The 217,210-nt window shown below is 41.5% G+C and overlaps 3 protein-coding genes across 3 annotated transcripts; all 3 read right to left on the minus strand.

Moving 5' to 3' along the window:
- Positions 1–4,266: 4,266 nt before the first annotated feature.
- LOC117524258 (coiled-coil domain-containing protein 138-like) lies at positions 4,267–131,120 on the minus strand. Its single transcript, XM_034186028.1, is given in 18 exon segments — positions 4,267–4,393; positions 6,090–6,228; positions 12,027–12,034; positions 24,311–24,479; positions 25,867–26,080; positions 33,484–33,600; positions 33,708–33,860; positions 47,011–47,130; positions 47,441–47,518; positions 51,473–51,592; positions 53,578–53,709; positions 62,274–62,328; positions 69,741–69,750; positions 75,099–75,196; positions 83,077–83,181; positions 83,275–83,389; positions 128,781–128,893; positions 130,984–131,120. Coding segments are annotated over 18 exon segments (2,010 nt in total).
- Positions 131,121–176,231: 45,111 nt separating this feature from the next.
- vgll3 (vestigial-like family member 3) lies at positions 176,232–180,186 on the minus strand. The gene is made up of 4 exons (XM_034187035.1): positions 179,869–180,186; positions 177,553–177,898; positions 176,911–177,465; positions 176,232–176,799 (listed from the first exon to the last, which is right to left on the minus strand). The coding sequence occupies exons 1-4, from the start codon at positions 179,962–179,964 to the stop codon at positions 176,759–176,761; spliced, it is 1,038 nt and encodes a 345-aa protein (XP_034042926.1). The 5' UTR covers positions 179,965–180,186; the 3' UTR covers positions 176,232–176,758.
- A 2,591-nt stretch (positions 180,187–182,777) lies between these two features.
- On the minus strand, positions 182,778–183,186 carry LOC117525148 (late histone H2A.2.2-like). Its single transcript, XM_034186996.1, has one exon. The coding sequence runs from the start codon at positions 183,184–183,186 to the stop codon at positions 182,779–182,781; it is 408 nt and encodes a 135-aa protein (XP_034042887.1). The 3' UTR covers position 182,778.
- Positions 183,187–217,210: the final 34,024 nt, after the last annotated feature.

Consider the following 217,210-nt stretch of genomic DNA (forward strand, 5'->3'; position numbering starts at 1 on the left):
GAAAAACCCCAAACATAAAACAAGATGAGTATATAGCATAAACTTGTGTGGGTGATGCTGAGCAGACTGCATAGCCAAAGTTAAGCATCTGAGTAGTTAACCCTGGACCAGACACTGTCGTGCGGCTGCAGCACAGAAGAAACTTAGCTGAAGTCATGAAGTAAATAAATCAGCTGTTGACAGTTCCTGAGAATGCAAAGGTGATGTGGCCCTGTTAAAACAGTACTCCGCCAAACATCTGTCTGCTGAATGCAAAGCTTCATATCAGGCCTTTGGAGCATATGTTAGTGCTGCACGCCTCGCAGCCACCACACTACGAGCCGCCTTGGGTGCTGGATGGCAACCACCAAGGCAGACAAGTGGTTTGTCACCACCTCTCATATGACCCATCTACCTACCATAGCCAGGTGTAACGTGGGCAGCTCATGGCCTTTTCCAAAACAGAGAACCTGCTTCCCGATTTAGTCCAAAAGAGGTATGCCACATGCTCAAATGTCAATGCTGAGGTTCCCTCCCAATGCAAGTGGTATGAACACAGTCATTCCAGCAGTAACCAAGCATCCTCCAGAGAGACCAAGTACCAGACATCCAGTCTTCGCCTTAGGTAACTGGTTATCACCAAAGTCTCACAACCATACAGTAAGACAGGATGCACCAGGACCCAAAAGATCTGGACCCTTGTTCTGCTGCAAAGACAGGTGTATTACCGTTCGCTTCTCTGATGACTCTAAGTGTTTCCAAGGGGGTCTCTCGATGTCAAAGATCAAAGATCCAGAAACATGAATGTCTCTGTTGAGATAAGTGAATCTTTGTATAAGTTCAACATTTTCTATGGCCGAGTCGAGATAGTCATTAGACCAATCATAAACCCAGACACTCTGATTCCTCACTCAGCTTCTCAAGTTCTGCAATCAGTGCATCTGTTGATTCCACAAAGATCACTGCATCAACAGTGAAGTCAAGGTCAGTAAATCTTTTATGTTGTGTGAAGAAAAAAAAAGAGGAAGAGAAAATGTTTTAATTTCATTCTTGCATGCATTCTGGTGATTTCTGGGTAATAACATTATCTATCAGTAAATGGACTGCACAAGCTCAAGCCTTGTCTCGAGTTTCACCACAGCTGAGGAATCAACCATATATACCCAAGCCTGCAGACATCAACATAAGTTCAAATCTTTTCAGAATAGAATCTAGTGTGCATGAATTAATCAAACAAATTGTGGGAAGATATATTGTGCCCACACAATAGCATTTTGAGTTGTATGATTTGTTTTCTTCCTCTTTATGGCCACTCTGGGGCTCCATGGTTGTGCTGTGAACATCTTCATGTGCACACCTTGGAAGTTGGGTCACACACACCTCTTTTGATTGCATCGGTTCTGGGTTTCAACAAGGGAAACATGAATCTCCACACAATTTCTGTAGAGAGCTGTGGTGGACTTCGGCAAGCTTGTGATGAATGCTACTATTTTCATAGATATTATATTGTGAAAATACAAACAAACATGAAACAACTGTGATATAATTTAAGTCAACATCACCCATCCCTAATGCACATTTCATCATATATAATTCAGTAATTACTGCCATCTGTATTGACCATGAGTGGACTCTGTCCAGAGTTAAAATGTGTTGTTGACATTCAATGTTTGGTAATTAGTTTACAATAAAATGTGTTCCAGACTTACCTTCAACATTAGGTTATGTCAGCTCATCCTGTTAAAGTTAGCTTGATCCTTGGCATCAGCCTTTCACAATAAAGCTCTTTATTGTTTAGAGTGCAGTTTCCTTCTGATGTGATGTCAAAATGATTTTACAACAAAGCATGTTGGGCAAATAGATATCAGCAGTAGGTGGCGGAGCTGTCAGCTGCACTGTAAAGTCTACAGAATGGAAACATTGTTATGTCCTTCTCAAAATGTGCACAAAAACATCTTTTAAAGTAGCACACAACTGAGAAACTTGTCAAGTTTTGGTCTGTTCTGTTCAGTAGTTAATGGTGGACCTAATCTGTAAGAAGTGAACAGAAAAACAGATTAATAAAACAAATAAATCAATGGATATACAGAAGCATGAACAAAACCACCAAACCATGGTGTGGAATAACCATGCAATAGTAATTAGTAAAGTGAATGAATATTTGCAATTATTAAAAAATAAGAGCAAAAACTTGCATAAAGCCATTAAAAACAAATTCAGGTTACTGGCCTCCCGTAGGCCACAATTGTGATAATAATTGTACAATAAATATGTGATTCATCATTATATCCATATTTTCCATAAACCCAAGTATCTGTGACCACAGCTTTGAGAACAGCTTTAAGGTCCTTGAAAAAGTAGATTTGTGACTCTCATGTTCAGATCAGCAAGCTCAAATATCAGATTTAACTGCTCCAGTTTTTCTAATCTTTTCCATCAACCAGCACCACTAGGGTGCCCCATACTGAGACCATTACTTCTATCCACACAACCATGCACTGGAACAAACAAATAAGACAACTTTATACAAACATATGGATTTCAGCAACTCATATAGGGTCTAGTCTTAATGTCATTCTGTTCATTTTGTTTACTGTCATTAAAAAGCTTCATAGAGTCTGTTTGTCTCTGAGCACATGAGACACCCATTAAGTCCATTGGCAAGCAAGACTTTCATTCAATAATGGTTTTCATCACAGATACAGACAAGATTTCACATCAGAACTTAAAAAAAGCAAGACTCTTGAGAAGATGCAAACAACAACGAAAACGTACTTACAGTGCATCAGAAAGTATTCACAGTGCTTCTCTTTTTACATTTTGTTATGTTACAGCCTTATTCCAAAATGGATGAAATTCATTTTTTTCCTCAAAATTTGACACACAATATACCCCATAATGACAATGTAAAAAGTTTTTTTTTTTATTAAAGATTTTTGCAAATTTATAAAAAAAAAAAAACAAAAAAACAAAAAACCCTAAGAAATCACATGTACGTAAGTATTCACAGCCTTTGCCATGAAGCTCAAATTGAGCTCAGATGCATCCTGTTTCCACTGATCATCCTTGAGATGTTTCTACAGCTTAACTGGAGTCCACCTGGGGTAAATTCAGTTGATTGGACATGATCTGGAAAGACACACACCTGTCCTACATATAAGGTCCCACAATTGACCAAACAAAGCATGAAGTCAAAGGAATTGTCTGTAGACCTCCGAGACAGCACAGTGGCCTCAATTATACATAAATGGAAGAAGTTCAGATCCATCAGGACTCTACCTAGGGCTGGCCACCTGTCCTAAAATGAGCAACTGGGGAGTCAAGGAGGTGACCAAGAACCAGATGGTCACAGAGAGAGATGGTCTGGTGGAGAGAGGAGAACCTTCCAGAAGGACAACCATCTCTGCAGCAATCCACCAATCAGGCCTGCATGGTAAAGTGCCCAGATGGAAGCCACTCCTTCCTAAAAGACACATGGCAGCCCATCTGGAGTTTGGCAAAAGGCACCTGAAGGACTCTCAGGCCAGGAGAAACAAAATTCTGTGGTCTGATGAGACAAAGATTGAACTCTTTGGTGTGAATGCCAGGCATCATGTTTAGAGGAAACCAGGTACCATCCCTACAGTAAAGCATGGTGGTGGCAGCATCATGCTGTGGGGATGGTTTTCAGCAGCAGTAACTGAGAGACTAGTCAGGATTGAGGGAAAGATGAATACATCAATGTACAGAGGCATCCTGGATGAAAACCTGCTCCAGAGCACACTTGACCTCAGACTGTGGCGACGGTTCATCTTTCAGTAGGACAATGACCCTAACACACAGCCAAGATATCAAAGGAGTGGCTTCAGGACAACTCGGTGCGCCAATGCTCCCCATCCAACCTGATGGAGCTTGAGAGGTGCTGCAAAGAGGAACATGCAAAACTGCCCAAAGACAGATGTGCCACGCTTGTGGCATCATATTCAAGAAGACTTGAAGCTGTAATTGCTACCAAAGGTGCATCAACAAAGTATTGAGCAAAGGGTGTGAATACTTACGTACATGGGATTTCTTTGATTTTTTTTTTTTTAATAAATTGGCAAAAAAAAAAAAACTTTTTTCATTTTGACATTATGGGGTGTTGTGAGTAGAACTTTGAGGAGAAAAATGAATTTACTCCATTTTGGAATAATGCTGTAACATAACAAAATGTAGAAAAAGTGAAGCGCTGTGAATATTTTCTGGATGCACCGTATATCAGACAAAACTAAAAAGTTACATAGTAAATTTGTTATGTTACTGTCAGTGTTATTTAAGATTGCTTAAAATGGACCTGAGGTTGAGACAGAGAAAAGTGTTTGTGTGGTCCGTTTTGTGATAAATTTCCTGTAGTTGGAGGTGGAGGGAAGAAAGCTCAAAGAGACGCCGATTTTTCCTGTACAAACATTAAATAAATGTGCAATCAGGTCAACAATATTTGGATAATACAAAGTTCGTTGTTTTATTGTCTATTACAGCATGCAAATACCAAATATGAGGAGAAGGTCAGACATTTATTGAAGCCACTGGACTACTGAAAATAGCAGTGTTAGTGAAAACAAATAATTCAAACCTGTGGGTTGCTATTAGACATACTACTGTAAACTGCTTTTTCATAGTTTGCGTTGAAGTCATTTTTTTGGCAGCAGTGGCGATAGTAATAGTGTTTTTCTTCCTTTTTTTTGGAATGTCTTATAAATCCCACCTACATTATTATCCTAAAGCTTCTGAAATCATTTGCTTTTCCATTATTTAACATCTCAATGCAAAATGTCACTTTTTTGGCATTGTGGCACAATGCACTAATCAAATCAATCAAATCAAATCAACTTTATTTATAAAGCACTTAAAAAAAACAGCTGCAGCTGAAACAAAGTGCTGTACACAAGGGGACATATTTGTAACAAACCACAAAGTACAAAAAAAAACAAAAAACAAAACAAAAAAAAAAAACCTAAAACAAGTAAAATCAGTTAAAACAACCAAAACAGATCAAGATCTCATTCCGGGTTAAAAGCCAGTGCATAAAAGTGGGTTTTAAGATTAGTTTTAAAAACAAAAAAGTGAAGAGGCCTGCCTGATGTGGAGCAGTAACTCCATCCACATCTTTGGAGCCACAACAGAAAACGCTCGGTCCCCTCTGAGCATACGCTTGCACCTCGGCACCTCCAGGAGGAGCTGATCAGCTGACCGGAGGTGGCAAGCAGGGGCGTAACAATGAAGCAGCTCAGAGAGGTAAGGCGGGGCAAGGCCATTTAAAGATTTAAAAACAAATAAGAGAATCTTAAAATGAATTCTAAAATGCACAGGCAGCCAGTGGATGGAGGCCAGGATAGGTGTAATGTGCTCCCTCTTACGTGCACCAGTTAGCAGACGGGCAGCAGCATTCTGAACTAGCTGGAGACATGCAAGGGAGGGCTGGCTAATTCCATAATAAAGAGCATTACAGTAATCCAGCCGGGAGGTAATAAAAGCATGGATTGCTGTTTCAAAGTGCTGATGTGCAAGAAAAGGCTTAACCTTAGCAAGCTGCCTTAAGTGAAAGAAACTTGATCTGACTACTGCACTGATTTGGTGGTCCAGTTTAAAATCGTTGTCCATCTTAAAACCCAAGTTTGTGACAGTAGATTTCGAAAAGGCTGACAAAGGCCCCAGATCGACAGGTGAGGAAGAACAGGAGCTGCTAGGGCCAAAAACAATCACCTGCATTTTCTTTTCATTAAAATTAAGAAAATTCAATGCCATCCAGGCTTTAACATCCTCAAGACAGGACAAAAGGGGCTGAAGAGAAGAGGCATCATTTTTCTTTAGGGGGACATATAGCTGGCTGTCATGAGCATAGCAGTGGAAGCTGATGCCATGCTTTCTGAGAATGGACCCCAGGGGAAGCAAATACAGGGAGAAGAGTAGGGGTCCAAGAATTGAACCCTGTGGGACCCCATATAAAAGTGGAGCGGAGGAGGACTCACAAACTCCGAGGCTAACGCACATAGTCCTACCAGTTAAGTAGGACCTGAACCAGTAAGTTCAAGTAACAACTAATCAAGCATTCAATCAATCAATCACTCATCCATCCACCCAAGTATGTGTACCTGATACTGGAAAGCTTCTGTAGCAGCACTGAGAGCTTCTCCATCGATGGTAGGTCTAGACGTGGATTTTTAAGCAGCTGGGAGAATGTTCTGAAAAATTCCTCAAAGCTACATGCCTCCAAGAAAGGAGTTAGGTGGCCTAAAAGCATTCCGAAGGAAGAAGAAAGAAAGTAGGACATTTTCAAATGATTTTATTTTTATTATTAATTGTTAAAATGTCTCAAATGAAAATGGTCATTCATCCAGGCAGACTTGCATGGCAAAATGTATTTAAAAATGGTTATTAATCATTTTGTCAAACTTGTCATGATTTGTATAAAAATATGAAATAAAATGAGCACACAGTGAGTTGAGTCAAACATTATTCACTGTCGCTACTATTAACTGCTTGCACTCTGGAACATCCTGAAAATTTGCAGCATAGAACATCATAGCTGGCTTGGACCTAAAGGTACTAAGTGCAGTTTGGCACAGGGCAGATTTCCCGACTTTTTTCTAGTGAATACCGGTGTTCATCAGCAATGTGTTCTTGCCTCCACAATGTTAAACGCTTGCATGGACTATGTGTTGGGTAGGGTTGTGGAAACCACTGATTTAGGTGCCTTTGTTGGTGAGAAAAGATTTACTGACCTTGACTTTGTGAACGTTAATGTGAGCTTTGCAGAATCTAAGGCCCCGCCCCACACAGCAAGAATGTGCTGGAAGCATGCCCGATATGGCAAATATTGCCATAGTCCGACATGGTTGGTAGGAAAAGAGGTGTGGTCAGCAGTATCGGAGCACAGACAGACTGCCTCGTCCAAACCCGTCAGATTGTATCCAGACCATATGTAGATGGCACAGACTGTTGTCAGATGGCCATAAAAGGCGCTGCAGACTGCCCCATCTCCAAATGTCTGGATGGCAGACTGGAGCACTGTTTTGCTCCTTGCACATGCGTGGGGTAGTAATCATCAGTCAGCCGTGTGTGTGTGTATTTGTGTCTGTTTGCCCACTTCAGGAGCACAACGCAACTCTGGACACCAAGATGGTTGGATTGTCACATGGAATTATTTTTTTTTCTTTTGGGTGAGAGGATTTTAATTGCAGGCTGCTGTCCTGGCTTCATGTCCACATTTGCGCTGTGAAACACTCCTGGACCGCTGTTGGAGGTGAGATGCATGTTTATTAAGGGTGAAACGGCCTGGCACAAGTTCCATGTTATATCTTCTCCAGAGTCAGAAGGTGAACATTTATTACAGCGTGACATTATTATTCATGGGTGGCACAGGTCATACCGGCAGGCTTTGCGGTGCCAGATCTATCTTGAGGTTCCCTCGTATGCACTCAAATCATTGTGGATCCCGTTTTTCTGCCATCAGAATATGTGAACTGCAGTTAGATGGTCCTCAGATAACAAATGGACCGCCATTGGATAGGTGTCCCATCTCAATGGCACCCGGAGAGTTTTGAATATGTGCAAAACACTTGGGACCGCCAGCCAATTTTGACCAACTGTGTCAACTTCCACAGATGGCTGTCAGAACCGTTTGGAACTGCAATCCCACACCTTTTGGATGTGCGCCAATTCATAAATCCGACGCCACTCTGCGCGATTCCGGCTATGTGTGACGGGGTATAAGGATACCTTGATTGGAGCATTTGAGAAGCTTACTGATGAGTCAGAGTGTACGGGTTCATGATTGTCCTGAATTAAGACTATATTCCAGGGTTACAATGACTTCCTGATCTCGGCTCTCTAAAGTGTATATGGTGCGTTTGAGATCAAAAACCACCTTGAAAGAACTCATGAAATCATGAGGTCTCTGGACAGGTGTTTGATGATAATGAAACCTTTGCAGAAAAATGAAAGTGCAAGTCTTTAGGATCCTGATGCTTCCTGTCTTACTTTATGCTTATGAAACTTGAATACTAACCAGTGACCTTGTTGTGAAAGTGTAGGTACACGGACCCACAACAGGGGGCGCAAATGAACAGACAATGGAGGAAGTCAAATCACAAAGCTTTACTGTTGTGAACACGCACAACAAACACAACAGATTACAATTCTAGCAGTAAGCCGAATTCCAATGGTGTCGTGTGGGCAGGCTCGACGATAGGAGACGTCTGTCCGAGTTGAACCGGAACCATCCGATTTCCTCTGCCACCGAACCCCGGGAATACTGGAGCCGCCAAGTCCCAAACTCCCAGGTGGCCACTGCCTCCGCTCGTCGGATCTGGTACTGCTGGCAAGGAACAGAAACAGTCAGGTGTGGGTGCGGACGCACCCAGCAACACACAGGGTGGAAACACCACCTCCACCTCTACTCAAAAACAGCACTGTAGGATTGGAATGTGAGTACTTATCCAACCACGTCCAATACGGTCTTCAGCTGACCTAAGCATAAGCAACAAAGTATTACTTCTCTGAATAACACAACTAGCTGAGTTCGTTACCTCCTTAGTAGAGCGATATCTCGGCAATGAGGTGGAGATGCCGTCCTGCTGATATACCTCCCTGGTGATTGATATCAGCTGTCTCAGGTGATGGGTGACAGCTGTCACCCTGGCTACTCCTGTGAGGCGGCAGCGCCCTCCGATGTCTGGAGCCCGCACTCCAGGCAGGGCGCCCTCTGGTGGTGGTGGGCCAGCAGTACCTCCTCTTCAGCGGCCCACACAACAGGACCCCCCCCTTAACGGGCGCCTCCTGGCGCTCGACCAGGCTTGTCCGGGTGGCGGCGGTAGAAGTCGGCCAGGAGGGCCGGGTCCAGGATGAAGCTCTTCTTCACCCAGGAGCGTTCTTCGGGACCGTACCCTTCCCAGTCCACCAGATATTGAAAACCCCGGCCCATCCGTCGGACGTCCAGTAGCCGGCGCACAGTCCAAGCCGGCTCGCCGTCGATGATCCGGGCAGGAGGTGGTGCCGGACCCGGAGCGCAGAGGGCTGAGGTGTGATGTGGTTTGATTCTCGAGACATGGAACACTGGATGAATCGGGATTGATGACCTTGAGGATCTTAAACGGTCCTATGTACCGGTCCTGTAGTTTCAGGGAGGCCACTTGCAGTGGAATGTCCTTGGTGGACAACCACACTTCCTGCCCAGGACGATACGTAGGAGCGGGGGTTCGCCGCCGGTCTGCATGGGTCCTCGCCCTCATCCGGGCCCTCAACAAAGCAGAACGGGCGGCACGCCACACCCGACGGCACTTCCGCAGGTGGGCCTGGACCGAGGGCACACCGACCTCTCCCTCAACCACCGGAAACAATGGGGGCTGATACCCCAAACACACCTCAAAAGGGGAGAGGCCGGTGGCTGATGACACTTGACTGTTGTGGGCGTACTCGATCCAGGCCAGATGAGTACTCCAGGCCGCCGGGTGCGCGGCTGTCACACAAGGTAGCGTCTGCTCCATCTCTTGATTGGCCCGTTCTGCTTGCCCATTGGTTTGGGGGTGATACCCGGACGAGAGACTGACCGTGGCCCCCAGTTCCCGGCAAAAGCTCCTCCAGACATGCGAGGAGAACTGGGGACCGCGATCGGAGACGATGTCTGATGGTATCCCATGCAGCCGGACGACGTGGTGGACCAGGAGGTCCGCTGTCTCCTGGGCCGTTGGGAGCTTCGGGAGGGCCACGAAGTGGGCCGCCTTGGAGAATCGGTCCACTATCGTGAGGATGACGGTGTTTCCCTGGGACGGCGGGAGGCCCGTGACAAAATCCAGGCCGATGTGAGACCAGGGGCGATGAGGTACGGGCAGCGGCTGTAGCAAACCTGAGGACTTGCGGTGGTCGGCTTTGCCCCTGGCGCAGGTGGTACAGGCCTGGATATAATCCCGGACGTCGGTCTCCAGGGACGCCCACCAGAAACGCTGCCGGACGACTGCCACGGTTCTTCGCACCCCAGGATGACAGGAGAGCTTAGAACCGTGACAGAAGTCCAGGACCGCAGCCCTTGCCTCTGGTGGGACGTAGAGTCTGTTCTTCGGCCCGGTTCCGGGGTCCGGGTCTCGTGCCAGGGCCTCCCGGACGGTCTTCTCCACGTCCCAGGTGAGGGTGGCCACGATAGTGGACTCCGGGATGATGGGATCCGGGGGATCCGACGACTCTGTTCTGACTTCGTCTTCATGTACCCGGGACAAAGCATCCGATCTTTGATTTTTGGTCCCGGGACGGTAGGTGATCCGGAAGTCAAAACGGCCGAAGAACAGTGACCAGCGGGCTTGCCTGGGATTCAGCCGCTTGGCGGTCCTGATATACTCCAGGTTCCGGTGGTCAGTGAAGACCGTAAATGGCACGGACGTTCCCTCCAACAGATGTCTCCACTCCTCAAGAGCCTCTTTTACCGCAAGGAGTTCTCGATTGCCGACGTCATAGTTCCGTTCGGCCGGGGTCAACCTGCGGGAAAAATAGGCACACGGGTGAAGAACCTTATCGGTTTTCCCGCTCTGGGACAGCACGGCTCCTATCCCTGAGTCCGAGGCATCCGCTTCAACCACTAACTGGCGACTAGGATCGGGCTGCACCAGAATGGGTGCAGACGAGAAGCGCCATTTCAACTCCTTGAACGCGGCATCGCAACGATCCGACCAGGTGAAGGGAACTTTTGGCGAGGTTAGGGCTGTCAGGGGGCTAACTACCTGACTGTAGCCCTTAATGAACCTCCTGTAGAAATTTGCAAAGCCGAGGAACTGTTGCAGCTTCCTACGGCTAGTGGGTTGGGGCCAGTCTCTCACCGCCGCAACCTTGGCCGGATCAGGAGCGACGGAGTTGGAGGAGATGATGAACCCCAGGAAGGACAAAGAGGTGCGGTGGAACTCACACTTCTCACCCTTCACAAACAGTCGGTTCTCCAACAACCGCTGCAGGACCTGACGTACATGCTTCACATGGGTCTCAGGGTCCGGAGAAAAGATGAGTATATCGTCCAGGTATACGAAGACGAACCGGTGCAGGAAATCCCGCAAGACATCATTAACCAACGTTTGGAAAGTCGCGGGAGCGTTTGTGAGACCGAAAGGCATGACCAGGTACTCAAAGTGACCCAAGGGGGTGTTAAATGCCGTCTTCCACTCGTCTCCCTTCCGGATCCCAACCAGGTGATACGCATTCCTAAGATCAAGCTTGGTGAATACCTTAGCTCCATGCAGGGGCGTGAACACCGAATCCAATAGGGGCAACGGGTATCGGTTGCGAACCGTGATTTCGTTCAGTCCCCTATAATCAATGCATGGACGAAGTCCGCCGTCTTTTTTACCCACAAAAAAGAAACCTGCACCCATCAGGGAGGTGGAATTCCGGATCAACCCGGCGGCTAACGAGTCCCGGATGTAGGTCTCCATTGATTCACGCTCAGGCCGTGAGAGGTTGTACAGCCTGCTGGACGGGAACTCACTGCCCGGAACCAAATCAATGGCACAATCATAAGGACGGTGGGGGGGAAGGGTGAGCACCAGATCCTTGCTGAACACGTCGACAAGGTCATGGTACTCCACCGGCACCATCCCTAGATTGGGCGGGACTCTGACCTCCTCCTTAGCCTGGGAGCCGGGAGGAACCGAGGAACCTAAACACACCCGATGGCAGGTCTCGCTCCACTGAACCACTACCCCGGACGGCCAATCGATCCGGGGATTGTGTTTCAACATCCAGGGAAACCCCAAAATCACTCGGGAGGTAGCAGGAGTCACAAAAAACTCGATCTCCTCCCGGTGATTTCCGGACACCACCAGAGTTACAGGTGGTGTCTTATGCGTGATTGGAGGGAGTAGGGAGCCATCTAGTGCTCGCACCTGCACAGGCGAGGTAAGCGCCACCAGAGGGAGCCCTATCTCCCTGGCCCATCTGCTGTCCAACAGATTCCCTTCAGAGCCCGTGTCCACCAGTGCTGGGGCTTTCAGGGTTGATTCCTCATAAAGGATCGTAACTGGGAGTCGTGTGGCAATGTGGGTGTGTCCCACGTGAATGTCTCGGCCCACCCTTAGCCCAGTCTCTAGGGGCGGGCGTTGGTGTTTAACCGCTCGGGGCAGTCTCTCACTTGGTGCTCTGTTGAGCCACAATTAAAACATACTCCGCAGGCCTGCCTCCTCTGTGTATCTGGTGCCCTAAATGTTGCCCTGCCCGTGTCCATAGCTTCGTCAGCAGGGGGAGCTGTAGCCACACGGAGCGCCGGAGCCGTGGAGCGTGGGGAAGGCGGGGCGCGGTCGGAACCGGAAGGGAGAGGGACGGCGCGTACCCGGCCACGCCCTTCGTCTCGTTCCCGACGACGTTCCTCTAACCGATTGTCTAATCGTATGACAAGATCGATAAGCCCATCTAAATCCCGCGGTTCGTCCTTAGCCACCAGGTGCTCCTTAAGAACCAATGACAGTCCATTTACAAAGGCGGCGCGGAGGGCAGTGCTATTCCAGCCGGACCTCGCAGCCGCGATGCGGAAGTTGACTGCATAAGCAGCTGCGCTCCGACGCCCCTGTCTCATCAACAGTAGCACTGTTGAAGCGGTTTCTCCTCTATTAGGGTGATCGAACACGGTTCTGAACTCCCTCACAAACCCATCATGTCTGAAGGAGCCGTGAGTTCTGCTCCCAGAGCGCTGTAGCCCAAGCGCGTGCCTCACCGCGAAGCAGGTTTATTACATAAGCTACCTTGCTAGCATCGGTCGCGTACATAACAGGACGCTATGCGAAGACGAGCGAACACTGCATAAGGAAATCCGCGCACGTCTCCACACAGCCTCCGTACGGCTCTGGGGGGCTTATGTATGCTTCCGGGGAAGGTGGGAGGGGTCGTTGAATGACCAGTTGAACGTCAATGTTACGCACAGGGTCTACGGGAGGGAGAGCCGCAGCGGCGCCCGGAGGGCGCGCTTCCACCTGCGCGGCGAGAGCCTCCACCCTGCGGTTCAGGAGGACGTTCTGCTCGGTCATCAAATCTAACCGAGTCGTGAAAGTGGTGAGGATCCGCTGCAACTCACCGATTACCCCTCCTGCGGACGCCTGCGCGTCCTGTTCTTCCATTGGCCGTTCAACAGCCGGTTGACGCCCCTCGGGATCCATGACGATGGCCGAGATATCCTGTTGTGAAAGTGTAGGTACACGGACCCACAACATGGGGCGCAAATGAACGGACAATGGAGGAAGTCAAATCACAAAGCTTTACTGTTGTGAACACGCACAACAAACACAACAGATTACAATTATAGCAGTAAGCCGAATTCCAATGGTGTCGTGTGGGCAGGCTCGACGATAGGAGACGTCTGTCCGAGTCGAACCGGAACCATCCGATTTCCTCTGCCACCGAACCCCGGGAATACTGGAGCCGCCAAGTCCCAAACTCCCAGGTGGCCACTGCCTCCGCTCGTCGGATCCGGTACTGCTGGCAAGGAACAGAAACAGTCAGGTGTGGGTGCGGCCGCACCCAGCAACACACAGGGTGGAAACACCACCTCCACCTCTACTCAAAAACAGCACTGTAGGATTGGAATGTGAGTACTTATCCAACCACGTCCAATACGGTCTTCAGCTGACCTAAGCACAAGCAACAAAGTATTACTTCTCTGAATAACACAACTGGCTGAGTTCGTTACCTCCTTAGTAGAGCGATATCTCGGCAATGAGGTGGAGATGCCGTCCTGCTGATATACCTCCCTGGTGATTGATATCAGCTGTCTCAGGTGATGGGTGACAGCTGTCACCCTGGCTACTCCTGTGAGGCGGCAGCGCCCTCCGATGTCTGGAGCCCGCACTCCAGGCAGGGCGCCCTCTGGTGGTGGTGGGCCAGCAGTACCTCCTCTTCAGCGGCCCACACAACAGACCTACTAGGTTTCTTCAAAGGATCCTTAAGTACTCCTGCAATGACTTTACGTCAAATGCACAGTTGTTCAGAGAGACTCAGATGAGGCATACCAACTACATTGCAAGGGAACATAAGATAACATATTTTGGCCATGGGATGTATTTGTCTGGGCATGAGCTAGCAAATAGATGCACCAGTATTGAGGACCCCAGGAAGTGGAAAAGGTCAAGAAGATGTCCACAATTCACCTGGTTGTGTCGCTGCCATCCAGGACCCAAGGGGATTCTTTAGTGTGGACTACACTGCAAAGCATTGCACAAGTGCACGCTCCCTGACCTGACTGGTAACTCTCACATTCCTTACATCAAACCATAAACTCTTGTACAGAGATTAAACAGAAAGGACAGCATGAATAGACACAGATGGTTGCTGCACATTTTTTTAATTAATGAAGGCAAACGCGGACCTCATGAACTCCTAAAATGAGAACATTTGTTTCTACTGAAGTCACATTTATGCTCTTTAAAAGGACCTGTTTTAATCTTACATTTACCAAAGGTCAAGGTAAATACAGTTTCCTGGCTCACACAGTGGTTCTGCTGGCATGAAATTAGAAGAAAGGGTAAAGAACAGGATTGTGTTCAGATGAGAAAGGTAGAAGGTAACAAGATGAAAAGGTGAAGATGGCCAGGATAGTTGTTGGTAAATTCTCCAGACGTGGCTGAGGGTCATTTCAAACCTTGCAGTGCATAAATGGATTACATCCTGCTTCAGTTAGACAATAATTTATAATCGCTCCTGAAGAGGTTGTGGTTTCACCTCACCATCCATACGAAGCTCGACAGAAATATACTTCTGACAGAAACATGGTTCGTCTACATGGTTCTCTTTGTTTCATTCTCTTTCTTCCCACGTCACATGCTAATCGTGCAATGGACCACGTTTGGACTGGAGCTTTAGAGCAAGTGATCCGTAACGCACCATTGGATGAGTAAAACGTTCATTCATCCATGTCACTTATTAGTCCATTCTCTGCTGGTACTCTTCAAATTAGGTACACATCACCCAAATGCTCATGAAGAGTGAATTATCACTTCCTTTGATATTGTGACATTGGGTGCTTTTCATTATGTCCGTCCATAACTTTAAAATGAATGCATATACAGTAATTTGCTAAAAAAATAAAAATAAATAAAAATAAATGGCACTACCAGTGCCTACTGATCTGATGGCTACAGGCATACAAACATTCTATATTTTCATAGAGTCCAAGGTCACAGAAGGAGAAAACCTTTGCACACAGTTCGCAGTCTGGAGGAACCTTGTGTAGATCCTAATAGCAATCAAGTCAACACCACTGTTTTGAACTGATGTTGGTTGTCAACTTTCATGCACTTTGGTTGTGTTGATGTGATATCACTGCTGGATAGAATGCCAGTCATTACTGAGTGTTCAGTTTATCCATATCATATTGTTTTAGGGTATTCCATAGGGCTGCACAATAGCTTTCATTGAACAGGGGATGCTGAGGTGATCATTTTAATACGTTTGAGATCCACAATGACAGGTTTTTGACATCAATGTTTTTGTGAGACTTTTTTTTTTAGGAGCAATCTTAACAATTTTGTGTATTTTCATGTTTAAACCAAACATTTATAGAATCATGTTTGATATGCTTTATCTAGTGTTTGTTTAGCAATTTTATATGTGACCTCGCAGTGAAGTTCCCTAGTTCTGTGTGTATGCTTGAAACATTTACTCCATTTGTAAACATCCTTATTCACTCACAAATTGGGGCGCTGAGACCAGGGACAGTGTAATACTGCACTCAAAACCAACATGGAATAAAGCCCTCATGGTGTGCAACATTCTTCTCATTCAGTTGGTCTAACTTGGTACCAACACTTACTGACAAAGTGACACTTACTGATTTATATTGGTATTAAACCCCACCACCCCACCCCCCCCCCAAAAGGCAAACATGTATTTCTGAATCCATATAACAGAAAAAATAGCTATACATAAAACAATTTAATTTTCAATTTCAATTTATTTTAATTTATATAGCGCCAAATCACAACAGAGTTGACTCTAGGCGCTTTACTCAAGTAAGGTCTAACCTTACCAACCCCCAGAGCAACAGTGGTAACGAAAAACTCCCTGTGAGGAAGAAACCTCAAGCAGACCAGATTCAAAGGGGTGACCCTCTGCTTGGGCCATGCTACAGACATAAATTACAGAACAATTCACAAAATGAATATACAGGAAATGCTGTTGGTGCACAGGACAGGAGGGTCTCCAGCACAAATACCACTCCCATCTCTGGATGGAGCTGCACCTTAAATCAAAAGAAAAAAACAGAATCAGGCATCAGAAAGACAAGAAATACAGTATAATTTGCCAGCATTGAACAACAAGAAAAACAGGAAATACTAAGGTGATCGCCGGCTACTAGCCCTAAGCTTCACTAAAAGACCCAGAATTTAGGTAAAGTTGAGGCCGCGGCATGCTCTGTTTACTAATAAAATAAATTAAAAGAGTAAAAAGTGTAAAACAAAACTATACCAGTATGCTAGCCATACAAAAGGGAAAATATGTGCGTCTTAAGTCTGGACTTGAAATCTGACTTTTATTGACGCAGGGAGATCATTCCACAGAACAGGGGCACGACAGGAGAAAGTTCTATGACCCGCAGACTTCTTATTCACACTAGGGACACAAAGTAGTCCTGCACACTGAGAATGCAAAGCCCGGGCCGGTACGTAAGGTTTAATTAGGTCAGCTAGGTAGGGAGGTGCCAGTCCATGAACAATTTTATAGACTAGTAGCAGAACCTTAAAATCTGATCTCACTGGGATAGGAAGCCAGTGAAGGGATGTCAAAATATGAGTATAATGGTCAGTGGAACCTCTACTGGTGGTTGGCTCTCACTGCAGTATTGTATCACTTCCTGTTCCGGAGCACAGTGGTGTTTTGCTGTATCTGTTAGCTGTTTAATCTGCGCAGTTAGATTGATCTAGTTAACTAGATAACGATTTGTTTCACAGTGTAATCTTCACGTGCCTTAACTAAAGCACTCCCTCTGCTGAATCACCTCTAAATTATTTACACATTATTCACTTTGCGTGTTTTAGGAATCCGCTAGCTTAGCGCAGCTACTAGCTCTTAGCCGGTTTAGCATGGCGGCTTCTCCTGTCTCTCCCGAATTTTTCTGCTCTGGGTGTGAAATGTTTAGTTATTCCTCGGCCTCCTTTAGCAGTAATGGTACTTGTAATAAGTGTAGCTTATTCGTAGCTTTGGAGGCCAGGCTGGGCGAATTGGAGACTCGGCTCCGCACCTTGGAAAATCCTACAGCTAGCCAGGCCCCTGTAGTCGGTGCGGACCAAGGTAGTTTAGCCACCGTTAGTTCCCTCCGGGCAGATCCCGAGCAGCCGGGAAAGCAGGCCGACTGGGTGACTGTGAGGAGGAAGCGTAGTCCTAAACAGAAGCCCCGTGTACACCGCCAATCCGTTCACATCGCTAACCGTTTTTCCCCACTCAGCGACACACCCGCTGAGGATCAAACTCTGGTTATTGGCCACTCTTTTTTGAGAAATGTGAAGTTAGCGACACCAGCAACCATAGTCAATTGTATTCCGGGGGCCAGAGCAGGCGACATTGAAGGAAATTTGAAACTGCTGGCTAAGGCTAAGCGTAAATTTGGTAAGATTGTAATTCACGTCGGCAGTAATGACACCCGGTTACGTCAATCGGAGGTCACTAAAATTAATATTGAATTGGTGTGTAACTTTGCAAAAACAATGTCGGACTCTGTAGTTTTCTCTGGGCCCCTCCCCAATCGGACTGGGAGTGACATGTTTATTCGCATGTTCTCCTTGAATTGCTGGCTGTCTGAGTGGTGTCCAAAAAATGAGGTGGGCTTCATAGATAATTGGCAAAGCTTCTGGGGAAAAACTGGTCTTGTTAGGAGAGACGGCATCCATCCCACTTTGGATGGAGCAGCTCTCATTTCTAGAAATCTGGCCAATTTTCTTAAATCCTCCAAACCGTGACTATCCAGGGTTGGGACCAGGAAGCAGAGTTGTAGTCTTACACACCTCTCTGCAGCTTCTCTCCCCCTGCCATCCCCTCATTACCCCATCCCCGTAGAGACGGTGCCTGCTCCCAGACCACCAACAACCAGTAAAAATCTATTTAAGCATAAAAATTCAAAAAGAAAAAATAATATAGCACCTTCAACTGCACCACAGACTAAAACAGTTATATGTGGTCTATTAAACATTAGATCTCTCTCTTCTAAGTCCCTGTTAGTAAATGATATAATAATGGATCAACATATTGATTTATTCTGCCTTACAGAAACCTGGTTACAGCAGGATGAATATGTTAGTTTAAATGACTCAACACCCCCGAGTCACACTGCCAGAATGCTCATAGCACGGGCCGAGGCGGAGGATTAGCAGCAATCTTCCACTCCAGCTTATTAATTAATCAAAAACCCAGACAGAGCTTTAATTCATTTGAAAGCTTGTCTCTTAGTCTTGTCTATCCAAATTGGAAGTCCCAAAAACCAGTTTTATTTGTTGTTATCTATCGTCCTCCTGGTCGTTACTGTGAGTTTCTCTGTGAATTTTCTGACCTTTTGTCTGACTTAGTGCTTAGCTCAGATAAGATAATTATAGTGGGCGATTTTAACATCCACACAGATGCTGAGAATGACAGCCTCAACACTGCATTTAATCTATTGTTAGACTCGACTGGCTTTGCTCAAAATGTAAATGAGTCCACCCACCACTTTAATCATACCTTAGATCTTGTTCTGACTTATGGTATGGAAATTGAAGACTTAACAGTATTCCCTGAAAACCCCCTTCTGTCTGATCATTTCTTAATAACATTTACATTTACTCTGATTGACTACCCAGTAGTGGGGAATAAGTTTCATTACAGTAGACGTCTTTCAGAAAGCGCTGTAACTAGGTTTAAGGATATGATTCCTTCTTTATGTTCTCCAATGCTATATACCAACACAGGGCAGAGTAGCTACCTAAACTCTGTGAGTGAGATAGATTATCTCGTCAATAGTTTTATATCCTCATTGAGGACAACTTTGGATGCTGTAGCTCCTCTGAAAAAGAGAGCCTTAAATCAGAAGTGCCTGACTCCGTGGTATAACTCACAAACTCGCAGCTTAAAGCAGATAACCCGTAAGTTGGAGAGGAAATGGCGTCTCACTAATTTAGAAGATCTTCACTTAGCCTTGAAAAAGAGTCTGTTGCGCTATAAAAAAGCCCTCCGTAAAGCTAGGACATCTTACTACTCATCACTAATTGAAGAAAATAAGAACAACCCCAGGTTTCTTTTCAGCACTGTAGCCAGGCTGACAAAGAGTCAGAGCTCTACTGAGCCGAGTATTCCTTTAACTAGTAATGACTTCATGACTTTCTTTGCTAATAAAATTTTAACTATTAGAGAAAAAAATACTCATAACCATCCCAAAGACATATCGTTCTCTTTGGCTGCTTTCAGTGATGCCGGTATTTGGTTAGACTCTTTCTCTCCGATTGTTCTGTCTGAGTTATTTTCATTAGTTACTTCCTCCAAACCATCAACATGTCTATTAGACCCCATTTCTACCAGGCTGCTCAAGGAAGCCCTACCATTAATTAATGCTTCGATCTTAAATATGATCAATCTGTCTTTATTAGTTGGCTATGTACCACAGGCTTTTAAGGTGGCAGTAATTAAACCATTACTTAAAAGGCCATCACTTGACCCAGCTATCTTAGCTAATCACAGGCCAATCTCCAACTTTCCTTTTCTCTCAAAAATTCTTGAAAGGGTAGTTGTAAAACAGCTAACTTCATCATAGTACAGAAACAGCATTAGTGAAGGTTACAAATTATCTTCTTATGGCCTCAGACAGTGGACTCATCTCTGTGCTTGTTCTGTTAGCCCTCAGTGCTGCTTTTGATACTGTTGACCATAAAATTTTATTACAGAGATTAGAGCATGCCATAGGTATTAAAGGCACTGCGCTGCGGTGGTTTGAATCATATTTATCTAATAGATTACAATTTGTTCATGTAAATGGGGAATCTTCTTCACAGACTAAGGTTAATTATGGAGTTCCACAAGGTTCTGTGCTAGGACCAATTTTATTCACTTTATACATGCTTCCCTTAGGCAGTATTATTAGACGGCATTGCCTAAATTTTCATTGTTACGCAGATGATACCCAGCTTCATCTATCCATGAAGCCAGAGGACACACACCAATTAGCTAAACTGCAGGATTGTCTTACAGACATAAAGACATGGATGACCTCTAATTACCTGCTTTTAAACTCAGATAAAACTGAAGTTATTGTACTTGGCCCCACAAATCTTAGAAACATGGTGTCTAACCAGATCCTTACTCTGGATGGCATTATGTTGTGTGGGCCGCTGAAGAGGAGGTACTGCTGGCCCACCACCACCAGTCGGCGCCCTGCTTGGAGTGCGGGCTTCAAGCATGAGAGGGCGCCGAGACAGAGAGTGACAGCTGTCACTCATTGACACCAGCTGTCAGCAATCACCTGCAGCTCTACAAAAGCCGGATCATTACTCCACCTCCTCGCCGAGAAATCACCTACCGTTGAAGGTAAACCTCTCTGCAGTTTTGGTGCCGATCGCACAGTGAGTTTTTGATTGCCTTGCAGGCGTTCCTGGACCTTTCCTCAGCTGGAGGCTGGGATTGCAGATCCTACAGGAGACGACGTACTTCTCTCCTCACGTATAAGTAGTATCAGGACCTGCACGTAGTTGTTTGGAGGTGGAGGTTTTCCCTCCTTGAAGACCTGTAGAAAAAGGATTACTGGGTGTGTGGATACACACTCATCATAACTGTTTTTGTCATCTTCTGCCAGCAGTACCAGGGTCTGCAACAGAAGACGGTGACCACCTGGGGACTCAGGACTTGGCGGCTCCGGTGTTCTTCAGGCCGTTGGTGGTGGAAACTGTGTGGGTCCCGGCTCTCCGATCGCCAGAGGTCTCCTATCTTCGAGCCTGCCCGCACGTCACCTTGTGTACAATTGGCATTATCTGTGTCTGTATTCAGTTGTGCGTTTCACAACATTAAATTGTTACTCTTTGTCTTATCCATTGTCCGTTCATTTGCACCCACTGTTGCGGGTCCGTGTTACGACCCTCTCCCAACAGCATTACCCTGACCTCTAGTAATACTGTGAGAAATCTTGGAGTCATTTTTGATCAGGATATGTCATTCAATGCGCATATTAAACAAATATGTAGGACTGCTTTTTTTGCATTTGCGCAATATCTCTAAAATTAGAAAGGTCTTGTCTCAGAGTGATGCTGAAAAACTAATTCATGCATTTATTTCCTCTAGGGTGGACTATTGTAATTCATTATTATCAGCTTGTCCTAAAAGTTCCCTGAAAAGCCTTCAGTTAATTCAAAATGCTGCAGCTAGAGTACTGACAGGGACTAGAAGGAGAGAGCATATCTCACCCATATTGGCCTCTCTTCATTGGCTTCCTGTTAATTCTAGAATAGAATTTAAAATTCTTCTTCTTACTTATAAGGTTTTGAATAATCAGGTCCCATCTTATATTAGGGACCTCATCGTACCATATCACCCCAATAGAGCGCTTCGCTCTCAGACGCCTGTGTGAAGCTAATTTATTTGCAAGAATCCCCCGCAAAGTCCCTCTGTTAAATAAAAGACATGTGCAGAAGAGGTTACAATTTGCCAAAGAACACATCAACTGGCCTAAAGAGAAATGGAGGAATATTTTGTGGACTGATGAGAGTAAAATTGTTCCTTTTGGGTCCAAGGGCCGCAGACAGTTTGTGAGACAACCCCCAAACTCTGAATTCAAGCCACAGTTCACAATGAAGACAGTGAAGCATGGTGGTGCAAGCATCATGATATGGGCATGTTTCTCCTACTATGGTGTTGGGCCTATATATCGTATACCAGGTATCATGGATCAGTTTGGATATGTCAAAATACTTGAAGCGGTCATGTTGCCTTATGCTGAAGAGGAAATGCCCTTGAAATGGGTGTTTCAACAAGACAATGACCCCAAGCACACTAGTAAACGAGCAAAATCTTGGTTCCAAACCAACAAAATTAATGCCTCGCAGATGTGAAGAAATAATGAAAAACTGTGGTTATACAACTAAATACTAGTGTATTGATTCATAGGATTGCTAAAAAAGCAGTTTGAACATAATAGTTTTGAGTTTGTAGCGTCAACAGCAAATGCTACTATTATTGTGAACACCCCCTTTTCTACTTTTTTTTTTTTTTTTTTACTAATAACCCAATTTCATAGCCTTAAGAGTGTGCATATCATGAATGCTTGGTCTTGTTGGATTTGTGAGAATCTACTGAATCTACTGGTACCTTGTTTCCCATGTAACAATAAGAAATATACTCAAAAACTGGATTAATCCTTTTAGTCACATAGCACTATTATTATTCTGAACACTACTGTATCACGATAGATACATTTATGTGTGTCTTGTATCAGTATTTTCCTTTGTACAGTTTCAACATTTCTTTGCCTTTACTCTATCCCAAATTCACATCACAATCTACATGTTTGTGTGATAAGATTACTAACCCCAAGAGCCTTAATCATTTTCATAGTTATGGCTTCCCAAACCCTAACTGACCTGATTTTAAAGCTACTATCACTAGATCAGCTCTGACAAATTATCGTAATTTACATGAAATATCAATCGTACTCTATGATGATCATGAGTTAACCACTGGTGAAGACTTGTGAACGACCACCGAATGAGATTATCACAGCTGTGCACTCAGGCGGGAATTTAACAAAACACCACAGCTTTTATCTTTCTCACTTGTACTTGAGCTTTCCAGGTCATGATGTCCCAGTGGCCCTTTATTAAAAGTCCCTGTTGTAGTTAAGAATCTGTAAAATGAGCTGTGCCTACTTTTATTTGCACCTTGAAAATTTAACAAGACTCTTCCCTTCAATCAATGACAATTTGGAAGAGAATGTGTGGAAGACTAAAGTTCACTGAATTTAAAAATTACTAGTTCCAACTACTTTGATAATAAGGCCAAACATGCATTTTCTGATAACAAAATTGCTTTTCTACAAATAGCTTCGCCAAAATGACTACAATACAAAAGTTCTGGAACCCTTGGGATTTTACACATTTAAAAATTTTTAATTAAAAAAAAAGTTTCTCTATTAGCATGCAGCACTGTGGCACAAGTGGTTGATTGCCTTGTCTCCCAACGACAACCTCCCTGGTTTGATGCCACCCTTATACCGTTTTCCTTGAACTGGCGTTGCGCCAGGAACGGAATCCGGCATAAAACTTGTGCAAAAATCAACATGCAAATCCACTGGCTGCCTGCTGTGGTGACCACAAGCAAAATGGGAGAAGACAATCAGAACCACAGCTCTGTGATCAAACTCACAGAAAGATAACCCTCGCCCACATGCTGTGCCATACGAGTGTGAATGTGTTATATAACTGTTGTAGTAAATTTTCTGTGATGAAATACCCAAAGTGTATATATGCAACTGACATATGATGTGTCCAATTAGCTCCCTCTGAAGACACTGGCCAAGAATTGTTTTCCTTCAGGCACATCTTCATATGGTGTGCTACCACCTTGTGATGATTAATTCAAATGTGCACTTTAAAGAGGAACTAAGTAACCTTTTCCCTTAATTTTACAGTTTGGAAGTAATTGTAATGGTTAAATGACTTGTTTTTGGAGAGAACATGGGCTCTCTCTCTCTCTCTCCCACCTAGGGTGTCATAGCAGAAAACCAGGCATGCAACTTCAGAGACAGTGAACCAGTGTCCTGGGTCTTGCGAGAAACACAAACTGCTTTATGGCACTACAACAACAACAACACATACACACCCGCAATCAAGGCACTGGGGAGCTAGTGGTTATAAGAACAAGGCAACTAAGGCTTTATTTCTTACATGTTCATAATCATGACAGAGCTGGGGGCGGGGGGGCTGTTGAGGTAAGAGAAACACAGCGAGGTGTCACACACGTGAACCTTGGTTGAGCTTTCTAGGAATAGCAGAGCTGAAAGATAAAGAAGTGTGAAAACAGATGCAGACCTGTGTTGCTGCTGCTGAGGGAAACTTTGAAGCAGAGTTTACTGTGGTCTGACAACGATTTTTTGTGACAGTTTTAAGACATATGTACTCCCAAGCTGTAAGGAGAGCTCTGTAAACAAACCAGATAAAACAGCAAAAAACTGACTAAACTTATTTAGTTCTGCTATAAGAAGAGGTGCACTTAGAGGACTCATAGGCAGATGGCTGCACAGACAGGGTGAATGCAATATACTCACCGGGGTACAATAATATAATGCAAGGTTCCTCTGTAATCATAGCATGCATGCATGTGTGTGTGTGTGTGTGTCAAAATAAACCACTCACAGGACTGTTGCATCAGAATGTCGATGGGTGTGTCAAGCCCTCCACAGTTGGCCCGAAACACTGCCAGCAGAGCACACACCCCTCCGTAGTGGATGAAGAGGCCTCTGTGGTCCAAAGACATCAGCTCTGTGTGGAGGCAGTCCAGAGCCTGAGCCAACACATCAGCTACAGAAAAGACACGCAAGAAAATGATGCAGAGAAATGAACACAGGCTGTCACAAAGCTGATCAAAACCCAGTTACCCACACAATACAGTATACCAATTTTTAACCCCACACTAAACATTGCCCTCCTCTTTAGCAATAACACCCACTGCCTTTCTGTCATTTACTTTGAGCAGCCCTACTCCAAAACTCATTTAGCCTGTCAACTTCAAACATCCAATACTTGTTCACATCTAACAATTTGAAGCATTTTCTTGGTAAATGCCTTGCAAATCAGAACATTTGCTGAATACATCCCATCTTAAACAGGATGAAAGATTTATCTGTAGTGTTGGACCAAGCTTAATCAATTCTGTCTTAGAATGGAACCTTTTAGGTATTGAATCCTAGCAGATATAAGGCAGACAAAGTTTATTGCCATTATGCTCAGTTTGGTTTTATGTTGAGCCAATAACCAATCATGATAGGAGCACACTATCTATGTATGTATTAAAGACTGGTGTGCTACATTACCTGAAGTTAAATATACCAAAGACAGACAGAAGGACAGAGTGATTCCTACAGATCAGTGGTGGGCACAGCTAGCCAAAAAGTTAACTTCGATAACCGCTAATGCGCTAACTAAAAAAAACTAACTTTTATGATGCAAAACCGACAAACCACAAAAAAAAATTAGCAGACGCTACAGCTAACTGCTAACTTTCAGTATTGTCTCCGGTACACTCTCAGCTATTGACAAGCTGGTTTTGAGTTTAAGCACTGCCAATGCTTCTGATTAGAATCAAAGATAAAGAAAAACCCAACACAACCAACAAGTCAGCACTTCTGTCTTTGTGGGCCCTGCCCGCTGCTATAAGGAAGAGTGATTTACGTTCAACATACAGTGGTCCAGACTTGAGGTAGAAGTCATTAAAGCAAAGGAGGTTTGTAATTTTTACAAAGTGCAAATATAGCACACATTTGTTAATTTGAAAATAACACACCAATTCTGAAGGTTTGAACATTAAGACACAGATCCCTAAAGGCATTACGGGAAAATGAGCCTCCGCTCATCACTGATTGGTTGGTTTATTATATGCAAAAACCAAGTTACACAGGTTACTGTAACGTGTGTGTTGGTTTTTACAAATAAATGTATATTTGTAAAATATGTAATTTTTTTTTCATTTGTAAAAAAAGGCATTTGCAAAACAGTGTGATTCAGTGCAAAGACCGTGTGATATTTTCTGGACAAGTGCCTTCACTTAAAAAACAAACAAAAAAGAAAACAGATAAAAACATAAATAAATGAGTGAATAATAATATATGTTTATGTACTTATTTCTTTAAATGACTGCAATTTTCCCCTATAATGAGAGTAAGAATGAATGCAGATGTGGTATTGATACCTTGTGGGACTGCACGAAGAACGATGAGAGTGGAGAGGATTCGTGTGTGAGAACAGGGGCTGAGGTAAAGTGGCTGGTTCCTGAAAGGTCCACCAGTACCCCCGCTGAAGGACTTTGGCACGTCTGGATCTTCAGACTGTGGTTCCACTAACCCAGCCAAGGGCTTTGATATTTCTTCTCCTATACGCTGCAGAGTGGCAGACAGTGCTACATGCTGCAGAAAGTAACACACAAATACATACAAAATTATAAATACACCTGTTCTCAATTACTGTCAAATTTGAGAAGGCTTTCTCAGTTTTTAATTATTCTTGGTGCCAATAATATTTCATCGGAAACTACAGTTTCTCTGCGAGATCTATACATTTCTAATATACATTTCTAAAGTTACAGAGAGGTTGCGGTTTGCCTAATTTAACATCCCCATCTCCGTGTCCCTCATCTCCTCTCCAAGGATTCCACAAAATTTGATTCATTTCATTTCCTTAATTTTATTCTTTATAGTTTGATGCTGCTATTTTTTTTTTAAATAAAAAAGCAAATCCATATTGGAACAATAAAGGCACATGTGAATCTAGTTGGGCTGATTTTACAACATGGCCCTGCAAGCTCACAGGAGATGCAATATATCAGAGTGAGGATACGAGCTACCAGCTGGAGTCTTAAAGCACTGTCACATAGGAATCCACTGAAACAAGCTCACATGAGCACTATTCAACCAGGTCACAGAATCGTCTGTGGATTTGCTTGTTGCCAATTCCCTCATTCACAGTAGCATCAAACAGCCTCCACAACACAGTCACATCACAAGAAGATACCAGAAGACAATATCATCATGTTTCATGTCATTGTGATCCATATTTCAGTGTTATTGCCTCATTAACCTGTAAGAGCTATTGTGAGTAAAGTTCAAGATGGACTTGTAAGAAAGAAGTGCTGAAGCTGACTATCGGCATGCTGGGGAGTCATATTTCTTGCATTCTTTTTATGATAATTTCTTGCTTGATTACTGCTGTAAACAACTGGCAATACACATTCAGCTACATGATAATCCTATTGGGAAGTAGAGTACAAGCAAAACGATTATCCCAGATGGATTGTGCACTGTTTTTTTTCTAAATTGCTGGGAGCTGAAGGACATTATGTCTTGTGAGCAGCTGCACTTTCTGCGCTGCAGATGGCACTGCTGCCACTGGCCACTGTGCATGCACATAGTAGTAAAAGAAAACCAACACAAATGTTAGACTGAAACGTCTGATGGCACACTAAATTGCAGATTTACCATCTGTGACATGTTTGACACATGGAATCCTGCTATGGTGAAAATATGAATGTAGTTATTTTGTTACTTAACTCAGCCAAAACAAGAAAAAGTCATTTAACTGCTGATTAAATCGACTGCTAATGTATTCTTCCTGCTTGATAACACGACGCTGCCAACTGGTAGGATACGTACACTCTCAAACTGACACACAGCTAAATAAAGGCTGTGAGAAAAACTTAACAGTAGGTATCTACTCTTTTTTATACCCTTCAAATGTAACACTGCAGTACAAGACAGCAATCCCAGCTGTTATTCCAACCAATGGAAATAATAAGTTAGAGAAGCAGCAGGACACACATTCATATCAAAGCACCAAAAACCAAGGACAGCTGGTTCTGATGGCTACGCTCGCTCCAACACACAGACGGGTCAGGGACTTCACTTCATCACATTTGTCATTTGAACATAAGATTGAACTCGACAGGACCGCTGCACATTTCAGCCCGTCTTGCTGTTATGGGAGGTACTGCGATAAAGTCCATATGCCCTGCTTGTGTTTCTCTTTGATATGTGGCCGCGAGATGAAGAAAAAGCGAATGCTGTGTTTTGTTTCCTCAACATGATGCTGTGATCTTTTCCCAGCAGCTATTCGCTTGTAGAACAGCACAGAGGTTGCAGAGGGTGCAGACAACAAGCAGTTATATTCACTGAGGTTTAGTGTCAAGTACATTCTCTCTCTCTTTGTTAACTTCTGCTGACAATCTACCAAAAATGGCTGTTCACCACCAACATTAGCATCTCTGACCACCGTCTTGGTCACATTTGACAGCATGTCAATCAATCAATCAATCAATCAATCAATTTTTTTTATATAGCGCCAAATCACAACAAACAGTTGCCCCAAGGCGCTTTATATTGTAAGGCAAGGCCATACAATAATTATGTAAAACCCCAACGGTCAAAACGACCCCCTGTGGCTAAGTGAAGATCTTCTAAATTAGTGAGACGCCATTTCCTCTCCAACTTACGGGTTATCTGCTTTAAGCTACGAGTTTGTGAGTTATACCACGGAGTCAGACACTTCTGATTTAAAGCTCTCTTTTTCAGAGGAGCTACAGCATCCAAAGTTGTCTTCAATGAGGATGTAAAACTATTGACGAGATACTCTATCTCCCTTACAGAGTTTAGGTAGCTACTCTGCACTGTGTTGGTATATGGCATTAGAGAACATAAAGAAGGAATCATATCCTTAAACCTAGTTACAGCGCTTTCTGAAAGACTTCTAGTGTAATGAAACTTATTCCCCACTGCTGGGTAGTCCATCAGAGTAAATGTAAATGTTATTAAGAAATGATCAGACAGAAGGGAGTTATCAGGGAATACTGTTAAGTCTTCTATTTCCATACCATAAGTCAGAACAAGATCTAAGATATGATTAAAGTGGTGGGTGGACTCATTTACTTTTTGAGCAAAGCCAATAGAGTCTAATAATAGATTAAATGCAGTGTTGAGGCTGTCATTCTCAGCATCTGTGTGGATGTTAAAATCGCCCACTATAATTATCTTATCTGAGCTAAGCACTAAGTCAGACAAAAGGTCTGAAAATTCACAGAGAAACTCACAGTAACGACCAGGTGGACGATAGATAATAACAAATAAAACTGTTTTTTGGGACTTCCAATTTGGATGGACAAGACTAAGAGACAAGCTTTCAAATGAATTAAAGCTCTGTCTGGGTTTTGGATTAATTAATAAGCTGGAATGGAAGATTGCTGCTAATCCTCCACCCCGGCCCGTGCTACGAGCATTCTGACAGTTAGTGTGACTCGAGGGTGTTGACTCATTTAAACTAACATATTCATCCTGCTGTAACCAGGTTTCTGTTAGGCAGAATAAATCAATATGTTGATCAATTATTATATCATTTACCAACAGGGACTTAGAAGAGAGAGACCTAATGTTTAATAGACCACATTTAACTGTTTTAGTCTGTGGTGCAGTTGAAGGTGCTATATTATTTTTTCTTTTTGAATTTTTATGCTTAAATAGATTTTTGCTGGTTATTGGTAGTCTGGGAGCAGGCACCGTCTCTACGGGGATGGGGTAATGAGGGGATGGCAGGGGGAGAGAAGCTGCAGAGAGGTGTGTAAGACTACAACTCTGCTTCCTGGTCCCAACCCTGGATAGTCACGGTTTGGAGGATTTAAGAAAATTGGCCAGATTTCTAGAAATGAGAGCTGCTCCATCCAAAGTGGGATGGCTGCCGTCTCTCCTAACAAGACCAGGTTTTCCCCAGAAGCTTTGCCAATTATCTATGAAGCCCACCTCATTTTTTGGACACCACTCAGACAGCCAGCAATTCAAGGAGAACATGCGGCTAAACATGTCACTCCCGGTCTGATTGGGGAGGGGCCCAGAGAAAACTACAGAGTCCGACATTGTTTTTGCAAAGTTACACACCGATTCAATGTTAATTTTAGTGACCTCCGATTGGCGTAACCGGGTGTCATTACTGCCGACGTGAATTACAATCTTACCAAATTTACGCTTAGCCTTAGCCAGCAGTTTCAAATTTCCTTCAATGTCGCCTGCTCTGGCCCCCGGAAGACAATTGACTATGGTTGCTGGTGTCGCTAACTTCACATTTCTCAAAACAGAGTCGCCAATAACCAGAGTTTGATCCTCGGCGGGTGTATCGTCGAGTGGGGAAAAACGGTTAAAGATGTGAACGGGTTGGCGGTGTACACGGGGCTTCTGTTTAGGGCTACGCTTCCTCCTCACAGTCACCCAGTCGGCCTGCTTTCCCGGCTGCTCGGGATCTGCCAGGGGGGAACTAACGGCGGCTAAGCTACCTTGGTCCGCACCGACTACAGGGGCCTTGCTAGCTGTAGAATTTTCCACGGTGCGGAGCCGAGTCTCCAATTCGCCCAGCCTGGCCTCCAAAGCTACGAATAAGCTACACTTATTACAAGTACCATTACTGCTAAAGGAGGCCGAGGAATAACTAAACATTTCACACCCAGAGCAGAAAAGTGCGGGAGAGACAGGAGAAGCCGCCATGCTAAATCGGCTAAGAGCTAGTAGCTACGCTAAGCTAGCGGATTCCTAAAAACACGCAAAGCGAATAATGTGTAAATAATTTAGAGGTGATTCAGCAGAAGGAGTGCTTTAGTTAAGGCACGTAAAGATTACACTGGGAAACAAATCGTAATCTAGATAACTAGATAACTGTGACGCACACAATCATGGCGATGAGTCATTATTGTACAACAACAGCTAGTCACATTTTTGTAAAGTTAGTCAACAAAACTGGTTGATTACAGTTTCTGTGCAGAATGTAAATCCCCTCTGACTGCAGGGCAACGCCTAGTTTATACGTCAAAAAACCCAATGTCATTAAAAATACAGAACTTTTACTTATATAATATAGAATACAATATAATTACTTGTTATAATCTGATAAACTAGGTTTATAGATTTTTGTTATTGTTTTGGGGGATTGTGCACTGTGTTTGTCTGGTTGCGTTTGGAAATTTTTTGTTGTTTATTGATTTATACTGTCTGTGCTGGTGTTTACTGTTGTAAGTATGCATATGTATACATATACACATACACACACACATATACATATATACATATACACACACACATATACATATATACATATACACATTTTATATATATATATATATATATATATATATATATATATATATATATATATATATATATATATATATATATATATATATATATATATATATATATGTATGTGTGTGTTTACATTTTGCTTTTGTGTTTACTTTTGTGGTAAAAGGGGTGGGCGTTTAAAAGCTTTTGCTTCTGCCCACACCCTTTCAGTCACACAGGTTCACTGTAAAATTGTATTTATGAGTTTTTTTGTTATTGTTGAGTCTGTGTGCTGAATAAATTCATCGATTCGTTTTTACGTCCATCTTTACAAAAATTCCAGATGAAAATAAACAATGAACATCTTAAGTTACATTACATTAGATTTAAAAAGGTTTACTCTCAAAAGACATTTCCTATAATATAAAAATGTTCCCATTTTATATTTGAGGTACAGTTTGTTTATCTGAAATTCACAGGTTGTGTGGATTAGTGAGGATGTCATTCTGATTCTGTTCTATATCACTAATAAGCTTGAATTTTGGACTACAGGTATTTGTTGAACAAAAGGGGAAATCTGAGCTCACACACAGAGATGGGCAATTTATTATTATGTGACATTTTATAGGGCAGCACAGTGGATTAGTGGTTAGCACTACTGCCTCACAGCAAAAAGGTCCCAGGTTCAAATCTGACATTCAGACATTAAATACTTAATGACAAGATTATATATTTTGATTTTGTCGCTGACTGACTGTTTTTTCGTTCCATCCTTATCCATTACAAATTGGCAATGTGAAACTGTATAAACGATGAGTATCACTCCACAACGAGGTCCTGCAAGCTGATCGTGCAACCTCTTGCATCATGTTTGACTTAAAGGTAAAAGATAATATTTCACATTCCAACAGCCAGTAACACAAAGCCCCACTTACACAAGTAAACCTACTGGCAACACGTCAGGCATTGATGTCTAACCACACTGGTGTCGAGCAGGCCGGCTGAACCAAGTCCAACTCTGACTGACGAATGCTGCCCCACTGACCAAGTGTGTACCTGTGAGCACGCCTCCCACACTTGGCTCCAGAACAGACTGAGAGAATCTAAGGTCTGTATTTTTCCAGTTTTGTTTTTTGATACCAATATACTTCATGCTTTAGATTGCTGCAGGGATTACATAAAGCAAAACAAACAAACAAAAAAAACTTCTGACTGAATTTCTTTTCACAGCCAAATTATAAGCTGTTCACCATCTATCTTTTTATAGAAAGAGTGTGATCAGCGTTTAAGGTAAAACAAGGTGGAGACAGAAAACAGCAAATTATTCTCCTGATGAACTAGTTTATACTTCACTCACTAACCATTGCTACTCTTTTGTAAAGCAGCATCATATTATAGAAAGACTTTAACCTCCACATTATTTAAATACTTTTGGATAAACACATTTTAAGGGGACAGTTTTTCTACAGCTTTTACTTAATACCAATTAAAATCTCTGGCCTGTATCCAGGATTTAAATAGGGCTGTTTTTTGGTGAAAGTGGACCTTTGTCAGCAGGGTGTCTGGGGACCACTCAAGGCCCCCAGAAACTTTTGGGTTTTTGATGTCCAGGGTGCATTCTGGAAAGTGTTTTGATGACTATTTTCTCACTTTGATCCCCCCAATAGTTGTACTTTTTAATGTGTTGTATTTGTATTTTCTTTTGCACATTTTCACCTTTTCTTTGCCTTTAACCAAAACTGATACCACAACCTACGTTTGTTTGATAAGATTACTAACCACAAGAGGTGTAATCATTGCCATATTTTTGGCTTCCCTCATCCTCACTAACATTATTTTAAAGCTAGAACCCCAAACAGACCCAGTAATGCCCAAGTTTAGACATTAAAGAAAGATATTGCTTCACATTCCACTTTAGGTATGTGAAAACTTTAATTTACTAAACTTATTTTTATATGGCTCACCAATTTAGGCCTAGAGCAGGGGTGGGCAATCATGTGCCACGAAGGGCTGAGACACTGCAGGTTTTCCTTGCTACCAATCACCTCAGCAGGTGATATCATTAATGATCAGGTGTTCAAGTTCAGGTAATGATATCACCTGCACTGTCTCGGCCCTCGTTGCCACCGCTGGCCTAGAGTAATACTGATGTCAACATTTTAGTTGTTAAAATTATTTATTATTATTACTACTACTACTACAAGTAGTGTGAAAAATGTCTTCAAAAGTGACCCTTTAAGAAAAGGTCATTGTGGAGGGCACATTGCCCCCACGACACCCTCTTTCCCTCTGGATTCGCCCCTGGTTTGCAGTCTCTGAGCAGGAACAGTCAAGAATTTGTGTATTTATGTGGAAAGCGCAGCCTGATTGAGAGGTAATAGGTTTTATGAGTGTATTTTACATTATGCTATCCTCAGGAAGAGATTTTAGGCATATTTGAGAGGGACACAAAAATGCAAAATAAAACAAAACAAAAAAAAACAAAAACAAAAAAGGACATTCTAAATTCTCTACATTGATTTTTGAACGGCGAGCATGTGTCCCAGGGATATGGTAAATTTTATATATCTTGCGTCCAGCCTTGATTTTGCATCAGGGCGGCTCAGTGCAAACCCTGCCTTTTGGTAGCCCAACTGGCAAAAATCCATCGTAGCGACGGAGAACTTTAATCGCTGTTACTGTGACAGTCTGCTTTACACAAAAAACCATCAGTCTCTCTTTACCTGTACATTGTTGTCCAGGTGTCTCAAAACCCAGTAGATGAGGCGAAGAAGATTAAGGAGAAGACCAGGTTCTGACAAAGGAGTGCAGTGAAGCTGATCTGCCAATAATGGCAACACCTGAGGAATCATGATGATGACATTTTATGACCCTAATCTAAAAAAAAGTGTGATTAAATACAGTTAGTGATTCAAAGACAAAAGTGAAGTTTGAATGAATGAGCCACCTTGAGACATCGCTCATTTAGCAGGACTTCAGGAGGCAGATGTTGGCCTACATCAGTTCCTATTTTTCCCATGACTGATGAGAACATGTGTCCATCAAGTATCCAATCCAATAGGAGTCCCAGCAACTTTGGAGAGGTGGGAGTTGAGCTGCACTAGGAAGGAAGGTGAAATATAAAGGATGTAATCAGCAGTCAAAAACAGCTGTCAAACAACTGGGTTAGGTACTGGCTAACGTGTACAGTTATGGTTCTATTCATGTATAAAAAGCGATGCAAAAAAGGAGACCTAAAAACACATGTAAATATTAATATGTCCAATTCGTGTTTACAAAGTTTAAACCACTTGCATGTCTATATACAATGGACTTCACAATTTCTAAGGCACAGTTCACTTTTCTGAAAATGGCCAAATAAATCAAATGGCCCCCCTCAACATGACCCAGGTTTCCCTCTGATTTGTGCATGAGTGGGATATAGCAGGGGACCATGGTATGAAAGTGGTTTTGGGTTGCCTGAAGGACACTGAACAAATCTGGCTTGGGTGTCACTCTTCAAAGGGGGGGAACTTTTTGTACGGGTCAACATGGCGTCAACCAAGGGTAAAATTTGTAATCCTGCTAAAAAGTACGCCATATTACTCATCTTGTAATAAAGAATAAGAAAACACATTGTTTTCCCTACATTCAAACTTCATTTAAGTCACAGTGATTTGAAATGTGGAAAGATCAGCGTACTTTTGGTAAAAGGTTGCATAGTTCACCCAATTTGAATGATTTTGGTGTGTAATATGTTTAATGACATGACTAATCCAGTTTTGTTTTGGGGGCTATTTTAATATTTTAAGGTTATGACTGCCAGTGTGGTCACTGCAGGTAGCCACATTCATGTTGTCCCATCAGAAACATATGATTAAACACGAAAATTGTTCAAATGGGATAATCTTGAAGATTTGACCCTTGACAAAAAGTGTGCTGACTTTTCCATGTTTCCAATCAGTGACTTAACAGAAGACTGGACACTGGGCAAATTTTATAGGTTTGTATTCTATACAACAAGATGCATAATTTGGTCTTCTTTGCAAGAACTGGGAATTTGACCCCGTGATGACACCTACCAATAAATCCCTCCCCTTCTGAATAACAGAACCACAATAGTCACGCTCAGAAGTGAAAAAGCCATCAGATGCAGCTGCAAGTTTAGCAGTGATCAATCAATCAATCAATTTATTTATATAGCGCCAAATCACAACAAACAGTTGCCCCAAGGTGCTTATATTGTAAGGCAAGGCCATACAATAATTACGTAAAAACCCCAATGGTCAAAACAACCCCCTGTGAGCAAGCACTTGGCGACAGTGGGAAGGAAAAACTCCCTTTTAACAGGAAGAAACCTCCAGCAGAACCAGGCTCAGGGAGGGGCAGTCTTCTGCTGGGACTGGTTGGGGCTGAGGGAGAGAACCAGGAAAAAGACATGCTGTGGAGGGGAGCAGAAATCAATCACTAATGATTAAATGCAGAGTGGTGCATACAGAGCAAAAAGAGAAAGAAACACTCAGTGCATCATGGGAACCCCCCAGCAGTCTAAGTCTATAGCAGCATAACTAAGGGATGGTTCAGGGTCACCTGATCCAGCCCTAACTATAAGCTTTAGCAAAAAGGAAAGTTTTAAGCCTAATCTTAAAAGTAGAGAGGGTGTCTGTCTCCCTGATCCAAATTGGGAACTGGTTCCACAGGAGAGGAGCCTGAAAGCTGAAGGCTCTGCCTCCCATTCTACTCTTACAAAACCTAGGAACTACAAGTAAGCCTGCAGTCTGAGAGCGAAGCACTCTATTGGGGTGATATGGTACTATGAGGTCCCTAAGATAAGATGGGACCTGATTATTCAAAACCTTATAAGTAAGAAGAAGAATTTTAAATTCTATTCTAGAATTAACAGGAAGCCAATGAAGAGAGGCCAATATGGGTGAGATATGCTCTCTCCTTCTAGTCCCCGTTAGTACTCTAGCTGCAGCATTTTGAATTAACTGAAGGCTTTTCAGGGAACTTTTAGGACAACCTGATAATAATGAATTACAATAGTCCAGCCTAGAGGAAATAAATGCATTAATTAGTTTTTCAGCATCACTCTGAGACAAGACCTTTCTAATTTTAGAGATATTGCGTAAATGCAAAAAAGCAGTCCTACATATTTGTTTAATATGCGCTTTGAATGACATATCCTGATCAAAAATAACTCCAAGATTTCTCACAGTATTACTAGAGGTCAGGGTAATGCCATCCAGAGTAAGGATCTGGTTAGACACCATGTTTCTAAGATTTGTGGGGCCAAGTACAATAACTTCAGTTTTATCCGAGTTTAAAAGCAGGAAATTAGAGGTCATCCATGTCTTTATGTCTGTAAGACAATCCTGCAGTTTAGCTAATTGGTGTGTGTCCTCTGGTTTCATGGATAGATAAAGCTGGGTATCATCTGCGTAACAATGAAAATTTAAGCAATGCCATCTAATAATACTGCCTAAGGGAAGCATGTATAAAGTGAATAAAATTGGTCCTAGCACAGAACCTTGTGGAACTCCATAATTAACCTTAGTCTGTGAAGAAGATTCCCCATTTACATGAACAAATTGTAATCTATTAGACAAATATGATTCAAACCACTGCAGCGCAGTGCCTTTAATACCTATGGCATGCTCTAATCTCTGTAATAAAATTTTATGGTCAACAGTATCAAAAGCAGCACTGAGGTCTAACAGAACAAGCACAGAGATGAGTCCACTGTCTGAGGCCATAAGAAGATCATTTGTAACCTTCACTAATGCTGTTTCTGTACTATGATGAATTCTAAAACCTGACTGAAACTCTTCAAATAGACCATTCCTCTGCAGATGATCAGTTAGCTGTTTTACAACTACCCTTTCAAGAATTTTTGAGAGAAAAGGAAGGTTGGAGATTGGCCTATAATTAGCTAAGATAGCTGGGTCAAGTGATGGCTTTTTAAGTAATGGTTTAATTACTGCCACCTTAAAAGCCTGTGGTACATAGCCAACTAATAAAGACAGATTGATCATATTTAAGATCGAAGCATTAAATAATGGTAGGGCTTCCTTGAGCAGCCTGGTAGGAATGGGGTCTAATAGACATGTTGATGGTTTGGATGAAGTAACTAATGAAAATAACTCAGACAGAACAATCTGAGAGAAAGAGTCTAACCAAATACCGGCATCACTGAAAGCAGCCAAAGATAACGATACGTCTTTGGGATGGTTATGAGTAATTTTTTCTCTAATAGTTAAAATTTTATTAGCAAAGAAAGTCATGAAGTCATTACTAGTTAAAGTTAAAGGAATACTCGACTCAATAGAGCTCTGACTCTTTGTCAGCCTGGCTACAGTGCTGAAAAGAAACCTGGGGTTGTTCTTATTTTCTTCAATTAGTGATGAGTAGTAAGATGTCCTAGCTTTATGGAGGGCTTTTTTATAGAGCAACAGACTCTTTTTCCAGGCTAAGTGAAGATCTTCTAAATTAGTGAGACGCCATTTCCTCTCTGTGTGGAGAAAAAGATTATGTTGTTTTGCCCCTGTCTTAAAGTAACCCTAATGATGTACTTGTTATTATTACACTGATTGCACAACTTTGTTTTTTGTAGCCACTAACGACTGGGAGTGAAGCATGCTGGGATCATTCTGAACTGGGAGTGAAGCATGCTGGGGTCATTCTGAACTGGGAGTGAAGAACTGCTTTTATTATGTCTTTGTAATAGAGAAAATAACTTTCAGATGCCTGTTGATTAAAGAAATTATGTGCGCCAGGGAGGTTGAGTTGGCCACTCACCCTCCCTTCGCGGACACACTAGAAAAGAGGGAGTAGAACCATGCTTCAACAGAGTCTGCTGCGGGTTAACGTACGAACGCCCAGCCGGTTGACAGGCGCACTCTGCTGAAGGTGTTGGCTCTCCACCTTAAAGGCGTCACGGTAAGAGAGAAAAATGCGCTGCAACCACTTGTGTTTGATGTAACTGCTTTTGTGGGGAATAAATATATGCCTTTTTGTTCTAGCAAAATGCAGTCTGTGTGATCATTTCTGTGTGCCGATCTGACCGAACCTTGTGTTTCAAAACATTTTTGGCGTTGTCGGCAGGATACGGTTACGCTCAGACTATACACAGAATGTCTTGCTTTAGATTGGGAAAGAGAGATGCGGAGGTGGCATCTCAGCAGGAGTCTTGCTTTAGATTGGGAAAGAAGGATGCCGAGGAGGCATCTCAACAGGAAGAAGTGGTCCCTGGGTGGGATGGGATCACTTCTAAGGAAATAGGCCAGCTTCTACGGCGACGTGGGGGACGCCCTGGATCGTGGACTGGAGCAATTCCCACCGCGACTCCGCCAGTTTTATGTGAAATGTTGAAACGGGTGGAGGTTAAAGATAAAGCTCCATTGGGAGGAATTAGTGAAATGATGTGGATTTGTGCAGAAGCCTGGAAAGAGCGGGTTTTAACTTTAGATACAGTCCGCTCATCAGAATGTGCTAAATCACAAAAGGTGACAAGATTAGAACAACAAGTGAAGCAATTGGAAATTCAAGCCGAAGAAATAGACGGTGTACCAACTTCCGTCTTGGCTGAGAAATGTAAACAAAAGGGGCTGAAAATAAATTGCGTGTCAGGGATGCGCCCTGATATGTTTGAATTGGCCTCATTGTTGAAAGAAATTGTGCAGGGAGAAAAGAAAGGAGTGAAACCTAGTGCCCCTCCCCTACAGGAGGAGGAGGAGGAGGACTCTGATGATGATCTGGTGCAAATAGCTGCAGTCCGGAAAGGAAAGAAAGACAAAAAGAAGGGGAAAAATAAAGAAAGGCGTTCTTGGAGCTTTGACCCTTGCGAGGAAGATTAGGATGATGGTCAAACTCTTGTGGCCCGCCGAGAATTAAAACAATGGTTCACAAGTGATATTAGACCCCTTGTGTGATTGGAAATATTTTGGGAAAAAAAATCAGTTCAAGTCACCTCGGCTTTAGTGGACACAGGAGCGGAGGCCTCATTGATTCATGGAAATCCAGAGAAAATGAAGGGACCTATAGTTCCCTTAACTGGATTAGGCGGACAATTGGTGTATGGAAAAAATATATCGATACCGCTTAAAATTGGAAATATGCCAATTAAAGTGTACACTGTAATAGTGACTCCAATTAATGAATGGATAATTGGCATGGATATTTTAGCTGGAATGACTTTGCATTTAGAACAGGGTAAATTTCAATTTGGGATAGCAAACGTAAGAATGATTCTGGTGGGAAAAGTAAAAATGAAACCTTTTCCCATTCCAGAGGCTACATGTGTGATTAATCAGAAACAATATTGTATTCCTGGAGGACAAGCAGAAATTACTGCAACCATAAAAGACTACTTGGAGGCAGGAGTTTTGAAACCAGTGACAACAAAATGGAATAATCCATTGTGGCCAGTCCGTAAATCGGATGGTACATGGAGAATGACTGTAGACTTTAGAGGTCTAAATAAACATACACCGGCTTTGACTTCAGCTGTACCTGATGCTGTGAGTATAATTGAACGAGTGCAACATCATAGTGGTACGTGGTATGCTGTTATAGATTTGGCCAATGCATTCTTTACCATACCAATCCCAGAGGATAGGATGGAACAGTTTGCATTTACGTGGGAAGGACGGCAATATACATTCACAAGATTGCCACAAGGATATTTACACAGTCCCACTATTTGTCATAGAGTGGTGGCGGAGCATTTGGAACAGTTCCAGGTTCCAATGAGAATGATGATCTCACATTACATTGATGACATTATGCTTCAAGGAGATACAGAAGCAGAAGTAGTGGAATATCTACCGAAATTAGTGACTCATATGAAATCATTTGGCTGGGAAATTAATCCAGCAAAGATTCAGGGACCAGCTCAAACAGTGAAATTCTTAGGAATAGTTTGGAATAAAGGAGAGAGGGAAATCACACAAAAAGCTAAAGAGAAAATAGCTAACTTTCCAGTACCTCACAGTAAGACAGATGCACAACGATATATTGGTTTATTTGGATTTTGGAGACATCATATTCCACATTTAGGACAGATTTTGCAGCCTCTGTACCGGTGTACTAGGAAAAAGGAGGATTTTGTGTGGGGAGAGGAACAACAATGTTCATTTGACATAGCAAAAGAAGCCATACAACAAGCTGTGTCTTTAGGGAAAATGCAATCAGGACCAGTAGAACTTCAAGTGTCTGCTCTAAATGATTATGCTAATTGGAGCTTATGGCAAAAACAAAACAGGATACGAAAACCTTTAGGATTCTGGTCGAGAAAACTCCCGGACGCAGGTATGCGTTATACACCTTTTGAAAAACAGCTTTTAGCATGCTATTGGGCGTTGATTGAAACTGAATCACAAACGGTGGGACATGAAGTAATGATGAGGACACAGATACCTATTCTCTCATGGGTGATGAGTAATCCCACCACTCACCGAATAGGGACAGCTCAGGAGGCTAGTGTAATAAAATGGAAATGGTATGTGTCAGAGCGTGTAAAACCAGGTGAAAAAGGGGTGTCATTGCTGCATGAACAAGTAGCTGATGCTCCTGAGGAAGATGAGGAACCTTTTGAAGTTCAACCATTGGAGGAATCTCCTGTTAAAGCAGGAAAAAGGTGGGATGATTTGTCAGATGATGAGAAAAGTCGAGCATGGTTCACTGATGGTTCCTGTCAATATCAAGCAGGAAAAAGGCGATGGAAAGCAGGATCTTTTAATCCATAATTAGGTCAGTCTCTGGAAGAATTAGGAGAAGGAAAAAGCAGTCAGTGGGCGGAGTTGAAGGCCGTGCATATGGTGGTCATGCAGGGAGGACCACAGGGCCTCCATATTTATACAGATTCATGGTCAGTGACCCAAGGACTACTTACCTGGATGCCTACATGGCATGCCACTAATTGGAAAATACATTCTAAAGAAGTTTGGGGAAGAGAATTGTGGGAAGACATTTGGGAAAAGGCTAAAACAATTCCTATTACTGTGATGCATGTAGATGCACACACTAATGGGCAAGACTCAGAAGCTTTATATAATAAAGCTGCAGATCAATTAGTAAGAGTAATGATTGAATTAAGACAATCCAGCCCAGGATTGGCTAGATGGGCTCATGTCAAAGCAGGACATTGGGGGGTTCAAGGTACCCTAAAATGGGCCAGAGATCGAGGTATTGATCTAAAATTGGATGATGTGAAAACAGCAATCACTGAGTGTGAACAATGTCAACACCACCGGAAGGGTGTACCTCAACATTTGCATGGGCAGTTAAATCGTGGAAAAAGTCCTGGTCAAATTTGGCAGTTAGATTTTATTGGACCACTGCCCATGTCTAAGGGATGTAGACATGCATGTACTGCTGTAGATACATTTTCTGGGGTCTTGGTAGTGCATCCATGTAAATTTGCAAATCAAATGGCCACACTTAAGTGTTTGAATATAATACAGCAGTATTATGGTTTGCCAGTACAGATTCAAACTGATAATGGCACTCATTTTACGGGAAATAAAGCAAAGGAGTGGGCCAAAGAAAATCATGTTGAATGGATTCCCTATTACCCGCAAGCGGCGGGACTAGTAGAACGAATGAATGGGCTCCTTAAAGAGACCCTATTGAAGCTGTCAAAAGATCGCACTATGCGACAATGGAAACAGGACTTGACTACTGCAGTGGATCAGTTAAACAATCGACCTATAGGGTCCGGATCCACACCATTGATAAGGATGATTTCAGGAGAAATGATAGAGCATACTACTGACAGCATCAAAATGTGGAAAATTGATCCACAAGCGGAATTAAGGACATTGACAACCGTTACATTGGTACCTGACCAAATTCAAGTGGTAAAAACAGGGCTAGGTTTACAGTGTCCAAAAGGGACATATGGGCATGTCCTGCCACGTAGTGGTCTATCACTCAAAGGGCTAACTATTCAAGCCGGAGTGATAGATGCAGATTACCAAGGCGAGATTGGAGTGGTTTGTAGATTGTTTGGAGAACAACCCCTGATATTAAACAAAGGGGACAATAATTAGGGGTTGGTACAAGAAATACCAAAACCTGTAGTATTAACCACACGAGGAACACAAGGCTTTGGTTCCTCAGATCAAGCAGGTGCCAAAGTTTGGGTGAAACAACCTAACGGACCGCCTAGGGCGGCAGAAATTATAGCTCAAGGGAATGATGCAACTGTTAGTATACTCTATCAGGGTGAAGAAAAATGGGTAAATGTGCCTATATCAAAGTGTTATGTAAGAGAGGACTAATCATTGTTATTCTATGAATAGTCTTTCTTCTGTTGATCAGACTCAATGTCCTGGTGGGAGTTGCTGATCGGGCGATCGAGGACCACAAGAGGCGGGCGTCGCTATGGCAACCAGTGGAAGCCCCGGGATTGGAGGTGTCGGCTGCTGGGTCATACTCCTCCTTGTAGGTGGTGCCATGGTCTCCAGCTGCTGGGGATGACGGAAGGAAACGAACTTGAAGAGATACCATTGTTCCAAACAGGATGGAAGAACTCCGCCAACAACAGAACGCAAGATGATTACACCTGCACCAGTAATTGCAAACTATGGCGATGTGTGAACTGTTTTGCCAGACACCATATACCAGTATTTACTATGGGATGTAATGTCACTCTTAATGCTAGAGTGAACATGTGTGTGTTTAATATGACAAGTAAATCGTGTAGTAATGTCAATGGAACCACCTGGACTATTAAACCGTGGAGTAAAGTAATGCTCAGTAATAGTACTGAAATTAAAGGGAGGAGATCATTCCTGTACATGCTGTGGGTACTACCAACAGAGGCTAAGGCAACACAAACCCAGGTTGCACCTTTGATTGATACTTGTACTTATTTGGCACAGGCCACAATAAAAACGAAGGTATATTGGCAAGTTACCTTTCCAAAAATTCCAATTTGCAGAAGACGTCGAAGGGCGTGGTATGACACTCTATTAGGAGGAACAGGAACTGTCCTGGGGGTGTCGAATACAGTAGATAATGAGGTAACCAGAACAATGTTATCAAACACTGGGAAATACTCGTCCCAAGTAGTTCATCAGGTTGGAGAGTGGATGCCCACAGCATTGGTAGGACAAGTACAAAATACTAATTTGTGGCAAAAGAATTTCAAATGGCAATTGGCATTATGGAATGAAACATTTAATGTCTTCCAAAATTTATCTCATATGGGAAATTGGACAGCATGTGCTATACAAACTCTTCATGCTGAAGCTCAAAGAGAAAGATTTCAGCGTATAGTTACCACAGGGAACTATCATGATTGGAAATGGATTTGGAATATAACTGATACCTTATGGTTAAAGTTACATCCAGAATTTACACAGTGTAATGAAACAGTATGTACTGGACACTGGACCCAGTACAATGTGACACAACCAAAGGTTGTTTGTAAATATCAAGTATTACCGGTAATTACGACTAATGGCTATTGGTTCTTGCATATGGATGGAGAGTGGTTAGAACCAAAAACTAATACGACTTTTGATACCAAAATGTGTGACAAAACAGATAAAGGTATGGCCTGTGTGCTGCAAACGGGATATGCCAATCCATGTCTAACCGACTCAGAGGTTGTACTTTGTGACTGGACTAGGGAAACACCAAGAGAAATGTTGTGGCAAATTGGCCCACATGCTCTGTGTGTTGCAACAATGAGAAACAATTCATAAGTACCTTCGGTTCCGTTTACTGGCTGCCTGAACAATGTGCACTTATGGCATTGGGGAAACCGGACGTATCGTTTGACTAATTATTCTGTATCGAGTCGGCTGACTTCGGTACAATGGGACGTATTGCATTCCCCATGGAGTCTTTCCCTGGAGCGTTTCAAATGCGCATTGGAACAATCTACGGAAATTCAGCAATTAATAGAGTCACATACGTCCAACATCTCCAGTCTCATGGTGTCTACATTGATAGCTAGTGACCGGGTAAAACATGTGGCAAAATTAGTACAGCAAGCATCAGCACATCATTGGTGGGATATCTTTTCAGGGATGTCTGTCACTGCCAGGAGTACCTTAGTGCCACCTTTGATAATATTAATTATAGCAATATGTGTGATGACATGTATCTATGTTATATGTTTAAGGCGAGAGGTGGAATGGGTAATATTTCAACGAATGAGATGAAATTAACTTTGTTAATTCATGATCCTTTTGGAGTGAACGAATACAATGTCACATTAGACCCCACAACATCGGGTTTTGTATATGAGTATATTGTTTGGAACAGGTATAATCAAGACTATATTACTCAAAATTTTGTTTGTGAATCACTAGAAGAAATGTGGGAAATGTTATGGCAGGTCCAGCATTACCTGAATCTGCTAGTGGTTACATAAATTGACTGGTGCAAAACACCAAGAGTGGAATGTGTGGAGAAAAAGATTATGTTGTTTTGCCCCTGTCTTAAAGTAACCCTAATGATGTACTTGTTATTATTACACTGATTGCACAACTTTGTTTTTTGTAGCCACTAACGACTGGGAGTGAAGCATGCTGGGATCATTCTGAACTGGGAGTGAAGCATGCTGGGGTCATTCTGAACTGGGAGTGAAGAACTGCTTTTATTATGTCTTTGTAATAGAGAAAATAACTTTTAGATGCCTGTTGATTAAAGAAATTATGTGCGCCAGGGAGGTTGAGTTGGCCACTCACCCTCCCTTCGCGGACACACTAGAAAAGAGGGAGTAGAACCATGCTTCAACAGAGTCTGCTGCGGGTTAACGTACGAACGCCCAGCCGGTTGACAGGCGCACTCTGCTGAAGGTGTTGGCTCTCCACCTTAAAGGCGTCACGGTAAGAGAGAAAAATGCGCTGCAACCACTTGTGTTTGATGTAACTGCTTTTGTGGGGAATAAATATACGCCTTTTTGTTCTAGCAAAATGCAGTCTGTGTGATCATTTCTGTGTGCCGATCTGACCGAACCTTGTGTTTCAAAACACTCTCCAACTTACGGGTTATCTGCTTTAAGCTGCGAGTTTGTGAGTTATACCACGGAGTCAGGCACTTCTGATTTAAAGCTCTCTTTTTCAGAGGAGCTACAGCATCCAAAGTCGTCTTCAATGAGGATGTAAAACTATTGACGAGATACTCTATCTCACTTACAGAGTTTAGGTAGCTACTCTGCACTGTGTTGGTATATGGCATTAGAGAACATAAAGAAGGAATCATATCCTTAAACCTAGTTACAGCACTTTCTGAAAGACTTCTAGTGTAATGAAACTTATTCCCCACTGCTGGGTAGTCCATCAGAGTAAATGTAAATGTTATTAAGAAATGATCAGACAGAAGGGAGTTTTCAGGGAATACTGTTAAGTCTTCAATTTCCATACCATAAGTCAGAACAAGATCTAAGATATGATTAAAGTGGTGGGTGGACTCATTTACATTTTGAGCAAAGCCAATTGAGTCTAATAATAGATTAAATGCAGTGTTGAGGCTGTCATTCTCAGCATCTGTGTGGATGTTAAAATCGCCCACTATAATTATCTTATCTGAGCTAAGCACTAAGTCAGACAAAAGGTCAGAAAATTCACAGAGAAACTCACAGTAACGACCAGGAGGACGATAGATAACAACAAATAAAACTGGTTTTTGGGACTTCCAATTTGGATGGACAAGACTAAGAGTCAAGCTTTCAAATGAATTAATGCTCTGTCTGGGTTTTTGATTAATTAATAAGCTGGAATGGAAGATTGCTGCTAATCCTCCGCCTCGGCCCGTGCTACGAGCGTTCTGGCAGTTAGTGTGACTCGGGGGTGTTGACTCATTTAAACTAACATATTCATCCTGCTGTAACCAGGTTTCTGTAAGGCAGAATAAATCAATATGTTGATCAATTATTATATCATTTACTAAGAGGGACTTAGAAGAGAGAGACCTAATGTTTAATAGACCACATTTAACTGTTTTAGTCTGTGGTGGAGTTGAAGGTGCTATATTATTTTTTCTTTTTGAATTTTTATGCTTAAATAGATTTTTGCTGGTTATTGGTGGTGTGGGAGCAGGCACCGTCTCTACGGGGATGGGGTAATGAGGGGATGGCAGGGGGAGAGAAGCTGCAGAGAGGTGTGTAAGACTACAACTCTGCTTCCTGGTCCAAACCCTGGATAGTCACGGTTTGGAGGATTTAAGAAAATTGGCCAGATTTCTAGAAATGAGAGCTGCTCCATCCAAAGTGGGATGGATGCCGTCTCTCCTAACAAGACCAGGTTTTCCCCAGAAGCTTTGCCAATTATCTATGAAACCCACCTCATTTTTTTTTTTTTGATATAGGCACAAACACAGACCAAGGACATACAGAGCAACAATCTTGATTTCATCTCAGTCAAACATGCTGATTTGATCAAGTCAAACATGAGTTAAACCCCCATGCAGAAGATACTCATCAAATCCACACTGTGAAAGTATCACTTAGCTGCTCACTGCTCCAGATTTGCAAACTAGACAACAGAGAAACACTGAGTCCACAGGTGTCAGTAAAATTATGACACAGTATATAAATGAAAAGGTCTAAAAAAAAAAACATAAATATCAAGCATGGTTTGAAGACATGCAGGTTAGGTGCATTAGAAACTATAATTGTCCAGGTCTCCCTTGCAAAAGAGGTCTCGATCTCAATGGGGCTAACCTGGTTAAATAAAGGTTAAATAAATAAATGAATAAAAATAGGTTCATCAACAACAGATGAAGAAAAGAACCAAATCCTCTATCAGCTCTGAGGCCCACTGGGGCCCATGTTTATACCGGATTCCACAGCATGAAGCAGACTACTTCCCCAGCAAATACTGGGACCCATTTACAGCTGGATGGACTGGGACAATGCAGACGTGAAGTGTCTTGTCCAAGGACACAGACAGGTAGCGTGAGTTGGAAAAGAATCCAGGTATAAACATTGGGGGCCCATCTCCTTACCCCACTGAGCTATCTGCTGCTATGCCACTATGCTCTGCTATCTGTATACATATATATCAAAAACAGATGATAACAAAATCAAAACATCCCTATCGTTTTAGATGGTAGGGTGACTGTGGTTTGTGGAGGATTAACACTGTGTTTTTTTCCAAACTGGGAATGTGTGCATTTTTTTGTAACACATAAATGAATAACTGATTCAACGCAGGCGCAATCACAGTATATTTACTAATTATCAGCCATGAGTAGTCATTCGGAAAAGTAAAGGGCAAACGCACGCACGAATGCAAACAAGGTTGTGGAAGTACCTTGGTGCTAGTTTTTCTGGAGGTAACAGTGTTCTCCTTCTTGGGTTGTTTAATGCACTCTGTACTTTTCATGCACACTTTCTGGCTGCCTTTCAATGCCACACTGAGCTCATATTTTCTCTGAAAAGAATCAAAAACTGAATTTACAGCATTACATCCGCCTTAACACAAATAAGAATTACCATTGCATAACATCATGTGTGATTTTATACCATACCACTAAAACACACAGTAATAAATTGTAGCCATAGTGTCAAAAAAAGAGAATTTTTACAAATGTTTGGTACAAATATAATTTCCTAACAGAAAAGCTCTGTTACAAAAAATATTAAATGGTTACCATCAGTTGTGAACTGACAGTAAAATAATACTGTACTTGACACTCATTATGAAACAATAACCATCTATACGCTGGTTAATATGTTGTCACCTGTAGATTGTCAAGTCGAGCCTGCACCCTCTTGGCCTGGATTTACAACTTCTTATTGTGCTTACAAATATCATTCAACTGTGGATTGAAACAGACAGAAAATCTCTTTAAATACAAATTTTGTTCTTAGAGTCAGAAGGGTTTCCATCCTCCTAAGATATCAAAAAAAAAAAAAAACAGCTCGACTGACAAGACAATCTCACATTCCATAATTAAACTTTCAAACATGATAACCTTGTGCCATATGCCCTCTTGTGTTCAAGTGCACAAAGTGATAAGTGACCTTGTACTGTGATGCAGTGGAGTTCTGACAGGAAAGACAGAATTAAGACTTTTTTCATAGAATAACTGAGCATTATGTCAAACTACTTGAAATTGTCTCTGCTCGGCGCGTTCCCATAAAAACAAGGTTTCTTTGTTCAGCTCTGAAGCTTTAGGTCATGTGACAAGAGGCCTTTAGTCAACTAGAAACATAGACATTGCCATTTATTTTGATATTTTTAATTGCAACGTCAGACGAAAACATGAATAAAATCCTACTTTCCATGACTTGGTATTTTTAAGATACTCTCAAAAGACTGATTTAAGACATTTTAATATCAGTGAATTTTTAAGGATCTGTAGGAACCCTGAAACTGCTCGAGATAAAAATGTTGTGGTACACTGACTAGTTGTTGGTGCAATGACAAGAACCAAGTCTTAATTGCTATAGACTCAATTGTGAATGCAGCGTGACTTAAAAAACAAACAACTGAAGTCTTCAGAGAAGAAAAGTAAGAATAATTGAACGAAAAGAAGAATGGTTCGGTGTACTGCCATTTCATTTCAAAATCTCCACATTGGGATATGGCAACTTTTACACATTGTGTTAAAGCATAAGTGAAATTATCATAATCAGACCTGGTGAAAGCATTTTTTTAATTGATTGGAATCAGACATATTAACAGATTTAGACTTTTGTTTGCATCAAATACGACCCATGTCTGTATCTTCCCAATCAGAGAGTGCTTTCCACATAAATAAAGGCATTTTCTCATCATGTCTATTTTCCTAGTTGCTTTCGTAGACGTGGAACAGACGTGTAGTGAGAGTAGCAAAGGGTTGAACCATTAAAAAAACAACAACATGAAGGAGCAGCTTGGAATGAAGGTGATTAAACTGTGCCATTAAGCTGTTATACACTGGATTGGCTTTAATTTACTTGCAAGTGTGCTCTGTGCAAGTGCAATATGTAAGAAAATACAAGAATCGGATTGGGGCTCAGTATCAGCAGATACTCAATGTTAATACCCTCGTCACACATAGCCAGAATCACGCAGAATGACGTAATTATTAATCGACGCACATCTGAAAAGTGTCAGATTCCAGTTCCAAAACGTTCTGACAGCCATCTGCGGAAGTCCACACAGTTGGTCAAAATCGGCCGGCGGCCCCGAGTGTGCTGCGCATGTTCAAAACCCTCCGGGCGCCGACGAGATCGGACACCTATCCAACGGCAGTCTAAGCACCATCTGACTGCAATTTACATATTCTGAAGGCAGCATAAACAGGATCTGAAACTTTTTGAGCACGTATGAGGGAACCTCAAGAAGGATTGGGCATGGCAAAGCCTGCGGTATGCCACTTATAATAGCCCGTCCTCCATTATTTTGTTGCCCCATGGGCAACATAAATAATGTGAAATATTGTGCCCATCAGATCTGCGACACCACGGCGGCTGGCGGGCACGTGCGCATACTGTCACACCTCACGTCAGAGGCTCAGAGCTGAACAGATCTCACTGCTGTAATAACCAAATTATTGCTTGATCACATTTAATTCTGTCGGACATATGACATGGAACTGTTTTGCCATGACAACATATGAAACATGAACCTCACCTCCAAAAGCATTTTGCAGCGCAGTGCGGCAGAAGCCAGGACCACACAGTCTGTGGTGGAATGCTGGACACAATGACGCCAAACATAAATCCCATGTGATAATCCAACCAGAAATCACCACGTAGAGTCATGCACATGCAGCGAAGTTTAGCTGGCGGTAAAACTGGCGTGATTCCGGTCCATACATTGGTTGTTCTTTGATGTCCAGTACAGGTCCTGTGCAAAAGGAGTAACACAGCGTTCCAGTCCCGTGTTTGCCATCCAGACATTTGGAGATGGGGCAGTCTGCAGCACCTTTCATGGCCACCTGACAGCAGTCTGTGTCATCTACATAGGTGACAGGTGTGGACGAGGCAGTCTGTCTGCGTTCTGACACTGCTGACCACACCTCTTTTCCTCCCGACTGCGCTGAATTATGGGAATATTTGCTGTGTCAGGGATGCGTCCGGCACATTCTTGCTATGTGTGATGGGGGCATAAATGACTTGAATTGGTAATGTAGTACAACAAAAAAAAAAACTTTATCGGAACATTGCTAATTGAGAATACTGTAAGACTGTCAGACACCAAAGACAGGTCAGACAAAAAAAAAAAAAAAAAAAAAAAAGAAACAAACCATATACAACCCCTGGCAAAAATTATGGAATCACCGGCCTCGGAGGATGTTCATTCAGTTGTTTAATTTTGTAGAAAAAAAGCAGATCACAGACATGACACAAAACTAAAGTCATTTCAAATGGCAGCTTTCTGGCTTTAAGAAACACTATAAGAAATCAAGAAAAAAAGATTGTGGCAGTCAATAACGGTTACTTTTTTAGAACAAGCAGAGGAAAAAAATATGGAATCACTCAATTCTGAGGAAAAAAATTATGGAATCACCCTGTAAATTTTCATCCCCAAAACTAACACCTGCATCATATCAGATCTGCTCGTTAGTCTGCATCTAAAAAGGAGTGAACACACCTTGGAGAGCTGTTGCACCAAGTGGACTGACATGAATCATGGCTCCAACACGAGAGATGTCAATTGAAACAAAGGAGAGGATTATCAAACTCTTAAAAGAGAGTAAATCATCACACAATGTTGCAAAAGATGTTGGTTGTTCACAGTCAGCTGTGTCTAAACTCTGGACCAAATACAAACAACATGGGAAGGTTGTTAAAGGCAAACATACTGGTAGACCAAGGAAGACATCAAAGCGTCAAGACAGAAAACTTGAAGCAATATGTCTCAAAAATCGAAAAATGTACAACAAAACAAATGAGGAACGAATGGGAGGAAACTGGAGTCAACGTCTGTGACCGAACTGTAAGAAACCGCCTAAAGGAAATGGGATTTACATACAGAAAAGCTAAACGAAAGGCATCATTAACACCTAAACAGAAAAAAAACAAGGTTACAATGGGCTAAGGAAAAGCAATCGTGGACTGTGGATGACTGGATGAAAGTCATATTCAGTGATGAATCTCGAATCTGCATTGGGCAAGGTGATGATGCTGGAACTTTTGTTTGGTGCCTTTCCAATGAGATTTATAAAGATGACTGCCTGAAGAGAACATGTAAATTTCCACAGTCATTGATGATATGGGGCTGCATGTCAGGTAAAGGCACTGGGGAGATGGCTGTCATTACATCATCAATAAATGCACAAGTTTATGTTGATATTTTGGACAATTGAAAGGATGTTTGGGGATGATGAAATCATTTTTCAAGATGATAATGCATCTTGCCATAGAGCAAAAACTGCAAAAACATTCCTTGCAAAAAGACACATAGGGTCAATGTCATGGCATAGGGTCAATGTCAATGAGCAGATCTGATTTGATGCAGGTGTTAATTTGGGGGATGAAAATTTACAGGGTGATTCCATAATTTTTTCCTCAGAATTGAGTGATTCCATATTTTTGTCCTCTGCTTGGTCTAAAAAAGTAACCGTTACTGACTGCCACAATCTTTTTTTCTTGATTTCTTATAGTGTTTCTTAAAGCCAGAAAGTTGCCATTTGAAATGACTAGTTTTGTGTCATGTCTGTGATCTGCTTTTTTTCTACAAAATTAAACGACTGAATGAACATCCTCTGAGGCCGGTGATTCCATAATTTTTGCCAGGGGTTGTACATCACCGACCCAATTAATAATCTTAATAAACAAACCTGTTTCTTCATGCTCTCATTCAGCTCCGTGATGGTGTTAAAGCTGGACTTAAGCCTCCGGTTCTCCTTGTTCATCTCTTGAAGAAGATCTTGCAGGTGGTTAATTTCTAGCTGGTGTTTCTGTTGACACATCGTCACACCAACACAAACAGTGTAAAACTACCAACAATCACAAAGCTATAACATTTTTTCAGCACTGATCTGAAGTGTTTGATCAAATAGTAAGACATACATGATGTGTGAAGAGTTCCAGTTGACAAAGGAAGTGGAAACTCTCGAGTTAGATTGTGATGAGGATAAAAATTACAGGGCAGTAACACGGTCATGCATAAAAACAGACTGTAACATCTGAACCTACTCTCATTCCTGTAAACATACCATAATGTCCCAATCTGAGATATTGTGAGATATCTGAGACACCCTTATTGTTTAGATGTTTTTCTGGGAAGAAAAACCTTTGTTTTATGTTTGGCCCAATACAATACATCAAGTACCTCGACAGCTAATGGCTAAAGAGAGAAGTACTGAGGGAGAGCGAAGTGGGTGAGGAGAGGGATGGCGCAGGGGCCGTTGCATGGTACAGAGCGTTGGAAAATTTAAGGTGAAAACCTGAGGGGGGGGATTACTGTTTTATCTTGCATTTTTCCTGAATGGTGGGAGAATAAGTTTAAATGGTAAAGAACACAAATTTCCAAGGTTTCTTTGTTAATGACAGTGTAGTACTTTAATTGGTGTCCGCAGATCCTGTTTTCAAAGTAACTTTACTCCAAAACATTTTCTTGTCAAACATTAAACTTGAGGTCTTTGACCATGGCATGCTGATGCTGAATGGCAGTCATGGCACCTATGCCTTTGCTCTGTACCAGCTTGTGCGCGTGGCTAACCACTGAAAATCATTGTTTTTACATGTTTGGTGTGAAAGGCCCTGAAAAGAGCGCACGCCAAAAGTATGAGGTTGCAGCACACCTGTTCACCAGTTTAGAAAAACCCATGTCGTAGTGGAGGGTGAACACTGGATCATGCCGTCACTGGTCACAATATTGTTTTTGCTTATTTGGCGACAGAGATTCATGCTCCCTTGCCTTCTCTTGTGACCTGTACTATGTATGATCCCCCATTTAACAAAAATACGGCTTTTCAAACTTATTAGCTAGCAAGAGCAACCAGTAGACAGTGTACAGGGAACCAACCACTTATTCCTCTTTATTTTTTCTTTCATCTTGTGGCTGTGCAGTGAAATGCCAAAGACAGAGTAAGTATGTCCCTTTAAGGCTACTGTGACAACAAGGTGCTCCAACATGGCAGCCTCCTTGGGGAAGCACACCCCTCTGTAGAAATGAAGGGTTTATTTTAAACTTATGAAAACACATAGAGATGGTATTTCAGGTAATTGTACAGTAATGAACAGATGGTTATGAGCGCTGGATTCCATTTCGCCAAATAAACATCCGTAAATTCTACATACTGTGGCTTTCAACACATTAGTTTAGTTAGATGTCAACAAAACAATTAGGCCACCATTCAATACCTGACCCCATGCACCCCCTCACCCATGTCAGAGCAAAACCATTTTTTTCTGAAGCCTGACATGTCCTTTATCCAAATTTGACTGGTACCAGTGTATAAACTGGGATGCACTATGCAATTTTAACATATTTCCATTGATACCGTCAACCACGTCGAAGAATCCGCAGCAGGTCGTAAATTTGTAGTTTGCATCATATCTCTGCTTCTAACTGACGTAGAATCATAATCTTGGTGTCTAAACTTATGTTTTTCAGGCCAAGGAATTCATTGATGGTCCTTCTGACAATCTATTACTAACCACTTTTGGGAAATTGGAGATGAAATTGATCAAAAGCTCATTTTTACATGGTTCCAGTTTTTGTACAATACCCATTTGCACCCTTTGCTCAGCCAAATTTTTTGTTTTATATTAGAAACTGCACTTTAAACAGTTTGTGTGTCATTACGCTCTGCTTCGTGGTAGGAAGCAATGTAGTTTAGACTGGAAATATGCTAATGAAGACACATGAAACAGATTTTTTTTTTAAATTGTTGAACAGAATTGCTGACTGGTTTCACTGTTTATGTGTCTGTCTGACCTCCTTGGCAGCCTGTATGTGTGTTTGGAGCAACTCCTTGAGCCCAGGGAGCCTCCCCAGGGCCTTCTCCTGCTGTTTGAGCCTCCTCTCTCGCTGCTGCAGCTCCTTCTCCCACTGTTGCTGGCTCTGACGCTCGTTCTGCATACACACACACGCACACACACCTTTAAGTTGTATTTTTAACATTTCAATTTAATTTACTTATACAGCACTGAATCATGTCACCTAAAGCACTATGAAGGAAGTCTAAACGTATCTAGCCCATCCACCCTAGAACCTATCCACTTCATTGTCCAGCACCTTGGCAACAATGGTAAGGAAAACTGTTAGTTTTTGTTAATTTACAGGAAAAAACCTGAAGCAGACAGGATTCAGTGAGGTGGCCATTTCCTATGGCTATTCTGTAAAGACAGAACATAACATACGGCAGGATGTGCAGTAACATACTGTCAGGGCCTGACGGTTTATGTATTCTGTTGCTGGGGTTTTGGTTTGTTTTGTAATTCTTTTCTGTGTTTTCTGGGATTGTGGGTTTTTGTTGCTGGGGTCTGTGGTTCTCTCTCTCTCTCTCTCTCTCTCTGGCCATTCCCCTCTTCTGGTTCTTGCTATGCACACCTGTGTGTAATTTGTTGATTGCCACCTGGAGCTTTATTAGCTCACAGCTTGTGTCGGTTGTTTGCCAGTTTGTTGCGCCCTGTGCCTTCATACCAGCTCTCGTTTCTGTATTTTCTAGATCTGCCTGCTTCAGTGTATACTCGACCTCCTGCCTGTTTATTCCGACCTCGTTTTTGCCTGATGATCTTAGTACTGCTGCTGTGTTTTTTGGACTGCCTTCCCGTGTACCGACCATTGCTTTTTCCGCATATGAGGTCTGTTAGAAAAGTATCGGACCTTTTTATTTTTTGCAATAACCTTATGGATTTGAATCACGGTGATTGCATCAGCCAAGCTTGAACCTTCGTGCGCATGCGTGAGTTTTTTGATGCCTGTCGGTTGCGTCAATCGCCTGTGAGCAGGCTTTGAGTGAGCACTGGTCCTCCCCCCTCGTCGGATTTTCATTGTGAGGAAAGGTCTTAATGGCTGGAGCAGCGCTGCATCAAATTTTTCCAGAAACTGTGAGAGACAGCCAGGTGGACACCATTCGGAAAATTCAGATGGCTTTCGGTGAAGATCTTATGGGCATCACACAGATTAAGGAGTGGTACAGCCGGTTTAAAGACGGCACAGAATGGCGGAGGGCGCGCCGTGCTCCGAGCGGCCATCGACAGGCTGAAACAACCAGATCATTTCCAAACAATGCTGTTGTTAAAGATTTTGTATATATGTTATCACTGTTAAACATTTGTACATTTGTCTTCTTTCTCATGAGAACGGTGTTGTGCTGTTTTGCACTTCACCCTGAGAATGTACGTGTTATTCAACCTTGTTTTAGCTTGTCTTCTTTCTCATGAGAACGGTGTTGTGCTGTTTTGCACTTCACCCTGAGAATGTACGTGTTATTCAACCTTGTTTTAGCTTTGTCTTCTTTCTCATGAGAACGGTGTTGTGCTGTTTTGCACCTGTCTTAACGCAATCCTGAGAATTCAATTTTGTTTTAGCACTCTGGGGTCAATCTGAGCTGGGAATGAAGGGCTGGATGTACTTATTATTATAATATAACTTTGTTTTCGCAGCCTCTAACGACTGGGAGTAAGAGAACGTTTTGACTGTTGTGATGTGGTGCTTAGTGTGAAGGAGTGTGAAGGACAGGACACTTCAGGCAGATGCAGAACAGCTGATAACTGCAACAGACGAACGAGATGTGCTGACCTGTGTAAAAGAAAGTGTTCTTCCTTACAGCTGCACTTATTGACGTATGCGTTTATGTTACGGGAAGAAACTTGTCTTGCATCATCACCCCCACCCTTAGGACAAGTTTTTTGTTTATGTGATGAGGGCGTCTCTTAATAAAAAGAGCGGAAAAGCAGGCCAGACTTTAGTGTAACCTTGGTGTACAGCCTGACTGCACTCCGCGCGTAAAATTTGACTTTCTGTCTCACTGGTGTTTCTTGACTCTGTTTGTCTTGTTAAAGGTTTTAAAAATGTTTGGAGGAGAAAATACCCAACATTGACTGGGGGCTCGTCCGGGATTTCAACAACACCGGAGGTGTCCGGCGGAGGTCGTCAAGTCCAGACGTAAATCCTTGGCCAAGGTCCGATCGATCGATTGATCGTGTCTGCAATTGTCGACCACCGTTGGCATCGTCTGGTTGACGAGATTTTCCCGAAGAAGACAGACAGGAAGTCGAGTCAGTGAGTAAAATTTCTTTGTAAACAGTACTGAGTGAGTGGTGATCAGATCGCATAAAACAGTTAAATTCTGCAAGCGATGATACAGAATCGTCTGTTAATGCAAAGCAGTTAAACTCTGTAAGGAGGGTGCGGACTCCTCTGTTTATATACGCGTACCGGTAGGGGATAAAAGTGATCACATAAACAGTTAAACTCCGTAAGCGATGATACAGAATCGTCTGTTAATGAAACACAGTTAAACTCTGTAAGGAGGGCGGACTCCTCTTACGGTTTGCGAGGGACGCACGTAGTTAAATTCCGGAAGGAGGATACGGACTCCTCTGTTTTAATACGTAAGGAAATCCCGGGTAGAAATACGTGCACTGTAAAAAAGCAGTTAAATTTGGCAGGGACGGCGGAGTCCCCTAATGCAGGGACATTAGTTAAATTTCACGGGAGGGCGAAGCTCCCCTGGCATAAGAATACGCGTACGATTATTAAAAGTGTTTCTATGTGTACATAGTGTATTGTGTAAGTGTAAATAACTGTGTGAAAGTGTAATACTTTGGACAACGTTAGTGACAACCGTGCGTGTGGAAGCAGAGGCAAGTGATTCCGCTTCCTACGGGGAGGTGAAAGGAATCAACCACACGACGGCAAATTAATTGTCACGTCCCAAGAAAGTGTGAAAACTTCAGATTTAGAACACCCTAGGTGTGCCCCCGTCTGAAGTCCAAATTATAACAAGGGATAAAAAATATAATAAAAATGGGGTGTAAGACGTCTAAAAATAAGGAAAATTTATCAACTGACGACTGGAAATTTATGGAAGCAAAAAATCCAAAAGCAACAAAGAAATTGGAGACCTGGATAAATAAACATGACTTTGACGGACGACTGAACCTGATCAGCATACAAAAGCTGAAGAAGGAGTTAGAATGGGAACATAAAGGTGATGAGAAAAAGATGCAGAAAGTAGGGGCAGATTTAGTGGCATTTTGGGAGGAAGAAGCAGAGAACAGACAGAAAGGAGCAGAGAAGCGACGATTAGAGAAAGCAAGGAAAAAGAAAGCTGTAGGTAAGGCAGAAGAAGATGTGATAATTCAGCACAGAGAGCCAGAACAGCCTCAACAATCACCGCCGGCTGGATCGTCGGTGACAAAGAGACCTTTATCTCCTCTACCAGAGGATGACGATGTACCGCCACCACAGTATGATTTGGCAGTAAAACCTAAGGTAAAAAGAGAAAAACCAGAAAAACCACAAACACGCAGTCAAGCGAAAGTGCCTACAGCCCCTCCCATGGTGGAACATAGTGATCAGGGAGGTGCCTATCCTATGATAGAAGTACCAAATCCTCGTGCAGGAACAGCAGGACAGCTATCAACCATGCTCGTTTATCGGACATGGAATGCTGATGATATTAAAGCAGCAGTCGACATGATACCATCGCCACATGTCGATATCGAGGGCTTTATGCAGGATATAGAAAACATTAGAACATCTTACCACCTTAATGGACCTGAAGTCCAACAGGTGTGGATGAAAGCATGTGGCCCTAAATGGAGTCAGGTACGCGGAGACTGGAATCCTGCAGATCAACAAGGCGTACCACTGACACATGATGATCTAGTCTTAGAAGCAAGAGTGGAAGCTATGATTACACGTGCAAAAGGAGTGTTAGGACCAAAGATAAATTATACTGAAATTACCAGGACAACTCAGAAAGAAGGAGAGCCATGGACAGAGTTTAGATGCAGATTTGAGAATGTATTTAGGGTCCATAGTGGCATATTGCCAGGAACACCTGTGTATGAACAACAATTGAAAAACGCTCTGATCCAACATTCCAATAAGGATATAAAAGCTTGGATACAGAAACATGGATTGGATTGCCTACAGGCACATTGGAAGAAACACATACACACTGCTGTCATGCAGAAGAAGTCTTAAAGCAGAAAAAGACAAGAAACAGCGACAAAGGAGTGTATGTAGCACATGGAGATGATGAAATATATTACCAGCAGGGTAACTTAAGACAGCAGAAGCAGTGCAAACGCCCCAAAAAGCCATGGCAAAATAGACAAGGTGGACAGCCACAACATCAAGGACCCTGGCAACCACAACAGCAGCACAGACAGGGAGGGCCCACCACGTGGGTCCCCTGATTTGTTGGAACTGTGGAAGAGAGGGACATATGTATAGAAATTGTCCGAATCCACCTACTGAGGGAGCAGCAGGGAGAATTCCACAACGGAATAATCCTCCGCAGCCACAGTATCCACAATGACTAGAATCCATAATCCATGATTCCACATCAGATAGGCAGTCTGATTGTGATATGGATCTGTGTGCCTTGCTGGGAAATCCGGTACCAAAACCAGAAGTGACTTTGTTGGTAAATGGACGACCAGTGACATTCCATTGTGATACAGGAGCATGTAGAACCACATGTAATGACAACATACCTGTCCATCAATTAAGCAACGAAATCTTTAGGGTTCGCTCTGCAAATGGACAAACATCAGACGTCCCTATCACCAAACCCATAACGTTGACAGATCATTTGGCCTGACGTGTACTATGTCAGTGTTGAGCATGCCACAATGTCCAGTTAACCTCCTCAGGACGAGACGGATTGACTGCATTGGGCTTGTCCATAATTGTGGAACAAGGGAAATTAGTTGTTGACGCCACAGGAGGCGTTAACATGGTAAGAGAAGAAGCGCTGACCCCACATTCCACTATTACTATACATTTGACATTTCAGAAGAAGATGCTGCAGGATGGGGTAAAGATGTCGTCTTGCCAAGCGACAGCCCTACTAAAAATCCCTGAACAACAGATGTCACCACCTGACCTGCATGTCACCAATTGTGGCATAAGATCCTCCAGGTCCGGATGGTGACTATGAAACTAATTGAAAAATGTTTCACCTGTGAAACTGACAATGACCGATTTGATTCATGATGGCAACTCAACAGCTGTCATAACAGTAACAGGCGCCACTGAAGATGTATCAAAATTGAGATTCACAGGCATGCCATTACATATGTCACTTTGTAAGCCATATTTGACAGAATGGCAAGAATTGGGACTGACAGTCATAACCGCTTTGTCAGCCTCTGATTGGAGCAGAGTTGGACCACGAACGGAGTTCAGTCCATCAACCAAGTTGTATAAAGTGCCAGTTAATGGTCTCATTGGTGCTGACAGCTGGAACACACATTGATGTGTCCACTTCACAATCCTGAGTTTTCAGTTGAGTCCTGAAGAGGATGCTCTTCTCTCTTCTAGTACCGTCAGGATTGTGGACAACAGGTCCTTCAAGACGTAGGACTGATTAAAAATGCAACAACCTGTAGTTATAAGGCCCAAAAACAGAATACAGACCATGTGTAAGACAGTATCCATTGAAACCTGATGCAATTGACGGAATCAGGCCAGTAATAGAGGATTTATTAACAGCAGGCGTAATAGTGCCATGTCCAGATTCACCATGTAACACACCCATATTTCCTGTAAAAAAGGCTCCGCCCTCAGTGGGGTGGAGAATGATTCAAGATCTGCAGGCAGTAAATGCTGCTGTGATTAAAAGAGCACCATGCGTCCCAGATCCACACCTTGTAAATTCGCTGAGACAAATTCTAATAGTTTTCTCAGTAATTGACATAAGTAATGCATTTTTCTCTGTGCCAGTACATCCAGATAGTCAATTCTGGTTTGCTTTTACCTTTAAAGGACAGCGATATACATTCACCAGATTACTGCAGGGTTACGCAGAGAGCCCAACTATTTATTCTCAAGTCATGTCAGCATGTTTAGCCAATTTCGTTCCACCGGCAGATAGCCAACTATTAGTGTATGTGATGACATTTTGATTGCCTCTGACACACGAGAAAACTGCATAACTGACACAGTAGCATTATTATGTTTCTTATTTGACAATGGCCACAGAGTGAGTAGAAACAAAGTTCAGTTGTGTAGGGATAAAGTAAAATATTTAGGACATGAGTTATCAGCCACAGGGCGCACGATCCTGTCTGACAGGAAGTAAGCAATTTTGCACGCTCCAAAACCACAAACCAAAAAGCAGATGATGTCATTTCTTGGATTGACAAATTACTGCAGGGCATGGATTCCTTGCTATGCAGAGTTGACTAGTCCACTTTCTGATTTGATGTACAAAGATGATATTTCAATGTCAACCGTGTTGGAATGGAACAAAGATGCTGAGGAAGCCTTTGTAAAAGTAAAACAAACATTAGTGTCATCCACAGTTTTGGCACTACCAGATTATAGTAAACCATTCATTCAAACAGTTGATTGTAAGAATTGTTGGGTATTTTCTCCTCCAAACATTCTTAAAACCTTGATAAGACAAACAGAGTCAAGAACCACCAGTGAGACAGAAAGTCAAATTTTACGCGCGGAGTGCAGTCAGGCTATACACCAAAGCTACACTAAAGTCTGGCCTGCGCTTCGCTCTTTTTATTAGTGAATCCCTCATCACATAAACAAAAACTTGTCCTAACGGTGGGGGAATGACGCAAGACAAGTTTCTTCCCGTAACATAAACACACACGTCAATAAGTGCAGCTGTAAGCAAAAACAGTTTCTTTCTTTTACTCTTATCGTCGAAGGTCAGCACATCTCGTTCATCTGTTGCAGTTATCAGCTGTTCTGCATCTGCCTGGAGTGTCCTGGTCTTCACACTAAGCATCACGTCATCACAGTCAAAACAACCTTCAGTTCTTTTACTCCCAGTTCAGCCTGACCCCAGCATGCTAAAACAAGGTTGAATAACACGTACATTCTCGGGGTTAAGTGCAAACAGCACAACACCGTTCTCATCAGAAAGAAGACAAAAGGTACAAATGTTTAACAGTGATAACATATATATATATATATATAAAATCCTTAACATTTCCCACCTGTTTATCACCTGTTAAACATATAGTAGGCATCACCCAGCTTAGTTAGTTAGTTTATTAACTTAGTTTATTCTGTCCACGTTTTTATTAACTGAACACCACCAACAGATGGAAGATTCGAATCCAGCTGCTATTTGATCAACCAGTTTATACTCGTCAGGCACTCCTCTGGGGACTCCTATTGCGTCAATATATGTTGGATTTCCTACTCCTTTCCAATCTCTTTTTACTCTATGTCTGGCTATGCCTTTCTGCCAATCCTCAGGAATAAGAGAGGCTGCATATGTCGTAACGTCTTCAGGGGTCATGGGTAACAATAATAATATTAATGCACAATAACCTGACACATTTCGTGGCAGTCTGTCAAAGATTCTGTTATCACCACACCACCACCATACATCACTTCGGCTGACTGGTATAAATGAACCGTTTTTTCTGTATTATTCGACTACACCACTTGTCTTATTACTTTTTCAGCTAAAGCTTCATAGGCTAAGAGTGTGTTAACTCATCACGTCAACAGTTCAAGCTTGAACTGGAGTTGTGAGCTTTTCAATATCATCATAATTCTCAGTACAGTCATTATAGTTTTCTCCACTAAGGTCTGACTGTTTCAATGCTTCATATTTTGGCATAGTTTGTTGGAAGGCCAGATTACACTGTACAAATGTATTTGACACCATTTTGCCAACCATTGTTTTGATATAAGGGATCACACAACACATGCAAAGTCCAATCAGAATTAGGACTATAATAACTGGTGTCACCATTTTCAATAGTAACTGCCAACATGGTCCTGAAGTCAACCAGGACCAGGGATTCCACCGGTTCACGGCTAGGGTGTCTTTATGCATTGCATCACGAAGTTTATTTCAGCTCTCCAATGCGTCCTGCATATCCACTGATGAATGGAGTCTGGGATGAAAGTACAGCATGTTGTGTCAGCAGAGCACAAACTCCTCCCTGTGAACCAGTAAGCAAGTCTAAAACCAGGCGATTTTGCATCACCATGGTACGTAAAGCATCTATTTCAGTGTTTTGAGCTGCTACTATTTTTTCAGTTACATCATAACAGACCCAATCGATAATTCAGAGTTTCAATCATAATGAATTTTTTCCCACTCCTATCCAGGGGAACAATGAATGTGCTATTTTATCTCCTACAGACCACAATTTTTGGTCCTTTGGTACATCCGAGCCCCACATGTGATCATGTGGTAACACATCTGGGTATATCGATCTCCCTCGTCTGGTGCTGGCCATTCTTCTCTGTGGAGGTCCTTGGCACTACCACATATGTATGGTCAGTCACCTGGGTAGGTGCAAACACACACCACCCCAATTTGGTGGAAGGACTCATGTACAGTCTGGAACCACAAAGCCAATAGATGTCATCATACACCGGAGTACCATTTACAGGTGGTAGCAAAAACTTACTAACATAAGCACATGATTCATCCGTTCCCCATGGACAGGAGCCTGTATAATTACATCCCCGTCCAATGTGATGAAGATAAGTACCATCCACATATATGTTTTGGCTAGGCTTAAATTAGTTGATAAAACATACGTTTGGGTACACAGACGTTTCTTAATGTTTACCTACAGTTTTTATTCCCTGTCCTGTAAAAGCAATTTGGGAATGGCCGTTGTGATGACAATTTAACGTGATGATATTTTTGCGTTTTCCTTCAGTCTAGTCAATGGAGCAGCACTTGGGCACGCTTGTACGTCCTCTGTTGAAATCCCTATCATATAAGTGGTTGCACTGAGGCAAGTGGTGTTAGAACTGCCCCCGAAATACAGTTTTGATTATGCTCCGTATGATAAGACATTCTGTCACCCTAGCAGGGTACGGTTTAGCCGTCAGAGCTGGGTGTGTGAGGATATAGGTATTTGCGAACAAACATAACAATTAGTAACGTAATTCCATAGCCAATAAATGAACATATCTGTACCACATATTAGTATGGTATATATGAGGGTGTCCATCTGTCTCGTTCACATTATGAATAAACCTCTTCTGACGTTGCTTGCGTTGTTCTCTGGCTCGGTCCACAGTGAGCTGCAATTCTTGGGTCAACCACCAGGCCAGGAATCCGAGGAGCACGAAACACACTAAGATCACAACGCAACCGGCTGCCCTACCAACAGTCCGGCAGCGGCGGCGCTGAGCACGCCGCTCCGGGGTCTGCTGTAGTTCAGTCATGATTGCTAGGATACAGTGTTGTTAACCACCTCACCTAATAGTGCAAGGATCTCCCGGCTTCACTGGCATTGAGACAATCTATTGCTAATAAATAGACTCCCTTTGTAGCAGACTTCCCTTACACTGTGGAGGCAGCCAACCACACGCTGTATCTTACAGTGACTTAGATGTATCCACGTTGATTTCTCCGCTATCTTTACTGCAGTTGGTGTTGTTAACAGCACTTGGTATAGACCTTCCCAACGAGGACTGGACCAGTTCTTCCTCTTAATCACTCTGATGAACACCCAGTCTCCTGGCTAGACTACTGGAAGGCCGTCCTGTGGGAAGATCAAAATTATTCGGCAGTAAATGTGTTTAAGTTATCTCTTTCTGTGTTAGTGTCTTTTTCATAAAATTTGCTAATGTTTGTTCCTCATCTGCTGTTTTAGTATCCATGTCAAAAATTGGTAGACGATATGGTCGTCCATAAAGTATCTCAAATGGTGTTAACCCTGATGGTGTTGGTGTTATTCTCATATACAATTTTACTAGGTCCAAACATTCAATCCAGGTTCGTTTTGTCTCTTCTATACATTTCCTTAATCTTATTTTTATTGTGCCCTTTGTCCTTTCCACTAATCCTGCACTGTGTGGGTGGTAAGCACAATGATTTTTTGAGATTGACCTGTAGCGCTTCTCCTACGTATTGCACTATTGTATTAACAAAATGCGCTCCATTATCTGAATAAACTGTTTCTGGTATTCCAAATCGTGGAATGATGTCTTTGCACAATGCCTTAGCCACTGTAAGTGCATCTGCATGTTTTGTAGGGAACAATTCTACCCATTTTGAGAAGGCATCAATTATGACTAAACAAAATTCCTTCCCTTCATGTTTACTCAGCTGTATATAATCCATATGAATCACTTGAAAGGGATATTGTGGTGTTGGAAATTTGCCTCTTTGGGGTCTCAAATTGCCTTGTGAGTTGTGTTTTGCACATGTCATGCATGCTCTACAATGCTGTTTTGCATATGCATCGAACCCATAAAGACAAAAAATAGATTGCAATTGCGATATCATACCCCTGATGAGACATGCGTCACGCCATGGCTCATAATAGCTGCCCATTTAAACATATTTTTTGGCAATATGGGTTTCTTTTGTGGTCATATCCGGAGGGGTGTCATATAGGAGAAAAATAGAAAGAGCTGTTGCCGCCTTTGCGGTTTTGTCAGCAACGTCATTTCCTTTTGAAACACTGTCAGAAGCCTTTGGTGTGAGCCGCACATTTGCATATAGCAATTTGGTTAGGCAATTTCACAGCGTACTGAAAGCGTACTGGCTGTCTGTATAAATTGATACAGCCGTACCTTTAAACAGATAGCAAGCTGCAGTTAAAGCAAACTAATTCAGCTGCTTGTGCTGAAAATGAGGATGGCAATGAAGCAGAATCCAATACTTCTGAATTTGTGACAACAGCATATCCAGATTGTGTTTGTCCATAAGCGTTTTTAGTGGAAGAACCATCCACATACACAATTGTACTGTTTGGGATGGGTGTGTCCTGGAGGTCTGGGCGTGCTTTCGTACAGACCGTAGCTACATCAAGACAATTGTGCGGCTCACCATCCTCAGGTAAAGGTATCATGTGGATGGATTCAATGTTGTACAGCGCTCTACCGTAAGGTGTGGTTGTGATAATAGCAAGGACATGCACGAAAGATGTCTTGCTGGGGACAAAAGGCTCATGTTTGTCTGCAACAGAAGTGCAGAAACTGCATGTGGAACTTTCAGTGTCAACTGATGGAATAGAACAACATTACTGCTACTTTGAACAGCCATAGAGGCTGCAACAACAGCCTGTACACATGGTGGTAGAGCACTTGCCACTGCATCCAATTTAGATGAGTAGTAGGCAACTGGCCTTAATTTTGAGCCATACACTTGAACCAAAACACTAGTCATGAACTTATTCTTACAATCAACTGTTTGAATGAATGGTTTACTATAATCTGGTAGTGCCAAACTGTGGATGACACTAATGTTTTGTTTTACTTTTACAAAGGCTTCCTCAGCACCTTTGTTCCATTCCAACACGGTTGACATTGAAATATCATCCTTGTACATCAAATCAGAAAGTGGACTAGTCAATTCTGCATAGCAAGGAATCCATGCCCTGCAGTAATTAGTCAGTCCAAGAAATGACATCATCTGCTTTTTGGTTTGTGGTTTTGGAGCGTGCAAAATTGCTTCCTTCCTGTCAGACAGGATCGTGCGCCCTGTGCTGATAATTCATGTCCTAAATATTTTACTTATATCCCTACACAACTGAACTTTTGTTTTTACTCACTTTGTGGCCATTATCAAATAAGAAACATAATAATGCTACTGTGTCAGTTATGCAGTTTTCTCGTGTGTCAGAGGCAATCAAATGTCATCAACATACACTAATAGTTGGCTATCTGCCGGTGGAACAAAATTGGCTAAACATGCTGACATGACTTGAGAATAAATAGTTGGGCTCTCTGCGTAACCCTGCGGTAATCTGGTGAATGTATATCGTTGTCCTTTAAAGGTAAAAGCAAACCAGAATTGACTATCTGGGTGTACTGGTACGGAAAAAAAAAAAATGCATTACTGATATCTATTACAGAAAAACAACTAGAATTTAATCTCAATGAGCTTAACAGTGTGTGTGGATCTGGTACACATGGAGCTCTTTTTACTACAGCAGCATTTACTGCCTGCAGATCTTGAATCATTCTCCATCCCACTGAGGGCGGAGCCTTTTTTTACAGGAAATATGGGTGTGTTACATGGTGAATCTGGACATGGCACTATTACTCCTGCTGTTAATAAATCCTCTATTACTGGCCTGATTCCTTCAATTGCATCAGGTTTCAATGGATACTGTCTTACACATGGTCTGTATTCTGTTTTTGGTCTTATAACTACAGGTTGTGCATTTTTTTTATCAGTCCTACGTCTGAAGGACCTGTTGTCCACAATCCTGATGGTACAGAAGAGAGAAGATCATCCTCTTCAGGACTCAACTGAAACACTCAGGATTGTGAAGTGGACACATCAATGTGTGTTCCAGCTGTCAGCACCAATGAGACATTAACTGGCACTTTATACAATTTAGTTGATGGACTGAACTCCGTTCGTGGTCCAACTCTGCTCCAATCAGTGGCTGACAAAGCTGTTATGACTGTCAGTCCCAATTCTTGCCATTCTGTCAAATATGGCTTACAAAGTGACACATGTAATGGCATACCTGTGAATCTCAATTTTAAAACATCTTCAGTGGCACCTGTTACTGTTATGACAGCTGTTGAGTTGCCATCATGAATCAAATCGGTCATTGTCAGCTTCACAGGTGAAATGTTTTTCAATTTGTTTTCATACACTGGTGTTCCTGGCAATATGCCACTATGGACTCTAAATACACTCTCAAATCTGCATCTAAACTCTGTCCATGGTTCTCCTTCTTTCTGAGTTGTCCTGGTAATTTCAGTATAATTTATCTTTGGTCCTAACACACCTTTTGCACGTGTAATCATAGCTTCCACTCTTGTTTTCAAGACTGGATCATCATGTGGCAATGGTACGCCATCCTGGTCTGCAGGATTCCAGTCTCTGCGTATCTGACTCCATTTTAGGGCCACATGCTTTCATCCACACCTGTTGGACTTCAGGTCCACTAAGGTGGTAAGAACTTCTAATGTTTTCTATATCCTGCATAAATCCCTCAATGTCGACATGTGGCGATGGTATCATGTCGACTGCTGCTTTGATATTATCAGCATTCCATGTTCGATATACGAGCATGGTTTGATCGCTGTCCTGCTGTTCCTGCACGAGGATTTGGTACTTCTATCATAGGATAGGCACCTCCCTGGTCACTGTGTTCCACCATGGGAGGGGCTGTAGGCACTTTCGCTTGACTGCGTGTTTGTGGTTTTGCTGGTTTTTCTGGTTTTTCACTTTTTACCTTAGGTTTTACTGCCAAATTATACTGTGGTGGCGGTACATCGTCATCCTCTGGTAGAGGAGGGTACAAATGCGTTGTTGCCGGCGGTCCAGCCGTCGGTGGTTTCTGAGGTTGTTCAGGTTCTCTGTGCTGAATTATCACATCTTCTTCTGCCTTACCTACAGCTTTCTTTTCCTTGCTTTCTCTAATCGTCGCTTCTCTGCTCCCTTCCGTCTGTTCTCTGCTTCCTCCTCCCAAAATGCCACTAAATCTGCCCCTACTTTCTGCATCTTTTTCTCATCACCTTTATGTTGCTGTTCTAACTCCTTCTTTAGCTTCTGTATACTGATCAGGTTCAGTCGTCCGTCAAAGTCATGTTTATTTATCCAGGTCTCCAATTTCTTTGTTGCTTTTGGATTTTTTGCTTCCATAAATTTCCAGTCGTCAGTTGATAAATTTCCCTTATTTATAGACGTCTTACCCCCCATTTTTATTATCCCTTGTTATAATTTGGACTTCAGACGGGGGCACACCTAGGGTGTTCTAAATCTGAAGTTTTCACACTTTCTTTGGACGTGACAATTAATTTGCCGTCGTGTGGTTGATTCCTTTCACCTCCCCGTAGGAAGCGGAATCACTTGCCTGCTGCTTCCACACGCACGGTTGTCACTAACGTTGTCCAAAGTATTACACTTTCACACAGTTATTTACACTTACACAAAACACTATTTACACATAGAAACACTTTTAATAATCGTACGCGTATTCTTATGCCAGGGGAGCTCGCCCTCCCGTGAAATTTAACTAATGTCCTGCATTAGGGGACTCCGCCGTCCCTGCCAAATTTAACTGCTTTTTTACAGTGCACGTATTTCTACCCGGGATTTCCTTTACGTATTAAAACAGAGGAGTCCGTATCCTCCTTCCGGAATTTAACTACGTGCGTCCCTCGCAACCGTAGAGGAGTCCGCCCTCCTTACAGAGTTTAACTGTGTTTCATTAACAGACGATTCTGTATCATCGCTTATGGAGTTTAACTGTTTTATGTGATCACTCTTATCCCCTACCGGTACGCGTATATAAACAGAGGAGTCCGCACCCTCCTTACAGAGTTTAACTGCTTTGCATTAACAGACGATTCTGTATCATCGCTTGCGGAATTTAACTGTTTATGTGATCTGATCACCACTCACTCAGTACTATTTACAAGGAAATTCTACTCACTGACTCGACTTCCTGTCTGTCTTCTTCGGGAAAATCTCGTCAACCAGACGATGCCAACGGTGGTCGACAATTGCAGACACGATCAATCGATCGGACCTTGGCCAAGGATTTACGTCTGGACTTGACGACCTCCGCTGGACACCTCCGGTATTGTTGAGATCCCGGACGAGCCCCCAGTCAATGTTGGGTATTTTCTCCTCCAAACATTCTTAAAACCTTGATAAGACAAACAGAGTCAAGAACCACCAGTGAGACAGAAAGTCAAATTTTACGCGCGGAGTGCAGTCAGGCTATACACCAAAGCTACACTAAAGTCTGGCCTGCGCTTCGCTCTTTTTATTAGTGAATCCCTCATCACATAAACAAAAACTTGTCCTAAGGGTGGGGGAATGACGCAAGACAAGTTTCTTCCCGTAACATAAACACACACGTCAATAAGTGCAGCTGTAAGCAAAAACAGTTTCTTTCTTTTACTCTTATCGTCGAAGGTCAGCACATCTCGTTCATCTGTTGCAGTTATCAGCTGTTCTGCATCTGCCTGGAGTGTCCTGGTCTTCACACTAAGCATCACGTCATCACAGTCAAAACAACCTTCAGTTCTTTTACTCCCAGTTCAGCCTGACCCCAGCATGCTAAAACAAGGTTGAATAACACGTACATTCTCGGGGTTAAGTGCAAACAGCACAACACCGTTCTCATCAGAAAGAAGACAAAAGGTACAAATGTTTAACAGTGATAACATATATATATATATATAAAATCCTTAACAAGAATAAGTTCATGACTAGTGTTTTGGTTCAAGTGTATGGCTCAAAATTGAGGCCAGTTGCCTACTACTCAACTAAATTGGATGCAGTAGCAAGTGCTTTACCACCATGCGTACAGGCTGTTGTTGCAGCCTCTATGGCTGTTCAAAGTAGCAGTAATGTTGTTCTATTCCATCAGCTGACATTGAAAGTTCCACATGCAGTCTCTGCACTTCTGTTGCAGACAAACATGAGCCTTTTGTCCCCAGCAAGACATCTTTCGTGCATGTCCTTGCTATTATCACAGCCACACCTTACGGTAGAGCGATGTACAACATTGAATCCCTCCACATTGATACCTTTACCTGAGGATGGTGAGCCGCACAATTGTCTTGATGTAGCAACAGTCTGTACGAAAGCACGCCCAGACCTCTGGGACACACCCATCCCAAACAGTACAATCGTGTATGTGGATGGTTCTTCCACTAAAAATGCTTATGGACAAACGCAATCTGGATATGCTGTCGTCACAAATTCAGAAGTATTAGATTCTGCTTCATTGCCATCGTCATTTTCAGCACAAGCAGCTGAATTAGTTGCTTTAACTGCAGCTTGCTATCTGTTTCAAGGTACGGCCATATCAATTTATACAGACAGCCAGTACGCTTTCAGCACAGTGCATGTGTTTGCAAAACTGTGGGAGGAGCGTGGAATGGTGACATCATCTGGAAAGCCAGTGACTCATGCCACTCTCCTAACTGCCCTACTGCAAGCTGTGAAGTTGCCTCAACAAATTGCTATATGCAAATGTGCGGCTCACACCAATGGCTCTGACAGTGTTTCAAAAGGAAATGATTTTGCTGACAGAGCAGCAAAAGAGGCAGCAGCAGCTTCTTCTATTTTTGTTGTACAGGAAACTACTCCAGATTTGCATTTAGGTCATACACTGCTTGCTGACATGCAACAGCAGGCAACTGACAGAGAAAAACAAATGTGGATAGCTAAAGGAGCTACGTATGCAAATGACTTGTACGTATGACCACAAAAGAAACCCATATTGCCAAAAAATATGTTTAAATGGGCAGCTATTATGAGCCATGGCGTGACGCATGTCTCATCAGGGGGTATGATATCGCAATTGCAATCTATTTTTTGTCTTTATGGGTTCGATGCATATGCAAAACAGCATTGTAGAGCATGCATGATATGTGCAAAACACAACTCACAAGGCAATTTGAGACCCCAAAGAGGTAAATTTCCAACACCACAATATCCCTTTCAAGTGATTCATATGGATTATATACAGCTGAGTAAACATGAAGGGAAGGAATTTTGTTTAGTCATAATTGATGCCTTCTCAAAATGGGTAGAATTGTTCCCTACAAAACATGCAGATTCACTTACAGTGGCTAAAGCATTATGCAAAGACATCATCCCACGATTTGGAATACCAGAAACAGTCTATTCAGATAATGGAGCGCATTTTGTTAATACAATAGTGCAATACGTAGGAGAAGCACTACAGGTTAATCTCAAAAATCATTGTGCTTATCATCCACAAAGCGCCGGATTAGTGGAAAGGATGAATGGAACAGTAAAAAACAGACTTAGAAAGACAATGGAGGAAACAGGCAGACCATGGACGCATTGTGTAGATTTGGTAAAAATGTATATAAACATAACTAGTACCATGGGGTTGACACCGTATGAAACATTGTTTGGCAGAAAATATTGATTGCCATATTATGGACAAATTTGGGATGTACCTGAGGAAGCCAATTTGGCGGATTACATGAGAAAAATATTAGAAGGACAACGAGGGAGAGTTCCAAACACTGATGATCCCATTTCTCCACAGGAGGACCCTAAAGTGGTACCTGAAGACTGGGTGTTGATAAGAAGCATCAAGAGAAAAACACTGGCATTCACCTAAATGGGAAGGGCCCTATCAAGTACTACTCACAACACCCACAGCTTTGAAAATTGGGGAAAGAAGTACATGGATTCATTTAACTCACTGTAAGAAAGTCATTTCTGCAGACACAGACAAACAGTAAGAACAGTAGGACAAGACTAGTAATAGTGTGTGAGCTTGGTGTTAAGATCCAGGTTAGACACGAAAGCTAGCAGAAGACATTAAGAAGCCACTGTTCTGAACATAGGTGTGCTGTAGTGTGCAGAAATGGCGAAAGAAAAAAATAAAAAGAACGAGGGTTTCTGGACCCCACGGACAGTCCTTGTTATGCTACTTTTCTTTTTTGAATTGGGATTATTATTAAAAGCCATGAGCACGGGACATGATAATAAGGATCACATCCGCAGATTGCAGAGACCAAAAAGAAGTAATGAAGACCCCAGTCCGATAATAAATGCCACAGTACATAGCTGTGATGGGAATAATGCGTACCGATTTGGTGTACAAGCCTGCATTCCTAGAAATACTTCTGTGATCATCTCTGTACCATATAGTGCTCTTACCCATGGAATGCCGGATGGTGACAGAGGGACTAATTACGGAAATAGTTTCTCATGGTATATGACCAACGATCAACAAGATAGGAGATGGGAAACGTTGGTAGCCGATGAATGGAGTAGATGGACACCAAGATGGGCACAAACCGAGTGGGCTAAGTACCAGAGTCAAATTCTCAAAATGTATCAAACAGATGATAAGCTGTCTATAGTGGTGAATACCACAGAAAAAGGAACCATATTCCCACCTGATATAGAGGGAGACTGTTGGTTGTTCCTCCTTTGGGTATACAAACAAGGAAAAGATCCGTATTTCCATTTTTTCCTCTGTGAAACAGATAGAGTACAGCAACCAATATTGACCGAATTAAGTACGTCAAAGGGGGTGTCCATACAAGCAAAGGGGGTGTCCGTACAAGGCACAAAAGACATGAAGGCAGATGACTGGTTCCTAGTAACTACAGGAATTAGTGGACAAAATAACAATTGGCTTTTAATGGCAGAACAAGCAGGACTAGCAGCAAAGAAGGACTGTGTTGTATGTATGGGACCCAGACCTATATTACAGGTAATACCGGCAGCATTACCCAAAGACTGTCTACTGACTGCTATGACACAGACATACATTGCGGCAAACAACAATTGTTCTAAGTGGGACAAGATCTATCCAGTGACCAAATTGACTAAGATTAAACCTTTATTCTCAAGCAAAGTTGGGCATGCTAACCATACATGTGTACACTTGACAGGGACAAGTAAGACTTTGGGTAGCTTAAACCACACCGCCTGGTGTAAGAATGTGGTCCATAGTACTCCCACATTCAAACCTGTCGGGAGGAGTGACGTATGGTGGTGGTGTGGGGATAACAGAATCTTTGACAGACTGCCACGAAATGTGTCAGGTTATTGTGCATTAATATCATTATTGTTACCAGTTGAAGCCATACCCATGACCCCTGAAGACGTTACGACATATGCAGCCTCTCTTATTCCTGAAGATTGGCAGAAAGGCATAGCCAGACATAGAGTAAAAAGAGATTGGAAAGGAGTGGGAAATCCAACATATATTGACGCAATAGGAGTCCCCAGGGGAGTGCCTGACGAGTATAAACTGGTTGATCAAATAGCAGCTGGATTCGAATCTTCCATCTGTTGGTGGTGTTCAATTAATAAAAACGTGGACAGAATAAACTACATCCACTACAATGTACAGAAATTAGGAAATTGGACTGAGGAAGGATTTAAGGCTGTCCATTCACAGTTAGAAGCCACGTCCCTTATGGCCTTCCAGAATCGTATTGCTCTGGATATGTTGTTGGCAGAGAAAGGAGGTGTTTGTGCTATGTTCGGAGAACAATGCTGCACATTCATTCCCAACAACACGGCTGCAGACGGCAGTCTCACTCAAGCCATTGACGGGCTGAGGACGTTGAACAGGAAGATGAAAGAGCACAGTGGAGTAAACACCGAAGGCTGGGATTGGTGGCTGGAAGGGATGGGAAAATGGAGGTCTTTGATTTCTTCACTATTAGTGTCTATAGCAGTATTTGCTGCAATTCTAACATTGTGTGGATGTTGTTGTATTCCATGTCTCCGAGGCCTTGTAAATAGAATGATAACCACAGCAATAAGTCCAGGACCAGGAGGGGGTCCAGCATCATATCCACTTCTGGGGACAGACGACGATGAGGAGGACGATGGCTCTCCTGACCTGTACCCAGACCAATGGAAGTATGATGACCCAGACACCGATGATGGTGACAATGATGACATCACCTCTGGGGTGTAAGCCTATAGCGAGAACATACCATGATGAACCTCTTAGTGAAAATCTCAAAAAGAAGTGCTAAGCTGAGTGATGCCTACTGTATGTTTAACAGGCGATAAACAGGAGGGGAATGTTAAAGATTTTGTATATATGTTATCACTGTTAAACATTTGTACATTTGTCTTCTTTCTCATGAGAACGGTGTTGTGCTGTTTTGCACTTCACCCTGAGAATGTACGTGTTATTCAACCTTGTTTTAGCTTTGTCTTCTTTCTCATGAGAACGGTGTTGTGCTGTTTTGCACTTCACCCTGAGAATGTACGTGTTATTCAACCTTGTTTTAGCTTTGTCTTCTTTCTCATGAGAACGGTGTTGTGCTGTTTTGCACCTGTCTTAACGCAATCCTGAGAATTCAATTTTGTTTTAGCACTCTGGGGTCAATCTGAGCTGGGAATGAAGGGCTGGATGTACTTATTATTATAATATAACTTTGTTTTCGCAGCCTCTAACGACTGGGAGTAAGAGAACGTTTTGACTGTTGTGATGTGGTGCTTAGTGTGAAGGAGTGTGAAGGACAGGACACTTCAGGCAGATGCAGAACAGCTGATAACTGCAACAGACGAACGAGATGTGCTGACCTGTGTAAAAGAAAGTGTTCTTCCTTACAGCTGCACTTATTGACGTATGCGTTTATGTTACGGGAAGAAACTTGTCTTGCGTCATCACCCCCACCCTTAGGACAAGTTTTTTGTTTATGTGATGAGGGCGTCTCTTAATAAAAAGAGCGGAAAAGCAGGCCAGACTTTAGTGTAGCCTTGGTGTACAGCCTAACTGCACTCCGCGCGTAAAATTTGACTTTCTGTCTCACTGGTGTTTCTTGACTCTGTTTGTCTTGTTAAAGGTTTTAAAAATGTTTGGAGGAGAAAATACCCAACAGCTGTGTTGATCTGGGACGTCATCTGACTACCAGAGAAATGGCAGAAAAGGTGGACATAGCACTTAACTGGCACATTCCACTGTTAAAGGAGATTTTGTCATGAAAACAGGAGCGGAATTCGCCACAGAGCCGCTAATGGCGCGGAATGAAAGCACCTCCGTGTGGTCTCACAGCACATGTTGTAACATGCTCAGCTCTTCGACAATTTCTCCGATACTCACTCGACTGAAAAGCCACCCAAAGCCGTCTGAATCTTCCAAATGGTGGAAGAGCTGGGCATGTCCCGTGAGACTTCCAACACGGAGGTGCTTTTTGTTCTGCACCATTAGCAGCTCCGTCCTGATGCGCGAATTCCGCCGCACATCTTTCATTACAAAATCTCCTGTAACACTGTAATGTGCCGAAAAAGTGCTATGTCCACCTCTCTTGCCATTTCTCTGGTAGTCAGACGATGTCCCAGATCAACACAGCCTTCACTTTGGAAATGATCTGGTCGTTTCAGCCTGTCGATGGCCGCTCGAAGCACGGCGTGCCGTCAGCCACTGTGGGCCGTCTTTAATCCGGTTGTAATGCTCCTTAATTTGTGTGATGCCCATAAGATCTTCACCGAAAGCCATCTGAAGTTTCCAAATGGTTTCCACCTGGCTGTCTCTCACAGTTTCTGAAAAAATTTTGATGCAGCAAAGCAGCAGTCGCTCGGCCATTTTCCTGACAATGAAAATCCGCAGAGGGGGCTGGACCACTCCTCCCACAAACCGTGCTCACAGTCGAATGACGCAACCGACAGGCGTGAAAGAACTAACGCATGCGCACGAAGGTTCAGGCTTGGCTGATGCAATCACACGTGATTCAAATCCATATGGTTTTTGCAAAAAATAAAAAGGTCCGTTACTTTTCTAACAGTCCTTGCACAACATTATGACAATCCCTCGGTTGTGAGAAAACTTGTCTTTTGATTGATTCCCTGATGGGATGGACGATGCCGAAATCACTGAACAGACCCAGTCTCTTGAAGGAGTCTGACAGTTGACGAGCTCTCTGGATCTGCCTTTCAGGCAGCGTTTCCTGGGTCCCCAGGCTACCATCAAGACAAGAAGACGTCACATCTGGACAAATAAGAACGAGGTAAAGACCAAAATCTGTTGTGTGGCTGGGGTGCCTGGCTGGCTTTTGTTTCTGTCTTCTGTTTTTCCTTCCAGGTGGCATGTGTTCAGGACTGAGTGGCTGATGTGTGGCTGAGTTATTAGGACCTCACCCTGATCACCTGAGGCTGGTCATGTGCAGCTCGTCAGGACTCACAGCTGTGGTGCATCTGTATGGATTGGGGCATGGTTGCATTTAAGTCTGGTGTACACAGTGTGTATTTGCCAGAGACTCGACCTTGTGACCAGACGGGTGAGATCGATGTTTGGAGAACCATCTCATCTTTATGGACGCAGAGACCGTACCAGGTTTGATGCCATGGTCTGTGAAAGAGGAGGGGGTGAGGTCTCACGTTTGTCAGCACACTTCCTGAGGTACTTTAGGTTTTGTGACTAACATGAGTACAGTCAGTAGATGTGGTGTCCCTCACACCTTATTATATTGAGCTGTTATGTTAGTCATTTAATCAGCTTCCACTGCAGTGGAGAATTGAACTTGGTGTTCCATGCCTGCAGGGTGGGAAGCTGATTGGTGATTAAGCCAGGAAGTGTTTGCTGATTATGTACACCTTTGAGTGGTCTCTCTGTGTGTGGAGTGGTGGACTCACATTATGGTTTCTTCTTTCACAGACTCGGTTGGTCGCGGCCACCTGGGGGGTGTCGGCAGGGTCCTTGGGTCCGAACTGTTCTGGCTCCGGACCGTTTGTGCTGCTGGGAGCGAACCGTTTTTCCACCTCGCCAGACCGCGCACTTATTTGTTATTAATTAAGCACTCACTGTTATGTCATTAAATTCTGTTATCCTTTGAACCGTGCTCTGTTTCCTTTATGCTGGGTCCTAATGTCAAACGCTGGTCGGTGCTCCGACTGCGTCCGACACATAACAGTAGTCTCTGGCCAATACATCACGGACCCAGCGGTAGCAGAGGCGGTACTGTGCCGGGAAGGCGGCAGCAGACGTCAGAAGTTATCCGGATCAGTTGCGGGTGCTCTCCGCCCGGATGGTGCGTGTCGGAGAACCGATTATTGAATAGTGATTTGCGCTCTCTTGCAGCCGTGTTCCTGTGGTGTTGCCTTATCTGTGGGTTTGTTGTGGAGTGTGAATAGCGACGGCTTCGCGTCACACTTCGTCCGGATAAGAGGTAAAACGGGAGCTGCATGAGTGTGTGTTTAATGGGTGAACGCGCACGGCGGAGTTCTGTGGCACGGGTCACTGTGCGTCCTGTTGTTACAGTTGTAGCCCCGTCTCCCCGGGTGAAGATAGCTACTGCGTCTGTTTTGTCAGCTTCGGCGTAATTTAGTTGAAGCACATTTTGGTTGTGTTACACGTAGCTGCACACAGGGAAAGCAGCGTGAGTTGTTTTCTCGGTTACCAAAGGGGTTTTTTATTTTTAGCACTTTGGCTCCCCCTGTTGGTGACTCACATTACCGTTATAGCTCTTAAGGTGGAACAGGTGTGTTCCATTTGTTTGAGCTTAACGGTATAAGTCACTTATTAGTTTTGTGTTGGTTCATTTTTTGTGGGGGGTTTTTGAGTTGGTTTTTGTGTGGGATGTTCAGCACTATTAGTGTTCTGGGGTCGTGACCGTGCAGGCTGTCTGGAGCATAGAAAGGACCCAGGTGACTTTATGTTAGTCTGTTAGTCTTTTTTTTTTTATTTCTTTTGGTTTCACCTCCCAGGGTTTGATGGGACGGTCCTCTGGGGGGTGATGGGGGGGGGGGGGGGTAATTGGGTTGTTTTTTCTTTTTTTTTTTTGTTTTTGTTGTGCCCTCTCTTCTCCTCTGGCTCCAGCCGTGTGAGCCGTACGTTGTCGGCGTTGCTGGAGTGGTGCAGTTTGGTTATGCTGGGCGTTTCCCAGGTAACCTCTGCACCCGGGAGGGGGGGGGTTCGGGGTGTTGTTTTTTTTTGTTGATTCCCTGTTCCACCTCCGGCTTCAGCGCGCCTTTGAGCCGTATGCCATCGGCGTAGCTGAGGTTTGGGGCAGTGGAATATACCCGCAGCTGGTGGCTGGTTTAAAAGTCGGAGGGGTGGCGCCGTTTTGTGCCGTCTGCCATTACCGCTGTTCTACTCCTCCCGGTTGACTTTTGGGGTATAGTCGTGGTTGGTGACACTGGACGTACTTCCAGTTTCCACTGCGCCGAGGGGGTGGGGTTGTTTTGTTTGTATGTTTTTTTTTTCTTTTGTTTTTCCCCCCAGTTTCCGCCCTCAGGGTGTGACTGTGGTGTCCTCTGGGGGGGAAAGGGCTGTGGGTCCATCTAGCCATAGATGGCCGGGGCTGGGTCTGTTAGTCATGAGGGGGGCGTCTCCTGGGGTTTGATGGAACGGTCCTCTGGGAGGCGCTGGGAGTCCCCGTGGGTGACTTTGGATCCCAGAGGGACCTCGGCTGTGGTTATTACTCCTGGAGCTGGCGGGATGTCCTCTGGGGGGTGTTGGTCCCTACATGTCGTCCGGGGGGGAGGGGTGTTAGCGTTTTTTTTTGTTTGCAAGCTTAAGTTTGGGTTGTGTTTTTCTTTTCTCCTCTTCCTCTGAAAAAGAGAGCTTTAAATCAGAAGTGTCTGACTCTGTGGTATAACTCACAAACTCGTAGCTTAAAGCAGATAACCCGTAAGTTGGAGAGGAAATGGCGTCTCACTAATTTAGAAGATCTTCACTTAGCCTGGAAAAAGAGTCTGTTGCTCTATAAAAAAGCCCTCCGTAAAGCTAGGACATCTTTCTACTCATCACTAATTGAAAAAAATAAGAACCCCAGGTTTCTTTTCAGCACTGTAGCCAGGCTGACAAAGAGTCAGAGCTCTATTGAGCTGAGTATTCCATTAACTTTAACTAGTAATGACTTCATGACTTTCTTTGCTAACAAAATTTTAACTATTAGAGAAAAAATTACTCATAACCATCCCAAAGACGTATCGTTATCTTTGGCTGCTTTCAGTGATGCCGGTATTTGGTTAGACTCTTTCTCTCCGATTGTTCTGTCTGAGTTATTTTCATTAGTTACTTCATCCAAACCATCAACATGTTTATTAGACCCCATTCCTACCAGGCTGCTCAAGGAAGCCCTACCATTATTTAATGCTTCGATCTTAAATATGATCAATCTATCTTTGTTAGTTGGCTATGTACCACAGGCTTTTAAGGTGGCAGTAATTAAACCATTACTTAAAAAGCCATCACTTGACCCAGCTATCTTAGCTAATTATAGGCCAATCTCCAACCTTCCTTTTCTCTCAAAAATTCTTGAAAGGGTAGTTGTAAAACAGCTAACTGATCATCTGCAGAGGAATGGTCTATTTGAAGAGTTTCAGTCAGGTTTTAGAATTCATCATACTACAGAAACAGCATTAGTGAAGGTTACAAATGATCTTCTTATGGCCTCGGACAGTGGACTCATCTCTGTGCTTGTTCTGTTAGACCTCAGTGTTGCTTTTGATACTGTTGACCATAAAATTTTATTACAGAGATTAGAGCATGCCATAGGTATTAAAGGCACTGCGCTGCGGTGGTTTGAATCATATTTGTCTAATAGATTACAATTTGTTCATGTAAATGGGGAATCTTCTTCACAGACTAAAGTTAATTATGGAGTTCCACAAGGTTCTGTGCTAGGACCAATTTTATTCACTTTATACATGCTTCCCTTAGGCAGTATTATTAGACGGTATTGCTTAAATTTTCATTGTTACGCAGATGATACCCAGCTTTATCTATCCATGAAGCCAGAGGACACACACCAATTAGCTAAACTGCAGGATTGTCTTACAGACATAAAGACATGGATGACCTCTAATTTCCTGCTTTAAACTGAGATAAAACTGAAGTTATTGTACTTGGCCCCACAAATCTTAGAAACATGGTGTCTAACCAGATCCTTACTCTGGATGGCATTACCCTGACCTCTAGTAATACTGTGAGAAATCTTGGAGTCATTTTTGATCAGGATATGTCATTCAAAGGGCATATTAAACAAATATGTAGGACTGCTTTTTTGCATTTACGCAATATCTCTAAAATCAGAAAGGTCTTGTCTCAGAGTGATGCTGAAAAACTAATTCATGCATTTATTTCCTCTAGGCTGGACTATTGTAATTCATTATTATCAGGTTGTCCTAAAAGTTCCCTAAAAAGCCTTCAGTTAATTCAAAATGCTGCAGCTAGAGTACTGACGGGGACTAGAAGGAGAGAGCATATCTCACCCATATTGGCCTCTCTTCATTGGCTTCCTGTTAATTCTAGAATAGAATTTAAAATTCTTCTTCTTACTTATAAGGTTTGAATATCAGGTCCCATCTTATCTTAGGGACCTCGTAGTACCATATCACCCCAATAGAGCGCTTCGCTCTCAGACTGCAGGCTTACTTGTAGTTCCTAGGGTTTGTAAGAGTAGAATGGGAGGCAGAGCCTTCAGCTTTCAGGCTCCTCTCCTGTGGAATCAGCTCCCAATTCAGATCAGAGAGACAGACACCCTCTCTACTTTTAAGATTAGGCTTAAAACTTTCCTTTTTGCTAAAGCTTATAGTTAGGGCTGGATCAGGTGACCCTGAACCATCCCTTAGTTATGCTGCTATAGACGTAGACTGCTGGGGGGTTCCCATGATGCACTGTTTCTTTCTCTTTTTGCTCTGTATGCACCACTCTGCATTTAATCATTAGTGATCGATCTCTGCTCCCCTCCACAGCATGTCTTTTCCCGGTTCTCTCCCTCAGCCCCAACCAGTCCCAGCAGAAGACTGCCCCTCCCTGAGCCTGGTTCTGCTGGAGGTTTCTTCCTGTTAAAAGGGAGTTTTTCCTTCCCACTGTAGCCAAGTGCTTGCTCACAGGGGGTCGTTTTGACCGTTGGGGTTTTACATAATTATTGTATGGCCTTGCCTTACAATATAAAGCGCCTTGGGGCAACTGTTTGTTGTGATTTGGCGCTATATAAAAAAAATTGATTGATTGATTGATTCCCGGGGTTTGATGGGACGGTCCTCTGGGGAGGGGGGGTGGTTTGGTTGTTTGTGTTTGTCTTGTTTGTTTTATGACTAAACAGACTCTAAAAATGGTCGGACAAAGGCTGACCGCACAGGTTCAAGAACTCCTGGCCACACCTGTGCAAATTGAATGACAGAAACAAAGGCAAAGATGCAGTCAGAGGTGAAGACGTCAACAGTTCTGTTAAATGAAGATTCAGTTGGAAGATGAATGCAGATACAGTTTCCAGCCATGGTCCCTGGAGGAGGGTGTTTTTCCTGGGCCAGGTTTGTGTGGTTGCCGGGAGGCTTCCCGTGAGGGTGGGGTGCTGTTGTGTGGCTGGGGTGCCTGGCTGGCTTTTGTTTCTGTCTTGTTTTTCCTTCCAGGTGGCATGCGTTCAGGACTGAGTGGCTGATGTGTGGCTGAGTTATTAGGACCTCACCCTGATCACCTGAGGCTGGTCATGTGCAGCTCGTCAGGACTCACAGCTGTGGTGCATCTGTATGGATTGGGGCATGGTTGCATTTAAGTCTGGAGTACACAGTGTGTATTTGCCAGAGACTCGACCTTGTGACCAGACGGGTGAGATCGACGTTTGGAGAACCATCTCATCTTTATGGACGCAGAGACTGTACCAGGTTTGATGCCATGGTCTGTGAAAGAGGAGGGGGTGAGGTCTCACGCTCGTCAGCACACTTCCTGAGGTACTTTAGGTTTTGTGACTAACATGAGTACAGTCAGTAGATGTGGTGTCCCTCACACCTTATTATATTGAGCTGTTATGTTAGTCGTTTAATCAGCTTCCACTGCAGTGGAGAATTGAACTGGGTGTTCCATGCCTGCAGCGTGGGAAGCTGATTGGTGATTAAGCCAGGAAGTGTTTGCTGATTATGTACACCTTTGAGTGGTCTTTCTATGTGTGGAGTGGTGGACTCACATTATGGTTTCTTCTTTCACAGACTCGGTTGGTCGTGGCCACCTGGGGGGTGTCGGCGGGGTCCTTGGGTCCGAACTGTTCTGGCTCCGGACCGTTTGTGCTGCTGGGAGCGCACCGTTTTTCCACCTCGCCAGACCGCGCACTTATTTGTTATTAATTAAGCACTCACTGTTATGTCATTAAATTCTGTTATCCTTTGAACCGTGCTCTGTTTCCTTTATGCTGGGTCCTAATGTCAAACGCTGGTCGGTGCTCCGACTGCGTCCGACACATAACAAAAATCAATCAATCAATCACCATGTTACACAACGATGGACCACAATGGAGAAGTTGTTTAACATGATAGGGCTTTTGCCATGTCATGTGAATCACTTGTAGCACATATGTTTAGTATGTGAACAGCCAGTGCAGATTCTCAAAGTGTGGTCAAAGATAAATGCTAATTATATGGAACAAGAAAGCACACTAGTGTACTGAACATCTACGGCCAGCAACTTGTACCATTTAGTTCAATTGGTTTTATCATTCATTGAATTATGTCTTTCATGTTCTGGTACTGGTACTCTCCACCACCTCACTCTCGGTTGGGAGTGAGGTGGTGGAGAGAGTCACATAATTCGGATTCTTGGGTGTGACTGTGTCAGAGGACCTGGAACACTAACACCACCTCAGCTGTGGGAAAGGCCCAACAACACCTCTTCTACTTGCAGAAACTTAAGCGTGTTCGAACCTCTCAGCAGCTCATGATAAACTTCTACCATTGTGCAATTGGTAGCATATTGACCTGTGGATTCTTAGTGTGGTATTCCAGCTGCACTAAGGCGGAGCAGCAGGCCCTAAAGAGGGTGGAGAAAACAGAAGGGAGAATCATCGGGACCAGTCTCCCACAGCTCAGAACCATTTACACCACCCACTGTCTGAGGTGGGTACACATCTTGCGCGACCAGCATCATCCTGCATATCACCTCTTCCACCTGCTGCCCTCCGGGAGGAGATACAGGTCCATCTGCGCGCCAAAGTCACCAGATTGGCCAACAGCCTCTACACGCAGACGGTGAGGTTATTAAATGAATTACCCCCCCCCCCCCCCCTCTCGGCTCCCCCCCTCCATCTTCACACGCTATATTCCACCACGACAATAACTGTGAACTAGGTCTTGCATTGCTGCAGCTCTCACACAGCATTCCACTCACTTCCATCTACTGGCATCCTGCTTTGGTTCACACAAAGGATGGCAGTTGAAGACAGCACTACTGCACTTTAATGCAAAACTTTTATACTTCTGCTGTGTTCCTCTGGGCATTAATGTAATATGCGCTATTTGCACTTTCTAGGTACACTTCTATGTCAGTAATAAGTTGCTCTAAATGATATCTCATTGTTATTTATAAATGTGTTATTATGACAGTGACAAACAAAGGATTGACTGGCTGATTGAATGATTGTATCTGGAAATAAAAGAGCAATACTTTCCCCTAGCCTGTCTTGCCGAACAATCCCAAAAGTTGTGCAAGGTCAGAAAGGTATAATCAACACTAGTAAATTTAATCACAACTACTAAGACCTTGTAGAATTCTCACAAATGTCAAGTTTCAGGAACATTTCCCCCTGGTAGCCGAAATGAGTATTAAAATATGCCTAACACCAAATGTTTGAGGTTTAATTGAAGTAACCTTGTGTGCCAAGTTTGATCTTGATATTCAAAGTCTTTATAAGATATCACATACATAGTGTTTCTAAGACCACGGGTCCCTGGTGGCAACTAGGTGTTAAGTTTCAATGTGATACATCAAGTCATTGTCCAGACATCAAATACACAGGTTTACAAGACTTTGGCCTCTGGTGGCCACAATTAGAATGGAAAAATGCTCAATGGCAAATTGTCCAAGGCCTTAGTTAAGTGAACTTGAATGCCAGGTGTCACCTTGAAACACAATGTAAGATATATCAGATATACACACATCAGTTTCTATAAACAGCACTTGCAAATCCTGAGTGGATGTGTAATCCCCACGGAGGTCCTCATCACTACTGTGTGGCCTATTATCACAGCCTAACCTAGAAAAAAACAAGCAAACATGTTTTTCATTGCATCAGAATTTCTCAAATAATTTTAAAGTGTATTCTGTAAAACATATTTCAGATTAATACTGGTCTGGAGCATTCATCACTGCTGTAAACACCTGTCGTAAGGATCTGTTGTAGCATTTTCTTTCTGTGCTCGGCAGTTTGGATCTGGAATCCAAGGAGAGAATTTCTCCAGCTTCTGTAAACAGCAAACATGAAGCATGCCATGTTGTTTATTGTGAGAATTCCCACTTACAGAAAGTCACATTTGGTCAGGTATCATAAGTTAAGTCTAACAGCCCAGTAACAAGACAACGACGATTCCTGAATGAAGGGGAAAAAAAACAAAAAACACAAAGTCACAATTTGTCGAGAAAAGGTCCCATCACCGAATAGCCTGTGAATCAAAGTGTAAAAGGGATGAAAAAGGAACAAATCAGAACCAAAGCTAATGCTGATTTCCACGCTTTAAATGAAATGCGCCTGGAACCACTGTGTCTGCATCTCCAATCCACTGTAGAGATCTGTGCACACGTTGGTAGATCCACCTGCTCTGGTTGCTCGTCAAGAACAAAAAAGCGATCATCTACTTCATCATCAGAATCCTCACTGTCTGACGACACGCTGCACGCTCCAATTAAAAAAAAAAAAAAAGCTTATGTGCCGTGGTGACTGCTGTATCACTGTATTACCTTACTAAGCTATATATATTGATTTATAACAGAAAATTGTCAAAAGGGGGAATAAATATAAGTGTAAATATGATTGAATATATCAGAGCAGTAAATTGATCAATCTGTCTGTGCAGTGGCGAAGCGTCAGCTACAGGAACAAAGCTGCGCAAAGGTTAAATGATGCCAACGAAACAAGAAATCTGGACTTTCTTGTTTTGTTAGGGCTTCATTGCCCTTTGTTAAGTGCCGTGTGACTGGACCATAAGGATTGCATTTTTTTCTTCTGTATGCTGGCATATGGGAAAAAAAACTACATGTACTATATACTGATGAGTAGGGTTCTAGGTATGGTGGGTGGCATTGGGCGGTACCACCCAGTACTACAAATTTCCTCCTGGCTCTCGGTTCAAATTAGTCCCGCGCAGATTTTCCAAAAAATGAACTGAAATGTTGGTGGAAAATGTACCAATTTGATCGTATTTCAATTGCTTTAGAGTTTTACTTTTGTTTTATTTTGCAATTTCAACCAAATAATTACAGAAAAAAGAAATATATTTCTCATTTTCTTCATATTTCAGTCACAAACAGCAGAGAGATTAGCAGTCAGCTAATCTCAAATCAGAGCGGAGACACTGTGCGATCACAGTGGAGACACTGCATCTCTCTCTGCTCTGACTTAAAGGAAAAAAAAACTCCATCAAAATGTTTCATAATCCACAGTTGCTTCTGTGTTGGTAGATGCTGATACACTCAGAAGTTTACAGTTTATTTTAAAGTATAAAGGCTCCCGGTTTTCAAAAAGCTCGGAGGAAAACTGTATTGATGGCGAGAGCAAGGGGGAGGGGGCAGAGGAGAGAAAGCAAGAGGGGAGGAGGAGTGGGGGAGGAGCCTCAGCGAATCAGGAAAGTGAAAAACTGACAATCAGTCCAGGTTTAGCTCTTGTTCAAACAAGGCAATTAGAGGTTATATCAGAGGTGCACCGATCGACTGGGCACCGATCATTATCGGCCGATCACGCCTTGATCGGTTTGATCGGTGATGCGCCGATCAAAAGGACAGATCACAACAGTGCAGGCAGTAGCGCAGGGAGCGCTTGGTCCTGTCATGACACGCTTTCCTCTGTGACGTAAACTCATTTTGACTTCTGATATGAGCTGGACGGACAAGGAGAGCAGTCGCCATCATCTAATGTAGTCCATGTCCGTCCAGCTCATATCAGAAGTCAAAATGAGTCAAATGGCTCTGAGAGATCTAAATAGACTGCTGTGTAATGAATGGAACCACACTGCCATCTAGTGGATATCCAGTGTGCGTGAGTGTGTATTTGTGAATCAGTAGGCATTTGTTTGTGGATCTGTGGATTTCGCAAAAAGAATGTCTCAAAATTACGTCACAGAGGAAAGCGATGAATGCATGTAATTGGTGATCTACAAATGCTGAAACTCAATTCACAAATACAATTTCCAGTTTTACAAATGTAATTTTTTTTTTTTTTTACAAATTAAGTTTTATATTTGCAAATACAACATTATTTGCAAAGACCAATTTACAAGTTACAAATATGAAATTTGAATTTGTGGATATCTGAACACATTTGCAAATCAATGATTATTTGTAGATCACCCTGTGTGCATTTACAAATATTAATGAGACAATTTTAACCCCATAGAATGAGGGCTGTATTTTACATTCTCAACGTATTCTCTGTAGGCTGTAACCTGAGCAACATGAAACATGGAAAAAAAAAAAGAAGCTTGCTGGTAGAACAAAGTCAGTGTAATAAAACAAAGTTAGCAGTTGATTCTAGTGTCTTTATTTGAATGCATGTTTTTGTTTTCAACATTAAGTTTTAATGCAAAAATAGTCCTATACATTAGACCTATATTCTTATTTTTGGGCATGATCCAAATATGTACTTGATCGGTATCGGCCTTGATTGGTATCGGCAGATCAAAATTTCAGTGATCGGTGATCGGCCTAAAAAATCCTGATCGGTGCACCTCTAGGTTATATTGTTTGTTTGTTTTTTTAAGTGATGCTATTCCACTCAAAAATGTTGGGTTAAAAAGCTGTCATGACAGAAAAACCCTGCCTGTTTCACAGGATTAAAAGGTACAGTGGTGTCATTTTTGAAGAAGAGAGCAAATGCTATATGCACATCAAATATTAATGTGTTTTTAAGCTTTTCAAAGTTTTTCAAAACTTAGACTTTGACAGAAACATTAAGAAAGAACTTTAGTATACAAATATTACAACATCAATGTCATTTTTTTGTCTATTATTCTTTCTTTCAATGCATCTAAACCCACTCAAAATGAGTTAAAATAGAGCTTGGCAGTAATGTTTTAGAAGTATAAAACCTTAGCTTCAGGGGACTCTGCCGCCTTGATCCCTGTTGGGGGTAAGGTTGCGACCGATCCGATATCAGGATCGGCTTCCGATACGACGTAATTCATGTATCAAAAAATAGTGATCCAACCCACAACGTTTTCTGATACGTGAGGAACCACTGTGAATTCTCTCAACTCCTGCTGTTTCCTCTTTGCTTTGTTTGCTGCCAAGTGTGAGGAGGAAGAGATTTCTGAAGCAGAGCTGTTTGAGAGAGCTCTCTTCCACAGTGTTCTAGCTGCGGGTAGTGGCAAATTTCCACCTGGATCTCGGGTTCAAATTGTCTGTTCGGTGAGCACGGATTTTCTGAAAAATGAAGTGAATTGTAGCTGAAAATGTGTGCTGAAAGGTTAGCCACTTTAGCGTCCCAAGGCTGTGAAACCTTATGAAAAGTCAACTCAGATCGCAGCTGAGAAGGACAGTCGAACAGAGATTATGTCTGCTGAAAGGGAAAAAAAAATCTCCATTAAAGTCCTGTGCGTGAGAGTCGCTGATGATATATTTAGAAATTCATGGTTTATTTTACAGTTGAAAGGCTTCATGTTTCCAAAAGCTTTGAAGTTTGTGCAGCACGAAAACAGCAAGAGAGAGAAAGAGAGAGACAGAGGGAGCGAGAGTGAGATGGAGGGACAGCGAAAGAGAGAGAAAGCGAACTAGAGAAAGAGAGCGAGCAAACAGAGAACTTAATTTAATTTTTACTCTTAACACTTGCTTGACAATGTAAACATGTTTCCCATGTCAATAAAACCCCATTGAATTTGAAAATTGAGGACAGAGACAGAGAGAGAGAGAGAGAGAGAGTGTGTGCTGTCATTTCTCTTTAAGTCTAGAAAAATAAGGCTACAAAAAATAAAAGTACTTAATTCTTTCACCAAAAAAAAATCAAATCTAGGCTTTCATCTCAGATACACCTTCTGGTAAATTGTAGCTGAACTTTCAGGTCTCCTTTTTAAGAAAATCATCATATAAAATCAACAATAATGATAATAATATTAAAGCAAATACAGCTCTGGTGTCGGATCGGAAATGTATCGGTAGATATCCAAATTCAGATATCGGAATCGGCTCGGAAGTGAAAAATTGTGGATCGGTGCATCTCTAGCCAGACCCCTGGCCATGAGTTGTGACCACGTAATTTACCCAGCACTAAAATGGTTCTAGATATGTAGAACCCTGCTGAGGAGAAAGTGAAAGTAGCACTATTACAAACAAAAACAAGGCAGTGGCTATTCGAATGTCGCAGTATTGGTATAGTAAAATTCTCTCACTGGTCAATAAGTGATCATAAGGCTACGTACTTGGACATGTATTTGCATAGTAAGTCCTTCGGCTGCTCCCTTGTTTGCACTCGGGGTCGCCACAGCCAAATCCAAGGTGGATCTGCATGTTGAATTGGCACAGGTTTTACGCCGGATGCCCCTTCCTGACGCAACTCCACATTACATGGAGAAATGTGGCAGGGGTGGAATTTGAACCCGGAACCTTCTGCACTGAAACCAAGCACATTAACCACTTGGCCACCAGGACATGTATTTGCCAGTGATACGTAAATTCTTAAACTACGTTAAACACTAACTGGTAACCATAATGCCTATCCCTAAACTTAACAAAACTGCACTATGTACAAATACAATTTGGCATTATTAATATGGCTACGTACAAATACCTGCTTCCCAAAAAGAAACAGACATGAGTGCATTGCTGAGGACTCCAAATGAAAAGTTGATCAAGAGTCCTGACCAAAACTGGACGGTCTATAAAATTACCAGGTCTGATTCCTGCATTTCCCTCTGAAAGTTGCAAGTAAAAACAAAACAAAATAAAAGGTGGATAACAAATTATTCCAGATTAGCATTCTATGAAAGAATAATTTAAATATAGTTTCTGCACACACTGCTATTAAACCTCTTTCTACTACTTTATCGCAGAACTGTATGACTGCTTTGCCTTCTTTTGTGTTCACTCGATGTTTCACACGTTTTAACATTGTTAAGAGTGGAGTTCAACTTTTAAATAGACGAAAATTCAAACCTGCTTCCTCTTCTGCAAATTGTGCTTCAATTTCTCAGCTGTATCAGTCCTGTCGGTAAACAGAAAGTGTTGGTTCATAATTTAAAGATAATTTAAAGTATTTCGACTGAAAAGTAAACACAATCCAAACTTAGCGCATGACGATCACATGACATGTAGCCTCTTCTTCTTGACAAGCCAGTTTAAAATGGATTACCGCCACCTGTTTGTACCGGAGGGCAAACAGACCGTTCCTTGTCATAACAAGTAAATATTATTGCTAATATAAGCTATCACAGTGTTGCCACAGTTACTTTGAAAAAGTAATCCAATTACTGATACTGATTACTCCTTGAAAAAGTAACTTAGTTACTTTACTGATTACTCAATTGTAAAAGTAACTAAGTTAGATTACTAGTTACTTTTTTAGTTACTTTCCCCAGCTGCCGACAACAACTCACTTTATAGTCAGCCTTTCTTGACTTCAATGAAAATAAATACTTGTTTTATAAAAAGTAAAATAAAGACCTCTTTCTTGACCTCATATTTAACTGTTGACAGCACTGTAACAGTAAAACTTGCAATTTCAAACCTACATTGTTTAGAAATGTAACTATTAAATTCTAATTCTCTAAACATTTTACTTGTCGAAATTATTATTATTTTAAGCAATATTAGTAGTTGTAGTAAAAAACGGCTTCAAAACTGGACCTTTAATCTAGGGGTGTTGTGGGGGAGGGGGGCACATCCTTGCCCCACGCCCCCATTCCATCTGGATTCACCCCTGCTTTGGCGTTTGAGCACAAGAATGGATAACATTTATTTATGTAGAAAACAGGACCAGATTTACAGGTAAGAAAGTTTTATTGCGTTTTCACATCATGTGGTCCTCAGAAAGAGAGTTTAGGTGCATTTGAGTGGAAAATAGTGTTAGTTGTTGACGCGTCGCGGAGGATCAGCTGTTTTTAACGAGACGATACGGAGCGGATCAGATCAGAATTCTAAATAAAGGAGGGGGAAAAGTATAAAAATGTCTTTGTAAAGCTCAGTGCAGGTGTGCTGATCACCGCGCTTTAAGAGGTGAGGACGAGTCGAGCAGCTGCAAAAAACCGCGGATGAAAAGCTCACAGCTCACTGAAAGTGGGCAGTTCAGTCGAACCCCGACCTCCTGCCCACAGACCAAGTTTAATGCTGTTATCGACCCACAATGAAAAAATAATAGTAACGCACAGTGACATGGAGAAGTAACTTTAATCTGATTACTGATTTGGAAAGATTAACGCGTTAGATTACTCGTTACTAAAAAAGTGGTCAGATTAGAGTAACGCGTTACTAAGTAACGTGTTACCGGCATCACTGGCTATCACTTAAGTGTTTTCTTGCAAAAACTTGTAACTTGTTTGTTCATTGGCATTTATTTCTAAACATAATTTTAATTCTACTTAGAATATAGGGATGCCCATCCTCCTGTACACAGGAACTGAAATTTTTTTTTCCGTTATTTTTTCCCTATGACCTGGCATTTTTTTAAAACCACGCATTTAAAGTGAATGTACACATTTCCTGGAGTGTATATATTTTTCAAATGGAGCTGAAGGAATCTGTTTCTAATAAAATCTTATTTAAAAAAAAAAAACAGTAATTACAGTTTTGAATCAATCATATTTAAATAAAGTTTTTAGCTTTCAAGAAGATTGTTTTCATTTTTTTTTTTTTTTTAAGAAACTAGGTGGGGGAAGGAGTGACTCCACATTCCCACATTCGTCTCCATTACAACACAGAACATTTTCCTGCATTTTTGTCAAATAACAATAATCTAAATATTTGAAGGGTTAGTTGAATGGTTTGTATTGTCTGGGCATAGCCTGGTGAGGATATGTGCTCTACTGAGTGTCGGTCTACTTTATATACCAGTACTGACATTTTGTAGGGGTATTTGTCTTCTAAATTAGAAGCACTAGGTGGCGGTGTTTAGCCTTTGTTTTACAGACAGGCTTTTCCCTGAACTGTCACTGTGCCATGCAGAGATGTTACTGTGGTGCTCATTTATTGAGTTTGATCCTGCTAGTGGATTTATATCTGCATAACATGTACAGTAACTAGGTGAAGTCCAGATTGAAAAGCTGTTCCTGCTGGTTTGGTTAGTGAGGAATTCCCCTTTGGCTGACCTAGTAGAGTAGAGCTTTGGTCTCAGATACAAGAAACCTGGTGTTTGAACCCCACTGTGTTTACAAAGATATGTCATCTGGTTACAAGAAGAAGGAACTACGTTAAAATGTTCAGCAATGTGAATTATATGTGTTTTAAGGGAGTTTGTTTCTCATCAACAGTGAGGCATTCCTTTGCTTGAAGGGAGGCTGCCATGAGGAAAAGACTGTTTGTGCTTTGAAAGACTTTGCCTTTAATCAGCGTATCTACTGGAATTAGTTGTCTGTCTGGGCACAACATCCCTCAGTACCTCCTTCCACCCGACAACGTCAGAAAAGTGTGTGTGCGTCAGCAGGAAGGTCCTACAGTGGGGCCAAAATGCCATGAACTGCCGTGGTGGTCTCATAAATACACGTTTTGCCAAAGCCCTCCACACATGCACCTTAGCATGTACCAGAACCAGAATCGGAATCACATTTATTTCCAAGTAAGTTCTCAGATACAAGGAATTTGATCTGGTGTCATCGGTGCATAAACAACAATGAAAGAAAACAAAAAGAAAAAAAATTCTGTAAGAAGTAAATGGTGCATAAACAACAATAAAAGAAAAGGAAAAATTACTTACTTACTCTGGCATTATTTTTAAGTCTAGCTGCGGACAGAAAGAAGCTGTTTTTGTGTCTTGAAGGTTTAGTCCTGATGGACCTCAGCCATCTGCCAGAGGGGAGGGTGATAAAAAGTTTGTGTCCTGGGTGAGAGGTATTGGCCACTATCTTCCTTGCTCGCCTCAGGGCACTGGAGGTGTACAGGTCCTGTAGGGATGGCAGATTGCTTTCGATCACCTTCTGTGCTGCGTGGATGATACGCTGCAGTCTGTTCCTGTCCTTAGCAGTGGCAGCAGTGTACCACACTGTGATGGAGGAGGAGATGATGGCAGTGTAGAAGTTTACCATCATCGTTTTTGGCAGGTTGAACTTCCTTAGCTGCTGCAGAAAGTACACCCTCTGATGTGCTCTCTTGGTGAGACAGCTGGCATTCAGCTCCCACTTGAGGTCCTGGGTGATGGTGATCCCCAGGTAATGAAAGGACTCTACCACGGCGACTGGGGAGTCACACAGTACCATAGTGCATTGCTAAACCTGCAAACACCTTTCTCCTGCTCCCATTTCTGTCCATAGCCCTCTCCTAAGTGATTAGTGCACTTGGTTTCAGTGTGGAACGTTCCTGGTTCAAACATCACCCCTGCCACATTTCTCCATGTAACATGAAGTTGCGTCAGGAAGGCATCCAACATAGAACCTGTGACAATTCAATATGCAATTCAGTATTCGATATACTCTAGAGCTGCTGTAGCAACTCAAGGGACTTACTATTGTAAAATTTGCCCGAACAAACTTGTGTCTGGTTTTTTGACACCAGATTGGTGTCAAAGCGTTCTCTGGTTCCTGACTCTCAATAATTGGAACAGAAAGCCTATTGCTTTGTTTGCAATTTTCATGGCCTTGAGTTTGACCATGTATTATGCTCTTTACTTCATGACACGTTTTCTCATTAATGGGATCACCAAACTGCATGAAATTTTCGTGCTCCCGTCACAAAATGATTCAAATTTTCGTGACTTTTTTTTTTTTAACTCACTATTACTAACCCTACTCCTACCCCCAACCCTAACCTTAACCATAACCTAACCCTACTCCTTCCCCCAACCCTAACCATAACCACCCCGACCCCCCACTTCACTTTTAATTTTGTACAACCATCACAGAATGTATTAGAATGAGACAGGGTTGGAAATCGGGCAGGAATAGGCATGACCTCTGTTAGAGTTGTGCCAAATTTGGTGGAACTGTAAAGCACATTTTCATTTGTACAAATTGTTCAAAATTTCATGTAGATTTTCCCTGAGAGGCCTACAAGGTGCTGTTTTACTGTTGACCAAAGATGATGATAAATCATGTTTTTAAAAAAGTATTTCATATTTTAAAATTAATTTTAGAAGACCAAAAACAACTCAAAATGCACTCTTATTAATGGATGGACCAAATGCTGCCAAATTTGCCGGCTTCAACCAGAATAATGTTTATGGTATTTAGAGCACAGCACAGTCAGTATAAAAAAAAAAGGCCAGTAAAAATGCTCGGTGGCAATAAATAATAAAACTTCTTTAAAAAACCCCAACAAATTCTGATCTGTCAGTAGCACAAAGGAAAACTTTATACAGTTGCAATCAGTGGATTAAGCTCTTTCTAATGGTATAGGCCACACCTATTTGTGCCAAGACAGGTTTTTCACAATTTGTGATGCAAAATTTTGCGGCGTAAACTCGTCTCTGGATTTTTGACGATTTTTGACTCAGAAAGGCCAGTTTGGTGCTAAAACATTCTCTAGAGCATTACTCTGAAACCTGGACCAGAAACCTTGATTTTTTTTTTATTTTTTTACTTTGTTTACAATTTTTTTGACTTTGGGTTTGACCATATGTGATGCTATTTAATTAATGATGGGTTTTCTCACTAATGGGATTACCAAATGGCATGAAATATGACAGGTTGGTAGAGTGCAGTACAACCTCGCAATATCCATAAAATGGCCAGTAAAAAAACAGTAGGTGGTGCAATAAATAATAAATACATTTGGAAAAAACAACTTCCCATAACTTGTGATACATCAGTCACACATATGATAACTTCATACTGTTGTGATCAGGGAGGTAAGCCTCTTCCAATGGGTAGACCACAACCATTTGTGCCTTCGAAACTTTTTTGCAAAAACGTGAACTTGTCTGGGATTTTTACACAGAAGGCCCATTAAAATGTTCTCGCTTCATGCTGAAACATTTGACCATTTTCCCATTTTTTGCTGTTTGAGGTCGTTTTGCTTTGAGTTTGACCGTGTGCACTGCTATTTTAATTATGATGGCTTCTCTCATAATAAGATAACAGAATGGCATGAATTTGGCGGATGTATTGATGGTTGCCGCCTTATCAACAATTTCAGTCTTACCTCAACTAGTTTTTTTTTTTTTTTTTTGTCAAATGACACACAGACATAATCTCATCTCATTGTATCTTATTTTTAGTCGAAATTGAGGTACATAAGTTTTCCAGTTTTAATCTTATAAAAATGTCTTAGAAAGTCAGCATTTTGTGTTTTTTTTTATATCATCATTTTGATTTGAAAGTCAAAGGTTGCACTTTTTATTTCATAATTTTGACATAAATGTGAGTATTTTCCTCTCAAACTTGTCATTTCAATTTGAAAGTTGAAATTTTGTTCAAAATTTGGAATTTTGTTTTTTTTAAATCTCATAATTGAAATTTTGAAGAGGGTAGGGTGCACATTATTCCTTTTTTTTTTTGCAGGTTTTTTTTTTTTTTTCTTGTAGTTGTTGGAAGGTCTGCTTTCGTTGGGTTCATTTGTTCTTTCCTGTTTTTCAGTGTAGTTACACAGACCTTCCAATAGGTGACAGTGTCTCATCAGAGAGAACCTGTAAATTTTCTGATTTGTCAACAGCTGTAACTTTCAAACGTTTGGTGGCAGTCCTCAAAATATCTTCAAACGGAGACAGACTCAAATGTTTATTTACATTTCTGTTTTAAAAACGCAAATGTTCATTTATTTGTTTTACTGTTTGTATACCAAGTGGCAAAATTATGGCAAATTGTATGCGTAGTATGAGTTAATTTCAATTCAGTTTATTTATATAGCCCTAAATCACAACAAAATCACCCTAAGGCGACAACCGAGTTTTAAAGAAAGAAATCTGAATTACATTATGGTTTCTATAAATATATAAAACAGTGAATACACGAGTTTGTGTGCGTTGACAACATAAAAATAAATCAAATCAAATCAAATAAAGCTCATTTGTACTAGCTACCATAGCAAATCCTGAAAAATGAGAATTAAAAGAATATCTGACTAGACACACTTTGAAGTGGAAGTGACTTTTTTCCAACAATTGTAGTCTCAGTGCATGTGTGACTCTTGTTCAAAGAGTAGCGTTTCATTTATATTTGTCAGACAGTGCCAATTTTCCTCTTGAATTGAAATATCTCGCACTGGGCTTTAAGATAAATGCCATGTTGCTCTTCTTGGATAATTAGCAGCATTACATTCTCCCAATTTAATCACTTTGTCCCTGCGGGGTCCCGCTAATGCTGAGAGACAAAAAAAGCTAGCAAGTGCACTAACACTGATCTTCATTAGTGAGATATTTGCTTTGTCCACTTTGTATGGAAATTACTGACCTGTTATGTTAATTGGCTATGCAACTTAGATGAAACATTCCCATTTAGATTTCTGTCATTGGCAACATTAGAATGTGTGCCTGCTATGTCTGTGTATGCTAAATTTTAGCTTGTAATTTGGATTTGAGAGTTGAAATGTATACCTTTAAAAGTTAAAAAGGAGGTTTTGATTTTACAGTTATGATTTGGAAAATCTACATTGTGTCTGTATCTCATAAATTTGGACATAAAAACCCATCCATCAACAGGGTGACCATATTTTGATTACAGAAAACCAGGGCACTTGAACCGGCAATGAGATGAACCACGATAACTTTTAAATCCCCTAAACCCCAATCTCCCATGATGCATCGCAGCACAATGTCCATTGTTTACTGGTTAGCTAAAATGGGTAATTTCTCCAAAAGTATTTGTCCTTTCAACTTTTAGTTTAGCAGTGTTCATCCTTGACCCAAAATACATAAGCATATTAAACAGCAAATGTCATCTCTCCCCGGTTTCTGTGTGATTAAGCCGTACACACGCACGCATTCAAGCACACAGAGGCCACTTGGGTATTATAATATAGCTAATTATTAATGATACATTTATTGTTATTTACATTAATTATTCAGATCCTATTGTCTTATGAACAATTTGCAGATGTTCAATCAAGCTCCTGTCACGATAATTTCGCAAGAACCAGAACCACAATGGAAATTAAGCGATTATGCTTTATTGTGTTATCCCTGTATCACTGCTACATTCACCTCTGTATGTTTATCTTAACATTGCAGAATAAACTCAATAAAACAAGCAAGCAATCAATCAGCCAGTCAATCATAAACAATATTTATTTACGTTTCAACAGTGTCTCCTGGAGGGCGGGTGCGCATACATGAGCTTTTGACAAGAGCGTAAGTTAGCTTTAAGGTAGTGGAACTTAGCGTGCACGCTGACATCCGCAAGATGTCTTGTAAATCACTCCAGAGGTCTTATCAGGTTACAAAAACAGCGTTTTCAGTTTTAGAAGTGTTTATTTATTGCTAGCGTTTATATAATATATAAGAAACATGTTATATTTACACACAAACAAACACAGTTAGCAGCTAGCAAGACCAGCCAGTGACATCATCACGTTAACGTCAGTGAAATGTCTTGTAAATCACTTCAGAGCTGTTATCAGGTTCCAAAAACAGCATTTCCAGTTTTACAAGTGTTTATTTCTTGCTAGCTTTTAAATAATATATGAGAAACATGTTATGTTTACACATAAATGAACCAGTTTTAGAGCACCAGAGAGACCAGCCCCTGATGTCACAGTGCTCCTCTACTCTGGTTGGCTTTCACCCCTGACCCTCAAAAAAAAAAAAAAAATAAATAAATAACAATAAAAAATAAAAGATTTGCATGATTCGTAGCATAAAAATATGAAACAGAATGTGACTTTTTACCTCTAGGTATAGGTCAAGGTTAGCCATCTTTGAACTTGTCCAAAGTCTGTGTCCTGAGAATGCTCCCTGTGAATTTGAAGACTGTGGCAGTAATAGGACTGGACTTATGCTGAGCACAGAAAGATGGATGGATGGATGGATGGAAGGATGGATGGACGGACGCAAAGCCTTCGGCAATTCCCGATGGCCATATTTTGGCCTCAGGTAACAAATCACAAATAGCTCAAATCACAAGTAGCTCACCAGTTTATGTTTTTTTTTTTTGGTCATTTTCTCATTTGATAAATATGTTCCTTGTAACTGATGAATGAATGAATTTCAGATGGGTATTTAACCAACTTTCTTCTTCAAAAAAGGGGGTGAGCTGATGCTCAGCCCTGGGCTCTTTGATGGGCAAATAATGTATATACCCATGAAAATTTTGGTAGGATTAATATCTCCAAACAGTGGGTCATCCACAGCTATGAAGAGCATTTATTCTTTTTATTTCATTTACCAACCCCCCAGTGTCTGTGTTTTCTGCTGGTAGCTGAAATGAACGCTGTCATGTATTTGTTAGTGAGCAGACAGGTTTAAAGGGATGTGGCCTGCAGTTATCGTCTGCGCCGTCTGTTTTCTGACAACCATAAACTGGCTGAATGTTCCCGAGGGGATACAACTAGACAATAGTAATCAAGCCCTATCATTGAATTAGGAACATATCGCTATGTTCTTTAGCAAAAAGCAATTATCTTGTGTCTCATGACGCAAAGCCATGCACAGGCAAATTCAAGCACTCACACTCAATTAAAGCGGCAGCGACAGTGCTGTGCTGTGAAAATGATTGCTTTTCAATTGGTGTGACTGTGTGAATCCACAGAGCAGCATTATGTATGCTAATCAAAGCTGTAAAGACGGATCCGGGATTCGGTGGCGACCCTGCGCAATTACACCGCCCCACAGTCAGGATAAGACACCGTGTCCCCGGCCGCACATAGAGCTGGATTTTACAGCCAATTTCATATTGAAAATGTCATTTTGAAATTTTACAGATAAATTGAGATCTTGATTATCACTTTCTAAAGCAGGACACAAGCTCTACTCATCTCTTCAACGCTAAGTTCACAAATCCATAAAGGTCAGGAGTCGCTTAGGAACGAGTGGGTTGTTTTGTTCACAAGCACCTTGTCAGGTGAGTCACTGTCCTTATCGTGCAAGCAGGAAATACAATTTCAGTTCCTTGAAGTCTGAGTGAAAGCTATCAAATGCATTTTATTGCATATGACGTCTAATATCTGTTGCAGAATTTAAAGGCAAACTTACATAAGTAAGGATTAAACAACGAGAAGCCGTGCATTATACGGTTTGAATGCACAACGCGGAGTCTAAAACACCACAACGTGAATATATACCATGGTCCCACACAGTACGCTAACACAAATATTTATTTAAGTTAACACAACTTGATAAAAATGCGTAAGTATTTTATGCCAGTCTCAAGATATTTTCATCCTTGGCAACCTTTCTCTTCTTCTTTCCCGTCTTCAATCTTGTCCAGTTCGTCTGATGTTAAATCTTTATGCCGTTGCTTTTGCTGTTCTTCTCATTTGCTCTCCTCCTCTTCCCATTCCTCAGATGTTTTATTTTGGCCAAAAATATTAAAATTCACTTGGAAATCCATGTTTTATCGTGTTTCTGTCGTTCACCTGTCAAAAACACAGCTGATCTGCGCCAACTGATTTGTGCGTTGCTATGGTGACACCAGAGCACAGTGATATTACAGTGACTTAACTTGCTGAACTACGTGTGCGTATACATGAAAATAATGCACGCCAGTTAGACATGGAATTCTCACTGGCCGTGGTATAAATGCAATAATATAACAGCTGAGTGGATCCTTGTCATTTGATTGGTGCTTTGTATGTCATGTGACATGGATTATTCATCCCATTTGTGTTGCGTTGCATTTACCGTGCAAATTTGGTTCCATTTACCATGCAATTTGGTTCCATTTTCCGTGCAAATTTGGTTCCATACGTTTTGTACCATTGCATGCTAGAACCCCACCCCACTCACATACTAGTGGGGGCAGCATTAAGTTAAACAAGGAGTTTGTTTGCTGATGGACGACTATTGAGCAAGCTAATTGACGGTGCTAATTCTTCTAAGACACACACACACACACACAAAAAACACAAATCCACTACGCTGCAAGCTGTCTAGAGGCATGAAGAGCTGTTAGGATGAAAAGCTGGACTGAGGAAGAGCACAGACTTTTTTTTTTTTGGAATAACACAAAGTCAGTGCACACCATGACAGACATCATCAAATTATTATTATAATAATAATAAATTATAATAAATTATTTTTCCAAGTTGACAGAGAACAATTTTTGGACTCCGATTTAAAGTTCGTGTTGGACTGTTGATGTCAAAGCACCAGTGGAACACCAAAATGTAAGTCCCTTTTATGTTGTTAATAAATTAATAAAATATCAAATGACAAGAATCGATTTTAGCCGTTATATAAAACAAATAATGAATGTTTTTACCTTCTTTCAATGGAGCAAATATTTAATTTGGTGAAAACTGGAATGTTCCATTTAACTCAGCTTCACCTTGTTGAGTGGAACATTCCATATTTCACCTCATGAAATATTTGTACCACTGAACTCATAAACATTCATTATTTGTATAATATAAGCACAAGAATACAACAATAATGAGTCACATACAGAAACATTTAGAATAAGGCAAAATACATGAATGTCACACACTTAATTTACAACCAACCAAGTAGTAAGTTCCTTCAGGTTGTCCTTTGTTTTTCTCCCATTCAGGGAGAGCCAAGATGGATCTGCTTGTAGTTTTGTCACGATTCCATCACTCTACTCTGGAAACAAGAGCACTCAGGGCCCATTCACACTCTGAAGTGTAGTGGCCTACACTAGCCGACATAGTAGATTCACTGAAATCTCTATGACACACCAGTGAAGGTGCACTCCAGGGATCCAAATTTCCATTTGGTGACTGTCCACTGACACTCACAGGACACAGTTTAACTTCCGCCTTCAGAGGGTGGCCGTATTTGTAGCGCACTCTACGGAGCAGTAGTGTCCAAGCCATCTCAGTCTCACCTTTCTGACTTTGTCTCCTACCCGTGTTGTCCCTCTGATATGTTCATTCCTAATCCTGTCCATCCTCGTCACTCCCAAAGAAAAATCGCAACATCGTCAGTTCTGCTCACTCCAACTCTGCCCCGTCTTTTTGTTAGTACCACGGTCTCTACACTGTAAATTGTGATTTTGTCTGTTTGTTATCTTAACATATTATTTTATGTCATTAAGACACATGATTACTGAGGTTGTTATAATAACATGAAATTATTAGTTAAAAACGTCTCATCTACAAAATAAATGCTAATTTGAAAATCCAGGCCCAACTGAATTAGAAATGTAAGTCAACTTGACTTTGGGGATAAAAACGTCTGCGTCATCATGCTTTTCTTGAAATGCATTGTGGGAATGCAGCTGTGGGCAGGTGAACATGTGCTCCTTTCCTCCCTTCCTCCATTTTGGACGCAAGTTGGAGGGCATCGTCGACCGCATGTTTCTTCGGAGGTAAAACTTTCACTCGGTGAAATTAATCGATTTCATTTAAGTGTGTGTGTGTGTGTGTGTGTGTGTGTGTGTGTGTGTGTGTGTGTGTGTGTGTGTGTGTGTGTGTGTGTGTGTGTGTGTGTGTGTGCAAATTCAAATCACAACCAAGCAGGTCAATCAATTAATAAATCCAAGTCAAGTTAACTGACACAAAAGGTTTACACAACTTACAGTTTTAATTAAAATGAAACAGATTTGCTAGTTCAGACAACTACCCTAAATAGTTAAATCAACTGACAAATCCAAGTCAACTTAACTGAAACAAAAGGTTTATAAAACTGACCATTTCAGATTCAAACAACTACCTGAATGAGTTAAATCAATTATGAAAGATAAATCAACCCAAACTAACGCAGGTGTTTACCCAACAAGGAATATCTAACCTAGATAACAACTTATTTTCTTTCACTTAACTTGAAATTTTAAGGCAGCCCTTTCACTCGTATTTTTAAGTTGAAACGACATGTTAGATTTTACAGTGTAGGCTATTTAGATCGTCTCACTACCATCTTCTAAACTTTTCCTTTTCAACTCTTGCAGATATACTTCTATCACAAATCACTTTTGCCACCATCCTCCACCCTGTTTGCACTCTCTTCTTCACCTCTGTATCACACTCCCCATTATGTTAGCTAGTATTTAAACTCATCTACCTTCACCACCTCTCAGATATGTACTCAGTCTTGCTCTACCTGACATTCATTCCCTGTCTTTCCAGAGCATATCACCACTTTTTCCTCAACCTGTTTTCTACTCTTGCTACAGATAATCTGCAAACAGGATAGTGGAGACTTCTGTCTGCTCTTCTTTGTCAACCTTTCCACCACCATTGCAAACCAGAAAGGCTACAGATACAATCCTTGATGTAATCATACCTCCACCTCGAATGTGTCTGTCATTCCTACTGCACATCTCACCACTGTCGCACTGTCCTACATATCCTGCACTACTCTCACATACCTGTCTGTCATTCCAGATGTCCTCACAAAATACCACAACTCTTCTCTTGATGCCCTGCTATAAACTTTTTCTGAACACTGGCACACATTAACAACAGAAATAAATATATTTGCTCACAGTCCAGAATCATCATTCATAATGTTGATCATTATTTTTTTCTTTCTATAATTAAAGAAATTATGTCACTATGTCAATATGTCTGTATTAATTGGAATTAGTCATGCACTCAACTTTACCTTGAGCACCCTGCAAGATTTATCCTTATAATACTTTCAGCTCTTTAAGAGCTCATAATAGCTTTGTCAGATTATATTTATTAGAGTAATTTGTGCAAATTTAATTGATGCATGAATTTTTAATGCAGTCTGTACAAGCCTTTTGGGGCCTGTGGAAAATGAGAGGAGGAGTAAAGCAAATCCTCTTCACGGGAAGGTCCTTCAAATGTATGAATATGTGTTAATTATTTAATGCAGTCATAATCTAATCAGAGTTTTAAATTAGTCTAATTTTTTCAGCGCTACAACATGAATGGAACTTTCCGCTTTTGTTAAACTTATTAAGAATAACACTGGATACTGGCTAAATGTTTTAAAAGTTTTGTAACTTATTCTAAAAATGAATGCTATTATACAACACCATCTTTTGGTGACAAAGCTATTCTTTTTTTTTTTTTTTTGTCCACTGTGAAGGACATCAAGGTTTTGTTTTTTTGAATGCAGAAGTTTGTCAATTTTTACTTTTTAGCTCTTCAGTAGCACGTGCACGGCAGCACGGTGGATTAGTGGTTAGCACTGTTGCCTCACAGCGAGAAGGTCATGGGTTCAATTCCCGTCTGTGGCCTTTCTGTGTGGAGTTTGCATGTTCTCCCCGTGTTTGCGCAGGTTTTCTCCAGGTGCTCCGGTTTCCTCCCACATCCAAAAGCATACGTGTTAGGTGGATTGGAATCTTTAAATTGTCCATAGGTGTGCGTGTGGGTGTGTCTGTGTTTGTTTGTCTATATGTGGCCCTGTGACAGACTGGTGTCCTGTCCTGGGTGTACCCCCCCCCTCACACTTTGTGACTGCTGGGATAGGCTCCACCCCCCCCGCAACCCTTAATTGGACTAAGCGGTTGAAGATGTGTGTATGTGAGCTCTTCAGTATGACTGGCGCCTACACTTCTGTTGTGCATGTGTCTATAGTGTGGTAGTCATATTAGGTCTGAGAGCAGGGACTGGTACCACACAATGCTGCTGGTACCATGTGTTGCAACATTTACAATACTGCTGATTCACCCTGGGTCTTAGTAACCACCCAGGTGGAACACCAGCCCATCCCCACCTCCCAAAAGTAGCTACATATCTGCCAGAGTCAGGTGATACAGGGGCATCCCTTTGGACTTTGTAGCTGCTGGAGTCCTCCAAACATGCATATGTTTTACACTGGTGTTCCTCCAACCTGGGTTTGCAGGTGCGAAGTGTCCAGGTTCATTTGGGGAATGGAAGGGAAGATGGGGACTATCTGTCCTTGGTGGGTGGGATATGATGGAGATCGGTTGGTTGGAGGTGGATGAGAAGGAAGTGTTGCAGGATTGATGTGCTCACCTGTTTCATCTCAGGGAGCTGTGCTGGATTGCTGCTTCAGATTGTGTGCTATACGCACAGATCTGTTTCTTCTACAGAAAACTGCTCACCTGATTCCACTGTAAATGGGTCTAAAAGGGAAAGGTTGATGATTACACACAAATCACCCTTATGATTAATTAAGAAGCTACAGCAAACACTGGGTGGTGGTTTTGATAACGTGTGGCTTTGGTGTGGGCATGAAAAATTATGACCTGCCCTAATTCCTCCATAATAGTGGATGAACTGGACCTAACATCATTGAGCTAGTAAGACCTTCGGCTGCTCCTTTGGTTTTTCAGTCAGTGGATCTGCATATTGATCTGGCACAGATTTTTCATCGGATGCCTTTCCTGACACAACTCCACATTACACAGAGAAAAGTGGCAGGGGTGGGGTTTGAACTGGGAACCTTCCATATTGAAACCAGTGCGGGGGCGGGGGGCTGGGGGGGTTATGGTTAGGGTTAGAGGGAGGGGTAGGGTTAGTAATAGTAAGATAAAAAAAAGTCACGAAAATGTAACGCATTTCATGACAGGGGAGCACATAAAAACCTTGTAAGACTGGGTTGCATTTGTTGGGTATCTGGACTGTACAACTCCTCACTTGGGGGGAGAGGAGTAACAGGAACACAGAGGTCGGGAATGAGAATGAGAGGAACAGTAGTTGCCAGTAAAGCAGTATTGATCAGTATGTTTGGTATTGTGTATTTCAATTTATATTTGCAAACTGTTTTTCTTTTTTCACTTTTCATGATGTTTGTGCTTCTTACTCTGTGTGCTGCTATACAATACTGCTGGAACCTCAGTTTCCTTTATTGATTCCAAGGGATCAATAAAGCTCTATTTAATCTAATGTAATCTAATCTAATCTATTCTAATCCAATCTAATGTCATCTGGGTTTGGAGTTCCTACTGGACACTTGTCTCGAGTGTCCTCAGTCCCACTGTGAAGAGGGTCTGCCGGGAGAGATCTTGCTATGAGGATGTTTGAATGAAAAAGAACCCCAGCTAAAAACTCCACAAAGCAAATATAAAAAGGTCTAAAAATGGTCAGTTGTACTGGCCGGATGTCTCCCATGATAAAAAGGTTCCCAAATCACGCCTAGGCACCAGGGTGTGTGAGGAGCACAATGGTGCAACTTCTCCCAGTGCTGTGGGGAATGATCTCACTTGCGGCAGCACTCAGCTGTCTAATCCACCAGATCAGCATAGTTCTGATCCTGGACTCCAGCAACAACAGCCTGAAGGGCCAAAAGAAATCTACGAAACTACGCCACTGTAAATTGGACGGTTGAGGAGAAGAAAAAGATCTTTTACTGCTTCGCTTACTCAAGGCATGAGAAGTGGGGCAAGAGGAAAAAGGCTGTATTTGAGGATCTAATCTAATCTAATCTAATCTTACACCTAGGGACAGGGTGAGAAGATTCAATATCTGGGAGAGACTCAGAATAGAGCTGCTGCTTTGCATCGAACATAGTCAGGTGAGGTGGTCTGGTGATGATACCTCCTGATTGTCAACCAAGGGAGGTCTTCCAGGCAACTTCAACTCAGAGGAGACTCCAGAGGACATGCCAGAGGGATTATATCTTTGAGCTGCCTTGAGAATACCTCGGAATCCCTGTTAGAGTACTTGGAGAGGTTAGGGAAGTGTGGAATGAGCTGCTTGATTTATTGCCACTGCAATATGATTAAGTCACAGAACATGAATGAATCACATACTTTTGAAAGAGCAAAAAGAAGTTGAGCATGTCCCCAACCCACCTGCATTTCAAACAACCAGCAATATGAGCAATGAGCAATAAAAATAGTGTGTTTATCCTCCACAGCGATGGATTATCATTTGGATTTCAAAGTGCATCAGATTGCAAATACTTCATCTGTGGATTGTTTGTGCCCATTGCCAAGACTGTGATGGTTCTGCATGAAGTACTTTTGGTAATTGAGGGTGTTATATCTCCTTTCAGGGGCAATGAAGAAGAATCGTTAAGCAATAAATTAACGTGGAATCGCAAAAGGTCAAAAGAGACAGCTGCGTCGCTCTGTAGGAGCTGAAAATATGCACCAAGCCGTGATGTCACAGCGGGCAGCTGATGAGAAACACCTGCTGTCACATCACTAACAGGAGGTGTGGCCAAACGTTTAACATGTTTGAAATGTTTCATGTCAGACAGGCGTGCAGCAGGCGCTTCTGTGTTATTATTTCACATTAGTGCAACACTAATCATTTGTGATGGCTTTTTAAGATCACATTTTTACATAATTGCCACTTGTGGAATTTTATACCAAAAAATTAATATATATATATATATATATATATATATATATATATATATATATATATATATATATATATATATATATATATATATATATATAGTTGTTTGATTAAACAATTTCTTGTATTTTTCCTTTGGAATATATACTAGCAGTGCACCTTAGCTAAAATTTCCATAACAATTGTTCATTTTGTGACTAAAGCACCAAATTTGGCACAGGTATCCTGGAGCTGACCTCTCATGACCTACAGGGGTCAATGAAGAATTACACAGGTGTCAAAATTTAAAAATGTTCCAATCATATTGAAAGGTATATCATATCATTTGTCTGATCATAACAATTCCAAAAAGGTATAGTTTAGACTATCCTTAACTAAACATTGTGGAGTTACAGGGTAAAAACAGCAAAAACAATGACAGAGGTCAGTTTCAGTTTGTACAGTTTGTACAGGGGTCAAAAGATAGAGTTGTTCCAATTTTGGTAAAAGGTAATGCAAAGTACTGGTTGAGTTAATAGGGTTTTACTTTGCACCATCTGTTATGCTTAGTTATCATATTACCGGGTGGTAACATATGTCACATGTCATAGAATCCAATGGACATCAACCTTGTTTGAGCTTTTGTTTTGGAGACTAAACATTCAACACAGACAAAACTATTCCATTTATTAATCCTATTAGCTCAACCAATAATTTGCATCACTTTATTGTCAAAAATTGGTGCAACTTTTACTTTTGACCTTTGGACCTTTGTCATCGTTTTTGCTGTTTTTACCCTGTAACTTCACAACATTCAGTCAAGGATAGTCTAAACTATACCTTTTCGGAATCCTTATGATCAGAAGAATAGTATGATATACCTTTCAGTATGAATGGAACATTTTTAAATTTTGACCCCTGTGTACTTCTTCATTGACCCCTGTAGGTCATGAGAGGTCAGCTTCAGGATACCTCCACACCTGAAAATAAGTTTTAGTTAATTTAGAATATGTGTGCCAAATTTCATGCTTTAAAATGCACAATCGTGCCTGTATCTCCGATTTGTGATTTTAAGGATATTTTTCAAAAATCTAAAGCCAAGGAGGCGTCACATTGTACTTTGAATGAACTTCACCCTTAAGTGATGTATGTGCAGCCTCTCAAGGAAACGCTGTACAAGGCTGGATGTGCGTGGCTTCACTTGATTGACCGTTTTGAATGGTTCCTCCAGTTGTGTCAGTTTAAATGGCATCAACTTTTCTGTGCTCGCTGGATGAATTGGCTCACTGTTGAACAGATAACAGCCTGAGTCAGCCTCTATAGGAGCTGAATACATTACAACACACTGCCTGACAGCACATTTTGACCTCAACTCCCACACACACAACACGCTGCATTCCTCTGTGTGTGTGTATTTGAGCTGACTTTCTCACATCATACAGTATATGTTAGGGATCATTTTCATTCATTTTTTTCATATACTTGTACATGTACTCAGATATTAACTATATTAGAACACTACTAGTACATATATAGTTGTTTACTGTTACAAAAACAGCAATCAGAGATTTCTTGGTACCAATTCAAACAACATGTAGCGTTTCTACCCATCAGATCCAGATTAATCATTTGATACGGATCATTTCATGCAGATTAGCAGCCATTAGGAAAATAATTTAAATTGAACTTCAGTTGTATGTCAAAGCAAATTAAATTAGACTGGTTTCACATCTCCCACTGGGCACGTCAAGCAAACAGTAAGAGTTGGAGGAACATGTCTACTTTAGAAGCTTTAGAAGAACAACTAAATCCAGAAGATTAAATGACTTGTCCAAGGATACATATAGGTAGCATGATGAAACAAAACACAGGTTTATATTTTGGGATATTCCTTATCCCACTGAGCTATGTGCTCCACAAGGCTATAAAGAGAGAGCACAAACGTCTAAGGTGTAGTTCCACAAGACTGCCAGATGGTGTTGCCATGCAGAAATAATAACACAGAAGTCTGTGTTATTGACTTCTGAATCATAATGGTTAGAATGGATAAAATGGTTAGAATACAGGGTCCAGTCTTCCATCCAGTGCAAAGGCTTGCACAGAGAAACGCACAGTGCAAGTGTTATTGGTAGTTTACAACTGACACCTGGCGGTTTTCAGTCCAGTGACAACATTGTGTCATGAACAAGCAGAATTGTGGTTATATTTTTGCACATGAGCTTGTTTGTCTAAAAAGGTGTGGTGTAGGGCTGCTGGTGCATTGTTATTATTCAGGATGGGACGACGATTCGTAACAGTCGACTATGACATGGGAGGGGTGTTATTTCCAAAAATTTGGAAATCTATAAATGTTTGCATGGAATATGGAAATATACATGGAATAAACCATAGCAGAATACATTTTGGGTCATTTGGTTCCAAAAACCCATATAGATGTAGCGTTTGAAAATTTCAAGTAATGCGTATGTTGTATATGTGCTGTTGACGTAGAAAACCACTCTGTTGCTTATAATTAGTTCAATGCAGCCATGCCATTCTTTACATGTGATGATTATACTCAGGTGATGTTCCTTAAATAAAAACTGCATTGTTTGTTACAATTGATTGTAACATATGTACTGAAATTTTTATTTATTTATTTATTTATTTTTGTCAATTACTCTTAAAAAACACCAGATAGGTTTATTGTTACTATAGAAGTTGAAATATAAACTTGGGGTCAAGCAACATTTTGGGCCAAATTCCAAGTCTCTAGGTGTAGCGGTTCTCAAGATATGACATTTCCGTCGATATTTTTGGCGGTTTTTGGACCCAATATCTTCACTGGCTCCGTCCATATGGGTTTTTGGAACCAAATGACCCAAAATTGATCCTGCTATGGTTTATTCCATGTATATTTCCATATTCCATGCAAACGTTTATAGATTTCCAAATTTTTTGAAATAACACCCCTCCCTATTATGACTAGCTAAAGCCCCTTTCACACTGGTGCAAAAGTAGAGTTGGGCATTGTGGTGTATCGACTATTTGGAGTTATGCACCTCTACGCACCTAAGCATTGAGTTTTTGCTCGCCATCGCAGCAGTAAGCGGAAGAAATTAAATGTTCTGCGTAGCACTGGACGATTAAAGCACGCCATTTTAAGCAAGTCTGCGCTTCTGCATGTAAATCTGTGCTACACTGAGCTACTGCATGCAAATCTACACAGCTGTACACTGTAGAAAATGAGTCGGTGGCTCCAAACATTGCGTGGTAGAAAGAGAAGCCGGTTTGTGAGCACTGCTGTGGTGGAAGAGGCTTTGCAGGAGGGCGATTAAGGCCCACTGACACGAGCATGCCTTTGATGCACGCAGTAGCACGACTTGTGTCGTGCTGGAGAGTAAACTCGTTTTTAACAGGTGAAGACAGGACGTGAGAGGGCCGCTGGTGCATGCTGTTGTGCACAGAGAATTTTGAAATGTTCAAAAAATCTTTCATGCACAAATGTCGCGCTATGTGGCATGATCTAATCTCCAACACCACGTGAAGCTCGTCAAGTGGAGTATAGAAGAAGTGAACTGAGCGAGTGGTGATGTCAGCGGAGCACAGCTCTTCTGAAGGATTATAACAAGAAGTTAAATCTGTTATAAACATACTTTAACAGCTGCACACAAGAAGGAAAGAACACACAACATGACAAATAATTACCGTTTGAAAATGAAGAGTTCAAATGCAAAACCCAGTAAGTCCTTTTTTTTTTCAAATGGAGAAAAATGCAGTTGAAAATGGAGATTTAAAGGAAAGCCTATGTGAAAATGCACAGACTTTCATCACTAACATGAAAACAGTTTGTTCAAATTCTTTCATATTTTGCACACTGATGGTCCCCTTGACAGCCAAGTACATGTTGGTGTCAACTAAAAGTTTATGGTTTTGGAGATACTGGGTTTTGCATCTGAACTCTTCAAATACTTTCTGCAGGTAGTTCGGCGCGCGCTAACAGCTCCGGCTGCAGCCTCCTCTGTGATTCAGGATGCGATTAGAGCCGTTTTCAATTTGCAGAAAAAAATGATTAATCCACCACAAAATAATTATTTTATATATGCAGCGTCCAGCGCAGAGCACGTGGCAGTCGGTAGAGCAAAGAATGGCATCCAGTTGGGAACACAGCATGTGGAATTGTCACAACAACATTTGTGCTATTGCATGAATCACAGGCATGCAAATCTATGAAAGTAATGACACGCAATTATGCAGTAAAAATGCAGAGTATGCGCACTTTTCGGGCGTATTCCGCAACACAGTGCAACTCTACATTTGCACCGGTGTGAAAGGGACTTAACATCCGGCTGTTGACTAGTTTTTATTAGTCGACTTCATTTAACCCTAAAAAGAATAGACCTGCTGGAGCCGTCACCACTCCAATCACTCAGTGAAGAAAGTGTGTGAACCTTGGCAGGTGAATTAGTCACCTCAAATGGCACAAAACGTGCATGATATCATTTTAAAGTTGTAATTTGCCCTAAAATTCAATGTCATCTTGTCTAGTTTCCTCTTTTTACCCAAGGTCATCAAATATGGCCATCGGGTATTGCACAGACTTGTGTCCTTCCGTCTGTCTGTGCTCAGCACAAGTCCAGTCCTATTACTGCCAGTCTTCAAATTCCCAGGGAACATTCTTGCGACACAGACCTTGGGCAAGTTCAATTCAAAGATGGCTAAGTTTGACCTATTTTAAGAGGTTAAAAAGTCACATTGTTTCTTTTTTTTTTTTTTTTTTTTGAGTTGCGGGGGTGACAGCCAGTCAGAGTAGAGCGGCCCAGTGACGTCAGTGACTGGTCTCTCTCTGGCTCTGCAAAACCGCTTATGTGTTTATAATATGTATATGTCGCGGACATGAACGAGCGAAGCTCTTCATTTACAGTTAGCAGAGATGTCTACCTATCGGTTTGTAGCTTTTTTACTCTTTTTTTTTTACGACAGTGTTGTCCAGTTTGTGGCTTTTTCCCCAGTGGACAGTTTTTTGTGCTCGTATAACATGTTTCTCATATATTATGTCAAAGCTAGTGAGAAACAAACACTTCTACTTCTGAAAATGTTGTTTTTGGAACCCGATAACACCTAAGTGAGTTACAAGACAATTCGCAGATGTTAGCGTGGTGATGTCGTGGTGATAGATAGATAGATAGATAGATAGATAGATAGATAGATAGATAGATAGATAGATAGATAGATAGATAGATAGATAGATAGATAGATAGATAGATAGATAGATAGATAGATAGATAGATAGATAGATAGATAGATAGATAGATAGATAGATAGATAGATAGATAGATAGATAAAAATAACTCTTTGTCATTGATTATGTAAAAGCTAGTGAGAAAAAAAACCCTTCTAAAAGTGAAAATGCTTTTTTTGGAACCTGATAACACCTCTGGAGTGATTTACAAGACATTTAGCAGATGTCAGCATGCACACTAATTTCCGCTAACTCAAAAGTTGACGTCTGACTTGACGTCTTGCCTGGGCTAAAGACAAAAAGGACTGGACTGCTGCTGAGTGGTCCAAAGTTATGTTCTCTGATGAAAGTAAATTTTGCATTTTCTTTGGAAATCAAGGTCCCAGAGTCTGGAGGAAGAGAGGAGAGGCACAGGATCAACGTTGCTTCTGGTCCAGTGTAAAGTTTCTACAGTCAGTGATGGTTTGGGGTGCCATGTCATCTGTTGATGTTGGTCCACTGTGTTTTCTGAGGTCCAAGGTCAACGCAGCCGTCTACCAGGAAGTTGTAGAGCACTTCATGCTTCCTGCTGCTGACCAACTTTATGGAGATGCAGATTTCAGGACGTGGCACCTGCACACAGTACCAAAGCTACCAGTACCTGGTTTAAGGACCATGGTATCCCTGTTCTTAATTGGCCATCAAACTCGCCTAACCTTAACCCCATAGAAAATCTATGGGGTATTGTGAAGAGGAAAACGCGACACACCAGATCCAACAATGCAGAAGAGCTGAAGGCCACTATCAGAGCAACCTGGGCTCTCATACCATCTGAGCAGTGCCACAGACTGATTGACTCCATGCCACACCGCATTGCAGCAGTACGAGTAATTCAGGCAAAAGGAGTCCCAACTACATATTTTCATGTTCATACTTTTCAGTTGGCCAACATTTCTAAAAATCCATTTTTTGTATTGGTCTTAAGTACTATTCTAATTTTCTGAGATACTGAATTTGGGATTTTCATAAGTTGTCATTTATAATCATCAAAATTAAAAGAAATAAACATTTTAAATATATTGGGCTGTGTGTAATGAATGAATAAATATAATATACAAGTTTCACTTTTTGAATGGAATTACTGCAATAAATCAACTTTTTCATGATATTCTAATTATATGACCAGGACCTGTATATGTGTGTGTGCGTGTGTGAGTGAAAGAAAATGGTGAAAACAGGTCGTTATTGTAAATAAGAATTTTTTTCTTAATAACTTAACTGGTTAAATAAACGTTAAATCAAAATAAATCAAAACAGAACCATGTCAATCTCCTGGAAACACGCAGCTTTGACAGGAAAACAAACAGAAATTTGCAGTATTAATAAAATATTGCAAAGCTCTCATTGGCAGAAGATGTCTGTATAATCTAAACTGTAATATCTCTAAATGGTTCAGAAAAAATTCAACACTGTAGATTTTGAATCAGGCACTGAGTTGTGGCTGACCTTGAGAGACTCCAGAGCACTACACCATCAAAGCTAAAATACTTAACAACACAATATAGAGTTTGTGTTGAGGGTATCGTTACATGAATGGTGTCACACTTTCCAAAAGATGCCTGTTATATCTGCTGATTGATAAGGTAAACAGCAGCATCCTTCATGGACACTGCTGCTGCACCTTTGAGCAAGACCCAGAATCAAGAAATCCACATCAGACAGAATGATGGCAGAGGGGCAGAAGGACAGAACTAGAGAGAGGAGGGTGAGAGTGATATTATATCTTTCAGAGGACCTTCATCAACGACCCTGGCGATGCTGTAATTCCTGCAGGGTTGAGTCATGTGGGATGTTTCTGGGTAGTCTCGGGTCCCAGAAGCCCTTTTTTGGGAATGTCATGTTTTAACAACTCCAGTGCCTTTTAATTCCCCTTCTGAATGTCTGTCTGGAAGTACTGGAATGTGTGCACAGCAGCAGGCCAGACGTCAGTATTTGGAAATAAACTGTCCGATCTGATTGGCCTCATTCTCAGGGACGTGGGAGCAGCAAGTCTGGGAATGCACAATGCACATGTATAGTACCTGCAAACATGTACAGACACACATCGAAACATGACTGAAAATCAGTTTCACTGTAATATGCTTTTATCCCATTCATCCTTGTATATACTTAATAGCTGCAGCACATATACAACCAAGATGTAAACAAATAAAAACATGATGTGCAGACATCCCGAGTGTGCATGCTGAGGGCAGGCGGAAGGGATTATGGGTGTTAGCGAAAGGATGATTCCTTTTTGTTAATATTATTCCCTCAGCAGTGTTGATGAGTCTGATGGAATGGCTGCAATTCAACCGCAGGAGGCTCCTGGGACATTGTTAGAGTTAATGGGCCGAGTGTGATCTTATTATTGTTCATGTGTAAGTGAATGTCTCGGAGTCTAAAGAGGACCGGCGGATCGGTGTGATGAAATCAGCTATAACAACATAAAAATAGCCAATTGTTCCCTAAAGGCAAAGTGCCGGTTAAAGCGACAAGAATAACTTAACCTTCCACATCACTGTGGAAACCATTTTGGAACGGTTCTAGATGTAAAACCACTTGTGTTTATAGATGGGGGTGGGGTGGGGGGTGAGTGCGTAAAGGAAGAACAATAGTTTGCTACAGGAAAAGGTCTCTCTACTCAAATTTAATGAGGGGCAGAATCCCACTGCCAGAGCTTAGCCCCAATTTCCATCCGGGTTTCAAATTGAGGAATTCTGCCCCAATATATAAACAAAGGTAGACAAAATTTGTATTACTTAGGGCCCCTTCATACATAGTACAAATAAGAACAAACCAGGGTGAATCATGCTGGAACAGCTCGTATGAGCGAACCATGAAAATATCAACCTGCTGCGACAGTTTTGTGCACGCGACGGTGTTGTGCACACTTTGGGCACGACACCGTCACAGCAGGAACCCAGTGTGAGCAGCTGGGATGTGTTACACCACATCGCGCCGCTGATGTGGAGAAAAATAAAATAAAAACAGCTGTATAATTAGTGAATATCACTCTGTTGATATAAATAATAAAAAAGGGGATGCAATACAGAACCCAGTGGTTAAATAACCCTGGTTAAATAAAAAACAAGTGCCACTCACGGGATTCAAACCTGCAATTTACAAAAGCTCTGATTACCAGACAGAAACTTTACCACTGCACTACAATCACTGTCTTATAACAGGAGTGTGAAATGACTAAAATCAACAAGGACATAAATGTAAGTTTTTTAAAAAAAGAAAAACGCGCCATGATAACTGACCAAACGGCATTTGTTACAGCGTATTTCTGCTGATACATGACTGAAAGTGGTGTATTTGTCTCACTGTTGGCTTGTCATATAGTCCTGTGGCGCACCATTCACAGGATATGTGTGTCGGGCCGGGCCCGTGCGCGTGTCCGGCCTGACATGCGTGTCCTGTCAGACAGACGTGACATTCAGATCACCTGCTCTGTACCCACAGAACTGTCTGTTTCAGTTGGGACAGCCTGTCAATGTTCGCGCTGTGCGTGCTGTCCAGCCCGTCGCAAAAGCGATATATGTTTTTATGTATTTCCATGTGAGCACAGCAAGCACACACACGCGGGTGTCCGTCAACACAGTATGTGTTCTGCAGCTGTGATGACCAGGACCAGAGATGTCAACAGCTGCTGCAGCCACGCCCCCTGTATGTTCAGCGCACAGACCAAGGTGTCACTCTGTGATCAGATGAGAGGCGCTTCACCTGCGGTGGGGACGGGGAGCGTGTGAACCACACACACACACACACACACACACACACACACATATATGTTGTGGTGGGAGCAAATACTCTGGCACACCACATGTGCACTTGGCAACTTCACAGTCGTGGGGCACTTAGACAAATTTCACATCCACCTTGAAAGTGATCGTCTGCTGACTGTTTTTGTGTTAATAGTACGAATGGTCACACATTTTCTAAGTGCCAAGTGAGCGGGGTTAGATATTCATGTGTTTCACCTGGAATTTGGCCGACACCTGCCGCGAGAGGGTTAGATGGGCTCGCACAGCACACACTCTGTCTTTCAGCCGCTGGTGTGCGCAAATAGTTGTAGCAACAGGTGTATGAAGCACTGGAGGTAGCTACAATTTTACATGTATTGCATACGATTCCTGCTTCATGCCCAATTCAGACACATTCGTACTATGTGTGAAGGGGTTCTTAATATTTTATATCCACTTGCAGTTATTGCAGAATACACCAAAGTACACCAGCGCATGCATAAAATATTGTTTCTGCATTGTTCCAACACTTCTTGCTGTTTTTTTTTTTAAAGAATTTTGTGAACTTGTCAGAGAGGTCTATTTTTTAATTCCTGTTTTTCACTACTGACATCTGAGACTAGTTACCTTTGAATGTTCGTGCCAGCTGCCTTGGTTCACAGTGTTATTCTTGTGGTCTAAAAGATGCAAAAAAATATTCAATTGCCCTAAAGTGTAGTTTCATAAAATTTGAATCTCACATGTTGCTGCAATTCTGGTCACACAAAGACCTTATGTGACTCCCCTCTCCAAGATTTCTCAAGTTAAATACATGAAAGACTTTAGTCATTTGAGTACCCCTTTGAATTCAGAATGATCAAAAAGGCTTAGCATTTTAACATTCTTCACAAGCCTATTTTTTGTCCACTTCAAAATTGTGCCCAAAATCATCAAAGGAAATTATAGCTTATGCCTTTTATGGCATGACGTAATTGCCTTTTTGTATCTTTCATGACCAGAATCAATTACATTTGAATTAGTTATTTTGCTTGCTGTTGCTGAGTCATTCATTCGCTGTGTTGAGGAGGTTATGTTTGCAGTCACATCTGCTTGTTAGATTTTCTTTCTTCTTCTTTCTTCAGGACTGTTCAAAACATTTTTATGTGATCATCAAAAACTGTGGTAGACTGATCAGTGTTATTAAGGACTTTTGCATAATAAAAATATAAATGCTAAAATGATGGATTGCATAACTCAGGCAACTCTGAAGACAATATAGGTTGCTGTGGCTACAGATGGAAAAATTGTGCATAGTGCAGGATTGAAATTTTTGCATCAACACTCACTCACAGCTTCATAGTGGAGTGGAGCAGAGAAGGATTTTGTTTACAGCAAAACATATCAAATTTAGGCTTTCATCTCCCATGTGCCTTCTGACAAACTGCACCTAAACATTTAATGAACATGTACGTTAAACATTTTCAGCTTTTTCTATGTGCCGTAGCAATAAGGACATATGTTGTTATATGGGGGAAGAAACAGATGAACACCCAGTGTTATAAGGTAAATGGGAATAATTTGTGTGAAATTAAGCTGTTGGAACCTTTAGAGCCAAAGCTGTCTGTTGTAATGTAACATTATGCAAAATGCTAAAACTCCATTGTACCATTCAACAAATATTACTGTCCGTTTTGTTAACACAGAAAACTGGCTGCGTCTCACATAATGCAGCATAACAGAGAGACAGATGGGGCTGAGAACATTACTTTCCTGAAAAAACAGAAACAGCGGTGTGTTCTTGTTTTGGTGCTCACACGCAATTTGTGTGGCTCCGCTTTATATGGTGTCCACACATGTGGGCACCATACCGATCTAAGTTGGATGGTATCATGCACTTGCTAATGACCATGTTATTGTGAGAGCTGAGGAACTGTAACAGTGGCTACGTTTACATGCCGTTAATATTCGGGATAAGGTCAATATTCTGGTTTCTGAATCATTAGGAATAACCCGTTTACATGCTTAAGCAGACAGAGTTACTCCTGTCTACATGGTCATTGGTATCATTTGGAATATCCCCATCTAAACAGCGACGCACATCTTCCGTCAGTGCTTGATTTGGTCTGGCGTTCGTGCAAATCCTGCTTCGCGCGCCTTTTCGGCCACATTCTTGTAAATGTCGCTATCTCTGTACTTTCTACCATCAATAAAAGACATTGTATTCATGTCTTTCACGATATTAAGTACTCGGTTTTCTCCTCACTTCAAAAGTGTGGCGCTGTGCTGCCGCGTCTGGATTTTCCCATGCTTGTTTACCTCTGCTTCTGTGGTGTCCAGTGGGTTGCGCAGCCACATACAAGTAGTTGCTGTACTCAAAAGACCAAGATTCCTTGCGGATCGGACATGCGCAGAACACAAAATAATGTTCCTTTCTATGGGGATATTCCAATGCATGTTTATATGACCTGATATTTGGGTTAGAAAAGGAGTAACCCAGGGTGTTGTGTGGGCCGCTGAAGAGGAGGTACTGCTGGCCCACCACCACCAGAGGGCACCCTGCCTGGAGTGCAGACTCCAGGCACCAGAGGGCGCTGCCATCTCACAGGAGCAGCTGGGGTGACAGCTGTCACCTACGACAGCTGTTACCAATCATCTGATCCGCAGCGGTATATCTGCAAGACGTCATCTCCACTTCTCTGCCGAGATATCGCTCTACCAAGGAGGTAACGATCTCAGCTGACTGTGTTGATTCTCTGACAGGAATATCTATTGCTTGTGTGTGTTGGACAGCAGATATTCTGTTTCTTTTTTCGACGAGAGGTGGAGGTGGCATTCCCACCATACGTGTTGCTGGGTGCACACGCACCCACATCTAACTGTTTTTGTTCCTCGCCAGCAGTACCAGATCCGACAAGCGGAGGCAGTGGCCACCTGGGTGTTCGGGACCTGGCGGCTCCAGTATTCCCGGGGTTCGGTGGCGGAGGAAATCGTGTGGTTCTGGTTCTGCTTTGGACGGACGTCTCTTATCTTTGAGCCTGCCCACACGTCACCCTTGTAATTGACTGACTGTTAAATTTCACATTCGCCGTGTTGGTTGTGTTTTTTCACAACAGTAAAGTGTTGTTATTTGACTTCCTTCATTGTCCGTTCATTTGCGCCCCTGTTGTGGGTCCGTGTTCCTACACTTTCACAACAGGATATCTCGGCCAGCGTCATGGACCCCGAGGGGCGTCAACCGGCTGTTGAACGGCCAATGGAAGAACCGGGCGCACAGGCGTCTGCAGGAGGAATGATCGGTGAGTTGCAGCGAATCCTCACCGCCTTTACGGCTCGGTTGGATCTAATGACCGAGCAGAACGTCCTCCTTAACCGCAGGGTGGAGGCTCTCGCCGCTCAGGTGGAAGCGCGCCCTCAGGGCGCTGCTGCGGCTCTCCCTCCTGTCGATCCTGTGCGCAACGTTGACATTCCACAGGTCGTTCAACGACCCCTCCCACCTTCCCCTGAAGCATACATAAGCCCTCCAGAGCCGTACGGGGGTTGTGTGGAGACGTGCGCGGACTTTCTTATGCAGTGTTCGCTCGTCTTCGCACAACGTCCCGTCATGTACGCGACTGATGCTAGTAAGGTAGCTTATGTGATTAATCTGCTTCGCGGTAAGGCACGCGCTTGGGCTACAGCGCTCTGGGAGCAAAATTCACGGCTCCTTCAGACATATGATGGGTTTGTGAGAGAGTTCAGAACAGTGTTCGATCACCCAAATAGAGGAGAGACCGCTTCAGCCGTGCTGCTGTCAATGAGACAGGGGCGCCGGAGCGCAGCTGCTTATGCAGTTGACTTCCGCATCGCGGCGGCGAGGTCCGGCTGGAATAGCACTGCCCTCCGTGCCGCCTTCGTAAACGGACTGTCGTTGGTCCTGAAGGAGCTCCTGGTGGCTAAGGACGAACCGCGGGATTTAGACGGGCTTATTGATCTGGTTATATGATTAGACAATCGGTTAGAAGAACGCCGTCGGGAACGAGACGAAGGGCGTGGCCGGGCACGCGCCGTCCCTCTCCCTTCCGGTTCCAACCGAGCTCCGCCCTCCCCACGCTCCACGGCCTCTACGCTCCGTGTGGTTACAGCTCCCCCTGCTGATGACGCTATGGACACGAGCAGGGCCACATTTAAACCACCGGATAGACAGAGGAGGCTGGTCCGTGGAGCGTGCTTTGTTTGTGGCTCGATAGAGCATCAAGTGAGGGACTGCCCCGAGCGGTTAAACAACCAACGCCCGCCCCTAGAAACTGGGCTAGGGGTGGGCCAAGACATTCACGTGGGACACACCCATATTGCCACACGACTCCCGGTTGCAATCCTTTATGAGGATTTAACCCTTCAGGCCCCAGCACTGGTGGACAGCAAATGGGCCAGGGAGGCAGGGCTCCCTCTGGTGGCACTTACTTCACCTGTGCAAGTACGGGCACTAGATGGCTCCCTACTCCCTTTAATCACACATAAGACACCTCCAGTAACTCTGGTGGTGTCAGGGAACCACCGGGAGGAGATCGAGTTTTTTGTGACTCCTGCCACCTCCCGCGTGATTCTAGGGTTCCCCTGGATGTTAAAACACAATCCCCGGATCGATTGGCCGTCTGGGGTAGTGGTTCAGTGGAGCGAGACCTGCCATCGGGTATGTTTAGGTTCCTCGGTTCCTCCCGGTTCCCAGGCTAAGGAGGAGGTCAGAGTCCCGCCCAATCTCGGGACAGTGCCGGTGGAGTACCATGACCTTGTGGACGTGTTCAGCAAGGATCTGGCGCTCACCCTTCCCCCGCACCGCCCGTACGATTGTGCCATTGATTTGGTTCCAGGCGTTGAGTTCCCGTCCAGCAGGCTGTACAACCTCTCACGACCTGAGCACGAATCAGTGGAGACCTCCTGGGGTTTATCATCTCCCCTAACTCCGTCGCTCCTGATCCGGCCAAGGTCGCGGCGGTGAGAGACTGGCCCCAACCCACCAGCCGTAGGAAGCTGCAACAGTTCCTCGGCTTTGCTAATTTCTACAGGAGGTTCATTAAGGGCTACAGTCAGGTAGTTAGCCCCCTGACAGCCCTGACCTCACCAAAAGTCCCCTTCACCTGGTCGGATCGTTGCGATGCCGTGTTCAAGGAGTTGAAACGGTGCTTCTCGTCTGCACCCGTTCTGGTGCAGCCCGATCCTAGTCGCCAGTTAGTGGTTGAAGTGGACGCCTCGGACTCAGGGATAGGAGATGTGCTTTCCCAGAGCGGGAAGACCGATAAGGTCCTTCACCCGTGTGCCTATTTTTCCCGCAGGTTGACCCCGGCCGAACGGAACTATGACAGTCGGCAATCGAGAACTCCTTGCGGTGAAAGAGGCTCTTGAAGAGTGGAGACATCTGTTGGAGGGAACGTCCGTGCCATTCACGGTTTTCACTGACCACCGGAACCTGGAGTATATCAGGACCGCCAAGCGGCTGAACCCCAGGCAAGCCCGCTGGTCACTGTTCTTCGGCCGTTTTGACTTCCGGATCACCTACCGTCCCGGGACCAAAAACCAGAGATCGGATGCCTTGTCCCGGGTACATGAAGATGAAGTCAAAGCGGAGTTGTCGGATCCACCGGAACCCATCATCCCGGAGTCCACTATCGTGGCCACCCTCACCTGGGACGTAGAGAGAACCGTCCGGGAGGCCCTGGCACGAAGCCCGGACCCCGGAACTGGGCCGAAGAACAGACTCTACGTCCCACCAGAGGCTAGGGCTGCAGTCCTGGACTTCTGTCACGGCTCCAAGCTCTCCTGTCATCCAGGGGTGCGTAGAACTGTGGCAGTTGTCCGGCAGCGCTTCTGGTGGGCGTCCCTAGAGGCCGACGTCCGGGATTATATCCAGGCCTGCACCACCTGCGCCAGGGGCAAGGCTGATCATCGCAGGGCTTCGGGACTGCTCCAGCCGCTGCCCGTGCCTCATCGCCCCTGGTCCCACATCGGCCTGGATTTTGTCACGGGCCTCCCACCGTCCCAGGGCAACACCACCATCCTCACGATAGTGGACTGATTCTCCAAGGCGGCCCACTTTGTGGCCCTCCCGAAGCTCCCGACGGCCCAGGAGACAGCGGACCTCCTGGTCCACCACGTCGTCCGGCTGCATGGGATTCCAACAGACATTGTCTCCGATCGCGGTCCCCAGTTCTCCTCGCAAGTCTGGAGGAGCTTCTGCCGGAAACTGGGGGCCACGGTGAGTCTCTCATCCGGGTATCATCCCCAGACCAACGGGCAAGCAGAACGGGCCAATCAGGAGGTGGAACAGGCCCTGCATTGCGTGACGGCCGCGCACCCGGCGGCCTGGAGTACTCATTTGGCCTGGATCGAGTATGCCCATAACAGCCAGGTGTCGTCAGCCACCGGCCTCTCCCCTTTCGAGGTGTGTCTGGGGTACCAGCCTCCTTTGTTTCCGGTGGTTGAGGGAGAGGTCGGTGTGCCCTCGGTCCAGGCCCACCTGCGGAAGTGCTGTCGGGTGTGGCGTGCCGCCCGTTCTGCTTTGCTGAGGGCCCGGATGAGGACGAAGGTCCATGCAGACCGTCGGCGGACCCCGGCCCCTACGTATCGGCCAGGGCAGGAAGTGTGGTTGTCAACTAAGGACATTCCCCTCCAAGTGGTCTCCCCTAAATTGCAGGATCGGTATATCGGTCCGTTTAAGATCCTCAAGGTCATCAGTCCAGCCGTAGTGAGGCTTCAGCTTCCGGCCTCACTGCGGATCCATCCCGTTTTCCATGTGTCCCGACTTAAGCCACATCACACTTCACCCCTCTGTACTCCGGGTCCGGCACCACCTCCTGCCCGGATCATCGATGGCGAGCCGGCTTGGACTGTGCGCCGGCTTTTGGATGTCCGAAGGATGGGCCGGGGCTTCCAGTATTTGGTGGACTGGGAGGGGTACGGCCCCGAAGAACGCTCCTGGGTGAAGAGGAGCTTCATCCTGGACCTGGCCCTCCTGGCCGATTTCTACCGCCGCCACCCGGACAAGCCTGGTCGGGCGCCAGGAGGCGCCCGTTGAGGGGGGGGTCCTGTTGTGTGGGCCGCTGAAGAGGAGGTACTGCTGGCCCACCACCACCAGAGGGCACCCTGCCTGGAGTGCGGGCTCCAGGCACCAGAGGGCGCTGCCATCTCACAGGAGCAGCCGGGGTGACAGCTGTCACCTACGACAGCTGTTACCAATCATCTGATCCGCAGCGGTATATCTGCAAGACGTCATCTCCACTTCTCTGCCGAGATATCGCTCTACCAAGGAGGTAACGATCTCAGCTGACTGTGTTGATTCTCTGACAGGAATATCTATTGCTTGTGTGTGTTGGACAGCAGATATTCTGTTTCTTTTTTCGACGAGAGGTGGAGGTGGCATTCCCACCATACGTGTTGCTGGGTGCACACGCACCCACATCTAACTGTTTTTGTTCCTCGCCAGCAGTACCAGATCCGACAAGCGGAGGCAGTGGCCACCTGGGTGTTCAGGACTTGGCGGCTCCAGTATTCCCGGGGTTCGGTGGCGGAGGAAATCGTGTGGTTCCGGTTCTGCTTTGGACGGACGTCTCTTATCTTTGAGCCTGCCCACACGTCACCCTTGTAATTGACTGACTGTTAAATTTCACATTCGCCGTGTTGGTTGTGTTTTTTCACAACAGTAAAGTGTTGTTATTTGACTTCCTTCATTGTCCGTTCATTTGCGCCCCTGTTGTGGGTCCGTGTTCCTACACTTTCACAACACAGGGGTCATATTAGGGTTTTTAAAAACCGGAATATGAGCATATTCGGGTTTTTGCAGGTGTTTATGGCCATGCTCAACCGGGTTATTGCTAATATTCCGGTTACAAAAGGGTTATGAAAGGATTATTGGCAGGGTTGGGAGGGTTACTTTAAAAATATATTCCGATACAGTTACTAGTTACCTGTTAAAAAATGTAGTCAGTAATGTAATCCAAGTACCATAATATTAAAGTAATGTAATTTGATTACTTTCAATTACTTCTGGATTACTCCAGTATCAAATATGCTAATAAAGACAAAAGAAACTAAATATAAATAGTCTTGACCACATAGTACAGTTTATTAAGCAAAAATAAAACTGTTTCTTTTACATGGCATGCTCTGTTTTACTTCACATTATGAATTAAGAGCGCCACAATATTGTTTTAAACACACCCAGTGTTCACTTGCTAAATTTTCAACAAAAAATGCCAAACAAATGAAGGATAATGAAAACTCAGGCGGTGTGCGGATGAATTTGTAATTAAAAGTGGCTTGCAGAACAATAACAAAACAAACAAACAAAAAAAATTCTGCTACTTGTTCAGTAAACATAAAATGATCTTACTTTAGTCTTTCACATGGCATTCGCACCATGTTTAACATATCAGTCCACTTATTGAACTTTCAAAATAAGAACAAAAGCATAATGAAAACCATTAAGTAAATACTGTCAGTAAGGAGGCGTGATCGCCATTTTAATTCCGGGCAAGTTAGTGATTTACGTGCATAGAAGTTCAAGAAACAGGTGGAATATGTCGGAAAGCTGCACATGTCGGCAAAGCCACAAACGGATGAACAAGGGAGACAATATTTCCTTCCATAAGTAAGTGGTTTGGGTTATTCTTGTCACTTTGTCCGTGATATTTGGATGATAAACAGCTGTATGTTTCCAGCCGTGTCACCCGATGACACAGACCATTAACTCTTCACTTATGTCTAGTTGATATTTTCCACTGCTAGACGAATGTCTAGTTAAAATACTTGTCGTTAGTGATTAAAATTGTTCGACAAGACAGGATTTTTTTTAAATTTGCACCTTAAAATAATGAGATTATAATGACCCGCGCTGTGCCGCTCACAGTCACACCCACACACAGAGATGTGTACACACACCACTGACTTCATGAATGAAACTCGGTCAATAAAGGACAATTGTGTAAAAATATAATATGTATATAAATGTATTGTAATAGTTTTAGGAGCCGCAGCAGCTGCAGCAGGACGCCTCAGCTCAGCAGCGTGTAACTTCAACACTAATATTTGGGAATGTGTGTGTGTGTCAGAGTAAGTTTAATACTTTCCTGACATAATTTATTGTCATTTAATTTTACTGGCTCGATATCCATGTCAAAATGGCATTTTTTTTTGAGCATTTTTCTGAGTGTGTTCAGTCGCGGATCTCCATTGAAAATGCATTAACGTCCAGGTACTTCAACGTCATGTCACTGTCCACGTTTTCGTTTCAAAGAAAAAAAAAATCCCCATTTTTACTAAATATACCTGTAATCTGAATACGTCTTTTTTTCTGTAACTGTAGCGGAATACAGTTACCTTTTTTTGTATCCTAATTACGTAACGTTACATGTATTCTGTTACTCCCCGAGCCTGGTTATTGGCTGCATGTAAATGTAGTAATTGTTGAAACCCAGGAGACCTATTAGCTTTTCAACAGCATGCTAGCTTGTAGCACAATGAGAGGATTACCTCTTAAAGCTGTATTTCATAGATTTTCTTCTGCTTTATGCATTTTTCATATTATAAGTTTGTCCACCAAACAAGGCGCTGACAAAGCTGAAGCTGAGAAGTTGAATAAGTTAGCTAATATAACTGTTAGTTAGTATACTCGTGTATGATGCTCTGATTCAAGCTGCCAAGTTGGCAGGATTTTTTTTGTCAAGGATACATAGGTTCTCCTTTCAAGGTGTCCACAGCGATAAAATGCCAAAGTGTAAACATTACCACAAAACATTTAAAGATTTTTTTTTCTTTTCTTTTTTAACACTGAAGAGGCACTGGCTTAATAAAGGGAGTTATTTAAAATGTCACTCTTAAAAGAAATAGTGTTTGGAGGACAAGAGGGCCCAAATAAACTTTTGAAAAGTTTTCAAAAGAGAATTTCTTTGAAAGAAACAAAATGGTCTGCAATTTTTTTTTTTTTTTTCCAAAACACAACTCTGGCTGTTCAAATGGTTGAAGTGCATGTTGAAGTGGCATAACTAGCAATGAAAGAAGATGTTTGCCTTGTAACATAATGATCTCTGCTGTAGTGTGACAAAGCTTCCAAATAAACAGTGAAAACATACCAATGTGTAAGGCAATATAATATATTGATTTGGGATATTTATTTATTCAGTGTTTAGTGAGAGCTGTTATGAGATTTTCTTTTTGTAGCAAGATATTAGTTTAAAAAATGTTGTGCTTTAATTATCTTTGTGTCTTTCTCTCTCTCTCTCTCTCTCTCTCTCTCTCTCTCTCTCTCTCTCTCTCTCTCTCTCTCTCTCTCTCTCTCTCTCTCTCTCTCTCTATATATATATATATATATGGCCAAATGAAAGGATGGCTGTTCTGGTCCATGATGGAATGCCATTACAACAGATTACATGTGTTAACAATACTCAGCAAAAATGTACTTCTTTTATTCATAATCCCATTTTTATGAGTAGACATCTAAGCTTTATTTATTTATTTATTTGTTCGCAAATTTGTTAAACTCCGTGTCAGTGAGCACTTCATCTTTGCTAAAATACACCCGGCTGCTGTGGCAAATAAAGATTAAACAGATGCACCTCTTTCACTGTCACAATAAAAGGCCACTCTTAAATATGCAGATGCTGCTCTGTGTGTGTTTTCAGTGGCTTTACTTCCTGTAACTTGGGCTTTAGGTGGTCAAGGTGAGGCATGGTGGTCAAATGGTTAAGTGCAGAAGGTTCCTGGTTCAAACCCACCCTTGCCCATTCTTCATGTAATATGGAGTTGCATCAAGAAGTGTGGCAACCCTGAGTGAAAAACAAGAAGGGACTTACTTACACTATATAACCATCCACAGCCCTTCACTCCAGTGCTATTATGCCTGCTTTCTTGTGCTGTTTACTCATTTGTTTACCACAGTTGTCGACCTATTCATGCCTGTACGTGTTTCCTGAGTTTACCCAGACAACAAATGGATCCGGGCCCGATGCAGTCCAACATACGGTACCAATCCTGAAAACGGATCTGGTCCAGACAATTTTTGCACCCCGGCCCACATCCGGCACAGCTCCACTTTACAGTTCTGGAACAGATCTGAACCAGATCCACAAAAAAAACAACCGTTTACAGCCCATATCTGGCACGGATCTGAAACAGATGTGGTCCACACCGCCATTTTGGTGTGAAATATTATCTCACCAATGTGTTTTAATGGCTAATCAAGTTTTGTCTATTGTGAGTGATAAAACAATCACAATGCTTTGCTTTCAACAAAGTGGTCACATATTTATGTTAAAAACTGAACAAGGTTAACAAGCTTTTATCTGTCAGGTGTGTGCATGAAGCCAGCAACAATTCCATGGATTCTTGTCCTTATCAGACTTCTTCAAACTGCCTTTCTCACCATCTTCTCTCTGTCCGGTGTGGCTCCATACAGATATGCTGCAAAATTCTCTAAAAGTTTGGGATGTCCACATACTACATTTAGTTTATGCGTCTTGCAGGAGCCACACAGCGTCACCGTAGCAACCAACCAGTCCCGCTTTACGACAAGTGTCGTAACAGCCATGCTTTGAGTGACATTTATTCTCCGCGTAAGTTCCGTGGATCCGAGGAAACTGATTTGTATCTGTAACACACAGATCAATGTCAGCCCTTGGTTTATAACTGCTAATGGATAGTTTCTGCTGGGTGCAGATAAAATAAAATTGCTGACATCTGTCCCAGATCCGTGCCAGATATGGGCTGTAAACGGTCTTTTAAGGATCCGGATCAGATCTGGTCCAGATCTGTTCCAGAATTGTAAAGTGGAGCTGTGCCAGATCTGGGCCAGGGTGCAAAAATTGTCTGGACTGGATCCGTTTTCAGGATTGATCCATTTGCTCTCTGGGGTGCTGTTTCCTGATCTGTCGCCTTAGTATGTTTTCTGCTTATGTACTGACCCTCTGCTTCTTTAACTTAGTCATTTGCTGCTTTCTTCACTGTCATGAGACTTTTTAACGGAATTCAAGGTGATTGATGCATTGCAGTAGGCGGGATGTAGGCAGATTGACTGAAGGGTCAGTGCTGATATAATACTTGATGGTGGGGCGGGGGGTGTTGGTCTGATTCACCAGTCTACTTGAGTCACACCTGTGTGTGGAGTGGTAGAGGTGTGGTTTTGTTTAGGAGAGACGGCAGAATGTGACCATGCTGAGGACACTGATGCAACACTACAAAAGAAGAGACTAAGTTTCTGCACACCATAATAGATTGTTTTCAAGCCCAGGCTAGCCACCGGACCAATGCAGCTGTGAGGAGCATGTCCAGAGGGGGAGAGCTGGCCGCATGATTGATAAGGCAGTACAGCCTTGGTGAGCTGATCACACTACGTTGCACGACATTTATGCGTGAAAGATTTTTTTGAACATTTCAAAATTCTCCTTGCACAATTGCACACGCCAACAACCTTCAGTCTGCACCCATTAAAGACGAGTTCACTCTCCTGCATGACACAGATCGTGCAAGAGTGTGCATCAAAGTAATGCAAGTGTCAGTGAGCCTTAAGACCCACTCATTCAGGAAGAGACAAGGCCATTTCCACAGTAAACACCGTGCGTAGGGAGAGACTGCAGGTTATGGGCTGGCTAGGCCTAGAGGTGGGTCAGTTAATTAGGAGGTTAGCTTAGTGCTGGATGCTGTTGCTTGACAGAGTGATTTCCTGTGGACAGAATCTTCGTCTGTGTCTTTGGCAATCCTCATAGTCTGTTTCCACCCTGACAACACTGTGGTATGAATTTGCTGTGCTGTTTAGAGTGATTGTTCCAGTTGCTGCTGTCAGAAATAAAGTCAGTGTTGTTCGCCACCCTGGGGTCACCAGTCCTGCCATTACAACATAGGGGCAATTTGTGTGCGTGTGTGTAATTAACAAAATAAATAAATTCTGGAAATGATGTTTCTAATTCCTATATTCAGTTGAATGCACCGCAAAGACAAGATATTTAATGTTCAAACTGATAGACTTTTTTGTTTTTGTGCAAATATTTGCTCATTTTGAAATGGATACCTGCAACACATTTCAAAAAAGTTGGGACGGGGCAACAAAAGACTGGGAAAGTTGATGAATGCTCAAAGAACACCTAATTGGAAACAGGTGCATGTTATGATTGGGTATAAAAGGAGCATCCCCAAAAGCCTCAGCCTTTCACAAGCAAAGATGGGGTGAGGATCACCACTTTGTGAACAACTGCATGAAAAACATAGTCCAATAGTTTAAGAACAATGTTTCTCAACGTTCAGTTGCAAGGAATTTAGGGATTCCATCATCTACAGTCCATAATATAATCAGAAGATTCAGAGAATCTTCAGAGAATGGACTCATAAGCGGCAAGGCTGAAAACCAACACTGAATGCTCGTGACCTTCAATCCCTCAGGTGGCACTGCATCCAGATTGTTACCAGTGCAAAGTTCAAAAGCCAGCATCTGTGATGTTATAGGGGTGTGTTAGTGCCCATGGCATGGGCAACTTACACTTATGTGATGCCGAAAGGTTTTGGAGCAACACATGCTGCCATCCAAGCAACATCTTTTTCAGGGATGTCCCTGTTTATTTCAGCAAGACAATGTCAAGCCACATTCTGCACGTGTTACAACAGTGTGGCTTCGTAGTAAAATAGTGCGGGTACTAGACTGGCCTGCCTGCAGTCCAGACTTGTCGCCCATTGAAAATGTGTGGCACATTATGAAGCACAAAATACAACAATGGAGACCCCGGACTGAAGAACTGAAGTTGTACGTTAAGCAAGAATGGGAAATAATTCCACGACCTACAAAAGCTTCAACAATTAGTGCCCTCAGCTCCCAATGCTTACTGAGTGTTGTTAGAAGGAAAGGTGATGTAACACAGTGGTAAACATACCACTGTCCCAGCTTTTTTGAAACGTGTTGCAGGCATCCATTTCAAAATGAGCAAATATTTGCACAAAACAACAAAGTTTATCAGTTTGAACATTAAATATCTTTTGTGCTGTATTCAATTGAATATAAGTTGAAGAGGATTTGCAAATCATTGTATTCTGTTTTTATTTACATTTTACACAATGTCCCAACTTCATTGGAAGTGTGGTTGTAACAAGAAGTCAAAGAATATTCCTGAAAGACATGCTGTATTGAAGATTTTGTCCCTTAGTTTTTTCAAGTGGCCACCTAAAAATGAGGAAAGAACCCAGTGAAGCGACTGCTCTATACAACCACTGAGAGCTACCGTCTGCATCTGCATAGCAACAAATTATCAAAAGCGCTGCTACATGTACACCTTGAGATGAGAACAAGCTGAATGGAGGAACAGGCTAAATTCCATTGCACACGGTTGCTAATAGACACAATGATACTAAGTAGTTCTGGTTGCCAGGTCCTCAGTCGTTCAGGTTATCATTCAGGTCTGCTTTTACGAGCTGTTATGATTCAGGCCTTTTATGAATTAGCCTTATTAAGTGTACATACGGGTATGGGTAATTTAGTTACCAGTGTGCACTTGTTTTTGTGCAGGATTTATTACAGTAAGTGCAACATGATTATTTAGAAGCTGATAAATTACCCAGATGATTTGTTTTGACAGTAAATGAATTAATTAAATATGTGAAAACAGTTCATAGCAGATAAGGAATGTGCAATAAGTAAAAAGCTATAATCACAAGGGCAGATTTGGTCACAAGAAACAGGAAGACCACTCCCACTTCCAAAGACATGCAGGTTAGGTGGATTGGAAACGTAAAAAATAGAAATTGTCTGTAGGTGTGCATGCTGGTGTGTACGTGTTTGTTTGTCTATACGTGGCTCTGCAACAGACTCGCGTCCTGTCCAGGGTGTACCACACCTCACACCCTATGACGGGCGGGATAGGTTCCAGCCTGCCAAGACCCTCAATTGGAGTAAGCGGTTGAAGATGAGTGAGTGAACATTTTACCATTTTTCTCAGTAAATATATTTCTAAAGGCGCTATTGACATGAAGTTTTCACCAGATGTCAGTAACAACCCAAGTAATCCATACATATGAAGAAACCAAAACAAATAAGTACAGAAATTAAGTTATGTGTAATAAAATGGAATGACAAGGGAAATGTATTGAACAAGCTCAGTGTGTTAAGGTTAGAGGTCCGGATGGGACTGGCCCGAATCAGGCAATGGACCCAAATGTTAGGGAGCAAGACACAGAGTGATTTGCAAAAGAAAAGATATTTATTTATTAGGACATATAAAAGTACTGCGCTGGGGATGCCTGCAGAATGGAGAGTTAGCCCACTCTGGGTGGGGAATATATGGAGCTGCAGTTCACCGAGCCAGTCTTGAAGGAGAACTGAGAGCTGGGGTTCAGGGACCAGGACCAGGTGGGACGCACCGTTCTGAGACCAGGAACTGAGGGAACGAAGACACAGAGGGTGAGTGATTGCACTTGTCACACTGGAAACTTTAAACGATTCACAGCTTTCAGAAGGCTTAAAATAGAATTGTTCACAGTTCTGAAATAATGTTCTCTTTTTAGAAAATAAGGTTTACTGTTCAGAATGTTCACAGTTCATAAATTGTCTCCAGAGGTCAGAGGTCAAGTACTGTGTGTTTGTGACGCAGTTCTAATTAAGCAGTTCTTAGACGGCTGGGCTCTTAATTGTTCAATGTCAGAGTTCATACAGTTCTAAGGAAGAGTTCTTGGAACAGTTCTTTATCATAACACAGTCACAGACAGGAAAAAGTGAGAACGGAATCCCACTGAGACAAGAAGGAACTTAACTGACATGAAGCAGAGCCGCACTGAGTTGAGAGCTGCAGAGTTCCAAAGTGATGTTGCTGTGCAGGAAGCCAGGGACCAGCGTAGCAGTGTCTGGAACACCAGGAAAGACAGTTCACTCTAATACGGGAATTAAAGAGTTGGCCAGAGTTACCTTGAGTTTAGCTGCGGGAACCTCCGACGTCTTAGGCACATGGGAACAGCAGAAAGATGGAAGTCAAGGTCACAGAGAGGAATCGGACTCGGTCCACAGGATCATGGAAGCACCTGGGATCTTTGGGAAGAATCTGGCTGTAAAATCTCATGCAAGTATCTGGCAACAACTGATATGAAAGTCTGAGTTTAAATAGTCTGCCGCTCATCAGTCACTTATTCACAGCAGGTGTGTGGCTGAGATGAGCAGTGATGTGCAGCAGGTGTGGAACTAACCCAAGGGCCCCATCTGGGGGAAAAAAAAATCACACATGACAACAAGGTTAAAAAGAATAAAACCTAGGGGTCAGGGAGAACCATGACACACTGAATTGATTTAATACTTTGTACAAAAGCCTTTGTTGGTAATGAAACTTCAAGACACCTCCTGTAGTGTCCACATGTGCAAAGAACTAGTCCACATGTGGACTTGTTTTTTCCATAGATTTTTACTGGATTCAAGTCAGCGTCATTCCAGCAGCTTTATTTGAAACCAACTGCGAGTTTCCTTTGCTGTGTGTTTGGTATTATTGTCTTGCTAAAATGTCCACCCTCCTTTCATCTTCATCATCCTGGAAGATTTTCATTGATAATGTCTCTGTACATTGTTCCGTTCATCCTTTCTTCAATTATATGAAGTTTGCCAGTGCCGTATGCTGAAAAACAGCCCAACACCATGATGTTCCCACCTCCAAACTTCACTGTTGTCATGGTGTTTTTGTGTGATGTGCTGTCCCATTTGACCTCCAAACATGGTGTATATTATGGCATCCTGAGTTCAGTTTTGGTCTCATCTGAACAGACAATGTCCTCTTGGTATTTCACAGGCTTGTCTAAATGTTGTGCAGCAAACATTAAACAAGCTTCAACATGCTCTTTCTTCAGTAATGGAGTCTTTGGTGGTGAGCATGTATACAGGCCATGGTGATGGAGTGCATGACTTATTGTTTTATTTGAAATATGTGATTGTTCAGTTGCTCTCCATAAGTGGTCCTTGGATCTTGGACAACCATTCTGATCATTCTTTTCACTTCTCTGTCAGAAATCGTCCGAGGAACATCTGGTCATGGCTGGATTATGGTGAAAAGATGTCGGCCACTTCCACTCTCTGTCAGTGGTACGTCGACTGGAGGGGCTTCATCTACCATGATTCCTCCTATTGTTTCTTATCACTGGCTGTCTTCAGTTGTCTGAGCCACTCTTGTAGCAACTGATCTTGAGGGCCAGCTTTCTGTGTATTGATGGATGTTCCTCATCTTATGCTGGATCATGGATCTGACACTAATTCCTGCCTTCCCACTTTTCATTGCCCATAGAGCCTCAGAGTGCTGGACTTTGGGTGAAAACCTCTGCAATGTAAGCAGTTTTCATGTTTTGACATCAGTGGCATCTATCTCCTCCTGTGAACAACTCATTGTTCCAGCTGGGCATCTGATAATTAGTATTGCTGACTTAGATCTTATTCCTGCTGTTGATCTGGCTTCTCAGCACCTGGCTTGCCTTCTGGAGGCATTTGGCTGCAGCTGACCTTCTTGCATCTTCATCATGGTTTCTGTTGGCTTGTGGAATTCCCAGGTACTTGGCACTGTCCTTTTTGTCTGGTGTCCTGCCTTCTGGCAACTCCACCCCCTCAGTCCAGATCATCTTCCCTCTCTTTGCCACCATTCAGCCATACTTATCCAGTCCAAATGACATCCTGATATCCTCACTGTAGATCCGGGCGAGGGGGATCAATGAGTCAGTCTCCCTTGCTCTTGGCATACAGCTTGATGCCATCCATGTACAGGAGGTGGCTGATGGTTACTCCGCTCTTTGTGATGAGTTGCTGAGAGGGTTGAGGCCAATGCAGAATAACAATGGGGACAGTTCATCACCTTGGAAAATTCTGCACTTGATGGTGACTTCGATTACCTTGGGGTTAGCCTCCAGTGATGTCTTCAACAGTCCTTTTGAGTTCAGTGCACTGTTAGCCTTCTGTAGTGCCAAGGAGACCCCCCCCCCCCCATGTTACTCCCTCAGCTTACCTTGGAACATGAGTGAGAGACATAAAAATCATACAGGCTCGAACTTCGCCTGGGTTAAAAAGGTCCATGTAAGTTGTTCAGGAACCAGGATATACTGATGAGATATGGACTACTGAAACAATACATACATGGATAAGGATATATATTCATTCATTTATTTTCTTTACCAGTTTATTCCACCTAATGGGGGAGGGGTGCTGTAGCGTATCCCAGCAGTCGTAAGGTGAGAGTCGATGAACACCCTAGACATAACGACAGTCTGCCACAAGATCACATGAAGATGGACAAACCTATTCACACTGTCACTCATCACTACAGTCAATTTCAAGTTACCAGTCTGCCTAACCTCCATGTCTTTGGAAGTGGGAGGAAGCCAGAGAACCCAGAGGGACCCCAGCAACCAAAGGGATAACATGCGAACTCCACACAGAAAGGAGCAAGTGGGATGCAATCCCAGGACTATCTTGCTGTGAAGGAACAGTGCCAACCACTAATCCAGCATTCCGCCAAAGGATATACAGTGAGCAAATTAAGTATTGAACATGTCACCATTTTTCTCAGTAAATTTATTTCTAAAGGTGCTGTTGATATATCATTTTCATCAGATGTCGGTAACAGCCCAAGTATCCCATACATACAAAGAAACCAAAATGAATAAGGATAGAAATTAAGTTATGCGTAACTAGCTAGCTTATCCGTTCTACGCATGGGTAATAGAAAATAATTTTAGCCATGTCATTGTATCTTTCATGTCACTTCAGTTAAGGTGTAGTAAGTTGCACTGCATTGTGTTTATGTTGTCATCATTAATTTTCACAGAGCAATTTGTGACATTCATGAGACTCAATTGAATGATGATAAAAAGGTGACAGCATGTCATATCACTGTAATGTAAATTTTCAAATCTTCTTTAACCTACAACCCCTGGCAAAAATTATGGAATCACCGGCCTCGGAGGATGTTCATTCAGTTGTTTAATTTTGTAGAAAAAAAGCAGATCACAGACATGACACAAAACTAAAGTCATTTCAAATGGCAACTTTCTGGCTTTAAGAAACACTATAAGAAATCAGGAAAAAAAATTGTTGCAGTCAGTAACGGTTACTTTTTTAGACCAAGCAGAGGGAAAAAAATATGGAATCACTCAGTTCTGAGGAAGAAATTATGGAATCATGAAAAACAAAAGAACGCTCCAACACATCACTAGTATTTTGTTGCACCACCTCTGGCTTTTATAACAGCTTGCAGTCTCTGAGGCATGGACTTAATGAGTGACAAACAGTACTCTTCATCAATCTGGCTCCAACTTTCTCTGATTGCTGTTGCCAAATCAGCTTTGCAGGTTGAAGCCTTGTCATGGACCATTCAACTTCCACCATAGATTTTCAATTGGATTAAGATCCGGACTATTTGCAGGCCATGACATTGACCCTATGTGTCTTTTTGCAAGGAATGTTTTCACAGTTTTTGCTCTATGGCAAGATGCATTATCATCTTGAAAAATGATTTCATCATCCCCAAACATCCTTTCAATTGATGGGATAAGAAAAGTGTCCAAAATATCAACGTAAACTTGTGCATTTATTGATGATGTAATGACAGCCATCTCCCCAGTGCCTTTACCTGACATGCAGCCCATATCATCAATGACTGTGGAAATTTACATGTTCTCTTCGGGCAGTCATCTTTATAAATCTCATTGGAACGGCACCAAACAAAAGTTCCAGCATCATCGCCTTGCCCAATTCAGATTCGAGATTCATCACTGAATATGACTTTCATCCAGTCATCCACAGTCCACGATTGCTTTTCCTTAGCCCATTGTAACCTTGTTTTTTTCTGTTTTCTGTTTTCTGTTTCTGGCTTTCGTTTAGCTTTTCTGTATATAAATCCCATTTCCTTTAGGCGGTTTCTTACAGTTCGGTCACAGACGTTGACTCCAGTTTCCTCCCATTCGTTCCTCATTTGTTTTGTTGTGCATTTTCGATTTTTGAGACATATTGCTTTAAGTTTTCTGTCTTGACGCTTTGATGTCTTCCTTGGTCTACCAGTATGTTTGCCTTTAACAACCTTCCCATGTTGTTTGTATTTGCTCCAGAGTTTAGACACAGCTGACTGTGAACAACCAACATCTTTTGCAACATTGCGTGATGATTTACCCTCTTTTAAGAGTTTGATAATCCTCTCCTTTGTTACAATTGACATCTCTCGTGTTGGAGCCATGATTCATGTCAGTCCACTTGATGCAACAGCTCTCCAAGGTGTGATCACTCCTTTTTAGATGCAGACTAAGGAGCAGATCTGATTTGATGCAGGTGTTAGTTTTGGGGATGAAAATTTACAGGTTGATTCCATAATTTATTCCTCAGAATTGAGTGATTCCATATTTTTTTCCCTCTGCTTGGTCTAAAAAAGTAACCGTTACTGACTGCCACAATTTTTTTTCCTGATTTCTTATAGTGTTTCTTAAAGCCAGAAAGTTGCCATTTGAAATGACTTTAGTTTTGTGTCATGTCTGTGATCTGCTTTTTTTCTGCAAAACTAAACAACTGAATGAACATCCTCCGAGGCCGGTGATTCCATAATTTTTGCCAGGGGTTGTATATTCAATTGAATCCACCACAAAGACAAGATATTTAATGATCAAACTGATAAACGTTATTGTTTTGTGCAAATAACTGCTCATTTTGAAATGGATGCCTGCAACATGTTTCAAAAAAGCTGGGACAGTGGTATATTTACCACTGTGTTACATCACCTTTCCTTCAATAAGCATTTGGGAATTGAGGACACTAATTGTTGAAGCTTTATAGGTGGAATTCTTGCTTGATGTACGACTTCAGTTGTTCAACAGTCCGGGGTCTCTGTTGTTGTATTTTGCGCTTAATAATGCGCCACACATTGTCAATGGGCAACAGGTCTGGACTGCAGACAGGCCAGTCTAGTACCCGCACTCTTTTACTACGAGGCCACACTGTTGTAACGTGCAGAATGTGGCTTGGCATTGTCTTGCTGAAATAAGCAGGGATGTCCCTGAAAAAGACATTGCTTGGATGGCAGCATGTGTTGCTCCAAAACCTGAATGTACCTTTCAGAATTGTTGGTGCCATCACATAGTTGCCCATGCCATTGGCACTAACACACCCCATACTATCACAGATGCTGGCTTTTGAACTTTGCGCTGGTAACAATCTGGATGGTCTTTTTCCTTTTCCGTTTCTGGATGTTGTTGATGTATGGCTTTTGCTTTGCATGGTAGAGTTTTAACTTGCACTTGTAGATGTAGCGACGAACTGTGTTAACTGACAGTGGTTTTCTGAAGTGTTCCTGAGCTCACGCGGTAAGATCCTTTACACAATGATGTTGGTTTTTAATGCAGCACCGCTTGAGGGTTCGAAGGTCACAGGCATTCAATGTTGGTTTTCGGCCTTGCCGCTTACGTGTAGAAAGTTCTCCAGATTCTCTGAATCTTCTGAATATATTATGGACTGTAGATGATGGAATCCCTAAATTCCTTGCAATTGAATGTTGATAAACATTGTTCTTAAACTGTTGGACTATTTTTTTCATGCAGTTGTTCACAAAGTGGTGATGCTGGCCCCATCAATGCTTGTAAAAGGCTGAGCCTTTTGGGGATGCTCCTTTTATACCCAATCATGACACTCACCTGTTTCCAATTAACCTGTTCACCTGTGGAATGTTCCAAACGGGTGTTCTTTGAGCATTCATCAACTTTCCCAGTCTTTTGTTGCCCTGTCCCAGCTTTTTTGAAACATGTTGCAGGCATCCATTTCAAAATGAGCAAATATTTGCACAAAAACAAAAAAATCTATCAGTTTGAACATTAAATATCTCTTCTTTGTGGTGTATTCAATTGAATATAGGTTGAAGAGGATTTGCAAATCATTGTATTCTGTTTTTATTTACATTTCATACAACATCCCAACTTCATTGGAATTGGGGTTGTATATTTTAATTGAAAAAAGTGCACCTTATCTCGCACACAGCACACGATGGCCCGTTCAGTTTGTAATTGATGTGCACCCTAGCCAGCTGCTACTACGTAGGAAGTAAAGTGTGATGCTTGTTAGCTGAGCTCAGTACCACGCGAACTGGTGTGTGCTGGGATTCATTTTTGGTCTCGTCTGACCAGACTATATTCTCCCATTATTTCACAGGCTTATCTGAATGTTTTGCAGCAAACTGTAAATGCGCTTCAACATGTTTATTCTTCAGCATTGGAGTCTTGTGTGGTGAGCGTGTATACAGGCCATGGTGGTGGAGTGCATTACTTTTTTTTTTTTTTGTTGAAACAATTGTACCTGCTAATTCCAGATCTTTCTAAAGCCCTCCACAAGTGGCCCTTGGCTCTTGGACAACTCTTCTGATAATTCTTTTCAGTCCTCTGCCAGAAATCTTGCGAGGAGCATCTGGTCGGTGTATCATGAAATGATGTTCTTCCCACTTCTGCATTATGGCCCCAACAGTGCTCACACTGGAACATTCAAAAGTTTAGAAATCCTTCTGTAACCAGTGTCATCCATCTGTTTTTTACAGTCCAGCCTCATGCTTTTTTGGTGCCCTCTGGCATGAAATGAGTCACATTTCATGTTGTGTTTTTTATTGTACTATTTCTAATCATCCCCCTTCGCCTAACTCTAACCATAATGATAATGTAAGGCTCTCCCTTCCCCTACCTTAACCATAACCAACCCAGACCACTGTGTCACCCCACATTTTGTGCCCCATCACAAAATGAATTTGTGCCCCATCACGGACAGCACACCATTTTTGTGAAGGTATCACAAACCATAGATTAATTTAGTTTTTGTAATGCAATCACAAACTGCCATGCCAATCTGCTCTGTGTCAGCCTGATCCCGTCAGAGCCCAGAAGCTAAGCAGTGCGGGACCTGGTTAGTACTTGGATGGGAGACCTCTTTGGAACACCAGCGTCTGTGTGCTTCTCCTAGTGAAACTGGAGTTGCATCAGGAAGGGCATCCAGCGTAAAACTTGTGCCAGCTACAAATGCGGATCTGGCTGTATCTGCTGTGGCGACCCCGACCACAAAATGGGACAACAACAACAACATCACAAACTGCCATGAAATTGGGTTGGTTTTGCAACAATAAAGTCACAAAGATCTTGAGACAGCTCTTACCCTTCATGACATGTTTCTTGTGTGACACCTTGGTAATGACATACCTTTTTATAGGCCATCAGTTGGGATATCAGCTGATATTAATTTGTACTGAAAAGGGGCAGGATTGCTTTCTAATTGCTGATACTGATGCTTTCCATGCCGTTTTGCATCTTCCTTTCTTCAGGTGTTCAATACCTTTTCCCTGTCATTTCACATTATTACACATAATTTATGGACATCTATTGTTTTATTTCTTGTAAGTGTGGATTACTTGGGTTGTTGCAGACATCTGGTGAAAATTTCATGTCAATAGCACCGTTTGAAATATATGTACTGATAAATAGTTATATAGGTGCATTCCCTCAATTCCATGCTTTCAGGCCATGTCCATGAATGTCTTGTTCCATCATGTAGATTCTTGCTCATGATGAGTTATGGGCCTTATGGATGCATAGATGGAGGCTCATCCTGAGGAGGATTCAAATGGTCTCCTGCATCAAAGACTATGTCACTAGCTTTGAGCTATCCTGTGTCTTTAGTGTATATATTCTGACACTGTTAAAGAGAGCGAGAGAGAGAGAGAGAGAGAGAGAGAGAGAGAGAGAGAGAGAGAGAGAGAGAGAGAGAGAGAGAGAGAGAGAAATCTTAAGGATCAGGTCCAAATTTGAATGTGTTCTTCCTTGGCCTATGATCTATCCCTAGATTAGATTTCATGAATATCAACATGGTTATTTTTGCATAATCCTACATAATTATAAACAAACCCACCCAGACAGACAACTCAGACAAGCTTTTGCATCTGCCTACAAGCTTTTGCTTCTGCCTACACCCTTTTGGGCACATTGGTACATTGTTAAATTGTTTTCTTTATGAGTTTTCTTTGGTATTCTGAGTCTGTGTGTGCCAAATAAATTCATTCATTCATTCATAACCTCCTTGGGTGAGGTAATAAAATAACAATGAAATAAATCATGTGGATTCTGCAGATATTTGCCATGCAAATGCTGTACAGACTTGCTGTGGAACACATTTAAACAAAAATGGGATGTACCTGAGTAGAATGGAGCATGTTGTTGAGATGAGGTGGTGGGAATAGATGGCAAACAGGTGTGATGAGAAATAAAAGAGAATTAGAAAATTATCATTCAGGTAACAGGATTTAAATATGAATGAAAATTAATTATCACATGCTATGGCATCCTCATACCCAGTGGTTAATACCGGTTGTTGCACTAATGAGCCGGAGTGATGGGTCGATCCATCGTCATGATGCTTCACATGCTTTACGGAATAGTTTCACTACATTTTGCATTGCAACATGTTTAGAGTTGTCAAAATTCACCTGAGGATCACTTTATAATTGCATCATACGTGCTTAAGCCAGCTACTTGATAAAAAGCGGTGGCCAAACTGGTCCGCTGACGGCGGGAGCTATAAACTAACAGAGTGCCTATTCAACTCTGGAGATCATTTGCATTTTTCTTGGTGCTAGCAGGGCTGCTTCACAAACTCTTTCCTTCAGTTACACACACGTAGTCATAGTGAGGGGAGTGCGTGGGCCGACTGAAAAGAGAGGAATCCCTGATAAGCAGCAGCCTGGCGGAGGGCACAGAGAGAGGAATGGCAGCTATGTCGGGCATTCACAACACTGTGTGGTGTCACCAAACAAAGCCTTCCCTTCTGCCGCCTGTCAAAGACACCATTGTGGCGTGAGGACAGCGCCATTATAACACACACAAATTCCACACATGCTCCCACCACACACACGCGCACACACACACGTGCACACACACACACACACACATGCACGCACACGCACAAACTCGAACAGACAATAATTGGTGCAATTACACCATAAAAACCAGCTCATTCACATTTGCGTTATATTCACATGTACGTACAGTTAATTCAGTTTATTTTTTGTAGCACCAAATCACAACAAAAGTCACTCCAAAGCATTACACACATACAAGATTTATACAACCCCAATAACAGTGAAATTGGGAAGTTGTGTAAAATGTAAATTAAAACAGAATACAATGACTTACAAATCTTTTCAACCTATATTCAATTGAATACACCACAAAGACAAGATATTTAATGTTCAAATTGATAAACTTTATTGTTTTTGTGTAAATATTTCCTCATTTTGAAATGGATGCCTGCAACATGTTTCAAAAAAGTTGGGACAGTGGTATGTTTACCACTGTGTTACATCACCTTTCCTTCTAACAACACTCAATAAGCATTTGAGAACTGAGGACACATTGTTGAAGCTTTGTAGGTGGAATTCTTTCCCATTCTTGCCTGATGTACGACTTCAGTTGTTCAACAGTCCGGGGTCTCCGTTGTGGTATTTTGCGCTTCATAATGTGCCACACATTTTCGGTGGGTGACAGGTCTGGACTGCAGGCAGGCCAGTCTAGTACCCGCTGTCTTTTACTACGAAGCCACGCTGTTGTAAAACGTGCAGAATGTGGCTTGGCATTGTCTTGCTGAAATACCTTTCAGCATTGATGGTGCCACCACAGATGTGGAAGTTGCCCATGCCATGGGCACTAACACACCCCCATACCATCACAGATGCTGACTTTTGAACTTTGCGCTGGTAACAATCTGGATGGTCTTTTTCCTCCTTTGTCTGGAGGACATGATGCCCATGATTTCCAAAAACAATTTGAAATGTGGACTCATCAGACCACAGCACACTTTTCCACTTTGCGTCTGTCCATTTGAAATGATCTTGGGCCCAGAGAATGTGGCAACGTCTCTGGATGTTGTTGATGTTTGGGTTTTGCTTTGCATGGTCAAGTTTGCACTTGTAGATGTAGCGACGAACTGTGTTAACTGACAATGGTTTTCTGAAGTGTTCCTGAGCCCACGCGGTAAGATCCTTTACACAATGATGTCGGTTTTTAATGCAGTGCCGCTTGAGGGATCAAAGGTCTCGGGCATTCAATGCTGGTTTTAGGACTTGCTGCTTACATGTAGAAAGTTCACAGGTTCTCTGAATCTTCTGATTATATTATGGACTGTAGATGATGGAATCCCTAAATTCCTTGCAATTGAACGTTGAGAAATATTGTTCTTAAACTGTTGGACTATTTTTTTAAGGAGTTGTTCACAAAGTGGTGATCCTGGCTCCGTCTTTGCTTGTGTATGACTGAACCTTGTGGGGATGCTCCTTTTAAACCCAATCATGACACTCACAATTAGTGTCCTCAGTTCCCAAATGCTTACTGAGTGCTGTTAGAAGGAAAGGTGATGTAACACAGTGGTAAACATACCACTGTCCCAGCTTTTTTGAAAGGTGTTGCAGGCATCCATTTCAAAATGAGCAAACATTTGTACAAAAACAACAAAGTTTATCAGTTTGAACATTAAATATCTTGTCTTTGTGGTGTATTCAGTTGAATATAGGTTGAAGAGGATTTGCAAATCATTTCATTTTTTTCTTTACCTTTCACACAACTTCCCAACATCATTGGAATTGGGATTGTAGGTTTATATCTTGCCCACCCCTCCCAGCAAGCACAGTGGCAACAGGTAGCTCAGTGGATAAGGTAGACAGTAGGTAGAGTCACAGTAAAATGGATGATAGTTAGCGAGTGAGTGTTTGTACAGTGCCCTCCAAAAGTATTGGAACATTTGGTATTTCACACATTTTATATTGTTCAAATGCAAAAAACAAAACAAAACAAACAAAAAACAAACAAACAAAAAAACATTTCTAAAATTAGCTTCCTTAGACTCAAACTGAAAGCAAATCTCTACAACTTGATATAAATTAATAAAAAAAAAAGGTCAGAAGAAGAAGAAGGAGAAGAATGAGGAAAGCCACCAAGACACCCAGAAAAAGTTATCGGCTTCTCTGGCTGTGATTTGAGAAATTGTGCATAGTGCATGTTTTGCATTTTGTATCCCCAGATATACGGCTTCATGATGAAGAGGTTTAGAGGAAGATTTTCTTTGAAAGCAGACCTCAAAGTTCAGCTACAATTTGCCAGAAGATACATCTGAGATGCAAGCCTAGATTTGATGTTTTCCTGAAAGAAAACCCTCCTCTATACCACTTCATCATGAAGGTGTCTCTGCAGCCTGCACTAAAACAGTTAATCTCCTGCTGTCCATCTGCACCATAAATCTACAACTGGTTTGTCTCAACAGCTGTGACAAGCAGAAATATTGAAAATTTTGAACTTTCAATGGCCCGTATTCCTTCACAGTGCGTTGCTGTGATAGCCAGGGGTATCTTCTCAGTGAAATCATCATAACATTGAGATTGTTGTACAATTTACTCTGCTGGGATAACATATGGTCCCAGTCCAGATAGAGTTAAATATACTCTATCACGGTGCTAAATCAACTCTGTCACAGAGTAAAATCAACTCTTATTGGAGTAGAAACTGTTATGTGTAGGACGCAGGTGGAGGAGCGGTCCAGCGTCTGACTGAACCCAGTGCTAAATAACCAGAAGCAGTTCCAAAAAGAAACAAATTTATTTTTCTTACCACTGTGCTATACACAAATACAAAGTAAATGAGTCTGGTGGGGTGAAGAGGCGGCGCGCTCTCCCCGCACCTCAACGGATCGGAGCCCAAACATTCTGGACTCAGGAGTTCCGCCGACACCCCCCAGGTGGCTTTTCCCAAGACTGTACTCTGCGAAGGAGGAACAGAGGTAAGGTTATTCAGTACTTTTATCAAGAAAAACTATTTAGAGGCACACTTATCAGCAACACGTTCAGGACTGATTTCAGGCTTAATTCAAAAGAACAGCTGCTCACAGCTTGTGGAGGATTATCAATCCACACGCCACAGCCGCGAGGAGCAAACAAGACGATTCTCTTCAATACTTAATTTTAGCTGCGCAACAACGCCACGTTATATTCACAGATAAGCTTATAAGGATAATCACTTCTGACGTGTGCTGACAGCGCTTGCCTCTCACCCTCGTCCTCCTTCACAGACGCAATGTCAGATTCTGGAGCGGCCCTCAGCGTCCTCAAACGGTCGTCACACTGTCGTATTCTCTGGCAATTAAGCCCAGATCACTGCTGGCTTAAATGCAGTTCTTCATCTCTTCATTGGTACCAGCTGAGAGTCCTCAGAACTGCACGTGAATGTCACAGGTGTCATAGATCGTCCTGATTAGAGAATCGCACGTGAGTGCAACAGGTGCAGCAGATCACCGTGACAGAGGTGAGAGACTCTTCTGCAGCACATTCTCCCCAGAGATCAGCCCCAAACCACCTGGGAAGGAAAACAAACACAAAAACCACAAAACAGTGTCCAGCCAAGCCCCCCAACACACAACAAGAAACACTTGATCTGACAAAACGGTAGAGCTGATTTCACTCTGTAATTAAACAGGGTGTATTTTACTTGTTTCTGCCATTTGTGATCAGGATATGCACCAAGTCATAGTGATAAGTGTGTAGGATTGTCCGTAAAAAGGATATCAGTCAATCACAGGTTACGTCCTTAAAGCTGAGGCCAGCACCTATTTACAGCTGGATGGATTGGAACAATGTAAAGTGACTTCTCCAAGGACACAAACATGTAGAAACAGAATTGATGTTTGCTGGGTGGCAGTCCAACTCTTACCACTGAACTACCTGGTCTGCAAGTGGTGGTTGAAATATAAATTAATAACTAACCCTCAGAGGTCCAGAAACATAAACATGCTTTCACTCATAGACAGAAGCTAATTCCCAATCAAAGTAATGCTCAAGACCTCAGATTTGGAGGTGCTGATTCTCATCCAAACTGCTTCCACTCTGTCAAGTCAAATCTGGGTAAATGCGCTTGTATACTGACCGGTTCGATATCCACCACATAATGGAATCATCCTATGTCCTGAATGACAACCACCCAGGCAGACAAACCATCCATTCTCACCCCTCCAAAGTAACCACCAGCCACGTGTAATGTGAGCTTCTCTTTGGCTTTCTCTAACTCTAGGACCCTCAGCACTGAGGCACCTGCACACATCATCATCCACAGATAGACGTGCCACATGGCCAAAATGTCACATCTGATCATCCCTCACATTTTAGTCTCACTGTTATTGTTCATTTGAAGAAATGTCATTCCAGTGGTACCTCTGAAAAGACCTAGTATTAAAGACATCTACTCATCTCCTTACTGGTCAGTGGTTAGCATCCAAGTCTCACAACCATACAGTAAGCACCAGAACCCAAAAGACTTTGACCTTGATTTTCCTGTAGCCATATTGACATTGACAAACACCTGTGTCCAGGTACTTCATGACTGCAAAGGCTGGAAAGGCATCACCCAATCTCAAAAGCCAAGGACCCAGAGACATGAACGCCACTGCCAGATCAGTAAATATCTCTACAATTTCAACACTATGAGTTAAAGAAAAAGTCTGAATCTTAGGCTGGATCCAGGATAATCGCAAACCCAGACACTGATTCCTGTTCAGATGTCACTATTAGAACTCCATCATATGCAAAAAAGAAATTTAAGGTCACCATAAGGGATGTGCCCAAACTCCCATTGGCACATTGAGATTCTGTCCATGAAAGTCACTAACAAAATTAGGGAATAACCCTGTTGTGTTTGATGATTTGCAGACATTCATGCTGGTTATACAGTTGCAAATTGAGCTTTATGGATATTTGCGACCGTATATCAGCATGAACGGCGCAAATCATCAGACACAAGGGGGTTATTCCCATTCTAATCCAATTCCATCGTTTGCATGGTTTATTTTTCTGTAGGTAATTTGGTCTGTGAGGCTTACCATCGAGGCAGCGTCGTGCCAACAACGGTCAGGGCGCGGAGTAATCCATCAAATGTGAAAATCCATCAAATGTGAATTTAAGCTACCATACTTTTGTATGGTAGCTTAAATTCACCCATTTTGGCGGCATCGTCAGTACGCGACTTTCTCTCTCGCTCTCAGCTAATGTTGTAGCGCATGCAGCCGGTGTTCTGTTGAGATGTGCATCTCGTCGCATAAATCAACAGTTCTGCATCCCGACAATATTGCGCATGCTTGCCTGTCGACAGGAACGACATCTCGTCAGAACACCGGTCAGGGCACGGAGTAATACATCCAAATGTGAAACAGCTGAATATTTTGCCACCGTTACCCGTTATTATACAGTCTGAAATTTCACACTATTAACCAGTCAGAAAAAAAAATGTAATTGGATTAGAATAGATGATAATTGCCTTGAAAATTCACAAGTCTTTCTTCTTTTTTCTGCCCTGGGGTTGGAAGGTAGCAAGGAGACATCTGGCAAAGAGACGGGCATTCCCAGCTGAAGCCCCAGTGAGCGTCACCTGCGACGGGGCAGGAGCGAGGGGAAGTTAATGACAGCTGACACACTTGCAGGGGGGCTGACAGAGAGACAGAGAGTGTAACCGAGTTCTTCTTGTAAAAGAGAGAGGGAAGCTGCATGTGTGTGAGTGTGTTTGCCTCTTCCTGTCGCTCTGACACGCTCCTGACTGCTTCTGCCACCTCTATCTCAGCCACAAAAGACTCATGGGAAGGTGGACATGACAGGAGGGTGGGACTCCCATATGTCCCGTGTCTGACGTTGCAGAGTGGCTCTGCAAACACCTGTCAATCACTGTCAGCACAGGACGATGGCTACAGTACAGCTGGAATGTATGTGTTGAAGTGAAACAGTGAATGCACAAAAGCTAAATGTGTGTGGTATGTCAGAAATTTGCTGAGGGCATTAGTGTATTGACAGAAAAATGCCTATTGGACACCAAAACAAATAAGGGTGGTTTTTTTTGTTGTTTTTGTTGGCCAGTTTTAGCAAAGTTTAAGTAGTTTTTCATGCTTTAAAAGACAAACAATACCTCCTTGTTGCACATATAGTCTAATAATTGGTGTAAGAAAACTTTTGTATCCACAGTTACACAAGGAAAAGTGACATCAACACTATATAGTTTACAAGGTGTTTGAAGAAATTCGCGGGCAGGCAGCCGATGTTGCCATCTTGACACTATTTGGGGTTGGCCCTCCTGTCAGCCTCGTACAGAGCTACCCAGCATGGGGGTGGCCATCATGAAGGAAGCGCCAAACGCCAGCCCCTGGTTACACTGACGGGGCCTGCCAGGCCTCTGGACGCAGACAAGAAGCCCTGCAGTGAGGCTTTCTGGCTGCAGGATGCCTGACTGGAAGAAGGAGATAAAATCTCAGGCAGCAGGAGCTGAGTGTAAAAACAATAGAGAGAAAGTGGAGTCAATGGGGAAGCGGGGAATTACCTGCCAGTTAGGCAAAGTTAATGTGAGAAATGACGGATGTCAAGCTAGCAGAACCCGGGAGATAGGGGGATCAGCCGGATAAGTAGCATGTTATCTCTCAGATTACACTCTCAACTAACACATTCAAACACACATACACACAATGTAACGTATGCACACACAGGAAGTGTAAAAAGGGCACTTTTATTCTAAGAATATTCATTTCTTAGGAGTTGTACACCAAAGATTTACAGATAATGTCAGGACCATAAGTGGAGGCAAAACTACTAATTAATTAATTAATTAATTAATTTGGCACACAGATCAACAATAACAAAAACTCATAAAAAGAACAACTGAACAGCGTACCCGTGTGACCAAAAGGGTGAAGGCAGACGCAAAGCTTAGACATACCCACCCCTTTTACTATAAAAAATAATGGATACATATATAAATATATATACTCATAATAACAAATACCAAAGAAATGTGCACAAACAGTATAACTTTATATATAAGTTTATAACTTTATAAATTTCAAAACACAACCAGACCAACAATAGTGCACAATGCACAAACCCAAAAACAATAACAAAATCGGTCAACCTAATTCTTCAGACTACAGGGTGGGCCAATAAAATGTTACCACTTTTTCATTGTACACAAGTTTTTGAAATGAGAACTTATTCGAAAATTTTATTTACAGACTTGACATGACATTGCCACACATCTCAAGAGGGATGAATCCCTCTTGAGATGTGTGGCAATGTCATCCCTCTTGAGATGTGTGGCAATGTCATCACAAACTTCAATGTGCGTGTTGCAGCTGTAATCCAAAAACGAGGAGCGTGCTTTGAACATGTCATCAATTATTGAACTGTGCAGAAAACAAGAGACAAAGTGAGAAACAGTTGGTATCAAATGTTAATTTGATGCTTCTGTTACAAGTCTGTAAATAAAATTTTCGAATAAGTTCTCATTTCAAAAAATTGTGTACGATCAAAAAGTGGTAACATTTTATTGGCCCACCCTGTACAACAAGTAATTTTATTATGTTTGTAATGCTTTTTAAAGTCAACTAAGGTACCAACTAATTTAATGTTATCAGGACAGTTATTCCAAATGTTAACACCTTTAACGGTACCAAATACTCATATTCTAATATGTGCAGTCAGTCAACTTTAAACTTGGTGAAAGACCCGTGGAGTTCCATTCAACTTTAGCTGTAAACAGCGACTGGAAATGACATCATACCTGAGGTAAATGTTTCTCAGTTTCCACACAACAATGTAAGTCAGTAAATAAGCCCCACAAAAATTTATGGCCCACCAAAGAGACCTCATGGAAGAGGACAGATTGCACAAAAGCAACATTACTGTTTTATTTTACGACACAGTTTGAAGCATAGTGTAGTCAGTCGTTGTTAGTTACATCTACTGGGTTAGTGAATATTAGCAGGACACGTTGATAAAAAAGAAGACATTGCATGGTATTCTATAAATAAAAATACTGTAGCCACATGTTCACAGACAGTCGGACAGTAATGTGTGCATGATTTATTAAACTAAACACACACAAAAAAGACAGAAGTGCTAAAAAAATGTGCCAGTAAAACAACAGCTTCCATTACCGTCGCTACTCAGAAGAGCCATCTTGCATTGTGAACTCAGGATATTGGGGTTGGAACAAGTTAGTTGAACTTTAGATTCAGGAAGAGCAATGCGGGTTCCATCCTAGTCATGGAACAGTGGACCAGCTCTTTACTCTCACAAGGATATTACAAGGGTTTGGGAGTATGACCAGCCAGTCTACATGTGTTTTGTGGACTTGAAAAAAGCGTATGAATTGGTCCCTCAAGATGTCCTGTGGGCAACATTGCAGAATTATGAGGTACTGGAATCGCAGCAACACGTGGTCCAATCTCTATATCACCAAAATAAGAGTGGTGTTTGCATTCTCTGCATTACATCGGAATTGTTCCAGGTGAGTGTTGGATGACAGGACTGTCCTTTGTCGCCAATACTGTGAAGATGTTCAGGATTTCAAGTCATAGTCAGGTTTGGTGACATCAGAATTGCATCTCTGCTTTTTGCGGATGATGTGATTCTGTTGGAGTCATCGGGCAGTGACCTCAGGTGCACACTGAGCAGGTTTGAGTGTGAGTGTGATGTGGCTAGGATAAGAATCAGCACCTCCAAATCAGAGACCGTGGTCCTTTGTCAGAAATCTCAGGGTCTTGTTCATGAATTGGTGTAAGTTGAGTGTGAGATCGATATACAGATTGGGGCAGCATCTGTTGTTTTATGGATGCTATACCGGACAATTGTGGTAAAGAATGAGCTGAGCCAGAAGGCAAGACTCTCAATTTACCAGTTCATTTACACTTCTATCCTCATCTATGGCCAACTTTTATAATGACCGAAAGAATATGGTTGCAGATAAAGTCATGGAAATGAATGTCCTCCGTTGGGTATCTGGGCTCAGTGCCTGGAGTAGAGCTGCTGCTTCTTTGCATCAAAAGGAGCCAGTTGAGGTGGTTTGGGCATCTGGTGAGGATGCACCCTGGCCGTCTCCCAAGGGAGGTCTTCCAGGCACGTCCAACTGGAGAAGACCCAGGACCTGCTGGAGGGATTATATTTCCCAGGTGATTTGAGAACACCTCGGGATGCCTCAGGAAAAGCTACAGGACTTGGCTGAGGATAGGGAAGCATGGGAGCAGCTGCTTAATCTGAGCTGCTTGGTCTTCTGCCACAGCACCCAGACCTGTATAAGCGGTAAAACATGAATGAATGAATGAATAAAAAAAAATTTGATGAATGACTCTAGCTAATATAAATCTGAAGACATGTTGAATTCAGTATTGATTATAAGGGCCTGTGTCTCTCAATTACACTCATGATGGGTGATTTTTATGTCCTCTGTACAATGATTTCACACTAAAACAAACAAACAAAAAGAATTATAATCCTCTTTTCCCCCACATTAAACTGCAGGAATTTTGTCACCTTCCTTTTTATCTTCAATCCATTGTATTCCAAAGCCATTCATCAAGCTTCCTCCCTTCTGGTATGGTAGGCAGATTGATCCAAATATTGATAATATCGAGACCAGTGTTGGTATTGGTATTAAAGCCAGGGTAGGTAACTGTTCAGAAACACTTTTTGTTATATTGGGTGAAATGGTCTGTCTATCCTAACAGTAGTCAATACCAGTGGCAGATGCTGGTCTTTCAAGGAGGGGAAGCTCAATTTCGGCCTACATCATAAAATGTGTCAGTTTATTTATACGTAAATTCTACCCTCCGTTCCTTTTCAAGAAAATGATCTGTGACCCTGTCGTACCAACAAGGTGTCTTTTCCAGGGACTTGACTAGTGTCCTCTCAATGGCCAGCAGAGCTAGGCTGCTTAAACGGCCTTGGCCCATGGTGTTGCGGGTGTAAGTCTTGAGCCACTTTAAACAGAAGAAGCTCCTCTCTACACCTGCAGATATAGCTCCAATCGTTGCCACTAATGACAATAGTTTGTAGACCTGAGGCATTGCACTGTCCAACTCCATGTCTTTCAGAAACAGCAAGAAATCACATGGCTTTCCCCTGTTGCCCTGCAAGTCCTGGTTTGAATATAGGACTTAAAGTTCAGACCTCAGTCTCCCTGAATCAAAGAACTAGCCAAAACTTTTCAGGACACTCTGAAATGCCTCCTCTTGAAACACTTGTCTCATCTCATCAAATTTCCCTGGATTGACTAATTCCAAGGAGCGCAGACTTTCCAAATTTGCAAAACGCCGAGGTAGCTGCTCTGTGAGATTGTCTAGGATGGCCATGTACAGATTTCTGTAGCGCTCCTTGGGATCCTGTAGTTATGACAGATGGCATTTTCTCATGGGCTCTGTTTGTGGGTCTGATGTGAGATCTGCTGCTTTGGCATAAACAGCTTGGAAAGCCCCCTCTGACCTCTTCTCTTTGACAAAAGCCAGAAGAGACTCAATTCTTTTCTTGCAGTACAGAACATCCATAGCTCTCTGCTGGACAATGTCAAACACATCAGTCTCAGAGAAGATTTGTTCATATGTGTACAACATGAACACAAACTCAAAATCCTCCAGTTTCATCAGAAGGCCTTTGGCACAGTCTAATGTGTGATCATCCATGGACTTATCTGCAATGATCATCTCAAACGTTTGCAGGAGGGAATCATAATTGTTTGCCACAGTGCTCACTATCCGTGATGTGAAATTCCATAGAGTAGGAGCATTTCTGGGCAACCTTGAGCAGCCTGCAGACTCAAGAAAAGACATCCTCTTTGTGGATTTTGAGAAAAATGTGGCAAACCCAGAGAGTGATGCAAAAAATATTCTGCACTCAGATAAGCATTTAGCCCCCTGAGACAGAACCAGATTCAGTCTGTGTGCATAGTAATGCACAAACATTGCACTGGGGGCTATTGCTTTAACTTTGGCCTGCAAACCATAGAGAGCTGAAGCCATGACAGCAGCCCCATCATAGGTTTGCGCCACAAGTTTCTCCCTGAAATTGTAGCCCTGCATGTTCTCATTCAAGACTTCAAAAACAGACTGAGCATCTCTTCCCCCAGAAACATCAAAAAATCCAATAAAGCGCTCCTGAATTTGACCTGCCCTATCCACATAGTGAACAATGACAGAGAGTTGAGCATAGCAAGCTATATCAGTTGTTTCATCCACCTGCCATGCAAAAAAGGGAGCAGTATGGATTTCATCCTTGATCGCATCAGAAACAGTGGCTGAAAGAGCAGAGATCAAGTCATTTTGGATTGCATGGGACACACCAGAAAACACAGCTGATGACTGGAATTGTGTGACCAGGACAGAGTCATATTTAGCTAATGTTTCATTAAACTCCCTGTAATTCCCCTTGCTGGATGATTCAACACTCTCATCATGCCCCCTAAATGATAGCTCCTGACGGCCAAGCAAGGAAGTCACATCAATAAGGCGGTTTAGGAAAGCTCTGTTTTGTTTAACTGCTTCATTATGTTTTGCCACTTGAATGCGAGCGACTTCATTGATTGCGTGCTCAACCCTGACTCTGCCCAGGCAACTTAACCTTGTACATGCACTCACATGTTCATTGCTTTTTTCATGCCTTTTGTATGCCCTGTCAAAGTTGGACAGATCCCCAAAACTCACTTTTGACCAGACAACACATCCCTGAGATGGTTTCATCAAGAGGCATGGCCAACAGTACATTTTATTTGTTACAGCACTTCCAGTCAGCCAGCTCACTTTGTCATACCAGGACAGCAGCTACTTTTCCCCACCTTTTGCACAAAATTAATCTGAGGAGTTGATCGGCCCTGCTGTTTAACTCTAAGTTTTTCTTCGTAAGGAAGACTATCAAATGGCTTCGCCAAAATCCAGTCCACAACATTCAAATTGTCTGCCATTATGTGCAGCTTGCTACCTAGCTAGCTCGCTAGCTGGGACTGGCGCAAGGCTAGTGTGACGTTTGTCCGCCTGTGAGTGCTTCGTGACGGTGGAGGAGCTCAGCAGCACCCGCTGCTCGGTAGGGACAGAAACTGAGATAGAAGTCAGAAAGAGTGATAGAAGTCAGTCTCCAAACACAAGCAGCTACAAAACAAAACAAAACAAAAAAAAACACCAGAAATAGAAGCTCGATTTGTCACTAGTCATTTTTAACAAAGAAAATGCAGCTAAGCGGATTAGGAAAGTCTCCAGTTCAACTCAGAACAGAATGAAAATTAAAAAATGCTCCCATGGATGTTTACACCAAAAGATCGCTGATTCGCTCATTTCGCTGTCAATCAAAAAGGGATTCAGCCTCAGACAGATCATCCAATCATCATGCAGAAGCTGAGCGTCCGGGCCAGCCGAGGCCCGCCCACTGCCCCATAGACCCCCAGAGACGCTGAGTGTCTGATGGGCGGGACAAAGCCCAGCATTTATCCATTGACTCATCTTGTTTTGCTGCACTCTTTGCTTCACTATTGAACTCTGTGGACGCCTATTTAAAGCACTGTGAAGCTGCGGGAATGAGTGAGAGGAAAGCCGCGTCGTTACCAATGATAAGAAGCTGATTCTGAACAAAAGTTGAGCGCGTTGTAGTGCATATTTAGTCAATGACGTACACACAACAGTATATATTTGATCACTTATTTTTTGACATTTTAGGGGAAGCTGAGCTTCCCTTGCAGTCTTAGAGCAATCGCCTCTGGTCAATACATTATGTATTCAGAAAAAGGAACAAAAATAATCAGACATCTGTAGCAGCTGTAGGATTGATAAAACTCAGATCAATATAAGCCTTGCGGTGCGCTCTCAAAAAACCAATCAGATGCCTTCATGTCTAGTTCTTCCTGCTCACGTCACCAGGCTCAACGCCCCCCTCTGTCCCTCCATCCTTCACGCGTGCACACTCATCTCATTTCACCAAAGAAGTTCACTTCGGTACAATGGCAGAGGGAATACAGCCGAAACAACCACTTCCACCGTTGCCTTTAATGGCTCACCCCAATAGAAAGCCCAGAAAAAGAATACCGGAGGCAGAAAAGGCTGCGATGAAAAAGGTTCGGGATAAAGCAAGAGGTCAGATGAGAGTCAACATCAGTATGGCATTTTCTCGGTGGAAACAACTGAGGCATCTGAACATTACTATTGTACAACCCCAATTCCAATGAAGTTGGGACGTTGTGTAAAATGTAAATAAAAACCGAATACAATGATTTGCAAATCCTCTTCAACCTATATTCAGTTGAATACACCACAAAGACAAGATATTTAATGTTCACACTGATAGACTTTGTTGTTTTTGTGCAAATATTTGCTTATTTTGAAATGGATGCCTGCAACACATTTCAAAAAAGTTGGTGACGGGGCAACAAAAGACTGGGAAAATTGATGAATGCTCATAGAACACCTAATTGGAAACAGGTGAGTGTCATGATTGGGTATAAAAGGAGCATCCCCCAAAGGCTTGGCCATTCACAAACAAAGATGGGCGAAGATCACCACTTTGTGAACAACTGCGTGAAAAAATAGTCCAGTAGTTTAAAAACAATGTTTCTCAATGTTCAATTGCAAGGAATTTAGGGATTCCATCATCTACAGTCCATAATATAATCAGAAGAGTCAGAGAATTTGGAGAACTTTCTACACATAAGCGGCAAGGTGGAAACCCAACATTGAGTGTCCGTGACCTTCGACCCCTCAGGCGGCACTGCATTTAAAAACCGACATCATAGCTTAAAGGATCTTACCACGTGGGCTGAGGAACACTTCAGAAAACCATTGTCAGTTAACACAGTTTGTCGCTACATCGACAAGTGCAACTTAAAACTCTACCATGCAAAGCGAAAACCATACATCAACAACATCCAGAAACACCGTCGCCTTCTCTGGGCCCAAGCTCATTTGAACTGGACAGACGCAAAGTGGAAGGGATGTCCCTGCTTATTTCAGCAAGACAATGCCAAGCCACATTCTGCACGTGTTACATCAGCGTGGCTTTGTAGTAAAAGAGTGCGGGTACTAGACTGGCCTGTTTGCAGTCCAGACCTGTTGCCCATTGAAAATGTGTGGTGCATTATGAAGCGCAAAATACGACAATTTTGAAATGTGTTGCAGGCATACATTTTAAAATGCATAAAAAACAATAGTTTATCAGTTTGAACATTAAATATCTTGTCTTTGTGGTGTATTCAATTGAATATAGGTTGAAGAGGATTTGCAAATCATTGTATTCTGTTTTTCTGTACACATTACACAATGTCCCAACTTCACTGGAACTGGGGTTGTACTTTTAAAAAGAAAACATTACAATAATACAGTTTATTTAAGGCCCCCTGACACAAGCATGCCTTTAATAGCACGCATGTTGTCGTGATGATCCCACACCCTGTGATCCCAGCTGGCCACCATTCTTTGGCTGCCACGCACTCGGCACTGGACGTTGTGTATATAAAAAATTATTTTGTGTTGGATTAATCATTTTCTCTGCAAATTGGCCGTTGAAAATGGCTGTAATCGCTTCCTGAATCACAGAGGACTGCTCCAAAAAACTTTTTCGCCAACCTCTTTCTCCTTATGCTTTCCTGGACCTCTTCATTCCACCACCAAGTCTCCTTGTCTTCCTTCCACTGTCCAGATGTCATACCCAGTACTGCCCTAGCTGTCTCCCTCACCACATCTGCAGTACTTTTCCAGTTGTCCAAAATTGCTTCCCCTCCAACTAGTGCTTCTCTCACCTGCTCGCTAAATTTCACACAACAGTCTTCCTCCTTCAGCTTCCACCATCTGATCCTTTGTTGAGCTCTCACTCTCTTCTTCTTCTTTACCTCTAAAGTCATCCTACAAACAACCATCCTATGCTGTCTAGTGACACTCTCTCCTGCTACCACCTTACAGTCTGTGATTTATTTTAGCTTGCATCTCTTATAAAGAATGTAGTCCACCTGTGTGCACCTTCCTCCACTCTTATATGTTACCCTGTGCTCCTCCCTTTTCTTAAAGTAGGTATTCACCACAGCCATTTCCATCCTTTTTGCAAAATCAACTACCATCTGTCCTTCCCCATTCCTATCCTTGATACCATATCTACCCATTACTTCCTCATCACCTCTGTTCCCTTCACCAACATGCCCATTGAAGTCTACTCCTATCACCACTCTTTCATGCTTGGGCACACTCTCCACCACCTCATCTAACATACTCCAGAAATCTTCTTTCTCCTTCATCTCACAACCTACCTGTGGGGCATATGCACTGATGATATTCATCATCACCCCTTCAATTTCCAACTTCACATTCATCACCCTGTCAGACACTCGCTTAACCTCCAACACACTTTTAACATACTCTTCCTTTAAAATGACCCCAACACCATTTCTCTTCCTGTCCTCACCATGGTACAACAACTTGTACCCATCGCCGATGCTCCTGCTCTTACTTTCCTTCCACTTGGTCTCTTGCACGCACAATATGTCTACCTTTCTCCTCTCCATCATATCAGCCAGCTCTCTCCCTTTACCAGTCATACTACCAACATTCAAAGTCCCCACTCTCATTTCCACCCTTCTAGTTTTCTTCTTCTCCCGCTGTTTTTGGAAACGTTCTCCTCCTCTTCTTCGTCATCTTTGCTCTTATTTCCTAAATAAAATGGGAAAATTTGTATTTTTTACATTGAGGCTGTGCAGAAGAGAGATGATCTCACGCCTGTTTCAACTTCAGTTCTCTATTTGTATGAGTCTCTGCAGTAGTTTAAAGTCATCTAAAGCTCAGGCTTTTGTTCAGCGTTCAGTTTAGGTTTTGAAATGACAGCAGTCAGACAGCTGTGCGCAGCCACTCATAATGCACAGACAGCTGGTCAGGGCGCAGTCTGATTACTTCGAACTATGATGGCAGAGAAAGTTCCATTTTTTTTTTTTTTTCTGAACATAATAAAGCTACAGCTCTTGATTAAATTGGAGAGTTTTCTAAGATAAGAGTTTTAACTTTGTAATGACAAGAACCAATTTAAAGGGGTCATATCAGACACCTTTTCAGTAAGTTAATGTGGATCACCAAGTGTCTTAAAAACAGATATTAAAGTTTGCCACCAAAAATACCAACAGAAACTAACCTGATGAATCTTAAAACACCACTTTTGCGTCTCGAACAAATGTTCTTTCTGTGCCTGTCACTTTAAATGGAAAGAAACTGCTGCTCGCCATGAACCTTCTGTCTTTTGAAGAGTGGCTGTCATGACCAGATTCACAGTGCTACAGTTTGCCTCAGATCAACATCACATGTCCATCATCTTGGACAGCCAGGTACGGCAGCACTACTTGTACAAACTCATGTTTTTTTTTCGTGCTCCCATCACGTAATGATTCAAATTTTTCTGACGGGATTTTTTTTAAACTCGCTATTACTAACCCTACTTCTACCCCCAACCCTAACCTTAACCATAATCTAACCCTAATCCTTCCCCCAACCTTAACCATAACCACCTCCAACTCCACGATTCACTTTTAATTTCATGCACCTGTCACAGAATGTATTAGAATGAATTTGTGCTCCTGTTACGAAAATGTGGCGCTTTTCATGACAATATCACAAACCAATAGTTTAATGTATATTTCGTGCTGCTCAATCGACATGCTGTGCGATATGGTAGGACAAACCATATTAGAGTTGTTTGGCATCATGAAAATATGAAACATCAGTTTAAATGAAATGTGTGTTTTGAAAAAAAAAGAAAGAAAAACAAAAACTATTGAGCCATATGTGTAATAATCTTCACGGCATGGATCGTTTTAGCAAGGATCACTGGAGGAGTACTACCTTTCTGGTCGGCCGCTTGACAACTTGGCATCCCAGACTGGTCTCACCAAATCCACTTTTTAAATTTCAGTTCATTTAATTTACATCACGCCAAATCACAGTAAAGTTGCCTCAAGGCGCTTCACACAAGTAAGGTCTAACGTTACCAACCCCAAAAGCAAGCAAACAGGCGACAGTGGTAAGGAAAAACTCCCTCTGATGATTTGAGGAAGAAACCTTAAGCAGACCAGACTCATAGGGGTGACTGTCTGCTTGGGCCATGCTACTGACACAATTGATATGTGATGCACAAAATATGGCCAGTTTGTCATCACCAAGTGGCCGACACCATCCAGCCTCTCACATGCCGAAGACCATCCACATGGCTCCACGCGCCACCCCTGGTCTTACAGAACGTGGCGGATATAGGGGAGACAACTCTGATAAAATCCCACCACATTAGTGGTAAATGCTGCAGTGATTGGATCCCCGGTCTTCGTGGCTCTTTCCCTGCCACTGAACTTGGACCATTACCTGCACCTGTGTTTACTGCTGTGCACCAATACTCCCACGCTGAAAGACTTCACACACACAGCATCCAAGAAGAAACCCTTGTTACCCAAACAAGTTCTTCGGCGATTGGTGAGAGTGGTGACAGGGACAGGATTAGTGAGATCTGGAAGTCCCCAGTTTCAAACTGGCACGATGCAAAAAGAAGTTTGGTGGGCTGGGAAAACATGGTTTGTGATAGAGCTACACTCTAAAAAAGGAACTGCCGTCTCAATGACAAAAATTGATGTGCATAGATGTTTTAAACGTTATTTCAACTTAGTTATTTCAACTTTCAACTGAGTTAATACCACAATACGTCTCTAGTTAAGTTGAAATAACTTTAGTTAAGTTGAAAGAACTTTAAAAAATCTATGCAAATTGTAACATCACTTTTTCTAGTTGAGACAGCGGTTCATTTTTTAAAAATAAATAGGTGCACCAAGCTTGTGGCATCATATTCAAGAAGACTTGAGGCTGTAATTGCTACCAAAGGTGCATCAACAAAGTATTGAGATAAGGGTGTGAATACTTATGTACATGTGATTTCTTAGTTTTTTATTTTTAATAAATTTGCAAAAAATTTCAATAAAACTTTTTCATGTTGTCATTATGTGGTGTTGTGTGTAGAATTTTGAGGGAAAAATGAATTTTCTCAATTATGTAACAAGGATGTAACAACAAAATGTGGAAAAAGTGAAGCGCTGTGAATGCTTACTGTTTGCATTGTATGGTGACTTTTTTTCTGATTTTTTTCTTTGTTTGATTACAATCCAAAAATAGTAGTGCTGGCATTCAAGAAGTCTCAACACTTGAATCTGCTGTTGTTCCGTAGCTGGCGGAGTTGTGGTATCACAGTCATAGTGGAGAATGAGCAGAGGAAACAGGTGTTGGCTGCTAAATGTGCTTTCAGTGAGCAGAGGAATGACAGCAATGTACTGCCTCTGTGTTTTCTGGAACGTTCCCCAGAACCAACCTCCTCCTGCTGGAGCAGCTACTCTGGACCTTATGAATGGAATATATATATATATATATATATATATATATATATTGATTGATCTATATAGACATCTAGACATTTATCCAGACATCTGTCTATATTATTTTTGTATTTCACTTTTTTTTGAAAGGCTGTAACTGATAAAGTGCATCCTTGTTGGGAAGTTGAGAGAGGGGGAAACATCCTTGCTTCAACCACGGTGTGTGGGCAGGCAGTGGAATGTGTCTGGCCTGTGTTATGAGTGGATGTTCTCAGTGTATATTGTAAACAGGCGTGAATGCAGCCTGTGGTGTAACTGTGTACTTACTGAATTTTCATTTTGACACTGTTACACTTCCAGCAGGCCTTGTGCGTGCTGTCTGTGCAATCATGAACCCGTAAAAATGTTTCTTTCATTGTGCCATGTGGGAGAATTCATGTAAACACCATCCCTCCAGCTGAAATGGACACAGTCGAGGCCGGTCCCAGTTATACATTCTGAAGAGAGAAAGGTAAAGTGAGTTGAAGTCATTGAAATGTTGGGTCCATTTCTTTTGGTTTGAAGAAATGGTTTGAGACACATTAAATATGATGCATCTGAATTGATGAAATATGCTGTTTTCCCTGATCATTTTCTTGCTTTGGCTAAATTACGCCAGTGCATGGTAGCGAGTGTCTGGGTTTTGTTTTTGGTCCTGTATGTCCCTGTTTCAACAACAAAACTCAAAGACTTATGATCTGAATTTTGACCAAAGTTGATTAAATGACTGACGGTCAACTAAGGAGACTTTGATTAAAAAAAACTGGTTCAGAGTCAAGGTCACAGGACAAGGTCATATTCATTTATTCATTCATTTTCTGCCACATGAATGAATGGATTTATTTGGCACACAGACTCAACAATAACAAAAAAAGTGATACACAAGACAATTCCATAGTGACATGTGTGACCAAAAGGGTCACACATGATACATGCAGAGATGTATCTAGGTCCATGACCTAGGTACATCTCTGCATCTAGGTCATGGTGGTATCAGAATGAGGAGCTTATCCCACACTTCCCTATCCTCCACTTGGGAAACCTTTGGGATTGCCAACAGTTCTTCCATGGGAATTCTGAAGGTTTCCCAAGTCATCTTGGAGATATAATCCTTCCATTGTGACCTGGATCTTCCCTGAGGCCTCCTCCCAGTTGAATGTCCCTGGAAGAGCTCCCTTGGGAGACAACCAGATGACATTGTCATAAAATACCCAAAACACCTCAGCTGGCTGCTTTTGATACAAAGGAGCAGTGGCTCTACTCTGAGTGTTGATTACTCAGATATTCAACACCCTTCTTGAAGTATGCATTTACAGTTCTGAAAATGGGTCCTATCCTCCATCTGACACAAAGTTGTGCACAGTGAAGTGCAAGTTTCATTTTCGATGTCCATGTTTTATAAACTGAATGTGCACTTGTGCTCATTCGTGTGCTGATGGCTGTATTGGCCTTAAAATAAGGTGTGGTCTGTTCCAGTGTTGGTGTATTGCTTTCAAGAGACAGCAGAAAGCAGTTCTATGTATGAACATTGAACAAAAACCGAAACGCAACACTTCTGATTTTGCTCCCATTTTTCATGAGCTGAACTCAAAGATCTAAAACATTTTCTTTATGCACAAAAGACCTATTTCTCCATGTAATGTGGAGTTGCGTCAGGAAGGGCATCCGGCGTAAAACCTGTGCCAATTCAATATGCAGATCCACCTTGGATTTGCTGTGGTGACCCCGAGTGCAAACAAGGGAGCAGCCGAAGGGACTTACTTTTGCGAATGCACAACAAACACTTCACGTAGACCCAAAGTACTATATAAATGTGGCAGAAATCGACATACTTGCCAGTCATTGCCAGTCTAGCTGTGGAGACGTACAGATGTAGTTATGGATCCCCAAAGATGTAGTGTGATAGTTGCTGCCATCCAACAACATACCAATCAACTTGTCCAAGTCCAGCAATTGCTCCAGATGCTGTGGTGTTGGTGTGAATAGTGATGCCAAAATGCCCTTATTTTACGACCGCAATGCAGATGTCGCGCATGCGCAATAAAACCGCTTTTTCCACAACAGGTGCACAATGCATTCTCAATACATCCGTAATACTTCCGTGATAATCGCAATGTGTGCGATACGTTTCCTCAGTACATGCGTTATACATCTGTGATTGTTCTTCATATATTCGCTATACATTATTAATATATCCGTAATTCATACTGAGAAATTTTTTCATTCCTGGCCAATTTTGTTGCTGACGACAACAAACGCCCAAAATTTGTATACTTAATTCATGCGCAATTAATCCTCTCCCCAGTGGGACTGGGCCTTTAGGCTGATTATGATTAAGTTTTTGTAACATTTCATATGAAATGTGTCTTGAGAAAATGTTGACTAATTTAGTGACTAACTACAATATCTTTGCATCCTGTGCCTTTGCACTCATGTTATGGGCTATCAAGTCAGGTCTGGGAGCATACACTGGAGCCACATGTTTCCACTTCCATCACACCATAAAACTGGCCTGGGCCCTGGATGGAAACCACCCAACACCTTTCAAAACTAACCATACTTCTGCCACAGCTAGATGAAAAGATGAAGATGAAACATCATCATCTCCTCTGCCTTCTTTAGTCACAGGAGTCCTCAACATTGATGTACTTTTTTGTGGGATTATGACTAGAATGTCGGAGCTGACACTTGTTCATAATTCAAGTGATACTCCTCATCTGAGTCTTTCTTCGTCACCGCTTGTATGACAAAAAGTCATTCCAATGGTACCTAAGGATACTCCAAAGAGACCTAGTACCAAATACATCCAGTCATCAAATTTGGTCACTGGTTAGCATCAAAGTCTCACAAAATTACAGTAAGACAGGAGCCACCAGGACCCTAAAGACTTGAACTTTCATTCTACTACAAAGATATTGGCATCACCAAAGACCAAAGACCATACCATACCATACCATACCAAAGGCAGACGAACCAGAGACATGAATGTCACTGCTGAGATAAGTGAATGTCTCCACAAGTTCCACAAGTTTTAAGATTAGGCTTAAAACTTTCCTTTTTGCTAAAGCTTATAGTTAGGGCTGGATCAGGTGACCCTGAACCATCCCTTAGTTATGCTGCTATAGACGTAGACTGCTGGGGGGTTCCCATGATGCACTGTTTCTTTCTCTTTTTGCTCTGTATGCACCACTCTGCATTTAATCATTAGTGATCGATCTCTGCTCCCCTCCACAGCATGTCTTTTTCCTGGTTCTCTCCCTCAGCCCCAACCAGTCCCAGCAGAAGACTGCCCCTCCCTGAGCCTGGTTCTGCTGGAGGTTTCTTCCTGTTAAAAGGGAGTTTTTCCTTCCCACTGTAGCCAAGTGCTTGCTCACAGGGGGTCGTTTTGACCGTTGGGGTTTTACATAATTATTGTATGGCCTTGCCTTACAATATAAAGCGCCTTGGGGCAACTGTTTGTTGTGATTTGGCGCTATATAAAAAAAAAATTGATTGATTGATTGATTGAAGTTCAACACTTCCACTGCATGCTCATACTGTACACTTTTCATGTCTGAGTCCAGAAAGTCTTTGGAAGCCTGGATCTAAGTCTTGATCCAGAACAATCATAAATCAGGACACTTCAATTTCTCACTCATCTTCTCAAGTAGTGGACTATTACGGACTATGTGAACAGCAAAATAGAGTTGTACATACCCCACATGCACTTGCGCTATGCGCTTTAGACAATACTCCCTAGATCAACAAGGTACAGCCCTAAATTTTGTAAGTGTGTTTGCTGTCCTGCAAGACCCTACTTAGTTTTGCATTTTGCTTCAACTGTTATTGACATTTACAATGTTGTTCTATCATTTGCATTCAAGCATTGGAGGAAAAATTTAAGTGACTTACGCGATTCTGAAAATGCAATAACAATAATTTGACTAATCACAATGCAGTTTCAGGATTTTTTGGCCTTGTGGAAGCCTTCACGATCTGATTGCCCTTCTCGTGGAACCTGCAACATTGGTGTATAATTAATAGTAAGTGTAGGAAACTAAATATTGCTACTTGATGCAAATATTTGCATTTACTGAGCTTGTGTGGGATGCGATTTTCCATGGGTGTTCTTGTTAACGAGGGAAACTGGGAGAAAACCTGATGAATCAGACGTCATCAGCAGCACACGTGTGCCGTGATACTCCCACCAAGCTTCATTAGGCTGCCCTTGTTGACACAAACATGGCGGTGAAAACTGAGCTTCTTACTAACACCCCTAATACGCACCCAATGAGGGCAAATTGTCTCTAATTATGTCGCTGATTTGCAGGTGTAAGATGTCCCACAGATACAAGAAAAAGATATTGGAAGGTGAACTGGATGAAAAGGGATGATACACATGAGATAGGAGAATGAGACTGATGTGCTTTTCTGAGTTCTTTCACTTTCTGTTTATCTCTTTGATCTCTGTGTTTATATAGTTTTGTGTTCACACAGCTGGTGTTGTGTTTCTGATTGTATGGATAATCACCTGCTCAATTACTCTGGAATGTGTGGCTGAGCCATGTTATGACTGATCAGCTCTCTCGCTGTCTGTCTTTCTGTCCGTCTGTCTCTCCTAGGTTTACATGAAAAATGCAATGCATGCATCTATTGTTAATTACTATAATCAAATATTCCCCATGACTTATGCACAGATTAATTATCTTATAGTGTTTTATGCTTACATCATTATGGCTGGTTTTACTTATGCACGGACTACAGCAGATGCACATAAAATAATTATGGGTATTTAAATGACACATAGGCTTCTTTGTGTCCCCACCAAAACTTTGTTTCTATTGAACATTAACACTTCCTCAACAAAATAACTGAGCAGATCAAAGTTTGCATTAAATATCATGTGTGCATAAGACAGGCTGCCACTATTTGATTCCTCGTCACAAATTTGTTTGTGTCTTTGAACATGATACTTCATCTGTATTGTCCCAGTCACCCAGCTCTAAATGGGTACCGGCCTTCCTGGGGTAGTAAACTGCTTTGGGCTGGCATCCCATCCAAGAGTTCCACTTCACACTACGTAATCTTGTGCTAAGCACAGGCACCGATAAGCCTCAAGGCCTACACCTTCTTATTCTATGCAATGCTAACAGGGCTAAAACGTACAGTGCATCCAGAAAGTATTCACAGCACATCTTCATTTCGGAATAAAACTATAACATAACAAAATGTTGAAAAAGTGAATACTTTCTGGATGCACTGTACACTGTATATATATATATATATATATATATATATATATATATATATATATATATATATATATATATATATATATATATATATATATATATATATATATATATAGTATACAACACAGGTCTGAAGCTAAGGTGGGTTGGTTTTGGATGTTGCCATCCACCCATACATACATACATACAGTGCCCCCCAAAAGAACTGTAACACTTGGTATTTCACACATTTTAATTTATTTCTGCCATTTCAAGTACAAAAATACAAATCACTAAAATGATCTTCCTTAAACCCAAACTGAAAGCAAATCTCTACAATTTCAGATAAACTGATTCAAAATATAAAAGCTGAGATGATGGGTTGCATAAGTAAAGGGACACTTTGGTATAATACCTGTAAATAATCCATTTTATTGCCAGTTTTCCTTAGACAAGTCAGGGGATGGATACATGAACATTTCCAGGTTTTCTTTTATCAAAACATCAAATCAAGGCTTGCGTCTCAGCTGTACCTTCTGGCAAATTGTAGCTGAACTTTCATGTCTTCTTTTTAAGAAAACCTTCGTCTATACCACTCCATCATGAAGCTGTAACTGGTGATACAAAATGCAAAACTTACACTGTGCACAATTTCCCCAATCACAGAGACAGAAGCCTATAATTTCTTCTGGGTTGTCTGGGTGTCTTGGTGGCTTTCCTCACTCTTCTCCTTCTTGCACAGTCACTCAGTTTTTGAGAACTGTCTACTCAATACAGATTTACCAAAGAGTGCCATACTGTTTGTATTGCTTTATAATTGATGTAAATAAAATCCAAGACATATTCATTAACTTGGAAATGTTCATGTATCCATCCCCTGACTTGTCTAACTGGCAATAAAACTGATTATTTACAGGTATTATACCAAAGGGGCCCATTACTTATGCCAGTGATTCTCAACCGGGGTGCCGCGGCACCCTAGGGTGCCGTGATCGATCGTCAGGGGTGCCGTGGGTATTTTTCATATTCGCGATTATTTTTCATATTCGCGATTACCGTGAATTATTTATTTTATCCATAAAGCATAAAACGACTCAGAATCTGACATCATTGTACTGCAGCCTCGCTCTCGTCTTAAGGCGGGACAATAACAAGGAGGCTGACGGCCGATTAAAACAGTGCCGTCTCCTTCAAAACCCGTCTAAAATGCGGAGCTGTCGGTGTGTGTGTCGGTGCGCGCGCGCGGAGTTAACAGGCTGCAGACTGCGAGGGAGGGGGTGGGTGAGGGAGATTCCTGAATGCAGGCGCGACACGTTCAGTGCGCAGCGAGCACGGAGCGGAGAGAGGATTTTAACCCGAGTGAACGTTAACAAAACAGAAACATGAAGCTGCCTTTACTTCTCTCTGAACTTTCTCTAAAGGTGTGATTCTGCCGTTACCGTCCTGTTCACACCATGTGCGCGTCGTATGCTGAATTTATGAGATCATGAGATGAAATAAATGGTCAAATATCTTTAAAAACATATTTAAAAAATGAGAATATATGAATGAACTGAGCCACACAAAAAAAACAATGTTCAGACGCACAGATCACAAAAAGCAGGTGAGAACTCTGAACTTTAACAGCTGTTATTTTCAAAAGGTATTTATTTGTTCAATCTTGAGCTTAATGCAGTGTTTAAGTACAAAACATGACTGATGAGGAGAAACAATTTCAGAAATGCGACAGAAACAACCACAAATCAGAAAAAGTTGGGACTGTATGTAAAATGAAGATAAAAATAAAAATGTTGCACTATTCCCAGTTTCTCCACTCACAGAAACCAAACGTTCTTCCAGAGTTGTGTAATTATACTACAATAGTAGAATATAAAGAAGGGGAAAAAAGAAAAAAAAATAGACAATATATTCGTCAATCGCAATTATTTGTCTGACAATTAATCATCTCCAGAAATTCCTAATCGTGACAGCCCAACTTGAGATCAGAGCGCAAAATGCTTGAGGATTTTCGAAATGCGGCGTTTTCTGTATAGATTTTCTATTGCGATAATTGGGTTTTGCGCAAAACCAGAGGTAATAGCATTATAATATTTTGGTTGGTGGTGTGCCGCAGGATTTTGTCAATATAAAAAGGGTGCCGCGGCTCAAAAAAGGTTGAAAATCACTGACTTATGCAACCCATCATCTTCGCTTTTAAATTTTAATTACTTTATATCAAGTTGTAGAGATTTGCTTTCAGTTTGAGTTTAAGGAAGATAATTTTAGGATTTTTAAAAAAATGTTTGTATTTGAAGTGTTCCAATACTTTTGGTGAGCACTGTACATACTACCACTAGCACCACCACCAGAACTAAACCAAACTTAACTTTATTAACTTCCTTAAATGACTTCAATCACAATCAGGACATTTCCAAAAATAAAAACTGGCCTCAAGCTCGAAATTTAAGGTGGCATCCAAAATGGAGGCCAATATATATATTTTTTTTCTTTATTAAAATGCAAAAAAGTGTCACATAATGGAATTAATTTTCAAAAACAGTCCATAAGAAGAATGCTTTAGGTCAAAATATATGTGTGGGTAGCTAACTTTCAATTACAGCAACAGGCTTCAAATCGACAAATAACTAATAATATTTTTGCTACCATTGATGTTGTCCAAAAATAATTTTGGGTAACATCCTGATTTTGTTTTGGGGCCAACTTAGAAACCCTCCAAAAATGTGTGTGTGTGTGTGTGTGTGTGTGTGTGTGTGTGTGTGTGTGTGTGTGTGTGTGTGTGTGTGTGTGTGTGTGTGTGTGTGTGTGTGTGTGTGTGTGGGTGGGTGTGGGTGTGTGCATGCTTGGGGGGGTGGGGGTGAGGGGGGAAGGCATGAAGGACACATTTTGCAGTGAAACAGAATAGTTTTTAAAGCAAATTTTACATATTGAAGAATAACAGAATGTGTACTGAACCAATAAATGTTTTCATCATGTGATGTAAATGTAAATTTTCTTAATCGCATCATAATTTAACAAATCTTTGCTCACAACTTTTATTTAAGTGAGTGAGAAAGTTTAAACGACTTTGACTTCGACTTTGATTCCACCTAGTCGGTACAGCGTTCAGGCAGTAGCTGCTGCAGAATGAAAACCACTCTGAATTTGTTGACCTCCATTTAAAATAAATAATTTCACCAGAATTAATGTAGTAATTATTTAAAGAACACTTGTCTTTCATTCAATTCAGCTTTTTTCATCCTCCTTAATAAATCACTTGCTCTTAAATACTGGAAAATTAAATGGTTAAGAACCGGGTTGGGGTTAAGAGAGCTGTTGAAAGGGCTCTGTGAAAGACTCATGACTCTAAAACCAAGACTTATACAAGGTCAATTGGGAATGTGAATTCCAGTGAAATAAAAAAGCTATTTCCTCCATATTTCTTTAAATGAATGCAATTCTCAGTCACAAAAGAGAAATAAATCCAGACTACAAAAGAGCCAATCATGGCAACAAGGTGAAGAGGCTCCGGGGCCTCAGAGTGGCTCTGCTGGGTTCAGCCTGTTCTCTATTCTGCTTGTGCATGAGAGTGTGCGTGTGTGCATGCCTGTGTTTGCATGCGAGAGTGGGTGTGTGATTTTAAATTACTAAAAAGGAAAAAAAAATTGAGTGGGTGTCATGCAGAATACTTGTGCGGTAAATAGGTATGCTTAAAAAATATTAGTTGATTAAAGAGACATTTCATCCTTCTGTAGGTGGACAATTTTGAGTAATTTTTCAAATAAATAAGCCAATCACAACCTGCCATGAACAGATGAACAGCTCAGACAGTTATACCGAGGTCAAACGTAATATGTTTAATGTCCTACTGCATTGTGTTATTTTGTTTGTTTGCTTTCTGCAGGAAAGATCTACCTGACAATTTCTTCCATCACAGCCACAGAAGCCAATAACATCTTCAACGTTGTCTGGGTGGTGAGGTGAGAGAGGTGATGGAGGTGATGGTTTAGTGGTTAAGCATTGGGTTTCATACCAGAGGATCCTTGGTTCAAAACCCACCCAGACTGGAAAATCACAAAGGGCCCTTGGTCAAGGTCCTTAATCCCTAGTTGCTCCCAGTGTGTATGGAGGGCCTGATATCGGTGTGTGTTTGTATGAATGGGTGAATGTGAGGCATAATTGTAAAGCACTTTGAGCTTCTGATGCGGATGGCAAAGCACTATATAAATGCAGTCCATTTACCATGTGGGTGTCTTGGTGGCTTTCCTCACTCTTATCCTTCTTGCACAGTCCCTTAGTTTTTGAGAACTGTCTATTCCACACAGATAAACCATAGAGTGCCACACTATTTGTATTTCTTCATCACTTACTCACTCATCTTCAACCACTTACATGGGATCAGATCACGGGGGCAACAGCTCCAGCAGGGGACCCCAGACTTCCCTTTCCGGGGCCACATTGACCACCTCTGACTGGGGGATAACGAAGTGTTCCCAGGCCAGTGTGGAGATATAATCTTTCGACCTAATCCTGGGTCTTCCCCGGGGTCTCCTCCCAGATCGACGCGCTTGGAACACCTCGCTAGGGAGGCGCCCAGGGACATCCTTACCAGATGCCCGAACCACCTCAGCTGGCTCCTTTCAACGTGAAGGAGTTGCAGCTCTACTTCAAGCTCCCCACAGATGGCCGAGCTTCTCACCCTCTCTCTAAGGGAGACACCAGCCACCCTCCTGAGGAAAACCATTTTGGCCGCTTGTACTTGCGATCTAGTTCTTTCAGTCATGACCCAACCCTCATGATTATTTCTTCATAACTAATGTAAATAAAGTCTAAGACATAATCAGTGAATTGGAAATGTTCATATATCCATCTCTTGACTTGTCAAAAGAAAACTGGCTGTAAAAGTGATTCTATACTGTCAGTTCATTCAAGGGTGTGTCCAGCATACATTTTATGTCAAGATTTTTTGTTTCACTTTATGAAATCATTTTGTTTTGTTCTTGTTGCCAAATAATGCTGTACATTTAAAAAAAATATATTTTGATAAAACAAAATTGCTTTGTTGCCATGTGTTTTTGACCATATATTAAAATGTGTACATAAAATGTAGGGGGACCAACAATTTTATCCATGTGTGTATCTTTTGTTCCACATAGTGCTCCTGAATACTACTCAGTTCATTATTTATTAATAATCATTCCTTGTTCTTTTTTTGTAGAATTACGCAAGAGGCCCTAAACAAGTAATAATCAGGTTTTTTCCAAATTGAAAAGTCCAGTTATTGTCATTAATAAAACCTATATAATTCTGTATAGTTTTACTTACTGAAAATTAACATTACGAAATTTCAAATTTAGTCATACACTAAATTATTTTAGAAGAAAACATAAAAAGGGGGAAAACATCAACACTGGGATGCTTGGGATCTCTGAAGAGTACCGTGTGTGTATGTTGAAAGGCTAGTGTGACCCGGCGATCAATTTTGAGTCATTTCTTTTCAAGGTTATACACAAATCAAAAGTCTTTAAAAGTTCCTATTCTGACTTCTAACAACTTTTAAAATAATTTAATCAAGCTACAGCCATAAAAGCAATACTTAATCACACGATTGGGTCATGCACATACATAAAATGAAGAATGTTGTCTGCAGAAGTTCACTCGGCTGCAGCGATAAAGAGATCATGATGAAAACATCACTGGGTCCAGCAGTAAAACAACAGCAAGAAAGCTTATTTCAATGCAATTCAATTTATTTATACAGCGGCAAATCACAACAGACATCATATCAAAGCATGAAACACAAAGATGAAGGTGGAGATTTTACCCATTCAGGGGCAGGTTTGTTTAAAAACCAAAACTTTGGTGAAATGGATGAGATGAATTTCTGAAAAGAGCTTCGATCTGCAAATGTTGTAACCTCTACATATCATCAGATGTAACAGCAAGGAACTAAAGTCAACAGCAATACTTAATCACGAATTAATGTCATGAATATAAATCACACACGGAGCTATTTCAAAGAATTAGCTTCAGCAGAAAGAAATTGTTCATCATAATCAAGAAAACAATGAAGTGTACAATTCTAAGAAACACATGCATCTATTGCACCACTGTTTTCTGTTCACACACATAGCAAACAAATATAAATAAGAAAAATTCATGTTCATTATTCTCATAATAATCCACTATCTGCAAGCTAATAAAATAATCCCTGATTTCTAATATCTTCTAATATCATGCATTGAACAGTAATATGTTTTTCTAAAGTGTGTTATTCTTTGATGTCATAATTTTAATAATTTAGTATAAGCAGAAATACATATGTACTTACAGTCCTGTGAAAATGTTTATAACCAGTTCAGCTTTGACACTTTGAAATTTTTATGACACCAAAAGAAAAAGAATTCAAGCTTCTTTATATAAAACTGTCTAAAAGTGAGCCCTTTAAACCTATAGGGAGAACGAATGCATATAACATGACAATTAAACAAAAATATAAGAGACAAAACAATTTTGTGCATGAGTACAGGTGATTTTATTAATTCTAATTATTTATTACTAATCAAAGCACTTTTACTGCCAGTTGTCTTTTGACACATAAGGACATGTATATGTCAGCTTTCCAAGTGATTGACTATGTCCTGAACTTTATTTCCATCAGTTGAACAGAATACAAATTGTACAGTGCTGTGCAGTAAATCTGTCTGCTCTCAAATACTGAGTTACTATGTAAGGAGGAGACAAGTGAGGGAAGCCACCAAGGCAGCCATTATTTTTTTAAATTTAATTTATGACATATTCTGTGAATTTAAAAATCATGATTTCACAAATTTTAATATCAAGAAGCCAGAATGTATGTCATGTTATTTATTTATTTAATGTATGTCAAAAATATGCAAATATGTCAAAGCTCAAGGGACACAAACTTTTTTTTTCCAGAACTGTACATTTTAAAAAAATTTTATGTATTCACTAAGCACACACACACACACACACAAAGAACCTCTCTAAGCACTGGAAAGATGTTTTATAGTTGCCCTCAAGCAAGTTCCAAAAGTCACTTTTAAAAATGATTAACCACCCTGAAAGACTGAAGCAAGTCTACAAATCTACTTGACAAATGCCTTTAGTGAATGTTCCTATCACCACCATCACATTTATCTCTCTATTTGAGAATTAAAAAAACAAGCGCCATCCTTTGGCACTAAATATTTTTGAGGAAATGCAGCTGCTGAATTCTACATTTGAACAGTTCAGTGAACGTGGCTGCTGGTTAGTAGCGATGGAGATGTGGGGGAGGAGGCTGGAATGTCTGAGGATCGCTACTGCTGATCATACCACCTGGTCCAACTACTCACTGCACACACACACACACACACACACACACACACACACACACACACACACACACACACACACACACACACACACACACACACACACACACACACACACAGAGCCAGCTGTTGATTAAGTCAGGATGAGTACATGCTGGTCGTGGCACGAGGTTGACCCTGAAATACATATTTAAAGCACCACACTGGTTCCAGAATAAAACTTTTCTGTTTCAAACATCATATGTGCGATCAGTTTTAATACTGATACCTAAAATGTTAGTGAGAGAGAGCAGTTTGCCACTGTGACGACCTTCCTGTCCAGACGGGAAAAACATTCTTTGGTGTGTTTGTCGGTCTGGAAATCTGTGTGTGTGTATTTGTGGACAGCCAACAGACATGTCACGGTATCTTACAAAAACTGCTTTGGAATGCAGCCTACTCCTTTGGGCACTATATTGCACAGTCCCTTTTAAGTCGGTTGTTTTAACTTGAAACATTGACAACAGCAGTGAACAGCTGGTGAACAACCCGTTGGCACTTTTATGGCTAAGCATCCTAGATGGTCACAGTCTAGAAGCATGACAAGCTGGCGTGCGAAGATCACTGTTGCCCACAAATGTGATCTGACGTGATCATGGTGCCTGACTTGTAAAAAGTGACCCGTGCAAAAGCAGCCATAGCGCACTCAGTGTAGCAAATAATAATAATTTTAAAAAAAAAGTAAAAAAAATTGCCATTTAACTTCTGGAAAACTGTTACAGGCTCCATGGAAGTGCAAGAGATGACCAAATTCTATCAAAATGTATGAAGTCAAACAATTTTTCTAACAACTTGAAAATCTCACCACCGTTAAAACAAAACCTTGGTGTAATGATGGAATATTCCACACCTTTTTGGACCCTGTAGAGTTTCAAAGGTATTTACGAGGTTTTAAAAAAAATGACCTTCTGGGATACATTTTTATGAAACTGAGAACAGGCCTTAAGTATCACAGTAATAACACAAAACGGAAGGCTTGCTTTGGTAGAAGATACTGTTAAAAGAAAAATGCACCTAACAACATATCTAAAATGAATAAAGGGCCAGTCCTTTGTTCCCACACTGTCCTTCGATCTACACAACAGACAAATCAGTACGTCTGCTTTTTATCACCTCCGTAATATTGTGAAGATTTAACCTATCCTGTCTGTGGCTGATGCAGAGACTTTGATTCGCGCCTTTGTCTCTTCTAAACTGGATTACAGTAACGTCCTATTTTCTGGCTGACTGCAATTCATCATTAGACGTCTCTAATTGGTTCAAAATGCTGCTGCTAGAATCCTGACTAGGAGCAGAAAGTTTGCCCATATTACCCCGATTTTGGCCTCCCTCCACTGGCTTCCTATCCATGTGAGAACAGATTTTAAGGTTTTGTTATTAACATAGGAAATCCTTCATGGATTAGTACCTCCCTATCTATCTGACGGAATTAATCATTATGTTGTAGCCCTTTTTCTGCATTCACAGGAGGCAGGACTATGGTAGGCTCCAAAGGTTAAAAAGAAGTCAGCAGGCCACAGAGCTTTACCGTGCACTTGTTCTGTGGAACAATCTGCCTGCTGAGATAAAACAGTTTGATTGTCTGGAGTTATTCAAATCTAGATTAAAGACCCATATGTTTTCCTTTTCATGTGACTAACATATTAATGTTGGACCGAGCCATTTTTTCCTCTCCATTTTGTTGCTAACGATGGAGCACTTCTCAGTCTCATCATACTTAAACTCTAGGTTTGCTAGTAAAGCAAAGGGCTAGCTGCTGGTGACCACATTAGCATCTTGTTTGTTACTCTCTTGGTTTACTGCTGAGAAAGTGATTTGTGTGCTGTTAGTTCCGGCGGATTCGTCCTGCTCTATCTTTCTCTGTTTGAGGTGCAGTCACTGGCGAGCTACTGGTTATCGGACACCTGTTTGAGGATGCAACCAATCAAAAACTCAAACTTCTTCATGTTTGAAAATTCTTTGTTGTACTTTATTTGATCACTGTTATCATCAGAATGGCCTAAGCAGTGGGTCACCCCTATGAGTCTGGTCTTCTTAAGGTTTCTTCCTCAATACAGGAGGTGATGGTCTAGTGGTTAAGCTTTGGGCTTGAGACCAGAGGATCCCAGCCTGACCTTAAAATCAATAAGGGCCCTTGGGTAAGGTCCTTAACGTGGTATACACACTAGTTACAGTCATCATCGACACTGAGTTTGAAATCGGGGTCAAATTTTTGAAGTGTTCAAAAATTTCTTCCTGATATGTAACTGTCACTAGTGCATGGTAGCTTCCATGTGTTCATTATCTTAACAGCTTCAATCATGTTTGAATGTTTTTAAATAAGGTGTTCCTAGTGAGTATGGCTGGAAACTTGTTTGATCGTGCTACATCGGAGTAAAACTTTTAAGTCAAACAGCGTTTGTTGGAGTTCTAGCCAAGGATGCAGCTTTTTGTTTTCTGGTCGGTTGCGAGGTCTGCACTTTATAAGCCATCTGGTTGCCAGGTCTGCAGTTTATAAGCTTGTCTCTTAGGAGGCAAGCCGAATTAAACAGCTTCATCCCCTTTTTGCACTTTTTGGATTGTGGGTGATCACAGTAGAACGGTGCCCTGTGGAATAGGGATATTAGGGGGCTTGGTAAGGCTAGACCTTAAAGTGCCTTGGGCCAACACATGTTGTGATTAGGCATCATATAAATAAACTGAATTGAAGGATTCCTTGTAGAACTCCAACACTTTCACAAATAAGTTGGGGGTATTCAAAGCATTCCTTCCCCAACATCCAATAGGCCTCCGTTTATCTGTCTCTAATAAAACTGAACTGCAGTCATGGCTGCGGGCATTTTAACAAAAGAACAAATAAATGACGGCATTTCAATAAAAATATCCATTAAAAATGATCTTGCATCCACATCTGCCTCAAAATACTCCGACCTCTTCCTTCACTGAATGTCGACCTGTCCACCAAATTCAATGAAATCCTTTGATGTCTTTTTGAAATTTTCTGCTAATAATATACAGCAACCCAAAATCCTTGCCTCAGCAGGTCAATGATGAAAAGACAGATGCTATTCATAAAAACAGATAGACGGAGCTTGAAAAAGTTATTGAATATTTGCACAAAACCGGTCAGAAAGTTAATGTACGTATATAGCAGGCCAGCATACTTCCTCAATAGGCTCATCTTGCTCACAAAAGGTGTGAGTGTGAAATTGATGTTATATGATGTTGCCTATGGCACATGTATTGCTGCACTGAAAGTTATGGCTTGCTATTTCTGTAAATTAATTTTTTGTGCATGACATTGCTCTTGGTAGGTCAAAAGCTACACCTTCATTTTGAACTCCCTAATTACTATCAACCCCTGAGCTAACCTTATGAGTGGTAAATTGGGATACAAATCACACTCAACATTATTTTATGTCATTATTTATTAAATCACATGATCTTCCAAAAAAATACTCAGCGGATTCTGCCTTTGTGGTTTTAATGGCAATGAGTACAGTGTTGACAATATACCAGTCAAGCTGTTTGCTGTTTTCACTCGTCTATCTGATTAAGGTGGATTTCTCATTAAAATGTCAATGAAAATAAAAATGACAATTGCAGCCATTTAGAAGAACAAAAAAAAATCCAAAATGCCAAAGCAACAACATGCCCAAGTGGGACAGAAAAAATGTTGAAATCATCTTTTATCAAGCAATTTGAAATTACAAGCATATATATGAACATTTTGAAATGTTTGTTCATAGGTTATTTTAGTTTAAAATGTTGTGCACAACATCTATAGAAATGCTTTAAACTGCTCATGGAGAATTAGCCATTGAGCTGCTAGCAGTATGTTTGCTTAGTATGTGAATAATAAAAATAAATAAATAAATAAAAATAATTATCATAATAATAATAATAACTAAATTTGAAAGCAAATATTAAGGGTCCAAACACCTCCAGGCCTGCCCCAAGCAGTGACCAAAGAGAAGCCTTGTCAGACTTTCAGGAATGATCTACTGTACATGAATTTTGGAGCATATTAGAGCTCTGAAATTCAGAAATATATGTGTTGCAGCGCCATCTAATGGTGCAGTTCCACCAAATTTAACACAGTTGATCTAACAGAGGATGTCCATAGACCTGCCAAATTTCATGCCATTTGATTGTCTTGTTAATGAGAAAACGCATCATAAATTTCTGTGCACAACTCAAAGTAAAAAAAAAAACTGCCAGCAGAGCAAAATATATGAAAGCTTCCAGTCCAGTTTTTCAGAGTTATGAAGAAGAGAACATTTTGACGCCAATCTAGCTTTTCTGTGTGATAAATCCAGAGACACTTTCACGTAGTGCCATTTTGTATATTTTAGAAGTTTGCAAAAAAAAAAAAAAAAGTATCACATCACAAATGGGCATGGCCTATACCTCTGGAAAACACTTACTCCACTCATCCCAACAATATAAACTTTTCTTACATGTAACTGAAAATTCACAAGTTATTACAAGTTGTTTTCATCATACCGTATTTATTATTTATGGCACTAGCTAGAGGTTTTTACTGGACATTTTCAGGATATGGCTAGGTTGTTTGGTGCTTTCCCAAAATCCCAAATTTCATGCCATTTGGTTATTCCATTAATGAGAAAAGCCATCATTAATTATAGCAAAAATAGCATCACATATGTCAAACTCAAAGTCAAGAAACTTGTAAACAAAGTAAAAAAAAAAAAAAAAATCAAGGTTTCCAGTCTAGTTTTTCAGAGTCATGCTCCAGAGAATGTTTTGACAACAGTCTGCCCTTTCTGCATCAAAATCCAGAGACGTGTTCATGTCGGCTTATTTTGCATATTTCTCAAATTGCAAAAAACCTATCTTGGCACACAGAGGCATGCCCTATACCAGGGGTAGGCAACCTGTTCCAGAAAGAGCCATGAGGGTGCAGGTTTTCTTTGCAGCCACTGACTCCACCAGGTGATTTCACTGATTAACTGATTCCATCTGCTCAAAGTGATATTAATCAGTAAAATCACCTGGTGGAGTCAGTGGCTGCAAAGAAAACCTGCACCCTCATGGCTCTTTCTGGAACAGGTTGCCTACCCCTGCCCTATACCAATGGAAATGCCGTCATCCACCAATCACAACAATGTAAAGCAGTGGTGTCCAAAGTATTCCAGAAAGGGCCGAGAGGGTGCAGGTTTTCCTTGCAGCCACTGACATCAGCAGGTGATTTCACCAATTAACATCCCTTTGAACAGGTGGGATGAGTTTATCAATGAAATCACCTGTTGGAGTCAGTGGCTGCAAAGAAAACCTGCACCCTCTCGGCCCTTTATGGAATAGTTTGGACACCACTGGTGTAAAGATTTGCAATGTGCACCCGATGGATCAAAATTTATTAGAAGTTGTTTTTTCAAAGCTGTTTTATTATTTATAACTCCACCTGGTGTTTTTTACTGGCCATTTTCTTATATACAGACAGTTTGTACTGTGTTCGACACACTGTAAACAGTAGTGTGGTCTGGCAAATTTGGCAGCATTTGGCCCATCCATCAACAAGAGAGCATTTTGAGTTGTTTCTGCTGTTATAAAATTAATTTAAAAATATTAAATAATTTTTAAGATATGATTTATCATCGTCTTTGGTCTGACAGTAAAACAGCACCTTGTAGGACCCTCAGGGAAAACCTACATGAAGTTTTGAGCAATTTGTACTGTTGAAATTCAATGAAAATATGCACCATCTAGTGGTGCAGTTCCATGCATATACCTACCTGTCTGATTTCATATTGTTCAGTGATCCCATTAATGCGAAAATGCATCATAAAGTAAAGCGCATCATGCATGGTCAAACTCAAGGCCATAAAAATTGCAAACAGAGCAAGAAATTTTAAGGATTCCAGTCCAATTATTGAGATTTGTGAACCAGAGAAGGTTTTGATACCAATCTGGATTTCCTATGCCAAAAATCCAGAGACGAGTTCAAATTTTGCATATTTCGGCAATACTGCAAAAACATTTTCCAAGTGTGAATGTACATGGCCTGCATTGTAAGACTTGGCTCACTCCATCAATCACAACAGTGTACAGTTTCCTCTTGTTGACCCCATGGATCAAAATTACTAGGGTTAATGCGTTTTTTATTAATTATAGCACCACCTAGCGTCTTTCACTGGCCATTTTTTAATATACTGCAAGTTTTTTCTGATGTTCATATTTCAACTCCACCTGGTTTAGGCTGCCCAAACACTTTTTGTGCCTAGAAAAAACAATCAAACAACAAAAAAAAAAACAATAGAGTTCTTTGTCCAGCTTTGGTGGTGCTTGAACCCTAATATTACAATTTGTAAATATCTATAGCTACACACACTGCTTCCATAAGTGTATTAAGGACTGAAGCTAACAGCTAACCTCATGTAGCACAAACTGCTATACATGCTAGCTACAATCAGGAGCACTATGTATAACACCATTCTCATGCTTGGTACATTGCTCATATTAAATTAAAAATCTGACAAATACTTTAACAAACTGCTATTTCTGTTTTCACTGATAGTTCTGCCTGTATGCCTAAATCAGTCAAGTTAAAGTTACAGTTTTCCAGCTCCGGTGCTCTGAATATTTTAACTGGTTTTGTATTGGATGCCTTTCAGCTGTCACAATATTCACATTTTGGTAAGAAGAGACACAAAAACCTGACCTTCTGACATATTTTGATATCTTTAGGAGTGAATGTCAAAAACCTGACACACCATATCTAGTCTCTATAAAACGCACCCAGGTCCACAAGAAAAAAGATCTTTCAATAAAAAATAAAAAAAAATAATAAAATAAGAAAGGTCAAGTTTGAATTTTCAACTATTTAATCCTTTTTGAAATAACTAATAAAAAAAAAATCAGTTATCACTGATAAATAAATAGCTCCTTTTTAATATTTCCTTACAGCTTACATATTGTGGGTGGGGGATTCTGAAAAGAATTTACATTTGTCATTATTGTAGTTTAACAATTTATTAGTCAAACACATCACCGATATTGACACTGGACTATTCTGGAGGCAATATATAGCAAAGGTAGCATTCAGACAACATTTTATAACAACTTAGCGTGGCAAAACTGTACACAAACTAATTTACACTCATTAACACACACTGTACAAAACAAAACAAGGATGAAATTCCGGCTCTTGAAACAGAACCATGTTGTCCCACATGAAACGGAACGATGTTATCCACCTATCGATATAAAGCACCATTCCATTTCCATTTCACAGAGATATAGGAGTCTGTTGTGTGACTCGTCAAAGGTCTTGATCTGCACCCTAAGCATTCGATCCCTCCGCGCCTGAGCTAACCTCCTTAATAATGTGTGTGGGTATAGTGCATTTTCAAAGCTACAGTATACACTCTATATCTACATTATCTTTACAGTGTCGGTGATGTAGACATCCATTTAAAGTTACACAGGAGGTCCTTTGTGCTGCAACCTGCATTGTATTCGGTGCCAATCAGTATGTCAGTTAGAACCAACCTGAGGTCTTTGTTTTTGTCTGATCCAGACCTGAAGAAGGGAGATTAAAATATATATATATATATAAAATCATTACTTACAATGAGGAAACAACTTGATTATTTTTTAAAACTGTGTCATTTATGCTGTGGTTTGTGCTACCTGAGTCGTACACCTCCATGGGTCCATGGAGGGTTGATGGGGTCCAGGTGGTAGAGCTTGTTGAGATCGGACTGTTCCCACTCGGATCCACCTCTGTCTTCACCCCATCACCGTGTGGGAAGCCGTGGCTGCCTGGACTGGAGCTTGGCGGGTTCTGATTCCTCACACCAGGCAGCAGCAGAGGACTGAACCTGGGGTCCAGTGCTGTGCTGTGGGTCGGGTATGAATGGAGCACAGGGTGGTGGTGGGGGCGGGTGTGGACATGGGGGTGGGTGTGAGGATGGTAAATGTCATGGATGCTGGCATAGCCGCTTGTGCTCTGAGGGTTGAAACTGTAGGTCCAGCTGTCGGAGAGGGGAGCTGCAGATGGGAGGGTGGCCTGGGAGAGCACGTGTCCAGCCCACAGAGCTCCATCCGGGGAGTGGAAGGAAACGGGACTAGGGGGGAAGTCTGGGTGGACCGAGACGGAGACAGATGGGAGGCAGGATCCGGCCTGGGATGGGTAGGTGTTGTTCCAAACTGTGCTGTTCTGGCTCTCCGAGACAGACGCACCATCTGTAAGACATTTGTCATTCATTCAACACAGTTTACTCAACATCAGTACTTTTTAAACACCACAAATACTCCATATCTCCCTCTCACCTTTCCATAATCCAGCCACGCTCGAGGCAGATGGCTGCGTGACTCGGATGGGCTTGGTCTCGGCGCTGAAGGTGCTGGACTGACTGAGAGCGCGGGAGAAGTGCTCATCTACCACATCGCTGATGTCCCCCTCAAAGTAGGTGAACAACACGCAGCGGGAACTCAGGTACTCAGCTTCCGCCGGTCTAGTACCACCCTTCAGGTCCGAATCAGACATGTGCCTGCGGCTCGATTCGTTTTCTGATTCTGCTGGACCTCGTTGAAGGCTCTGATTTCTGGACAGCATCCCTCCTCCTTGCTGCTGCTCCAAACACTCCTGCATCTTGCTGTACACACTCAGCTTCTTCTGAGGAAAGAGGAAAGCAGAACCAACTAAAAGAAGCAACATGGAATGGAACAAAAGAGAACTAACGTTTGACCGTAAACGCTGACGTCAAACATATTACAAGTGGTCCACTTCCATGTATTTTGATGATGTATTAACACTTGATTGAGCAAAGGATTAGTGTTAGCTGTAATAAAATGAATCTTTGCAACAAACCTTATTCTACCCGTGTTGGCACCTCATCAAAACGCCAACCGACTTCAAATTGAGTTTTCGCCTACTGCACTCCAGCTATTTGTAATGATCAAAGTGTCGCATGCTCATTCCTGATTGACTATAGCCGTCATGACATCACCATTTGACCACAGGATTAATAGTTTAGTGTCATCACGCTTGACCGAAGATGAATACTCAGTGTCAGACAGGAATGCCATCATTTAAAAACAAAATCTGATCTCAAGAGACGTAAGTCGAGAAAGTTAGAGGTGGCTGAAGAAATGAAGTACTGCATTTACTTCATTTAGCTATGACAATAGGTCTCATATAACTTGGTACTGTGAATGGGAATACAGATTATGTAATTGTTACAATTATGTATACACTGTTTCCCAGTTTTTCACACTATGACAAGTTGAAGAGTTGTTAGAATCGCAACAAGTTGTTACAATTATGCAGTTTCCCCCTTTCCTACTTGTATGTTCTGTGTTCCAGTTTTTCCAAGTTGCTAAAGTTCTAACACAATTTTGCAATTAATTGTATATTCTGTTTCCCAGTTTTCCAAGTTGTTACAATTTATTGTATATTCTGTTTCCAAGTTGTTGCAGTTAACTGTATATTGTATTTCCCATTTTTTCCAAGTTGGTACATTTTATTGTATATTCTGTTTCCAAGTTGTTGCAGTTAATTGTATATTGTGTTCCCATTTTTTTCCAAGTTGTTACAATTTATTGTATATTCTGTCTCCAAGTTGTTGCAGTTAACTGTATATTGTGTTTCCCTTTTTTCCAAGGTGTTCCAATTTATTGTATGTTTCCCGTTTTTTCCAAATTGTTACATTTTATTGTATATTCTGTTTCCAAGTTGTTGCAATTACTTGTATACTCAGTTTCCCATTTTTTCCAAGTTGTTACAATTTATTGTATATTCTGTTTCCAAGGTGTTGCAATTACTTGTATACTCAGTTTCCCATTTTTTCCAAGTTGTTACAATTTATTGTATATTCTGTTTCCAAGGTGTTGCAATTACTTGTATACTCAGTTTCCCATTTCTTCCAAGTTGTTACAGTTAACTGCATATTCTGTTTCCCATTTTTTCCAAGTTGTTACAATTTATTGTATATTCTGTTTCCAAGTTGATGCAGTTAACTGTATATTGTGTTTCCCTTTTTTTCCAAGTTGTTCCAATTTATTATATGTTTTCCATTTTTCCAAGTTGTTCAAATTAAGTATATATTCTGTTTCCCCCCCCCCCCCCCCCCAAAAAAAAACTTACCATTAATTGTGTATTCTGTTTCCAAGTTGTTACAACTTAATGTACATTTTGAAATTTTGTTTCCCATTTAAACAACCAAGTTATGTGGCACCTGTTGACATCAGCAGATTAAGTACAACGTTTCAAAGTCAACCATCAAGTATGGGAAAACGTTTCAGAGTAAAAATGATAATCTCGTAAACCAGTGGGGGAGTCTACAAGTTTAGAGAAGAGTGCTGTAACTTTTATTTAATTTCAAAGATAGTATTAATTACTATGGCAAATTCTATATTTTGATGTGATCATAAGCTTAAAAACGCCATTGATATGTTAATGAATGACAATTAAGATTTTTTTTTCATAAATCAGTCACAATAAATACATAATATAATAACTACGTGTGAAATTTTGAAAGCAGATAAAATAAAACATCCATCCAGATGAAGATGAACTCATTCCTGCAGCCATTACTTCAGAATTTTGATTTTGAACCAGTGTTTGTGATGTGACGAGCTCCTCACCTGTTGTTGGTGGTTGTAATAGGTCGCCTTGTACGCGGCTGCAGGGAGGTAGTGCGCTCCATAGCTTTGGTGATACATCACATCCAGACAACTCATAGCGAAGGAGCGGCCGGTTCAGGACTGAGAGTCCGACAAACTCAGCACAACACGCCCGACTCTTCAGACGGGCTGTATCCTCACAGCCAACCGTGCCACCATATATGCCAGAGCGCGTACAATGGCCATGGCGTCCGGTTTGCATACACACAATGCGCCCTCCCGCTGCGCGCTCCGGCACCGTGCCACCCGGGGCGACTAAATGAATCAAAACGGTATGAGACGAACTGTAAAAAAAAAAAAAAAAAAAAAAAGCAGCAGCCGAACAAATTTCAGCCTGCTTCTGATTGGGTAAGTCTGCCTTTCCCCACTTCTTTACTCGCTCTCCCTCTCTTTTTTGGAGTGAAGTTATATTTGGAGAGGGCTGGGGCCATTTACGCACGCCCACAGGGGACGGCGCTCTGCATAGCGCAGCCGAGTTCAATAAAGCTGTACCGCAGGGTCACACACACACACACACACACACACACACACACACACACACACACACACACACACACACACAACCTTCTGTATGATATTAAGATTTTACAGTTGAGCTGCCTGTCATGTATTCTCAGCATTATTAAAGCTCATGATTGACAGTAGGGGTGTGGAACCCAACGTTCTTTAGATACATTTAGCAGGCCTAGTACAATTGAAGAGCCCCCACACGCACGCACGCAACTTTCTTTCAGCTGCTCCCATCCATCTCCATCTCACACTGTCCCGTGTGTCTTCCTCTGTCACAGCATCACTTCAACTGGATCAATTTTAATACCATTTCTGATAGGTTCTGGTTCTCCAGGTTGATTACTAAATGGTAAAATAAAAAGTCCCTTTGGCTTTTCCTTGTTTTCATAAAAACAAAATTGAGCTAGATACATTTTTAGTTTAGTTTTTTTTTTTAGTTTAAAAACTTTGTTTTGCTTGTGTAATGTACCATTTCCTCATGGTTGGAATTACTGGCACCCCTATATTTTAAGTACTTCAGTCTCCTATGCATCTTCTGAAGTCCTATTTATCACTCCACCATGAACCTGTGACTGGTGGTGCAACAGTCAAAAGTTCACTAGAGCTTTTGCACGAGGCGGTTACAGTTGTAATGTACTGGTAAAGCCAAATCAAGAGTTTTACAGATAACTACTAGCTCTCATTTCATCACTCAGAATTTTTAGCCAAGACCGGAATATGGCCATGGCATATTGGGAAGACTTTGCATCCGTCTGTGCTCATTCCTGTTACTGCCAGGGTCTTCAAATTCACAGAGAACATTCTTGGGATAAGTTCAAAGATTGCTAAAGTTGATTTATTTTAAGTGGTCAAAAATGTCACTTTCATTACATCCATTCTCTCTGTTGTTGCAATATTACATTTACAGAGTGTAATCTCAGGATAACAAAGTTGCTAATAACACTGATGGTAGCTGACCTTTGGCCTACTTTCAAGACCAAAGGTTACATTTTTTTATGGGGTTTGTCCACCAGGGCAGCATATTGGCACTACCGCATGAGTTTACCAAGTGAAACTATGTTGCGTTTCCTATTTTTTTGCTCATACGGCCGAGGGTATTGCAGCATTACATTTATAAGCATTTGACTCCTTATGCAATGAAAGGCATTAAAGGGCTGAATCCTACTTTGCACAACGACTGGATTTATGATTTTCATCAGCAGTGGTAGTGAACATTGAAGGACCACACAGTTGGAGTCCCCCCGTCCCATTATGACTGGCATCAGTAAGTCACTCCAGTTGATCATAAATAAATATTTTACTGATCAAATTGCCATTGGCAGCAGAGCCAAATATGGGCTGTTGCAAGCAATCTGGAGACAGTAGCCTAATATTCTACAGTTTGAAGAAAAAAAAAAAAAAGCCAGGAGTGATGATACCTGGCGAGAAAAGGGCATGCAATGGACTGCATTTATATAGGGCTTTTCCACCTGCATCAGATGCTCAAAGCGCTTTACAATTATGCCTCACATTCACCCCAATGTCAGGATGCTGCCACACAAGGTGCTCACTACACACCGGGAGCAATAGGGGATTAAAGGCCCTTAGTGATTTTCCAGTTAGGTGGGGATTTGAACCCATGATCTTCTGGACTCAAGCCCAACACCTCCCCCAACTTAAACAGCCGAAGCTTTTACTAGCAGTGGAAAAGTTGCCAGTTACTGCCAGCAAAATTAACCATTGGCATCCATCTCTAAATTAATGCATGCAGAGCAAGTATTTGAATAGATAAGGAGCAAGCCTGGGTTCAAATCCTGATGAGAATTTGTGCCCTGGGACAAAACTGTTTCAGTCTACCTAGCTGTAAATTGGACCAGATCTCAGCTTGGGAAGTAACCTTCATGAGACTGGGGCACCTTGTAGACCTATCAGCTTAATGCTATGGTATCTGGAAGTGAGGACAGGCAACAATGGGCCTATAAGACTAATTTATATAGACAACTTCACCATTAGTGGTGTTGTGTCAGAATCAAAAAGTTTGAAGTTAGCATGTGCAGTGAGTCACATTTCAATGTGCATCATCTTAAATTTACCAATTTGAGACAAGACTATCCAGGATACATAAGACTTGGAAAAATGCTTACAACATAATACCTTGCATACAGCACAAGTTCTAAACTACAGTTGATTGCATCACTGATGCCAGGATTTATCCTGTAGCCACCATTCTTGAGCTGAAAGACGTTTGGTCCACAACCTGAAGTTACATTCAGAGACCAGGCATTATACACTGTTGACATGTCTAGCAGGATACAAAGACAAACCAGTTCAAAATTAACACTTTATTCTACAAAATAAATTAAATCTATCCAAATATGAAAGTTAAAATTCTTGTGACTCTTTGGCACCATCATCTTTAGGCAGCTTGGTCCTCTTAGGGAGAAGTGTGGCGTGGATGTTCGGTATGACACCGCCCTCTGAGAAGGTAACCTCAGCCAGCAGCTTGTTGAGCTCCTCGTCATTTTTCACCGCCAGTAGGATATGGCGAGGAGCAATGCGGCATTTCTTGTTGTCACGGCTGGCATTCCCAGCCAGCTCCAGGAGTTCAGCACAAAGATACTCCAGGACAGCTGCGAGGTAGACAGAAGCACCAGGACCCACTCGCTCGGTGTAATTTCCCTTCTTGAGGAGTCTGTGGACACGGCCCACTGGGAACGTTAATCCTGCTCTTGCAGAACGGGACGTTTTGGCCTGGGATTTGACTGTGGCCCTCTTCCCGTGTCCAGACATTTTCAGGCTGTGCAGTATTGAGACATGACAGGTCTGTTTTAGTCCTTGGGAATGACTGGTAAAAGTTATTATTAATGCAATCTAGTGTGCATTTTACACCAATTTTGGGTTCAGGTAGTCTTTCAGGCACACACTGAAGAAAGAACCAACTTCAATTAATTATTTCAACACCTCAATGAATTATGTCATTTGACCTTAAGTTAGATCAACTCTAGAGTTGAAACAACTTAATTCATTTAGGTGTTACCAATTGAAACAATTTTGGTTCAACTATTCTCTTTATTTCAGTACACATAACTCCTTTTACATTAGGAAAAAGTCCTGACTGCCTGTATTCTTACATGTGAACGGGGGGGGGGGGGAATAAAACAGGTGTTTTGGATTTTTTTTTTTTTTTTTTGCCATGTGCAGTAATCGCACACTAAACCTGAATGTTAAAATTAATAAAAAAAAATTAAGTTGTGTCAACTCAAAGTTTAAGAAAACATTTGACTTAAATATTTCATGTTTGTGTAACATGGTCTTGCTTTTAGGGGAAATAAAAACTCTGAATTTTTGATTGATTTGAACTTAAAAGAATTAAGTCGTTATATATGGAAATATTTGAGTTGACTTGGTGAACACTTTTGCAGGGGTGGTGGCCAAGTGGTTAATGCACTTTGTTTTGGTGCAGAAGCTTGGTTCCTGGTTCAAACCCCACCCCTGCAACATTTCTCTATCAGGAAGGGCATCCGGTGGAAAACGTGGTTCTGCTGAGGTGACCCCGAGTGAAAAGCAATGGAGCAGCTGAAGAGACTTATTTTTACATGGTGAACTCTAATTGTTATCATGAGGTACAAGTTGCATATAATCCAAACTTTTAAGTTCTGGGAACAATTGACTTTAAACTTATGAACTCAAATGTTGCGGCAACTGATTACCTCAGTATTTTTGAGTTCTGCCAACTTGTTTGGATTTACAATGCGGCAGAGAAGATTACTAATAACGAGTCAAGTTAGACTATGAAATTCATGTTGTGATATACAAACATTTTGTGCACAAAAGTGTGTATCATTAAGAAATAAGTGTCAAATGAACTATTCTAAGAATTATGGAAATAGTGATGCATTACATTTCATTTTTGGCATCATGTGCCCTGAGAAATAAAGTCAAACATGGGGAATTCAGCCAGATTTCACCTGCTGCTGGTAAACACTCAGAAACATGAAGCTGTGGGGAATGAGGCCTTTGATGACATGTACCACTTAGGAGGTGGTAGATTTGTCAGTTGACATTTTACAAAAATAATGCCACATTTGGAGAACACGCACCAGTCTGCACATTTAAAGAAGTTTACTTGCACTGAATAAACTACGGGGGGGGGTTGGACCCACAGAGTGGATCGTAAAACATCACTTGCACATTTAATGATATTTCTGTCTAATATCGTAGAAGAGGTTTTAAAATGAGGCAATATAGTGCAGTTTTTAAGAATGATTTCTTCTTTTATTTCCAACAGGGTTGTGGTCAGAAACTAGAGGAGTTAGTCACTTAGAAGTGCACTATGTTACCCCACTTAAATAACCTGCTAGAGTATTACTTTTAATTCTGGACAGAAATATAAGATCCATTGACCTGCATAATAAGTAATGTTTCAAGCTGACATATTCCCAGGTTTGAGGATCCACTCGCGTCACATTGATGCAGACTCTATTCTGAATTCTAGTGCCGCAGGTAACAGAATATTTACAGGGGAATTCTGCAAATGGTAGAAGCACCAAACCCGGCACAAAAACGCCTTCGACAGTTTTTTGTTGGACTGTGAGTGAATGTTATGGAGTAAAAAGTAATAAGAATGGTGACAAAGGTCAATTCCAGTTTGCACAGGGATAAAAAGTTAAAGTTGCTCTGCTTTTGGTAAAAAGTGATACAAATTATTGGTTGAGTTATAGGGTTATAAAAAGGAATAGTTTGTGCCATGGTTAGTTCTCACATTACAGGGTCATCGAATCCAATGGACGTTGATCTTGTTTGACCTTTACTTTGCAGACCAAACAGTCAACATAGTTAAAAACTAGTCCATTTATTAATCCCATTAGCTGAACCAATAATTTACACCACTTTTTACCAAAATTTGGGCAACTTTAACTTTTGACCCCTGCACAAACTGAGATTGACCTTTGTCACCATTCTTGCCGTTTTTACCCCATAACATTCAGTCATAGGTAATCCAAACTATACCTCATTTGGAATATTTATGATCAGGGAAATAACACGGTGTAGCTTTCAATATGATTGGAGCATCTTTTAATTTTGACCCCTGTACAAACTGAGATTGACCTTTGTCACCATTCTTGCCGTTTTTACCCCATAACATTCAGTCATAGGTAATCCAAACTATACCTCATTTGGAATATTTATGATCAGAGAAATAACATGGTGTAGCTTTCAATATGATTGGAGCATCTTTTAATTTTGACCCCTGTGTAATTCTCCAGTTGATTCCTACCTGGCTGCCTATTGAAGATTTAAGTGGCCAAGTCAGTTTTGTTTTTTCCCCAGAAGACTAATGTCTACGGAGTATTTGTGCCAAATTTGGTGCTTCCATCACCTTTTGCAGGATTGTTTCAGTTATCTGCTGAACTACCTATGGACCCCCAAGGGTTAAGGAGAGATGTGTTGGGGGGGGGGTCAGTATTAATTTTATATTTAAACACACCTTATCAATCTCCTAGTACTAACACACATTATAAGCTTCTGTGTCCACTTACTTTTAAGGTTATGAAAACTTTAAATACTGCAGTTTACAATGAAAACAACCAAACATCAGCAGTTTTAAGTGAGAACTTCATGGACAAAACAATTTACTTCAGAGTAACAACCTTTACATAGCTTAATTTAGTTCTACAACTAAACACCAGGTTACACTCACCAGTATTCTGCAGTGCACTCAGTTAAAGGACAGCACTTTCTATTCCTCCCCCTTTATTTAAATGAGGCAGGTGGTAGTTTATTAATTGGTGTCACCTGCTGCTTTGCAGCATGGACTTCACCTGTTTAATCACTTTGAATCTGCAGTGCTGCAACATTATTATTTATTTATTTTATGCATACATCATATCAAAAGCTAAGCTATCACTGGAAATGCAGACTGTAGTTGCTGATTTTATGGTTTTATGTACACATTATATATATATATATATATATATATATATATATATATATATATATATATATATTCAAATTTTAAACTGAGAACTCGATAAGTGGTTAGTTTCTTAACAAATTTTCGATGAATGATTTAAAGAAACACATTAAACATTCAAATTTTTTGTCAAGATTGAAGGTTGCTTACAACTTCTTCCACTTCTCTGGAGATTAGTTTGTTTTGGATAATTGTGTCTGATCTAGTTAGCTGGTACAAACAATCAAATATTCATCTGAAACTGAGGGAATTTTGATAAATTAATATTTATTCCTCTACCTATTCTGCTTGTTGCTGTTGTTGATATTTAAGTTGCCAGATCTGTTGAGGGATCCTCAGGGAAAGTGTGGCAAGTTGGCAAAATTTTCTTTCTTTCCAGTCATGTTTTATTCTCATTGCGAACACTTGCAGACTGCATTATTAAGACAACATGATGATGATCAGCTCTCATGGACGAGGCAGGAGTTGAAATATTATGGGCTATGATAGAATTACATGAAACAGATTTACGCTCTAAGAAATTAAACACAGGGGTTTTAAATGTAATTAATACTATTATTTTCAATATACTTGCAGTTGTTAATTTTAGGGATTCAAGTAATAATGTTTCATTTGATTTAATTAATTTCAACTACAATATTGTTTTGGACTTAACTGACAGTGTTATGTGGACAAAGTTACCTTAACTTTATCAATTCAAGTTAAAGTTATCAACTCGAGTTTCACAAAGAGCTCAAGTGATTTTTCTAGTTACAGTTTGATATCTCTGCTGTGGATGTTTGGCTTTTCCCACAACTGTGTGTTGGCATTCATTGACTGTGAAATGGCATACTGAAAAAAAAGGAAGTGTGATTTTTAAATATGCACATGATCAGAATGTTTCCAAATCATATCATTTTATTATGTATTTAATTGAGATACTTAAGAAAATTATGTTATCTGAACATATTCTGATCATGTGCAACCAATCCATGCAAGTCCAACAGACGTTTTTCAGTGCAGGACAAATTCTGAGAAAAGGCAGTTGAACCTATTTTAATTGCAAACTGAGGGACAGAATTGATTTTCTTTGGCCCTGGCCTCAAATACTTACATTTTCCAGGATTCAGAGAACAGTAAAACTAATATCTTAAATTTGAGGAATGGGGTGTTTTACTAAATAGCCATTTCTTGCTTCTGCTGAGCAACCCTTGTCCTCTATGTGCCTCTCTGTACCTCGCATGTGCCAGGTAGTAGCCTCTAATCAGCCACGACTGACCTGTCATTTGAGCTCCGTCAAACCTCGAATGGCTCGTGTCGCTGCATATGATCCACATCAAGCCACATATGGTCCATGTAGCACCATGTAATGCAACGTTGGTGCACGTTTAGGCATGAGTTTGGTCCAGATCTCCAGCACTCCCACACTTGGTCCTTTTAAAATGTGTTTTTTCAATTCACAGCATCCATTCAACATGTTGTCAGACAGTCCGGCCGGTGTGCGCTGTGCGCCAGGCTGCTGTTCACTTGTGTTCCAGAATCATTAAATGCACCAGACCAGCTAGAACTGAACCACGGGTTCCTGGACAGTCTTCTCTGCACTTCTACTCGCTGGCTTTATTTCTTCCACGGCTTTACAGTCATTTTGACACCGTGATCCAACTTTTAACTTTGTATTTGTCTGTTAATGTCTGCAAAATCGCTCTTTTGCGAGCTCGCATTCTGTATTAATGCTTGTCTTGAGCGCGAGTCATTGTGTCTGTGCGCACAGAGCACGCCTCATCTGATCCATTATAACAAGATGTTAAATCTATCATAAACATATTTTTACAGCTGCTTATAAAGAAGGAATGAACATGCAACTGTTTTACCAAGCTATTACAATATAACATTACAATTAATTACCTTTTAGGTTGTTCCAAATATGTTCTCCACCTCAGTGCACGAGACAGAGAGGGGAAAAAAGCTCCAAATGTCCTCTGTGATTCCAGAAGCGATAAGAGGTGTTTTCAACATCCAAGCTCTGACAGAAAATTATTAATCCACTACAAAATAATTATTTTATACACAACGTCCGGTGCACAAAGCAGGTGGGATTGTAGTGCGCAAGAGGGCTGAGCCTGTCCAAAATAGCCTGTCCTGTCCGAATAGCTGCCAGGTGCTTGGGTAATTGGCTTTTAACCGCCTTGTCCTCACTACAAACATGCCTCTAAAATCCTTGTTTGTCCTCGTACACAAACCGCTCCATGCTATTGTTGCTAAATTTTGAACTTCTTGAAATTAGCGCCATGTTCAGAGATGACCCTCGTTAGCTGAATATTCTGCCTCTAAGAACCTAGTCAGAGCCACTATTCTCCCACGATTGTTGAATAACTGGACTCGCATGAAAAAAAAAAAAAAATGCTACATGACTCATCATTCATCCTTCATTATTCGGTGGGACCAGGGCTTTACTTTATGGCAGCAGAAAGGTCTATATCTTAGTATACGCAGTGCATGTGTCACTGCTAGTTTTTAAATAATGCAGTTTGCATTTTATTGCCAACGTTGACACTGTTTAAATCGCAAATGTACCAGTATGCATATGGGCGTGTCATCTTATAATGAGGTGTGGCCAGGTGCAGTACTGGTGCACTGCCATTGTCAGAAGTCACTGATATGCATTTGTGCATGGAACTACAACGAAGCAAAATAACAAACCAAAATGAAAAACAAAATAAAAGTACAATTTAATGGAAAGGTATTACAGCTATGATCTCAATAAACTTCACATGCAGTCTCTCCAAAATCCACAGCAAAAGTAAAAAACAAAAAGGAAGGAGGATCTTGATTGGTGCTTTGTATGTCACGTGACATCGATTACTCATCCCATTTGTGTTGCGTTGCATTTAGCGTGCAGATTTGGTTCCATTTACCGTGTGATTGAATGCTCCATCTTTCACTGAATTAAATATTCGTACCATTGAACTCATAAACATTCAGTATTTGTATACCAGTTACCGTGCAATTGTGGTTCCACACATTTTGCACCATTGCATGCCGCCACCTCCTTAGTTTAAAAACAAACATGGCGGGTTTTGTTTTGGTGACAGACGATGATTTGAACAAACGTATTGCCAATGGTAATTCTTCTAACACAAAAAACAAATCCACTACACCGTAAGCCGTCTGGAGGCATTTTCAGTATTCACTGGGTGTCTCTAGCTGAAGTAGAACCACTGTCAGATGAAGAGCTCGACAAATATCTGTTGCGATTTTTCGCTGTACTGAGGAAAGCAGATGGTAGGCTGTACACAAACAATTTTGTATTGGATTGTTTTGAGCTATCTGACTGTTTTTGCAAGTTGGCTGAGAACAATTTTGGATTGGATCGCTTTATAAGTCTAGCTGCAGACAGAAAAGGCATCTGATGTAAAATTTCTGCCAAATCCCAATGCGGAGCTATACTGGATGTGCTGTGGCGACCCTGACCCTGACCCAAATGGGGGCAGCTGCTACACAAACAATAACTGCTCTTAAATAGTATTAAGAGTATTTTAAAAGCCTCTTTCAAGCATATCCTCTGCAACAACTTTGTTTGTAGCATTTTCTTTTTTGTAATCGTTGGGTTTTCATGTTAATCACTCTCAAAATCTCATAGATTTTGTCTGTACATGCATGCCTTTGTTAAAACTTAAATTTAGGCCTGAAATTATTTTAGATTTTTGTTACCTATGTTGGGTTACAGTGTACTTTTCACTGCAGTGGGCCTGGTTGGTCATACATATATTTTTATATCTCTATAAATCTGCAGGACACTTTGTGTCAGCTGCACGTCTCATGCAAATGACAAATCATTCAGTGTGACAGTGCACTCAGTTAAAAGAGATCAGAAGACTGAACGAGAGTGGCAGAATTAGTTTGCATCACCATCTAGTGTCCTCGTGGAGAAAGACTTTTCCCTCGCTGTCTGGATGAAGCGGGCCAGTAGAACAGCCTGATGCCTTCAAGTACAGCATGCACACGCACGTGCACACATGCATACTTGATAAGATACGTTACAACTGGCAGATAGACACAAATGATTTGACACACAAACACACACAGACCCTGGACCTCAGGGGGGAGGTTTCCGCCAAACATCTGGAGCGGCCTGTGTTTCCTCTCTGGTACTTAATGAGGCACTGAGATGATTATTAGGGGAGGTTTTAAATGGAAAAATGGAGAGCGGGGGGGGGGGGGGATTAAAAGTGGTGTTGGAAAATTGTTTACAATTTCTGGGAGTGATGATGGTCTGGGAATATAGCGTGTCTGATGAAATGAAAAAAGTGTCACAAACCCAGTGTGACCCAGATCTGATAATATGAAAAATTTATTCTTTCAACTTTGGAAGCACATTGGGGTTCAAGAATGTATTTATTTATTCATTATTGAAGGTGTTGAGGAGGATGGGGAGCATGATCATTTGGTAGTGGGACAACAGCATTTGTAGTACATGTGCAAATATTAGGGGACTGCATCTGTCTGGTAAAATGATGTGATACCTATCGAGGTACATGGGCTACAATACAAGTCAGGATTGATACTTTTATGATGAACAAGTCAGTTTGGTGTCTTACGATATAATCTGATAGAATTCTTTATTCAGGTAGTCATTCATTTAAAATATTTGCATCAGAACTAGCGTGTTGCCCGTGAGGATCCACGGGCTCTAGATTGGGTATTGTTTATAAAATAAGTAGGTGACAATTTTCAAGGGTGGTGTTAAATTATGTAAAGTTTCTATAATTTGTTGGAAAGGCGTGTGAATCCAGAAAAAATTTTTGGAGGAAGAATTCAACCCTTTTCCCCTGTTAATTACGTAATTTTTTTATGTTAATTTATTTTCTTAATGTATTTCGAAATTGTTTAGGTTCTTGTTATCATATACACACTATTATTATTATCATTATTATTAGTATTGGTATTATTATTATTATGAATAATAATATTCTTCATGTTATTATTATTTTATTTTATTATTAATTCTGTTTTGTCATTTCATTTTTAAATGGACCACAATGGAAATAAGTATTTCCACTTTCTTGTATCATCCGTGTATTTTTAACGTATTTACAATTATATTATGTACTTGCATTAACCTTAGTAAATAAAATCACACATGCATGTATACACGTACACAGAGGCCACTTCGCTTTTAATATATATATGATTTACCACCACAGCTGGAATTGCATGTGAGTCCAGATTGTAATTATCAAACATTTATTGTTCAGTGCTGTAGCTAATATCTGTAGTTTCTCCAAAAATATTAATCCTATCAACATTCCATCTTGGCGGTGTTCATCCTTGACCCAAAATACAAAAGATACCAAATGGCAAATGTCAGTTGCCAGTCAATTTTGCTGTACTTGTGGTGAGGATATAAATTGTGTGGAGGTCTACAGCCCCTTGAATCCCAGGCTAGAGCCAAGGAACTTCCAGCTGATGTTTTCAGTCAAACTGCTGCTCAGCAAAAAATGAAAAAAAAGGTGAAGCATGAGAATTCCTAATTAAAAGATGTCTCTTTGAAGCTTCTGCAGTTCTCCTGATGATGCAGGTGCTGCTGATGATATCTCACATTAACCAGAGTGCGCATCAGGAGTTTTGTCACTTGGTTCTTATCGTTCTGTGTCCCTGGTGTGTCTGGAGAAACACACCTGCCCAAGTGGACTCCCCACATGACTTGATGATGGGGATAATGATGATGATGATCTCATGCACCATCCTTACATATATATCTATATACATAAAGGGCTAGGTCTGTCTGTCTGTCCGGGATAAACTCCCAAACTATAATATGTAGCCCTAAAAACTATATACGAGGTATCTTATAAAACTAACCGGCAGTTTTATAAAAAAAAACTATATGGATTTGAATGACATGCAATTACACCAATCATGCTTGAACCCTCGTGCGCATGCGTGAGTTTTTTCACGCGTGTCGGTGACATCATTTCCCTGTGGGCAGGCTTTGAGTGAACACTGGTCCTGCCCTCTCGGCTGAATTCCTTTGTTAGAGATGCAGCTCGAGACGGCGCGCGTTGCTTTATCAAACTTTTTTCCGGACCTGTGAGGGATATCCGAGTGGACACTATTCGAGAAATTCAGCTGGTTTTCGGTGAAAAGTTTAATGGCTGATGAGAGATTATGGGGTGTTTCTGTCGCTATAAGGACTTCCCATGGAGCGGGACGTCGCGCAGCACTTCCAAGCGACGTCGTCGGCCTGTTTTGACCTGAAAACATCCTAATTTAAGACTCTGTTGACCCAGGACGTCGTGAGAGAACAGAGAAGATTCAGAAGAGGCCGGCATGAGGAGTTTATGTGGACATTCCACTGTTAAAGGTCATTTGTAATGAAAAGAACGTTGCGCGCAAATTCGCCGAGTCGTTTCCGTGACGACGCAGCAAATCTGTGTGCGCCGCGACAGGAAAACACCTCAGTGTTGAAAACCATTTGTAAAATTTGGCGGCTTTGACGGCTTTCAACAAGGTGAGTAACTGAGAAATTGTTTAACAGCTTGGGCTAGTTCCAACTTGCCGTTAAGTTTTCCAACAGAGGTGTTTTTCCTGTCGCAACCACCCCGTGGTCGGTCCGGCCAGACATGCGACTCTGCCCGGCACGTCTTTCATTACAAAATGACCCTTAACAATGGAATGTTCGCTTAAACTCCTCATGCCGACTTCTTCTGAAAGTTCTCTGTTCTCTGACGACTTACTGGGTCAACAGAGCCTGAAATGTGGAAGTTTTCAACTTCAAACAGCGAGATGAAGCTGCCTCAGAGCGCAGATCGCCATCAGGCGCCGTGGGCTGTCCTTACGGTGACACTGCCCGACCAAAATCTCTCATCAGCCGTTAAAATTTTCACCGAAAACCAGCTGAATTTATCGAATGGTGTCCACTCAGTTGTGCCTTACAGTTTTTGAAAAAACTTTTATCAAACAAAGCAGCAGTCTCTGAGCCATTCCTAAACAATGAAAAAATCGACGAGAGGGTGGGACACTCCTCACTCAAAGACTGCCCACAGGCGAATGACGTAACCGACAGGCGTGAAAAAACTCTTGCATGCCCATGAGGGTTCAAGCATGTCTGATGTAATCACACGTGATTCAAATCCATATGGTTTTATAAAAAAAAAATAAGGTCGGATACTTTTCTAATAGACCTCGTATATTCTGAATCCTCATGACATGGGGAACAAACTGGTACCATTTTTTTGAAAGTTGAACTGAAAATTACCCACAAAATAGCCGGCTGTGTGTATGACCAGCCAGATTCAAATATATATATTTACCCCTGGCTCTGACTACCTGCACAGCAACGTCACTTTGGAACTCCTTGGCTCTGGGCGCAGAGTGCACCTCGACTACATGCCAGTTAAGTTCCTCCTCGTCTCAGTGAGATCCCGTTCTCATTCGTTCCTGTTTGTGACTGTGCTATGATAAAGAATTGTTCCAAGAACTCTTCCTAAGAATCACATGAATTCTGATATCAAACAATTGAGAACCCAGCTGTATCAAGTCCTGCTTAATTGGAACTGCATTACAACACACAGCACTTGACCTCTGACCGTTGGATACAACTTATGAACTATGAACATTTTCTGAACAGTGAACTTTATTTCTTAAGAAGAGAACTTCCTGACCTCTGAAACAGCCTGTGTCTTATGAACTGTGACTGTTTTGAGGCTCCAGCGTTACGAGTACATTCACTCACCATGTGTGTCTTTATTCTACATACTTCCTGGTCTCTGAGGCAAGCGTTCCACCTGGTCGTGAACCCTGAAACCTCAGTTGATATTATCCTTTAAGACTGGCTCGGGATTCTGCAGCTCCCTCATTTCACTGCCAGGAGGTGGGCCATCTCTCCACACTGCAGGCACCCCAGTGCAGCACCTTTAATTCATTTGTTATAATAAATATATTTTCCTTTGTACTCTTCTCCATATCCAGCTCCCTGGGTCCATTGCATGCAACAGTTCGATCCCACCCAAACCTCTAACCATAACAGAGATCTTGTCATTTGGGATGTCCACTTCAAATTTGGTGAAAGTCATACAATAATCTGAGCAACATTTATCTGTTTGTTTGTTCCCCTACTCCTCCCAGGCCCTTAGGCTGATTTCCTCTAAATGTGATGTCTCAATGACTGTCAATTCTAAAGTTACAATTAAAGGATTTGTTTTGGCAAAGGACAAGGCCATTGGGCTCAAAAGTCAAAACTTTATTTTTTTAAACACCAATTTGTTTCAACCATGGCACATATTTGAAAGTGGGTTCTAGAATGGTCAAAGGTCAGTTAATGGGATCAAAGTCATATCTACGTTTCTGTTTGTTGGCCTAGTCATCCCAGTTCCTTGTGCTGATTTCTACCAAAGTTGGCCCGTCAATAAAGGCTGAAATTACCCTTAAAAGACACATTTTGGCAAAGGTAAAAAAAACAAAACAAAACAAACAAAAACAAAACAAAAACTGATTTTCAACCTGTTTTGAACCAAATCTCGCAGACAGAACGGGCTTGGTAAGGTCAGCCAAAGATCAATTATTTGGATCAAAAAGGGGTCAAATGTCAGATTTCTGGAGCCCTGGCAGTCCCTCAGGTGTTATTACACACTACAGTACATTTTGTTCAAGGTATGGGCAGCAACGTGCATAGCACAAGTTGTAGAGCAGGGAACTGAGTGGGTAAATTTCTGGATTGTCTATATGTAGATCTGGGTTCCAATATCCTGCTCATACTACCTGTGTCCTCGACACTGATCCACTTCATGCTATAGCCCCCCCATATATATATATATATATAAAGGCTAAAAATGCTTGATTTTTTTCTAGGTGCTTGTTACAAAACAGACAGTTACCAGTGATCACTAAAACCTCATTAAATATCAATGTCATTTTCTTATAACTTGCAGGAGGTGCTTTTAAAGGTGGTAGTGGTCACACATTTCTTATTTATATTTCCATTTAGATGCTAAATATTATATTGGTGCAGTAGATAATAGACTATTTACAGAGGAGTCTTTCAAATGGTGAAACAAGCACCCAATTCAGCACAAATACTCCTTAGACATTACTCTAAAGAAGAAGAAAAAGAAAAAAAACAGATTGACCACTTGCGTCAATTGACGGCCAGGTAGGGGTCAACTGAAGAATTACACAGGGGTCAAAATTAAGATGCTCCAATCATATTGAAAACTATACCACATTGTTTGTCTGATCATAAATATTGGGATGTCTATGACTAATTGTTCTGGAGTTATGGGGTAAAAACAGCAAGAATGGTGACAAAGGTCAATTTCAGTTTGTACAGGGGTCAAAAGAATTGCTCCAATTTTGGTAAAATTGATGCAAATTATTGGTTGAACAAAGAGGATTAATAAATGAAATAGTTTTGACTGTGATGAGTGTTTGGTCTGCAAAGTAAAGGTCAAACAATGTTGACATCCATTGGATTATATATGACATGTGACATATGTTACCCTGTAATGTGATAACTAATCATGACACATGGTGTAAACTATTCCTTTTTTTAAAACCATATTAACTCAACCAATAATTTACATCGCTTTTTACCAAAATGAGAGCAGCTTTAACTTTTGACCCCTATACAAACTGAAATTGTCACATTTTTGCTGTTTTTAACCCATAACTCCATAACATTCAGTCATAGATAATCCAAACTATACCTTTTGGAATCTTTATGTTTGCACAAATAATGTTGTGTAGTTTTCAATATAACTGGAGCATCTTTTAATTTTGACCCCTGTGTAATTCTTCAATTAACCCATACAAGGCTGCCTATTGAAAATTAAAGTGATCAATCAAGTTTTGTTTTTTTTTTTTCCAAAAGACTGTCTGTAGAGTATGTATGCCAATTTTGGTGCATGTCTTCAGAAATGAACAATTGTTACAGTTATCTGCTGCACTATATTAGTTATTCCATCCATCCATCCATTTTCTTCCGCTTTATCCGGAGTTGTTTTTTTTTTTTTTTTTTTTTTTTTAAAAGCTTTAGGTGCATTAACTGTGCCTAAAACATTTGCACAGATTTGTCCATTGGTTTAGATAAAAAAAAAAAAAAAAAAACACACACAGAAGCTGTCAATTTTTTGTTGTCCTTTAATAGCCAGAACTCTGACACAATTACATGTTTTTAAAGTGACAAATTGTTGTGGATACATGTTCTTTGCCATCACTCACTTCACACGTCACCTTGAAAACACATTTTTATTAAAGTGAGGCTCAAGCTGTCATGTATATATAGAACTGATGCTGCACAATCATAAACACTGATTGATTGGACAAACCTTCCCATTTTTCTTCTGCAGTGCGTTGAAGGTGGATCAGTTGGTGCAGCGGCTGAATTATTAATGACGTACCTCCTGCCTCCTGTTTACTGTGTGTCAGAGGTGGGGGGGTGGGGGGGTGGAGGAGTGCAGACATTAAAGGCTAATTAAAGAACCATTAGTACATCCCCGAATAAATGGGATGATGCTATATTTTTACTCGCTGTCACATTCTGACTTTGGTGGCAAATAACAGTTGAACAACACTTTGCCTGTAATTCAAGAAAAGGTTGAGCGTGCAATTTAAATGAGACATTACACAGAATGAAAGGATCATTTGCACCAATGCACCATTTTAATGAGCAACAGCCTGTCATTTGTAAGTTAATGGAAGTCAAATTTCCATGCTAAGCTGCAAAAACATTTTTTTTTTAACAAAAACACAATGCTTTCATTATCTCACTGATCTCACACATCCAGGATTAATTGCTCCAGTCGTTATTGCACATTTTATCAGTGGAAATCAGACTTTGAAGCATTTTACCAAAAGAAAAGGCACTTCTTTCACAGTGTGCGTTCACACAGCCAATTTTAACAAAGCGACTGGCAGAAATGCATAGAGTCACCACGCTGACCTTTCTTAAATCGTAGATAATTACTCAGTCCATCCTCCAGTTTTTCTCCCCTCTCTGCCTGTTAAAAGATAATGGAAACTGTCCAGTCTGCCCAGTAAAGTTAATGAGACGACGGAGACTCAAAGACAGGGTCATGCTGACAGAGATGGAGCCGCTTCAAAGATGTGAGTCCATCCTGCAGGGGTTAAACCAAAGGGTCGACAGGGGGTATCTTTTAAAACAAAAGTTGGTCACAGTTTCAGTGTTAATTTTAAAATTGTAATGCAAAAATAATTAAATAAATAAATAAATTCAATACTCTGTGTGTTGTTTCTAAATATGTGTAAAATTGCTTTAAGACTTCAGTTAGATGCTGTAATTCTGCTCTATACATAGTTCTCAGAGCAAGAGTTTGCTTATAATGAGATTCTCTGTCTATAAAATGCACCTGTGCAAAAAAGGAAGCAGAACAACACTTCCCCTCTCCAACCACCCACCTTATTATTATTATTATTATTATTATTATTATTATTATTATTATTATTCCAAATCTGAATTAACAGAGTATATAGTCAATGGTTCTTACAAAAAGTCTCTTATTTATTTATTTCAAATAATCAGCCAATTAACAGTTTGTGTGACTTTGTGAGATGACGCTGTAATCTTTGCAGAACTCATGGATGCCCCGATTGCAGCACTTGAGAAGGTGAGTGAGGAATCAGAGTGTGTGGTTTTGTTATTGTCCTGGATCATGACTGAGATCCAGGGTTTCAGTGGCTTCCTGGACTCAGCAGAAATGTACCGTAGCTGTATACAGTGAAAGCATCAGACTTGTTAAGAGGGGTTTTACACCTATAAGGTAGTGACCTAGGTACAGAGGTAATTGATGACAGAGGTAATTGATGATGACAAAAACTTTGCAACCTGGTGCTTGTTGCTATTTGTTCACCTTTAAATAAGGCCTTGTCCACACGGCAACAGAACTTTCACTATATGTGTTGTGGGCTGCCTTTGTCTGTCTCTCTCTCCATCCCCTTTTAACCTTGTGTGTAGTTTGTCTGTTTTCCCACCAGATGGCGCATTGCAGAGTCGAGGAACGCCTGCTGCTCATCAACTTCTCACACCTGACGTTCATGAGTGGCTCATCAGGAGCAGGTTACTTAAACCCCACCTTCGAGCTCAGTCACTGCCAGATTCTTCACTGATTCTCCATGATCGTGATGTCATCCGTCCTGCTGCTTTCAAGCGCTCTGACGTCTGAGCTTTCCACAGCTCATTTCAAGGTAACCTGGCTACCTCTAATTTCGGTATTAGAAGTTGATCTTTTGGTCTTTCCAGATGCCTTCCTGCGTGGCTTCCATGCTGCACTGCTCTTGGCTCCCACGCCACTACCAACCACTATGTCACTCTGGAACTCATCTGCTCTCTGCCTCAGAGCGCACAGCTCTGCCCCATTCAGTGAAGTTCCTGCATGTCTCTGAGATCCCATTCTCATGCTGCTCCTGTTTGTGACTGTGCAAGACAAAGAACTGTTTCCAAGAACTGTATGAACTCATATACAGAACTGCTAAGAACTTCCCAAGTCAATTCTGAAGCCAAGTACTGCTTAATTGGAACTGCATCATAAGATGCACAGCATCTGACCTCTGAAGGTAACTCATGAACTGTGAACAATTCCTGAACAGTGAACCTTATTTCCTCAACGGTAATTTTTATTTCCTGAACTGTGAATGTGCCTACAGTGAACTGTTTATTATTAACAGCTTCCAGTGTTACAAGTGCAATCACTCACCGCTGTTCTCCTACTTGCTCGGCCCTGTGCGTCCCACCTGGCTCCAGCTCCAATCCCATATACTCCAGGATTTCAGTTCTCTTACAAGACTGGCTCGGGAACCTGCAGCTCTCTAATTTCCACCGCTTCAAGTGGGCTGAGTCTCCACTCTGCAGTCACCCCCAGCGCAGGATTATTATTTGTTTATTTATTGTAAATAAATCTCTTCTTATTCACAACCTGTTCTGTTCCTTGCTCCTAGCATTTGAGTCTGTCGCCTGTAACGGTTCGGTCCTATGCGAACCTCTAACCACAACAATATGATTTTTTTTTCTTCATTATTTTCAAAAGTGTTCCATTAGCAACCATTTCAAGAAATATTGGCAGCCACATGGATCCCCTGAAAATGTTGTGGTACATATGCCAGGCTTGTATGTGTAACGCTACCACAAAAAACTAAGAAGTGGAGAATGCACTTTATCACTGTAAGGAGTTGATCAATGTTGCACCAGAAGGTATAACTTTACAAAGCTGTGCACATCCTAAATATGTCTTTAAATCTGATCTGTTGAGTCCTTTCAACCAGATTCATCATCGCAGCCTGCCAAAAACTGTCTGAAAATACTTTGAATGAAAATGAATGAAAACTGTTTATTTCGAACATTTGATACAACAACAATTACAAGATAGATCAGTAAAGACAACAACAAAAAAGTTCCTACTGTGTACCCAACATGTCCGAAAAGGGGTAGGGTGAAGCATCAGCTTATTTATCCCTACCCCTTCTTCCCCACAACCAGTAATACCACATGCCACATATACACATAGATTCCTACACACCTAAACCGATATCAATATATATATATATATATATATACATATATATATACACAAACATAAATATACACCTACACATACCTACTTACATACAAAATACTATATATTACAAAGCCGAAGCAAAAAACAAAAAACACCCTAACCCTCATTACCCTTCCTCCTCCCTATACCCAGAAAAAAACATATTTTTGTACCGCTGTTTGAACTGGTTCATGCTTGGACATTGCTTGAGCCCCACTCCCAATCTGTTCCACATCCTCACCCCACAGACAGAAATACAGAAACCTTTTAATGTTGTTCGTGCCCACTGATGCTTTAAATTAACATTTCCCCCTCAGACTGTAATCCCCTGATCTGTTAAAAAACATATTTTTAATATTTGCTGGAAGTAAATTGTTTATTGCTTATACACAATTGTACTGTTTGAAAATTGAACCAAGTCTGTGAATTTTAAGAATTTGGATTGTAAAAATAGTGGATTTGTATGATCTCTATAGCCAGTATTATGATAATTCTTATAGCTCTTTTCTGCATTACTGATAGTGATTGTGTTGTACCTTTATAAGTATTACCCCATACCTCTGCACCAGTACTGTAAATATGGTAAAACCAGTGAGCAGTAAAGAATGCGGAGTGAGTTGTGGTCCAGAATATGTTTCGCTTTGTTTAGAACTGAAATGCTTCTTGACAGTTTACTTTGTATATGTTTTATATGAGTCTTCCAGTTTATCTTATCATCTATTATCACCCCCAGAAACTTATTTTCATGTACCCTTTCCATATCTACCCCCTCGACTTGTCACTGAACCTGTATGTCTGTATACAATAGCAAATAACATGTATTTTGTTTTACTTAAGTTTAATGATAATTTATTTCTGTCAAACCATATTTTCAATTTTCCCATTTCTATACTGATCCTCCTCAGTAACTCCTGCAAATCCCCCCCTGAACAAAAAATGCTTGTGTCATCTGCAAATAATACTAATTTTAATATTTTGGAAACATTGACAATATACTTTAATTAATTATTGTGGAAATTGCTTGTAATAAATGAAGTCCGTCGTGCTTATCTGCTCCAGGTGTTTCTCAGCTGGAGCTGGAGGAAGCTGCTGCTTTGGCCGCCCTCAGAAAGAAGAAAAAAATAACTTATTTTAAAAGCTGAAAGTCTTTTCTGCAATTATGTTATTAGTGTCACAACGGTCACTTTATTCATCCATATCTTCAGCACTCTGTTAGCGACGAAAATAAATCCCATTTAGGATCCAGCAACACAAAATAAAGTAAAATTACACTGCTAACAAGAACAACATGTCATTGATTATAATTTATAAGTGGCTGAGGTGGGGTTAGAGAGGTGGGGCTATGACATCATTGTTCAGAAAAGTACCATATCGGCTGTCCACAGAAGATGCCAATCTGGCATTTTCAGTTTTATCTATTCTGGGACCTGTTTTCAAAAAGTAGCACTTTGGGTTCTGAAACACCAGTTTTGTGTGGACAAAATGATACAAAACTTTTGCGAATACACTTAAACCCAATTCTGTGTGGACGGGGTCTAAAATATTGTGCATCATGTAAGCCTCAGTCTGCTCATTAAACAGCTTCTGTTGGATGCCATGCTATAGGAAACACTGGTTGTACTGACTCCATTTTGTTGTTAAATTACTTGTAAGACCAGTGGTGAGCACATTTCAGCTAATCAGCAAATGGCTAATTAGCAAAACTATCTTTTCTTTGTGATTAGCTTTTTATCTAACTCTCAAAACCATTAGCGCACCAATTAGCTTCCCCTAAATTTTGTTTTGCTGACTTTAAGTCAGTTAACAGTCATTTGTAAACCATAAAATCATACACGTTTGTTCTTTTTGAAGCTTATGCTGTGACCATATTTGATTACTGAAAACCAGGACAACTCGACCCAGCAATGAGATACTCAAATGATACTCTGTTGGCAGGGGTACTAATCAGTGGCACCAGAACGGTGGCAGAACTAGAATGATAATACAATTGACGGAATGATTGGCAGAATAGCACCTTACTATGCCCCTACTCTCAAGATATTGATAACCAATTTCAAGATGTTCCCCCCCGTCATGTTCAAAGCACAAACGTATCTCTTTTCTGTCCCAGTTAGCACTAAATCACTGGAATAGCAGATCGCCATATTGGAAAATTTACCCTCACTAACCCTAGATGGTGCCACACAAGCTCCCTTCTGCCATTCCGTCGCTGTTCTGTCAAGAGTTTGGGGCTTGTAATGTCAACCAATAGCTTTATAAAGTGACAAAATAACTTGATAATTTAAATGATGTAATATAAGCAAAAATTACCCATTCCGCCAATTAGCAGTTGTTCTGGTTCCATTCCGGCGATTAGTAGTTCCCCAAATGCCGGTCAATTTAATGTCCCAATGAAAATAATGAAAACCAGGACATTGTCATCATTTTCTAAAAAAAAACCCAGGATGGCCAGGACAGGAAAACAGGACATGTCCTGGGAAAACAGGACCCCCTACAACCTACATTTACCTCAAAGTTCGCAACTTCTGAGTTAGCAGTATTACCGTCACCAGTTAATACTGTAGTATGAAGTTTTTCAAGCATAAAAATACTGAGGCAACATATCCACAGACAGCAGTAGCACAGTTCTGTGTAAATTGGACATAAAAAGAGGCAGAAGTGCTAAAAAACATTAAAAACTACAGGTTTCACTACTGCTGCTAAGACCAGCCATGCTAACTGAAAAGTAGGAGTATATGGGGTTTGAACAAGCTGACAAGTTGGAATTATAACTTCATGGGGCGTTGCTGGGGGTACTAACTGGGAAAACTGACCTCGAAGTACAAATGGAATGCACAATTATATACTAATACTGCTGTTTAATATCATTTGTTCATCTAATTATTTATTTACATCTTGTTTAACATCCCGTCTTCACATTATCAACCTTTTAGGAAACCTGCAGCATGATGTTTTCAACTACAACATAAAATTTCAACTCTTTAGGTTTGTTCTTCAGGATTTTGAGACAAAAAAGAAACAACAAAAACCTCAAAACAAACATATTTACATACAAAGTTAGCAGTAGCTTAAGGTAAATATTTTAGCAGTTCAGTTTAGCGTTATCACAGCCAACTTGTTCCAGTTTGTTCCTGCTTTTGAAGTACATCTGTGATTCTGGCTTGTAGTTTCTCCACTGTCTGCCTTCCAAAACGTCTCACTTTTCTAACTCCCTCACACAACATCCCAAACCTCCTCCCTCGGTTGCAGAGTGAAGAACTCGTCCTCCATCGCCCTTCCAGTTATAATGACTAATTCCCACATGCTAATGATGTGTTTGAGCCTCGGCCCCTGCTGGGACCACCAGCCTGTTTCTTGTGGTCACAACCTGCCTCCGGGGCAAGACGGACCACAGGCTGAAGAAAGAGAAAAGAGGAAAAAAGAGAAACGAAAGAGAAAACGAGGGTCTTGGTTTGATACATGCAGGATCTAGACAGATTGGTCTCCTCAGGCAAAAACAGACCTGTGGATGAAAGAGCATGTCATTGAACTGGGTGCGTGGACGTGTGTGTGTGTGTGTGTGTGTGTGTGTTAGACATCCAAAATTGGTGCCAGCAGCAGATTTGAACAGTATCACTATTTGACCTTATGCACACATACTCACACCTGCATGTAAAAGCTAAAAGTGTGTGTCTCACCAGCAGCTTTGTGGGAGGTTGTGGGGAGGGGATAGCAGTGATGATGAGCAAACACTACAGGGGAGAATAATCTCTCATTACCCACAATTCCCTGTTGGTTTGCTGTGCCAGTGAGCGTGACTAGATTTGTCCCACAGGCAAAAATGAGTGGAACTACTCAGACGATTTATTAGTTCGTCCCAAACTCCCTGCTCTCTTCTTCTCCTGCTGTTTTCACCCCAGTGTCCTGCCTTTGTCTATCCCCTCATCGTTTCCCATCACCCTCTGTCTTCTTTATATCCTACATTTTTTTCCACTTTGTGGGGACTCGGAAAAAAATAGCATAAAATACTATAACACTCTATGACAAGAGATTCACACTGGGACAGTGTAATGTTGCTCAAATGTACAAAAGGAGCAAACATTTGAACATTGACAAATTTCTTATCTCCACCAAACAACATGAACTGGCACAGATTATTCCAACTCCACCGATAAGGCGCCTCAAATAACCCTCCTTCTCTCTGGAACTACGTCATTGTATGAGTTGCAAGTTGAGTGCATATGTCATTTTGAAATTATATTTGAACAACCGAGATGTTCAGATTGATTTTAATTTTAATCCACCTCTGTTGTCTCTGTGGCTTAAATCTGCTTTGGAAAAAATCAAATCTCATGTGGTATTTCACTGTACAGACTGCTAAAAAAAAAAAAAAAAAAAAATCAATCTTGATACAATCTGGATATGCTAAACCCAATATTGAGTGGTGAGTATGAACAAGGTTGAAAGCAGACCTGCATTGAAACACATGTGGTCAGATCTCAGAAAGAAATAGCTGATATGTATTTATAAGACCCTTATGAATGCAGTAAAGTAAATCTGCAAGCCCATATTTCTAATTCAGTGGACAAATCGTCGTTTAAAAATTATAAGTTTGCAGCTAAAATTTGGCCCTCCGCGAAAACTGTTTGTACATCCGGGACATTGCCGTGACGTGAGGGAGAAGACGGAGCGCTAGCGCCTTCAGTCCGATCCTGCGCGTTGAGTGAATGCAATACTAGCTATTTCTCAATTGAAAGTGATTTTATCTGTTAGTAATGTTACTGTTATACACATCCTGGTTTCAACATTGAAAAGTAAGCTGCAATGAATGTGAGATACAGCTCTGCATACTCAAATCAGCGGTGACATCGACAGCGGGCAACGTTCTTCCCCAACGCCTTGCTCTCACTGCCTCCGATGCGCTTACTGAGTCTGCAGGCTCGGTAAATTGCGCAGCGAGCCACTCACACCGCCCCGTGTCTGCTGTGCAGAACTCCGGCACCACCTCCCTGTCTACTGAATGGAGGCGCAGCCAACTTGGCAACAAGTCCAGGGACTACGCTTGCTGTTTTCATGCGGAGCGCTGTGGCAGCCCGCAACGATAGATTTCTTGTGGAAAAATCTGCAGTGCAGCACGGTCTCGGTAACTGCAGCCGCAGAGCTCCATGGCCACAGAGAGGATTGTATCTTTTTAATGACTTGGATTTTTTGCGGGTCCCGCATCCGTACCCCGCAACGGTAACACCGGAGGCTAAAGACAGTAGATTTTCAATGCGACACCACTCAATCAAATGGGCGTATGAAAATGTCCCCAAAAATAATTTTCAAGCAAAAATAAAAAATGTATACTCACTAAACGTACCACAAGACAATATGAAGTTTTAAAAAAAGTCGATCCTTCCGTATAAGACAATAAAAAGGTGCTTTTGTAAGAGATGCAAACTGACGTAACTCCACAAATTACAGTTGGCGCGCGCAATGCATGCTGGGGTAGAATCTTCTCTCTTGCGTCTTGGCAACGTCCCGGATGTGCTGACAGTTTTGCGGAGGGCCAAATTTTAGCTGTAAATTTGTCATTTTTAAACTAAGATTTCTCCGTTGAATGACAGATCTGGGCTTGCAGATTTACTTTACTACATTCAGAAGGATCTTATGTGTAAATATAAGTCATTTTTTGGTCCAAAGATCTGATTGCATTTATTTCAATGCAGATCTACTTTAAGTTTCCAAAGGCGACTGCTGGATTACTTTGGTACTACTGCAATACTTTGGGTCAAAGTGGCTGTTACTTAGGCCCCGTTCAAATTAGGGTGTTGTGGTTAGAGGTCCGGATAGGGACCGGACCGTTACAGGCGATGGACTCAAACGCTGGGAGCATAGACGAGAAAGGGTTGTGAAAGAGAAGCGATTTATTTACAACAAGGAATAAAAGAGGAATTAAAGTGCTGAGCTGGTTAGGCTGCCTAGAGCCGAGACAGGGCCCGCTTGGAAATTTGGGAGCTGCAGTGCACACAGGGCCAGACTTGGGAGTCTGAGAACAAGCTGGAATCCTGGATATATAGGACTGGAACTGGAGCCAGGTGGAACGCACAGATGCGAGGACGAGGAACTAGGAAGACGAGAAGAACAGAAGGTGAGTGATTGCACTCGTAACACTGGAAACCTTTAACAACACAGTTCACTGTAGGCTTAAAGCAGGAATGTTCAGTTAAGGAAATAAAGTTCACTGTTTAGGAATTGACAGTTCACGAACAGTTCATTATCGTTTGCTGTACGGCCTTTCAAATTTCACAAAACTGACAACATTTAGTTTCAACTGAAATCCAGCCATAATGATGTAGGTTTATTTTGTAACATGTAAAATTAGAGCTAATTTTTATGAAGAGAACATATCTATCCTGGGAAAATTCCATGGCAAATATACTGCAATTTCCAGACTATACGAAGTCTGTTAGAAAAGTATCCAACCTTTTTATTTTTTCGAAAACTATATGGATTTGAATCATGTGCGCTTGCATCAGCCAAGCTTGAACCTTCGTGCGCATGCGTGAGTTTTTTCACGCCTGTCGGTTGCGTCATTCGCCTGTGGGCAGGCTTTGAGTGAGCACTGGTCCACCCCCCTCGTCGGATTTTCATTGTCAGGGAAATGGTGAGTGTTTGGAACAGCGCTGAATCAAATTTTTTCCAGAAACTGTCAGAGGACAGCCAGGTGGAAACCATTCGGAAGATTCAGACGACTTTCCGGTGAGGATACTCTGGGCATCACACAGATTAGGAGCATTACAACCGGATTAAAGACGGCCCAACAGCGGCGGAGGGCGCGCCGCGCTCCGAGCGGCCATCGACAGGCTGAACGACCAGATCATTTCCAAAGTGAACGCTGTGTTGACTCCTGGTACTCGTCTGACTACAGAGAAATTGCAGAAGAGGTGGAATCAGCACTTTTGCAGCACTATTCCACTGTTACAGGAGATTTTGTAATGAAAGACGTGCGGAGGAATTTGCGCATCGGGACAGAGCCGCAATGGCGCACAACAAAAAGCACATCCGTGTTGGAAATCTCACAGGACAAGTTGTGACATGCCCAGCTGTTACACAATTTCTCAGATACTGCACTCGACCTGGAAAAGCCACCGAAAGCCGTCTGAATCTTCCGAATGGTTTCCAACATGGACGGCTTTTTGTTGTGCGCCAATCGCAGCTCCGTCCCGACGCTGCGAATTCCTCCGCATGTCTTCATTACAAAATCTCCTGTAACGGAATGTGCCGCAAAAGTGCTGATGTCACCCTCTTCTGCAATTTCTCTGGAAGTCAGACGACGTTCCAGATCAACACAGCGTTCACTTTGGAAATGATCTGGTCGTTTTCAGCCTGTCGATGGCCCGCTCGTGAGCGCGGCATGCCCTCCGCGCTGGGGCGTCTTTAATCCGGTTGTAATGCTCCTTAATCTGTGTGCGCCCAGAGTATCCTCACTGAAAGCCGTCTGAATCTTCCGAATGGTTTCCACCTGGCTGTCTCTCAAGTTTCTGGAAAATTTGATTCAGCGCTGCTCCAATCGTTCAGACATTTCCCTGACAATGAAAATCCGGACACGGGGGGTGGACCAGTGCTCAACTCAAGCCCTGCTCACAGGTGAATGACGCAACCGACAGGTGTGAAAAACTCACGCATGCGCACGAAGGTTCAAGCTTGGCTGATGCAAGCACACATGATTCAAATGCATATAGTTTTTGAAAAAAATAAAAACGTCGGATAGTTTTCTAACAGACCTCGTAGAGTGCACCTGAATATTAGCCGCACCCACCAATTTTAAAAAGAAATTGTACATAAATAAGCCACACTTGTCTATAAGCCGCGGGTCTCCACATTGTAACATGAGGTATTTACACAGAAAGATGTTAGAAAGATTTTTTAACTTTTAATTAAATATGTACTGTAAATGCTTTTTTCCCTGAAGGTGACATAAATACTGACACGCATGTCATCCAGTGCGAGCACGGTGTCGTGCGGCTTCTCCGCTCCACACAGAGAACAGTAATTTTAACTTTCTTGAGATTTCACTGCGTGCAGCCAGGATCGGATGGAGTCAGTGGTAAATGAGACCTTAATGAAGCGCTATGACTTTTTCGACTTGTTGCGCCAAGACAGAGAACCTGTTTGGAAGGGTGGGGGGAGACAGCTCTGCTCTGCTGACTGATCTAACGGCCCAACTCTAATGCAAAATGCCAGAGAGGAACTTTTCTTCACTAAAATGAATGGGTAAGACCTTATATTTACACTGTGTGAATTTACACATAGGAGAGGCACAGCTTTCATGAAATCAATTGACAGCATCAATTGACATATTTCGATTTGTGAAAAAAGCCTGTAAAAATCCATAAATTAGCCACATCATTGTTAAAGCCGCAGTGTTCAAATTGTGTGAAAAAGTAGCGGCTTATAGTCCAGAAATTACAGTAGTCTTGTCTTTCAAATGCCATTGTCCAGATGAACTACAGGAGGAAGTGCAAATGTGCAAGTATTAGGTTTTGAGATTACTTGTGACCTGACCATTTTGTCTTGATGCGAATTCTTGGGTCGTGTACACTAACATCCATAACATGTCTTCACTTCAGAGGTGTTATGTGGTTACAAAAACAGTTTTAACATGTAGAAGTGTTTATTTCTCACTAATGTTTACAACATATATGCAAAACACACACACACACATATATATATATATATATACACAGAGGTGTCAAGTAACGAAGTACAAATACTTCGTTACTGTACTTAAGTACACTTTTTAGGTATCTATACTTTACTCCTTTACTTATTTTTCTGCCTACTTCTGACTTCTACTCATTACATTTTCACACAAGTATCTGTACTTTCTATTCCTTACATTTTTAAAACAAACAGCCTCGTTACTCTTGGCTTCAGTTTAATGTTTATATATATATATTTCACGTCATGTGAGCCTGTAATCAACTTTTCTGCAGCACGGCTTTGCTTTGAACCGTGAACCAATCCAAACAGTGGTTCGCAGATTGAAGCAATGCTTCGACCTATTGCTTCGTTTATTCTTTCTTTCTTTCGCTTAATTTCCCCCCGCTAAAACCCTAAAGAGCATACTTCTGTGAGTATTATTTACCTTTTCTATGTTAAACCGATCTGTTATGGTCTTCTGAAACAGTTGATAGATGTATTTTATAACTTAAAAACGGGAGCGACGCTAACGCGTTAGCATGTCTATGGCATTTTCAATGTTAAAAGTTAGCATTAAGCAGCTCTCGTCACGTTCGGGTGCATTTGTTTTCAAATTGTAATATTTGTTAAATTTATTTTTGTTTATATATTAATAATCTAATGATTATTATATACAATTTTAGAGAGAGGCAAAAAGAACCTGAATAGAAACACAACAGAAAATATAAAAGCAACTAACAATGAACATACATATATAAATACATACATAAATAAATAAATGTTTCCTGTGAACACCTAGTGACTCTTACACCTCCACTTCCTCCCTGTCTTATTTAATGACAGTTTGTTTCGGTCAAACCATATTTTCAATGTGTTAATTTCTTTAGTTATTTCCTCCAGAACTATCTGCCAAACTAGAAAACTGCTGCATCCTAGTAAGAGCAGAATACTACTGGAATTAATTTGAATATGAATGAATTTTTTTCTCACTAAATGGATGCTGCACTCACTGCAGTTTATTGTCTGGAATAGTCCCAGATTGCATTTCAGAGCTTCTAGAATTGAAACATTAGCATGCAGGTGGTGTTGGGGGATAATTTTGGGTTTTGGGTCTTGGGCCACATGTAGAACGAATCAGTTTTTAAATTAAGCTTTCAATTCATATAGTGGCATCTACTTTTTTTTTTTTTTTTAAAGGTTACTTTATACTTTTATACTTTAAGTAGGTTTTGGAGCACATACTTTTTCACTTTTACTTGAGTAAAGAGGTCAAGTTGATACTTCAACTTTTACCAGAGTGTTTTTAAACTGCAGTATCTATACTTCTACTTAAGTAACAAATGTGTGTACTTTTGACACCACTGTATATATATATATATATATATATATATATATATATATATACAAATAAGCCGCTTTGGAGCCTTTTCTACCATCTTGGATTATTTTGTTCTAGCTAGCACCCAGCTGACATCACGCTGCCTTTCTTTACTCCAACTAGCAGTTGCGATATCCTTCCAAGCATCCTCGCACAGCTTGTGAGTATCCCCCACTTGATCTATGATGTCACTACCAAATGTATGTCCTGGCATCTAATTACTTGAATTTTGACCCATCAGGGGTCAAAATTCTAAATTGTTTCCAGACAGCACAAATTTTGATCGTATTGGCAATATAATATTATGAATTCCTTATTTAAATGCTAAGGAATTACATTATAATGGTGGAAGTGAGAGTACTTTTCATGACTTAAATCTTAAAAAAACCCAAAGGCCGTGTAGCTTTAAGACCACACTTTGCATTCATATACATTTGCTTTCAACTCTGATATACCACACCAGGTTTGTGAAAATGTTGATCGGCTTGTTGGCAAGTTTTTTTTTTTATTATTTGTTTAGTTAATCACTAGCTAGCTATACCTCTCTTTTGGTAACACTTATGTACCGCATCTTTCCATCTACTCATTCTGTTTCTGCCCTCCTCAAACTTGAAATGTTAACTTGTTTCATTCTCTTTTTTCTGTGACTTGCTCCTGTGTTTTTTTCTTTTTTCCCCTGTATTACTCCCCGGGTACTCCACTCCTCCGTCTACCGGTGTCTTTCCATCTGGTAGTGGTGAAGTGTCCATCCATCAGAGTAAAGAAGTGCTGCTGAAATCCCTCGCCACTCATCAACAGCCACAAGCTCCTTGACTCTGTGTTTGCATGCCAACATATATTAGTCTGGTTAGGCGTCAGGGGCACAGCAATGAAAACGGCATAGTCATATGTTATATACCCTATTAAGATGCAGGAGCTGTGCCAGATAAATATGTTGTATAAGATTTACACACTGAAGTGAATAAATCTGAGGACAAGATCTTGGAATTCTATTACTGTAAACAACAAAGCACAGAAATAATGGTTCCCGGGAATTACACTGCATGCAGTGTTGGGTTTGACACTGAAGCCAATATTACCTTAGAAAATAAAATAAAAAGAAACAAATATGTCAGCTACTCAAGCCATCTGATTTTTTTTTTTTTTTTTTTTTTTTGAGGTGAGTAGTGTCCACATTACACAACATTTCTACTGATGGGTGTTGTAGATCGAAGAAATGTCAAATATTTTAGTTAGCTTTTTTGTTTTAGTTAATATTTCAACTAGTTTTAAAAAACATTTTGGTTCAGTTTTGCATTCAGCTGCTTTCAATTAATTTTATGCTATAAATAAGTAAACATGGTGTCACATTCATTTCTCAGCAGACGTTAGTGGCAGAATTGGCTCTCAAGTCACTGTAAAATTGAATGAGCTCAAAACAACAAAGATAGAGATTGTTGTGGTGCAAAGGTGTCTCAATTCAGTCTCATATGATCAAGAAGAAATGGTGAAAACTTGAATTTGTGGAGGCTTCAATTTGGTGGGATTTGCTTGAGTTTTTACGTCTGCCCAGGACGTAATAAAATCAGTGTTTATTTATCTGTGTGTCTGTCTGTTAGCAAAATTACGTCGATACTACTGCACAGATTTTGATGACTTTTTCACTACAGATAAATGTTAGACCAAGGAAGACTCCATTACATTTTGGAGGTGATCCAGATTCTGAGTCACCGACTGAACAGCCCCCCCTAAAAATTGGTCCGCCCTCCCTTCACTGCGTATGTGTCATTTCTGAGCGTTAGCATAGATTTACCGATTATTACCTTGTTTCTGCTTAAAACTAATCTATCTCAGTGACAGATATCTGAAGTTTTTGTACATCAATCATTGCCACACAGTGGCGGCGCCAAGGGGGAGCTTGTTGGGGCTTAAGCCCCCCAATAATGAACCCAGCCCCTCCAATAATTCTGCCAATAATGTGAAAAGGGACTGACATTTGTGGATCTCAATTACAGTTTTGCGCTGAGAATGTCTCAATATTGCGTAACTGAGCAAAGTGATGAATGTGTGTTTGGTGATCCACCAATGCTGAATCACCCTTCATAAACAGAATTTTCAGTTTTGCAAATAAACATTTATTTGTAAAAACCCACACATAAGTTACAAATCAGAAATTTGTGTTTGTGGATCACAAAGCACGTGATTCTAAGTGATGTGTGTGTGCGCATTGATACCACATTTCAGAGGAGCACGGGTGACTAAAACATATACCTTGGTATTTATAAAGCAATTTACTATATATTGTTCATTTTGACGACATTTTGTGGAGCCCCTCCAACTTTTATCTCAGCCCCCCCCCCCTCAGCCTCCCCAACAAAAATTTCCTGGCGCCGCCACTGTTTCCACATAAATTCAGCATTATTTCATCATTACAGACAGCAGACTGATCAGAGCGCCACAGCAGCTGCTGCTGCTGCGCCGCCATCATTTCGGAGCGTCAGTAGTGATTTACCAATTGCCTCGTTTCTGCTTAAAACGGACTTTAGAATGATTTAAGATGTTTTACTTTGTCATCTGATGGTTAATAATCACGTTGTTCCCTTTGATCGCTTTGTGTGTAGCGATTCAGTCTCAGACGTGCTGCTGTGGTCCCAAATGACGCATGTGTAGTGAAGGCAGGGTGGACCAATTTTTAGGGGGGGACCGTTCAGTCTGCGACACCGGATCCGGATTCTGGATCAAGGTTTACTTCATAAAGGCTTTGAAGGATTACGTCAAAACTACTTCACGGATTCTCACCAAATTTTCACCACGGGCACACATTAGGCCATGGGAAATCTTGATCCTGAATCCAGATCAAGATTTCCCTTTATATAGGCTTTAAAGGATTACATCAAACTTACTTCATGAATTCTCACCAAATTTTCACTACAGATAGATATTAGGGCAAGGAAGACTCCACTGAATTTTGGAGGTGATCTGGATCCAGATTCTGGATCAAGATTTCACTTTATATAGGCTTTGAAGTATTACGTCAAAACCACTTTATGGATTCTCACCAAATATGCACCATGGATACATACTAGGGGATGGAAGACTCCACTGAATTTTGGAGGTGATCCAGATCTGGATTGGCAGACATCAGAAATCTCTGATTGCTCTTGTTTGTTGTTGTTGTTGGAATAAAAATGAACGAAAGAAAGATCCCTATGTTTTATCTGAAAAAGAGGAAAACATACAACAGTCACAAGAATGACTCCAAATTCATCAAGTGGAGGGATCTGATCCACTGCACAGTCTGATGATACCTTAAAGCTGAAAAGCATGCTGTCCTTTATAGCTGCAGCTCCCACTGATCACACAGGATCTCATTTCACACATGAATGTCTCTGTGCTGCGTGCATCCATACGTGCTGTATTTAGTGCCTTAAGATTATACGTCTGCTTGCCCCAGGCTGGATCACACAGAGAGGAGGAGCAGAAGGGGAGTGATGGAGAACTGCTGAAGCTGGAGAAAAACTGAAAAGAACTGGAGACAGCAATTCAGAAAAAAAAAAAAAAAAAAAATCAGTGAATGGAAGAAGGAAGACAAGCTTAAATTTCAGCTATTTCAGGACGATATGTGAAAATTGTAATAAATATTTATTTAAATTAAAAGCTAATTGCACCCCTGGGCCTGAAGACAGTTAAGGGTTATTTGTCTGACGCTGCCACGGCAATTCTGGAAGTGTACAAATGTGTTACACGTTTGGTCCAAATTATGCTGAAAATTAATTTACCTTGACTTTTGCCAAAATTAATTCTTTAAGGGCACTTTTGGGCTCAACTTTCACTGATATAAGTTTGGCAGAAATCAACAAAATGACCTGAGAACATCAGACCAACAAACAGACAGGCAGGAGTGACCTCCTATTGACTGATCATTGGCAAATTAGATTTACCTGGGCCTCCTCCCACCTCCATATGTGTGTCAACTTTGGTTGGAGTGGAAAAACTTGAATTTTGACAACTGAACCCAATTATCTTGTAAATTTGATCTTGCGTGTGCACTTCCTCAACCACCATAATGTGTGGGCCAGGTTTGGTGAACATCAGTGTGAAAAACAAAATAACTGTTGACTTTTGATCCCAATGACCTTGACCTTGGTTAACCTTCATCCACATGCCAAGTTTGGTGGAAATCAGCCATAGAGTCTGTGAGAAATAATAGAACAAACATTGTACAAATTATAATATAATAATCTGACTTCAAAATTGCCCATTTATTGGCAAATCTGCTAAAAAGTAAAAACAAATGTTTTCAAGACTTTTAAAAAGGAATTGCTGCTGTCTTTATCCAGTGGAGAAAAGGTGTATAGACTAGGAACTTTTCAGTCAAACCCTATATGAATATATTGACAGGCAGGTTGGTCAGAGACATTTGGACACAAATGCAAGTCTCACACAAACAGCTCTGGTTGGTAAAAGACTGGTGATGAGGATAGCAGTGGTTGGTACACAAAAGGCAGTCCAACATACACAGCAGAAGTACAAGAATCATCAGGCTTTGGCAAGGTCGGAAAAACAGGCAGGAGGTTGAAAAACACATGGAGACAGGCAGGACTATGGAAAAGGAGAACAAGCACTGGACAGAAGGCACAAGGTGCATCATTCCGGCAAAGAACAACTGCACCCAGTGAGCTTATATAACCTCAGGTGATGAGCTGCAAATCAGGAACAGGTGTGCGTGGAAAGCACCAGAACCAAGGCGTGGCCAGAGAGAGAGAAACGCCCATCACCAAGAGCCCAGAGACAAACAAGAGAGATAGGGACAGACATACCCAAGCAGAAAACCCCAGGAAGAGAATAAACACAGAAAACCAATGAATCAAAGAAAGAATAAAACAGACCAAACAAATATAAAACAGACCAGCAAACAGAATTTCAAACCCTGACATATATAGCCTAAAAACATACACTCACTGGGAAACTTCAAACAAAATCCATTTGGCTTCTTCCTTGTTTCACTAGGGGCCACGACAACCAGATCTGAAGACCTGCATGTTGACTTGACACAAGTTTTACACCAGATGCCCTTCCTGACGCAACTCCACATTACGTGGACAAGGGGCAGGGATGGCCTTGAACTAGGAAACAAGCACACTTAACTTCTTGGCCACCGCCCCTGGCCAAATAGCAAATCAACCAATCACTTACTAATTAATTTCTTGGGAAGTAATCTTGAGGTTTAGTTGGATTTGCTTAATAAAATGAACATCAAGAAAAGTGTACCTTTGTTTTGGGTTCACTCATAGGTTTTCTGTAGAGCGGGTTTGAAGCTCAACTGGGTTAGTTTTTGATGCCACTATCTTAGCAGTACCTGATTCCACCGAGCTCCCAGCCAGTTCATAAAAGTGTGACGAAAGAAGCTGGAGTGTGGGCAAGACTGGCTGAGAGTGATGAAAAAAATTACTAACTAAAGTAATTTGGATGGTCTGAATGTTTGATTAACACATATTTTAATGAGGTGGTGGTTTTTATAAGAGGTAGGTTGAGTACAAGTATTAAAAACTATGACACAAATATTGCCTCAGTAGCTGAGGCACAATCATTGCATGTCACCAAACAATTTATACCTGCTAATTAGTACTAACAGTGCAAAGATACAAATTAAATTATACAGAAAAATTCACTCAATGCAAATCACAGACTTCTTTCATGGTCCATTGGTATAATTAACCACACACCAAGCCATATTAGCTCAGACATTTTCCATTAAATGCTCAGAAATTACTCAACTGCTACACAGGAGTTGTCACTCAAATTGACCACGCCCCTAATTATTCTTAATTTTATGGCTTTCAAAAGCTTAAAGTGATACATTACGTAAAGATTCACCCCCTAGTGGTGGTGTTGCAGATTGCATTATGCGATTCGTTGCCATTCAGGATTTTGTTTCACTTCACATTTTTGCTTCTTGGCAATGGGTTTCATTCTCCGTTGCCTTGTGATAAGCAATATGTACGATGCTCCATTTCACAATAATTAGGGTTCTCAAACTTGTCAGGAACCACTGAGTCTTCTTCTTCAGTCTTCCAGCCACACTTCAAAATACAAAAGGTGGAGTACGCATGTCACTTTTTAGGCTTCTGCACTGAAAAAAGAACCAACTTAAAAAAGCGTTACAATTGGTAAAACCTGAATGAATTAAGTTTGAATTTAAGTTTGTAAGTTAGAGAGCAGAGACTGTTACTTGGTAAGTCATTCACGCAAGTGCAGATAGAAACAAAAGACAAAAATTTCCTGTATATTTGTATTGTCAACTGTGTTGGTAGCATGGCCCAAGCAGAGGGTCACCCCTTTGAGTTGGTCTGGTTGAGGTTTCTTCCTCAAATCATCAGAGGGAGTTTTTCCTTACCACTGTCACCTGTGTGCTTGCTCTAGCGGTTGGTAAGGTTAGACTTTACTTGTGTGAAGCACCTTGAGGCAGCTTGTTGTGAATTGCGCTATATAAAGGAAATAAATGGAAATTGAATTGAAAAAGTGTATAAAAACAAACAAAAAAATAAACAAAAAAACAAAACAAAACAAAAACAAAACAAAACTGGATGCTATACACCATTGTCTCCCACATGCCAGGAAGTGTTGATCAAGAGTTGATCTGACTTACAAATTTAAGTTCAAACAACTTAATTCATTCAGGTTTTACCCATTGTAACACTTTTTTAAGTTTGTTCAAGTGTTCAGTGTGTATCAACATGTTGATACAATACAATATGGCAGCCTCCATGAGAGAGCCCTGTACCATGTCGATATGAAATGCTCATTCTAACCTTATGAAAGCACATTTATTCATTGTTGCAGGAATGAAGTGATTATAAATGCTATATTTCATTTTTGCCAATAAATACCCCTAAATCCTACACATTTTAGCATTAAGGCAGCTTTGAATACAAAAGGGGGCCAACCTGGTACTAGCAAGACATATCTAATGAAGTGGCCAGTAGATGTACAATCAATTACACTAAAGGTGAGCAACACTGCAAAGACCTGAGTGTGATTGTTAATAAAAAGCCAATATTAGTGTCATGTATCGATTTAACCTGACTGCAACAAGACACAGACAGGCTTTGGAGTGGTCCCTGGGTGCTTGAGACTAGATTTATTACCAGTGGGGCCCTCTGATGATGAGGCCGTTTAGTGTTGGTCCCTATAGTCCTCCACTGATTACAGCCAAACATCTTCCCTAATAACCTTAACAAGAAGAACGCCTGAGGACAACATGCCGCCATACACGGACGCACGGGCCTC

The sequence above is a fragment of the Thalassophryne amazonica genome, chromosome 14 (genome assembly GCF_902500255.1).
Source record: "Thalassophryne amazonica chromosome 14, fThaAma1.1, whole genome shotgun sequence".
In the NCBI taxonomy this organism is placed as follows: domain Eukaryota; kingdom Metazoa; phylum Chordata; class Actinopteri; order Batrachoidiformes; family Batrachoididae; genus Thalassophryne; species Thalassophryne amazonica.

What these genes read in the sequence shown, in the direction of transcription:
- LOC117525148 (XM_034186996.1), bottom strand. Translation starts at nt 183,186, where the DNA reads ATGTCTGGACACGGGAAGAGGGCCACAGTCAAATCCCAGGCCAAAACG.
- vgll3 (XM_034187035.1), bottom strand. Translation starts at nt 179,964, where the DNA reads ATGAGTTGTCTGGATGTGATGTATCACCAAAGCTATGGAGCGCACTAC. An exon ending in CGTGGCTGGATTATGGAAAG is followed by an intron (nt 177,466 to 177,552) that starts GTGAGAGGGAGA and finishes AATGTCTTACAG; the next exon opens with ATGGTGCGTCTGTCTCGGAG. An exon ending in CATGGAGGTGTACGACTCAG is followed by an intron (nt 176,800 to 176,910) that starts GTAGCACAAACC and finishes TCCCTTCTTCAG; the next exon opens with GTCTGGATCAGACAAAAACA.